This window comes from Cydia pomonella, chromosome 25 (genome assembly GCF_033807575.1).
Source record: "Cydia pomonella isolate Wapato2018A chromosome 25, ilCydPomo1, whole genome shotgun sequence".
Lineage (NCBI taxonomy): Eukaryota > Metazoa > Arthropoda > Insecta > Lepidoptera > Tortricidae > Cydia > Cydia pomonella.
In genome coordinates, this window is record NC_084727.1 from 2,492,844 (window position 1) to 2,752,454 (window position 259,611).

The following is a 259,611-nucleotide window of genomic DNA, read 5'->3' on the forward strand; positions in this document are numbered from 1 at the left end:
GACGATCGATGTTAGAAATGATATTGATATATCACAGTTTTCAATTGTTTGCTTAAATAAAATGTAATGCCCGTGTTACAACAACGCAATATGCAACATTTAGTTACTTTTTATAAAAATAAAAATAGTAAAAAAAAACAAAAAAAAAATATTTTTTTTTTAAATTAACTATGCTATTTAGTTTCCATTCATGGCCACGAACCACGAAGCGTACACAACACGCCGGGCCACCATACAAACCGTTTTCAGCTAAAACGTGTGACTCAGCTTATGGGTCTCGGGGCCTGGCGCGAACGTCAAAGAAATTGCCGCTTATGAATCCGGTCCGTTGGACAATATTATGCAACATTTTTACTAACCAACTGTTTACTGTTCATATTAAAATATATATATATTTACTAATTTGTTGATATTTGTAAGAAACTAAGAATGAACATTTTAAAGCCTGATCACAAAAATCACAAAATACGAAATCACTGAAGAGCACAGAGAGGAGCATAAAGTCGCCAACGAATAAATCGTGACTAAATATAATTTCCCATGTTACTCTAAAATACATCCTAATAGAGGGGATGGGGTGAATCATTTCTTGAGTTTATGTCAAAAATACCACGTTAAAGATAATACCGCCGCTAAATCCGCCGCCGCCCAGGTGCATCCATTGTTTATTGTCCGTGTCTCCGATAATCTTACATGTGGCCGGTCATGAACTTTGTTTTGGTAAACGTCATTATAATATAAACAATAGAGCACTTAAAATGTATTATAGTACTTATTACCACGAAAATGTTTAGAAAAATCTTTTCTTTTAAATATTTCTCACACACTATTGCGGTAATACAATATACCATTTAGTTGGTGACTGTTTAAGCCGCCCTGTTTTTATAATGAAACAAAAAAATATTGTAATGGTAATAAGTTTGGTCCTTAGAAATGTTGCTTGCTACCATCCAAACAGTAATCCATTGTAAAAAGGTACAATTTGCAACGAGTTTCGTCATGAAATAAGCTTTAAAACCAAGTTATAAAGTTTATTTTTGCGTGCTATGAAGATATGTGTAGTTTTTACAATTAGCGCCAGGCCACGGTGACCCATACCTTGAGTCATGTCAATAACTTCAGGCATAAATATATTTTTGATATTTTTGAAATGTAGATTTATCCATTTGCTTGGGACACGTATGTATCTCGCATTTCAGAATATTTACTATATTACACTTCCAGTAAACCAAACTTGAATATTCTAGACCCTGTTTCACTAAAAAAAAACATGTTTACAATTATGTTTTTCAACATGCCTTATAAAGATGGTTGTTAGCTCAAATTATACTTATATTATTTCGACATATTACGTTTTGTTTATGTTTAAATCAGAATTTATTCACGACTCACATGTGAGTCACGGGCCCTGCGCGACTGTTTGAACATGACCCATACGCTGAGTCACGGGCCCTGAATGGGTTAAACGTACTTACCGAAACCCCGGAGTTAACGCAATTCAATAAAAACACGGTGTATAAAATGCTCCGTCACTGGATAAATGTTATTTTCCCATATTATTTTGATTTTGTATAGCGGGATTATACATATGCAAAAAGAGCTTTGTGCACAAGAATTTTTCATGCATTAAGTGATTTGTCACTTCAGCCAATCGCTAACAGTCTATTAATTGCCGCCATTGTGCCAATGGAGAAAACTCTATTTGTTTGGTTTGATGTACTTTTTCAAAGTACCCTTACGTCAAAACCGAAAAACAGATTTGGTGTTGCGAACAAAATATGATTTCTCATTATAACGTTCATGCATAAAATGATTTGTCCAAAATGTTGAAGCAAAAAACGATTTGTCAATTTTTAAATCGCAAAAATTTCAGTTAATTTGCGCCTAATTTTAAAATGCTATGAGTCTGCAATATTATTTTTAATTAACAACGCAAATTTTCAATTGTATCATTGTAATACGAAATAATAGTTTTTTTTTTCATTTATCTCAGTTTGACATCACGGTGACAAATCAGGTTTTGAATATTAGCGCCTCAATTATCATTATCTACTAGGTGTAACAAAATTAGTGGAAAATTGGGAATCCGTGTAAGGGCATATTATTCGGTAACGTGTTCTACATAGTTGGTTACTATATTTTGTTACTGCAATAATCTTTATCTACATAAAATATACGAACGAAAGTTGAATAAACTATATATTAAAATGAAGTACTCAAAATCAGGAATTACATATGTCACAAAATGGCCTCCTCTGGCCTTGACACAGGCCCTCAAACGACGAGGCCAGTCATCAATTAGCGGCACGTACGATTGTCATGTCTAATTCCGCCACTGTCTTAACTATGGCCCGCTTGAGGGAGTCAAGATTTGTGTGGGGTTTACCACAGGCTTTCTCCTCAACCTGCCACATGGCATAATCCAGGGGGTTAAGGTCCGGGCTGGAGGACGGCCAGTCTTCGCGGGCAATAAAGTCAATTTTGTTCCTTCGAAACCAGGCTTGAGTTGTTTTTGCCTTATGTGCAGGAGCTGAGTCCTGTTGAAAGACCCATGACTGGTTTTGAAATAGGGTGTGGCTTAAGGGCTTTACTATTGGTTCGAGAACGGTTTCCTAGTAAACTTTGGCCCCAGTTTTCACACCTTTTTCACAGAAATGAACCTGTGTTAGCCCTGAGTATGACACACCCAGCCAAATCATCACATAAGAGGGATGATGGCCTCGTTGCACTCTCGGAACAGCCGCAATCGCCTATTGACTGTTTTTTGCATACACTCTGTCATTCTGGCAGTTACAAAATTCTTCAATGGTAAAAAAAATTTCATCTGTAAATAGTATTTTTCGGTGGCCATTTTGTGCGTACACCGCCTCAATAGCACGCGACTTCTCTCTAGCCTCATAGTCTTTAATCGTCCATTAAGCAAATGTCTGCGGTAAGCGTGTAGTCCAAGGTCTTCATTGATAACTTATTTTAGGGAGCTTCTCTTCACAGACATCTGTATTGCCAACAACTTTTGCATCCGGACGGGGTTTCTTGCAATTCTCGCCTTTACTGCCTTTATTAGAGCTGGGGTCCGAACGGAGCGTGGTCTTCCAGACCTCTTGCGGTCATCGAAGGTCTGAGTACTATTGTATCTATTAATTGTGCGATAAACAAATTGTTTGTTGATTTTTAGGTCATCAAGCAACTTCAAAATCATGTTTGGCGGGTGCCCACATTTGTGCAACGCAATTACTGCGATACGATTCTCTTTTAGGCCCCAATTCATTATAGATACAACGAGGCATATAATTATAGCTCACAAATCCACCACATTGTCATTTTTTATTTTTTCGGTAGCATTTTTTTTAGCGGAAATAAAGAGTAACAGAACTCAGTAACTAACTAGGTTATAAGGAAAAAGTAGAATAAAATCAATACCCGTAAATATTACTATGGGGCATATTGCCGAAGTCAGCCAAAGCCCCATACAAAAACCAACAATTTTTCATCTAAAAAAAATCTACTTTTCCCTAATAAGACGGGAACACTATTTTCGTTACACTTTGTATGATTAAAATTACTTTTAAACTACTTCAGAAGGATGGAGTCTATTTTAATAAGGATAGTAAATTAATATTTACACTAGGTTTTCAGTAGATAAAATGTAATATATTAATAAAAAAATATATTTTAACGAACTATACACGCACGATATAGGTAATCCGTTTCAATAGTTTTATTTCTTGAGTAACTATCACGATTAAACTGTTGAAGGATGTCGGTGCCGTATATTCTAATTTTATTGTCTCCGATACCCAAAGGTTGTCTGGAAGAGATCGCTCTTAAACGATAAGACCGCCTGTTGTTACCTCTATCAAATTGTCTTTGTTTGTTTCTGTACATTTATTGTCAACTATGTGAGGTGTTCAATAAAGAGTATTGTATTGTATTTTATTGTGTTATATTTGAAAGGTTATATATTTAATTTAGTTTTATTCTTTATTTACAATAACAATATATATAATGGATGTATACAGAGGATTAATATAACGAGCTTATAAAAAAAAATGATTTTATTTCAGACAAGCACCCATATAAAATAAAGTGATATACAGGGTGATTCATGAGACGTGAGCGGGACCAAGCCTACACAATCAGTAAATGTTAATGAATCGTTCACCGTCATATTTAAGTAAAACAATTACGCTTATTTCTGTTATCTAACTTTTTTAAAGGACAAATTTGATTATCTGCAATCATGGAAATCATACAACACTTAATTAACAAAGATAAAACCTCTTTAACCGTTATAACAGCAGTTTGATTATGAAGAAAATAAAATACACTTGAGTGAGATACGATTTTTCAAAAGTAACCTGATTCCGATGACATTCAATTTGTCATTTGTTATGGATGAAACAAAGAGGGTGGCCATAAATGTCGTATTTAAAATAATAAAAATTTTTTGAACAGTAAAAATTAAATTAACGTTAATCTCACAAATACTGGTACGAAACAGTTGCTTATAACTAACTGAATACGCAGGCTTGACCCTGTTCACGTCTACTGAATCAGCCTGTATAGAGAATTTATCATGTAAAATGACACAAAAGTGTAAAAAGTAAAATAACTTATAGGGAATATGACATTTAATTATTATTATTAGCTTCTTATCATATTGCAAAGGTGTTAAATTAGATATGCATTAATTTATAACTGTGGCCCTAGTGAAAAAGGTTACAAGTCTCTGGCAGCGCAGGTGTAAAGGGGTGTAAGTTCCACGTAACACTTATGCCCTTATACACCTAAACTGCCAGAGACTTGTACCCTTTTTCACTAGGGCCACAGTAATAGTAGTAGTAATTATTAAGTACTATAGTTATACACCGTATTTTTATTGAATTCCGTTAACTTCGGGGTATCGGTAAGTACGTTTAAGGAAACTAAATGGCATAGTTAATTTAAAAAAAAACTTATTTATTTTTTTCATTATTCTTATTTTTGTAAAAAGTAATTAAATGTTGCATATAGCGTTGTTGTAACACGGGCATTACGCTGAACTTAACCAAACAATTGAAAACTGTGACATATCAATGTCATTTCGAACATCAATTGTCCGAGATAGTATTTACGTTTTGTTTATTTTTATAACAATAACTTAAAAATAATAATAAAAACTATAAATAAACTTAAAATAAAGGTCCTATAAATAAAACACGTCCTCCAAGTCACTGCGGATGGGCAGTGTGCCCAGAAGGCTGGCCGCATTACCAAGTTGAATGGCAATGCTAATGCTTTGAGCAAAATACTGGCCAGCCTTCTAGTCACCTGTGGCGTCTATAAGGCGCGCGGCTAAGTCCCTGTACAGCCGGCGCGCGCTTGGCCCCCACGGCCCCAGCGTTTCGACACCAAACGCCTCAAAAATATAACTACTGCCGAGGGTGGCATATTTGCGGCGTTTGAGGTCTTCTGCCATGGACGCGGTATGACCAGCATCATTTTTGGTGCCTGGAAGGTGAGACGGCGCGAGGGTGTCAACGCATGTGGCATCCCAGACTAGCGGCCGTCCCATCCTCCAAGGCACCAACGTCATACCGTCGGGCCTCTTGCCATCGTCCCTAGCCAGACCGACGGGCTCAAGTATAGCCGGAACTTTGACGCTGACAAAGGTCCTTCGGATGACGTCAGAGGTGACTACAGCTGAGAACATTGGTAAATTTGGGTACGAAAAGGCAGTGCCGAAAGATGGAAAAGGCGGTATGCATGTTAATAAGGTTGTTTCCAATTTTTTGAAACGCTTCTAATACGTTCTCTATTAACCAAACGTTGCCCTAAAATTTAACTTTTTTATTTAATTATTTTGACCCATGCTTAAGCGCCCAAAACGCTCTTTGAAAATTGTATGACGTCACAGTTTACGGTTTGACACAACTATGTACATAGTTACATACCAAAGAGTAAAGTAAGTATATAGGTACATACACGCGTAACACCAAGGCCCCCCGTTGTCTATTCTCAGTGAAAAATTTGATACTCAAGCCGTAGCCATTTAGGTAGTGGGCAAGCTGTTTATCCGTGCGTGTGGGTTTTTAACCAACTAATAAAATATGTTTTTTGTAATAATTGAGATATTATATATCATGAAGTATTCATTATCCATTAGCATTTCTATGATGTTAATTTTTAGTGCAGATATCGAAGCTTCAATTAATTGCCCACCACCAAAATGGCTACGACTTGAGTATTAAATTTTGTACTGAGAGCAGACAACGGGGGGCCTACCGCAAAAACCGAAAATCGCATATTGTGGGGATCTTTCTCTTTTACTCTTACTAAGACGTAATTAGAATAACAGAGAAAAATGCCCGCCATGACGAACTTCGATTTTCGTGATATTTTTTTATTATTTATTTTTATTACATGAAATAAACTTATAATCTAATACAGTTTCCTGCAAAACTGTTTGCACAGTTTGACTGCAGGCGCGAGTCTCTGTTATAAGTACTTACATACATAATCAACGTAACATATTATTAATTAAAACTAACACCATAAATATAACTCACCGTTAGGCCCCCAGTCCCGATGTCGGGCCTGATAATCGTTTTCCGTTTCACGGAATATCAGCACATCGTTAACAATATCTGAAATGTAAAAAATGACTCATATGCAATAATATCAAACACTGAACATTTCTGGAAATTAGAAACAAAGTATTTCTACATTTAAAATATTGTTAACGATGTGCTGATTGATATTCCGTGAAACGGAAAACGACTCGTGCTCAAACCTACGTCGGGCCCAACCCCAACAACGACATCAACAAATAATAATAATTCATGATATTCTTTGTTCATGATTAACGCCGACCGTCGATTTCACTGATTATTAGGTCGCGCATTATTTGTTTGTACATTAAGGTTCTTATTTGTTTATGGTTTTAGTGTCAGACTTTACTTGTATCCAGTCCAAGCCAAAGTAAAAAAAAAAACATATCTTGTTTATTACGTCAAACGTATATTTTGCAATTGCGTCGGTCATATTTTCGTCCGTAAATCCAATAAATCTATATCAATAAACAAGCAAAACAGCGTTCGTCACGCTTATTTCGGCATTACTTACAAATGGCACCGATCTTGAATCGAAGGTACTAACATAACCTCAAAATTGGTATCGTCTTGAGTTCGGTGTATTGGTGATTTTGTGTTGTCAGAGATGGCGACGCAGCTGTCCCGGCGCGAGGTGGAGGAGCTTCGGTCGTCGCTCGACCGCGCGATTTACAGGACCATCGGGAAGTCGGATAGTTCGCTTCTTTCCACCGTGTCCTACTGTCTCACCAGCGGGTGAGTAGCATTTTCCCATTAATGCTTTTAAATATTAAAACTGTATCATCTTCAAAGTCAGCGGCATAACTGTGGGGTAGAAAAGGAGGCAAAATGCCCCAGCTCCCTGGCATGGAAGGGACTCAAATTTGACCAAGAGGCTAAATTTGAGCAAAGGCCTCCCAATGCACTCATTATCTGTGCGTGCGAATATCATAGCTTGGAGGTTTGCGGGGTGCTCCACGGGAATGATTGCAGAGGCGCGCGTTGATTGTTTTCAGACGACCTTGCGCAGGCGCGCCGCATCCCTGGTGCGCCGGGTGCGGGACAGTCCCAACATCATCTTAAGAAGGATAGGGGATAAGCCTGATTGTCCGCTAATGCTACACTGTGCGGGACTACATTCCCCTATGGGTTCCATACAGTGGTAGCTGGTAGGTTAAGTGTATAGGTTTAGGTATAATTTTTAGGCTTAGGTACTAACCCTTTTGAAAATGTTTTTTACTAACAAAATATATATATCACAGTTACATGAAGTAAATGTTTTCAAAAGTCCTATTCAATGAATTTGCCACAAGCTTCAGTTAGTATGATTGAGCCAGTGTTCAGATCAGTAATCTTGCAAACATTATTATAACTTAATCTTTCTATTTAGTCCATGGTTGATTGGTGGAGAATGCCTGTTAGTATTCAGAGGGCCCTCTGAATACAAAAATGTAATATTAATGTGGTTTGTATTGAATATTTACATATTTTAATCAAAGGCAGATGTCATCAAAACATTCATATGGAAACCAGACTATCTTTGAAATCAGAAAATCAGAAATTATCACATTTATTCCTGATAAACTATATCATACAAAAGTATAGCATAACAAAGGAAGGAAACAAACAAACAAACAAATTAACCAATAAGAAAATTTTAAACATAGAATAAATAAATAGTTTACCACGAAATGGCCCAAAAGTCAGCATTGATCTTCCGGCTAGACCATTTGTGGGTCACGAATGCAGCTGTACGACACGCATAAAACTGGACGCGACATTGCAGTGATGAAAGGGGAAACTATAATCAAAACCTTAAAGGGTGTAAGTTGGTTTAATAGAAATAAAATCACCAAAACATTATTATCCTTCATTATTCTCCTTGGGTTTCAGGGCCTATAAATCCCGGTCTTTTTGTTTGGCTTGCGTGGGGCTATAGATCCAACATGTAGACGCCCCTTGGAAAGCTTTAATGTCATGTAGAACACATGCTGAAACCCGTTCACAGGTGCAACAATAGACACCCATGAACCATTGGGACTAATGTACGGTCCATGGATTGAAGTTTGGGTGGACATTTAGACTGGATTATTGCAAAGACGCGGCATGTGCCATAACAATGTTAACAAATGTTAACATTATTATTTGTAAAGCAAGCAGGCAGTGGAAATAACTAATAATGCCTGTATCCAGAGTCATCAGTAAAGTTTTCAGTGCTAAGTAGAATTTGCATTGTGCTTATCTAATTTATTCTTAAACTTCACGGGTCCACACACTTCGGGGGACATCGTAACGAGCGAGCATACGAGTGAGGCAATTTCCTCACGCACAAACCGGCCTCACGCACAGATGTGCCTCGGCCGAGGATAAATTGCCTCGCGCGCAAGCTCGCTAGGCAATTTCCTCACGCACAAACCGGCCTCACGCACAGATGTGCCTCGGCCGAGGATAAATTGCCTCGCGCGCAAGCTCGCTCTGTGTGGACCCGGCTATTGACACTTTGGGCTGATACTATATCCTCTGGGAGTCTGTTCCAAGCTTTGACCACTCTGTTGCTAAAGAAGTGTCTATGAGTATTATTGTAGGACCTGTGAGACACCTTATACTGATGACCCCTCAGACGGTTGTTATTGCATTCTAGCATCTTATGATAATCTTTGAGGCCATGTGTTGGCTCAGTATTTTGTATGTCTCAATCAAGTCTCCACGTTCTCTGCACTTTCAAGGTTGTGAGGAAGTGGAGTCTTTCTTCATAGGACATGTTTTTGAGTTTCTGTATCTTGGTGAAACTACATTGAAACATGTCTTATTTTCATTTATTTACAGTTGTATATTACTCCATATACCAATAGCAGTATAATTCTAGTTTAAAATAATTGATATTAACTAGGGTCATCACAAATAAAATTGTTATCAGATGAATATTCAGAGTAATTGAGATAAATGGGATCCCACCATATATTCCATTGAAAGTTTTGATGCTCCTTATTTCCTTATTTCGTCCCGTCTAATTTCCTGGCTTCACACCCCCTCTTAAGTACGCCATTTGTACTTTTATATATACTTCGTGCAATCTTTAAATGTACATTGTGCAACGAGGGGGGGTAATTGAAATTTTGTAATACTCGAGTTTGCAATATTCTGACCACCAGACTCTGGTGACCAGAGTTACACACAATGTTTTTCATCACACTTGTAAAGAAAAAACTAAATTATAAGCGAAATAATTCTTGAATATGGTGATACATCAAACATCCATCCGCCATATTGCCAATATTTTAAATGGCTATTAAATTAATAAAATTAAATATTTTTTGACATAAACAATAAAAAATAATTATAAATGTCAGTATTTTAAAAGTAAAACTCATTTATACATTATAACTACTGGGTCGTATGAATTAGTGACACAATTAAAAAATACCAGCCCAGTGCGAGTTCGTATTACTCGCGCACCGAGGGTTCCATACAAACTTTGAATTATCTGGTGTATCTTTAAAGGCGAAAGAGTTAAGATCACATATACTAACCATAATTGTGTACAGCGCCATCTATCGGCAAATTGTTAACTAATTTGTTAACTAATTTGCGCGATGTAATGCACGTATGTTGGTTTTTCGAGGATAATTCTCTATCATGTGAACCGATTTCAAAAGTTGATCATTTGTTTGAAAAAATATGTATTTAATATAATCTTATAGTAATTTCAGGTGTAATAAACACACGTAAAGTTGGTTAAATTGGAAACTGAATTAGGAAAGTTATTTTGTTACTTAAAAAAAGTTACGAAGATAGAGGCCTGATTATATATTGCCTATAAAATTAATAGTAATCTAATATTATGTAAAAATTTCATAATTTTTCGCCGGTTAATTGCCGCTCTGCCGAGGGTAACACGCGCGTTGCCTCTGCCGAGGCATGTCTACATGAGCCGTTTGCCGCACGAGAGAATTTCCTCGCGACGCTGCTCGCTCTGTGTGGACCCGCATATTCCCACGAATAGTGTCTAATTCTTGTTTCCTTTATGGCCTGGATTCCCTTTAAGACAAATCTCATACTGGTTTTCAACTGATTAAAAAATAAATAATGTTTTAATTTGGTAATATTTGCTAAAACTAGAAAGCAAAGGATTTTTTTAGAATAACATTTGCAAATAAAGAAATAAAACTATATATAAAACCATACTAATCATATCCAACTTTAGACCATGACCAACGAAAAATCTTAAGCCAAATTGTATAGTCTATAAAGCCCCTTAATAATAAATTTTCATAAAATTCCAGATATGAACGTCGAAAAATCATAGACAAAATCTCATCTCATATCGACTCAAAAAAAGCAAGTAAACTCGCTGACAAAATTATAGCATTGGCATCCGAACTAGTTTCCTCTTCAAAATCCTCCAAACGCAAGCACGAAGAGCGAGATGACAGAAAAGAAAAGGACAGCAAGCGGTCTCGTCATGAGGATAAGAAGGAGAGAGAGGATGATAGAGAGAGAGAGAAGGATAAAAATGGGAATGGTGTGGAGGTTATGCCGTTACCGGTGCAGGGTTCGGAGACTATTGGCTCGAAGATTACTGGGCTGAGCGCTGATCGGATTAAGGTAAGAATAAATTTTAGTTCTTTTTATATAGGCTGTTTTGTCAATGTTTTAGCAATATGCTTTTAAAAGTGAATATTTAACCGTTCTTGACGTTTTTAGGGTTCCGTACCCAAAGGGTCAAACGGGAGCCTATTACTGAGACTTCGCTGTCCGTCCGTCCATTCGTCTGTCACCAGGCTGTATCTCATGAACCGTGATAGCTGGACAGTTGAAATTTTCACAGATGATGTATTTCTGTTGCCGCTATAACAACAAATACTAAAAACGGAATTAAATAAATATTTACGGGGGGCTCCCATACAACAAACATTTTTTTTTGCCGTTTTTATAAATAATGGTACTGAACCCTTCGTCCGACTCGCACTTGTCCGGTTTTTAAAGAGAAACTACATCAATGACGACCGGTCTGGCCTAGTGGGTAGTGACCCTGCCTATGAAGCCGATGGTCCCGGGTTCGAATCCCGGTAAGGCCATTTATTTGTGTGATAAACATAGAAATTTATTCCTGAGTCTTGGGTGTTTTCTATGTATATAAGTATGTATTTATCTATATACGTATGTACATCGTCGCCTAGTACCCATAGAACAAGCTTTGCTTAGTTTGGGGCTAAGTCGATCTGTGTAAGATTGTCCCCAAGTATTTATTTATTTATTTATGAGTTAACAATATAATTTCCTCCAGTCAAAATGAATTATTTGACATACATTATGGTAGGGGAGCCCAAAAGGGGATTTTTGCAGTTACTCGATCGTGTCAGATTAAAATAGAAGTGATACCTTGCTTCCCGTGGAGTCTATCTTTTAATCACTTAACCGTCTTGCTGTCTGTTGGTCCGTTGGATGGTGAAGGGTTAAATCGTTAAATAGATTGTGGAATTGCTAATTTTGGTCCAAGTTAACGCTATAATTGTGCTATTACTTAATCTGACCATTATTTGTACGCATTTTCTGAATCTGACGTCTGAATCTACAGTGTAAAAATCGTGTTTCCAAATTGTTACCGTCAAATTAAGGAAATGCGTACATATAATTGTCAGCACAATTATAACATAAACTTTTACCAAAATGACCAAATTCACAATCTGCTTCACGATTTTTTTTATCCGCCCACAAATCGTCCTCAATTTTTCAAAATCTGTAAACGCCACTAGAAGCTTGAATTTTCCGTAACCAAGCAGGCATTGTATAAACACTTCAAATTTCATTCTATTTGAATCAGTACTTTAAGAATTATAACTAGTCAATGTTTCTTAATTTTGTCACTCACTGACTGATTGACCGATCATCAAAAGTCTAAGGCACTTCTAGCAGACATAGAAGCTTTAAATTTAGAATACAATTAGTGTTTTATGTATAAATCAAGGAACAACTCAAATATTTTGCAATTGTTTTTAGATACACTAACTGCATAAATAACTTTGTAATTCCATATAAATGTATAGGATTACACAGTCACATTTGCAGTGAATGAATCAGTGCCCCTGTATATGTATAATATAATGGAAATCAAGAAGTAGAAGGGACTGGTAAGGAAAAAAGTGGGTATATCTACAAAAAGAAATGAGATGCCATCAAAAACATAACTTGTAAAAAAAAACAAGTCTCGCAACTCAGTTCTACCGTAAAAAGTTGTGACATCCATGTAATACCTATAGCTAACCTAAAAACATTTTATAGTGACCATATCGATAATAAAAATCTTTTATGTTTTAAAATATTATGTTTGTGTGATGAGCACAGATATTTGTTCCTGAGTCATGGATGTTTTTGTTTATTATAAATATTCCATAACATGTTGTATGTTCCTATAATATATATATATTATCTTTAGTCAAATTTAATCAATTTTTCGAAATCATCGCCCAAATAGGACGCAAAAATGGATATATGTTCCCAAAGACAGAGAACACTGATCATCACTGGATCTTCACGTTCACAGGGATCTTGCGGAATAGTTATTGAGAAAAAAAATATAATTAAATAAATAAATATTATAGGACATTATTACACAAATTTTATTTTTATTTATTTTATTTTTTTATTTATTTCAAATAACAAATTGCGCCTTACAGCTAATGCCAAAGCGGCACAAATTGGAACACATTAACAACATAAAGCATTAACATTATAAAGCAATAACAATAACACATGAACATGAAATTGACTAAGCCCCACAGTAAGCTCAACAAGGCTTGTGTTGTGGGTACTTAAACAACGATATATATATAATATAAAAATACTTAAATACATAGAAAACACCCAAAACTCAGGAACAAATGTCCGTGCTCATCACACAAATAAATGCCCTTACCAGGATTTGAACCCCGGACCATCGGCTTCATAGGAGGGTCATTACCCACTAGGACAGAACAGTCATCAAAATAATTACATATATTTATGACTGATAATGATATATATGAATATATGAAATAATAATATCGTGATACTAAACCTAAAGTAAATTTAATTTTATTGTTATTTTAATGGATTGTGTTAGTTAAGTACCTGTGAGTTTTTTTTATTTATTATTTATTAAACAATTTTTAGCTGTCAATTATTAAAATACAATTTATTTTAGGTGATGATGGCGAACGCCCAGAAAGAGATAGAGGAACGGAAAAGAGCTCTCGTAGCCATGAAAGGGGAAAAGGCGCCTGTTACCACCGCAGCTGCTACAGCGCAGCAAATAAAGGCGAGTTTACCCTCCAAGACCATGCCGCCGCCGGCCGTCATCAAGCCGGTCCTGTACTCTAAGCCAGGTGAGCGTTCATTGGCTACGTAATCCTAAGAACATCCTTCCACCCCAGAGGGTAAACTAGGCCTTGTTGAGATTAATCCGGTTTCCTCACGATGTTTTCCTTCACCGACAGGCGACTGGTAAATATCAAATGATATTTCGTACATAAGTTCCGAAAAACTCATTGGTACGAGCGGGGGTTTGAATCCGCGACCTCCGGATTGCAAGTCGCACGCTCATACCGCTGGGCCACCAGCGCTTAATGCATGGAGTTTAGTGTCCGATCGAAACATGTTTTTTTGCCGAAACCGAAACCGAAGGGTCGGGTTTGGCTCTAGCTTCGGTCGAAACCGAAACTTTTGTAGACATGTTAAAATCGTTGAATAAATGTCATGAAACCGCTTTTATACACATATTAATATTGCGTCGACCGTCCAGTGGCGCCGCCATTAGGGGAAAATACTCCAATAAACCAATTAATTTCTGTATAAATTAATCAGTATATTAATAATGATCCCCAACTTTTGGTCTTTGTCACATAGTTCAGTTTCACAGTAAGAAGTACCATTTCGTAAGTTTCGGCCCGGCCATTTTTTGGCCGAAACCATACCTACGGCGACATGAGTTTTGGCCGAAACTGGCCAAAACCGAGACCGAAACTTCGGTCGGATGCTAATTGAGTCCTTTTAAGCTAACTTTCGACCTATTTCAATAGAACAAAGTGAATATCATTGTAAACGTCATAATTTCATAGAAATGACGTTGCCACATTTTGTAATTGCAAATGCCAAGGACTACTGAATCTGCTTGGGTGTCTAATCCCAATAGCGTAGGCAATAGTTTTTGTAGTTAGGCAGTCAGAGAGTTTCATAGTGATGAAAGGGGAGAAGGCTCCTGTAACCGCCGCGGCTGCTACAGCGCAGCAGATAAAGGCAAAGAGAATTTTAAATATGTATTGTCATTGAAAACTTTATAGCCACAGTAAATTTACTGCCATCTTTCGACACATGATTAAAACTTTAAACGCCATTTGACTTTGATACTTATTCTTTCACTGATAAACCATTCATTCAAAATTCAATTTCATTTCATTTTAAATTTGCGGCCGTGTGTCTATAGATACCGAGCTGCTACGCAAGGCATTTTCTTCGCGAGGCTCTGGATCCTAGTGATACAATGTTAATGTATTCTGTTGCAGACGCCTCGGCCGTCCAGAGCGCCGAGGAACTGGAAAAGCAGAGGAAGATAGCGGAGCTGCAGGCGCGCATACAGAGAAAACTGGCTGGTAAATTTATTTATTGAAAAAAAGACTGACAATGTCTCGAGATGGACCGATATGGAGTTTGCCGAATACAAATATTCGGGTCATATCTTAACGAACCGAATATTTGGCCGAATTATTCGGGTCATTTCTATCATTGTAATAAATAATTTAGAAACGCTTCAATAGTCAAAGTCAAAATATTCTTTATTCAAACAGGCCTAGCAACAAGCACTTTTAAATCGTCAAATTTTACAAATATCATCTAAATATCAGAGCAATTTATTGATGCAGTTATTATTGTTCTAAAAAAAAACATTGAACTATTATAGATATGGTAAACTTAATAATAAGAATTTCACAAAAGGATCGTCAAACATCAAAATTGTATAAAAATACTAGTCTAGAACCTTTCTAGAATAAAATCTAAATGTCAAACATATACATTGAATTATCAATTTCATCATTAATAACATAACAATAAATAATTCATATAGCTGGGTCCACACAGCGAGCATACGCGAGGCAATTTCCTCACGCACAATACGGCCAGTTTAGACGTGCCTCGGCCGAACCGGCGCGCGCGTTTTCCTCGGCCGAGACGGCGCGCTCGGCCGACTATATCTACTTGGCCTGCAACCCTTCGTTTCCCGTCCTTTATAATAATGTACTATTGTATTGTAGTACGGGTGATTTTCCGCAACTCGACGACTGGCGCCTATTTTGCGTGACAAGGGGGGGTGGAGGGTTGGCTACTCTTGCCAGCCCAGCTCCTCGAGGAATCCTATCAAACCTTTGATGTTGAGTAGGACCTCAGGGAGGTCTCTCATGTTGAGTAGGACCTCAGGGAGGTCTCTCGGGGATCCGAGATGTTTTGCCCTGTATGGGGCCACTCCGCTGCATTCCAGCACCACGTGAGAGGCTGTTTCTTCTGTCTCCATGCATCCTCGGCATAGGGGACTGTCTGTGACACCTGTTATGAAAAGATGTTTGTTAAATAGTCCAAGACCTGTTATGACACTGGCTACCATACTCAGTCGGACCTTCCCTAGTTGAAGGAGCGCCTTTGTGAGCTTTCCGTTGTTTTTTTTTTTTTTTTAAACGATAGACAAGCGTTTGATTTGCAGCATTGAGCGTACCTTGCTAAACGGTATCGGAAGAATCGGTTCCGGACCAATCGCTCCTGCACCCGATCCTTGCCTGGCAAGCTCGTCCGCAGCATCGTTACCCCGGGATCCACTGTTAATAATGTAGTATTAAATGTTGTTGTGTTGAAGGTGGAGCCCTGGCGGGCGCGGGCGGCGCGGGCCCGGCGCCGCTCATCCTGGACCGCGAGGGCCGCACCGTGGACACCACGGGCCGGCGCGTGCAGCTCACGCACGTGGCGCCCACGCTCAAGGTACCAACCAGTACACATTACAATACTACATTGTGCAACGGGGGGTTAGTGAAAATTTGGATACGAGGGTGGTAATTTCCGACAGACGCAGGCTGGAGGGAATTAAAGACCCGAGTTTACAATATTCTTACCCCCGGAGTTACACATAATGTTTTTCATCACACTTGCGGAGAGAAAACTAAATTCTAAGCGAAATAATTCTCAAATACAAACATCAATAAATTTTTCGTGTTATGGCTCCATCAAGGTGTATATCAAACATTCATCCGCCATATTGTCATTAGTTGACAAGTTAGGCATCGAAGGCACAGGCCTATTCGGCATTCAGCCACGATTGAAAATTATGTAAAAATATTTTAAACGGCTTTTGAATTAATCAAATTATATAATTTTAAACTTCAACGAAATATTAAATTATAAATGTCAGTATTTTAAAAATAAAACTCATTTATGCTACTTGGTTTGTATGTTTAAGTGACATAATTTTAAAGAAAAGCTAGTTATAGCTTTTTTTTCAGAATCCATTACTCCCGAGGGAACAAAATAGCCCTTTGTCCTTCAGTACACCTGCATGAAATAAGATAATTTTCGAGCAAGTGTGATGAAATAGTATTTTTTAATACAGTTACTCAAAAAGTGATACTTTACGTAGCTGTTTCGCGTGCGGAAAGTTGGATTTCGTGAACTAGTGCTTTTTACTTTTCCACTTGTTCCAACTCATGACTACTTATCACTTTAAAGGTCGTAATCAACATAGAAACCTACTGTTAATGTAAAAATAATAAATATAAGCATAATTCATATTTTATTACTTACCTCTTCATCATTATAACAAGTTTATTTTTTAATATTGAATATTGAAAAACCGTTCTTAATAAGTTGTCTGAATGGAACGGAATAGCTGCCGAAACGCCTGTCAAAGCAGATGCGTTTGTTCTTACTGCAAGAATGTTTTAGGAAGGCAACATTCTATATTGTTTTCATACAATTTAAATATACGACACACAAATAATCGTAAATAACGATACTTAGGTAATAATAGCATAATCTTTTATATTTAAAGAAAGAAAGAAGAAAGAAATGACATTTATTCCATAAAGCACACATACACAGGACAAGAAGATTAAAGAAATAAGATAGAAAGATAATGATAAGAACAACAAAACAAAAACAAAAAAACAACAGATATAAATTATGTACACATTAAAATCCGAAAATTACACACTTGGGTCCAGCAATGTGTGCAGTAGGGAAAAGACCCTGTCTCAGCATATTGTTGCTATTCGCAAACGAGGCAAATTGCAACGCTGTTATTCTGCCAAGGCCTTGGGGAGTGACATATAAATATTAATAAATAGGTTTATATAGTAATATAAATGGGTATTACAAAAAAAACTAATAATCTAGTAAATTAATAGTTACTGAAATTTAATTAAAATATTAAATATTTACAATTGTTTGTCTTGTCTTATATAACATGTATAAAAAAGTACTTGTTGTTTTTCTTATTTTTTCGCAACTGTATTAAAAAAAACGTTCGATACACGTGCGGAAATGTCATTCCGCAGTAGCATCGAAATGTACTATTATATCATCGTGATATAATAGAGAGCTTTTCAGTCGAGTGCCGTGTTTTGGCAACGAGCTTGTTGAGTTGCCTAAGTAAGGTACGAGATTGAAAAGCCTGATTATATCACTATTGTACACAATATTTGTTCTACGAGTCATCTATGGAAGCGCGGCAGCAAGTGATTGATTTTTAGGGATACGAACCCAACGGGTCAAACGGGACCCTATTACTGAGACTTCACTGTCCGTCCGTCCGTTTGTCACCAGGCTGTATCTCATGAACCGTGATAGCTAGACAGTTGAAATATTTCTGTTGCCGCTATAACAACAAATATTAAAAACAGAATAAAATAAATATTTCTTTCCAAGCTCGAGGTTCTCATCCAATCACCGAAGTTAAGCAACGTCGGGCGGGGTCAGTACTTGGATGGGTGACCGTTTTTATAGATAATGGTACGGAACCCTTCCTGTGCGAGGCCGACTCGCACTTGGTCGATTTTTTTATGATTTGATTGGCATTTTTATCCTAGTATCTACAAGAGACATAGACATATAATTTTTTTATTTAACACCACATTGAAAAATGTTTACAGGCAATGCTACAAAACATTACAAGCCTTAAAATGAAATTTAATTAGGCACAAATTTATGTTTACATGTAGATATAAAAAACTTTTAAAATTATGATCCTAAAAAGGAGCGAGCCTCAGCATGTGCTGCAGCAGGCTTACCTACTACAACGCTGTTTTTCAGGCCGACCTTTCGAAGAGCAGATTCCTTATTAAAGAAATCCTTAGAATAGGGTTGTTTCCAATTTTTCGAAACGCTTGTATTACGTTCTATATTAACTAAAAGTTGCCCTAAAATTCAACTTTTATACGAAAAACTGCTTTAAATATGTTAAATTAACAAAATATATTTTGACAGATGCTTTCGCGCCCAAAACGCTCTTTGAAAATTGTGTGACGTCACCGTTTACGGTTTGACACATAACTACATACACACGTAGAAGATACGAACTGTCAACAGACATTTGTCATTTGTTGTTTCTCGCCTAACTGTCAACAGTGTCAATCCGAGAGTTTTGACGTCATCAGAATCTTCAATGACGTTTCCAGTTCGGTCACGTGACGTGTGCCAAAAGATATTTTAAATTCAATATTTACAAAAATATGGTCATTACAGGTCCCCTAAAAGTAGTTTAACATGTTCTTATAATCCAAAAGAATTTATTGGGATACAATTCTGCCCTAAGATTTGTAGATGGAAACAACCCTATTTCAATAGTACATTACGATACAAGTGCGAAAAATAGGAAATTCGAAACGAGTGGCGATAAATTAAAACACGACCGAAGGGAGTGTTTTAAATTGACACGAGTTGCGAATTACTTATTCGCACATGTATCGTACGACGTTTTACAGTACATATGGCCCTTTAAATGTTCGACACAGTAGCGTAATATGCAAATTTTCGCACTAGTGCTATAAAGTAGCACCATATGTACTGTAAACGTTATTTTTTATATCAGGCCAACATTAGAGCGAAGCGTCGCGAGGAGTTCAAAGCGCAGCTGTCCGGGGCGGCCACGGCGGAGCCGGCGGGCGACGCGGCCTGGATGGACCCGCGCGTGGCCGCCAAGCCCGCCGCCCGCGCCAGGCGCGCGCTCCGCTTCCACGAGCCGGGGAAGTTCAGGCAGCAAGCCGAGAGGCTTAGGATGAAGGTACAGTTCATTTTATTGACACAGTTTGTAGCCGGCTAACTGAAGCGGTAATAACTAAATGAAAACGGGTTCTTATAGTAAAAATAATAAATAATAAACCTAGGGGTTGTTAGAATTGCCTCGATCACTATTAGTTGCCTGCGGAAAGCAAAGTACAGTCAGCGAAGAAAGCTTGTACCAAAAATGTTTTTTTTTTTGTTGCAAATAACTTATTTCTTCTAACAAATTATTTAACCTTTTGAATGCCTCGCCTATCGTCGTCATCGTCTCGATACCCAGCTGTAGCCGCGCGTGTCAGTTGACGTCTGTGAAGGTCAAAAAGTTAATATATTTCCTTACGTTTCAGGCCCAACTAGAGAAGCTTCAGAACGAGATATCCCAAATCGCGCGCAAGACGGGCATCTCATCGGCCACCAAACTAGCGCTCCTCGCGTCCGATAAGACGGACAGCGACTCCGTGCCGGACATAGAATGGTAACGTACTAGGGTAGATATACACATTTCTCTATAGTATGGTTTGCAAACCATACTATAGAGAAATATGTAGGCTTCGAGTACTCATTCCATATACAGGGTGATTCCTGGGTCGTGATCCAGAACCACTTTTTCTGAATCTATAAATGATTTATATTATCATACGGTAGTATTTGGTTGAAAGATAATTAGTTTAATTTTTATTATTTTTCAAGTAAAATTAATCTTATATGAAGTAATCATGGTCACCCTATGACTTTTGACATACGCTGTATGGAAAGCGACAAGACGTCACATTGAGTAGGGTGACCAAACTGTACGCAAACATGTTTTTTTCTACTTGTCATCTGAAAAATAATCATAATTATTCTCTTGCTCCACGACCCCGAAATCACCCTGTATAGATACAAAGACAGAATGATTCCGTTCCCAACGTATAATGGTAAACGCACTATAATTTGTTTTTTAGCATTAGAAAACGGCTAAATTTTTTTTGACTATTGAATAAACTTAATCAATAAGTCACAACAAATATGTAACAATTATAAAACATATGATCATTTAATTTACATTCATTTTGTTTCATAAGTAACACTTACTATTTTTTTTAGCGATTTCATTAAAATTACATCGATTTTTCTAATGCTAAAAAAAAACTAAGCATTATCATAGATAAAGCTATACCATAGAGGAATAAGTAGTCTTCGAGTGCTCACTCCATAGATACAGATTAGTAGGCAAATCTGGCAATCGTTTGGTAATAGTAGTTTATGGACTGCTACATAATGAAAGGCATTAAAACACAAGTGTGGGCTTAAGAAACGAACGAAGTGAGTGCCTAGTTATGTAGAGTTACATACCTACACTATTTTATCTACACACATATTATAAACTTTCTACTATATATTCATTAACCCAAATTACAGCCAACGTTGGGGCATCGTTGCTCTTTCGGCGGAACTCGCGGATATGTGGCGGCGTCTCCGAAATAATTTTATCGCTTATTTTGCACGAAACTATTCATATAGTTGCTTTAAAAACAACAAAATAAATTCATTGTATACTTAAAACTAATTAAAAGATAAACTGTACGTCAAATGGCGGTAAATGAAAACTTTTTTCACGCATATCACTTATATCATTTGTAGTTTTTTTTTATTCAGAGACAAACTAGAGTCGGGGGCCTATTTCCGTATCATTCGATACAAACTCACATGCGAAATTTATCAAAATCGTATGCAATTGATATTTCATGTCGAACAAAAAGGCAACTCGACTGATATTATACTCTGTATCTTTAGGTATTTAAATAAAAGTAAACAAACAGTTGGTACATTTTCGGGTAGTTATAACATTTATTGGCTAACAAACCAAATACAAAACCGCCTGGATCTGTCACTGAACGACCTGACTTTAACCTACATTATATGATCATGTGATGTTCTCATCTACCCTCAACTGGCTTAAGGAGCCATTTGAGGGTAGATTTTGTTTACTTTTATTTAAATACCTAAAGATACAGAGTATAGAATAGAGGTCCAATCGAATTCGTTTTTTTCAGAGATTTTCGAAATTTGAATGTCATGACCAAATCCATTTTTATGTAGTAAACAAGCAAAAAAACCGGACAAGTGCGAGTCGGACTCGCCCACCGAGGGTTCCGTACTTTTTAGTATTTGTTGTTATAGCGGCAACAAAAATACATCATCTGTGAAAATTTCAACTGTCTAGCTATCACGGTTCATAAGATACAGCCTGGTGACAGATGGATGGACGGACGGTCAGCGGAGTCTTAGTAATAGGGTTCGTTTTACCCTTTGGGTACGGAACCCTAATTACATCATTTTCACAGATAAGAAATTTGCTGTAACAAAACAGTTTATCGTAATGTTGGCTATTATTTACGAATTTTGAAGGCATCATAAAGAGTTGTTTATCCTGATATGTGTGTAGATAATAGTACAATTACGATACAAGTGCGAAAAGTAGAAAATTCGAAACGAGTGGCGATAAATTAAAACGACCGAAGGGAGTGTTTTAAATCGACACGAGTTGCGAATTACCTATTCGCACATGTATCGTACAACGTTTTACAGTACATATGGCCCTTTAAATGTTCGACACAGCAACGTAATATGCTAATTTTCGCACTAGTGCGGTAAAGTAGCACCATATGTACTGTAAAGTTAATTATAGTCTTTTTTTGACAGGTGGGACAGCGTGATCCTCATGACGCCGGAAGAAAGAGAGGCGCAATGTGCGACGAGTGCAGAACAGAGCCAGCACAGGGTGACGGAGTGCAATACTGGGGAAGACGACATCGTGAGGAACCTGAACGTGCAGGCTGTCACTAATCTTGTGGAGCACCCGCAGAGGCTTCGGCCGCCAAGTAAGTGTTATTTACACTCCCGGCGAAAAGTATACAAACAAGCTTATGTTTTATTAGAAAAGTGTGATTTATTAAGCATTAGAAACAAAATGGTAGATATAATAATAATAATTCAGCCTATATACGACGTCCCACTGCTGGGCACAGGCCTCCTCTCATGCGCGAGAGGGCTCGGGCTATAGTCCCCACGCTAGCCCAATTGCGCAATGGGGACTTCACATACACCTTTGAATTTCTTCGCAGATGTATGCAGGTTTCCTCACGATGTTTTCCTTCACCGAAAAGCTAGTGGTGAATATCAAATGATATTTCGTACATAACTTCCGAAAAACTCATTGGTACGAGCCAGGATTTGAACCCGCGACCTCCGGATTGAAAGTCGGACGTCATATCCACTCGGTCACCACCGCTTTTTATAATAGTAGAACATTTTAAAAGTAAATGACTCAAGTTGTGGCTATGATATCTGCCAGTTCAACATTTTTCAAAGCAATTATAAGGGTATAATTATGTTACTTTTTCCTAATTTATGTTTTTATTTTTTTGGTCAATTTTTAAGGATGTTTTGATATTTAGTATTTTTAACCTTTCGTGGTTGCTTAATGTAAATTTTAGGTTACAATTATAAAACAAAGACAGAAACATGAGATATTAAAGAAAAAAACCTTGTTTCCATATTTTTCGCCTTGGGTGTAAGTTCCATTAGAAGTATTAGAACAAATTAAATTATTTTCAGAAAATATTTTGATTTGTTTTTATTTCAAATAGAAATACTACTATATAAATTATAAACTAAAATAAATGTCATATACGAAGAAAAAGTGACCAAGGCCTCCAGTGCCCCAGGCTGGAATCGAACCAGCGTCCTCTGCTATCGCGGCAGGTGCCTGAGCCACTCGGCCACCGGGGTCACAGCAGCACTCAGCAACCTTCGTTGCCTAAACACGAAACTCGACTAAAAGCTCTCTATTATATCACGATTGTATAATAGTACATTACGATACAAGTGCGAAAAATAGGAAATTCGAAACGAGTGGCGATAAATTAAAACACGACCGAAGGGAGTGTTTTAAATCGACACTAGTTGCGAATTACCTATTTGCACATGTATCGTCAACGTTTTACAGTACATATGGTGCTACTTTACCGCACTAGTGCGCAAATTAGCATATTACGTTACTGTGTCAAACATTTAAAGGGCCATATGTACTGTAAAACGTTGTACGATACATGTGCGAATAGGTAATTCGCAACTCGTGTCGATTTCAAACACTCCCTTCGGTCGTGTTTTAATTTATCGCCACTCGTTTCGAATTTCCTATTTTTCGCACTTGTATCGTAATGTACTATTACAGTACATATGGCCCTTTAAATGTTCGACACAGTAACGTAATATGATAATTTTCGCACTAGTGCGGTAAAGTAGCACCATATGTACTGTAAAATACTATTATCTACTCCAGTACTCTTGTGAGAATTAGAATTAGAAATGTTTATTTGCCAGAATACGTTACAATTAGGTCTTAATCATAGACAGCGCACTTCACTCCGTCAATAACGCCTAGGTTCTTAGCTACTCTAGCGCTGCTCTGGAGAGATTTGGAACTATTATTTATAGCTGACAGCTGGACACTTTTGCAACAATTCTGCCTAAGGAGTTTCTGTTCCTTGCCTCTACCTTCCATACACTTGGATCTTATATTAGTCTGATTTTAGAAATTCATATGGCATCTAGTTTAATACGCGTTTTATTGGCCCAAGCGTTAGCAAAGGCCGCCGTTTCAGCTTAGCCAAAAAATATTTCGTATGTACGGATGTTCATGTTGTTTCGTATGCTCATCTGCAGGTCACAATTTCCAAGCAATCCTCGTGAAATTTTGTGAGCAGGTTCGATAATTATATATATATATAAATATATTTTTGTCTATTTAGTTTCAAGAATTTTTTCTAAGTTACTCGCGAGGTCTACGGCTCACAGAACCACTAGTTTTATTCAGTAGGCTTAGCACAGGAGTGCCGGGACGGTGTCTCGCCCTTGTGAGAGACTTCCCTTTTTTTTACCTTTCGAACGCCAAGAACACCTAAATCCTATATCATAATTCCGTAATTCGTATAGGAGGTGTAAATTTAAAAAATATTTTTAAAAGGATTCTTGGTAAGGATTGTAAGAAAAATATAGGTATGGCGGTTTATACACCGTGTTTTTATCGAATTTCGTTAACTTCGGGGTATCGGTAAGTACGTTTAAGGAAACTAAATGGCATAGTTAATTTTCAAAAAAAAAATTTTTTTTTTGTTTTTTTTTACTATTTTTATTTTTATAAAAAGTAACTAAATGTTGCATATAGCGTTGTTGTAACACGGGCATTACATTTAACTCAACCAAACAATTGAAAACTGTGACATATCAATGTCATTTCGAACGTCGATCGTCCGAGATAGCACTTACGTTTAGTAGCAAATGTATGAACTCGCACTAAACACTAATCAATAAGTAAACAGGCCCTAAGGCAAGTGTACACGCTCGTAAGGGCCTTATAAGATAAAAATTAATGATTGATTATCTCCGAAATGGAGTTAATTAGAATATCGGTGTCTTTGAGAAAGTTACTTAATTTAAGCTCAGGAATGCACCCTCGAAATTAACGCAAATCAAAAAAAATACGGCGTATAATGCTAAAAGTCACAGACGATGTTTGAAATGAGACGGGCCTAGGCTAAACAATATTCACAAGTTATTAAAAAAGTGCAGCTTGAAAATACACATTCATTTAAAATATGAACCATATGTATGACCAGATTGTATCGTGTATAGTCTACTAAAAATTCATTAGTTGCACAAAATTTGTAAATTATAATTATACGTGTATCTGGAGCATTGCTTTATATGCGTGTGTGACGTGGACACTGACACAACAGGACCGAGGGCAATTGGAGGCCTTGGAAATGTGGTGTTGGCGGAGGATGCTAAGGAAAGCTAAAGTAAAATGTATTTTTTTAATTATTATTATTTTTATCTGCGTTTACAATAGCTCAAAATTTTGTATATGGAATGTTTTTTTTTTTTTTAATGTTTTATTTACTATTATTATTATTATTCGATTTTTATATACACGAGACATATTATGATGAAATGTTTTAATAGGTATTAGATATTTAGTTAAATTTAATATTGTGTGCCCTAACAGGATGTCATGGATTGACTAAATTAATTGTAACACCTTATTATGTAACTATGTTCATGACTGCAATAAATAAATGAAATGAAATGAAAAGGATTAGCTGGACAGGAAGGAAGACGAACGAAGAGGTCCTGAGCATGGCAGGAGTGGAGAGATGCCTGTTAGACCCAGTAGCTAACAGAAGGGGCAAGATGGATGGCCACCTGATACGGCACGACAGATTCTTTCTAAACATCCTGGAGGGCAAGATTGAGGGGAAAAGACGCAGAGGAAGGCCCAGGCTCACATATCTCAGCCAAATAAAAGATAAAGTTTCTGTCGTGTCGTACGAGGAAGGTAAAAAGCTCGCCCAGCAAAGAAAAGCGTGGCGATTACTCCACCGACAAGAGCATAGCTCTCAAATATTGATAATAATTATACTAACTCCTGCAGTCATAGAATTATAAAAAATAGCCACAACCTATAGTCTGTATCTTTAGGTATTTAAAAAAAAGGTAAACAAAATCTACCCTCAAATGGCTCCTTAAGGCAGTTGAGGGTAGATGAGAACATTACATGATCAAATAATGTAGGTTTAAAGTCAGGTCGTTCGGTGACAGATCCAGGCGGTTTTGTATTTGGTTGGTTAACCAATAAATATTAAAACTACCCGAAAATGTACAAATTGTTTGTTTACTTTTTTTTTTAATAACTAAAGATACAGACTATAATACAGAACTATGAAATTGAAGTCGGTTAATAAATACACATTTCTGATCATCATTTATTGTATCGTTTAGTTCAATTAGGTATTTGTTAAAAAGATTTGAAGACGGCGCCTTTTTTCCAAGCTGTCAAAACATATTCTGAAGTGGGATATCCCTGGAGCAAGCGTCCATAGGCTATGTTATTCTCTTACTATCACTCAGGTATAAAATTTTATTTTTCTTTTCATAGCATCTTGGCAATACTTTGGCAAATCCTGATTCCTAAGAACCCGTTTCATCTGTCATACGATTTTCGCGTAAAACATTGATCTATGCATTGTTTTCTTACATTTTTCACCCGGTTATTATGTATTCCCGCTTAAGATGCCTTTTTGGCCTGGGTCCTTCAGAATCTATGCTGGTTTTTCTGTGTCAAGGACAGCTTGACTATTATTAAAAAACGCCAAAGTCAACTTTCATTGGGTATACTCTTTCCTATTCTATTTTCTTAACACATTGAGTACCGGGAACCCGCTCGGCGGGTTTTCTGTTCGTAGTCGCTTTCCTCTACAAAGCGGGAAAACGCTGGGATCGGCTACGAGCGTAGCGCTACGAAAACGTTGGTAGCGAATGTGTCAATATGTTATTGTATATATATTTTTTCTTTATTTTGCACCACCCGTTAACTTCGCTTCGTTCGCCATCTATTTGAAGGTTGTCTGGAAAAGATCGCTGTTTAGCGATAAGTCCGCCTGTTGTTACCTACCAATGTGTATATTTTCTCAATTCCTGTATCTGTTTTTTTATGTAATGTACAATAAATGTTATTATTATTATTATAATATTCCAAGATGTAATCCAAACACAAACACGTCTCCTGTGAATGCAGATTTTCGTATTTTTCAGTATTACTGTGTGAATTTTTGTTTTGTAAAATTTGTACGTTTTAGTAAATTCGTCGTTTTTGTCTGTCACGTTCAATCGCGTGGTGTTAAAAAGAGACACGTGTTAACGTGGATAAAACCATCCATAATACGCTTGTAGGTCGCAATAGAAATCCAAGAGCGTTCATGTTTCTTAATTTATCTCTTTCACTCATAGAATGTATAAAAATATTCGATCTCTGAATCTTGGTGTCTCATTATTTTATATTATGTCTTATTTATCTTTAATATAGGTATTCTTGCGTATAGTTAATTTTTAATATATTTTATACTAATTTTATTCTGGAACCTCACTTTCCTTATAACACTTTAACCCCACTCTTACTCTTCCCTTAGGACATTGAGATAAACCAAATACGACAGCAGCTTCTGTGCCAGTTGTAACATCAGTATTCCTATAACTTCTTATTATTGGCTTCATAATTTTATTATAATCATGGATATTATTGCGTGCATAATTTTGATTATTAATATCATAATCCTTTGCATAACTGTCTAGATTCAAAGGTGGCTTCAGAATATCAGTTATTGTTATTTCATTTCTATTATTTTGCTTATAATTTTTGATTGTATCTGTTTCTCCCGTACCTCGTTCTCCTAAGACACACGCACCACAAATTACTATTATTATTATACGAAACATTTCACTTTGTTAATTCTTCACGTATTCTTGGTATAATGTTTGTTAATAAGTGTGTACTTGTAGAAGAATGGCTTGATAATAACTGCTATTTTCATGCTTATGATTTCATCTGTTGACCCACGCTCACCCTGCTTATCTGCATATTAAAATATATAAAAGATAAAAATGTGGCTCGTTCAGGAGGGTCGGAAGGTCTGATGTGCCTATAGTGGCTACGTGCGAAGTGCATGGTGGGGGTAAATAATGCGATCGCAGCGCAGGCGGGGGTAAAAATAGGCACTAACAAAGGTAAACGTCTTTAACGTTTCGTACAAGTAATATAGCTCGAAATGAAACTTTAATTTCCGGTAACTCCTGAGATATCATTTAAATTATATAGTGTAATAAGTAAAGTATTTAATTTGATAATTTTTAACGTTTTTGAATGATTCACGGTTGGTAAAAACAATATAAAAGATAATCACGGTTTATATCCCGGTCGATTTAAGTGTTGCTAATTTTTAAAACTATCCGTTGCTTACGTTGTGTCCTTTCCACCATACATTGTGTCGTTATTTATATCTCAAAAGGATTGGGCTGCATTTTTGATTATAGACCTTAGCCAGCGTGATGTTTTCCGACTTCATTAACACACATCGTCATATTTCAAACAATTTGCACAAAACCTAAACCTTCCTCAAGAATCACTCTATTGATAGGTGAAACCGTATGAAAATCCGTCAAGTAGTTTTTGAGTTTGATAGTTGTTTTATAATATAAGATGTAGCGATTTGGCGTTTTCCACTAGATTTGCGGATACTGGATGGCGTGATAGTCGTGTACGTAGCTAAGTAATACAATCAATGTGAGCCAAGTGCCACTATAAATGCCATATTGACATTTATAATTACACTTCTACTCTTTACCACAGGCGCCACAGCAGTCTGTAAAGTGTTATGATGGTCCGACTCTAGTCAATACAGACTATTAGCTGAGAGCGGCGAAACTACTATAGTTAGTTTGCTATACTGTTCTTATAGTATATTACCAGGCGTCTGGCACTGTTAATCGGTGGAGGTCAGAGTGACAGGCCAGTAAAATTTTCAGTTGGATTAATTTAATGCCATTTACTTCAAAAATATCTATTGAAAGGAAGTTATTTTGAAGCGAGTTTCAGTTCTATCCATTTAATTCAACGCTTAGTCCTCTGGTCGAATTAACTCAACTTCCGTTCAATAGATGGCGCTAAACATTGTAGGAACGTGTCTCCTTCTCGTTTATTCGTCCAACGTATCAACGTTGGTTTTCATGATTTATTCGTTCATCAGGTGTACACTGAATAAATACTAACATGCCAATAAGTATTACATGTATTTTATTAAAAGAATTATAATAATTCACAAATCAATTCTAAATTTATTAAAAACTAATGCCTTGCCGCCACCTTCCTATCAAGTATGACAATACATTCTTAGGGCTTCTTTCTATATATAATATTGCCTGCCCTCATGGCAAATCATCGTCCACACAGTTAAATGACAATGCGTAAGCCACCTATGATGAGTTAAAAGCGATGCTGTTAGTACTCCTGTATATAACAATCATCAGGATATCCACACGTCTTCCAATTGATCCTTACTTTGCCTTTAGGACATTTTGACAACACGCCTCCCAATATTGTGCTTATATCAACTTTTGTTGAAGTCTCAGTTTCGGCGTTTCTATAATGTCTTGTTCTTGCCTTTATATTTTCATGATTATTGCGTGTATAATTTTCATTATTAGCTTCAGAATTTGAATCATAAATGTTATATCTGGTATTATTATTTAAATATTTAGGTTTATCGTTACTAGAATCAGATCTGTGGTCATCTATTTCGTAAATACTAACGTCTCTTCTTTTACGATCCAAGTATTTCCTTAGAATTTGTATTATTGACATCGTTATTATTATTTGGCTGATATTTGTCAATTACGTCAAGTTTTCATAACTATGCTCTCCTGGCACACATGTAACACAAAATAGCACTGCTACTAATAACTTCATCTTTTATTTTGAATTTTCAGTCTTCTTTAAACTTTCCGTTTATTTTTCAAAAAGCGTCTCAGTACTCTCCTTTATTTATCAATATCACTACATATTTCACTTCTTCAAATCAAAACTTTATATTTTTCTTTGTCTACAGAGTGTCAATCACTTTAAGTATTTACCTATATCTGTTATGTATAGAACATTAATTTTATTCCACGGGTATAACTCACACTTTAAAACTGTAGCTTAAACTTTTACTACAGCATTTGTTTAAACTTATCGGATGATGTCTGAACTATTTAATACAGAATCTCTCGAAACATAAGTCACTTTAGCGGCTGTCATACTCTTTCATGTCTTTTTCATCAACTCCTTTATGTATTTTAATGCCCAAAACGAGTATAAATGGGTAGATAATATAGTAATAACAAGTGTACATTTGCTAACGATTGCATCGAGATTGTTTTATCGACTTAAGAAAACAAAATATTTCCTATATTTCTTACCAAACATCTGCCAGCTAACCAGTGAAGTTATATGACCTCCACGTTTTTTATAATAACATCACATCACAACATATCAGAGATCAAAATGACTGGTTCACTCTTGGAAGATTTAACAACTGGAGTGGCCTTTAAGAGCTTACCCCTCTGTCGAAAACCTCGGCCAATGGTCATATGTATTGTATGGACCGACGTTTATCTGACATGGCTATTTGTGCGTTACGTACAAATACTCAACATTTGACGTGCCCCTCCCCCGCAAAAATCGGCAGACAAGGCGTCTCCTGTTGTTATATCATAATCATCTTTATTTATAAAACCAATTTATACGTCAGATATACATTTTACATATAGGTACATTATTCAACATTTATATTATTTTAATTAAGTAGGTATACTATGTATTTCTACGTTATTTGTGAGCACAGAACTCTTGGTAGGTGTAGAAGGCGCTCGACAAGCCAGTTTTTTAATCTACGCTTAAAGCTAATTAAATTGGGAGCTTCGGTTATGTTTCTAGGCAGTTTATTGTAAATTGTGGGTCCCATTACATGGGTAAGCTTATTTGATTTTATAAGTTTATCCTCCAAGGGTCCGCTTGAGATCAATTAGCCATTACAATAGCAGGGGAGTGAGGAGAGTTTAGTCTATTTCGCTCTCTATAGCTCCAATATGCACGAATGACAGACAGACTCCTTCGTAACTGACATCAGACACATTCGTACCAAGCCATTAGACGGACCGATTTAAAGTGATTTCTGATTGTTAATACTTGTCCCATACGGCGAGGTTAAGTACACTATACTATACACTATATTAATTTAAAAAACACATTATTATGTACTTACATAACATTAAATGATTGTATGTAATAAGTTCCTAACAACTACCTAACATATTTAATAGCGTTAATAATTATTTACAACATAATATTGTACAGAAACAGTAGATTAAAATAAAATGAATACAAAAATAAAAAGGTTAAGTTATATTAGAAACAAGCTCGTACGAGATAAAGTGCTTTGTGAATTCATTAACTGGTTCTGGTTCTGGCCAGTGTAAAGATAATATAATTACGCAGATGATTTGTGCAGAAAACCGGCTGAGTGGGATTCGAACTCAAAATAGATTATGTACTTTTTATGTATAAAAAATGTTTAAAACGATTGGTTCTTATATAAGGGCACCTTGAATTCATTATTTTATTTTTATTATATGTGGCTATAGTAGCAGTGGAAATATAGATGTGAGCTACCTAGTTACGGTTCATGAGGCTCAGCCCGCTGACAGACAGACAAACAGCGGAGGCGGCGTGGGTACCTGGGCCCCTAAGGATCGTTCGTGTACAGTTACAGTTTATTGTATAAAAATGTTTAATGTTATGTTATTGTAACCTATATACATATACGCATGTCAGATGCTCTTAAACTTGGTAACATATTACTCAGGTGCCTCTTCTGGCCAATAACACCTCAAACCCACCCTTACTTTGCCTTTGGGGCATTTCTTTATTCCGCCCAATATAAAACTTTCAATTGTAGTACTTTCAGGTTCAGCTTTCCTATAATTTCTTATTTTCGGCCTCATTCTAGAGTAACGATTATTGCGTGAATAATTTTCATTATTAACATCAGAATTCGAGTCGTAGGTGTTGTATCCAGCGTTATTATTTACATAATTCAGATTATTTTTACTAGAATCCAATCTTTGATCGTCTATTGCGTAGATAATAGTGTCTCGTTCTTGACGATGTATGAATTTTCCTTGTATGTTTCTCGTAGACTTTTCATTATTAAGTTTCTCTTTATTGTTTGGCTCTCCTAGCGCATTTATTATACACATTAGTAACACCGCGACGAATAACATTTTCTTTTACTTCGCTTTCTTCGTGTCTTCTTTAAACTTAATTAAAAATTCCGTATCTTTTCAATTCTTCGATTTTCGCTTTTACTATGTTTTGATCTTAACTTTTATTAAGTAATTTAATCTCTAACATTTGTCTTTTTTCACTGGTTATAGGTATTTTTAACTCAAGTCAAAGTTAAAAATAGTTCTTGCGTTACTTCAATAAAAGTCCATGTTTATTTTATTAAAATCTTCACTGATAATGCAACAATTTAAATATACTTTCTTGTAAGATAATTGTCAATCACTTTTAGTCTTTTTATATATAGTTATAGCACTTATTTTAGTCTATACGTACACTTCAGTTGTAACAAAAGTTATGTCCGTATTTGAAGCACTTTTGTTTTCACAATTTTTAATAACTTATGCCACTATGTATATATATAATAAACACACATTAATTATTAAATTATTATCAATACTACGATATAAATATAAATAGTATCACAACCACAAGTGTGCTTGCTAACGAATATACTATAAATGGCACATAAATAGATAAGCCGGTTGTAATATATTCAGAATCTTAAAATATGTTATCGATCGCATATTGATCTTATTTCGCTCGCACTTACATGCTGAGAGAGGGACGGTAAACTTAATATCTAGTCAATATCATATTTTTTAAATCTGAACTCATTCGAAGTATTCTCAAGGGTAGATGAGCCGTTTCAGAGCATATTTACTAACCAATATTAATTGATCTCATGATCCATAACAAATGTACAGTAAAAATATGTAATATCGACCCGGAAAAAGTGCCAAAAATATGTACACACTGCCATAATGTATTTTGACACCGGTCTGGCCTAGTGGGTAGTGACCCTGTCTGTAAAGCCAAAGGGTATCAGGATTTGAACCCGGGACCATCAGCTTCGTAGGCAGGGTCACTACCCACTAGGCCAAACCGGTCGTCAAATATCCTATAGTTATTTATTTATTATAATGCATCGGAAATAAAGTCGTGTATACATATTTATGACACTTTGTCCGTGTCGATATTTAATACCTGTACTTTACAATTGTACATATCACGCATAAAATGGATCTCTGGTTTATAATTAAGTATATGAACACTGTTAGTCTAAGAAGTATGTAACTAAATAAGAGCTATGATTTTATGTATTTGCTATGAATACTGAGTCTAAGTAACAATAGACTTTACATCATTGAGGCAAAATGATTAGCGATTTAAAGAACGGGTTCTGATCCATCATTGACCATATTTCAACCTTATTTCAAAGATATAAGGTTCAAAATTAGTGCTGTTAGTATTAGTAAATGCCTAGTAACGTATGAAACTGGTTATCGTCCCGGCCGATACGTCGTAAATAATTCAGTTTTATGTTATTTTAGTCTGGTTCTGGTTAGTCTGGTGGGTTCGAATTCCGATAAGGGCATGTATTTATTAAACTTTATTGGACAATAAAAATATGTACAAATGGCGGACTTAATGCCTTAAGGCATTCTCTATAGTTTCTATTTTTCTCCGTGAGCTTCTACGGATTATCGTCTTATCTATTGTTTAAAAACCGCAAAGGCGCGTGCCACTATGAAATAAAACCGGCCAAGAGCATGTCGGGCCATGCTCAGAGTAGGGTTCCGTAGTTAGTCTTCCGTCACAATAAGCTAAACTGGAGCTTAAAGTATGGTAGATTGTTAACCAAGGTATGAACTGTGAGTGTACGTCTTTTTACTATGAAGGGGAAACTCGAAAACAGCTAAACTGATCATATCCGCTATAGTTTTCATTTAATGTCTTTCCTAAGCTCTACTTCTAAGATTTTTTTCATATTTTTTGGACCTATGGTTCAAAAGTTAGAGGGGGGGGGACACCATTTTTTTTTTCTTTTGGGACAATTACTCCGAATATATTCACTTTATCAAGAAATGTTTGTTGAAGACCCCTATTAGTTTTGAAAGACCTTTCCAACGATATCCCACACTGTAAGGTTGAAGCAACAAAAAAAATGTTCACCCCCACTTTACGTGTAGGGGAGGTACCCTAAAAAAATTAAATTTTTAAATTTTATTGTACGACTTTGTCGGCTTTATTGATTTATATATCCATGCCAAATTTCAGCTTTCTAACACTAACGACCACGGAGCAAAGCCTCGGACAGACAGACAGACAGACAGACAGACAGACAGACAGACGGACATGGCGAAACTAGTAAGGGTTCCTAGTTGACTACGGAACCCTAAAAATGGTCAGGCCGCATAGGTAGCGTTTATTGAATGAGTAGTAATTGAGCACGGAATAAGATTCATTATGAACTAATACAGAATTCTAACAGAATAGCTGTCTGATCTCTATTGGTGCGTCTAAGGTAGGCGACTAAACGCTCTCAAACCAGCTTAACTTGTGACACTGTGATCCGAAACAAAGATACGTATTCGAAGACCTCGCTTGCACTGGTAATGCGAGCGCACGGCTAGCTAGCGCCAAGGAAGCAATGTTATGTTTCTCGAAGAGCAGGTAAAAAACAGGGCCGGATTTTCACACAAATATATTTGGGTGGTTTTTCGTTCTTTAATTTAAAGAGATAAAACATAACACTATTTAAATAGTAGGTACACATCTAACAGAATGGGTTTGTGTAATTACAATAATAACGAGATATACTCATTTTTATAATCAACTGTTTAAACAGTTGTTTGCTAATTTTAAACTTTAAACAGGCTAATTTTAAATAAACAATAAAACAATGGTAAAATAGTAGGAGAAGTACCACGAAATGGCCTCATCTCAGCATGTTGCTGGCGACTTCCAGCGCTGATCTTCCGATGAGACCATCCGGTGAAACGATCACGATAGGTAACTAAAATAATCAACAAAATTAATATAAAAAATATAAAAGACAAAGATAGTAAGTAAAATTATACTTGTGGCAGGAGATCCCGCTCTTCCTACAATGGTTACATACATAGTAACCGAAAACCTAACTAACTAAACTAAATTTAAGCTAAGATGTGTGCGTGTGTGTATGTGTGTGAGAGTTTCTGTGTGTGTGTGTGTGTGTGTGTGTGTGTGTGTTTATATCTGTATGGGTATGAATTCATATATGTATATTTATTTACTTGATCATGAATATGAATATATGTTTATTGTTTTTGTAAAAGTGCTTCTGTTTCCTCAAAGTCTAATTGTTTTATCCATTCAACTATGGCTTTCTTACAATTATATAATTGCAAAGAAGAGAAGAGACATTTATCTGAAACGTGTTTGACCCTCATTCAGTTTACATTGACTTGTGTGTTTTTTTCACTCTAAATCCTCTTCCTTCATACACCTCCTGCCTATTTTCACCATTCCAACGGGACACTTATTACCAAACCCAAATATGTAACTTTCTAAAATTGTAATAGTTGATGTTTCGGTTGGTACTTCGGTCATATTAATTATGTTACCATTATTACGATTTTTGGGAGGAATTTTCTGGATATTTGATACAATATTTTGATTATTATTGTTATTGTAATAATTATTGCTATTATTTTTTGCGTTATTAGCAGTATTAGTGTTTCTATTTGGATAAGATAGCTGGATATTATTGTTATAATGCTCGTTTCTATTTGGAATATTATAAAAGCCATTGTTTTGATTATAATTATTATAATTGCCGGTATTTGGATTATTGTTATAGTAGCCATTATTATTTGGATAATTATTGGTATTATAGCCATTACTTGGATTATAATTATTAATGCCAGAATTTAAATTATTGTTGTTATAATAACCGTTATTAGTATTAGAATTGAAATTGCTATTCTTTACATTGTAAAACGGGTCAAAATTTGTAGTCTGTTTATTATAAGAATAATGATCGCTCCTTTTAACTATTGGGCTGGCAGTTTTATCATAAATATAATTAGTTGCATACGGATTCAAAAAAATTCTATCATGAGTATAATTTGCTACAATTTGTGGATTTCCATTAGTATATGGCATATTTAATTGATCAAAATTATATTTAGCTGATTCCCTTTTCATTCTTTCGATTCGATGATTTTTCAACATGTTTATAATATGTTCCCTATCATGTGTATCGCCGATAGCAGTTCCCACGTCTCGTTTAACTCTTATTTGGAAATCTGGATCATCGTCTATCTTTATGTTATAATTATTCTTTTTGGCAAATAAATTTATTATTCCTACAAGCAAATACACTGGTATTGTGTACATTTTGAATATATATTATGTCTTTTGAAAGTAGTGTTATTCTTTTTTCGTTGTTGGGCCTTCTTTGTTAGATCTTCCACTTCTACGCCTAATAATCTACTAAGTAGATGGCTTTCCAGTGACACGATTTTTCTGTTGTTAATATTGCATATAACTTCTGTTAAAGTAATTTCTTCGTTACTAATTGCAGGTTGACTGTTCAGATAACTATGCTGTTGTTTCCTCAGTATCAGAAATGTTTATAGTTACTTTCCTTTTTTCTTAGTCAACACCTGAGCAATTTTAAGCCATTCCCTATTTTCTGGTACTTTTGATTTTTCGCCTCTTTTCTTTCTCGTTAATCTTTTGTTGTCTTTTTCTAGTTGTTATCGTCGTTCTATCAACTATTCGACTCGTAGTTTGCTTTATCTTAGCTTACTGTATATATTTAATTCGATCTCCTGTCAATTTATCGTTTTGGTTTAGCTACGGCTAGCTTTGTTGCACCGTAGCTTTTATCAATGAGGAAATTTGCCTTATTTTCAAATATACGTACTTTATGTTTTTCAATGTCTTTAAATTTATCTTCAAATTTGAAACGGTTCATATAATTCAAGTTCGTTTTAACAGCACTTATCTCATCAATGCTGCTTCTTGACTTTTAACCTTTGATAACACAGCTCCGAATTATGAAGATCATACGCTTAATTTACACTTTTAACATATTTTCTCTGTTTGGACCAATATTATTGTTATTATCATTAGAATTCACTTCCACATCTTCACTACATACTCTTTTTCATAATCGTCTTAATTCGCAGTTCTGTTTACAATTTCACTTTTTATTTCTTATAGTTCAGTTTATTTGTTTCTTACGCCGTTTTAATATAACACTTAGTATACTGAAATAACTTTAGTTTTAAATATGTATAGTTTTTGCACTTATATTTTTATTTTTCCACCAGTTAACAATAACATCTTAGTTATCGATTTAAATGTATTTTTCGCACTTTTCTTGTATGTGATGCAGGTGCGAACTATTTCGCGTGTTATACGTAAATGACTTGTTTGGACTTCAGTTATCAATGATTCATTGTGAGGCTGGGACACAATATAATTACTGTCAGTACTTTGACATGTATAAAGATCATTCTGGAAGTTATCAGAAAAACTAGTATATTGTACGTTTTCTTGCCTTTTATTAAGAGTATTTTGCATTGTATCTACTTAGAACCATCAGTTTTGATTACAAACAACGTGCCCTGACTTTTTCATGAAAAAATCCCCACTGAGCCAGAGCTGCACCCTTTATGCAAGATTCATGTAAAAAAAAAATACTGAGAAAAGAACACACCTTTTTCTTTAAAAACTCAAACTTTGCTGGTTTGCGAGAAACAAGTATATGGTACAACATTTTGCTGGAAGTATCATTTTTATTACAAGCTTTTATTTAACTTGCAATGTACAGTCAAGTGTAAAAATATGGGTGTACACATCTTACTCAAAAATATGTCCCATAGCATCTTATTCCAGTGTAATAAGAGCGTAGTACCATATTTATGAGACGATTCTCTCGATACATATTTTTGCAACTAACTGTACCTATGAATACGTACGTATGTGTGTGTACGGGTCAAATATTGCAAGTTAAATTTGGTTTCCGATGAAGCTGAAAATTTGCATACATATGTAAGTCGGCTGACAATGCAATATTATCATTAAGTACCATCGAGCTGATTTGATGATGGAGACAGAAGGTGGCCATAGGAACTCTGTGATAAAACCACGCAACCTAATTGTGTTTGGGGTTTTTAGAATTGTCTCGATGAGTATTAGTTGTCCGTGGAAAGGAGAGTACAGTCAACGATAAAAGCTTTTTATGGACGTATAGGTATCGGAAAATGTCCTTATTTTTATGGTAACAAAGGTGTGTTATATTTGGCCTCTTTTCCGTCACTGTCTATTTGTAGCTGCCTATACATTCGAGTTCACAAACATCTATACAAACCAACGTTCCAAAAATATATTTACACGGCCTTATTGTCAGTGTCTTAGAGTAGTGTACATATATTTTTGGAATGTTGGCTTGTAAGTAGTTTATGTGACTACTACATAATGAAAGGCATTAAAATACAAGTGTGGGTTTATGAAACGAATGAAATGAGTTTCATAAAAGGATCACACGAGTATTTAATGCCTAATTATGTACAGTTACATACACTGCTTTATCTACATCAATATCATAAGCTTCAATATAACAAAGTATTTAGTCCTTCGCATGGGGATGCTGCCTGCGTGATGGGCACCTTGCCAAGAGGCCAGGGTTTTTTGTAGAATTTTTTATTTTTTCTAGCTAGGTTTAGTTTTAGTAGTTTTATTTTAGTAGTCACTACATAGTATATTTATCGCCTTGCCAGCAAGTATTTTTATACGTACAAGCTAATTAAACGTCAAATGGCGGTAAAACAAACTCTTAGGCGCATGTCACGCATCCGTTGTTTTTTTTAAACTAGAGTCGGGGACCGACTGTCATATCGTTCGATATCCAGAAACGTGCGGAATTAAAAAAAAACTGTTCGCAACTGACATTTCATTTCGAATTAAACGTCATCTCGTCATTGATATTAGAATAGAGGCCAAATCAAATTTATTTGTTTCTCAGAGATGTTATTAATTAAGGTATCAGTTATCGATAACGTAAAGTGGAAATTACGAGGCACTTACAGATACAGATTTGTTAATATATACCGTTCGCTTGTCGTTCCTGAACATATTATAGGGAGGTTATGATATGTATGTAAATGAATATATGTTTCTTGACTGTTCTCGACACTTTATTATACATAAATATACAAATGCAAACTTCCCTATTCGCTATGTGCACGACTGTCACGCAACCTAGCGTCCGCAAGTCTAGGGGAAAATGTCAATGCACTACATCTTATAAAACTACTCCAAAACTAAAAACTACTGAACAGATTTTCATACGACTTTCATCTATCAATAGAGTGATTCTTGAGGAAGTTTTAGGTATATAACTTGTTAAGGTTTTGTGTAAATTGTTTGAAATATAACGATGTTGTCGGAAAAAATCACGCTAGCTAGGAGCTTTAATCGAAAACGCTGCCTAATCCGTTTGAGCCTTAACAACAAGGGCGGATCCACCGTTGTGGGCACGATGGGCATGCCCACAACCCTAATAGGGTGCCCTAATGATTCTTCGAGTAAAATTATGCCGATTTTTGTTTCCCAGATGCTATGGCAGAGGAATCTTTGTAAAAATTTCATTACACAGAGTAGTTAGTTGGTTGGCATAACATTGATACGCGGATTTACTTTTCGTAAATTGATAGTTTGATAAATGTCACGCTTACCCAAGTCGAACAACAGATCATCGGTTAGAAATTCTCGCCACCACGAGTCCTAATTATTTATAAAAAATAAAGAAAGATTATTTTTACTAACAAGGGCAATTACTTTTAGCTTATGTAGTCTTAGAAATCTTCAACATTCACAAATATTAGTACAATATTTAAAAATATTACCAGCTTTTAATTTACAGCTGTAGGAGTTTTTTAGCGTAGTTAGCGTAGCGTATGTATAAAAAGTGCTCCATAGACTGCAATAAATCGTTTTCGATATATTGCCGACCCGAATGTTGTAAGTACCTACCGCAATTGCTAAATTACTAATTTAACTGTCAGTTAAAGTTTAATTAAATTGTCACTTTATTCGAAAATAACTTTAGTCTAGTCAGCAAGTTGAAAAATTTAGATACTTCTCCTAAAAATACATGTGGTACCTCATTAGATTCGTAATAAGTAATGTCTAGAAAAATGTATTCGAAGCGTATATTTAGCATTAGCACATAAACAATTGCAAAAGTTAAAAATAAATATTCATGAAAAAATATGGTATTAAGTTTTTAGCCGAATTTCATAAACTATCATACATTTAAGAAATGAAAATAAAATATTCCTAAAGAAGTGGAAATTTCCAATAAAAAAATCCCAAGTACTATAACTCTATTCATTGTGGTTTTCATTTACCGCTGAAAATAGCCCTGAGTTAGGGAATAATTAATTTAAAAAAAATCTCGTTTTTACGTCATTATAGTAAATGTAAACAAAAAAATGTTCAAATAATAGGCGTAAAAATATTTCGGTTATCGGTGCTCTTCTTATGTATATACTAAGCAATATCACGCTATAAAAAAAAACAATACTTTGGTTATAATATTGTTTTATATTTAACAATTTTACCCTGTTTTTTTTTGTCATTTTTCACTACTATTCTGAAATTTTACACAAAATATTAATTTTATTAAATTTTTTGTGACGCGATCTTGGTGTATAAATAAGATGGGCTCCACGAAGCGAAATATTTTTACGCCAATTATTATAACATTTTTTTAAATTTACAATGAAGACGAAAGTTCGAAAAAAAGTCTTAATTAATAATTGCCTATCTTGCTGAAAAATCTACCTTTAAAATAATATTTAATGTTACGCACTTACTCGCTTTTTCACGCCGCGCGCGCATCCCAAAAATGAGGCGCGAAGGGCTATTTTAACGTTAAATTAAAACTATAACGAATAGAGTTTAGAGTACGTAGAGTTGGATTTTTTATTGGAAAATTTTCTCTTCTTTATAGTATTTTTCAAACGGGAAGGGTACGCTGATAGATATCATCTCCATACAATGTATATCCTAAAAGCTCCACATCTCGCAAAATTGTATTGAGATGACATTTTGCGAAATTGAGAATACCCTCCCTGTTTGAAAAATACTATGGGAATCTTTTGTTTGCATTTGTTAAATGTTAATAGTTTAGGAGATATTGACAAAAAACAAAATACCATATTTTTTATAACTTTTGCAATTTTTTGTGCTAATAAACGATTCGAATTCGAATACCTTTTTTCTAGACATTGTTTCAATTCCAATGAGGTATTTTTCAAGTATTTTTATTCCTATTTTTGACCATTTTGAACTTGTCGACTAGACTACTCAAATAAATATTTAAAAAATGTATAAAATATTTAAAAAAAAGTTACTCTACTAATAGTTCCTTAAACGAAAAGATTACTCCGCCAAACGAAATTCATACAATAATTGTTCTGCCAGTCAGTGTTCTGCTAATTAACACAAAAGCGAATTGAACGGTATGTGAACCAAGACTAGCACATGTCGACTAAAAGTTAGATCTACCAATAAATCCCTCTATGAAACGTTGACCTGCGAAACGTTGTCTGAGAATCGGGTATCTGCGAAAAATTGATAAGATAGCCCCCTAATAGCCTTGTGACGTCACACTTTCAGTCTATTGAAATCGGTAGAGAGTCATGATTGTTCATGAACGAGTTCGGACTCTGACTCGCACTTGGCCGATTTTCGGGTGGCTGTGCTGTGACCACAACCTTTTTTGAGGGCTGGATCCGCGCCTGCTTAACAACACAATGTATGGTGGGGTTGTCTCTCTTTCATGGGTCTACAAAAAAGTCCGTGATGTTGAATGTCTATCTTTTAAGGATAACATACTATACCAATTCTTAGCTACTAGAAATAGATCACATAGTATGTGGCATTTGCAAAGCCACTTACACGGATGCAGTATTAATCATGAAATTAAATACGTTAGTTATATTAAGCATTTCATACAGATTACAATGGTCACTTACACCATACAATTTATATGACTATTTCAGGAGTAATCATAGAATTAAAGTTTCATTTCGAGCCATATAACTTGTACGAAATGTTAACACGCTATCCGCAGTTAGTTCTAATTTTTACCACATGCGCTGGGATCGCTTTACTTACCCCCACCATGCACTTCGCACGGTCCGAATAAGGTCAAGTTTCAGTCAAGTTATTATACTGAATGTAATGTGTGTATTGCATTGGAGTTAGGTTTTTATTGGTCATGATTGTAATTCAATACCAGGAATATACTTGTTTACGTGTGTTTCCTAGCTCAACGATGTTGTCATGTGGAAAGCAAATACGTGATTTTTTTAAACGATTTATTTAATACATATAAATGTCATTTTGACACTTTGAGAGACTACACCTCTAAATCTTAGTATTAGTACTCTAATAACGGGGACCTTTTACATCTCCAGATTTAATATATTATTAAGTATAGAGACTATACATCTCTGTTATACTGTAGTAATTATTTATTTTTAAGATTATTACACTAATGTTGTTATGTATTTTTATGGCACTTTATGATGTTACTATAAATGTATTGACTTGTAAAAGAGCCCTTGAGGCCTACTTGCAGAATACACTTTTGAATTATGAATTTCGTACAGGTTTTGATTAATAAAATATAAATACTTAAAAATATATTTGTGTAAATATGGTATCATAGTAGTCTCGACTTGTGTCTATTTCTGTATCAACTCCTTACAATTCTGCACCAAACTAACTGTTTCTGTTTAGCCCAATGGTTGACTGGTAGAGAATGCCTCAATGCGTTAAGTCCGCCATTTGTACCTTTTTTTGTAAATTTGTGCAATAGAGTAAAAAAAAGTATTAATAAAAACTATAATTACTAATTAATATAAATGAACATAAAAGACTAATTATATCTAAAACTATAATAGAACTAAATAAGGCCCCTGCGGCATAGTACTGAAAACGCTAGCAGCATTTCCTCGATGGATTATTAAACTTATACGCTGAGCAAGGAAGCTGGCAGCTCTTCGGTCTCCTGTGGCGTCTCTGAGTCTCTTTGACAGGTCTTTGAAGTGACTGGGAGCGCCAGGGGCCAGGGCCACACGAACCAGGTGTCTCGAAGCCGAATGGAATAAAATACTCGGCGCCGAGACTCCTGTATTTCCCTGGCCCTGGTGGTTCTAATCCCGGTAAGGGCATTTATTTATATGATGAGCACAGATATTTGTTCCCGAGTCATGGATGTTTTCTATGTATTTAAGTATTAGTATATTATATGGATCGTCTGAGTACTGTAAAAGAGATACGGTCTCGCTGAGGTGGGGAATGTACACGCTCCAGGTAGATATCTGATAATATTTCTATTTTTTTCTTCATAAACGAAATACAGTAATATCGACTCTTGCAGATCTTTATTCTTTCAGCAGGGCGATAGTTCTGAATTTAAATAACCGTTGCCAGTTATCTACCACGAGACTGTGAAGGTTTCCAACCTTCAAAGTACCCACAACACAAGCCTTCTTGGCTTACCGTGGGACTTAGTCAATTTGTGTAAAAAATCCCTATAATATTTATTGATTTATTATTCCCTACCTTGGTGTTCTCTGCCGCCGTTTCCGCTACCGCTGCCGCTACCGCTGCTCTCATGGAGTTTCGGTGGAGATGTGACGGGGCCAGTGTGTCTACACACTTTGCGTCCCAAACCAGCACCCGTCCCTCTTATTTATTACATACAGGTGTTATATATCATGTGTAATATCTACTAGGTGAAATGTATATCTAGATTATACCCACTGATCAAGTTTCTATGAAATTAAATTGTATATTCTCTACTTGTTTCTATTGCTTTATAAGAAACTGATGGGTAATACTATTATTTTCTAAGTAAATTCATATGTTATTTAATTAAATTGCGTCCTCCAGTTATCAAATACCTCATTAAGAATTAATTGAAATCTCCAGGAAAATTAAGTGTTATATTATAACCACTAGCGGTATAGTTCGAGTCATCCACGATGACGCGCGTATTTGTCAAATCTAAGCTTTAATAAGATGACGTGTCAAGGTACGCGTCTTCGTGAATGGCACGATCTATTCAGCGCTTAAGATTTCTAATGAATTGAATTTTACGTTTGTACCACACTAATACATGTTCATTTATATTTGACCTGTCTGACCTGGTGGGTAGTGACCCTGCCTATGAAGCCGATGGTCCCGGGTTTGAATCCCGGTAAGGGTATTTATTTGTGTGATCAAAGAGAATTAAGAAGACCAAGAGTGCTCACTCTATACAACGGTTTTGTTACCAAAAGTACTATTATTTTCATAGTCTACATCTAGCGTCAAGTAGCGGAACTCTCAGTACTGCTATTTGACAATAGATGTCGCGGCCAGAGGCGTAGCGAGGGGGGGGCTAGGGGGGCCATGGCCCCGGGCGGCACATACGAGGGGGCGGCAAAAACGGTATTTAAAAAAATATAAAATTAAGATATGAATATTTTCAAATCAAGCCACGAAATGAACTAACGCACCGCGAGAGCGAACGGCTTGGGGCGGGTATGCGGGGGCGGTCAATCGCTACCGGAGTGCGGCGTTCCAAACCACCGACGAGTTTACTCGCTTGTCCGCTGGTTATAGGTATAACCTATAACACGCCTATAACCCTATATGACGTCACATCAAATTTAACACGGCGCCTTCTGCGCGCGATCTACAGCCGGGTGCCCTCGGCGCCATCATTCGTTCAAAAATAGTTGGGCGCAGCCCAATAAACGTGGCGCGATACGCGCGATTCAATGCCGGGCGCCTTCGGTGCCCTCATATTGAAAGAGTCGGGCGTAGCTCGACGTAAGTGTCGCGCTGCGGGTGATCGAATAACGGGCGCTTTCGGCGCCCTAATGCAAAAGCATCGGGCGTAACCTAATGCATTGGGCGCTTTGCTGCTGTACAGAAGGCGCCCAGACACAAAAATAATGTAAAATTACTTAAATAGTTATTTTCTGCCCTCCGGGCGGAAAGCGTCAAATTTGCTCCCGCTGCGCTGAACGAAGTTGCCGCTTTCCGCCTCCGCCGAGAAGTTCGTTTAGCGCAGCGAGAGAAAAGTTGACGCTTTCCGCCCCGAGGGCAGAAAATAATTAAATACGAAATTATAACCCCATAATTAATAATTCAATGTAAGGCAGACGACTACTGAAAATCGCGCTCTAAAAAGTATGAAATAAGAAAACATTCTCACCTGAAATAATCATTTACTTTTACATGAAGAGGGAAGAATAGCTTTGCGATCCTAGCGAAATAACGGTATTTTTTTCTATGAAATTACATTTCGGGAGAAAACGTTTTCCACTAACTAAATCTTAACAAATCACTTTGATTTTGATGTCCATCGCTTCAGCATAGTTAATAAACTAGAATAATAAACTAGAATAGGTTTATAGGTTTTGCTTTTTTTAAGAATTATTTAGGTGTTTATTGTTTTCAAATTTTGAAAAAAAGGAAAACCTATAAACTTAGTTTTTTATTGTGTCAATAACATACTAAAAAATTATGGAGAATGGAAAATATTTAGAAGTGGAAAAACGTTTTCTCTTTTTGTATGGACGATCCCGTGCTATATACTTCCCTCTTAAAGCTTATGACCGTAGCACACAACCACGGCTATCCTTTGAATATTTTTGTGAATATTGAATATACACAATGGGAATCCGACAGATGTTAAAAGTGTATTCTTGATCACATGTTTAGAAACTAAAATATCATACAAAGTTTTCTAAAATCGGTCTTGTTATAAAGATAATGACAATTCTTGTGAAAATTCGTTTTTGAAATAACTCAGTGAAAAACGCCTTTATGGCTGCGACGACGCAAACACTATGTGGCCTTACTAAGAGGCATTAAAGTTTTAAAGGATACTCGCAAAATTTATCTGCAACTAAAAAAAAAACTATTTATTCTTTGTAAAGTTTTTTTTGCCAACATATAAAAATAAATAACGTGTCGTGTGCAGAAAACACATACACTCACGTTTTTTTGCTGAATTTGATCAAAATACAAAGAATTTTTTTGCTCCTTAAAACTGGAATACGTGGTTAAAATCTGACGGGTTTCTCATTCATACAGTGTACACTGTATGAACGTAATTAAGTAAATTATGTTACATTGTATTTCTTTAGGTATTTAAAAGAAGTAAATATACAATATTTCTGTGTGATTATTTCAGATGTTTTTTTTTTTCTTTTTTCATAAGTTGTAGTTTCGTAAGTATGAGCCAAATTTTCAGTAGTCGAGTTTTTGAAGATATTCTTTGTATTTTACCTTTTCCAACTAACTTTGTCTTGTACTTAGTCAGGTCACAAGTTTTACAAATAAAATGTTATACAAAGCTTTTAATAAACAAAGTTTGCGATGATTTGATTTGAAAGCTTGTTTTATACTGAAAAAATGTAATTTAATTATTTTAAAATGTAAAGCTCGTTTTTATTAATTTACTACTTGTTTACTTTGGGATTGTCGTTAGACGCGAAAACACGCGAAATAAAAAATAAAATAAAATATAACTTTTTTTTCGAATATTACATATGTTTGAACCCGGATCCGTCTTTGAAAGTCATCTCGCTCTGTGTGGTAGGGCACAGCACAGCGGATATCATTCCAGATCTAGAGCAGGGCCCAACTGGGGAAGTACCTCCACCTTATAGAAAACCGCAACCAAATAACACTAGACCATACTCATAGTGTTGCCAGTGAGTAAGGTTGGCAGAGCTAAATGAGGGTGCGGAGTGTCAGGGTCGGCAACGCGCATATAACTCCTCTAGAGTTGCAGACGTACATAGGCTACGGAGACTGCTTACCATCAGGCGGGCCGTATGATTGTTTGCCACCGACGTAGTATAAAAAAATGTTGAACACTTAATGCAAAACTGTATCTATAACTTTTTTATCAGTAAAAATCTTTGTGACAGAACTTATGACCTGACTAAGTGATGTTGATCATAAATTAGGGCGGCAAATCTGATCGGCCCCGGGCGGCAAACACATACGCTACGCCGCTGGTCGCGGCAAACAAAAAGTCTAATGCTCAATGATTTTCAGCTAATATTATAACCAGAGTAAGCGTAGGGGTTCAAAATAGAGCTCCGGTTTATTTGTGTTAAAAAAACAACGGGTTGCACTCCGGGAGTGCCGGCAGAAGTAAAAACTTGAATATTAACGTTATGCATTTTTTTATATTTTGGAATGGTTAAGGAATAATTTTGCACGAATTGCTTTAATTATCAGTATAAAAGTACAATCGTTTATGTGGTAAAATACAATATTCATTTATTGCGCTATCGTACACAAACATGACTATTTATATTACATTAAAAATTTAACTAAAGTTCAGTTCAGTTCAAATACACTTTATTCATGTAGTATTATTACATATAATTATATCTTAAGCTAATTATCAGAGCAATTTATTGATGTAAATATTATTCCTTATATAATACTAATGAATATAATTCATAGATCAAATTTAATACTAAGAATTTCACAAAATATCGTCATACAGAAAAAAACAATTGTATAAAAAATACTAGTCTAGAATGTTTCTAGAATAAATTCTAAATGTCAAACAAATAAAATATAAAATAAAAACAACAAAGGAAGTACATGCATTGGAATATCCATTTCACCATCATTATTCAAATATAATAAATAATTAATAATTTCGAATCACAATTAATCCCACGTTGTTTTATTATTCATGTAGTCTTGTGTGGTATAATAAGCTTTAGAAATAAGTTTACGCTTTACATGATTTTTAAATTTATTAATTAATAATTCAGCAATATGGTTTGGAAGTTTATTATAAAATCTTACACAGTTACCCATGAATGATTTTTTAATTTTATGGAGCCGAGTGAAGGGCACTGCTTATGAATGTCACAATTTTTCTTAAAATTGGCAATATTTTTATGTACATACAGAATATTCTCATAAATGTATTGACAGTGCACTGTCATTATGTCAATTTCCTTAAATTTATCTCTAAGTGAGTCTCTATGGTTCATTTTATATATTGCTCGAATAGCCCTCTTCTGCAGAACAAACTGGCTACTGGCTTCAGTGACATTGTAACAGTTTTTCGATCAGGTCACGTGTCCGTTTTACGAATTTTCAATCTGACGAATCTGTCGCTCACGTGACCTGTTGCGAGTTTAACATTTTTTCCCCATCACAAACAGTGCACAGCGCCGTTGAAAAAATTATAGATAATGTTCACATTGGCACATAGCTAAATTGCGTACGGACAGATTTCTTTTTTTTTTTTATTTTTTTTTTATGTCGTATATCATATTAAATGAATGCTTTTTTAATATATATAACCTAACTGTAATAGGTTGCCTTATTAAAAAGTTGGTCCAGTCCAGTGGTGGGCAAACTTTCTTCATAGGGGGCCAGAAAATTAAAAAAATCTGTCGAGGGTCACAACTGCAGAATAAATCCATTTTGTTTTGAAACCGTTATGTCGCTAGCCATATACTCGTACTAATTATATCGAAGGACCGGCGACGGGACGGATGAAACCCTTACGCGGGCCGTAGTTTGCCCACCACTGGTCCAGTCCATTGGTTGTAGAAAAATCTTATTTATATATTTTTCCTTGTCCACAGCGGAGCCCCTCAAGCCCACATATATGCCCGTGTTCCTCACCAAGAAGGAACGGAAGAAGTTACGCCGGCAAAGCCGTAGGGAAGCCTGGAAGGAGGAGCAGGAACGTGTCAGGCTCGGCCTCGAGGCCCCGCCCGAGCCCAAGCTCAGGTAACGTACTTATTGTCTTTAGTTTATAAACTGAAATCATCTGGAAAATTTATTCAGTATTGTTTTTAAATAAAACTAGGTCCATGGGGTCCCAGCGCGCGCAAGTTTTTTGCAGAAATTGCGAAACGTCTGGTTAACGTAACTGGTGACAGAAGAGCTGGTGGCTTCCTGGTACAACGTATCAGTATTGCGATACAACGAGGAAATGCCGCCGGCATCATTGGTACAATGCCTCAAGGGCCTATTTTAGATTTAAGCTAATTATAGTAATCATCTGTATATATATGCCTGTTGTCTGCCTCTAAATTTAATCAATGGTTTATTTTTCTTGTATATTTTTACTGAGGTGTACCAATAAAGAGTATTCTATCTATCTATCTATCTACCTACGCTACAAGGATGTCTTAAAACGCCACCTTTCGGCCACCGGCATATCATGCGAGTCGTGGGAGGAGCTTGCATCTCGGAGATCGGACTGGCGAACTGCTGTCAACACAGGTCTTAGTAACTTCGAGCACACCCGACTTGAAGATCTTGACGCCAAACGCCAGCTCCGAAAAACTCAGCCCAAGCCCTCCTACCATTACACATACAACGCATCTGGGCAGCTCTACTGTGATTCGTGTTGCCGGACTTTTAAAACAAAATTTGGATTCGCAAGCCACGTCCGTGCCCATGCACGTAATAGTTAAGACCCTTTTATTTGTCAGGATGTCGCCGTCGACGGATACGTCTGGGAGGACATCATCATCATATATAAAGAATAAGGATCCAAGTCAAATGCCTTTCTAAAAGGTTTAATTATGTGTCGAAAGATGGCAGCAAATTTACTGTCGCTACAAAGTTTTATTTGACAATCCACCTCTATTTCAAATTCTCTTTGCTATTAGAGCTGTCCAGGTTAAAACGATGACAAAAAAATGGAGTTTTATTTTATTTTATATTCATTTTTATATTTTATTTTAGCTGCGGAGATAGTTGACCCTCCTATACAAAAGATTTAAAAAAAACTTATTTGCAGGATATCTAACCTAATGCGAGCTCTGGGCACCGAGGCGGTGCAAGACCCCACGGCGATAGAGGCGAAAGTCCGCGAGCAAATCGCCAAGCGGCAGAAAACCCATCTCGACACGAACAAGGCGCGCGCGCTTACTAAGGACCAGAAGAGAGAAAAGGTAACTAAATGTTCTTTTACATATCTCTTTCTCGCTCTAACGGATAGCTGCGTCCGTATCATGACTCCTGGACCAGCGAGATGGCCATGCGATGGTTATGACTCCTCTACACAATAGTCCAGCGCTCGACCAGCAAGATGGTCATGAGATGGTTGAGAGCACGCATCAGATGTTGGTTGTGCGGACGAAAAACCGACACCCTGGCCATCCCACCGCGCCATAAGCCATCCGAAACCAGTACCCTCTACACACTGGCCCGTCTTAGTGGTCCAGTATGACGGCCCATCTTAGTGGGCCAGAATGATGGCCCATCGTGTAAAGGAGCCATCAGATGTCCGGCTAACCATCTATCATAAGATCGTGAAATTCCGGGAAACGACAGCGGCATCTATCGGTGAGTGGCGTAACTCACTTAGGCTGTAACGCAGGACAGTACTACTAGCGCCCTCTATTGGCGGGTATTATGGAGGGATGGGGAACCTAAGGCGACATGGGCGAATGTCCGCGCGGCAGAAAAACGCGCGCGCTTACTTAGATAAACAATCTTGACGTATGTTTAAAAAAAAAGATTGAAAAACTCTTTAAAATAAATGGTTTATATTACTTACGAAAGCAAACGAATGTAAATAATCTTATATTATTTATAATTGTTATACATTTGCTGTGACTTATTTTTCAAAAGTGTTTCTTAATAAAGAATCAAGATCGTTTACCTTACGAACTATAAGGCCCAAAAGAGAGAAAAGTTGATATGAAAATAGTCACAAACGATGGAAATTTCGCCTTCTTGAAATTGAAGTTTTAACGTTTTGAACACCAGACGGCGAAGGAACATGCCCTGCCCCGGACGCCAGGTGATCGCGAGTGTTTAAGCGAACATGAACTTTACGGAGACCCGCGTGAGTCGCTATTGCATTGGCGAAGCTGTCGGCTGTGGCCGTCGCTGGCGTCCTTGTTAAAACTACATGACGTTAATAAATAAAGTTAGGTCTAAAGGTTAATAAATAAATAAATATTATAGGACATTCTTAGCTCAGATTGACTAAGCCCCACAGTAAGCTCATGAAGGCTTGTGTTGTGGGTACTCAGACAACGACATATATAATATATAAATACAAAGAATGACTCAGAAACAAATATTTGTGCTCATCTCGCAAATAAATGCCCTTACCGGGATTCGATCCCAGGACCATCGGCTTCATAGGCAGGGTCACTACCCACTAGGCCAGACCGGTCGTCCAATTAAATAAAAACAAACAAAAATAAATAAAAATGTTTATTTACAATTACAGATCGATCGGAAAATAAGAGAGGACACAAGTATGGGCGTGAACGTTGCTGTGTACAGGTGAGATACACGGAACATTAAAAACCTCAATAATCAAAGCTCGCCTTTGGAATAGTCTCCCTGTCAAAATGAGACAGTGTCCGAACAGGTTTGCTTTTAAAAAATCCTTAAGTGAGCACTTTGCTGGCAGTACTGGAAAATCTTAATGTTTCTGCTTTGTAAGTTCATCTGATTTCATATATATATATATATATATATATATATATGTTTATGTATGTGTATTTCTTATGAATGTATTGTGTTCGTACATGTATCAATTGTATCACCTATACCTATGTTTTTGCACCGCCTACAACTTATCTGCTTTGCCTAAAGGTTGACTGGTAGAGAATGCCTTACGGCATTAAGTTCGCCTATTGTACAGTGTGTTTTCTTATGTGCAATAAAGATTAAATAAAATAAAATAAATAGTTTTCGTCAAAGCTGAGAAAAACTGCTAGTGAATATGGAGTTGTTATTTATTTTAAATAACAACTCCATATTCACTAGCAGTTTAAGGGGGCAAAGTTGTTGTTTAATCGCTCGTGCTAGTCATAGAGGAACAATTTGGCAGAGGCCGCGCCAATGTATACCTAGGAGGATTGAGTACATTTTCTCTAGTTTGGTACGATCACCTTTCTATCTCGGTGATAAGGCTCAATTTAGTATGGCAAAAAAAGTGAGGGCACCCTCCACTTTAGGTACAACTTCATGAATTAATATTGTATTTTACGAAAGTTAACGTGATAATTGATTAACTTATGTTTGAAAATGTATCCTGTCTCTTTTTTATTTCGATCGGTATAATTTTTGCAACGTTCGACCACGCATATATATTTTTTCTTCGAACAATTAATGCACTGATGGCAGATTGGTGGATGAGGCCATAGAGATAACTCTCAATGTGTGTGTGTCACGCGTAAATACTAGGAAATTGGAGGATGATGGAATCCTAGTTGTGTTTTGGCGAAACGTTACGTACTTAGTATTCTAAATAATATTGATATCCGAGGAAGCGAATGATTCCGAAATTCAAGAAGTGAAATCTTGAGCGTTGCGAGGGTTTCAAGGCACGAGGGTTAAACCAACTTTGCCTCCGAGTGTAACACAAAAATGTTCACCACACCAACGCGAAGAAAATACTAACTATGAAATACCAACAAAATCAAACCAAATCAAATTCAATCATTTGAATCACCGCTTGATACGTACGACGTTGTTGACGTTCATACGTATAAAAAAATCACTTTATCATTTAAAAGTCAATTCTACTAGCTAACATAACAACTCAAAATTTGCATCTGATTACTTTGCCCCACATGTGGATAAAATGCAACTTTCTCATTCGTTTTTGAACAATCAAGAGGGCCTTTACCAGTTGGTGTGGTGAAAATATATTTACAGTACATATGGTGCTACTTTATAGCACTAGTGCGAAAACGAGCATATTACGTTACTGTGTCGTACATTTAAAGGGCCATATGTACTGTAAAACGTTGTACGATACATGTGCGAATAGGTAATTCGCAACTCGTGTCGATTTAAAACACTCCCTTCGGTCGTGTTTTAATTTATCGCCACTCGTTTCGAATTTCCTATTTTTCGCACTTGTATCGTAATGTACTATTGCGGTATTTTAAAGCGAGTAGAAATTGAAAAATTATGTTGTACGACAAATTAAAAGTACGTACAAAGGTCCGACCACACCGCTGCTTAAACGTGAAATGTAACGATTTTTTCATCACACTTGCTCGAAAATGATCTTATTTCATGCAAGCTTTTAGGTTACATTTAATAACATTACAACATATAGACTTTTGTATAGAAACGAGGATGTATTGTGGTATATTTTTCCACGTTCATACTGCTGACTAAATATATATATATATTATAAGTTTGTTAGTTATATTGTTGTTTAATTCCAGAGTACGAGACCTCTTCGAATGTGCTTCAGCCAAGTTCAAAGTGGAAGTGAACGCTCAACAACTACACATGACTGGCTGTGTGGTGCTGCACAGGGGCTGCTGTGTAGTAGTTGTGGAAGGGGGCCCTAAACAACACGCCAAGTACAAGCGGTGAGTGTTAAGTGAAGTTTAAAGTGCAAGTGAACAACAGCTATACATGACCGGTTGTGTGGTGCTGCACAGGGGCTGCTGTGTAATAGTTGTGGAAGGGGGCCCTAAACAACACGCCAAGTACAAGCGGTGAGTGTTAAGTGAAGTTTAAAGTGCAAGTGAACAATAACTACACATGACTGGCTGTGTGGTGCTGCACAGGGGCTGTTGTGTAGTAGTTGTGGAAGGGGGCCCTAAACAACACGCCAAGTACAAGCGGTGAGTGTGAAGTGAAGTTTAAAGTGCAAGTGAACAACAGCTATACATGACCGGTTGTGTGGTGCTGCACAGGGGCTGCTGTGTAATAGTTGTGGAAGGGGGCCCTAAACAACACGCCAAGTACAAGCGGTGAGTGTTAAGTGAAGTTTAAAGTGCAAGTGAACAATAACTACACATGACTGGCTGTGTGGTGCTGCACAGGGGCTGTTGTGTAGTAGTTGTGGAAGGGGGCCCTAAACAACACGCCAAGTACAAGCGGTGAGTGTGAAGTGAAGTTTAAAGTGCAAGTGAACAACAGCTATACATGACCGGTTGTGTGGTGCTGCACAGGGGCTGCTGTGTAGTAGTTGTGGAAGGGGGCCCTAAACAACACGCCAAGTACAAGCGGTGAGTGTGAAGTGAAGTTTAAAGTGCAAGTGAACAACAGCTACACTACACATGACTGGTCGTGAGGTGCTGCACATAGGGTGTTGTGTAGTAGTTGTTGAAGGGGGCCCTAAACAACACGCCAAGTACAAGCGGTGAGTGTAAAGTGAAGTTTAAAGTGCAAGTGAACAACAGCTACACTACACATGACTGGCCGTGAGGTGCTGCACATAGGGTGTTGTGTAGTAGTTGTTGAAGGGGGGCCTAAACAACACGCCAAGTAAAAGCGATGAGTGTGAAGTGAAGTTTAAAGTGCAAGTGAACAACAGCTACACTACACATGACTGGTCGTGAGGTGCTGCACATAGGGTGTTGTGTAGTAGTTGTTGAAGGGGGGCCTAAACAACATGCCAAGTACAACTACAAGCGGCCTGCACAAGAAGAACATTAAAGATTTTAACTTCTATTGAAACTTTCAAGTCTGCGAACGATGCTATTAAGCTTAGAATAAATTTAAAAATTACTGCCTTGGGTGAAACTTGAATTCACGGCGTCTGGATCCATACTCCAGCGCTCTGCCAACTTAGCAACCAAGATCTCATCCATAGCCAGCAAATCTTTTCACCGTATGAGTATTATGGGTATAGGGACCCTAGCGACATCTACCGTTCTTACGGTATGGCGTTACACTTCTTGAACGGCTACCGAAATTCCAAGTCTATTGGAAATTCACCAATTGGTAGAGCGCTGGAGTATCGATCCAGAGGCCGTGAGTTCAAGACTCAAACAAGGCAGTAATTTTTTCACTTTAAAAAAAAATTGATAGATTATTTGACGAAGTTGAAAAACATTTTCATTTATTTCGTGAATAAATCTAATATTGTCATATTTTACATTATGTATCCATAGAAATCTGGTAAAAAATGACTAAAAATATGATTGAAAAGTTGATATTTAGAGGATTGGAGGAGGATTTAGAGGTTGATATTTGGACGCATGTAACTCCTCTGGAGTTGCAGGCGTACATAGGCTACGGAGGCTGCTTACCATCAGGCGGGCCGTATGCTTGTTTGCCACCGACGTAGTATAAAAAAAAAATGAGAGGATACCGCGGTAATTTTATGAAATACATGGCTGCAACTGTCATTTAACATTTTTCTAATTCTGAATACGAGTGTATTTAGTTTATTTATCTATTTCCAGACTAATGCTGAACCGTATAAAGTGGGAAGACGACCTGGTGAAGGACGCGGAGGGCGCCGCGGTGCCGAACTCGTGCGCGCTGGTGTGGGAGGGCGGCTCGCCGCGCCGCGCCTTCGGGGACATCAAGTTCAAGGTGAGCCGCCCGCCCTGACTGTGCCGCCCTATCATTTTTAGGGTTCCGTAGCCAAATGGCATAAAACGGAACCCTTATAGTTTCGCCATGTCCGTCTGTTTGTCTGTCTGTCTGTCCGAGGCTTTGCTCCGTGGTCGTTAGTGCTAGAAAGCTGAAATTTGGCATGGATATATAAATCAATAAAGCCGACAAAGTCGTACAATAAAATCTAAAAATTTAATTTTTTTAGGGTACCTCCCCTAGACGTAAAGTGGGGGTGAATTTTTTTTTTCGCTTCAACCCTAGAGTGTGGGGTATCGTTGGAAAGGTCTTTCAAAACTAATAGGGGTTTTCAAGAAACATTTTTTGATAAAGTAAATATATTCGGAGATAATCGCTCCGAAAGAAAAAACAAATGTGTCCCCCCCCCTCTAACTTTTGAACCATAGGTCCAAAAAATATGAAATAAAATCGTGGAAGTCGAGTTTAAGAAAGACATTAAATTAAAACTATAGCAGACATGATCAGTTAAGCTGTTTTTGAGTTATCGCAAAAAGTGTTTGTAGATGTTTATTTCACCTATACAAATTATATTTACTTTTTTATTAATAATCTAATGTAAAATATCATATTTTGTGTACGCCACTATATTATATTTCAATAAATTAAATAATATTTTGGTCCCTTACACGATATCTGTTTCTATAGAAATAGCAAGCTTCGTAAATGCCCAGTGAGACTTGGTAGGCATTTCAATCGCTTATAAAGTAACCATTTAACTGTCCAGTCTAATTGGTTCAGATTAAACATGACCAGCAATATGAGTCTTGAGGTCAGGTTATACTGGTTTACGCGTTAGTACAATAATAGCTAACAAATATGGAGGCCTACCACGAACCACGAAGTTTTGCTTCGCTGTCGCACTTACGTATGAATTTACCGCGGGCCTACCGCGAAAATCGAAGTTCGTCAATTGCGGGCATTTTTCTTTGTCACTCTATCTTAGAGAGAGTAAAAGAGAAAAATCCCCGCAATTGGCGAATTTCGGTTTTCGCGGTAGGCCTCCTGATGACTTAGATTTTTCGCGTCATTTTGACAAGTAACTTAGCAATGCTAGGATCAAAATGGCGTAATATGTATGAAAGCTTGCAGACGCTTACGCTTGTTTCCTTTCGTGTTTCATTAGGGTTCCGTAGTCAACTAGGAACCCTTATAGTTTCGCCATGTCCTTCTGTCTGTCTGCCTGTCTGTCCGAGGCTTCGCTCCGTGGTCGTTAGTGCTAGAAAGCTGAAATTTGGCATGGTTATATAAATCAATAAAGCCGACAAAGTCGTACAATAAAATCTAAAAATTTTATCTTTTTTAGGGTACCTCCCCTACTCGTAAATTGGGGGTGATTTTTTTTAGCTTCAACCCTACAGTGTGGGGTATCGTTGGAAAGATCTTTCAAAACTAATAGGGGTATTCAACAAACATTTTTTAATAAAGTGAATATATTCGGAGATAATCGCTCCGAAAGAAAAAAAAACATGTGTCCCCCCCCTCTAACTTTTGAACCATAGGTCCAAAAAATATGAAAAAAATCGTGGAAGTAGAGCTTAAGAAACACATTAAATGAAAACTATAGTGGACATGATCAGTTTAGCTGTTTTTGAGTTATCACAAAAAGTTTCCCCTTCATAGTAAAAAGACTTACTTTAATTAGGTACTGATTATGCAAATTTGCCTATTTGTTTAACTCGGGTGAAAGGTACCGTTTCGTCCCTTGGTTAACAATTTACTATACTTTAAGCTCCAGTTTAGCTTATTGTGACGGAAGAGTAACTACGGAACCCTACACTGAGCGTGGCCCGACATGCTCTTGGCCGGTTTTTTACTATCTTATTGATTCAAAGAAAAACAAGGTTTATAGGTTTCCTTCTTTTCAAAATTAGCAATATAATTTTTTTTTTTCAAGCGAAACTTATAAACCTAGTTTTTCCTTGTGTTAATAACATTCTAAAATTCTTGGAAAGTATTTAGAAGTGGAAAAGTATTTTTTACCACACCAACTGATAAAGGCCCTCTTGATTGTTCAGAAACTAATGAGAAAGTTGCATTTTATCCACATGTGGGACAAAGTAATCAGATGCAAATTTTAAGTCGTTTCCTTATGCTAGCTGGTAGAAATGAGTTTTAAATGATGATTTTGGATGATAAAATTTTATTTAAGTTAATTTGGATTTGATTTTTTTTGGTATTTCATAGTTAGTATTTTCCTCGAGTTGGTGTGGTGAAAAATGTTGTGTTTCACTCGGAGGCAAAGTTTGTTTAACCGCTCTTGCTAATATTAATACCCGAGCGAGCGAAAGATTCCAAAATTGAACCACGAGCGTAGCGAGTGGTTCGAGAAGTGGAATCTTGAGCGTTGCGAGGGTTTCAAGGCACTTTCAACTTTGCCCCCTCGTAAAACAAATAACTATTCTCTTTTTTTATGGCCGAATAAGTGGTGTTATTCCCTTTTAATAAAATTATTATTGTTACTTGCAGGTGTTGCCAACCGAGAAGCAAGCTCGGGAGCTGTTTCAAAAACACGGCGTCGAGCACTACTGGGACCTCGCCTACAGCGGCGCCCTGCTCGCCGCGCCGGAGCCCTAGCCGCGCTCCACGTGTACCCCCTTACTCATAAACGTGTACTCAAGTTACGATGCCACTGATCATCGTTTGTCCCTTTCCATCATACCAATACGTCGGAAAGGGACAAACGATGATCAGCGGCATCGTAACATGAATACACGTTTATGAATAAGGGGGTTAGTATGTAGGGTACCTCACACTGGCGTCTTCCGAGCGTCCGCGTCTAGTCAAAGAGAATTAAGACCAAGAGTGCTCACTCCATACAACGGTTTTGTTACCAAAAATACTATTATTTTCGTAGTCTACATCTAGCGTCGAGTGGCGAAACTCTCAGTACTGCTACTCGATAATAGATGTCGCGGCAAACAAAAAGTCTAATGCTCAACGATTTTCAGCTAATATTATAACTAGAATGAATAACCGGAATTCTATTTTCAACTCCTACGCTTACTCTGGTTATAATATTAGCTGAAAATTAGTACTGAGAGTTCCGCTACTCGATGCTAGATGTCGACTACGAAAATAATAAGCGTTTTGGTACCAAAACTAATGTATGGAGTGAGCATTCTATGTACTTCTTATTTCTCTATGGTCTACTCAACTCTATGGCTGCTGCTCGACGCAACGTCGGCGCACCTGCGCAGCGACGCCAGTCCCCATAGCGCTGACTGTACGCCGACCCTCAAAACGCTAGTGTGTGGTTGGCCTTAGGACTAACCTACCATTAAAAGACCATTTGTTCCAATATTCCTAAAGATGGAGTCTAAACCAGCTGTCACCGTAGCCTAACACACAGCAACATTTCTATACGATTAACAATGAGTTACGTTGCGGCCATGTCGATAAGTGATATCGATAAACTCTCGGCATTTTTTTAAATTTTAATTTTACTTGAAAGAATTTAATCTACCTAAAATGAAATGATAACTATTATCAGACAACTTTATATATTCTTATCAACCAGTTACGATTTTGCGAGTTCGATATTACAGTAAACAACGGCGGAAATTCATGGTACGCTGGCTCAAACCAACTAAAATATGTTTTCCGCAATAATTGAGTTATTTTATTATATCATAAAGTATTCATTATCCATTAGCATTTCTATGATGTTAATTTTTAGTGAACATATTGAATCTTCAATTAATCGCTATTCCGTTCCGCTGTGCAGAGATTATCGATATATAACATGATTAAAATCGAGAATTCACATCCCTAAACACATAATAAAAACCCACACATACACATTTTATGCACACATACACAGCTTGCCCACCACCTAAATGGCTACGGCTTGAGTATCCAATTTTGTGCTGAGAACAGACAACGGGGGGCCTCAGTTGCGAGCATTATGGAGGCAAGGAAGGCTCCCCTGTCTACTTTTGGATCCCTAACGACGTACGCAAGAAGCGTCCATCCCTTTATTGGAAATATTGGGCCCAGAAAGAGCCCTAGGGGCTCCTCTAGCTGCCCCTGAAGCCTTAACGACTCGACACTACAGTACCATCCGACATAAAAGGGTCACCATTTATTAAAAATTAAAAAACGATATTTCCAATAAACCAATTTTTCTTTTACGGAGGGCCGCTAGAGGATTTTCTGAGTAGGATGACTTCTGGTTATTTCACGTTTGAAGAGAATTTGAAATAGAGGTGGATTGTCAAAGAAAACTTTGTAGCCACAGTAAATTTACTGCCATCATCCAACACATGATTAAAACTTTTAGAACATCATTTGACTCTGATCCTTATTATTTCACTAATATGTGTTAAATTTGTTAAATACCAAAAAGTGACGCCATCTTACCGGGCTTCGGCTAAAGTTTGTGGCGAAACGATATCTCTGGCCTTTGATCTATTAGATGGCGCCATTTTCAATTATTTAACAAATTTAACACATACCAGTGAAAGAATAAGGATCAAAGTCAAATGGCGTTCTGAAAGTTTTAATCATGTATCGAAAGATTGCAGTAATTTTACTGTGGCTTGAATTTTTTTTTTTTTTGACAATCTACCTCTATTTCAAATTCTCTCTGATAATAGATTCACCTAATTCGTAAAATGTACGTCTAAACTGCTATATATGGTGTATAAAATAGCTGCAGTAAGCATACAAAATATATATTATTTTATGAAGTATAATTTAGATAGTAAAGTTGATAACTTTGTTTTAGTAGTTATGTCACCCATTGCAACTGTGTTGGTGAAATAAATTTTCAAAAGTAACATTCAGTGGTTTTATTCAATTATATTATATAACTATATATAGGCAAATAGAATTTGAAATATATGTTTATTGTTTAGGGCGCCATCTTACCGGGCATTACCTAAAGGTTGTGGCGCAATCGCTCGAAACTATGCCGCCATACCTTTGGCCTTTGATCGAATAGATGGCGCCACTTTTTGATATTTAACAAATTTAACTCTTATCAGTTAACGCATTCACTGCCAGGGGGCGTGGCCTAGAAACAAACTTGTATGACGGTGAACGCATATATGCGTGGGTGGCAGTGAATGCGTTAAAGGATAAGGATCAAAGTCAAATGGCTTTCTAAAAGTTTTAATCATGTCGAAAGTTGGCAGTAAATTTACTGTGGCTACAAAGTTTTCTTTGACAATACACCTCTATGTCAAATTCTCTTTGACATAGGTTATACTCATACATAAGGAGCACAAAAAATACTGCCATATTTATTTCTATACCTACGAAGAAATCTGCTATTTTTGATTCTGTCTCGTTGTTAAACATAGCTTGTCTCTTTCGGTGAGCGGGGGCTCGTGAGCGCGTGCATATTTCTCGCTTGCCCCGGCGCGACTAAAGGCAACTTGTACAATTTGTCACAAGGCAAGCGCTTCAATTTTGGAATGCCTATAACGTATCCCGAGTTATAATATCATTGGTTTTATTTGTTGTTATGATCGCACTTTAGAGGATTGTAGAGGGCTTCTACTTACAAACTAGTCCCCATTTTCCTCTCTGAATATTGAAATTATGGAGTGTGGAATTAAGAGGAGTGGCATCTGTTATGGTAGAACTGTTGCAAAAGTGTCCAGCTGTCAGCTATAATTAATAGTTCCAAATCTCTCCAGAGTAGCGCTAGAGTAGCTAAGTACCTAGGCGCTAGTGACGGAGTTAATTGCGCTGTCTATGATTTGATTTTTTTGTTCAAGTACTCTAGGTATTGTAGCGCCACCTATTTAAAGTTTTTTGATGACACTTTTTGGTACATGGAGATTTCGTTCCTTATCTCCACCTTCCGTAATTGAAATCATGGAAAATATTTCACAATGTGATGTATATTAAACATATCTATGCCCCTTGGTTTATCTGTTTTCGATTATTTGACTATCTAAGATTAAGGAGTGTATAACAATTCCATAAGAAATTTAAACCTAATTCCTATAATGATTAACGAATCAAAAAAGTCAAACGAAAACGATCACGGAGCAAAACCGCGGGCGGACAGGACATGGCGATACTATTAGGGTTCCTACCCACTGAGCATGAAACTCACAATAACTTTCAGTAAATTTTTATAGCTCACATTTGCAAGTTTAGAATGTAAAGTCGCAAAAAATCACAATAACTTTGATCTTATTGGTAGTTTAAATTTTTCTGCAAGTCAAGTAGTTTTTGTGCAATATAATACTTCAGTCAGGTCATAAGTTCTGTCACAAAGGTTTGGACTGATAAAAAAGATATTAGTACAGATACCGTATTATTCATATATATTGGTTGAAAGCTTATTTAATGCTGAATTACTTACAATATAAGTTAAAGTAATTTGATATCTCAGTTTTGCATAATTCTATGTATTATTCGGAATAATGTTATAATAATGCAAAAAATACGCGAACTGTTGAATCTAACACATAAAACAAAAGCTAATGAATCTTTTATCTATCTTAAAACATATTAGTCATGTGTATTGGTATTGCCAAAATTGCAACTGTACGTGTTTTACCAAATCTACTCGTTGGATGGCAGTCAAAAATTAATGGCGTCACTGAAAAGTACCTTAAGTTTGAAGGGAATTAGCTGCAGTACAGACTTTTCGGAGAACTAAATGTTAGTGACAAAATAACGTTCTAATAAAGTTCATATAAATAACCAATTGTATCCATTTTATTAATTAAACACTGATTTTTACTCCCTTTTTAACCGACTTCAATGTCATAGAAGGAGAAGGTTCTGTATTCGGTTGTGGCTATTTTTTTTTTTGTAAAGTATAATTGTTCAGAATCCAGCCGCGTATTCGCGTCTAACGACAATCTCAAAGTAAACAAGTAGTAAATAAAGACGTGCTCTAAATTTTAAACTAATTATCTTACGTTTTGATCAGTATGAACCAAGCTTTCACATCATGGCAAACTTTTTTATTAAAAGCTTTGTATTATTTATCAATAGAAATAAGAAATACGACTTATTACAGACAATCATCGAGGGAAAGTATGAGGGAAAAAGAGGGAGAGGTAGACCTAGAAATAAATGGATAAATAACATTAAAGACTGGACGCATACAAAAGACGCAGCCACCCTCAAGAGATTGGCAAAGACCAGAGAGCTGAATGCCATGCTGACCGCCGACGCCCATTAGACTGGGCATGGCACCAGAAGAAGAAGATTATTTATCAGTCAAAACCTTTGTGACAGAACTTATGACCTAAGTAAGTAGATACAGAGTGATTCAAAAATAAGAAACGAAGTGAAATAAAACCATTTATAATTTTCAATATTTACTCGTTCGTACGCACTCATTCACAATGATATTTACATCGCAATCAAAAACATTAACCTAAAAACACTTAAGAGATGGAATCTATGAAACTATGCTTAGGTTTCGTCACCATCTGAGCAGCTTTAACCAATAACATCTATATTAAGCTGCAGAGATAACCGACCCCCTGCGTATAAACTTGTTTGCAGAGGGGGAGGGGGGGAGTTATATCTGCAGCTTACTGTACATTCTGTGATCTACATATTATTCTGATGACAAGACTTTTTCATCTCTAAATATATACCTAGAAGTTCCATATTCAATAAGTAAGAAAATAATTGTGTTAAATTAATATATAAACCAATCGATATAATAAAGAGCTTGGATTTAATCAAAACAATGAAATTATCTTTACATAAATCTGAATAACCCATTTGCGTAATGAATGAAATTTTTCTTACAAAATAGTACGGTAATGTCTGAAAATATCGAGACGGACAAAGTGTCAAAAATATGTATACACTACCCTAATATATGGGCCATAAAGTCGTGTATACATATTATTGACACTTCGATCGTGTCGATGTTTTCAGATGTTACTGTACATACATTAAGATTAATTATTGTGTAGAAATCCAAAAATTAATCATAGTATTGAAGCTGTTCAAATGGGGACACATTTTTAGTGCATTACTTGCCTGAAGGCGAGAACCATTTAGTATTTATCTATGTGCTTTTCCATGCTTAGTTTTTGAAAGTTTCCTCAAATATCTGATATTCATACAAATAGACGACATCGCGTATGCATGTAAGGAATATGATTGAATCAGACCAAGTTGGCAGCGATTGACAGACCAGAGAGTGCAAGTGTTATTTTAAACGTCAAACTTCTATGAAAGGCGTTTACTTAACACTTGCACAGGCTGGGCTATCAAAATCGCTGCCAACTTAGCTTGGTCTGTGTCTAACGATTTTATTATCTATTAGGATCATAAGAATACTAGTAGAAATAACATAAAATTGTCACATATAAATATAAAAGTGAGTTTTTTTTTTTCAAAAGGACCCAGGCATGGAAAATCCCTTTGAAATATCAGTGGTTCTGTCACAGACAAGTCATAGCTAAAAATGTGACAAATAAACATTACCATACAATGATTTATTTCACGAATATTTCAGTTTTATAAAAATTATAATCAGTCATAAATCAAAAAATTAAATTAATTGTTGAATCAAAAACGAATACGAAAAAAATAAATTATAGTCATATAAATTATGAATACATGTTCTTCATACAGTCACGGACTTTAATGGTTGAGCCATTTAAGGTTTACTTTACTTTATATTGGACATTTCATGCCGTTAGTATTGACAAAGAGAATTTGAAATAGAGGTGGATTGTCATAGAAAACTTTGTAGCCACAGTAAATTTACTGGCATCTTTCGACGCATGATTAAAACTTTTAGAACGCCATTTGACTTTGATTCTTTCACTGATATGTGTTCAATCTGTTAAATATCAAAAAGTGGCGCCATCTTACCGGGCATCGGCTAAATGTTGTGGCTCCATCGCTCGAAACGATTCCGCCATACCTTTGGCCTTTGATCTATTAGATGGCGCCACTTTTTGATATTAACAAATTTAACACATATCAGTGGAAGAATAAGGATGAAAGTCAAATGACATTCTAAGAGTTTTAATCATGTGTCGAAAGATGGCAGTAAATTTACTGTGGCTACAAAGTTTTCTTAGACAATCCACCTCTATTTCAAATTGTCTTTGGTATTGACCAAATTAGCTTGAACCTCAGGTGGATCAACTACTAAAGTCCGCGACCGTACCTACGTTTTATTCTGATACACAAATCAAAATATATTTAAAAAAACCGCAAATGTTCGTGAAGTGCAAACATTGGTAAATTTTATTCATCACATTGTAATTTTAAATTAAAAACAATTATTCACTATTTATTATATACAAAACGCCCGAAACGAAAAGAAATCTAAATTGTTCCCACATTTTTCGTTACATTTTCGCGACAGGAAGGACTTGGATTTTATTTTATACAAGTACATATTTCAACAATAAAAGGCAAAATTTTATTAGACTCACAAGAACATAGCCGCCGACTTTCACATACTATCTCTACTGTCTTTAGCAACCAAAACGAAATGGCTTAATTTCATTGGTCGATAGGGCCCGTTGGTGATGCGGGGTGCGGGAGATTTCCAAAACGCATGTCATTATGAGTTTCACTAGCCGTTACACCACCTTACCGCCTGCAGGCAGTCACCCGCATGCTGTATATCGACCGAACTATCGACTTATGAGTTTCACTAGTCATTACACCGCCTGCGGGGAGTCCCCGCCCGCTCGACCGAGTTATCGACCAATGAAACTGAGAAATAATGCCAGACATAGATATTTTACTTGAATTTTCTTACCAAGTTTCATGTAATGAGGGCTAACGCGTTTAATTTCGCCGCTAGGGGCGCTAGTGTATTCAGAAGTCTTTCAAAATGTCAAGTACATAGTGTTTTGGGTGTTCCTTTTTTATCACGAATTTTCACTCCTTACGGTAAATCTTTTTTATATTTTTCATTATTCACGGTAAACATTAGATATAGTTCAATAAATGTTAGTGATTTAAAAAAGTGCTAAACAAAAAGTATGCAAATTAAACATGATTCAAAAACGGCAAATATAGACGATAAAATACTTTTGTGTATATTAGAATGTATTTTTTTTTATATGGACAGTAGAATTTTGAGAGCTGTTTTTCTGGACCGAGTTCTACAGTGGCGCCAACTGGTGAGCACAAAAACGGTAGCCCTCATTCCAGCAGGTCGTTTTAAAATGAGGCGTAACTTAAGATTATCTGGCGGCGGCGTTCTAGTGACTCTTAAAGTCGAGATGTTGGACGTGACTTTATAATGTCAGACTTTGAACACTAACGACGTTTGAATCATCTTAACGAGTAAACTTTCGAATTATGATTCTAAGGCATTTGGAAATCGATAAAAACACTCTACTTAACTTTAAATAATTTGTTAAATATCAAAATGTGGTGCCATCTAATAGATCAAAGGCCAAAGGCATCCTTTAGGTGGTGCCCGGTAAGATAGGGCCACTTTTTGATATTTAAGAAATTTAACACATCAGTGAAAAGATAAGGACCAAAGTCAAATGGCGATCTAAAAGTTTTAATCATGTGTCATAAGATTGCAGTAAATTTACTGTGGCTACAAAGTTTTCTATGACAATCCACCTCCATTTCAAATTCTCTTTCATATGGTAAATAAAATTACTACAATCCATGTAACTTGGAAATATCACATCACGTCATTTTTTTCATAGAAATTTGACGATTGTCTACAAAATAAATAGACCCGTTGAAATGATTCAAATGTCACTATGAAGTATGAGATGTCCAACCATGAAACCATGGATATTACATTAAGTCTGGTCTCTTCCTGTCGCTACCGAGAGATCAGCTGGTGGTATAGTTGTGTCGTTCTCGAGAACGTTCTCCGTTTACTATGGAGAATGTTCTCGCGCGAGAACATTCCCAATACAAAACGGAGAACATTCTCGAGAACGGCACAAGTATAGTGGTGGCCAGCGTGCCCCGAGGCCCCGAGGCGGCGCGTGACGCAAGCCGCACACACGATGTGGCATTGCCGCAGTCGCATGTGGCATTCAAAAACTGTTGGTGTCTGCGCCATTTTTTAGTTAACTTACACTTTTTTATGGTATTTTTTCTGCTCAGAATCGCGAGCTCTTTCGAGCCAAATAAGGGAAATATTTCCCAAAATTCCCATACACGGACCTTCCATTTTGTTACCGTAATACGAAGTGTATGAACAATGACAACGGAATGGCGTTATAAATCTTGGGACACTTTCTCCTATCAGAATCGAACGAGCTCTTGTTCTGAGCAGATCATGTGAATCTAAATAAGCGAGGGTAGTTTTCGGCAACCAAACTATACAAGAATTTTGCGTGACGCACGATGCCGCCTCGATTAAGCCAAAGGTGACCGCGACAGTCAGTAAAAATGACAGTTTTTTCTTAAATATTCCTTAAAACCTGTTTTTGCTCCTCATTCCAACTCCCATTTATCTACCTTAATCCTATATAATATACAATTTGTTTTGGCCATCAACGTTCATACATATAGTAATTTAGAACAAAAACAGGTTTCAAGTATAAAACAAAACTTAATCTTCATTTTTCTTACATAATTCCCTAAAAATACTGTCATTTTTACCAACGCACGATATAATTTATCACACTAGAGACTAGATTAATTCTTCGTTGTCGGCGTAACCCCTAACAGCCCGGAATACCCCCTGAACTGGTTCGCCATGAAGTCCCTGTACATAGCCAGCTGCCTCTGGTCCATGGAGCCGGCGAGGCTGCTATACAGAGCGCTCATGTACATGGGGTCTACGTATGGCATGCTAGGAACGTTCTTCTGCATATCCATCATCTGCTGCAAACTATTCTGGCCTTTAAAAACGTTCTGCAGCAAGTTGTTTTGGAGTAAATTCGCTTGGGAGTTCCCCGAGCCGGTGGACGACGTCGGGGAAACGTCGTCTCTTTGATTGACTTGGTAATTCGGGACTATTATAGGAGGTTTCTTAACGCCGGACTGCGAAGGGCTGGTATAAGATTTTGGGAACTCTTTAGGGGGTGTTGGAGTTTTTGCAGTAACGAATTTTCCGTTTGAAGATCTTTTTTGCTGTCTAGATTTAGTGGGCGTTTGGGACTTGGGGTTTACGAGCGTTATTTCTAAATTGGAGCCTACGACGGCTTTCCCGTCTATTAAAGTGTAGTTTTTCGTTAGATTTTGCGCTGTGCTGGATACTTTAGAGGGTGACGGGACGCTCGGGATTCTAACAATTTCTACAGCTGGTTTTTGACCCGGGGGTAGCGTTTTGCAGGTCAAATCTAATATATCTTGCGGAGGAGTGGAGGGTACTGCGACTGTGCTGTTTCTCTGCGGTTTTAGAGGAGTTCCGAGTAACACATGCGGGGGCGGCATGAAAGGGTCTTTAGGGTTTCCGTAGACGGTTTTCTCAGGGCCCGAGGAGCCGAACGCGCTGGTGGCTTGGATGACTTTGGGGGGTACGCCGTTGGGGTAGTTGGGAGGGATGATGTTGTACATCTGGAAGATCTGGGCCTGCGTCATTATTTGGTGCTGGACGGCTGGAGACAGAACGAGGGGGGCGAGCGGCGCGAGGGGAGCCACGGGGCCGAGGGGCGCGGCGGGCCAGGGGGCGGGGCCGGGGGCGGGGCCGGGGGCGGGGGCGGGGCCGGGGGCGCTGGGGATGGCGGTGACCTCGAGCCCTCGCTCTTTGAGGATGTCTAGCTTTTTCTTCTTGACGGCTTGAGGGCTTTCGGGGTATTCGTCCAAGTCTATGATCTCTGGCGTTTTAGGTTTGTAAGGGACCTGGAAAACAAAATGCATTTTTTTTTAATTTGATACAATATACAAATTCATTTGCTTGGGTTTATTGAGTGGAGGGGAATTTGTTATGTGATGAACAAACTGCGTTGTGGGCTGATATCTATACCAAAATCTATTCTTCACCGAGACTAACTATCTTCATAGAGTGAGGCCACACTGGTGCATTGCGTCGCGTTGTTTCGTCGCAAGCGTCGACGCAGCGTTTTACATATATTTATTATGACATACCACATTAATGCGTTGCGACGCCGCGACGCAAACGCAACGCTCCAGTGTGGCCTCTCACTCATACCAAATTTGAACGAAACGCTGTCTCACTGTCGCACTAATATGGAAGATTGATAGAAGATATTACAATTTCATTTGCATTTCATCAGAACGTCCACTTTGAAATTTCTACTCTATCAAATCGTCCTCTTCACCATTTCAGCCACTCAAACAAAATGTTCACTCTTCCAAATGGCCGACTGTATAAACTGATAAACGGACAAACGAACAAAAGGTTCCGTTTTTGCATTTGCTAGAACCCTAAAAATGAAATTAAGGGATTTGCCACACTGGATGCGGTCTGCGGTCAGGTCATTACATCATTCCGGCATTATCTAACCTGACCGCAGACCGCATCAAGTGAGGAAAATCCTTTCTATATTTTTTAGGAAGTTGCTACTTAATCAGGACGACGCATATCGCAGCCTAGTAGCGAACCTTCATCGCGTTTTTTTTTCGGAAACATCCTTTTATCTTTTAAATACAGGGAATATTTTGATTAAGTGGGCGTTTTGATACAGTGGACTTTTAGAAACAGTGGACCTCTCGACACAGCGGACGTTTTGACACAGTGGACGTTCTGAGACAGTGGACACTGTGGACCCAAAGGCAAGATCCTCAGGAATGGTCGCAGTGAGCGAACTCCTATACTCTGTACCATTAGGTACTTAAATAATAGTAAACAAACAACTCGCTTCGCTTTTCGGTGAAGGAAAACATCGTGAGGAAACCGGACTAATCCCAACAAGGCCTAGTTTACCCTCTGGGTTGGAAGGTCAGATGGCAGTCGCTTTCGTAAAAACTAGTGCCTACGCCAAATCTTGCGATTAGTTGTCAAGCGGACCCCAGAAGAAACAATTTGTACATTTTCGGGTAGTTAACCAACCAAATACAAAACCGCCTGGATCTGTCACTGAACGACCTGACTTTAACCTAAATCATTTGATCACGTAATGTTTTCATCTACCCTCAACTGGCTTAAGGAGCCATTTGAGGGTAGATTTTGTTTACTTTTAAATAGAAGTAAATACCTAAAGATAAAGAGTATAATAAAGAAGCAGAAAGTATAGTAGTTACCTCCACAATCTCATCGTCACTATGCGTGGGCGGAGGCGGTGGGTGGTGGATGCCGAAGTTGGTGACGGGGCCGGGGCCGGGGGCCGACGAGGCCGGCGGGGAGGACGAGGCCGAGTCTGGCCTCAGGGACCCGGGCGCTGCAACAATTACGCGAAGCGCTTACAAAAAAGTGCAATTGGGAGAATCAACTTTTTAGCGTCACTCGTTGCCATGGTTACGATTAGTTGTCCAGGGGACAAAAGTTAATTGAAATACTGATTTTATGGTACTTAAATGTATTAAACTTGCGTTTTTGTGGTCGTTATAACCAATGTCCATAATGGGCCCCCTACTAAGCATGTTAATAGAATGGCATACAACGTCTTTTCAAACAAACTGTGCCACTGTTGTCCCTTGGACAACGGGACAGGATAACAAAACAAAAAAAGTTGATTCACCCAATTATACTTGTAAATTGCTACAATTTGGGCAGCAAAACATAGTTATATTCTACAGTGGTACAAAAAAAATATAAGGAAAGGCATTTTTTGTTGTAAATAACACCTTTAGTTTAGAGTTTATTATTTCTGGTTTTTAAAGTAAATATAAAAATATATTCACTATGTAGCAGGGATGTTGCGAATATTCGCATCTGTATCCGCAACCGCGTAACTTCCGCATTATTTTCAAAATCCGCATCCGCATAGAATCGATGTGCTTAATGCGGATGCGAATGTGGAACAGGTCAGTACAGGCACGTGTTAGTGTCGGTAAGTGCTATGTGAGTTCGTCACTAGCCAATAGTAATCACGATACGTTTTTGTGATTCGTCGATCGAGCACTTATTAGTTAGCCTATGACGGACAGCGGCAAGAAGTGACGAGTTTGTTTTATTTGGACTTCAGTATGGTAATGCGATTGTGGGGCGAAGGATGTTAATATAACTCTTTTTAGGGCATTTTGTCAGTCTTTTTATACATGCAGCCTGTGGGTCAAGTGTACGCAGAAATCTCTCAATGCCTTACGCATCCAGTATAATAACGGTTTCAGGGTGTTCTTGGGGTTGCCTCGTTTTTGCAGTGCGTCGGGGATGTTTGCGGAAGCTCACGTAGATAGCTTTCAAGCCATAATGCGCAAGAGAGTGGCCTCCCTGATGCGCCGTGTTAGAGTCAGCCCCAACAGCCTTCTGAACACTGTTATTGACAGTTTAGATTGTCCAATAGTTGCAAAGTGGAACGCCATGCACATGAACAAATTGAACAGTAGAGGTCTTGTTGGGCTATTTTAGTTATAAAACTTAGATTTAGGTTAATTTAATTTATTGTATTATATGGATAAATTAAATTAAATTAAATTATTGCATTTTAAATCACGACATTATTATCATCACGTTGTAATATTAAATTTATATTTTTAACTTAATTATTATTTTAAAATCTGACATTTTAAAATTATTTCATTTTTAATTTATTCTTATTATTGATGTTATGATTTGACAATGCTTTAAATTAATTACTTAATGACTTTTTTTAATGAAATGAAATATAAGTATTGTTGTTAAATTATAAATAGAATGTTATGAGTGTTTCGTTTCGATTGAATAAAACCAATAGCGAACATGATCGTGAAAAGGCTCAATGCATTATCATATTATAGGAAGGAACTTACGACCACTTCCTCAAATAAAACACCCAGATCGAGACATCTCGGGTATTTTTTTATTTTATTTTGATATATATTTTTTTTCCTACTCCTCTACTGTTATCTGTCATTTATGCATTCATTAACACGAATATAAGAACATACATAAAAGGTTTCAAGAAAAGTCTATATTGTCTATTCCTCATAACCAACAAAACCAAACATCTTCTTGCGCATCGTCTTGTGCTTTTAATCGCTATAACGTTACTGCGATTAATGGCTACCAACCTAACAAAACCAAAACGAATACAGTTTTAAACTAAGTGCATTGCTGCCAACTTACAAAATATTCATTTGGTTGCATAGTAAAAACAATCACTCCATAAGTCAGAAACACGCATGTGACACCCGTAATATAGCGACACCCATAGACTACGAAGACCGCTTAGCGTTGCTTGTTAGTCTCCGTAGGCTACGGTGGCCAAAATCGAGAAAAAACTGTCCAAAAATTTAATTTAGCAAGTAGCAAGTACCAGTGCCTCATGAGTTACGAGAAGGTGTCGCTGATCGGCCGGCCGCGGCCCGGGGCGGGCCGGGCGCGTAACAAGGTATGCTCGCGCGTCTTGGCTATATACTTTTGCTTTGTTTGCCTAAATTAAGATTTATTTTTGTTGACTCGTAGGAAAAGTATTGTATGCAACGTTGTATAAGTAGGTCAAAAAATGCTCGTGGCGTATTCCTTTACAATGTTCGCCTCCGCCTTCGGCTCCGGCTCACATTGTAACTCACGCCACTCGCCTTTTTTGACCCTTCTTATACAACTATTGCATAAAATACTATAATTGGATAGTGTAGAATTAGAATAGCTCATTTAATGGTTATTTTGCCTATAACGAAATCAACTAGACCCAGAAAAGTCGGCCAAGTTTCTGTTTATTAAATCTAACGCACCTATATTCTTGTTCAAATACTGAAAGTTTCATTTGTTTTTAAATAAAAATTACTAAAATGTAATATTTGACGTTTTTTACGTACCAAATCTTGAGCGTGAGCCTTTAAATATCCGCATTCGCATCCGCGGACGTCAAAAAAAGGCATCTGTCTTATGTAGTTTGAATAATACTACGTATTCTATTCTACTCTAGAAACCTACCTACTAATTTGTATTGAGTATAGATATACTTATAATGATAATGATTTATTATTACGATGTTTTTACTATGTATTTCTTGTCTTTTTGAAAGTAGTGACGAAATTATTCTATGATGGTGGTGGACGCTGAAACAAATGTTGACATTTAAGTGGGCGGTGGCCACAAAAAATTTGAGAACCTATGATTTATATTGTTATAAATTAACTAAATGAAATCTAATAAAAAAAAACTGCGTGGAGTCCCTCCGCGCGGAAGAAGTGAAACTTCGTAATGTGGAGATGATAATAATGCTCTAAAATAAATACATGTTTATAATAAGAGGTAAGTGATACGAAGTTCACCGGGTCATCTAGTAATGAATATTATAAATTAAAAAACGGAGGGACTCCTCGCACATTTTTTTATAAATTAAGATTTATAAAATAGATTTAATAATACATATATTGAAATATATATATATATATATATATATATATATATATATATTAAAAAAATCCTAAATAATAGAAAATATAAAAAGAAAAAACCGGTCAAGTGCGAGTCGGACTCGCCCACCGAGGGTTCCGTACTTTTTAGTATTTGTTGTTATAGCGGCAACAGAAATACATCATCTGTGAAAATGTCAACTGTCTAGCTATCACGTTTCATGAAATACAGCCTGGTGACAGACGGACGGACGGACGGACAGCGGAGTCTTAGTAATAGGGTCCCGTTTTACCCTTTGGGTACGGAACCCTAAAAATACAAAAAGTCAGGTTACACAGAGCTTTGAACTCGGATCGCTGGATTCAGAGTCCAGAGTGCTAACCATTACACCATAGAACCGGCTGAGCTACTCGACGAATTTACTCATCACAAACTCTTACTACTTTATGTTACCGATTATAGCGTTAAACGTTTAACGCAACCTTGTTGGAAGTCGCAAGAAGTTAGTAATAAACATAAATAAGAATATTAAAAAATCCCCTCCTATGAACAGTCCCCCAGATCTGTCCCCTGCGGAAGGGTGCCCATAAGGCTGGCTACGTTCCCTCGTTGAATGGCTATCTTGTTATTGTGTCAAACAGAAAATAATAAAAATGACTGATCATAAGAATTAATCAAAAATATACAGAATAAAACAAACATGAATGCAGAGAACGCTGGGTCGATACCAGCTCCCGGGCCTCCAGGCTTTGGTAACTTCTTCATTCTGATATAAAAGACATCTCCTTCAATTTAAATAATAGAAAGAATAGTGTTTCAAATTTCAAATAAAATATGTTAACCTTTTAAACGCCACGCCTATCGTACGCGGCGCGTAATCGTGAACGCATGAAGGTTGATATTGGGCTGTAGCCGCGCGCGTCATATGACGTCTTTGGCGGTCAAAAGGTTAATAACAAACTTGCCCTTATATTTGCGGTTAACAACTTTAAATATGATAAATTACACGGAAGCAGTTTGATTACGAAAACAATATGAACTTATGATCCACATATGTTCGGCTTTCGTATGTCTGACTGTTCCTTCTACAAGTCGCTGTTATCTGCCGATTCCTAGTGAAATTTTATGATTAGGTTGGGTAATTATTATTTTTATACTACGTCGGTGCCAAACAAGCATACGGCCTGACTGATGGTAAGCAGTGTCTGTAGCCTTAAATTTAAGAAATGTCGGAACTAAAAAGGACTACAGCTTGCATGATCACTAGTTTATTTATATTAGGATATAACAATATTGTTCGAAATTGAGGGGGGATTCAAATCTTCTCGGGTCAGAGGTCAGAGGTGTAGGGTTAGAGCCGGCGTAGCTTTATTTGACGTTCATAAGCGCATTGTAATATGCCTACTTGAATAATAAACTATCTTTATTTCCGCCGTCATTTAGAAAACATTTTATCACATGTATTGACAAAAAAACAATGATCGAACCTGCTCACAAAATCACCGTTAATCTATTGAGACATACAACCTGTGATCCATCACCCGAACATATAAAAGCATTTTGATCAAGCCGTATTCGAGACCTTCGCTTCGTTGGGGCAGTGATTAATTAACCAAATAAATTAGGTACGTAACCAAGTCTTTAAAGATCTACTTTACAAAGTCTTAAACATAAATTCAATCTATTGTCTAATTACACACTTTTTTGTTCTACCGTTTATAATTCATTGCCGTTTATAGAACACACCAGTATTTATTTAATTTTAGTATATTGAAAACTTACAATAGTATTACAGAGCCAATTACAGGTTCTCACTTATAGAAATATAATAAATATTAAAAAGCTTTTGCCCAACTCAATTTACACATCCAAGTTTACAAAAATAAATCAAAAAAGAAAAAAGTAGTTGAATCCTGTAAGTATTTGGGACAACATTGATATAAATAAGTACGGCGTGTCAAGGTTGCAAGAAAGACTGATTGGAGTCAGATACGAGTACCTAGGTCCTTTGTAAATAATTTGTTCGTTTTATTGACCTTGAATACGGAACACAGCTACATAAATGTAACCCGCCATCTACCTTACCAGCTTTGTCACCAAATTTTGTTTTTCACGTTCATTCATTACTACCAGTAACACAAACCTTATTGAGCTTGCTATGCAATTCATTCAATCACAATCAATGTCAATTTTCTAATATGTATAAGTATATATCTCCTCACCGATTTCGATGACGGCGACCCTAAATAAACATTATGGACGTTGTCTAAAATGGGCCCTAATTTGGCTGGCCGGAACTTGCTCTTAAATGCTCTATTGCACGCGTGACAATAAAGTTGGTCGGCTGAGTTTAACTCGTACAAATACAAATACTTTATTAATAACGCCAAGTTACATGTCAGGTACATTCTATATCAAATTTAAAATTAATTGAAATATTATTTCATTTTAATATACACATTGAAATATTCCAGTAAAACTTTCAAATACTGACTAGAGAGATTATATCATAGGGAGTTCGTAGAACTCGTTTACGGAATAAAATAAATGATTAAGAAGCCACTTGCGTAATCTAGCTTTGAAGACCACCGCAGAAGTTGCATCTTTTTTTATTGTGTCAGGTAGTCTATTATACACAGCCGGCCCGAGATGTATACCGACTTTTCTGATCTGCGTAGTTTGTGGGGGGAGTGACGAGGAGATGGGCAAGCTTGTTGCTACGCATCGCGCGGGATTCGTTCACACCTCGTTGTCTAAACGCATCGTAATTTTTATATGTAAAGAGAGCAACTTGGAAGATGTGCTCACAGGGAAGGGGCAAAATATCCAATTCCTTAAACAACTCTCTGCACGACACGTCATCGGGCACGCCCGCAATAGCGCGTATCGCCCGCTGTTGCATCCTGAAGACTCGATCGGCATCGGCAGCCCGCGCCCACAGCTCCACGCCATAGGTGAGGAGGTACACGTAGGAGGGCTTAGGTTTCGCTTTACAACTTTTATAAGTATTAGGCTCGGATAGACCTTTAGGCGCAATACAGTTTAATATCTTTAATATTCGAGTTCCAACAAAACTTACCTTAACTTTGTTGGGTTTAGACACAACACATTATTATTAATCTTTATTTTTCGCTTTCCTATAGGGCATCTAGTTGGCGACAATTTGAAATACGGCGGAGTCTGTGGATAACTCCTATTTATATACCACTCAAACACAACTGATATTAAAACAACAATTTGGAAAAATTTCATTGTAACTGACAAGTTCAAAATAGTAAAATTAAATAAAAATAATGTTCTATAATGTTAAAATGTTTGTGTCGTACGATCGCTCAAATATGAATGAAACCCGGTAGCAAGCACGAATGTATCGCGCTATGAGTCACACACACACACACACACCACCGCACAACCACACAACTGAGCGACTCGACGTGCACTAAGCAATACAATTTGACTGTAAATGTAAAATGGAGCGCTCCCCGGAAGACTGGCAGGACTGAGAACTGACGCTGACGTAATAAAAAGGCACCCTGCGTGCGCCAATGTTCACATAAAATTGCGACTCGATTATTGGGAGTCCAAAAATGTTTCTTATACAATTTAACATCATAATTATCATCTGTCATTCATGTTTATAATGGCAATCATCATAAATATATCTTATACCTTTAAACGAACAATTCTTTTATATAAATATATTCTTGTATATAAATATATATATATATATATTTCTGTGATCTCGGAAACGGCTCTAACGATTTCGCTGAAATTTGGTATATGGGGGTTTTTGGGGGTACACAATCGATCTAGATTAGTCTTATGTTTGGGAAAACGCGTGTTTTCGAGTTTTCATGCGTTTTTCTTTCGACGCAGAATATGGTCGCTAATTTCGTATTGCCGGCCACTGTCCGACTGGTCCAGCGGGTTAAGACGCGGACTGCTAAACGAGTGTTACGGGTTCGAATCTCGCCCGGTGACTAGCTTTTGTTTTTTTTTTTTTTATATGTTCAAGTTTATATGTAATTTTTTAATTTTTATTGTATTAGACAAGTTTAATTTAGTAAAAAATGTAGTTACGATTATCACCTATACACCACCATATTACAATAAATAGTTATAACAAAGCAAAGCAAATAGAGCAAAGCTCGGTCGCCCAGGTACTCTAATACTAATATTAATACTTTCTTAACATGACGATTTCAAGTACATAATATTGTTTAATATTATATTTATTTTTTACTTTACCTAAACTGTTTAAGGTTATGTCAGAATTAGAACTGCGGCCTTCACAGAATCGAACTGTTTCTATAAAAATTAGTTAAGCTAGGTTAGGCTATAACTACCCTCGTAGAACCCCCCTTTATCAGGGCCCCTACTCCATTTCAAAACATTGCCAGGTTGCCTGGGCCCCTAGGCCCGGGTCCGGGCCTTGTGTTGTGGCCGTTGTGGGCCTAGGCGGAAATCTGGCCCTGCTCGTAGAACAGAACGGTTATTAAAATAAATAAGAGTACAAATAAGTTTTATTTTGGACAGGAACCAAAACTTATATCAGCGTTCTAGGGCAGGAGGGACCCTATATATCTTCAAATGAAGTGACATATAACATCGATCGAACTTCAATTCAAGAAGTTCGTTTGACCATCAACTATATTTCGTCACTTCATCTCTCAGATATAAATTTATAGTACCTGGGCGACCGAGCTTTGCTCAGTTATAACTATTTATTGTAATATGGTGGTGTATAAGTGATAATCTTAAATTAATTTTTTTACTAAATTAAACTTGTCTAAAACAATAAAAATTAAAATATATATATATAAACTTGAACATATAAAAAAAAAACAAAAGTTAGTCACCGGGCGAGATTCGAATCCGTAACACTCGTTTAGCAGTCCGCGTCTTAACCCGCTGGACCAGACGGACGAAATTAGCGACCATATTCTGCGTCGAAAGAAAAACGCATGAAAACTCGAAAACACGCGTTTTCCCAAACATAAGACTAATCTAGATAGATTGTATACCCCCAAAAACCCCCATATACCAAATTTCAGCGAAATCGTTAGAGCCGTTTCCGAGATCACAGAAATATATATATACAAGAATTGCTCGTTTAAAGGTATAAGATAGACCATGTAGATGTTTAGAGATACATTGAGTTGTTTGGTGGGCTCCGGCATTTTATTTTCAAAGAGAAATACTATGGGTAACACCCTAAGTTTTGGTTGAAAAGCCATGTGGAGTTAGAAGAGTCCTGATTTAACTGTAAGGATGTTTCCTATATTTAAAACAAATTATTTCACACCATGTATGAAATAAAGCACCAGAACATCATTCATAGAGAAACAGCAGTTATTTTTAGACTATATTTCTATTTTGAAAATCGTATAGAACTACAAAGAGTAGGTAATTTGACCGTGACGTCATTTGCTAGTAATTCATATGAATTCCATAGTGATTAGTAATTGTTCGAAGAAAAAAATTAAATATGCGTGCTCAAATGTTGCAACAATTATACCGAGAGACAGGATAAATTTTCATAGACAAGTTAATCAATTATCACGTTATCTTTCGTAAAATACTATATTAATCCGTGAAGCAAGGCTCGGAACCGGTTTTTTTCTTCATACAAAAAGTACCGGTATTATTACGTTCTTTTTCGTTCTTTGGTTTATTATTTCTTTTTAATGGGACTATCTAATAATGCTAAGTTGTTACCTAAATATATGATCCAGTCCTACGTAAAGAGTACAAAATAATTAAAAATATATTGCTATTTCGGGATTTAAAAATAAACCGGTTCCGAGCCCTGTCGTGAAGTTGTATCTAAATTGGGGGGTGCTCTCACTTTTTTTTGCCATATTAAATAGAACCTTATCACCGAGTCTGTATCTTTAGGTATTTAAAAGGATGTAAACAACCAACGATTAGGTATTTTATTGTGCAAGAAAATTCTTCAATGCAAATAAATTTAACTCGATGTGCCAAAACTTGCAGAAGTTTTACTACGACATATTACTTACTCAACGTAATAACGAAGCTGCTCTAATCGTGCTATTTTCTTAATAGGCATATATTGGGATGATTTGATTAATCAATAGTGCCGGCCGCCTATCACGCCACGCCTGCCTCAATGACATCCTCCGTCGTGCCTTTGTCAGTGACGATGGTAAGAGGCCCGACGGAATGACTCTTGTGCCCTTATTTGGGACGCAACGTGTGTGGACTCCCTGGCACCGTCTCACCTCGGCTCAACATCATTGAGAGCGGGCGGGGCGGCCGTAGCTGCAGGGTGTAGTATAGTGGACGGCTGTACTCACGCGTGCTGGCGGGCGCGCCGTGCTGGGCCCGCGCCGGCTTGACGCGCACGGCGGGGGGCGCCGCGCCGGGTGTAGTATAGTGGACGGCTGTACTCACGCGTGCTGGCGGGCGCGCCGTGCTGGGCCCGCGCCGGCTTGACGCGCACGGCGGGGGGCGCCGCGCCGGGTGTAGTATAGTGGACGGCTGTACTCACGCGTGCTGGCGGGCGCGCCGTGCTGGGCCCGCGCCGGCTTGACGCGCACGGCGGGGGGCGCCGCGCCGGGTGTAGTATAGTGGACGGCTGTACTCACGCGTGCTGGCGGGCGCGCCGTGCTGGGCCCGCGCCGGCTTGACGCGCACGGCGGGGGGCGCCGCGCCGGGTGTAGTATAGTGGACGGCTGTACTCACGCGTGCTGGCGGGCGCGCCGTGCTGGGCCCGCGCCGGCTTGACGCGCACGGCGGGGGGCGCCGCGCCGGGTGTAGTATAGTGGACGGCTGTACTCACGCGTGCTGGCGGGCGCGCCGTGCTGGGCCCGCGCCGGCTTGACGCGCACGGCGGGGGGCGCCGCGCCGGGTGTAGTATAGTGGACGGCTGTACTCACGCGTGCTGGCGGGCGCGCCGTGCTGGGCCCGCGCCGGCTTGACGCGCACGGCGGGGGGCGCCGCGCCGGGTGTAGTATAGTGGACGGCTGTACTCACGCGTGCTGGCGGGCGCGCCGTGCTGGGCCCGCGCCGGCTTGACGCGCACGGCGGGGGGCGCCGCGCCGGGTGTAGTATAGTGGACGGCTGTACTCACGCGTGCTGGCGGGCGCGCCGTGCTGGGCCCGCGCCGGCTTGACGCGCACGGCGGGGGGCGCCGCGCCGGGTGTAGTATAGTGGACGGCTGTACTCACGCGTGCTGGCGGGCGCGCCGTGCTGGGCCCGCGCCGGCTTGACGCGCACGGCGGGGGGCGCCGCGCCGGGTGTAGTATAGTGGACGGCTGTACTCACGCGTGCTGGCGGGCGCGCCGTGCTGGGCCCGCGCCGGCTTGACGCGCACGGCGGGGGGCGCCGCGCCGGGTGTAGTATAGTGGACGGCTGTACTCACGCGTGCTGGCGGGCGCGCCGTGCTGGGCCCGCGCCGGCTTGACGCGCACGGCGGGGGGCGCCGCGCCGGGTGTAGTATAGTGGACGGCTGTACTCACGCGTGCTGGCGGGCGCGCCGTGCTGGGCCCGCGCCGGCTTGACGCGCACGGCGGGGGGCGCCGCGCCGGGTGTAGTATAGTGGACGGCTGTACTCACGCGTGCTGGCGGGCGCGCCGTGCTGGGCCCGCGCCGGCTTGACGCGCACGGCGCGGAGGGAGCTGCGCGCGGGCGCGGCTCCGGCCGGCGGCGTCGCGCCCGGCGGCCGGCTCTGCAATACAACATGCTACTTAGCCCACGATATCTATAATAGTACAAGAGTTGTATGAAAATTTGTAGATGACTACGTACAGGCATCTCTCGCTCTATCGCTCTCTTACACTCAGTCATCAGTCGTCCGGTTGCACTCACAAACAAGTCATACTCCGGGTGTGCCTCGAGCACGGAGTTGAGCAGAGTGCGCCCGCCGCGTTCCGCTAACAGCGGGTGCCGCCGCGCGCGAGTGACGCAGTTAGGCCCAAATAATCGCATGAAGGCCTCGACAAGGGCTACGCTATCAATTGTGTTTCTAATAACACCGATTGTGAATTTTGCTTAAGAGAGCCACCTACGTAGCCGGAGCGAGTCGTACCCTAGATGTCCCTGCTGAAATAGAGTAGGGTAAATGTACGGATAATAGGTGTGTATCTTTTTTTATAACGCCCTGGGATACGACTTTTGAACTTGCTCCAACATAAGGATATATTTACTTTCATGCAAACAAAAACAAAGTGCCTTAATGCGGAAAGGCGCCTGGCAAAGATGGTGTTCCTGCTGAAATGCTGAGGAAATATGTAATGAGGTGTGGAGAATGGGTAAATGACCGACGTGATGAATTAGTGTTCGTCCCCTTACACAAAAAAAAGATATACCAAGACATGCGGCAATTATAGAACCATCGCGCTGATCTCCCACGCAAGTAAAATCCTCTTACAAATAAATAACCAGCGGCTCAACTGAGTGGCCTAAGTAAGGTACGAGATTGAAAAGCTTGATTATATAACTACGCGTGCGCTAAAATGTTTGTGCCGTACACGCACACGTCATGCAAGCGGTGTGCCGTCCCTTATAAGAATCTGTATAATACAAAGCGCATGTGCACGTCTACGCCCCAAGGCTCGGAAACCGATTATAATTCCAAACCGTTATCATGTACTTGGCGCAAAACGTTTTAATTTTGGTTTCGTTGGTAAAACCGTTATTTTAAAACCGGTTTCTAGAACATTACTATAAAGTTCTTGTCATATTAACCGGTTTACAACAATAAAAACCGGTTTATTCCTGTCGGTGTCTTTGTCTACGCAGGACAGCACCAGGCCGGCCGGCCATCTCGTCGCTCCTCGAATAAACCGGTTTATTTAGGTTACGATAATATGTAGTACATTGTGCAACGAGGGCGGTAAGTGACATTTTGGAAGCGTGGGTGGAATCAAATAGCCGAGTTTGCAATATACTTACCCCGCGGAGTTACAAACAATGTTTTTCATCACATTTGCGAAGAAAAAACTAAATTTTAAGCGGAATTATTCTTAAATACGGTGAGGTATCAAACATTCGTCCGCCATATTGCATTTGTTGACCGGTTAGGCATCGAAGGCACAGACCTATTCGGCATTCAGCCACGATTGAAAATTATGTAAAAATATTTTAAACGGCAATTAAATTAATCGAATTAAATATTTTTAAGCATAAACAACCATATTAAATTATTAACGGCAGAATTTTAAAGTAAAATTTATTTACGCTACTTTGTTTTGTATGAATTAGTGATGTAATTTAAAAACAAGTATACTTTTTTTTTCACAATCTATAACTCTCACGGGAACAATATAGGCCTTTGTCCTTCAGGACATCTGAATGAAATTAAATCGTTTTCGAGCAAGTGTGATGAAAAATTCTTGAAACGTTCGCGCGCGAGAGTACGGTGTAAAACCAAAATAAACGGTTCCGACCCTTGCAACGTTCACAACGGGACACAAAATGTACAAAATAATATCTTATCTTATCTTATCTTATCTTCTAATTTCCGGGGGCCCTTGCGGATACACTTCGACCCATAGGGATCTTTTGTGTAGTTGCCCCCTAAGGAAAGACCCATTAGCTACTCAAGAGCCTTTTTAACCATTTCCATGTGTCGGATGATGGAGCTTATGGGTAGCCTTTTGAATTCCTTTGGTTCCAGATAGCCTGCTCCAAAGTTCTTCATTCTTTGTCTGGCGAGGGCGTGACATTCATACATTAGGTGTGTTACTGTCTCTTCCTCTTCACCACACATTCGACAATCGGTGTTGTCAGAGTGTCCCATCCTGGCCAAAACCCCTTAAACAAAATAATATAATTTGAAGAGAATTCTCACCTGATCCTTGGGCAATGTGTGGCCGTTCACGAGACTTGAGAGGGAACTGAGGGCGCTGCTGGAAACCAACTCTTGTTGCGCCGTCGCGATTTCGGTCAGGAACTTTGTATCCGCGTTGCCTGTGACAAAATCAAAATATAAAAATACTGTTAATAGTACGTTACTGCAGAGGCCGTGAAGTAAGGGATTGCAGGACGAGATTGCGGTAGGACCGGATAAAGCGAGTCCTGCAATCCCTGTTTCGGCCAAGAATTGTATAGTGCTTTACTCAAACAATTTAATAAAATAATGATCTAAATTGTCACCTTTTTTTTTTTAAACTTGACATTTAAATAAGGTATTCGAGCACCATGTTTACGATACAAGTGCGAAAAATAGAGAGTGGCGATAACTAACACGACCGAAGGGAGTGTTTTAAATCGGCACGAGTTGCGAATTACCTATTCGCACATGTACTCGTGTTGTACGTTTTACAGTACATATGGCCCTTTAAATGTTCGACATAGTTACGTAATGTGCTAATTATCGCACTAGTGCGGTAAAGTAGCGTCATACCTACTGTAAATAACTATAAGGAATTAATTCATTCATTCATATAGATCGTGTCATCCATGAAGACGCGGGCGTTGACTGATATTGTCATGTTATTAAAGGTTATATTTGACAAATCTACGCGTCATTGTGGATATTATAAACGCTGAAATAACTGTCTGTATCTGTTGTCTGTTATTATATCTTCACGCATAATCCGGTTTAGATAACATCTTGTATGGAGATAGTTTTGAAGCCAGATTTTTTTCATCGATCATCATCAGACAAACTCGCGTGTAGAAGCTAGTTCGAAATACGAGACAGGAAACGAAACAGCCTGCCGAGTGCAAGTTAAAGAGCGAAACGAGGACCTACAATAAACACGAGGCTGGCATACCTGAAAAATTCTAATCCTTTATCAAACAAAGTCCCCCGCCGCGTCTGTTTGTACGTTCGCGATAAACTCAGAAACTACTGAACGGATTTTCATGCTGTTTTCACCTATAAATAGAGTGATTCTTGAGGAAGGTTTAAAGGAAGGGTTGCTAGTGGTAAAATAAACCAACCTAGATTTAGTTTAGCCTTGAGTTCGGAGTAGAACGAGTCTTGTGGTTCCTGTTTTTCCTTCTTGGGCTCTTCTAGAAGCTTCTCCACCGGTTTCACGCTTATCTTCATCTGCAACACAAATAAATATTTAGGAATAATCTTACACAGATCGACCTGCCCCAACAAACTAAGCAAAGCTTGTACAGTCAGCATCAAATAATTCGTAGCAGTCAAAGTCGCCAAATAGTTCGGTACACCATACTAAATATAGAGTGTACCGAACTATTTGGCTACTTTGGTTGCTACAAAGTATTTGACGCTGACTGTACTATGGGTACTAGGCGACGATATACATACGTATATAGATAAATACATACTTATATACATAGAAAACACCCAAGACTCAGGACCACAAATAAATGGCCTTAGACGTCATAATTTCATAGAAGTTTGACCTTTAAAATAACACTTTTACAGTCTGTGCTATCAAAATCGCTGCCAACTTAGCTTGGTCTAACTCTACCGGGATTCGAACCCAGGACCATCTGCTTCATAGGCCATTACTATACTCTGTGTCGTTAGGTATTTAAATAAAATGGCTCCTTAAACCAGTTGAGGTTCCATGTAGCATCTAGCTATTGTGACGCTTACTGTCTTATATACTCCTGGTACTTCAAAACTCACCTTTTTGATGTATTCCCATTTGTACCCGCCGGAAACAGATGGGAATAGGCGCATTGATATGAATCATCCCCGTCTGTCCCCGCCTGATGTACGGCGGTCACGTATAGCGGGGACAAATGGGAACAAACCACTTGCTCTCCTTCTATGAGACTGTACTTGAGAGATGTTAAAAAGCTTACTTTATTTTCCTCCTTCGGCGGTAAGGAGTCCAAGAATTTTCTGTTGAGCTCCTCAGCCGGTTTGGACGTGATGCTGAAGTCCTTGGCCACTTCTTTGGGTACAGGGTTAGATTCCCTGCTGTCGGCCAGCTCTATGGTGACGGTGGGTCTAAGGTTCCATGTAGCATCTAGCTATTGTGACGCTTACTGTCTTATATACTCCTGGTACTTCAAAACTCACCTTATTGATGTATTCCCATTTGTACCCGCCGGGCACAGATGGGAATAGGCGCATTGATATGAATCATCCCCATCTGTCCCCGCCTGATGTACGGCGGTCACGTATAGCGGGGACAAATGGGAACAAATCACCTGCTCTAGTACAGACTTAAGATGTCAAAAAACTTACTTTATTTTCCTCCTTCGGCGGTAGGGAGTCCAAGAATTCTCTGTTGAGCTCCTCAGCGGGTTTGGACGTGACGCTGAAGTCCTTGGGCTCGGCGGGCGCGGGGCTGTCGGGCAGCTCGATGGTGACGGTGGGCGGCTCCACGGCGCCGTTCAGTCTGGGTAGCGTTCGGACTCCGCTGGAGACTTCGTGCTTTTCTAGGGGTAGCAGGAACCTGGAAGGAAGTCGGAATATCAAACCACGACGATGACTGGCCGGAGAACCTTAAGCAGAAAAGTCTTCGTCGTGCTCTACCACCTCCTGCCGATTCACGTTTTGTGTGCTTTATAGCTACCAACGGCGATGCCCAGCCCCATAAACCCACAAGCGCCGCAACAAGCATCTACAACAGTTCAGATGATGTGTGCAATGATGAGTATCTTTAGGTATTTTAATAAAAGTAAACAAACAATTTGTACATTTTCGGGTAGTTATAACATCTATTGGTACAACCGCCTGGATCTGTCACTGAACGATCTGACTTTAACCTACATTATTTGATCGTGCAATGTTCTCATCCCCTCAACTGGCTTAAGGAGTCATTTGAGGGTAGATTTTGTTTACGTTTAATTAAATACCTAAAAGTACAGACTATAGGATAAGATGACTTTTAAAGCTTTCTGTGCTTTGGTTTTAAAGATAAGATAAAGATAGTTTATTATTCAAGTAGGCATATTACAACGCGCTTATGAACATCAAATTAAGCTACACCGGCTCTAACCCTACACCTCTGACCCGGGAAGATTTAAATCTCCCCTCAATTGGAGGAGGGTATCCCAATATGGACCAACTCGGCGGGACATATCTTTTCAAAACATTACATCTTATAATTAACATGCATGAAATAAGAAAAAATACAATTTAGATTACTATAGAAACCATGCAATTACTTTTCTTTATAGAAATTTGATTAAAAATATATATATGTACATCAAATCATACAAAATACGTTACTCTTTCAGAAAACATATCGAATTCTTACAAAAAGAAAAGAAAATAAAATCAATAAAGAAATGAGAATATACATTATATAAATCTGACTGATTGCTATACATACATAAAATATTTGATTTGATTACCTGAGCTGTGTCACCTATAACTCTACACATAATACAATGATTGTAATTGCTACTTGTTTTTCAGTTTCTGGTTTGGACCATGCATGTTTGTCTGTCAAGTAGTCCTCGACTCTGTAATAAAAGATGATGTGAAAAGATGTGTCCCGCCGAGTGTCTTGCCGGTCCATATTGGGATACCCTCCTCTAATTGAGGGGGGATTTAAATCTTCTCGGGTCAGAGGTGTATGGTTAGAGCCGGTGTAGCTTTATTTGACGTTCATAAGCGCATTGTAATATGCCTACTTGAATAATAAACTATCTCTATCTCGCTCTCTTTAATAAGCAATACGAGATTTGAGAATGAATGAGTGTTGTAAACAAGTGTACCTCTCGTAATGCCGCCGCGCCGTGTTGGGCTGCGGCGGGTGTATCTGTCGCCACAGCTTGTGCCTGCAGGCAGATTCGTAGCCCCCCGCGTTCGTCACAGAGGTGTACAGCGCCCTTAGCGACACTGAAACACAATAGTAGATTGTAAAGACGAAAATGGAGGACCGGCGCGAAATCACCTTTTCATTCAAAACGTAGACCTCATTTTCCTCTCTCGATATTAACATTATTGAAAATATTTTGACACAATTTGTTGTATATCAACCACAGCTACGTTTAATTTTAATCGAATTTTTAATTATTATAAGTGTTAGGAGCATTTAAAATTGTATGTAATCTGTTTTTCGCTCCAAATATATACAATAATCTAAAAAATTCAACGTGTCATACGTTTCTTTAAGCGAGTGTGCAGGCTTGAAGGCCTCCCCCCTCTGCTTATAGAAGTGCTTGAGCTGGTTGATGAAGATTCAGGCCTCGGCGCTGGCCTCCTTGTCCTCCTATTCACTATACTTACACACGGTCGCAACTCAATCGGTACAGTAAGTAAGTAATTTAAAACGGCGGCCACTTTTAATTGTCAATACTGAATACTTACTGTCTTTAAGCGAGTGTGCAGGCTTGAAGGCCTCCCCCCTCTGCTTATAGAAGTGCTTGAGCTGGTTGATGAAGGTTCTGTCCTCCGCGCTGGTCTCCTTGTCATCGTCGTCGCTGTATTTCGGCGCGCCGTTGCGGAGCGACAGGCGGCGAGGGAGCTGAAACATACATTGGTTTTATCACTTGGTGTTAGAGCAGGGTTTCGCAAATGAGCCCACGAATTTTAAATGATTTTACAGACGACAGCGAATCTCTGTCCTTTTTTTAATGCAACAATCAATTTCAATGCAAAAATGAGCCAGTCAGCCGGTTCCTGTCATATTCATGTCTCGACACGAACCCTTTACAATCACTGAGGAACTTCTGGTTCGCGAATCCGCTTGACAAAGCCTGTGTTTGAGGGTTACGACGATAGCCTTTAATTATACAAGTTATATATTAATAAAATTAAACGCATACGAATGTATTGTATCTATTGGAATTGCTATGGAACGTGTCTTGTGGTGCTATAGAATACAAAATGTTCAGTAACGTAAAAGTTCCAAGTACATAGCAATCGTTGCAATGTCATTTTCTCTAGTAGATGACTCACCACAGTACGTTGCTTAACCCTTGAATTTCGGCAGAAGCTAGATACAGACTAATCACTCTCCCTCAACGCCTCATAATAAGGTATCACTGACTCACCGTCACTGTCGGAGAGGAACGACGGGTGGCTGTAGACCCCTCACTCTTCGTAAACGCCTCATGAGGTGTATGTGTGAACTCACCTCAACACGTTGCTCGACGCGTTTCTGCGAGTCGCTGTCGCTGGATCTGTCGGAGAGAGACGGCGAGTGGTTGGAGGCTCGTTTCCGACGCCGGCCCCGCGGCCGCCCCTTCAGCTTCGGCGCGAGCTGGTTGCAGACGAACTCGTGACCCTCCAGCTCCGGGTACTCGAATGTATCCTGGAAAGAAGTTGATATATTAGATAAAAGATATTGATATGTTAGATCAGGGGACGGTAAACAGCGGCTCGCTCTCTTCAAGCGACCAAAAATCACAGAGTTAACTGAAAACTATAACGATAACTTCTTATAACTGGTGATTTCTACTACCCTTGGTTCTTCTTCTCAAAAGTCTTCCGGCCCATGTGTCAGATCATAGGAATCTGCATCTAATAAAGGAAAGGAACTAGAGTATGACCAAGCTAACTCCGCAGAAGGTTGCGCGATGGCGTGTGGTCCACCATTTTTCATTTCACACTTAGACGCAGACGGACTCTATCATTCAAAACTTGTTCTTCTTATGGTGCCGTCTCCTGCCGGAGGTTGGCTATCATTAGGGCTATTTTTATGTTTAATGCTGCAGCTCGAAAAAGTGATCTGGTGTTCATACTGAACCAGCACCTGAGGTTTTTGAGCCGCAAGGTACGTCTTCTTTCAGGAAGGACCAAAATCCATACTTCAACAGTATTTTTTGGTACCTGCATGATTAAGATAAGGTAATTTTTGTGCAGGTGGACTTGTAAATAAATGAGGTGCAGGTCCCAGAGTTAATGGAACACTCCAATAATTTCGATAAGTAAGGGATCTCATTAAGCCTTTAGTCGCACATCCTAAGATAAAAGTCGTTATAGATTTTAACAGCCAATAAGTTTGGCATTAGTTGGGATACGCTTTTCACTAATGAGTGAAAGGCCTGTGAGTCCTCTCCTATGGGGCCTCTCTGCTAAAGCTGCCTCCCTGAACCCACGTTTCAGTACAGTATCCTGGTGTTCTTATTAGGAGCCGCGTAGCCGCCTAGCGCGCACACCAGACTGTCCCTCACCCAGTTGCCCTGGATCCCTTCGACCCGGGACAGGAGTGCGCTAGACCTGGACCTCACTAACTGACCTTGCAGTATAGTATCCTGGTGTTCTTGGTAGGAGCTGCATAGCCGCCTAGCGCGCAGACCAGACTGTCCCGCAGCCAGTCCCCTTGGATGCCTTCCAGCCGGGACAGGAGCGCTCGGTAGCGGCAGTAGCGAGGGTAAGAGAATACCACCACGCCGGGGCTGTCGGCGTCGTCGTCTGGAAAAAAATTGGGCGTTAGAGCTAAATTTAATCAGACAAGCTGCAAGAAATAGATGTACAAAAAATTGATCCGATTGCCGCAAGTAGCCAGTACTTTCAAGGCTTAAGGCAAGCGGCAGCTCTATGGTCGAGGTTACAGACATATTCAACAAGATTCAAGGAAACAGCGGCAACCGAATCTACTAACGCATGGCGCATTATTTAGACCAAATAGTATTCTTGTAAATTGATACTGTCCTCAATACTTTCTTCATACAGGCAATTTTCTGAACTTATTCTGTTCAGATTATCTTTTTTTTTATGGAGGATAGGCAGGCGTTTGACCACGATCACGCCTGATGGTATCTAGAGTAGATTTCCTGTATTTTTCTAAGTTACATTTGTGCTTACTTATGGCGTTTTTCTCCTTCTCGACATCGCTAAAGTCTTGCCGGGTGTGTCCACGCGCCACACGGCGCGCAGCCCCCAGCGCCAGTCATCGTCACGCACCCAGGACAGTAGGTCATCGCAGGTGATATATACTTACTTATGGCGTTTTTCTCCTTCTCGACATCGCTAAAGTCCAGCCGGGTGTGGTGGAGGGGCTGCGAGCGGCGCGGGTGCGCCGGCGGCGCGCAGTCCCCGCGCCACACCGCGCGCAGCCCCCAGCGCCAGTCGTCGCCGCTGCACACCCAGGATAGCAGGTCCTCGGCCTTCAGGACCACCTTGTCGTTTATGGCTAGCACCTCGTCCTGGAAGGAAGAAATGGATTGATAAGTTCTTCTGAGATGTTTAGGGTTTTGAAAGAAATGTGATCAAAATCTATGATTGGTTACATTTGACAGGCGTTTATAAATACCGCTATAGGACTTGCGTTTTGTAAGGTTTACCGGTGTAAGTTAAATACTATAATTCACTACAGCCCCCGTAAAGTAAAATTAAGCATGTTTTTCTTCTAAGTCGCATTATTAAGAGGAAAGGGGAAGCCCGTTTCTCCATACAAACGTAGTCCCCATTTTCCTCTCTGGACATTGACATGATGGAAAATATTTGTATATAATTTGATGTATATTAATTATAGCATACGTAGAGGACGTTTGACTTTTTTCGATTGTTTGATTATTGTTAAAATTTCGATGCGAAAAACAGCTCTCATACAAGGGAGCCTGGACAAAAAACATCATTAAATAGGTACTAGGTAGATAATAGGTAATAGGTAGATAGAGGGGGGAGGCCTTTGCCCAGCAGTGGGACACAATGGGCTCGTTATAATAAATAGGTACTTATATGTACTTCATTTCGTTCTGTGGGCACCATTGCAGAACTGAGATATTTGTAATTTAGTCACAATGTCATCACCCTTATTACCTAGGCAATAAAGTCCAAATAAGTAAATTAATTACTGCAGAGTAGAGTTCGCGCATCTCTGCGAGCGCGGCAAACCATTCGCAGATCTTACCCAGCGGTGGACTGTATTGCCTAGGTAATAAGGGTGAAGACATTTTATTAATTTAAGGTTTTGTCCCTTTTTATATTTCTAGTTTTTTTCTGCTATAAGTCCGTTTGCCCTTTGAAAAGGGGGTAATTTTGAAAATGGCAAACATAGTCTATCAAACAACGTTGTCAGTAGAAAAAGGTGCGAAATTCAAATTATGGGACGGTAACCCATCGCGGGCTCATTTTTTAAATTTGCCGCTTTTTCTACTGACAGAAATTGCTTGACAGACTATATCTATAAAGCCAGGAGCACTATAGCAAGAATTACCAGCATCTTGTTACTATAACAGTTTTGAATGATTCACGGTTAGTTTCACTAGACTTAAATCGACCGGGATATGGGCCTTTTATATTGTTTTTGAGTTCCCGATATTTCGACGCAGTTACATGCATCTTGTTCACGGGTAACTGGAGATAGCGGGTGGGTGTCAAAGTTGTGTAGACCGCGCTCGGTCTACCCTCATTCGAGAAATATAAAAGGTAATCACGGTTCATATAACGGTCGATTTAAGGGGCTCCCCGCGGTTTTCATCGATTTTTGACAAGTTTTGAGTCCCCTACCCTATAAACAAATTAAACACCTATAAACTAAAATTATAAGACAAACGGCTATCGGTTCTTCAATCGTTTATCTCCATTCTGGTCTGCCGGATTTTGAGAGAAATGAACACCTTTTTTTTTTATATTGTCTATTAACACACTTTTTTGTTACTCGATAGCTGTGAAGGATTTTACAAGTATGAAATCTTCACATTTGGGTTCGTCTTTGACGTCTCTAAAAACTGGTCAGAGATTTTAATTTCAAAATAATTAACACAAAAATTATGGCCAGAAAACCAGTTTTTTGACCTAAAATTGTTCAACTTTGATGCGAAATATCCCGAAGACAATGAAATTTGAAGTGAACTAAAGAGACTATATTTCTTAACGCCATTGATTGCTGTTAATATGATAAGCTGCAAAAAACATTAGAAAACTAAGGGATTCAGATCAAAAGTCATTGGCGCTATTGTCCCTTAAGTCATCTTATTACTATTACTAAAGTTGAAAATGTTTCTAGTGTAGTAGATATATTTGCTGTTTTCAAAATTGACCCGCTGTCGAAATCACCCCAATCCACCTTAACTGCATTTTTGACAAAATGATGTCACACAAAAGTCCGAATATGACTTTCGCCGCACTAAATTGTTTCTGCATCGTATACGTACGTACAGACTAATTCGAGATTTGTGCCAGTACGGGCAGATTAGAGTTGTGTGTGTGTGTGTGCCGATCGAGCACACAGACGTACACACACCATGTGCAATACAGCAGGCGAGGGCGAAATGAGAACAAAGAAGTTTTAGGGTAATAATATTATCGATCTTCCGGTCTGGGACTCGAAAGGTGAAGAATTGGCGAGAGTATAAAGTGTAAACATTATTTATTTGTATTGAGTACCTGATAACCGGTAACCAAAACAGGCCTTGGAAAAGGTTTTTTTGTAAACCTAATTATCCCATTTTTTTATTATTATGTTATGCTCTCTACGTAGGAATGAATCATGTATAAAAATGACTACTTTTCCATCCACAGGCAACTAATACTCATCGAGACAATTCCAACAACGCCAAGCTCAATTAGGTTGCGTTGTTTTATAACAGATACCTATGGCTACCTTCTGTCTCCATCATCAGATCAGCTCGATGACACCATAACATTGCATTGTCACCCGACTTACATATGCATGCAAATTTTCAGCTTCATAGGAAACCGGGAAATAGGTCAAATTTAGCTGTACATTGGAAGTTAAATTTGTCAGACAGCTGTTATAAATTGAAAAATATGTCATATACAAAAGAACAAGTGACCAAGGCTTCCAGTGCTCAGGGCTGATCGAACTAGCGTCCTCTAGCGGCCAAGGGCGGCAAGTGTCGTAATATGCAATTTCTTAATGGCTCCTCTACATGATGGCCCAGCGTAGGCCAGTCCTAGGGACGCATTTATGCGTTAGAGGGAGCAAGTGATATTGCCATCTCACTTTACCGCATAGCTGCGTCCCTTGGACTGGCCTGGAGGAGCCCTAAAATATGCAGTAAGGGGTACTGCAAGTAATTAAAAATATTTGTTTAAATTTGAACTTTAATAGCTGTCAATAGAGTTGAATATCATATCCGCCATATATAAATATGGTTACGTATGCGGTAGGGTTAAAACCTTGCTCCTTGACGTTGATTTGAATTTGTATTTATTTCCTAGTAATACTATGGCACTATTTTAATTCTGTCAAGGATTTTAAATTAAGTGTAATCTGAAGTATTTTATATAATTATTTGCTTTCTACAGCATCAAACTTCTTTACGTTTGAATAACGAAACCACGAAACCCTAAAATTAGATACGCTACAGACCAGTACCCGTACCATGAGTCACTGACAGTGTCAAAACTGACATATATGCTAACGAGAACGCAATTCACTTTCTATACATCTCGCTCGCACTTATATGCGAGTACGAGCGAGATGCATAAAAAGTAAGTTACGTTCTCGATAGCGTTTTTGTCAGTGTCGAACTGGTGGTAGCCACACTGCTGTGCCTGCTGTGCTTAGCCATGCGAAATCTAATCAAATATATTTTGTTAGATTTTTTTTTATTTAACCATCCTTCGTATAAGAAAACTAAACCACGGAACCCTATAAATAAAATACAGTATACCGGGCCTGCTGTGCCTGGTCCCATAGCGCAGCCCTGCGAAATTGCCGGCGGGCGGGGAGGCGCCAGGGCCGGACTCCGATCGATACGTGGCATCCGGATTTGCCTATAACTGCCATTAATTAGGTAATCACGTCGATTAATAGTTACGTCATATGTTGGTAATATAAAAGTAAACTCGTTTTATAGTTCTTATTTATGAGATTTAGAAATCATATAAATGTAATGATAATAATTTATGAGTTAGGTCTCAGGCATAAAATAAACATTTATACTACTTGAAGGTGGGTTCATTAATACGGGAAAATAAACAAACAATAACATTTACTAACTACAAAAACAGAAGGGGAAAAAATGGCCCAGGTAGAGCCGAGAAGGCTGGCCGTATACCTCGCTGAATGGTGAACTTATTAAATAATGAAATTAAATTATTTCAACAGAAACTTATTTATTTATCAAGAATTAAATGCACGACGTGATAAGAGATTTTAAACAAACCAGCATCTTTAACTTTATAATTAAAAGCAAATCAGACTTCTCTATCGTGTTAAAATATGATAGAGAAGCCATGAAATCACATAAATAAATAAAAATTACGTGGTAATCTCATCTGTACCGTGGCGTGACGTGCGCATTTGCGTGAAGTCTCATTTTGTATGTCATCGATATTTTGTATGTATTTAAGTATTTATATATTAAATTATAGTTATGTTTTCTATTGATTTCCTATTAATAGATAGCAGCGCCACCTATAACTATAAACATAAAAACTCTTTAATAGATTATTTTTGAACCGTGTGGCTGTTTGTATTTCGAATATGCATTGGCTTAATACATTACTTTTGATATCCGTTTACATGGTGGTTTCATTATAGGTACCCAAAACACAAGCTTTCTTGAGTTTACTTGAGCGTCAATTTGCGTAAGAATGACCAATATTTATTTATTATTTCGTTATTTATATTTATAGGTTACACTTACATAGGAATATTACACCTTTAACAAAATATACCTAAGTACACACATAAATGCAAACAATTTTTTTTTCCACGAAAGTGAATAAAAAGCCCTCGGTCCAAGTCCGCCCCTGCCGGCATTCTAAATGAAGGGGGGCAACTAAAATTGCTTTCAAATAAGTAACCAACCCGCTCTCCTATTCTGGAAAGGAAAGCCATATCGCTGCGATATCGGCAATTTACGAAAACGTGGTTTAAACAATTATCGAATTGACCCCTGGATTCCGATTACATAATTCTTACACTAAATTTTCATGGTAAATAAAAACGAAAAACAGTTATGGTTTCATTCAATGTAACCTTAATATAACTGCAGTCTAAATAACTGTTTCTATACAGGCATATTTTAAGTGAATCGAGCATCATATCGTACAGTAGCCCTAGTGTAACTTTGATCGACATCATAACGTGACGAACGCGTTTGCGTTAAGTCTCATTTTGTATAGAATTTTGAGGTTCCAAAACGTCCCGCTTGGCGCGCTCTTTCGAAATCCAGTACAAAATGAGACTAAACGCAAACGCGTACGTCACGTTTGGAAATCGAATTTATTTACACTAGGGGTACAGGTTTCGAAAGAATACTATAATATAATTATGTCGACTTTAACAATCGGTAATGTTTGAATCTTGTTTTTTCTTAGTGTTAGTTCGTTGGGTAAAATACATATCGCAATCTGTGCGAAAATGTAGTTTAACCTGAAGGCGTATTATGTGTAGCTTTATGCGCCTGATAAAATAAGTGTCATTATTGATTGAAAGTGATATATTACTGTCATAATCACGTGGTCGCGTAGATAAATATGACCATTACGTCCGTTCTCCTGACCGTAATAAGTACCCGGTTGAAAAGTTCATAAAAATTGTTAATTTAACGCAAAAACTTTATTTCCGAATTAGCACTTAGTTTTCTAGTTAAGCTGAAGCATACACAAAAGAAAAAAAAAGAAAAAAGACGTGGTTATCGTAAAAAATCTTCATAGGACATAAGACTTAACAAATAGTTATATGTTTTATAGAGGGGCAAAGTTGTGGTTTCACCACACCAGCGCGAGGAAAATACTTACCATGAAATACAAAAAAAAAATAAACAAAAAAAAACAAATGCACGTAATAATTAATCATTCAAAATCATCATTTAAAAGTCAATTCTACCAGCTAACATAAGGAAACAACTCAAAATTTGCATGTGATTACTTTGCGCCACATGTGGATAAAATGCAACTTTGTCACTAGTTTTTGTATAATCAAGAGGGCCTTTACCAGTTGGTGCGGTGAAAAGCAATATAACGGTCTATTCAATTTGGCAATTAACAAAATTTGTGCTCCGCTCTCATTTCGTTCTAAGGAATACAGCTTTTATTTGTAAATGTAAGTATACATTTTTTAGGGTTCCGTAGCCAAATGGCAAAAAACGGAACCCTTATAGATTCGTCATGTCCGTCTGTCTGTCCGATTCTGTCACAGCCACTTTTTTCCGAAACTATAAAAGCTATACTGTTCAAACTTGGTAAGTAGATGTATTCTATGAACCGCATTATGATGTTTACACAAAAATAGTAAAAAAAAAATTTTGGGGTTTCCCCATACTTAGAACTGAAACTCAAAAAATCTTACCCCCCCCCCCCGTAACTTCTAAACTAACAGAATGAAAAATCAAAAAAAAATATATGATATACATTACCATGCAAACTTCCACCGAAAATTGGTTTGAACGAGATCTAGTAAGTAGTTTTTTTTTAATACGTCATAAAAATTATATAATTTTTTTTTAAAAGGTTTCTAATATCATTTTTTTCTAAACTGAATAGTTTGCGCGATAGACACTTCCAAAGTGAAAAATTGTGTGTCCCCCCCCCCCCCCCTGTAACTTCTAAAATAACAGAATCAAAAATCTAAAAAAAATATATGATATACATTACCATGCAAACTTTCACCGAAAATTGGTTTGAACCAGATCTAGTAAGTAGTTTTTTTTAATACGTCATAAATGGTACGGAACCCTTCATGGGCGAGTCCGACTCGCACTTGGCCGCTTTTTTTTTAACTTATACTTAAATAAATAAAATAAATATTATAGGACATTTTTACTAAGTCCCACAGTAAGCTCAATAAGGCTTGTGTTGAGGGTACTTAGAGAACGATATATATAATATAATATATAAATATTAATAAATACTTAAATACATAGAAAACACCCACGACTCAGGAACAAATATCCATGCTCATCACACGAACAAATGCCCTTACCAGGATTTGAACCCGGGACTATCAGCTTCGTAGGCAGGATAGGGTAGGTAGGTACTTAAAACGATATTGTTTTTAAATACATCACTTCTTTTTTTGCATTAGTAAAAGGCAAACAATCATGATGGGGTTTTTAAAATACACTTACGCATAATAAATCACAGCAAATATGTAACAAATATATAGCATATATGATCAATAGGACTGAATATTTATTTACAATAACAATATACATAATGGATATTAAGGTCCGACCGAGAACGCTTTTTTTGTCTCGGCCGAGACCGAGACCGAGACCGAGATTCAATGGGATTCTCGGCCGAGACCGAGACCGAGACCGAGAATTTATAAAATAGAAAAAAAAATACGAATTTTGCACTAAAAATGTTTTTAAAGTCAAAATTCGACGATTTATCAGAAAAAAGTTATCATAATCAATTCGTAGCGCTATTAAATAGTATTTTAGGGTTCCATAACCATAATGGCAAGAATGGAACCCTTGTAGTTACGTCATGTCCTTATGTCTGTTGGTCTGTGCGTGTGTCACAGCCATTTTACTCAAAAACTATACGGTATATTTTATAACCAAAGTTGGAACGTAGGTGTAGATGTATTATGTAAGTCGCTTGTTAGTTTTGAAAACAAAAATTGTAAAATATATTTTCAAATATACACATTCAGGCCTTGTACATCTTTACAGATGATTTAAGCAACATCTATGATCTAGCGACAGTATATACTCCGTATAAATGTAACAAAAAGTTTTAAAAAAATCATGTGGCTCATCATTAGATAGGTCTTTAAAAATACAAAAAGGTTGCTAAAAACTTTTTTTGATTAAGTAAATACTTTTGACAATAATCGCTTCAAAAAAAAATTGTGTGATCCCCTCTAACATTTGAACCTGGAGAGCAAAACCATTAAAAAAATTCTAAATAATAAAGCTTAATAAGCAAATAATGTTTCAGGAAAATTATTTTGAATATGGTCGGTTAAGCCATTTAAGAGTTATAAAAAAACTGATCTCTTATTAAAACAACGAAAGTGCCACTAACATACGCTCTTTTGCTTGTACGGCTTTTTTGTATTGTATGAAGGTACGGAACCTTCCATTATGCGTGGTCCGACACGCACTTGGTCGGTTTTTTTCAGTACGGATGTGCACAAAAAGAGGTAATATAACAATAATCAAAATAAAGAGTTCTATATTGTAACCCAAAATATCCGCCACACGTGTCGTTTTGTACTTATCTACTGCTTTGCTTTTTTCCATTGACACAAATATATTTAGTATTAAAAATATTCAGTGTCATCTTCCACTCACAACAAGTTAATCTAAGTTACATCCCGATAACAATATACACTCATTTATTCATCAATAAGAACAACCACAAAACGAAAAAAACCAAATGAACAAGTGATTACTTGCAACCGCGCCTATCGATCCCAACACTTAGTATTTGATAAGTAATTGCCTTAAAATGTGGCTACGAAAAACGTCACACCAACCGGGCGATGCAACCAACTAGTGGCTTAGACCCCGGCTCTCGTGCGCTGAAAATTCAAATTTAGCAATGATAACTCATTGCCTATTCTCGGTCTCGGCAAGAATCTCGGCCCATTTTGGCCGAGAGCCGAGACCGAGATCTCGGCTCGATTTTTGGCCGAGAATGCCGAGACCGAGACCGAGACCGAGATCTCGGTCGGACCTTAATGGATATATACAGATGATTACTATAACTAGCTTATATCTAAAATAGGCCCTTGAGGCATTGTACCAAGGATGCTGGCGGCATTTCCTCGTTGTATCGCAATACTGATAATGCGGTCACCAGTTAATGATCAATTGATCATTAACATTTTTAAGTGTCATAATTAATAGTCAAGTACAATTTCTTTAAAGCGTTTTTCTATAAAAACACATTTTTCAAGCAGATTCCTTTAGCCCTATCACGACTGCCAGCAATGTCAACTTACATATTCGCTCGCGATAATATGCGAGTACAAGCGAGATGCATAGAAAGTAAGTTACGCACACGCTAGCGAGTATGTCAGTCAAACTAGTGGTAGCCGTACAGATATAATATAATAAATAAATAAATAAAATAAAAAAGCTTTATTTCATTCCACACACAACAATATACAGGTAGGTAATCGTACAGAGCCCCTAGTGTACATTTATTCGATTTCGAAACGTGACATACGCGTTTGCGTTAAGCCTCATTTAGTATGAGATTTAGACACCGCGCGCCAAGCGGAACGTTTTGGACTCAATACAAAATGAGACTTAACGCAAACGCGTACGTCACGTTTCACTATCGAATAAATTTACACTAGGGGTACAGATATAGATACCGAATAATCAATTTTAAATAGATGCAGGTGCGGTCAGGCGCGAGTCTGTCTATTAATACAAAATCGATCGAAATATTACCTTCGTAATCCATATACATATATGTGCGCGACTGTACCGAGCACTTACGGCCGCTCCGTCATTCCGTTTGTACAGTACATACGCGTACACAAGTACTAAAGTGGGTCGGTACTTACGAATAAAGTTAGGTTAGAAATAAATTTTATCGGCATATAAAATGAGTTGCATAATTTAATTAAATTTAAATTGATAATGCCAGTAAAGATACATCTTTTTAGTTTAAAATTATTAGTTTTAATTTAGTTTTAACATTATTTTATTTGTAAGTCCTTGGTGTTATTCAATGTTAATTTAGTTATTATTTACTTTTTCTTTTGTTATAACGTGTTAAATAAAAGCACTTAAAAGGATTTTAAAAAAAACATTCGCTTGAAAATATTCCCTCCGCTTTTCTTGCCGTATGTACAACATTTAGGTTAAATAAGGGACATTATTAGGGTTCCGTACCTCGAAAGGAAAAACGGAACCCTTATAGGATCACTTTGTTGTCCGTCCGTCCGTCTGTCTGTCTGTGAAGACCCTTTTTCTCAGGAACGCGTGGAGGTATCAAGCTGGAATTTATATCAAATACTCAGGTCTACTGTCTCTTAAAGCTGTGAAAAAATCAAACTTCTAATCCAACGCAATTAAAAGATACAGCCGTTTATGCCGCAAATTTCCACTCGCAAGGGAATCAAAACCTACAGGGTACTTCCCGTGAACTCAGAATCTTGAAATTTGGTACGAAGCAACGTCTTATAACACAGACAAAGGAAAAATTGCGAAAACCGTAAATTTTTAGTTACATCATATAATAATATATACCTACGGAACCCTCGGTGCGCGAGTTTGACTCGCACTTGGCCGGTTTTTTGAATTCACACAATCATTCAATAATCAATTCATTTTCAAATTGACAATACGGAACCACGTAAACAAGAATAAAAGAACCCTAATATGAAAATATCGACTACGGAACCCAATAAGTGAACAAAAGATAAATATCGACGGAACCCTTGCCGGCGCTGACCGCGAGCACCCCCGATTTCTGTTTACAATTAAACTTAACATATAAACACTGCGTCTGTGTGGGTGCGGCCAGGGGTGCCACACGCAAGGATATTTTTATTATATGTTATTAATTATTATTAAGAAATTATTATTACATGTAATTCATAGTTAAGTATTGAATAATTTACTTGTGTGTAAAAAAATGTGTATGTGATATGTTTTTAATTGTGTAATAAATTTAATAGTCCTATAATAAAACACCATGATTCAGGAGAAATATTTTGTTTTTTTAGTATGTTTCCGAAAATATTATTGATAACAATTTACGAACAAAAAAGGTAAATAATGGAATTAGCTAGTGAAATTTCGTTATGTCCTGTTTTTACTTCGAAACCAAGAAATGTCTATTACGCACAATTATATTTTAAAAATCTAATCGAAAGCATATTTAATTTATAATATAAAATCTATTGTGAAAATGTACCTACGTATTATCATTTTCATCAAAATATACATAATTGAGGAATAATCAAAGGATAAACAAATTTATTAAACTTCTTTGAAACAACGGTTCATGTGATGGTAAGCGATAACCATAGCCTATGAACGCTTGTTGTCGTCAAGTGTTTTGTTAACTCATCATGCGCTTGCCCTTTACACATTCACTTAAAGATATACAATTGTGTGTGTTTGTGTAAACAATAGTCTTACACGTGTTTGATTCGACCTTTGTAGTACACTAAAAAAAACCTTCAAAACCTATGTAAAAAAGTCAAAATAAGAAACGTTTATGCCTTTTAAATATGCAAACGAGCTTTACAAATATCTTTAGAAACAATACGCATAATTCGAACGGAATAAATGATGCAAAACAGTTTTTTTTCTAAGGTTTTGGCAGCCCTAGCGAGAGCGTCGATGTGTGCGTGCACCGAACAAGGTGAACATACAGCATGTTGTTTTTTCGGGAGATTAAAATTGGCTCGGATTGCCGTGTAATATAATAGCGTTATTATGTTACGTTTATATAATATACAGTTATATTTTGTACATATAAATTACATATTACATAAAGATCGGTAGTTGGTTTTTTTTTCAACACTACGTAGTTGGCAAACAACAGTGATACAGATACAGCGATACAACCATGCAGTATACTGACAGTGAGCGGCTAAAAAAAAGTTTATTTTGGACCATTATAAATCCATAGCGATTTAAGCAAAAAATCTTAATAGCTATCTTATTATCTATGTTAATCAATTACAAACTAATCCATGCCTAACCACCTCACCAAGAGGCTTTGCCCTACTTATCCCTCCCAATCACCACACCGACCCAGTATTATAGTAAAGACTCCGAAACTGACTTGTGAACTTTTAGTTTAAATTAATTTAAAGACAAAGAAATGGTGATCAAAATAAGGTTCTCCCAGCGATTGATAATAAACTGTTTTTTCATTCGCTGGGTTCTCCCGGTTTCAAAGTTCCAAGTTAACCCCTACCGCCTACGCCTAGTGAATCCCTTGGGCCTGAAAAGAATATTGAAATATTGATATTACTTTACAGGGTTTTACTTTAAAACGATCTCAAGGCTATTTGATAGAAATTTAGAATCTGAATCTTAATATGGCCTCGGTGACTTGAGGATACAATTATATATTTGTCATATATATTTGAGTGCACAAACATTCTATTATTAGACAAACTCTAAAACACCTTTTTACTGTTTATATAATAAGTAATATAATTGTTGACAAAGAGACAATTCACATTCCTTAAACGAGAAAAATCATTTCGGAATTAAAAATATCAATTGGTATGGTACATTCATACAAAAAACATTAAATTACATAAACAATAATAACATTAAACATATCTAACTATTAATTCTAAAAACCCCAAAGACAATTAGGTCGCGTTGTTTTATCACTGAGTTCCTATGGCCACCTCCTGTCTCCATCATCAGATCAGCTCGATGGTACCATAACAATGCATTGTCACCCGACACAAATAATAAATGAATATGATGGCAGAATCTTACAGAAATCGACCTTGTCCCATAGGCTAGTGTGGTGGGTACTAGACGATGATATAATTATGTATATAATAGATAATATATATATATATATATATATATATATATATATATTATATATCGATATTAATAATAACAATTATAATCAATTTCTTACTACGACGACCTGTCTAGCCTATAGTGGGTAGTGACGCTGCTTATGAAGCCGATGGTCCCGGGTTCAAATCCTGGTAAGGGCATTTATTCGTGTGATGAGCATGGATATTTGTTTCTGAGTCATGGATGTTTTCTATGAATTTAAGTATTTATAAATATTATATATATCGTTGTCTAGTACGCGCAACACAAGCCTTATCGTGCTTACCGTGGGACTTAGTCAATTTGTGTAATAATGTCCTATAATATTTATTATTTTGCGCCGCTTTGCATAAATCATTATTATGTCAAGTCGACGTCAATCGCATCATCCTGTAGCGGCACATGTGACACACTCACACACGCGCCGCACTCACACAGGCGCACGGAATTGATAGCGCGTCGGATCTAGTCGGTGCAACGCCCCTGGGCTTAGGCTGGGGGCACACTGCCCATGTTTAGGGATTTTGTTCATTTCAATATTATAAATATTTGGATGGTGTGGACTGTGGAATAATTTTATTAATTATGAATAGATATAAATATAATAATCATATATAATATTTATATTATTTATTATTCAGTGCGTAAATTCAATACGGGCGAATATTTAAACGGTGGTTAGGATAGGACATAAGAAGTATATTGAGATAAATTTTGCTTAGTAATACAATGAAAATATTAACCATATACACTATAATTCGTTCCGCAATGCAAAGCAACACACGAGTTACGAGCTTTTTAAAGTAACTCTTAATGTTTGCAGTACATCAAATCCGTCTGTCACCGTTAATACGTTCACTTTCATAGTTCACAACTTGATTGACGTTAATCAATCCGTCAATTGTTGTTTTGGCAACAGGCCCTCAATATGGACATCTACACGGCTACCACAAGTTGGCGTTTGACATTTACGTTCGCGAATGCGTGAACTCGATCGCATATTCCCTGTCGCACCAATATATAAGTGCGAGCGAGATGGACTGCGATCGAGTTTACGCAGTTGCTAACGTAAACGTGAAGTGTTCAACTCGTGAAACGGCTACTATTGGTATCGAAATGATTCAAATGACTGAAACGAAAGTGGAACTGTAAAAACAACTCTGAACTGCGTTCTATAAAGTAGTTGCTTTTCCTAAAGTAAACACGGTGCGGAAAATATTACCTGTTGCGTAGAACGTGGGCACCCCGACTCCATCAATACATGGCGTTACGTGTCACGTGCAAGACGACGACCCATAATATATATTTGAGGAATATTTTGCATACGTTCTCAGTTTTCGTATGGAACCGTGAATGCCTAAATGGATTCGATTATTTATTTTCCAAGGCGAAATTGATAATTTAATAGATATAATTTATAAATTGTATGGAAATCGCCTTTCTGACAGTCAAATGTTTGTATTATTTTAGCGCTCATATAATAATGTTAAGTTAGAGGCAACCGAACACGAGGCGCGTATTATATTCACTGTGGTTTTGGCGCATCTTCTACCTGTGGCCTTGTGCTAACCTGTACAGTCAACACAATAATAAATAGGTATATTTTTATGTAAATCCCGGCGAATATCTTTGGTTAAAGCGAATAGGTTAGGTATTACAATTTGAATACAAACCTAGAAGTATGAAGTAAAATTATATATGTATTACAGTAGTAGGTGTACTACAGCTTAACAGTGATCTGTACCCCTGGTGTAAATAAATTTGATTTCGAAACGTGACGTACGCGTTTGCGTTTAGTCTCATTTTGTATGTGATTTAGAAAGAGCGCGCCAAGCGGGACGTTTTGGAAACTCAAAATCCTATACAAAATGAGACTTAACGCAAACGCGTTCGTCACGTTATGATGTCGATTAAATTTACACTAGGGGTACTGAACTTTTTAACAAATAGGTACAAAAAGTAAAAAACTTAAAATAGGCACCTATTCCAAATGTGTATGGTATTGGTACGTTTTTTTTTTTAATCTATTAATTGGTTAGTATCTAGGGTCAAACATTAGCGCACTAAACCCCAGGTATGGTTACAACGTAGAACTATACTATGCCTCATTTGCACATAGTACAGTCAGTATCAAATAGATAGTAAACGGCAAAGTGACTAAATATGGATATGTACACATAATTATTTATATATTAACAAAAATATGTGGCTGACTGTATTCAGCCACGTGTAGAATTTTAGTCTAATTATTTAGTGGACAGCTGCGTCAACATTGTATGGTAAATTTTCTGACTACATTTACTTTAAACATATACTTTTGGAAGAACAAAATGAAAAACATACTGAGCAAACATGGCGCCGTATATCTTCACAAAAGAAGGCATGTGACAAAAGAAAAATAGTGTAACAAATAAGTTTAATTTATTTAACAATTACTAGATTTTTCAATTACGCATATTTTATCATTTTCAGCTATAAACCTCAACTTATAAAGCTAGAAGGAATATTCAAATTCAAAAGGGTTGGTATTTGTTTATTTTTTGAGTTCTGTCTACATTTTAATGAAAATATTGTCATAAGTAAAAATATAATAAGTGCATGGATTCTTAAGTAGGTACATAACATGGGCACATTTGTTAAAAAATATGAAATAGGTTTTCTTAAGTCAAATTAAGAACTCTAAATCAAAATATTACTCAATTTATTCATAATTTGAATTAGATTTAAGTTAATGGTTTAGGTTAAAGTTTAATATATTAAAAAGGTAATTGACATTTAAACTTCACGTTATTATTATCATTTAGTCATTATAAAACCTAAATCGGAAGATACGAAAAGAGATGTATACGAAATATCAATGTTTAAAACATGTTTAATTAAAATTGTGATGGCACAGTGTGCCCCCAGCCTTACCGACATAAATTCTCAATAACACGAAATGGCGGAGCGGGGCGCGGGGGGGCGCGGGGCCGCACTCGGCAATGCGGGTTATTATTATTATTACATTTGCCTAAATTACATTTAATCGAAATTAGTCATCATTTCTAATCGTGATGTGTAATCAAAATTGATAGTTAATCGTCATTTATTTCAGTACTTATATCAGTAAATTATTTTGGATGACATTTTTTATGTACTATTATTCTACTTCTATCTACCTTATTTGGTTAAGTAATAAAATGTATAATTATAAACCTCTAGATGTATTGTTTCTTTTTATTTCGGTATTAATTACATAAAGCCTATTTTATTCTATGTTTACGTCAAGTAAAATGTTTGTTTTCCGTTCTAAATATTAAATGAAAATGAATAAGCGTTAGAAAATACTATCAAAGTTGTCTAGTACAATTACTAATTGATTAGGTACATATCGGGTCTATTGATTGATTAAGTTTCGATTGATATCTGCATGTTAATTGATAATGATAGTAAAGACACTTAGAAAATATACCTTATACATATAGGCAATTGATTTAAGACATCATATAGATATTATGTTTTATTAAGTTCGGTTTTGTAATAAGCATTGATAACGTTTCCAAAAAAAAAAAATGTGAAAAAAATCTATATTTGCACAATAATGTTTCCAAAATAAGCGAAAATAAGTAGTAACTTCCTCTATTTATTAAATAACTTGCATTGTTCTTGAATCTGCCGTGCGTTGTTAATTTTTTGTACACAAACAACTTTCCGTGTTTTTTTGCCATCCAATGCCAAATATAAACTTTTAAAAATTCTAAAACAATATATATATATATATATATATATATATATATATATATATATATATATATATATATATATCATATACAAAACACAGTTATATGTATATGTATATCGATGTCTGAGTACCCACAACACAAGCCTTCTCGAGCTTACCGTGGGACTTAGTCAATGTGTGTAAGAATGTCCCTATAATATTTATGTATTACTTATTTATTTAAAACATAAAAAGAATAAACAAGAAATTGCTTGTTGACATTAAATCGTAAATACCTTATCCTCAATTAAATTAGCGCGCCGAGTTCGGCCCTGCGCCGGTGAAAGATGAGAGCCGGCGCTCGCGCGCACTTGACACTTGAATTACGTAACATTTGTTTATTTGTTCCACTTTGTCCTTTATTTGGGTAATTTTTAACTTTGACTCAACAAAATTATTATTTTAACGTTCGCGAAGGTCTCCATTTTAGCTTGGGCAAAATGCTTCCGTATGTCCGGATTTCCTCTGCAGGTCGCAATTCTCAACCGATTCTCGCGTTTTGTAAGCAGGTTCGATGTTTTTTTTTGTCGATTCAGTTTTTGGCTTGTCGATATGACGGGGCCATACATTTGTTGAATTTAAAGCTATGCTCGCGAGTTCTACAGCCAATAGTTGACGTATTTTTTTAAATAATATGTAACGAAAGGCGTCGGTAAATTATCATATAGACGGGTTGAAGTTATGTATGTTAAGATGTAGAAATGTAACTTTACTACTACTTTCACTTTCAATTTCAATTCTTATATGAGTATAAACCACTAAGCTAACTTAAATGTATATAATCATTTTTTGTTTTGCTTAATGTTAACGAAGGAAATAACGTTTTAATAAAACTCAGTGGATATCATTACAAATCTGAAATTAAATAACTTCTTAAATCGACCTTCAAACTTAAAGAACCAAGTATCAACACTCTTCATTCGCAGTACACAGCCGTCCACGAAGTTTTGAACGCTTAATGAATTCAAAAAGGGTATATGTACCGAACCTACCCGTTTCCTGTCAAGTCAATAACAACCTTAACCTGATAACATAGGGTTGATTTTACTTTGTAGAAACTTGCTTATTAATATATGTAGGTTTATATACAATTTAGAGATTAGAAAACCTTGTTTTTTTTGTCCTGCCTTTTTGCTTATTGTTCAAATATAGTTTTTTGTTAAGTGATAACAGTTTTGGGACCATTTTGGGGTTAAAATGTCCATTTGGTTTAGTAGTTTAGTATTGTACGTATTCTAGGAAATTAAAATGATAAAAAATGACGGATTATACAGTTGTGACTCGCGCTCTGAGAGTGCCGTGCTATTTTTTTCGGTTCTCATTTTAAAACGTCATGTACTAAAATAGCGGGGATCTGTATAAGGGCATATTCGGTCAGTATCGTATTCTTTAAGATATATATCGTGATCACGTGATCGTCCATAAGAAAAGAAAAAAGGTTTCTAAATATTGTCCATTCTCCATGATCTGTTAGTATGTTATTGACACAATGAAAAACTAGGTATATAGGTTTTCCTTTTTTTTTTCAATATTAGAAAAAAAATTTTTTTTTTTTTCATAACAGCGAAACCTATTAACCTAGAATATATTATGCTGAAGCGATCGACATCAAAATCAAAGTGATTGGTTAAGATTTAGTTAGTAGAAGCCGTTTTCTCCAGAAATGGAATTTCATCAAAAAAATACCGTTATTTCGTTAGATTCGAAAAGCTTTTCTTCCCTTTTAAGGGCATATTGTGTTCTTTAAAAGTACTTTATTCACTTAGTTTAGTTTTTATAGGGGTGATTTGGAAAATAATGTACACCCTTATAAATGAATTGCACAAAATGCACCCTTTCCTATGTGTAGTAATTGATTAAAAAAATAGTTTGAATGGAATGAAGGTATGACTTTTAAATTTGAGAATGAAATTCAGAGTTTTTTAAGAAAACCACGTCGTAAACGAAGTCGCGGCGAAAGTTAACGTGCAATAGACATTTTTGATTATCAAGAACCAGAAATAAATAAATAAAATGTTGTTTGTCAAGGTTCGGAAATCGGTTTTTCCAATCATGTACTTGGCGCAAAACTTTTTAATTTCGTGTTCGTTCGTACAACCGTTATTTTTAAACCGGTTATTAGGAGAACATTTTCATGTTTTTTTTAGATTAACCGGTTTAGAACACTAAAAACCGGTTTCTACCTGTCTTCGTTTACGCGGCACACCTACAGACGGCCGGCCGTCTCGTCACTCGTCGAATCAACCGGTTTATTTAGGTTACAATAAAGTTCTTAAAACGTTCGCGTTATGTATGTTATGAAAGTTCGAAGTAAAACCGAAATAAACCGGTATTTACTGCTATTTTTAAAATCGGACCGAATCTTGGTTTGTGTGCGGTATGTGTCCGCTCTCAGTCACGCTCGCTTCTGTAGTTTGAGCCGCACAGATTCTATTATTAGTCATCAATCGATAACGGACATAATACGACTCCATCGCTAGCTTGTGATTTGCCCAGCGGTGGGATGGAGTGGGCTTTTTGGAGACTTTAAGGTCCACTTCAGGGTTGAAAACATCGAGTACCAGAAACCCGCTCGGCGGGTTCTCTGTTCGTAGTCGCTTTCCTCTACAAAACGGGAAAATTTATTTATCCATACAATTGTAACATATTTAAATAATAATAATAAAAATAAAAATAAATGAATAGAAAAGAAATGAATAAAGGAATAAAAATAATAAATAAATATTATAGGACATTATTACACAAATTGACTAAGTCCCACAGTAAGCTCAATAAGGCTTGTGTTGAGGGTACTTAGACAACGATATATATAATATATAAATAATTATAAATACTTAAATACATAGAAAACACCCATGACTCAGGAACAAATATCCATGCTCATCACACGAATAAATAATGTAAATAATGTATTAATAATTTGAATTTTGTGAATTTGTAAGTTCGGATGATGATCGTGATGAATAATTTTATTTTATAATGATTAGCTTAGATTTGTAAGGTATTAGTATTGTATTTTGTATTGTTGTTGTATGTCCTCACAGGGCGTCATGGACTGACTTACTGAATTGTATTGTAACACCTTAATAATGTATGTACATGACTATACAATTAATAAATATTAAATATTATAGGACATTATTACACAAATTGACTAAGTCCCACAGTAAGCTTAATAAGGCTTGTGTTGAGGGTACTTAGACAACGATATATATAATATATAAATATTTATAAATACTTAAATACATAGAAAACACCTATGACTCAGGAACAAATATCCATGCTCATCACACGAATAAATGCCCTTACCAGGATTTGAACCTGGGACCATCAGATACGTAGGCAGGGTCACTACCCACTAGGCCAAACCGGTCGTCAAAATGAAAATGAAACACTGGGATCGGCTACGAAAACGTCAGTAGCGAAGCAAAGGGTAAAACGGGACCCTATTACTCAGCTGTCCTTCCGTCCGTCTGTCATCAGGCTGCATCTCATGAACCGTGATAGTTAGACAGTTGAAATTTTCACAGATGATATACTGCTGTTGCCGCTATAACAATAAATACTACAAAATATAATAAAATAAATATTTATGGGGGCACCCTTACAACAAACGTGTTTTTTTTTGCCGTTTTTTGAATAATGGTACGGAACCCTTCGTGCGCGAGTTTTTTTACAAAATGTATTTAACCAATTCAATGTTACATAAATTAAGGATCAATTACTTTTCTAAGAAATTGTCAGGTAACATTTTAAGTTTTGTACCTCTTCACCCCAGCTGTCCTTATTCACCCCGGTTGATGGTATGTAATTAAATAAAGCTAGTCAAGGTACAGTAGGTACATACAGCCAATTGTTTTTGAAAAATTTTAGGCCTTTTTCAGATCCCCAGAAGCGGACCCCAGGCTCCCATGAGCCGTGGCAAAATGCCAGGACAACCGCGAGGAGAAGGAGAAGTGCTTTTTCAGATCACAATACTGTTTTTTTTTATGGAGGCTAGGCAGGCGTTTGACCACGATCACACCTGATGGTAAGTGATGATGCGGTCTACGGTGGAGCACGCTTACCTATGAGAACTATTTACTCTAGCTAAACATTTAACTTACTATCTTGAGGCCATTCTCTAGTAATTTCATCGATTCGAAACTTGATTTCTTGAATCTTGATCGTTAGAAAAAAATCACGAACATAGATCTTAAATGCAACTCAAAAATTTGTAATATTTTTTGCACAAAAGCTAAAAATATGAATATTGCTTCTAGAAATACGCAATTTTATTTTTGATCAAACGTTATTTCAATTTTTATTTGTTATAACTTACAAAAAATTAAAGTTCATAAACATGATACCCGCGATCCCGGGCACGCTTACTCTCAGTCAGAATGAGAGACGAACCCGAAACTTAGGGGTCCATACAAAAGTTGACAGTCGTTGACAGAGCTCAACGAGGGGGGGGGGCGGGTTTAGGGTCGGCAACTCGCATGTAACTCCTCTGGAGTTGCAGGCGTACATAGGCTACGGAGACTGCTTACCATCAGGCGGGCCGTATGCTTGTTTGCCACCGACGTAGTATAAAAAAAAAAAAACAGAAAACGTTTTTCCACTTCTAAATATTTTCCATTCTCAATGACTTTTTTGTATATTATTGACACAATGAAAAACTAGGTTTATACATTTCCTTTTTTTTTCAAAATTCGCAGTACATTTTTTTTAAGCGAAACCTATAAACCTGGAATATATTATGCTGAAGCGATCGACATCAAAATCAACGTCATTTGTTAAGATTTAGTCAGTGGAAATTTTTTCCCGAAATGGAATTTCATAGAAAAAGTACCGTTATTTCGCTAGGATCGGAAAGCTATAATTCCCTCTTAATACTTCAGTATTTATCAAATTAAAAATTAAAAATTATTTATTTCCATTTTACGCTGCAGCCACAGGATATTCCTTTTACAGTAAAGGTTTAAAATCTTAATGTTAAAGCCTAAGATTAACGATGGTCCCCACACTACGCAAAGCCTGTATCGTGGTTACCGTGGTTACAAACATTTTTTTTTTTTTTTTTTTTTTACATGCATTTGCTTGAGCATAAAGGTGCACAAGTTAATAATTTAATAAAATAATAAATAATTATATTCCCATTTCTGTGTCGAAACAATCAGCGGGCAATGAGATGTCTACACAGGTTCAAAGAATACATAAGTTCAAAGGTCACCGAAGCCAATGCAAAGGTCAACATTGTATACCTCTTATTTATATAAGGGGTTAAATTTACAAGCAAATTGTTTGGAAAAGTTAAACTTTTTGTTACAAAAAGGCTTCCGGAGTCAGTCGATATAGGCTAAGTACGCATTATAGAACTGTGTGGCTACCAGAACCCCTAGTGTAAATTTATTCGATAGCGAAGGTGACGTTAAGTCTCATTTTGTATGGGATTGAGAAACAGCGCGCCAAGCGGGACGTTTTGGAAACTTAAAAACGTCATGTCACGCTATCGAATAAATTTACACTAGGGGTACAGGCGTTACTTTGCGGAAATTGATATTAACTAAAATACAAGATATTCCTTTGCTAATCCGCGAAAAGATAACGTGCTAGTCAATCAGGGCTAACCCGTTATACTTGCGTATTTTTACATGCAATTAATGTTCCCACCCTTGCACCGCAAAAATAAATACGCAAATAAATATAATAATCCACCACCAAAAGTACAAAACTTGTTTCGCCTCTCTACGAGGCATCCTCAGGAGATGTTGACGGTCCGAAGTCCGACGACTGAGTCAGTCGGACTAAGTCGACTGAGTGAGTTCGGGTTGTTATATTTATTTGCGTATTAGCACGTCATCTTTTCGCGGATAAGCAAAGTAATATTTTGTATTTTAATTAAATACCTGCCCTGACATCATCAAATCAAATCATTTATTTGTTAGAATACAGTCAAGTGGATGTTATCAAATACATTTCAAAGAACAGTGTATTCAGCCAGCTAACGGGCATACAAATCTTATATTCATAAACAAAATTAATTTAATGTATACTACATTATACTAAATTTAATAACTATGCGGAATATGGTCAAAATATTCATTTAAAGAGTAAAAAGCATTTTGTACTAAAAAGTCCAATAAATGTTTCCTAAATACAGGCATTTAACAGTTAAACATGAAACAGTTATTATTGTACAGAGGGCTGTACAGGGCTGGTTGTATTGAGCTGGTTGATAAATTCTCACAATGTAAATCAATAATGTCGTTACGGTGGCGCAAGGAATCACAATATGACAGCAATGTCGGCAATGCCCTGGGGCCTGTGTTATAGTTGACAAGCGACAGGTGGCAATTACTGTGTTCATGTATTTGAGTACGTGTTATGTAATTGTTATTATTTTTTTGGTATTAGTATTGTTTCCCTACTCATCATCTTCCTCGCGTTGTCCCGCCATTTTGCCACGGCTCATGGGAGCCTGGTGTCCGCTTGGCAACTATATATAATCGAATGGGCGTAGGCAGATTTACGAAAGCGACTGCCATCTAACCTTCCAGCCCAGAGGGTAAAATAGGCTTTATTTCCTTCACAGAAAAGCGATTGGCAAATATCAAATGAAATTTCGTACCTAAGTTCAGAAAAACTCACAGGTACGAGGCGGGATTTGAAATTTTGAACCCGATACCTCCGGATTGCATGTCGCATTAACGCTAGGGCACCAGCGCTTTTTTATTTCCCGAGTAATATTATAAATTCGAAAGTAACTGTGTCTGTCTGTTACCTCTTCACGCTTAATCCTCTGAACCGATTTAGATGAAATTTGGCATGGAGATAGTTGGAGACCCAATGAATGACATAGGATAGTTTTTATTTGGTATGGAAAGGATAGTTTTCTATCATCAATCATCATCATTCCATGACTGTTGAGCTAGTTGATGAATTCTCACACTGTAAATCAAGGGTCGGAAACCGGTTAAATTTCCAAACCGTTATCATGTACCTAACGCAACACCTTTAAATTTCGGTTTCGCTCTAAAAACCGTTATTTTTAAGCCGGTTTTTATGAGAACAGTTCTTGCCTAATTAACCGGTTAAAAAAAAAAATTTAACCGGTTTCTTCATATTTCGGTGGCTACGTTTACGTGGCACACCACCAGGCCGGCCGGCCGTTTCAGGACTCGTCGAATAAACCGGTTTTTTAGGTTACCATAAAGTTCTTAAAACGTTCACGTTTTTATAAAAGATTGGAGGAAAACCCAAATAAACCGGTATTCTTTAAACCGGTTCTGAGCCTTGCTGTAAATCCACGTGTGATCGCAAGAAATCACAACATGACAGCAATGTCGGCAATGCCCTGGGGCCTGTGTTATAGTTGACCAGTGGCAGGTAGCAACTAGTGTGTTCACGTTCTATAAGTATTTAGGTGTAAGTTGGATATATACAGAGGATTACTATAACTAGCTTAAATCTAAAATAAGCCCTTGAGGCATTATAACAAGGATGAGGGCGGCATTTCCTCGTTGTATCGCATCGCAATGCTAATACGTTGTGCAAAAATAATCAATTAAAAGTTAATTACGTTCCTGGTCATCGACCTTGGAACTGTTCGTAACATTTTCTTTAAAAAGTAACAAAGTAATTCAGGCGAAAGCACGGGAAGAAGCTGGTTTATCGTATATGTAGTAATATGCAGGGTGTTTAATGTGTTTATTTAGTCGCCTGCAATAATTTACGGTGTGAATTAAGGTCATATTGAGCAACTTTTACTATGGGACCAACCCCGTAATCTTAAAAAAAAATTACTCTCCCATAGAAAATGTCAAGGTCAGACGGCTAAAATGTATGAAACGGCTATTTTTTTGCGATTTCAGGGTTGGTCACATAGTGAAAGTTACTCAGTATGACCTATATATTCACCCCGTACATGATTGCAGTGAGGGTAAGATCCATAGGTACATTATAGTATGGTTAACTCGTCGCGTCTTTCCTGTAGACATTGCTCAGGAAATCTAGAGCTATTTTTACGCTACACCCTTACAGGCGGAATTTTTTTTTACAGTACTTGAGACTCAAATAAGGAGTTTTTGCAAAAATTTCATTTTTGATACAATCCTATGGCCACCTGTCTCCATCATCAGACCACATCGATGCCATCATTATATTAGTGGATTGTTATCCGATTTACATATGAATGCAAAATATCAGCTCAATCTGAAATCGGGAAGTGGGTCAAATTTAGCTTCCAACATTTGACCCACATTAAGTAACAGGGCAAGTTAAATAAAAGCTTGTAAAAACAGAGCCCCTAGTGTAAATTTATTCGATAGCGTGACGTGACGTACGCGTTTGCATTAAGACTCATTTGTATGGGATTTAGTAACAGCGCGCCAAGCGGGACGTTTTGGAAACTCAAAATCCCATACAAAATGAGACTTAAGGACGCGAACGCGTACGTCACGTTACGATATCGAATCAATTTACACTAGGGGTACAGGATATTTGTACCTGAGTCGTTAACTTTTACTTTCTTTAAGTGATATTTTTGTAAAATGTGTTAAACCCATATTTTTTAATAAAAAGCTAATTTTAAACATTTAACGGATAAACCGTCAATTGTACTATTTTTGTAGAGACATTAAAGTTAAAAAAAGAATATGTATAGTATGTTTGTCAAGTATCAAGTAGACTAGAGCAGAGTGTAACCCAGAATGTCTCCCATTACCGGTGGTTTCATTCCAATCGATTCCCGAGCACGAGCGAGCTAAGAGGTCTACTAGAATTAACCGCAAAAGGTTATACATATGTAGTATTAAAGGCTAACTGAAAATAATATGAAAATTAGATATGATTTCCCGTTTATTTGGGTCTTTTCTAGCTGCCCTTGCAAATGCGACCGCGGCCGGCAAAACGTCCCACTTTGACGCTAGCCATAAGGACGCGTAGACAGATTATTCGTATAAAGATACAAGCTAATCTAGTCCTTATGACAAGCGACAAAGTGGGACGTTTTTCCGGCCGCGGTCACATATAGTCCAGTTTCCGTGTGAATTTTTAATGGCATTTACCCACGATTGAAATGTGTGTAAAAATATAATAACTACAGTATTTTGTTAATTGACATATATATCTAAGGACGGGCCATACGGGCACTAATAAGATTGGTGCTAGTTCAGTGGTGTCACTCACGAATTCGAGCCAATCGTGCAGTCTAACGGAAGTAGTTACGACCAATTGCGATGTGGCGTTAGACTGCACGATTGGCTCGACTTCGTTTAGTATATAATATGTGATATAGACATTATGGTAAACATTTTTACACAATTTGATGTATATTAACAATATCTATGCGCCTACGTTTAACTTTTTTATATTTTTTAATTATTGTAAAAATTTGGAGCGAAAAACTGCTTTTATACACATTTTTAAATGCTCCTAACTCTTATAATAATTTAAAAAATCGAAAAAAATCAAAGGTAGCGGCATGGCCATGGTCGATATACAACAAATTGTGTCAAAATATTTTCAATAATGTTAATATACAGAGAGGGAAATGAGGACTATGTTTGTATGAAAAGGAGATTTCGCGTGAGTCCTCCATGTTCGTCTTAAAGGTCTCAAGGTCACATTACACTGGTGTCGAGTGCTCGAATAGCTTCTGTACGCGCACCAATAAGAATATACGGCGAGGGAAATTCTATAATAACAAAATCGGTACTTGACGGTCGCAACCTGCGCATACGACGGTATGTGGCTTTCCATCAGAATAGGGTCCTTATGCTTAATGTACAAAGGGAATCCTTTCTCATAGAAAGCTCTGCACATGAAGCGTAAGGACATTAGGAACCCTACTCCGAGGGAAGGCCACATTTACACACAAATATATAAAACTAGTTTTTGTCCGACCAGAATGCTGATTACTACGATGATGTATGTTTCAATTTTTTTTTGTTATGCTATATTTTTGTATGTTATAGACCTTATAGTTTTTGAAGCGCTGGTGGCCTAGCGGAAAGAGCGTGCGACTTGCAATCCGGAGGTCGCGGGTTCAAACTCCGGCTCGTACCAATGAGTTTTTCGGAATTTATGTACCAAATATCATTTGATATTTACCAGTCGCTTTTCGGTGAAGGAAAACATCGTGAGGAAACCGTACTAATCCCAACAAGGCCTAGTTTATCCTCTGGGTTGGAAGGTCAGATGGCAGTCGCTTTCGTAAAAACTAGTGCCTACGCCACATCTTGGGATTAGTTGTCAAGCGGACCCCAGGCTCCCATGAGCCGTGGCAAAATGCCGGGTCAACGCGAGGAAGAAGAAGAAGACCTTATAGTTTATCATGAATAAATGTGATGATTTCTGATTTCTGAAAACTATTCTACAGGGTTTTTTTTAAATATTTAAATTAAGGCATGAGAAGTACTGATTTAAATGTACAAGTGCTTCGTTTACAGTAACGGCCAATTGATTTAAATCCGGTCCTGATACACAAACTACTAAATCATCTGCAAATGTGCTTTACTATAGTAATTAACAAACTTAAAAACTAAATCTAAAAATTTAACAATATTATATACTAGGGTCGACAGGTACCCGGGTAAATGTGCCTAGCACGCTGCTGGCGTTACCTCTTTTTTTAATTACCGGCAATATTTTGCTATGTGAATATATAGTTAGAACATAATTAACAACTTTTACTATGGGACCAACCCCGAAATCACGAAAAAAATGGCTCTCCCATAGAAAGCATATACTTCTGACCAGCCAAAATGTATGGAAACCCGAATTTTATTCGTGTTTCCTTAAACTATCCAAAATACTATTACCAAATTTCATTTAAATCGTTTCATTTCAATCCGTTCTCAACCAAATCGGCGATATCACGACAAAAATTATTCACTAAAAACCCACGTTTAAAGGAAACAAGTCTATTTTAATAAAAGGAAAATGTGTTTATGACATAAACGGATTTTTATAAAACGAATTTAAACTGTTTGGAATGAACTTAAAAATTAATTGACTCGGTATCCATAGAAAATAATAAATCCAATTAATCTTAGAGTAGATTTAGACCTATTTTTATACGATAATCTTTATTATAATATTTATTTTCAGTGTATAATACAAAAAAGTTACACATTACACAAATTGTCTAAGTCTCACGGTAAGCTTAAGAAGGCTTGTGTTGTGTACAAATAAATATACAAATACTTAAATGAGTACATAGAAAACATCCATGAGCAAATGGAACAAATATCAGTGCTCATCACACAAATAAATGCCCTGACCGGGATTCGAACCCAGGACCATCGGTGTCATAGATAAATATTATAGGACATTATTACACAAATTGACTAAGTCCCACGTACCACAGTAAGCTCATGTGTTGAGGGTACTTAGACAACGATATATATAATATATAAATATTTATAAATACTTAAATACATAGAAAACACCCATGACTCTGGAACAAATATCCATGCTCATCACACGAATAAATGCCCTTACCAGGATTTGAACCCGGGACCATCAGCTTCGTAGGCAGGGTCACTGCCCACTAGGCCAGACCAGTCATCTAAATACATCGGTCGTATATTTAATTATTTATATAATGATATAAAATAGGACAAGATTATGGTCTGATTTTTCAAACATCAGGTAAAATTATCTGTCAGTTAAAGAAAACACTCTGTTTTTCTTCTTACTTGTGAAAGAAAGGGAAGAGGGATGTTTGATAAATCAGACCTTAATCAACTTTTTCATCTAGATACATAAAATAAACTCTATGATATGTTCAGAAGATCTACCGCGAACCACGTTCGACGTGTTGCCTCCCTGTTACACTTACATACGAATTCACAAGTGCGACAGAGACGCAACACGTCGAACGTGGTTCGGCGGTAGGCTCACAGGAACCGATCATGGAGGGTCTATTATATGGGTGTAGATAAAGTTATATTAACGTTTGTGAACCACGTTTTCAAAAATAAAGTACAGTTCATACAATAAAACGTACAAAAATTAAATGATTTAATGAAACTCATTATGACAAGTATCAAGAATCATCGGTTCTGTAGAAGTCGTAACGCGCGTAAAGGTTTTACAAGCCGGAAATGTTCCATCCAGTGGTTTATAGTTCATAGTACATTACGATACAAGTGCGAAAAATAGGAAATACGCAACGAGTGGTGATAAATTAAAACACCACAGGGAGTGTTTTAAATCGACACGAGTTGCAAATTCCCTATTCGCACATGTATCATACAACATTTTACAGTACATATGGCCCGACATATGCCCTTTATGGCCCGACATAGTTAAGTAATGTACTAATTATCGCACTAGTGCAGAAAATAGGAAATTCGCAACGAGTGATGATAAATTAAAACACGACCGAAGCGCTGTAAGGGGACAGTACAGCGGTGTCACGCACACGAATGCGAGCCAATCGTGCAGTCTAACGCCACAACGCGATTGGTTGATGAGTTCGCATCACGCGCGCGATTGGTCGCAACTAGTTCCGTTAGACTGCACGATTGGCTCGAATTCGTGAGTGCCACCACTGAACTAGCACCATTCTTAGTGCCCGTAAGGCCCGTCCTTAGGTATGTCAATGGAAGACAAATATTTTTTTTTCCTTTTTTTACATTCATCAAGTGGGTATGCGCTTTTGCAGCTGTGTGACAAATATGGGGATTCATATAATTAAATAAACTGTGTATCCTCTTTTAAATTTAGATGTATATATTTAATTTTATAGCAGGACAAGTAAGAAATAATTGTATTGGATAAACTGGAGCTACTAGTAAAGGTGTTTGAAAGTAAGCTGTGCTGTGTTATACGAGTAAGCTGTAGTAGCAAAGTTTCAGAAAGATAAAGCATAATTACGTAACTTATTAAATAAACTATTATTGATAGTTGTTTATTTACTCCCGTGCAAGTATCAAGCAGTGTGGAGCGCGCAGCGGACGGAATCCGGCGTCGCGCGTCGCTTACGAAATGTTACCGCGCGCCACGACCAGAACCACGCTAATGCAAATTAAACGAGTATGGAATAAAATTAAATTATTTTTTGAAAATATTTTAATTTATGTTATTTCAAGAAGTAACACTATAGGTGTTTAGTAATCTGCAATAATTGATGGGATGAATATATAGGTCATACTTGGCAACTTTCACTATAGGACCAACCCCGATTTCACGAAAAAAAAATGCTTCATACATTTCGGCTGTCCGACGTTGACATTTTCTATGGGAGAGCAAATTTTTCTTTCGAAAAATCCACTGGCATTCTGGCACCACTGCACTGGAGACCTTGGTCACTTTTTTTTCGTATATGACTTTTTTTTAATACTACGTCGGTGGCAAACAAGCATACGGCCCGCCTGATGGTAAGCAGTCTCCGTAGCCTATGTACGCCTGCAACTCCAGAGGAGTCACATGCGCGTTGCCGACCCTAGCATTCCCCCCCTCGTTACATTTATTTCGGTTCGGTTAAGTTCGTTGTAATCTGATGCCAATATATTTTTTTTGTTTGTGATGATTTGTAACGAAAACTAACGGATGTCAGTAAGAATGTTAATTTAATTTAATACTTTGTTATGTCAGTCAATCAATAGATATTTGTAATAAAAAGCCACAATTGGTACTTGCCGTATTTGCTAGTTCATTAACTTTATAGTTGATAATAATGGTTTCTGGGGGCCCTTGCGGATACACTTCGACCCATAGAGACAGATAATAATAGTGATCAATTTAAAATTTAACTATTAAATACTTAATTAATATTATCAATAGTTCTAATACATTTAATATATCTAGGTACATGAGTAAATAATTTCACCAATACTAAGTTTCACCAACAAAACACAAATATGCATTGACAAATAATTCTACTTTCTCCCCAATCTCCCCTGATTGCGCAATTACGCAAAAATATCAAAACAAGCGAGTGACCTTTAAAATTATAAAATAAAGTCGTGGTCGGAAGTGAAAATGGTTCAGTAGCGGCGTTCTGCGGCTGGCGCGCGCTAAGTAAAGCAAGCAAACGAAGCAAACTGGAGGGCACAGGGTTGTCACTGCACTACATTATATTTATTTTTTATTTTTAGCGGTTTTTTTTTAATAGCAGTGGTGGTTGAGTGGAGTGGAAAATGTTGCTACGCCCTAGTAGGGTCCATATTTGTATTGACTACTTAATTATAAGAACATCTTGTAATACCATGGTTGCAACGAATAAATGAAATATGAAATATCTGACTACATTATTGTATACGCTTCAACTGTTGTTCAACTTTCAATCCGGAGGTCGCGGGTTCAAATCCTGGCTCGTACCAATGAGTTATTCGGAACTTATGTACAATACGAAATATCATTTGATATTTACCACTAGTTTTTCATCGAAAACATCGCGAGGAAACCTGTATACATCTGCGAAGAAATTCAAAGGTGTATGTGAAGTCCCCAATCCGCATTGGGCTAGCGTGGGGGCCATAGCCAAAGCCCTCTCGCGCATGAGGACGTATATAGGCTGAATTATTATTAATTTTTATTTTTAGACAATTTCGTTTCTAATAGTAACATTAATGTACTAACAGTGACCTTATGAGTTTAAAATCGTTTATGAATTGTCGAAAAATAGCGATAATTATGAAACGTTTTACGTTTTTAAAACTCTGGTTTTTTTGTACATAGGAACTAGTATTGAATGCTCATTCGTTTCTAGAAAATGTATGGATTAGTCCTTCATAGTTAAACGAATAGACTTTAGTTGTGGTAGAAGTGTTTTACACAGATTATGATACATATGCATACTGTAAATTTTACACGCAAGATTTATATATTAAGACATTATTATTCATTTGGGGAATTGTATTTTATATAATTTTTGATTATGTCAATTCGGTCGATTTCTTCATAAAATCAAATATGTGTTTTTGCAATATGTGAAAATATTTATTGTATTAATTACACAAATATAATTTTTCTAATGAATATAATTTTCGCTACAAAAAGCATCTAATGGTACGTAAAATAATTGGATGTTTTTAATGAATAGTAATAATAATAATAAACACGCGCGGCAGCCCTGGCGCGGCAAGTATGCGCGCAGCCGATATTTTTTCACTGCAGAACAAAACCACAGTGGAGTCGACACGTTTTATCTAATTTTGTTTATATTGACCCTATTTTTGTTATTTTGGTACCTTAAATGAGTTTTAATATACTAATGGAAACTGACATATTAATGGAATATAGAATAAAATATCCATATCCAGTTATTTTATTTAAAATCTTATATTACTAATATTGTATGGGTACAGAGTAAATTTTACTAATGCACAATACGCATTTTTACATTAAAATAGATTCTACGACCAACTCTGGCAATGACCGCACTAGAAAAAAATGGTTTTCATTTTTTTCCTATGTAGGTAATTTTTGACGTCAGTTTTATTACGAGTACTCCCATATATACTGAGCTGAGCTATATAGAAAGAAACAAATCATCCTTAAAACAGCCTTTATTGCTAATTAAAGTATATCACTTGTCTTGATTTAGAATTATTTTTAGGGTACCGTACCCAAAGGGTAAAACGGGACCCTATTACTAAGACTCCGCTGTACGTCCGTCCGTGATAGTAAGACACTTGAAATTTTCACAGATGATGTATTTCTGTTGCCGCTATAACAACAAATATATAATGGTACGGAACCCTTCGTGCTTGAGTCGGACTCGCACTTGGTCTGTTTTTTACTTATTTATTTGTGATACCACTTCAGAAAACATGTAATTACCGACGAATATGATTACAAGACTTGACAATGGAAAACGGCCCTGTGAGTTTGCGACTTGACAACAAAGAGTGTGCGATAAGCTCATGCAGTCAACTGCATTTTTTATTATTGTAAATTTAAACGCTTATTCATAAACGTGTACTAAATTTACGATGCCGCTAATAATCGTTTGTCCCTTTCCGACGTATTGGTATGATGGAAAGGGACAAACGATTATTAGCGGCATCGTAACTTTAGTACACGTTTATGAATAAGGGGGTAAGTTTATAAGGTTGAAATTAAACCACCATTTGCGCCATATTGTAAATTTAAAACCTTAATTTATAAGATTGAAATTAACACACCATAGCATTTGCGCCAAAGTGGTTAGCAACAGTGGTCATCTAAGTATCTTAAGATAACTTTTGCGATTTGCAAAATACCAACTTAAACTTGTGTTGCATATACATGTACCTATAATGATTGCCTTAGTTAATAATTATATATATTTAATATTCGTTTTTTTAGAGATAAATCTAAATTGAAGCTCTTGTAATTCAAGATAAATATACTTGTATTTTCTGTAATTTTTCTCATTAAGCGAAATGTATATTTCTTTGAGAAAAGTTTTTTAAACCTAAAAAAGAGCTTGAGTCCAGAAAATTGGTAGTCGATGTGAACTATTAGTACTATTACACACAGCACTATTTCTGGACTGATACGTCATTCAAACCTAGCGTAATCCTATCTTAAAGGCCGGTAACGAACTTAGCGTAGCGGATGTCCATGGGTGATGGTAATCGCTTACCGTCAGGCGACTTATCTACTCGTTTTCTTCCTAATTTAAAAAAAAATACTATTTTTGTATATTTATAAGTATTTAAACAAGTCGGCTCAACAGTTTTCTTGTGCTGCTGCTATCTCGCTCGCACTACGAAGGGTTTATTACGGTAAGTAGCCTCCGCTATATCACATTATAACTATTTATTTATCCATACCCATACATTTGTTTATAAACTTATAAAACTATGCTGTAATGGGAGGTATTTTTAACCGACATTAAAAAAGTGTTTTAAGTTGTTACCGTTTTTTTTTGTTTTTTACAAAAAAGTATTCTTGAAGTTTACGAAAATTACTAAATACCTTAAGTTTCATTGGGTTTTAGGCATGAATCAAGTATTAAGTACGGATTGGGCATGAGTGCTGGGGGAACTGACAGAACGGGATAGTCTTATGCATCTTTCACTAGGAGTAGTAGAGAAAGCGTATTTTTTTTTACAAAAAAAGTATTCTTGAAGTTTGCGAATATTACTAAGTACTTTAATTTTTATTGGGTTTTAGGCATGGATCAAGTATTAAGTACGGATTGGGCATGAGTGCTGGGGGAACTGACAGAACGGGATAGTCTTATGTATCTTTCAGTAGGAGTAGTAGAGAAAGCGTTATTGTTTGTCTCGCATTTTTTTGAAATGAGGGAGCACTCTATGCTCTTACCGATCTCACTGTACAAGATAGACGTAATTAAGAATTATGCTAATGACTGTACCTAATGGGACAGATAATGGGCTAATTAGGGCTGGGTGGCAAACAAGCGAACGGCCCAACTGGTCAGCGGTTAACATAGCCCATAGACGTCTGCGTGCCCGGGATAGCGGATATCATGTGTTAGATTTTTTTTTTGTATAGTTTTAACAAAAAAACAAGTACTTGATGAGTCCGATCAAACATAAAATTGAGCATTTTACATATTTTTAGCTTCTGTGCAAGAATTGTTAAAAAAAATTAAGGTGCGTTGTAGACTTATTTTCTTAATTATTTTCTATCGAGAGAAAGTCAAGAAATCAGGTTTACTAGAGAATACTAATTAAATTACTACTTGGATTTTTGGCAACTGTATGGTGAACTAAAAAACCGGCCAAGTGCGAGTCAAACTCGCGCACGAAGGGTACCATTATCTATAAAAACGGCAAAAAAAATGTTGTATGGGAGCACCCTTACATACCTTTTTTATTTTTTTTTATTTGTTGTTATAGCGGCAACAGAAATACATCATCTGTGAAAATATCAACTGGCTATCACGGTGCATGAGCCGGCGGTGACAGAAGGACAGCGGAGTCTTAGTAATAGGGTCCCGTTTTACCCTTTGGGTACGGAACCCTAAAAAGTGCTAAGAAATTGGTCCATCCGTTGGAGAGCTACAATGCCACAAACAGACATTGACATAAAACATATTACACCCCTCTTTATGTGTCGTGTTCTTCTTTTTTTTTATACTACGTCGGTGGCAAACAAGCATACGGCCCGCCTGATGGTAAGCAGTCTCCGTAGCCTATGTACACCTGCAACTCCAGAGGAGTTACATGCGCGTTGCCAACCCAAACCCCCCCCCCCCCCCTCCCCCTCGTTGAGCTCTGGCAACCTTACTCACCGACAGGAACACAACACTATGAGTAGGGTCTAGTGTAGTGTAGTGTTCTTCTTCCTCGTGTCCCGGCATTTTGCCACGGCTCATGGGAGCCTGGGGTCCCCTTGACAACTAATCCCAAGATTTGGCGTAGGCAACACCCAACCAACGCAACCCAACACCCGTGTAGTATTGTCGGGGGTTTATGAAAAACAAAATCTTATAACTATACCTTTAAACGAGCAATTCTTGTATAATTTCGCGGATCTCGGTAACGGCTCTAACGATTTCGATGAAATTTGCTATATTAGGTTTTTCGGGGGCGAAAAATCGATCTAGTTCTTATCTCTGGGAAAACGCGCATTTTTGAGTTTTCATATGTTTTCCTAGCAAAGCTCGGTCTCCCAGATATTACATATTAAAATGTGTTCAACCCTGAAATGAATTAAAACCATACAATACGTCAGATTGAACAAGTGTACGTTACCACCACATACCAAAGTGCCGTAAGTACGTTTTGCAGAATACTGCGGCACGCCGTTTTCATTATTTGCGAGTTATGATGAGATCAGCGGTCGGTTCAAGGTGTTATCATACAGAATGTAACCGTTACTGCCTAAATTGACAAATAATACGGTATTTTACATTACATTGTATGTGTATTTTGAGAAATAGTACATTACTGCAGACGCCGGGAAAGAAGTGCTGGCCGGATGAGTAGGTATAGACGGCCGACCGCAAGGAGGCCGGTAGTGATACGAAGCCGGCAAGCCGTTTTCATGGCCTTGCATGTATAGTCCTTATCTCAAACTTGCAATGAAATAATAATAAAATATGATAGGCGCTGGTGGCCTAGCGGTAAGAGCGTGCTACTTTCAATCCGGAGGTCGCGGGTTCAAACCCGGCTCGTACCAATGAGTTTTTCGGAACTTACGTACGAAATATCATTTGATATTTACCAGTCGCTTTTCGGTGAAGGAAAACATCGTGAGGAAACCGGACTAATCTCAACCAGGCCTAGTTTACCCTCTGGGTTGGAAGGTCAGATGGCAGTAGCTTTCGTAAAAAAAAAACTAGTGCCTACGCCAAATCTTGGGATTAGTTGTCAAGCGGACCCAGGCTCCTATGAGCCGTGGCAAAATGCCGGGACAACGCGAGGAAGAAAGAAAAAAAAAAAGATGATTATGATTGTTTCATGTCCTAATGTGATAGGTTTTTGGGCTGTATCTCCTAAACCGTGCGTCGTAGCTCAAAAATAATTAAATTTTCGTTCCCCTTTTAAGAATCCCCAAATATAGTAAAAAAAAAGAAAATAAAAAAAAATATTCATCTGTCAAGCCTTTTCATGAAGACGCCATGTTTACATTAAAATAAAATAAAAATACTTCCCGGCCTACAAAAATCTAAAAAAGTCAAACGTAGGAGTATAGCCATGGTAAATATACATCAAATGATGTAAAAATATTTTCCAAAATGTCAATATCCAGAGAGGAAAATGGGGACTACGTTTGTATGGAGAATCGGCCGTCCTCTTTCCTCTTAAGATTAAGAGTCGATTTCTTCAAAAGTAGGTCTAAGGATATAATTCCCATTCGCGTTAGTGTGCTGAACGTAAATTTCAATTGATAGCCTTATCAGAGCTATAAGCTGTTATCAGTACAATATGCTGGGCAAAGAAACTACACACGGCGACCAGTAGATAATAATGACAGCATATTTGTTGATTTTTAATAAATAAATAAAATATAATGTATATTCTCATTTCTTTATTAATTATATTTTCTTTTCCTTTTGTAAGAATTCGATATGTTTTTTGAAAGAGCTATGTATTTGTATGATTTGAAGTAAATATATATTTTTAATCAAATTTCTACAAAGAAATGCATGATTTCTATAGTAGGTAATCTAAATTGTATTTTTTCTTTTTAATGCATGTTAATTATAAGATGTAATATTTTGAAAAGATGTGTCCCGCCGAGTTTCTTGCCGGTCCATATTGGGATACCCTCCTCCAATTTAGGGGGGATTTAAATCTTCTCGGGTCAGAGGTGTAGGGTTAGAGCCGGTGTAGCTTTATTTGATGTTCATAAGCGCATTGTAATATGCCTACTTGAATAATAAACTATCTTTATCTTTAATAAATATTATAGGGAAATTGGTGCGCCAAGAACTTCAAGAAGGGTTGTGTTGTGGGTACTCAGACAAAGATACACATAATGTACAAATACGAAAACATCCATGACTTAGAAACAAATATCTGTGGTCATCCCGCAAATAAATGCCCTTACCGGGATTCGAACCAAGGACAATCGGCTTCACAGACAGGGCCACTACCCACTAGTCCAGACCGGTCGTCAAATTTTACAGTTAGTAGTTTCCTCGCGTTGGTTCTAAAATAAATTCTTAACCACCAGAGCATAGTTAATTATTTAAAAAAATCTACCGGCAATGTTTTTCGTACATCACGGTCACTTGTGACAGTTGTGACGTCGCTTCAATTAGTGCGACGTTTTGAATTAAAAAAAAGTAGTGACACATTGCTCGCTGAAGAATTGTATAACGAAAAATAAAAGTGGTACATATATTTATAAAACTAGGGTCCCAGCCCAGCGCGCACAAGTTTTTTGGAGAAATCGCGAAACGTCTGGTTGACGTAATTGGTGAGTGGTGACCTAAGAGCTGGCGGCTTCCTCGCATAGTACGGTCGCCAAGCCGCTCCGAGGCCAGATTTAATTGACTCAGCTCGGCCTTACCCACAACCGATATCAATGTGTTCGGACAGTTCTCCTGATCACCGTACATGCGGTAGTAAAGCGGAAAAATGGTGGAGGGGATAGTAATGACGTCACAAAGATGGCGGCCGGACCTATTCTTTTTGGCGGTGTATCTCGAAAACCACTTAACCGATTTTAATCATCGAGGTGTCAAATAATAGCTTATATTATGGAGATTATTTCCTTTTCTACAAACATTTACGTGAAACCTATAGGAAAAAAAATAATCACAAAAAACAGTTTTTTTTTAAATTATTATTTTTTATTTTGTAAAAATCTCCGTAAATATTAGCATTTCGCAAATTTTGTTTAATATAAAACATATTGCTTCATTATCAAGGAATATAATGAGCCTTAAAACATACAGATCGAGTAATAAACAATGAAGCTACACTCATTTATTTGCGCATGGGTAACGATAACTGGCTTTTACCGGTCGAAACTGTGGTGACTGTTACGATACGTATTGAATGGAATTTATAGAGTATCGGTTTTAATTACTGAAATTATAATTAAAATTATAAAAACCAGACACAATAATGTTACCTTACTTCGACGTTTAGTCTCTTTTTTCGTCTTAATCATAGGTAGGTACATATTTCTTTTTACTTAAAAATTTTATACAGGGTGAACTTTTAACCACCAGTCATACTCTGCGCAGCGACTTTATAGGTCATACTTAACAACTTTTACTATGGGACCAATTCCAAAATCGCGAAAAAAAATTTGACTGTCCCATATAAAGGTGCGACCAACTTTACCAGACCAACACTTTTCCAAACTGAGCTACAGCTGTCCGATGAAGTTAAGTACTTAGGACTAACTCTCGACAATAAACTCAATTGGAACAACCACATCAACAAACGGATAGACAAGGCGGGAGTTGTCTTCTGGCAGTGCAGAAGGATGATTGGTAAGAGGTGGGGACTCAACCCGAAAAGTACCCTCTGGCTCTATAAGACGATAATCCGCCCCTTACTCTGTTACGGTGCTCTGGTTTGGTGGCCAAGAACAAACCTAGGCAACGTACGAGACAAACTACAAAGACTTCAAAGGCTCGCATGCGCGGCCACCACTGGCTGCACGAGGTACCCCGACTGCAGCCATTGAGGTCATGCTAAACCTTCCACCGCTGCACCTACACATACAGCAAGAGGCCAGTCTCTCAGCGGTAAGGTTGCGAACCCTCAAGATATGGTCTAACATCACAGGAGCTCTTCACACAAAATGCCTGGAAAAGGTGTATGACGAATTTACAGTGCTTAGGTCAGGCACGGACCGGATTCACAAACAAGCTATCTTCGATAAAAGGTACAAAATACAGTTATATGAGGACGACAATCATGAAGGACTCAATCCCCGGGAGCTGAGAATCTTCACTGATGGGTCCAAAACAGACAGCGGATCGGGCTCTGGAACCTTCTCAGAAGACCTGAACATGTCGATCACCACTCCGCTAGGAGCCCATAACTCGGTATTCCAAGCTGAGTGCATGGGCATCATAAACGCGGCGGCTGCCATCACTGCAAGGAAGGTAGTAGGATCCTCCATCCGCATACTCTCCGACAGTAGAGCAGTCTTAATGGCTCTAAATAGCCATATAGTTACATCCAAACTGATACACGAATGCCACGAACGACTAATGGAGGTATGTCATAATAACAAGATCACCCTACAATGGATCAAGGGACACAGTGGATCCCGAGGTAACGATGCTGCGGACGAGCTTGCCAGGCAAGGATCGAATGCGGGGGCGATTGGTCCGGAACCGATTCTTCCGATACCATTTAGCAAGGTACGCTCAATGCCGCTGGCACGTACAGGGAAACTACACACAGAACACTGGCTGAACCAGACTGGATGCAGACAGGCAAAAGAAGCCATGCCTGGCATCAACGGAAAACTCACAAGGGCGCTCCTGCAACTAGGGAAGGTCCGACTGAGTATGGTTTCCAGTGTCATAACAGGTCATGGACTATTTAACAAACATCTTTTCACAACTGGTGTCACAGACAGTCCCCTGTGCCGAGGTTGCATGGAGACAGAAGAAACAGCCTCTCACGTGGTGCTGGAATGCAGCGGAGTGACTCCATACAGGTGTCCTGTCGTTTGGCCAAAAGATGTTTAGCAAATTGACACTTGGCAACCAACTACTGGCAAAATTATATTTTAGCAAATCATTTTTTTACAACAATATTTTTGACAAATTATTCTTATTACCAAATAATTAACTAATAAAATTTCATTTCATAACAGATCTTTTTGACAAATGATTATTTAAGAACAAAGTTAACAAATAAATCTATCATTGGTCAAAAAATGTTTGCTATAATGTATTATTTGACATGTGTTCCTGTACTAATAAACTGTAAGCGAGCCAGACCTGTCGGGGCAATCCGACTCGGATAGGTTAGGTTAGAAGCCTAAGGCGGGAGCTTTGCTCCCGCCTTAGGCTTCGAGGTTATTTTTTTTTAACAACGCGAAAAATGTAAGCAACCATTGCTTGCTTGTCTTGCAACTAAGTAACTTACCTCAAAATAATCTGGCCCAAATGAAAATTGCAACCATGCAGAATTATTCCCTCAAAGTTTGGTGAATGTATAAATTTGCTAAACATATTACTAGGTGACATGAAAAATATAAAATTGATACTTTGTATTTTGATATATTGTAATAATGTATTATTTACTAAATGATTATTTGTCAAGTGACTTTTTGTAAAATGATACATTTGCGGAATAACATATTTGCCAAATAATACTTTGGTGAAACGTTTTTTGTAAAATGAAAATTTGCCAACATTGTTTTGGTTAAACATTAGTGAACCCTCCATACAGGGCTAAACATCTCGGATCTCCGAGAGACCTCCCCGAGGTCCTACTCAACATCAAAGGTTTGATAGGATTCCTCGAGGAGCTGGGCTGGCAGGACTAGCCCACCCCCAACATATCACGCAAAATAGGCGCAAGTCGTCGAGTTGCGGAAAAATCGCCCGAATACAATACAATACAATACAAGGTGCGACCAGACCGCAGCTTAAAAAACGGTCACGATACGGAATCGCAGTGACGCGTCGTATGCGTACCGTTTTTGACGCATGCTCCCCACACCGCTGTTTAAAAAACGGTGACGGTACGGAATCGCAGTAACGTGCTTCACGCGAATCTTTTTTGTTCGCAAAACAGTTGCGTCTTTTACGTCACCGGTACGGTGTCTGCCATAAGATCTCCGTGTAATATTTTTTGCGATTTTTACGCAGTTCAATTTACGGTGCGTCAGCTTATTTTAAGCAGCGGTGTGGCGAGCATGCGTCATGGACCCGGGTACGTCCTTAAACTACGTCCAAAAGAGAGGTATGGGCATTGTGAATGTCATCTCGCTTTGTGTGGTAGGGCACAGCCAGTGGGTGTCATTCCAGATCCAAATTTTCTTGCGTGATTCGGCATTGGTTCCATAATAAAAGTTGTTCAGTATGACCTGTAAAGTCACTGCGCAGAGTATGGCTGGTGGTTAAAATTTCATCTTATACCTATATTTGACACAAGTAGTAAGTACTTACAGACCAACTATGATACACATTTTGCCTGTATAGTGATACATAGTGAATAAATTAATACCTGATTTAAAAAATAAAACAAAAATAACAAATAGCATGTTATTTAATTCAGTAATCACTAATCAGTCTTAAACAATGAACATCATACTTTTAGATTAGACAACAAAATGTATATTTATACTGTGTTTCGACTTGAAAGATTTTACTGCTTTAAAACATAAGACAAACCTACCAACCAAATGTATAAAAAAAAATGTTTTTTGTGATTATTATTTTCCTATAGGTTTCACGTAAATGTTTGTAAAAAGGAAATAATCTCCATAATATAAGCTATTAGTTGACACCTCGATGAATACAATCGGTTAAGTGGTTTTCGAGATACACCGCCAAAAAGAATAGGTCCGGACGCCATCTTTGTGACGTCATTACTATCCCCTCCCACCATTTTTCCGCTTTACTACCGCATGTACGGTGATCAGGAGAAACGCCCGAACACATTGATACCGGTTGTGGGTAAGGCCGAGCTGAGTCAATTAAATCTGGCCTCGGAGCGGCTTGGTTAAAAGTTCACCCTGTATACAATTTTTAAGTAAAAAGAAATATGTACCTACCTATGATTAAGACGAAAAAAGAGACTAAACGTCGAAGTAAGGTAACATTATTGTGTCTGGTTTTTATAATTTTAATTATAATTTCAGTAATTAAAACCGATACTCTATAAATTCCATTCAATACGTATCGTAACAGTCACCACAGTTTCGACCGGTAAAAGCCAGTTATCGTTACCCATGCGCAAATAAATGAGTGTAGCTTCATTGTTTATTACTCGATCTGTATGTTTTAAGGCTCATTATATTCCTTGATAATGAAGCAATATGTTTTATATTAAACAAATTTGCGAAATGCTAATATTTACGGAGATTTTTACAAAATAAAAAATAATAATTTTATAAAAAAACTGTTTTTTGTGATTATTTTTTTTCCTATAGGTTTCACGTAAATGTTTGTAGAAAAGGAAATAATCTCCATAATATAAGCTATTATTTGACACCTCGATGATTAAAATCGGTTAAGTGGTTTTCGAGATACACCGCCAAAAAGAATAGGTCCGGCCGCCATCTTTGTGACGTCATTACTATCCCCTCCACCATTTTTCCGCTTTACTACCGCATGTACGGTGATCAGGAGAACTGTCCGAACACATTGATACCGGTTGTGGGTAAGGCCGAGCCGAGTCAATTAAATCGTGTTTCTAGAGGGCTTTTGAGATTTGGCGACCGTACTAGCACAACGTATCAGCATTGCAAACGAGGAAATGCCGCCAGCATCCTTGGTACAATGCCTCAAGGGCCTATTTTAGATATAAGCTAGTCCTCTGTATATATCTATTATGTATATAATTATTGTAAATAAACTGATTTTTACAAAACCTATAAAATTGTGTTCTAAAGATATAGGTATAGGTATGAGCTGAATCATCGGTAAATGGCGCGTGGTGGCGCCCTCTACTGTAATGATTACCCTAACTACCCTAAGATTATGTGGTTGTATCAAAAATACACGCTGGTATAGGTGTGAGCTGAATCCTCGGTAAATGGCGCGTGATGGCGCCCTCTACTGTAATGATTACCCTAACTACCCTAAGATTATGTGGTTGTATCAAAAATACACATTTGTATAGGTGTGAACTCAATCCTCGGTAAGTGGCGCGTGGCACCCTCCACTGTAATGATTAATTATTTTACACAGCGATTGGCAGTCCTTATAAACGAACTGTCTTTGTCAGACGCGATAAGACAAAACCAATCATGTAGCCCTTTTATTTTCATTTTTTGTAAGCAAATGTACTACTTATAATTGCACCTGGTTTCGTTAAAACAGCTAGAAAATAAAGGAATTTCATTTTTGGTACAAGGTTATCGCTGTACTTTTCTACAGGCAACTAATACTCATCGAGATATTTCTAAAAACCCTAAACAGAATTAGGTTGCGTTGTTTCATCGCAGAATTCCTATAGCTACCTCCTGTATCCACAGGAGGGAGTTAAATTTGACCCACTTCCCGGTTTCCGATTGAGCTGAAAATTTGCATACATATGCAAGTCGGGTGACAATGCAATATTATGGTACCATCGAGCTGATCTGATAATGGAGACAAGAGGTGGACATAGGAACTCTGTGATAAAACAACGTAACCTAATTGTGTTTGGGGTTTTTAGAATAGTCTCGATGAGTATTAGTTGCCTGTGGAAAGAAAAGTACAGTCAGAGATAAAAGCAGGGATCGGAAACCGGTATTTTTTGTATGGGAACGATAACGGTATTTTTTCGTTCTTTGTTAATTATTTCATTTCTAATTGAGCAATCTAATAATACGAAGTCGTTGTCTAAAAACACACCCGAGTCCTATATTTGGAGTATAAAATAAACCGAAATATATGTTTACTTCAAAGTTTTTCCAAAAAACCGGTTCCGATCCCTGGATAAAAGCTTGTACCTAAAATGAAATTTTTGACAAAAACTTTTTTTATGATTAGGTTTATTGTGTTAATTTTATTTTATTTGTAGTTTTAGCTTATTTAAGTTAGTTTTTAATTAGTTTTATGTTTAGATATATTTTAGTATGTATAAGCTTCAAATGTGTGTTTCTTTAAGGTCGTGCCTGCATCTGTCGTTGACCTGCCCAGCAGTGGCGGCGCGTCACTAATATTCGTAGGGAACCCGGAGCGAACATTGCTTTCCTTTGCTCCATGAGCCGATCGTGAAAGTACTGAACGGGCTGAAATTAGACAAGCCGGTGGGAATCGAGTTCTTTGAACGATCCGCCACTGCTGCCCAGTGTAAATTCACCAAATGGAAATTAACATGTATAATAATTAAACAAGACTATCCTTTTTGGTACAAGTTCTTATCGCCGTATAAACCTATATTTATTTGGACCGTACTTTAAAATTATTTCATTCGGAAAAGGGCTTTTTCTTCCCTACTTAGAGGGATCAAAGTGGCACTTTTCTGTTCTAATTCACTTTTTTTTTGTATACTATTTATTTATTTTAAATTTTGAAACATAATTCCCTTATAGGTGATTACCTTATATGTCATGTGGTAGCAAAATTATTTCCACCCTGGTCGTTAACACTTGAATCCCTCACTACGCTCAGGATTATATTATAGAATCCTTCGCTTCGTTCCGGTTTCAATGTACGATTGTACGCCCTCGCCGTAAATATGTAATTTTGCTCACTTGTGACACAATCTGCTATTCAGTTTCCATTTTGGTTTCTTGCACCTCCTAGATAGTTAAATTAATATTATAATTTCTCCACTACTTGAAGTGTGTCTGGAAGCGATCGGTCTTCAGCAACAAGGCCGCCTATTGTTTACATGTCTTTATGCATTGTACATTTCATTTTCAGATTGTGCAATAAAGATTTGTATTTTGTACGAGTATTAAAAATATTAAAATCTAAGTACTTGGTACTTATCAAGACGATTCTAACGAGACCGAAACTAACATTTCATTATAACTGAATTTACGAATGGATATAGCATTAAGTCCGCCATTTGTACCTTCATGTATTGTGCAATAAAGATTAAATAAATAAATATATATTCTATGCATTAATATTTTACGTTTTTTTATTACGTACCACATTACAATCTATAAATTATATAATAACTCTGACCAATGTGGGACTCGAACCTACATCTTTGGATTGCCGATCCAACGCGTTACCAATGGCGCCAAGCTGACCATCCATCTGTCATTCACCGCTGTGAATATTAATATAATATTTTTTGTATAATAAATATAATAATTGTTAACCCGTTGGGCCGGCAATCCAAAGATGTGGGTTCGAGTCCCACGTAGGCCAGAGATGATCATCGTTGTTTTCATTGTGATTTTCATCCGTAAGTATACATATATGTACAATTTTAATATTCTGAGCTTGTAAGATTTGACCTAAAAAAGTTAAAATTAAAACTTATAGAAAAAGTTATTTCAGGAAGTATACTAGTACGTACATTCTAGAAACTCTGTACGAAGATATTGTGTTGCGACTCCTGGCGTTGCAACTCGCTTAATATTTAATTCGTTCTCGCGCGACTACATAATATTTATATTCCAATGTGGATGCAAAGCAGAGTAAGTTATATCAAACTTAAATACATTTTATAGATACTACTATAGTATTCTTCAAACACGTTGGGAACGCTGGCACAGCTGTTATTTCCATATAAGTTATAACCTAAAAACGCCAAATCTCGCAACATTGTATTGTAACGACACCTATTGTACCCATCCAGTTTGAAAAATACTATAAAATCCCTTTATTTACCCCTTACAATACATTCAGACTCTATAATATATATATTCTAACATGGCTGCAAAGCACAGGGTAAAGAAGTTAGTATTATGCAAGTTAAAAATATGTAAGCACTTTCGTAGTGAAATTTAAAAGTTATTTTATTTGTAATACAAGTCAAAGAGAAACTTTATATTTAAAAGAATAGAAATTCAAAAATTATAATACATATGTATTTATAGAATAGTCTTACCTACACATAATTATACTCGTAATAATTAATGAAGCACACTATACTTATAAATAAATATTACTTAACTACGTCATCGTATATTTTAATTTAATAAATGTTATCTATTTTCCACCGCTATATCTATACTTGAAATAAAAAACACATCTTACGAGTTACACCAATATCCCACTCAACCCACAACCTTTTAATATACGCACACATACACTTCTTATTTTATGGTCACACTTCATAGATCTTCCCTCTCAACTGAACACCAACCTTACGCTTTTTAAAAAAGGTTGAAAATCAAATAACAGAAATGGCGGTTAAGCTGTTTTAAATTGGGAAACAAAACGATATTTATACAGAGGGGCTACTGCGAACACCGAAGTTCACAAAACGCGAGCATCTTTCTCTTTTACTCCAACTAAGGCGTAATTAGAGTAACAGAGATAGATGCCCGCATTTTGCGAACTTCTGTATTCGCGGTAGGCCCTCAGAACTCAGAACCGTGGAACGAATTCGTTAAATTATATTGCTTTCAATATGAGCCTTATTACATTAATATTAACGTCGAAATTGGTAAAGTTCGTACTTGATATTGGTGTACGAGTTTGAGATTTATTTCAAAGAACATTAGGTTGAAAATCGAACGGGTTTCGTTAAAGTATGATATACTGTCGTGTCGCTAAGGTGACGTGTACAGTGAATAAAGATTATTTTTTTATTTAAAATGTCTCTTTAAACACAATATTCTGGGAAATTAAAAAAAGTGACATTTATAATATTTATATTTAAACTGTACGAAGTGAAAATAGGTTATTCTTATTTTTCATGTAAAACAGTGTTGTGAGAGGACGAAACACATTAAGAGGGGGGTAATCCCAGGAAATTAGAAAGAAACAAAAGTGAAACTTGCGACGGAAGAACTGGCCATCGCGCGGGTTTTGCCATATATCTCGATTACTCGAGTTAGTATGTATGGGACAAATCTTGCAAGTTAAATTTGACCCACTTCCCGGTTTCCGATGAAGCTGAAAATTTGCATACATATGTAAGTCGGGTGACAATGTAATATTATGGTACCATCGAGCTGATCTGATGATGGAGACAGGAGGTAGCCATAGGAACTCTGTGATAAAACAACGCAACCTAATCGTTTTTAGGGTTTTTAGAATTGCCTCGATGACTATTAGTTGCCTGTGGAAGGAAAAGTACAGTCAGCGATAAAAGCTTGTACCAAAAATGAAATTTTTGCCAAAAACATACTTATTCAGTATGAAAATTTGGCAAAATTAAGCAAACCGGTAGCAATAGTTACCGTGAGAACACTTCTACGTCCAGTTTAGGTCGATTAAGTTATTTTATTACGAGCGTCAACGCAGATCGAGATAACGAAGTGAAACCCGTCACGGGTCGACGGGTACTTTCTCGGGCGGTGACAACGCGCGGGTGACAACCACGGGCGAGAAATGTTTGGAAATAATTTCACCCTAATTATAAGATAGAGACGAATAAGAGGCGAATTAAGAGGAAAGGAACGAAGTCACGTACACCTCTTCTCAATACTCTATCCATACTAATGTTGTACCCATTTTGAGGGCTTTCGTCACGGAGAGGTTTGGCTGCCAGTACCTGAATCACTGCTTTCATTTATGATTTAATTTATTTAACTATAATATAAAAATTTAGTGTTATATACTAATGTAATGTGATATGATCCTAAATTGGTCGAAATAAATGAATTTATTTATTATTATCCCCTTTATTTATTTCTCATCTTAGGCTAGGTTATTTAAATAAATAAATATTATAGGACATTATTACACAAATTGCCTAAGTCCCACAGTAAGCTCAATAAGGCTTGTGTCGAGGGTACTTAGACAACGATATATATAATATATAACTATTAATAAATACTTAAATACATAGAAAACACCCATGACTCAGGAACAAATATCCATGCTCATCACACGAATAAATGCCCTTACCAGGATTTGAACCCGGGACCATCAGCTTCGTAGGCAGGGTCACTACCCACTACGCCAAACCGGTCGTAAAATATGAATATAAAAGTAAAATATAAAAACACTTAGAAAACAATACAAAAGACATAATAAAAAACCTAACCTACGGTGCCGCCAGCAGCGGGGCAGGGCCCAAGCTGCCGGTGGTCAGGGACTCAGGGCTGCAGAGAGAGGAACCGCTGTTCTATACGCGCCGTGTCCAAAAATTACTGCCTTCTTCATCTGACCCTTGATCCAGCCACCTAGCGAGAGTCTCTCAAGGTGTTGGTCGAGACTCTTCGCTATGAGGCCGTATCGGGACAATGATCATTGAGTCAACATCCCACATGGCGGTTATCTCGTTATTATTTCCTTTATTTATCTTTCTTCTTATGATAGGCTTTTTACAACATGAATATAAAAGTAAAATATAAAAACAATATAAAAGCATATAAACATATTATAAAAAACCTAACCTAGGGTGCCGCCAGCAGCGGGGCAGGGCCCAAGCTGCCGGTGATCAGGGCCGCAGAGAGGAACCGCCGGACTACTATACATACATACATACATACATACATACATAGGAGCTTGCTGGAAGGAGGTCTTCTTGGCGTTCTACCATCCATAACGGTGTCAAAACATTCGAAGATAACCGCCTCACTAGCCTAGACATAAAACGCCAGTTACGGAAAGAGAGACCTAAGCCCTCCTACGTGTACACGTTCAACGCAGCTGGCCAACTTTATTGTCACGCGTGCAATAGAGTATTTAAGAGCAAGATCGGCCTGGCCAGCCACATTAGGGCTCATGCTAGACAACGTCCATAATGTGTTTACCAGGGGTCGCCGTCATCGAAAACGATGAGGAGGACTATATATATATATATATATTATTATTATTTATTTTTCTCTCTGGATACCAACACCATAGAAAATATTTTACGCAATTTTATGTGTATGAAATTCAAACGACACCTGCCCCTGCCCTTCATTTGATTTTGTTCGATTATTTGATTATTATACGACTCGTAAGACTGTTATGAGCTTTTAAAACGGAATTTGTTTTTCGCTCTTAACTCTTTATAATAATAAAAACAAACGAAAAAGTGAAACGCAGGGGCATAGCTGTGTTCAAAATACAATAAATTGTGTAAACAATATTTTCTATAGTGTTTCCAGAGAGGAAAATGGGGACTACTTTTGTATGGAAAAGCGGTCGTCTACTATCCTCTTGATAGTCAAAAACGCTTAGAAACATAAATTAAATATAAATTCTATTCCAGTTGATTACAACTTGCGAGCGAAGCAAGGAATCCTTCGGCCGCCATTTTGAATTGCCACGGACAGCAAAAAAGGGTATTTAATTTATATATAATAAATATACAGGATGTAACAAAAGTGGGGACCCGTTTAGGCATGTTCGGCATCGTGTTATTATTAGGAAAAAGTAGAAAAAAAAATGTGGTGAAAACTTTTACGCCTTTGTATGAAGGGTGACTTAGAGACGACCTGACCCATAATTTTTTTTTAAGTGTCAAAAATGCCCTAATGCCCTCAGCACACGGCGCGTAAGCGTAAGAGACGCGTAAGCGTATCGTAATACGCGCGTAGAAAGAGAGCACTACGAGCACGTACAAGTTCAAACAAGTCCGCACACGAGACGTCGTCGTAGCGTAGCGTATGTGATTGCTGTCGTCATTACGACAGGCGTAGCGTAATACACGCGTAAAAAACAAAATTTCTGACATAATCAAACAATAAAAAATCTTCATTTGACGCCCGCGACTCCATGATTTGACCTAATTAGATTTCACTTATTTAAAACGCTTACGCGACGACTACACAACGCTTTGTGCCCAGAACTTTACGCGTCTCGTACTCCTAACGTTATGAAGATACGCTTACGCTTATGCGACGCTTACGTTTACGCGACGCTTGCGCTTATGCGACGCTTGCGCTTATGCGACGCTTACGTTTACGCGACGCTTGCGCTTATGCGACGCTTACGTTTACGCGACGCTTACGCTTATGCGACGCTTACGTTTACGCGACGCTTGCGCTTATGCGACGCTTGCGCTTATGCGACGCTTACGTTTACGCGACGCTTGCGCTTATGCGACGCTTACGTTTACGCGACGCTTGCGCTTATGCGACGCTTGCGCTTATGCGACGCTTACGTTTACGCGACGCTTGCGCTTATGCGACGCTTACGTTTACGCGACGCTTGCGCTTATGCGACGCTTGCGCTTATGCGACGCTTACGTTTACGCGACGCTTGCGCTTATGCGACGCTTGCGCTTATGCGACGCTTACGCTTACGCGCCGTTTGTTGAGGGCCTAAAACGGATCCCCGCTATTTCTGTTACATCTTGTTTAGGTATTATTGTCATCCTATACGTTTAGGATTATGTCGATCTGTGTAAAACTGCCCTATAATATATAATTATTTATTAAAACAAGTATAAGTATTCTAAATTCCAGTTGATTTACAACTTGTTGTAAGCAAAGCAAGAAATCCTTCAACGCGTGGCGTCCTTTGGCCGCCATTTTGAATACTCACGGACAGCAAAAAAGGCTTCAATTAACTAATAAATATGACTCACAAATTATTGATTTATTTTCTTTTAACTTTATTGCACAAAAGAAAAACTTAATGTTCAAAAGGCAAACTTAATGCCACGAGGCATTCTCTACCAGTCAACCTTAGGGCAAAGCAGAAAAGATTGTAGGCAGTGCATTTAAAACTAAAAGAAATTGTTATTGAAATAATTAGAGTCCTAATACACATAAATTAGCGTGTCAAGGTTGACGACAAGGTCTCGGAGTGGTGTGACCTTTCTGCTGGTGTCCCCCAAGGAGGGATACTCTCTCCTCTCCTTTTCTCGATCTTCATTAATGGCATTACTGAGTCCTTAAATTGTAACTTCCACCTTTACGCGGATGATTTACAGATTTACGCAGCGGCTAGCATTGATGATTTTTCATCTTTAGTTGATAGAATAAATGGCGACCTTGAGTCAATTCGTTGCTGGGCGAATAAGTTTGGTTTGAAAGTTAATACAAAAAAATCGCAGGCAATTGTCATTGGTGGTCCTTATTTTGTGTCCAAATTGTCAGAGATGGTGGTACCCAAAGTGCGTTTTGATGGAACAATTATCCCTTTTTCTTCTACAGTTAAGAACTTGGGTATCATCATTGATCAAACCTTGTCCTGGTCAGCTCATGTTTCTGACATTAGCAATAAACTTTTTGCGTCTCTCCACTCACTAAGGCGTCTTCAGAATTTCCTTCCTCTTCAAACCAAAATAACTCTCGCATGTTCACTTTTACTCCCGTTGTTAGATTACGCTGATACTGCTTTCTTGGACCTTAGTGAGGAGTTACTGGACAAACTCGAGCGATTGCAAAATATTTGTATTCGATACATTTTCGGTCTACGTAAGTTTGATCATGTATCCCAGTTTCGATCTCAGCTTGGCTGGCTTCCGATTCGTCGTCGACGAGATGTGCATGTCCTATCATTGCTTTTCAATGTTCTATTTAATCCTGCTTCGCCACCTTACCTTTCCGAAAGGTTTAGTTATTTAGCTGCTGGTAGTGGTCATCGCCTTCGATCAAGCACCAATCTTTTACTCACGATTCCTTCCAATACGACGCGCACATACAAGAAATCCTTTACTGTCCATGCCGTCAAGTTATGGAACGAGATTCCGGTGTCCGTGAGGCAATCCCAATCTGTAGCATCACTCAAGGAGAAGCTTAAAAAATTGTGGCTTTCCGATACTTTGGTTACGACTTCCTAGTTCTTTGGAGTACTTCTACTTTTTTAATTTCCTTTACTTTTCTGGTTCGAATTCATATTTATTTATATTATATATTGAATATTTATTTATTTTTATTTATATATATATGTATGCATTATTTTATGGTTATTTTTCTATCTATGTATATTTGTATCAATGTGTATTCAAAACGTGCATTTCATTAATTTCAGTGATTGTACACTTTTGTTTGTGTTTGTCATTCATTCACCGTTACTTCTGTTTTACTCATTTCCTCAAAGGTTAACTGGAAGAGATCCCATACAGGGATAAGTTCGCCTTTGTTGTATTTAATTTACTCTGTAACTGTGTTTTTCGTGTTTTTATTTCTATGTACAATAAAGTATATACATACATACATACAAATTAGTTATAAACTACTTAAATAAATAAAGATACATACATAAATTACATAAATAAATAAATATATGTAAATATTTCAATTCACAATAATCAGATTGTCTCGTACATTAAGTAGCCCTTTATTACTATACGAGCTACGTAAGTATAATTTTAGGACAAAATTAAAAACAAAAAGACATTTTTAGAATTTGTATTTTATAATAACGAGAAATATAATCAGTACATAGGTACATTAGGTACGTAATAATATTGCAAATTGATTGCTATTATATTTATTTATGGATCGTAGTGTATGTAGTTTATATTATTTATGTACGTGTATTTTTATAATCTAGTTGTTTATTTGATTTTTTTTTCTCTGCTTGCATCACCTACCAGTGGCGGATCGTTCAAAGAACTCGATTCCCACCGGCTTGTCTAATTTCAGCCCGTTGAGTACTGTCACAATCTGTTCATGGAGAAAAGGAAAGCAAAATTAGCTCCGGGTTCCCTACGAATATTTGTGACGCGCCGCCACTGTCACCTACTAACATTACTTGTTTTTTTTCCTTGTCTCCACTACCCAAATATTGCCTGGAAGATAGCCCTTCAGTGATAAGACCGCCTATTATGTACCATAGTTTAAGTTATATGCATAATATGTATGTATTGTTTCAATTGTTATTGGTGAGCAATAAAGAATATTTATATTGTATTGTATTGTAATATAACTCACTACAGAATTTATTAAATCATAGAATCTGATAAAGCGTATAATTTAAAATAGTAATAACAAGTCGAGCAACTTTCATGTTTCAGCAATTTCACACAATAAACACAAGACAAGACAGACAAGACACAAGACTTTATTTTAAAATCTCAATAAAGATATAAGAGACAAAGGCAATTAAATATGTACCGAGTAAAAAAACGCATCAGTTAACTTAAACTTTTTTCTTTAATATTTTTATTTATTTTAACATAATTATGGGTGTAGGTAGATATTCGAGAAATTTCGAATATTGAAAATTGTCACGTAATTCCGAAAATTTACTCTAATTTGATAATAGTATGGATGATTTTGGGAATTATCTAACATTATAAAGTATTAGCCGAATACACCTTCCTCTATCAAAGAGAATTGAGTATATACGCGTAAAGTCAAAGTAAATTTTGTAGTCATCTTTTACTGCCATCTTTCGACACAGGACTACAACTTAGAATGACATATGGCTATTTGACTCATATTCTTTCACTGATATGTGTTAAATTAAATACCAAACGGTGTCGCCATCTACTCGATTATGACCTAAGGTATATCGCCATCTATTCGAGCATATTTTTTTCTTGATTTTTCGAGGCACCATTTATTCTTAGACTTTATATTTATCTTATACGGAATTTATATCTTTGCTTATATTTATTAATAAGTAAATTATACAACTAAATACATAGCTCGAAATATATTAAATTCGTTAACCTCAATTACCGTCTGTTTTGCAGACGGTACATAACAATCGATCGCAAGAAGTTACATCCGTTGTTTTTCTTAGGCGCCGCGCACAATGGACACGGCGAGTTATGCTAGTGTGTATGTGCCTTTATTATACTCATGTTATACATGGTATAATGAGTGAGTTATAAGTAAAAAAAAAATAGCATTAGTTTTTAACTTAACCAATCACATTTTAAAAAAAGGTCACTTCTGTGGAAAATATAAAAGTTAACGACTCTGGTACACATAAATCCCGTTTTGCTTATTTAAGTCTCAAGTACTGAAAAAATATATTCCGCCTGTAAAGGGTGTAGCGTAAAAATTTGCTTTAGATTCCCTTAACTTTGCTATGTCTACAGGAAAGACGCGAACGAGTTAACCATACTATAAAATATGTATGACCGTACAATACAATACAATACAAATCCTCTTTATTGCACAACCTCTGAAAATAATGTACATGGAAACACATAAAAAACCGTACCTTTGTTTTATATGGCAAATACAATGATAATTATGTATTTAAGTCGTTTTAGTATAAAATTGGTAGAAAAGAAGGATATTTGGTAATATATTGTCCAATCCGGTAAGTAATACTTAAATATTAAAAAAAACTTTGTATGTTAATGTCAATGTATTTCAAGTGTTTCTAAAAAAAAAAAAAACAAAAAAAATGTAAGTACATAATTATATTACCTTAGAGAAATAAGTAAGTATAGAGTGCTCACTCCATACATCAGTTTTCTTACCAAAACGCTTATTATTTTCTTAGTCGACATCTATCGTCAAGTAGCGGGTTTATCAGTACTGCTACTAGACAATAGATGTCGCGACGAACGAATATTTTCAGCTAATATCATAACTTACATATTCAACTCCTTCTGCTTAAAATATTAGTTGTAAATTGTTGAGCAATACACTTTTCGTCAGTCGCGACATCTAGTGTCAAGTAGCGGTACTGATAACTCCGCTACTTGACGCTAGATGTCGACTACGAAAACAATAAGCGATTTGGTAGGAAAACTGATGTATGGAGTGAGCACTGTATGCTTAGTTTTTTCTCTATGGTATTAGATTTATTATTACCTAGTGACGTTCAAATTTGGAATATTTCTGAAAAGCGAAGGAATTTAATTTGACATAATTTCTGATAAATATGACGAGATGATGTTTTCAGTATGTGTACAGCGGTGGCAGCATGGTTCCATTTTTACAAGTTTTTATTTAACTTGCCCTGTTAGTATGCATGGGACAAATCTTGCAAGTTAAATTTGACCCACTTCCCGGTTTCCATTGAAACTGAAAATTAGCATACATATGTAAGTCGGGTGGCAATGCAATATTATACCATACCATACCATCGAGCTGATCTGATGATGGAGACAGGAGGTAGCCATAGGAACTCTGTGATAAAACAACGCAACCTAATTGTGTTTGGGGTTTTTAGAATTTTCTCGATGAGTATTAGTTGTCTGTGGGAAATAAAGTACAGTCAGCGATAAAAGCTTGTACCAAAAATGAATTTGCCAAAAACTTATTATCACCTGTCACTATACCCGTCACTTTCGCCCTTACTTGTTAGAACGTGACAGACATGGTGACATGATAATGATTTTTTCCACTTTTTAATTTATTCTAAGCTTTAATAGCATCGATCGCAGACGTTTCTGCTTGTTAAATATTAATTTAGTATGGTCATAGAGAAATAAGAAGTAATAGAGTGCTCACTCTATACATCAGTTTTGGTACCAAAATGATTATTATACGAGTATACGCAGTCGACATCTAGCATCGAGTAGCGGATCTCTCAGTACTGATACTCGACAATAGATATCGCGACAAACAAAAAGTGTAATGCTCAACGATTTTCCGCTAATATTATAACTAGAGTAACCGGAACTCTATTTTCAACTCCTACGCTTACTCTAATAATTCATTATTATATTAAAAAAAAAATTCAGGGGTATATGCAAAAATACTTTCCATAATATCAATATCCAGAGGAAAATGGGGACCGCGTTTGTATGGAAAACGACCGTCATCTTTCCTCTTAAGAGGCTGTCAATACCTAAAGCGCGCACACTGTCTATTTGTATCGGAGTAAATGAGATAGCACTGTCGCATGTTACTGGGCCTGGGCAAGGGAATAATAAGAAAAATATTTAAATAAAAAAAGTGGATTATTAGTGTAACATTTAACTCGACCAAGGTTTAGATATAAATGTTTTGAAATTGTGATTTTAATTGCAGACCCATAAGTCAAAACAATAAAGACATAAAACCGTTTAATTGTGATTTTAAGACCAATCTTTGCAATTATTTTCTATCGAGCCGATTTCGTTCAATCGTGTTCCGAGTACGACCACGGTCTTTGAAATATAATTAATATGAACATATATTTTTCTTACTTGACTAAAACAAATAGTCTTTCTTAAAAAGCTGTTTAAGTAACATCAATTTCAAGGACATTGGGTGTTCACAGCCTCTTAAAGGTTAGATTTGACAAATGTGCGCGTCATCATGTATGACACGAACTATACTACTATTGGCAACCATACAATAACTCTATTTACATTTTCTTTCAACTTGTCAATCTTTTTATCCAAAATATATAGTAACTTTACATTAATATTTCTAATTTGAAAATTAATATTTGTCTCAAACATGTTTCCGTGGAAATCGTTAAAACAATAACCTACAATAAAATGTATAGTACATTATACATTCTGTTGTACATTGACGTCATTGTATGCTACAAGACACATTACATATAAACACTTAACACATATGTGACAATATTTATTTATTTATTTCGTTTATTGCAGAACCATGGTTACATTAAGGACATTAAGGTGTTAACATGTATTGAGTGCATGCATGGTTACCCTGTCAGGGCATAGCAACATTATTGATATTCTAAAAACTATTTAATTACTAAAAATAAATACATATTCAAACACAAAATAGCATTTACGTAATACTAGGAAATTCTTACAATTAAAATAAAGCAACAATACTATAATTATTAAACATGTCATAAACATTAGTTCTAGTCACAAATTCAAGTAATAATGAGAAATAACCATAATACATACATTAAATTTCGTAAATTCGTAAAAGTTCGTAAATAATTAAATTCATAAAACATAGACATCATTCATAGAAGGTTCATGAGTACTAGCTAAGTTATTCATATTTTATTATAGTTTATTTACAAGTAGGTATATAAGTTACACATTTATTAATAAACATACAGGCGTAATTTCCAGGTCAAATCATAAATTCGTGTCTGTCATAAACTCTTCGACTGAGAAGTAGGCTTTAGAGGTTAAGAAGCTCTTTTTGTTGTATATGTTTTGTATTGGCTAAAAGCGTTGGTGGCGTAGCGGTAAAAGCGTGCGACTTTCAATCCGGAGGTCGTAGGTTCAAACCCCGGCTCGTACCAATATGTTTTTCGGAACTTAGATGCGAAATATTATTTGATATTTACCAGTCGCTTTTCGGTGAAAGATAACATCGTGAGGAAACCGGACTAATCCCAATAAGGCCTAGTTTACCCTCTGGGTTGGAAGGTTAGATGGTAGTCGCGTTCGTAAAAGATCTACGCCAATTCTAGAGATTAGTTGCCAAGCGGATCCCAGACTGAGCCACTGTTCGAGTTGAGCCACTGTTTCGGCCTTGACCCTACTGTTTGCTACAAAATTATTTTCATACAAAAACAAACCCCATACCACGATTTTGACACTGACGTATTCGCTAACGTCTGCGTAACTTACTTTCCGTACATCTCGCTCGCACTAATATGCCAGTACGAGCGAGATGCATGGAAAGTAAGTTGCGCACACGCTAGCGAATATGTGAGTGTAACGTCAGTGGGTCTAAATTCTTTCCAGTGCCTTGTTTTGGACCACTCTGTCACGCTTTTATTTCTGTATTTTATCAAATTAATCAAAAACCGGACAAGTGAGACTCGGACTCGCCCACCGAGGGTTCCGTACTTTTTAGTATTTGTTGTTATAGCGGCAACAGAAATACATCATCTGTGAAAATTTCAACTGTCTAACTATCACGGTTCATGAGATACAGCCTGCCGTACATGATTGGCGCGACAGTATCTCGCGAAAAATTTTGACCCAAGTGTCAAGCTCGTGGTAAGGCTACTCAGGTAAGGGCTCCTCTTCACTAATATAGCCCAGCGTAGCCCAGTCTAAGGGACGCATCTAAGCGATGAAATGAGATAGCAATATCACTAGCTCCCTCTAACGCATAGGACTGGCCTACGCTGGGCCATCGTGTAGAGGAGCCATAACATTCATTAAAAAAAGTCAAATTGATATTATAGATAACCTCCGTTCTTTGCAGTCGGATTATCCGTAGACTACGATGTCCGCTTAGAGGCTATTAGTTAACCATAAAAAGTGAAACGTAGAAATCTCTAGATGTCGATATTCAGCCGCCATTAAAATATAAGCGCTGGCAACCCTGCGCGGGTAAATAATTGCTAAAACGGAAAGCTGTGGAGACTGTAGGGTTAACAAGATTTGTGTCAAAAAAATATTTACAAAACATATGGTTCTACTTTATCGCACTAGTGCGAAAATTAGTATATTACGTTACTGTGTCGAACATTTAAAGGGCCATATGTACTGTAAAACGTTGTACGATACATGTGCGAATAGGTAATTCGCCACTCGTTTCGAATTTCCTATTTTTCGCACTTGTATCGTAATGTACTATTACAGTACATATGGTGCTACTTTCCCGCACGCGTGTGGAATGATCATATTTTTTGTATGAGGGTTGAAATTTTCCATTTATAAAATGAATGTATCCTTTGTATATGATGTGAATAATATGACTGAATATACTTTAATGCAATGTGAATTTGACTTCGTACTTAATTTATATATAGATTTTTTTGGTTATTATTTATTATTTGAATATATTTCTAGCATGTGCTTGCAATACTAACAATTTTATGGACCCAGAGTCTGAAATAAATACATTTGATTGAATTGAATTTATTTTATGCGAAATTACCGTGTAATTTCTGTTTTTATTGCATATTTTTCGAAACTTTCCGCGACTTTTACATCTTTAGTCCCCATTTTCCTTTCTGGTAATTGGATTTTTACATAGTTTGAAGTAAGTATATCAATTACAGTTATGCCCTTCGTTTAATTTTTTTAGTAATTATTACAATAAAAAGCGAAAACATAGATAATTAAATTGTGAAAGCTCATAACTCTCTTTAGTCCACTTTAAGTGAAAACTTTAAATTGCATGCTTTGGCTGTAAAACAATTCATTAAAATAGTAAGTTATGTAAGTTTGACAAACACGTTTACTTATCCAAAGTTTGAGCGACACAGCCCGGCTTATCGATAGGACATTAAAAACGTACAGCGAGCGACATACGAAATAGCGTTATTATTACTTCTTCGTACACTTACGACGAAAAGTGGTAACTTCACCTTTTTTTCTAATATTTATATTTAACGGATTTTTTTGCTTTTTTAATGTCACTTGAAATATCACGGTTTTAGTGCAAATTTATGTATATATTATTTAGATTTATTTTTTAATTTTTTGCGGTATCTACATGCGAAGACATGCATACATTATGTAAAAAAATTGTTTTAATGTCATGTTTGTACTAACCCTAGATTTAAGTATTTATAGTATGTTACTAACACATTAAGTATGTACTTTTGTTCGAAATAAATTATTTTCATTTTACATATATTTAATGCATCTTATACATTAAATTGCATCAATAAATTTATCTGATAGTAAGATTAGACTAAGACAGCATTTCCCAAACTATGGGTCGCAAATCTCTATTGTTTCCCATAAAGTTTCAAGAGGGTATCGTGCGCACAGTGGCGCCACTTTGGGGGATTGTACTTTCTAATAAGCCAATTTATTTCTGCAAAATTTAGCACGGGTAAGTTGTAGTCCTATAAATTCCCCCACTTTTAGTCTTTGTTATATATTTTAGTTTTTGTAATGAATGCAGTATTATTCAGTTTTGAAAATAAAATAAAGTCTCCTTTCAGCAAAATATCCTGTCTTATATTTAAGGTGCTTTCCCTTGATGTCCCATAGTCTTGGGACGCCCTGTATATGGGACTGTCACCGTATTTAAGTATCGCGTCCCTTTTTTTCCGTCCCGTTTTTGTTCCGTATATCAATACCGTTGAAGCGCCGATGGCCTAGCGGTAAGAGCGTGCTACTTTCAATCCAAAGGTCGCGGGTTCAAACCCCGGTTCGTTACCAAACCAATGAGTTTTTAGGAACTAATGTACGAAATACCACCGGACCGGACCAGACAGACCGGACCGGACCGGACCGGTACAGACTGGACGTTCGTTTCGTCCGTGCAATTTTATTTAGTGTTAAGTATGTTCGTCATGTTTATTTTATGTTTCTTTCCTTTTTTCTGTTACCTTCCGTGACTATTTCGCACTCGATGGTCTCATCGGAAGATCAGCGCTGGAAGTCGCCAGCAACATGCTGAGATGAGGCCATTTCGTGACACTTTACTCTCACTATGTTCTCTTTTATGTCTGTCTATTACTGTTTGTGTGTTTATGAATAAAACAAATTCTATTTCTATTTCTATTTAAATATCATTTGATATTTACCAGTCGCTTTTCGGCGAAGGAAAACATCGTGAGGAAACCGGACTAATCCCAATGAGGTCTAGTTTACCCTCTGGGTTGGAAGGTCAGATGGCAGTCGCTTTCGTGAAAACTAGTACCTAACTACCTACGCCAAGTCAAGCGGACCCCAGGCTCCCATGAGCCGTGACAAAAATGCCGCGACAACGCGAGGAAGAGATATCAATACCGTTGCAGAATACCTATATAAATGGTCACAATCATCTCTTAACTTAACCACCTTGTTTCCTCACCTATCCCCGTAACGTAACGACATTACTATTACTAACCCATGTCCCGCAGGCCTACTGAAACAAACATAGTACAGAAAATGGTGAAATGAAATAGTGTTGTTGTGCACTTGCGCGCGCGACTGTCAGCGATAGCCGCTTATCGGCTATTTACACAGAATGAGCGCGGATAAGATACCGGACGAATAACTCCGCCGGTATTATTATTACTAATACATTCCGCGTTTATACTTATAACTTACAATAAGCTTCACCATTAAAAAAAAAAACAAAAAAAAAAAGACAAAAACTACACTTTTTTAACAAATCAAGTTACTTTTATCAAGTGATTTAATTAGATGTGCCAAAACTTGTTCTTAGAGTGATACTCGCAAAATTATAACTTTATCTACACATTTTAGAAAATTTCCCAGGTTTCAGTTACTATTTTTCTTTTCTTATTCTCTTTTTCTTTGTATCTTAATGATCTACAATTTAGTTTATATTTACAATTCTTGTACAGCACATGTCACAAGTCTACTCACAGATGATACTTTATTTTGTGTAAATTCCAGAGAGTTCTGTTATTAGCTATGCTTATAAGTACTCATGTTTGCATATTATTTATTGTAAACGCTGTAGAACTACTCAATAATTAAATAAAAAAAAATTAATCAACAAATGCTCAAAAAACGGGTATTCGTGTTTAACAACTTTCCAATAATATTAAATATAGAGGTTTGCGGTTATATTTTTGTGTATTTTTTTTTTTCATTTTAGGTAATCGCCCAAATCGAAAAAATGGCCGAATACCGAATCGTTGCCGAATATTCATGGCATCTCTAGATTTAAATTGAATTTTAGATGGCATATGGTGGCGAAAAAATAAGACACATAAAATACTACTCTAAGGGCTTTCACAATGTCCAAGTAAAGTACTGAATAAGCTATTTGCCACTTATCTGACGAATAAAGTCATCGTTGGCGTTTCACAATCTTCAAATAAGTTTAACTGGTAGATAAAGTGCTAAGTTTTGCAGGAAGTTTTATCTGGCAGTTAATTTATATTTATAATTATCCCATACTTTACTTGGACATTGTGAAACAGGTCCTTACATTTATTACATAACCTACTCTGATTTTTATTTATTTAATAGGCAGCAAACGAGCAGACGAGCCGCCCATGGACATAAGCAACATCGGAGGAGCCATGCGTTGCCAACCTTTGAAATCCCTATACCTGCTTCTTGAAGAACCCCATGTCATAGCGCATTAGCATGTGTATTTATATATTAACGAGCATTTATATTCCAAAATTAAAAAATCACGTCAAATTTCGTTACCGAAAAACAAAAGAACAAAGAAATCCAAAAGATAATATTTTGACGACTCCACAGAGCTCGATGTGCTCAAGTCGTCACATGGCACGTCGCAGCGAATGTATTGTGTATAGCGTCCACACTGCTTGATACTTGCGTTATTATTATTATTACTATCATTTATTCGTTTCAAATCTTAGGTTAGATTATTTATAATATGAATATAAAAGTAAAATATAAAAACACTTACAAAACAATACAAAAGATATAAACACATTATAAAAAAACCTAACCTAGGGTGCTGCCAGCAGCGGGGCAGGGTCCAAGCTGCCCGTAGTCAGGGCTGCAGACAGGAACCGCCGGACTATCCGCGCCGTGTCCAAGATCACCGCCTTTTGCATCTGATCTGACCCTTGATCCAACCACCTAGCGAGAGTCTTTCAAGGTGTTGTATTATTATTACTTATTATTTTTGGATATTTCATGTTGAGAGTCAGACCAAGCTAGTTGGCAGCTATTTTGATAACCAAGGCAGCAGTAAGGATTATTGAGAGTTGATGGAAACTAAAATGGACTGGAGTCAGACCAAGAAGTCGACAGCGATTTTATTAGTCCAGCCTGTGCAAGTTTTAAGTAAACGTCATAATCCCATAGAAGTCTGACGTTTAAAATAACTCTTTCACTGCGTGTGCTACCAAAATCGTTGCAGAATTGTCTTGGTCCGACTCTATCATAGGTTTTAAATAACGTTAATAATTCAAAAATATATGTTCGTACATGGGACTTAAGAATCCCGTTACATCTATTTTAAAGCTAGAAGCTAGAGTCAGACCAAGTTAAGTTGGCAGCGATTTTGATAGCCTAGACGGTGCAAGTGTTAAGTAAACGTCATAATTTCATAGAAGTTTAACGTTTAAAATAACACTTGCACCGTCTGGGCTATCAAGATCGCTGCCAACTTGGCTTGGTCTGACTCTAACATAATGTATAAAATGAAAAAAAAAACAAAAACATATCGCATCATTAAAATAACAAAAACAGATTTTAAAATTAAAAAACAAACGCAACTATCAAATGCTCTCGGTCAGCGTAAAGAGCCATAAAGTACTACAAAGATACATTTACCGCTGTGCCGTTGGAAATTCACGGTTATTCCCTTGCAATAAGGATTACCCTAGCGGTACGGACAACTTTGCGCGCCTAGGTATTGGAGTGTGGTACAAGTGATTAGGGAAATTATGTGCATTTTAAATTCGGTTTTAAATTTTGTTGCAATGAATTTATGTGATGTGAATTATGGTTAAATTTATGAATTGGAATAACTTATTAGATTAGATTTTGCAAATCAAATTGAATACTTGTGCTGTCATTGTTCAACTATTATATTTAGATTGACAACAAAGGACTTTTTCATGTTTTCTTATTTAATTTATTATACCTTCGTTTTATCGTGGAACCACAAAATACAAAATTATTTATTTGTCCAACATAGGTGTACATAGGACGTTACAGTCAGTTTCACTATGTGGCGCCTTACGGCATACACATTTTGAGAGCATGTTTACAAGTCATTATCTTCTAAAAAATATTTTATAGAGTAGTAACTCTTTTGAACCAACAATGGTTCTAAGGCATTTTTAAACTTGTTAAGCTGTAATAATTGAATGTTTTATGGTGTTTTATTATATATTCTTGGGGCTGTTCCGACCACATTTTCCCCTTATTCATAAAACTTTACTAGCCTCAATTAGTTAATTTACGTTAAATCCTTTTCTTATAAATACACAAGTCAAAATGAAAGATTAAGACAAGCCATTAAAAGCTAATATTGCGGGTTATAGCGCTTTTATGAATAACGCCATTAGTAACTACGACCGCAGGGTTGGCCGTTCAAAGTATTTCACTGATGGATTCATTTCAGTATTTATTTCATGGATTTTACCTGTCAATCAATCCTACGAATAGTGTACAATTTAGGTTTTAATTTTATAATAGAACAAAACTAGTGACATGTAAAACCTTTGCTGACGCCTTCTATAAAAACCTTTGACAGCTGCCAATCACATTGGTTATCTGTAAATAATATAATTTAGTTAAAAACTCATTTGCTATTCAAAACCGCTCCCGCTACCGCTCGCACTCGCGCCGCACCCCTACCGTAATTTCATCCATGAAATAGTTGGCGTTACCAAATAGGGATTAGAGCGAGACGGGGCATCCTCCGCACGCGAGCGAGCGAGACAGACTGCGCCACTCGATTTTTGAGGTTTCCGTGCATTGAGTGTTTTTTTTTTTAATTTGACGTTTTGTTAGATAGCGTTTTGGTTTTAAATAGCGTTTGGTTTAAATGCGAAACATGGAATTATGCGTTTTTAAACTAATTTTTAGTCTTATTTATAGAATGATGGTTCTTCATCGCATTGTTTGTTTAGGTGGGAGAAGTTCGGCCATTTTGTACACTGATTCTCAAAATGCTTTAATGTTCTCTGGGAAATGCATAGTTTTGACACTTTTGACATTAATTGTCAAAATATGAAATGTAGATTATTAAAGTTTGTTTAGTGAATGAAATAAAAATGTCAATGAACGAAATATAATGTGGTTTTTTAACAGCATTTTCGGTACACAAAGAGATGTCGATATATCCGGTGAGTAAGGTTGCCAGAGCTCAACGAGGGTGCAGAGTGTTAGGGTCGGCAACGCGCATGTAACCTCTGGAGTTGCAGGCTTACACAGGCTACGGAGACTGCTTACCATCAGGCGGGCCGTATGCTAGTTTGCCACCGATGTATTATAAAAAAGATTCTCCACAATAATAAAGATTTTTCGTGGTATTTTAAATTTTTCAGCTTATTAAGTTCAGTTTCATAGAAAATAGGGAAATTTACATTTCCAATGACTTATGTAAGTATTATGCATGTGTATGTACATGTACGCCACACCCAAATTTCCGCGATATCTAGTTAGTATGGGGCATTGGGGTAATTTCGTATCTTCTTCCTTGCCACTTCCCACTATTTGGGGGCTCTCCTCGTTCTAACGCAGCGGCTTACGTGAGCGAATAACTCGCAAACGCGAAGCGGGGCGGCGCGGCGCGGGTGAATCAATCCTTTGATACCTATGGATACCTACGTGGACGATCTCGTTGCGAACGCCGTGAGCCGCCGCGCCACTTCGCGTTCGCCAGTTATTCGCTCACGTAAGCCGCTGCGTAAGGCGCCAGGACGGTCTGTCTTGGGTTGTCGCATGTGTAAGTTGAGCCACTTGGTTCTGGATCTTCCACTGCCTTTTCTGGTGCATGGTATTGTCAGCGCCTTCCTGACCAAGTGATCTTCGGAACGTCTCATTATGTGGCATTACCATCTAAGTCTGCTTTCGGCGATCTTATCTGTGATGGGCGCAACTTTGTAACTCCCCCTGATATAATTCCGAATGCAGGGTAATTTGGAAATCATTAATATCTTCTAAACCAAGCACTTCATACTTTAGCAACACTAGCGAGTGTAGTTGTACTGCAGCGCTTATCATGGCATCTTTGATTGAAGAATATGTTTTTACTGTATTTTCATAACTTAAAAGGTTACATGTCTTAATAAATTAATGTTCTAAACTTCCAAAAAATATCTATAAACATTTTACGTGGCAGCTACCACCATATAAAAATAACCTGTCATAGTCATAGAGACCACTTGACGCGAGAGGAATAGCAATAAAAAAAGTAGTTTACATTTTTATGCATGTAGTGTAAAGAGTCTATTACCTTATACTAAAATGGTTAAAATAAGAATTATATTTATTTATTTACATAATTCAAGTAAACTAAATAACTATCGTTCTGATGATTAATTTAGATGAGGTGGCCAGTAATTGGAGAGTGGCCAGTAATAGACGGTTTACCCTATCATTGCTAAAATAAACATTTTTTTCCCTGCCTTCGAAATTACCCCAACGCACCCAACTAGAGTAGAATATCGTCACCCTAGTTCACAATCATTCCAATTACGCGGAAAATTTGGTCGTAATATACACCTTTTGTTTGCGCACTATGGTATTAATTGCAACAACATTTTTAGTACAATTGTGAACTAGGGTGACGATATATTCAGTATGAATGTTAAAACACCTTATATCCGAAGTCGGTAAAACGATTCGTGTGTTAGATAACCATTAACTACTTATACAAGGTCAAGGACGGTAATGATTGGTTTGTTGTGATGACGATATGTGATATAATATATAATATGTGATACTTGAACCAGTTGCCATGTCATTATTTAGGTTCCTGAGGTATTGTTACATATTTTAAGTTCCATTGTATGATTTTCGTAAGTTTGTACACACTTTACTTATATCTGAAATGGGCAAAACCTGTGATTCGTGTATATTTTTTAATATAGTGACAAAAATTGAGAAAGGTATGATGAAATGGTTTGGACACGTCGAAAGAGGGCAAACAAAGAGAGCGTATAAGGGAGAAGTAGAAGACGGAGCTGGAAGAACTCGACGGACTTTCTCTGATCAAATCAAGGAAATCCTGAGGAAAGGCCAGGTCAAGAGCACCCTAAACCGGCGAGCGTGTATGAGGAATGTTATGAAAGTGAAGGAAGCACAAGATGTATGTTAGATTCGTAGCAAATGGACATCCGTGGTCTCTGCCTACCCCTTCGGGGAATAGGCGTGATTATATGTATTTTTTTTAAGTTGATTCGTTGTGATAGAACCACTTTTGGAGCAGTTTCACATATTTCAGGTACCTTCACCATTTGTTAGAGCTACTCTCCGGCCACGAATTACACCTCTGTTCGTAATTCCCAATACCAGCACAATGACATTAGTCAGTAGTCCTCTATATGTTGCACTCAACTATATTAATAATATTGTTTTCCATAATCCCACTCTTGATATATTCTCACAGACAGAACCGAGATTCCTAGCCACAGCAGCCCGCCTAGGAGTCAATATCTTACACCCACAACTATTAATATTAATTAAATCTAGTGATAAGCTTAGTCTAATTAGTTTTAAGTATGTATGTAACCCATAACTTGCATGTCTGGTTTAACTGTAAATGTAAGTTGGTGAATAAATAAAATAAAATTAATAAATAAATAAATATTTCATCTCATTTAGCATTCCCTGAAATTATCTACCATTGGCCCGTGCAAACGCGAATTTTCTGAAGATTTGCAGGTACAAGAGTTTCCTTTTCTGTGACTAATGGTCAACAGTATGTACAGCAAAATAATCACCTGCTTTAAACGCCGCAGTACAAAAAAAGTCGCAATACAGGAAATGAAATACGTCCACGGACAGCACGTGAAATGCTCATTTTTCCTTGCATATTAGTGTGAGCGAGATGTATAGAAAGTAAGTTACACAGACAGACACACACAGCGAATATGTCAGTGTCAGGTTAGGGTCAAGCTCGTGGTAGCCAAGTTCGTGCCAAGTTTAATGTAATTTAAGCATGACGTTTTATAACTACATTACATTACTACATTACCATAAGAACGTAACTTCGATTGGGAACAGCTTTATGGCGGCGAGTTCATGTGACATATATGATGGAATAGTGACTGACCTGTCCATGCTGATGGCGCCCGTCAGGAGTGTTCTCCGGGAGGAAGTACAGCCTCAGGCTGACCAGGGTCTGGTCGGAGACGCGGTCCGTCCAGAGCAGCTGCAGCTCGCCTGCGGACGAAACACACTCTAACGCTGCTGGAATAGGTGCGGTGGGGTAAGGTGAGTTGCGATGACAGATCTTTAAGGCTACGAGTATCACCAGTTTTACACTGACATATCGCTAACGTCTGCGAAACTTAATTTCTATACATCTCGCTCGCACTAATATGCCAGTACAGATGCATAGAAAGTAAGTTACGCACACGCTAGCGAATATGTCAGTTTCAGATCAGTGTTAAGCTCGTGGTAAGAGAGCTATAGAATTGGCCCTTGTACAGTCGCCATCAGATATATCGGAGGGGCCACGGTGCTCACAAATATCTGAACACGCCTCTATTGTCAAGGCCGTTTTTGTTTAAATTTTGTTATTTCTACTTAGAATCAGGCGCATTGACTGCCGGCATCATGGGACAGCAATGTAACACGCCAGCTAAGCGACCGGTCGCCTTCACCGCGGCCCCAAAACCTGGCCCAGCTCAAACCAGGCTAGGGGTGTCGTGGGGTTGGGTAGCGATCGGTAGCGAAGAGCTGGCCAACACCAGCAGCACACATCGTCCACAACAAGACGAGGATCGACCTCCCCGCATCGGTGGGGAGCGACCTGCCACAGCCGCCACAGCCGAAAGCGGCCTCTCATACCTCCCTTCCAGGGAGGCATCAAATGTAGGGCTTGCAATATCCGCCGTTTTTTCAGATCCGGATATATCGGATATTAAAATTTTACTTTATGCGAAAATTTTATTTTAGCTTTATGGCACCTGGGTAATGAAAATCCCTAACCTAACCTTTTGTAGCAGACACGCGTCATTGATATCATATGGTCATGAAAATTGAGGTGGGAGTCAAGGACCACGTCTAGTGCGACACGCCTTATGTAATTTCATCAAACCGGTATATAAAAGTCATATTGACCGAAGAGCTGGCGGCTTCCTCGCACAACGTATCAGTATTGCGATACAACGAGGAAATGCCGCCAGCATCCTTGGTACAATGCCTCAAGGGCCTCTTTTAGATATAAGCTAGTTATAGTATTCATCTGTATATATCCATTATGTATATTGTTATTGTCAATAAATAGATTTATTATTATTAAAGTCATATATGCTTGACAAATTTGTCGTTTAAGAAGTAAATGTAACTTTTACTCCATTTACTTATGATTTTGTGAGTATATCTTACTTTTTTATATAAAAATAGTCCCTTATTCAGCAAATCCTTTTAGAACGTAACCGTGTTTTATACGGATCAGTAATATCCGAAATATCCGGAATCTAAGAGTTGTTGGATCCGGATCTTATATTTGACGGATATCCGGATATTTCGGATATCCGGATCTCAAACCCTAATTACATGACATCCATCCACAGCAATGTAAATTACGCGGGCTCAGTGCCGGATTAAGACATTTTGGTGCCCTAAGCATTTCTAGACCATGGTGCCCCCTCATCAAGATTACATTGAATTTTATTGGTAAATTGAGTGACGTTTATTGCCGCATTACTGCTGAGAATAGAATTTTCAATGCGTTACATCATTTTATCACGGAAATTGACAGTATTGCAGCAGTATTGTTCCAAGAGTGGGTAAGGTCAAGTGTAAGCAAATTCGAAGACCGTGTTTTGCATAAGTCCGGAGGCCAAGCCAACCATTGTCCAAGTGTAAGCGAAGACGTAAGACATAGGCCGTTCTCCGCAGGGTTTTGCAACCTCTAGAGCTTTCTTGCGAAGCTCATTCATGTGAGGGCAAAGGCCGAGCTTCAGTAGAGGCTTAGCCATTGGCCATTGGTTCTTGTCAGAACCAGTACCAATGGCAACAAATGTCTTAAATAGCAAATTATTGTTTACGAAAACGGGACTTAATAGGGTACGGTTAAAAAATAACCTCTGACCAGACGTTTCAAGGACAGCGTTGTCCCCATGGTCTCGGAGAAGACTGTGTAAAGTCGACATCATTATTTTGACGTTGGAGGTAATTTTAGAACTTAATCAAACGCAATTAAGTCCCGTTTTTTTAAATAATAATGTGTCACAATTAGGCCAATACAATTAGATTTTATCGACTTAAAAATACGTGTAATCCAAGTTTGCTCCATTCCAGGAGGTATGCATAAATGTTTCCTTATTTTTAATTTTTTTTGTACCTAAATCGAAAACGGTACGGCCGACGGAAAATCTGTTCTAATTACGAGTATTATTAAAATTGATATCTGAGGATCCGAAATGTAATTTAACTATGTTCTTGCAATAAAATATATTGATTGATTGATTTAAGGTAAGTACCTTCGTAGTAAATTGTAAAAAAAGGTCGACATTTTTTATTTTTTATAAAATCATGTTAATGATCCGAAAACGCTTTCTTAACAGTGTCTGATCCACCAAGTGCTATTGTAATTGATAGTGGGTTCCTTCTACATCGAGTGGTTTGGCAATCCAAAGGAAAAAATTATCTCCTAAGGATCCCAAAATGTTTGCACACCTCCTGGGATAGAGCAAACTCGGATTACACGCATTTAGGATCAAATAAATGTATTAAAACAATTTCCAGCTTGCTGGGAATTAATTCCTCAAAACGCTATTTTAGGATCTAATTAAATTGGCCATTTAGGCCATCAGTGTTTTTAAAGGCAACTTCTAAGGCTGAATGCGCGGAGCGTTCGATCGGCGCTTACGGATGAGGCCAAAGGTCGAGCTGGAAGAAAACAAGGCTTGAATTTGACCAATGGCGAGGTATGAATAGCTGGACGTCCAGAGCAGGGATCGGAACCGGTTTTTTGCAAAAACATCGAAATAACCATATATTTCGGTTTATTTTATACTCTAAATGTAGGACTCAGTTGTGTTTTCAGATAACGACTTCGTATTATTAGATTGCCTAATTAGAAATGAAGTAATTAACAAAGAACGAAAAAATACCGTTTTCGTTCCCATACAAAAAATACCGGTTTCCGATCCCTGGTCCGGAGCCTCCGATCGCGGCGCGTTATCGTATAATAGGTACAACCAATGGCGAAGTGTGAGCAAGGCAGCTCAGCTGCGAAAGAGGACAGCATGGATTTGGATCCGTGGCCAAGCAAAAGTGAGGCAGTTGGCATAAAGTAGAAGGCCTGGCGTCGCATAAGACCTAACGCCGAACTGCAAAGGAGTGGCTTGAAATCGAACCTATGTAATCCTACTGCTCGGCCTTTGGCTTAACTCGAAAGCGCAACTTGATAAGATGCTTTTGTTTTTCGGCCTTCGCAGGGCCCTTTATTACACTTTGACAATTAGGTCGCAGGATCGCGGCTCTGCAGCACTCGGCCTGGCCGATACATCTGGTGTGTAAGAGAGCAAAATACGCTACAAAATCGTCTCTACGTCGAGAAAATCGGGTGGCCACAAGCCCGACGGTAAAATTTTTTGGCCATGAACTTTGATGGCCTCCGCGTAAGGTTGGAGATGTGCTTACGTGTTCTCACTGTCTTACGACCCTTCGTTATTAGATGGGTACTTGCAAACGTATAAAAAAGTTTCGTGTACATAAGTACTACACTACGACTGCGATGCTGATGCAGCCTGCGCGTTTTTTTTTTCCTACGATTTTGGTGCCCCCCTAGACGTGGTGCCCTAAGCAAGTGCTTATTTTGCTTAATGGTTAATCCGGCACTGCGCGGGCTCGATAGAGATACAAGCAGGCGGGTCAATGTCCGAAATTGTTTATGCTTAGCGTCGTTACTTAAAATAATTAAATATGATATTAAAGTCGAAACGTCTGTCATCGCAATCCACGCATAAATAGTTTCCACACAAAACGCATGAGATTTTTGGTCTAAAGAAATTTGTAGCTTTCCATCACAGAAGGGTGCTTTAAATGCAATAAGAACCTTTTTATCTGAAATTTCAACTGAAATTCTGATAGAATGGTCCTTATTGCACATGAAGCATAAGGACCCTTCTCTGTGGAAAGCCACATTTAGCCGATTATTGTGAAACTTTAACTACATGCACATTTGTATAGCTTTTAACAATAATTACTATTCTACCAGGCAGACTAATAGATGTCGCTTCGATTCGTATTTAAACTAGGTTATTTTCTTGAATGGTACAACCATTCACATGACATGACATATATCTAAGGACGGGCCTTACGGGCACTAAGAATGGTGCTAGTTCAGTGGTGTCACTCACGAATTCGTGCCAATCGTGCAGTCTAACGGAACTAGTTGCGACCAATCGCGCACGTGATGCGAACTCATCAACCAATCGCGTTGTGGCGTTAGACTGCACGATTGGCTCGACTTCGTGTGCGTGACTCCACTGTACTGGCCCCATTCTTATTGCCCGTAAGCGTCTTTAGATATATTTCAATGGGTACAACTTTTAAATTTTAGATAACAGTTAAAAAAAAATTCTTAAACAATTTTAAATACTTTTTTAACTTGCAGCCTAACCACGAGCCTGTCAGCGAATATGTCAGTGTCAGGTCAGTGACAAGCTCGTGGTAGCCGTGCTGGAGTCTACTGCAATACAACGAGATATAATATTAACCTGAAATACTATAGAGTAAAAAAATAAATACATCCGTATAATACAAAACGACAGCGACATCTATCGGCGATTCTAACGCAATCTATTTCCGCATGCCGAAAAAGCTCACAAAATACGATATTAGTATATCAGATGCAATAAATGTCCGATAGGTCTTGGTATTTCAAGATTTCTTACCCGTAGAAATTAAAACCAGATAAATAAAAATATGATTTTGTAAAAAAGATAAATAATCTTTATTAAATATGGACTGGTTCAAGGCCTGTGCACACCGGCTGCGTGTGCGTAGGCGTGCACTTGCGCGTTGTAATACACAGATTCTTATTAGAGACGGCACACCGCTTGCATGACGTGTGCGTGCACGGCTCAAATTTAGCGCACGCACACGTGCACACACACACATGCAGCCAGAGTACTCTGGCCTTTAGTGAGTGTTAAAAGTTATGAGTTGGAGCCATGTTAAGGTTTATACAGTCAGCAAAACTATTAGCTTAGCAGCTCTACGCAACAGCTTATGTTTGCAGGAGTGCTAAGCTAATAGTTTTGCTGACTGTACAGACAGCCAAGGTCTTAAATATTACGTACAAATCACCAAACATATAAACACGACCTTATTCCCTTCATATTAAAGCTGTATACACATATTTTTGGCGCTTCCCCATATTTCAGACCTTGATATCAAAATATTTGTGTGAAATTATTCAGTATTGGTAACCCATTTTTGTTTCCCCTAAGTGTAGACACAAGCGAAACCTAATAATATGGCAGCCACTATGAAATGAGTTAATTTCTACGGGTTTAAATGTGGCTTTCCATCACAGAATGCATCAAGGGCAATAAGGTCCTTTCATTCGGAAATTCCAACAGAAACTCTAATAAAAAGGTCCTTATTGCACATGAAACATAACCAAATGGAGAGTCAGTGGTGTGTATTATAAACGGAATAATATTCAAAGACTAATACTAAATTATTAATAATTATTATATTGACAATGATCTCCTTACACCGAAAAGTAGTGTCCGACCGAAACATGTTTTTGTGCCGAAACCAGTTTCGGCCGAAGCCGAAACTTTAGTAGACTTTAGAATCGTTGAAAAAAATTCATAAAACCGCTTTTATACACATGTTAAGACTGCTGCGGCCGTCCAGTGGCGCCCTCATTAGGGGAATTATGTATTCCATTCCAATAAACCATTTAATTTCTGTATACATCAATTAGTACGAGTATATTAATATTGTTGTCCTACTTTTTGCCCAACTATTGGTCTTTGTAACCTGGTTTAGTTTCATAGTACGAAGTACCATTTTGTGAGGTTCGGCCGTTTTTGGCCGAAACTACGGCCGAAACTGGCCGACACAGAATCTTCGGTAGGACACTACCGAAAAGTTATTTCAAGTGACTGTTTTACATAAACTAAAGAAATGACTCTTTGCACGAAGATTTCCATATATTGACCCGCCTGATGCTATCTTTATCGCACGCGCGTATTGCTGTCCCGCCGATATGGTCAACGACACTGTGCGAGCGGGATAACAATATAACTATGCGCGTGATAGACATAGCAACAGACGAGTCATTATACGAAATTCCTTCTGCTAAACGTCCTCTCTTTATATTAAATTACAGTTATTGTGACAAGATTAATTATAATATTACTTTTTATGTCGAGTTTTATACAAAGTGCATGCACATATTTTTTTTATAAAACACACCAGTAATAATCAAAGTATGAGCGCCCAATGAAAAAGTAAACCTTTCGAGCGCCATGCGAAAACACACAGCCATATAGATCGTGTCATTCACGACTCGTGCCTTATCTAGTATAGGGTATTTGACTACTAGTCAAATCAGTTTCTTTTTTCAAACTGTCAAAACGATTTTGCTACCATGGAATTTATATGGAACACTGGCATGTGACGTCATAATCAAATCAGTTACTCTTATTAGTTTAATACGGGTTTTAAAATATAGATTATGTCAAAAAATAACTGCTGTCTACGTTTCTCTATTAATCTGCTGGTGCTTTATTTCATGCATGATTTAAAAGAATTCATTTTAAATACAGTCAAATACCCTATTGTCATGTAATTAAAGGTTATATTTGACAAATCTGCACGTCATTGTGGATGACACGAATTATACCTATTTAAAATAAAATTAAAGTATGATGAATAGGAACAAGCGGGTCAATGTACTAAATTATTCGTGCTTAGCGTCCATACTTTATTACAGATACATATACTTTTTCACTGTGTCTCAATATATGACAATCGGATATTTATGGTCTGGAGATGCAGTACCTATGATTAGTTGGTCATGTAGTGGAGGCAGCCATTCGGGGTATTTTTTATCTGTTGGACATTTCATGAGTTTAGTAGCAGTTGGACTTATGAACTTACAACTAACGGGCAAGACACAGAGATTCCAAAGTGTGTAAATTCTAGAATGTTTCCAAAAAATACTTAGGATCGCTAACACAAAAGTGGTGACTTAATGGCAAGCCAATTTCGAAAACCCACACTCGCGTTTAAGCCATTCACAGCTCGCCCATGTATTGTGAATGTGTGCGTGTCGCGCGTAAACATCAGAGGGCCTACCGCGCGAACCATGTTCGACGTATTGCCTCCCTGTCACACTTACATATGAATGTTCAAGTGCGACTGAGAGGCAACACGTGGTTCGCGATAGCCAAGATAACAATGTTTCGCGCCGCAGCGAACGAAACGCCTCTCTCTTTCTATCGCACTAATAGTGATAGAGATACATTAGCGTTTCGTTCGCTACGGCGCTAACGATTCTCTTTACTAGGCCCCCAGGAAAGGAATCGGCGTTGTACGAAATCAGAATTACAGTTTTGTCGTAACGACACTAACCCATATATGTATATGTATGTGCAAATTTCAGAAAAATTCTAGCTGGAAAAATTTCTTTAATAATTCTGGTAAATTTCGCAATAATGAAAAAGTTATTCTCCAAAGTTACCGACAGAAAACTTTATTTCTCACTGTGTGACTTGCCCGGTAAACAGCAATATAGGTTATTTTTGCAAACCAAAAGGGACCTTACATCAGTTGGTAACCCCTAACCACCACAAATCAAAACCAAGTAACATGACTAATACAGTTTTATTCCATTTGGTACCATTCATTTATTACGTAAGACGTTTTAGAGGGACGACGTGTTAGACGAAAATTTTAAATTTCTATGAAATTATGACGTTTAAAATAATACTTCCACACTCCATGCTATCAAACACGTGCAGAGTTAGCTTAGACGGGCTCCAGTACCTTTGTAAGTACAAATAAACGTTCCAAAAATGATTCAATTGAAAAAAAAAACACTAAAACAAACCAAACGTACACATTTTTCCTTTAGGTTCTTGAATTCTTACGTAATATAGGGGCGAGGGGGGGGGGCCTATTATTTTTGATTACATAGCGGTGGGACGGTTCAGAAACTGGCAAAAATCGTCTTATATAATAAATAAATGGCGCCTCTGTAAAAAAGATTCAAAATACAATGCCTTTTAACAGGCCTCTGGGTGGCTAGAGGGAAACTTGTTGTAAGGTCCCTTTAAAAATTAATCACATTTCTCTGACCAGTGAAAATGAGACATCTTGTCTAACCTTTTGTCTGTGTATGATAAGAATTCTGACCGAATTTTTAGTAGTGTCCGACCGAAACATGATTTTTTGGCCGAAACTGGCCGAAACCGAATCTTCGGTCGGACACAAATTTTTTGTGTTCTATACAGCACGATCCAGGTTTAATCCACAAAGGTTAAAACAACAGGAAATCTGATTTCAGAGGCACATTGTATCTTGGCACAGTGACAAAAGAAAGCCGCTATGTATCTCATTATTGTCACTGCGACAAGCGAAGGGGTACGGAAATCCAATTACATGACCGTGCTACTTTCTAGATAATCTCAAGGATATTCGGGGTAAATAACCCTGCATTTAAAACATAAATATTCACTTTATTAATTTAAGGTCTTGGATTATTATTATGTTATGTATAATTTATTGGGAATGGCCAGAGAAATGAGTATGATACAGTGAAAAACATTAATATTGACATGAGAGACAAAATGGAATATGCGACAAGGATTAGGTTAGTATTTGATGCACCGGTGATATGAATTACACAGTTAAATTGAAAGTTATGACACAAGTTCAAAACTAATACAAAGAGTTAGACCAAGCTAAGTTGGCAGCGATTTAGATAGCACAGACAGTGCAAGTGTTATTTTAAACATCTAACTTCATTATTATGATGTATAGTTAAATATTTCACCATCACATGAATTTACAGGAAAAAGTGTTAAATGTAATTTTTCAATGACAAGAATTAAAATTTGAAATTGATGTCGATTACCCCATTTTGACATGCAAACATTGTTGAAAAAAAAAAAACATGAGAAGGTATGTTAAGGTTTATTTTATAATTTATTAATAAGTATATCGGTTAATGAATTCAACCTTAAAAAACCTTTCCAATTAACATTTAACATTTATCTGTCAGTAAGATTTTAGTTTCAGCAAAGTAATTAAAAACAACCGCACAAAACATACAGTTTGGTAAGACTTAGTGACCTATTTTTAGGATACATGGTAACCATTTATCAGAATAAACTATACCCATCCCTCTTTTTCGGGTTATAATACTAGCATAAGGTTGCCTTTTCCCTGAGGCTAAAATAAGCGGAGAAGATGACACATCTCTTGCTGATGCTATTGATTATTGGTTGATTCTCGCAAGTGTTCTCTCATCTCCGCCTCGGTGGAAATTCTGCCTTAAAAAAAGACAGCAATAATCTTTCTGTCTATGCTCCACTGACAAGCGCTCTTGCCAAACTCGATGTCCTTTTTTAAGGCACTTTTCCTAATAATAGAGTAAGCCTCATCCTATGTATGTGTGAACTTAATAGGCTTTTTGCCAAATGTTATTCACACCAGTGTTAATTTACTTTAAATATTTACCATTATCCCAGTATTATTTCGTTTTCGTTTTAAATTTAGTGACATTTTCTTAATAATATTTAATCTTATTTTTATAGCTGATTTTTATCGGTTCTAACTTCCAATAGTAATTGTAAATTCCCGCGATTAAGAATAAATAATACTGAAATGGTACCGTGTTTCTGGATTTCAGCAAAGCCTGAACCAAACCATGTGGTGTATACTCATTTATCCTTGCCCCACGTGCCCGACGGGGACAAATGGGAATACACCAACCACATGCGTAATGCACTGCTCCGGCACAACAGTAGGGTAGGTCCAGTATTGTTAAACCCTGACAAATCCTGATTATTATACATTACGTCCTGCGTTGTCTTGGATTATTGGCTTATAGAAGGTGTCCTGCCAGATCCTGCAGAAGTCCCCTATGGCGAAGATGCGCTCCTCCTGTCCCGTGATGGAGCCCTGACCAGCTGTTGGCTTATAGAAGGTTACCTATGGACACCGGCTCGGAATCCTGCCAGATCCTGACGAAGAAGTCTCCTATAGCGAGGATGCGCTCCTTCTGTCCCATGATGGAGCCTCAGCTGTTGGCTTATAGAAGATTACCTATAGAGACCAGCTCGGAGTCCTGCCAGATCCGGACGAAGAAAAAGTCCCCTATGGCGATGATGCGTTCCTTCTGACCCGTGATGCGGAGCGCCTTGTAGAACGTGTACTGTCCGTGCTGGCCACATGGAGCCCCGACCAGCTGTTGACAAAAAAATAAGCTGGTTTGATTTATAGTTATACTCTGGCATACCCATTTCGTCAGTAGACAAAAGGCGCGTAATTCAAATTTTCGATGGCAGGACAACCATGCGCTCCTATTTTTTTTTAAATTTGCCTCCTTTTTTCTAATGACGGTAATGGCTTGTTTAACTATATTCAGTGTTGGTGATGGTAGTTACTATTACTGTTCCTAACTTTTGGTATCTATTTCAAACGGCCTTTGAGAAAAACGCATTTAACCGATTTGCATGGCCGAAGTTATCCCATAAGTGCTCCGTGAACAAAGTTTTGTACGGCGCAATAATATTAGATTATTTCATTTTGTGTTTTTATATCACACATTAGGCAGCCATTAAGAGGGGGTATAAAGCCATAAAATATGAAGGAAGCAAAAGATATGGTGCGCCGCGCGAATCTTGCGACGGGATCACGAAAGGTATGGCCGTCGCGCAGGTATTTACCTTTTATTCAGATAAATCTCAGAAAATAAACTTTGTAATCAAATTACTATTCCTCGGAAGAATAATACTGCTATTTGTATGGAGGCTAACCGAAAAGAAATGAAATATAACTGTTTTTTGTCATCTATCAAGCATAGTCATTTGCTCCAGGATTTATTTCTATGATATTAAATATCCGTTAAGATATATTTGGCCACTTTGCTCGTCACTATATATTAGCGTCCGACCGAAGATTCGGCTTCGGTTTCGGCCACAGTTTGGAACTACGATTTTAACATGTCTACAAAAGTTTCGGTTTCGGCCGAAACTAGAGCCAAAGCAAATCGGTTTTGGTTTCGGCAAAAAAAAAAACGTTTCGGACACCACTATACATCTGACTGTACCAATCAGCTGTTTGGGACATTTGTTTCGACATAACGGTGTTAATAAGTCCGTCCTGGCAATCGAGAGGGTTAACAGTGCCGCATATATCCAGTTATTACTTAGATTGGTCGGGAAATGCGAGCGGAAGGCAAACTCTGATAGTAGCGTCGGCAAAACAACATTACGAATCCGAGTTTTCGCAATCCCAGGAGATGTGTATACATTTTGGGATCCCTGAGATATAGATTTCTCCTTGAATTGCCAAACCACTCGACGTAGAAGGAATCCACCATCAATTATCAAGCTATTTTGGATTTTAACATGATCGTACGGTCGTCATCAGATATATCTGAGCGGCCGAGGCGCTCACAAATATCTGAACGCGTCTCTATTGTCAAGGCGTTAGCAAGCCAAAAATAAAGAAATTCAAAATGGCGGCCATTTTTTGCAACTGACTACGAATTCATATTAAGGTATCCTTTCGGATCCTTAGATATAAATTTTCATAATGATTAGAGGAAATTTTCCGTCAGACGTATCGTTTCCGAGCTGCAAGCAAAAAACTAAAAACAGCAAAAGTGTATGGACATCTCCTGGGATTGAGGAAACTCGGATTACACGCATTTAGGTCAAAATAAAGTTATTAAAACGATTTCCTGTTTGCTAGAAATTAATTCTTTGAAAAAATCTAATTTGATCAGCCTAGTACGTTAAGTAAGTAATTCAAATGAACCAAAGACTTACAAATAGTCCCTGAATAAATTATTTAACCCCGAAGCGATGTAGAGTCAGCAAATTTGAATGGTAGATAAAAAAAATACCTACTCGTGAACTTCATGGGATCAGTAATTTTGAAAAATTTCAAATACTTTAATGGACAAAAAAATTGAATTATCAAACCATTCACGAAATTTCATGAGACGAGAAATGCGACCTGTATCCGTACCATGAGTCACTGAGTGTCAAAACTGACATAAACGCTATCGAGAACGTAATTTATATCTATACATCTCGCTCGCACTTATATGCGAGTACGAGCGAGATACATAGAAAGTAAGTTCGGTTTTCAACAGCGTTTATGTCGGTGCCGAACTGGTGGTAACACTAGAGGAACACAGCCGGACAAACATACTAAGACATTTTTGCCCAAGGTGAAACGAAGACTCTCGATTTGTTTGGTCAGTAAATATGATAGAACAATCGAAATCGAACTAGTCCCAAAGTAAAGCGCGTACATACTAGAACTAGACAATGAAGGGTGATAACGAATTAGTTTATTTATTTATTAATTTAAAGAAAAACTTAATGTACAAAAGGCGAACTTAATGCCACGAGGCATTCTCTACCAGTCAACCTTAGGGCAAAGCAGAAAAGATTGTAGGCGGTGCATTTAAAACTAAAAGAAATTGGTATTGAAAGAATTAATAGAGTCCAAATACACATAAATTAATTATAACTTCTTAAATACATAAAGACACATACATACATTACATAAATAAATTAGTTACCGATATTTTAAGACATGGTACTTTACATTAAAACAATTATCTTTCAATAGAAATTAAGAAAATCGAAATTTTTTTTACAAGCTTTTATTAACTTGCCCTGTTAGTATGTATGGGACAAATCTTGCAAGTTAAATTTGACCTACTTCCCGGTTTCCGATGAAGATGAAAATTTGCATACATATGTAAGTCGGGTGAACAATGCAATATTATGGTACCATCAAGCTGATCTGATGATGGTGACAGGAGGTAGCCATAACTTTGTGATAAAACAACGCAACCTAATTGTGTTTGTGGTTTTTACAATTGTCTCGATGAGTATTAGTTGACTGTGGTAAAAAAGTACAGTCAGCGATAAAAACTTGTACCAAAAATGAAAATTTTGCCAAAAACTTATTTCATTTAATGTTTAACACTTGATTTTACAACGTGAAGTGATCAGCTAAGAGTTAATTAAAAGAGATTCTAGAATCTGTTGAATGAGATTAATCACCTCATTAACAAGGTGTTTTTACGTAACAAATGTGTTTTTTCCAATTTTCTCCAAAAAAACATCATAAAACCTATTCATACGTAGTAAATACAATCCAGACGCCGGGTGTTATCAGCTGTAAAAATATTGGTAACTAATTTGTTAGCATCTTATATATTATGTATAAATATGTGTGACACATATATATGTGTATGTAATAGTATGTACATATAACTTAATAATAATTTACTCATAAACTAAATTAAAGACAATTCGAGCAGACAATCAGTTGTGCTGCCGACAGTACCGCGACCTTTGAATCAATAAGTATAAAATTGAAACAGCCCCCGGCGAGAGCGGGACAGCGCTACATACTCCAGTCAATAGGGAGGTGGCTTTGATCTTCTTAATTTACATCGATTGAACAACTTAAACAATAATTAAATTATTTTTAAGACACAATTTATTTTATTTTATTCTCACGAAAATATCATAACATGAACTTTATATATATACATATTATCTATGCTATCCATATAAATCTTATAAAACAAAGTCCCCCGCCGCGTCTGTATGTTCGCGATAAACTCAAAAACAACTAAACGGATTTTCATACAGTTTACACCTATCAATACAGCAATTCTCATGGAAGGTTTAGGTGTATAATTTGTTAAGGATAACCCGTGCAAAGCCGGGTCGGGTCGCTAGTAATCTTATAAAATTAAAACTAAAGTTAGAACTAGATATTAATTAACTAAAGTTAAACTAAATGTAAATCTATAAATTAAACAGTCGTCGGCCTATTCTTATCGTGTTCTTACATAAGGGTGGAAGGGGGTCAACGTAATACATGAATGGCGCCAATAATGAAATTAAATTTCATTTAAATGTGATTATAAATTCGATAATTTCTGAAGATAGTTTTACAATACATAAACACTAAACTTTCGCGTTTTATACACATATTAGTGATTTAAACGGGTCTAACACGAGCTCCAATCCCATGTCCAACATGGATCCAGCCCAACTGAAGGCGGTGATCTTGGACACGGCGCGGACAGTCCGGCGGTTCCTCTCTCTGCGGCCCTGACCACCGGCGGCTTGGACCCTGCCCCGCTGCTGGCGACACCCTAGGTTAGGTTTTTTATATCTTATACCTTTAAACGAGCAATTCTTGTATATATATATATATATATATATATATATATATTTCCGGGATCTCGGAAACGGCTCTAACGATTTTGCTGAAATCTTGGGGAAATTGCTTTGGGGGTAAACAATCGATCTAGATTAGTCTTATGTTTGGGAAAACGCGTGATTTTGAGTTTTCATGCGTTCTTCTTTCGACGCAGAATATGGTCGCTAATTTCGTGTTGCCGGCCACTGTCCGTCTGGTCCAGCGGGTTAAGACGCGGACTGCTAAACGAGTGTTACGGGTTCAAATCTCGCCCGGTGAATAACTTTTGTTTTTTTTTATATGTTCAAGTTTATATATAATTTTTTAATTTTTATTGTTTTAGACATGTTTAATTTAGTAAAAAAATGTTGTTAAGATTATCACCTATACACCACCATATTACAATAAATAGTTATAACCGAGCAAAGCTCGGTCGCCCAGGTACTTTTATTTTTATATTCATGATGTAAAAAAACTAACCCGGAGAATAAAAATGAATAAAGAATGAAATAATATCGCATTAGACAGATACGGAGTAACCAACGGACTGGAGGCATGCAACCTATATCTTTAAATAAGTATATTCCCCGTTGATCAGAGTACGGGGGAAAGAGACGGAGCTATGTTGATAATCAGCAGATTTTACCGTGTGAACGGGTAGATAATGGCTTAGGGGCAGCGCACACTGACGGAAACACCACGGAATTCCTTCCTGTACGGCTACCAAGAGTTTGACACTGACATATTCGCTAGCGCGTGCGTAACTTACTTTCTATGCATCTCGCTCGTACTCGCATAATAGTGCGAGCGAGACGTATAGAAAGTAAGCTACGTAGATGTTAGCGAATATGTCAGTTGGACTCTGTTAAGGCAGTCGTGGTAAGGCTACTAGAGCCCGATTTCGGCGGGCAAAAGGGCGCAATTTGCGGAGATCTTTCTCTTTTACTCTCACTAAGACGTTATTAGAGTGACAGAGACAAAAGCCCGCAATTGACGAACTTCGATTTTCGCGGTTATAGCTCCGATGAGTCCCCAGCAAGCCCCATACAAACGTAGTTACGCTCACATTTTAATACGACTAGCTAGATTGCTATGAAACTTTGTACTTACAATAGGATAAGGTATATCAATGCCTGTAATTAGTTTATGTAGCTTCAGATACCATAGTTACAAAAATACAGCGAATTTAAGTTTTTCTAACAAACCTTTTTTTGGTCTATTTCGTTTGTTTTATAAGCTGGAGCTATATAAACTAATTACAGGCATAGATATATCTCATGTCATTGTATGTGCAAAGTTTCATTACAATACAACACGTAGTTTTAAAATGAGAACGAAACTCCGTTTGTATGGGAAGGTGTTGTGTTCCTGCCGGTGAGTAAGGTTGCCAGAGCTCAACGAGGAGCGGGAGGGAGTTAGGGTCGGCAACGCGCATGTAACTCCTCTGAAGTTGCAGGCGTACATAGGCTACGGATACTGCTTACCATCTGGCGGGCCATGCTTGTTTGCCACCGACGTAGTATTTAAATAAAAAAAAAATATAATAAAAAAAAATATAAAAAAAAGGCTACGGATACTGCTTACCATCAGGCGGGCCGTATGCTTGTTTGCCACCGACGTAGTATAAAAAAAAAGGTGAAATTTGGCCGAGCTTGCCGGGGACTCTTCACGTGCATTACGACGGACCGGTCTGGCCTCGTGGGTAGTGACCCTGCCTATGAAGCCGATGGTCCCGGGTTCGAATATCGGTAAGGGCATTTATTTGTGTGTTGAACACAGATATTTGTTCCTGAGTCGTGGGTGTTTTCTATGTATGTAAGTATGTATTTATCTATATACGTATGTATATCGTCGCCTAGTACCCATAGTACAAGCTTGGCTTTGGGACTAGGTCGATCTGTGTAAGATTCTCCCCAATTTTTTTTTAATCATTCGCGACTTTTACTTTAATTGCAATTTTTGCATGCATATATCAAAATAAGATAAAAACGTAAAAAGTTTACTTAATTTTTATTTTTACAATCTGAATCCGTTAATTTGTCTCTACATTTTATTCCCCCAAAGTTTAAACAAGTAGCCTTTAATTTCATAATTAAAAAATAACAATACTCGTAAAAGTATCAAAAGTGACAACCCTAGCGTGAAACCCTATTCTCGTAATGTAACTACGTAGGCGGGGGCCGCGCGGCAGCGACAAAAACTCTACTGCAGGGGTTATTTAGTGGGTTCTGTACACTTTTTTTTATATTACGTCGGTGGCAAACCAGCATACGTCCCGCAATCATGCTTACCATCAGGTAAGCAGTCTCCGTAGCATATGGATGCATGTAACTCCAGAGGATGTCAGTACTTGGATGGGTGACCGTTTTTATAGATAATGGTAACAAACCCTTCCTGTGCGAGTCCGAGTCGCACTTGGCCAGTTTTTTTTAGGGTTCCGTACCCAAAAGGTAACATTGAACATTTAAAAAAAAAACGAAACGTTAGAAAAATTATATGCCACTACTGAACCTGCTCACAAAAGTTCACGAGAATCGGTTGAGAATTGAGATGCTGCGGTGGCAGCATGGTTCCATTTTTATCACTTGTCACTATGCCCGTCACTGTCGCGCTTACATACTTGTTATAACGTCACAGGCATGGTGACAAATGATAAAGAGCCGACCGTCTTAGCTCTACTGTAGAGGATAACATCCGGACATACGAAAACAGTTTGCCCGAGTCAAAACGGACACCTTCGCTTACGCTTCGGTCAACATGCATATATTCATTCATTCATTCATTTACATTTTACATGAACAACCCTTTTTATTACACATCAGTTTTCCTCTTCAAGATACATAATGTATAATTAAGTTACAAGATTATTCCATTTATTTAATATTACTTTAATTATCAACGCAAATGAAGTCGGTACATTATATACCGTTTTGTTTACATTATAATAAATGACGTTAACATACCTACCATCTTTCACATGACATTGTATTTTTTATCAATAACTATCGAAAATTCGTGAACAATGATATTTCCCGTTTAAATTGTCCGTGAATGACGTTAATCTTTAGTAAAAAAAAGTATAGTTGAATAAGAAATACATTAAATACATTTAAACGAGCAATTCTTGTACATATAAATACTATGTGTTTCAACACGTATAGTGGAGCGGTTAACCACGTATAGTAGGATGAATTTTATCAACAAATCACCCCCCATACCTTTTTTTTTTATACTACGACGGTGGCAAACAAGCATAGGGCTCGCCTGATGGTAAGCAATCTCCGTAGCCTATGTACGCCTGCAACCTGCCAGGGGAGTTACATGCGCGTTGCCGACCTTAAACCCCTCCCCCACCCCTCATTGAGCTCTGGCAACCTTACTTACCGGCAGGAACACAACACTAAGATTAGACCTACAACCTATGTATTGTTTACCATTTTAAAAATGCACCCACTTCAAAATTTTATGCTGCCAAACACGACTCCACTTGGTTAATGTACCATTATCTGTCCATTTGCCTATCGCACATAAAAAAAAAAAATTCGATAGCTTGTGATTTAAGGCATAAATTTGAAGAGTAAATGTCACAGAGAATTTTCCGCTCGAGAATTAATCACAAAAGTAAAAAGCGGCCATGAAGGGTTCCGGCCATTTATGACGTATTAAAAAAAACCACTTACTAGATCTCATTCAAACCAATTTTCGGTGGAAGTTTGCATGGTAATGTACATCATATATTTTTTTTAGTTTTATCATTGTTTTATTTTAGAAGTTACAGTGGGGGGGGGGCATATTTCACCACTTTGGAAGTGTCTCTCGCGCAAACTATTAAGTTTAGAAAAAAATGATATTAGAAACAATAATATTTTTGAATTATAAAAATATCATTTTTGAAGACCTGTCCATCGATACCCCACACGTATGGGTTTGATGAAAAAAAAAATTGAGTTTCAGTTCTAAGTATGGGGAACCCCCAAAGTTTATTGTTTTTTTTTTCTATTTTTGTGTGAGAATCTTAATGCGGTTCACAGAATACATCTACTTACCAAGTTTCAAAAGTATAGTTCTTATAGTTTCGTAAAAAAATGGCTGTGACATAGACGGACATGACGAATCCATAAGGGTTCCGTTTTTTGCCATTTAGCTACGGAACCCTACAATTTCTCTTCAAAAATTTACTTTTTTTTACATTTCACCTTTTTTTTCAAAACTACTTTTTTATTGTTAAATGATAATACAGGATATCAGCTAAAAGTTGACATCAAAATGATATCCCTAGTTAAAATATTCCACAAGTTACACGAGTCCAAAAGACCTCCTGTAATGGCTCGTATGTACATTTCGACTTAGATACGAGCGAAAACCGCGTACGGTTTATCTGACGCCATTGTCGCTAGTTTACATTCCGGTTTCGTAGCTATTATATATATTTCGGCGATCTCGGAGACGGCTCTAACGATTTCGATGAAATTAGCTATATGGGGGTTTTCGGGGGTGAAAAATCGATCTAGCTAGATCTTATCTCTGGGAAAATCTGAAGCTACATAAACTAATTACAGGACTAGATATACCTTATCCTATTGTAAATACAAAGTTTCAGAGCAAATCTAGCTAGTCGTATTAAAATGTGAGCGTAACTACGTTTGTATGGAGCTTGCTGGGGACTCATCAGAGCTATAACCGCGAAAATCGAAGTTCGTCAGTTTCGGGCATCTTTCTCTGTCACTCTAATTACGCCTTAATGGGAGTATAAGAGAAAGATGACCGCAATTTACGAATTTCGGTGTTCGCGGTAGGCCCCATGTTGCTTACCGTTCCTGAGGGCCCACCGCGAACCGCGTTCGACGTGTGGCCTCTCTGTCGCACTTGTAAATTTGTACGTAGAATGTTCCATCGCAGCCATCTTGAAATCTTACTTAGCAATACTTAAACCCCGATTTGATCAATTTTATATATTCATATTTATTTAAAATTCAATTTGAACGGAATAAATACTATTTTTGTTGTAAGAAATAATTTGTTAAAGTAATATTTTTAATTTTCTTAGATTAGAATTAGTTTTTTTAGATTAGAATGTTTATAACCTCAAAAGTATATGATTTGGGCTATAAACGCAAAAATCGAAGTTCGTCAATTGCGGGCATTTTTCTCTGTCACTCTAATTACGTCTTAATGAGAGTAAAAGAGAAAGATCCCCGCAATTTGCTTTTTCCCTCCAAAAGTAAGTCTGGTTAACTAGACACTGAATTATAGTGTCGTGTACATATTATTGTACCGCAATATTAGATATCATAGGAACCCTAGCATTTCGGAAGAAAAAGTTAATTACTACTACTTTTGAGGTTAGAAAAATTCTAATCTTTAAAAAAACGGAGTATAAAAAAATGTCGTAAAGTTTTTTGTCTATGATATGACTCATTACTTGAGTCTAGCTAGGCGCGTTTTTCGTAAGTTAACTCGCTGGCCAGTGACGTTTTAAAAGAAAAAAATGGAATAAAACGGCCATAATGCCAACGAGTTACGTTATGAGCAGTGATGGGACAAAGTCGGCATGGTTTATCGATTTTTGTCGATTGAAAAATTACCTTTTTTTTTTAGAAAACTAATGTTTTTTTAATTAATATTATGTAAAAATAATATAAATATAAATGACTGAAAGATTAAATTGGATAAACAGAAAGATCGAGTTAAAATTTAATGGTTAAGTAAATTTTATCATTTTAAAGTTTAGATTATAAATTAAGGTTTTATTAAGGACAATTAATTATAATTACAGGTATGCTTATAATAGGTTTTTATATTACACTCTTTGATATTCTTGACAAGTCAAGTTAATTACATAATTCGAATTCCTACGAATACTCGAAAAAGCAATCAATTTGATTAAAATGTAGATAACGTATGATATAATTTCAAAAGCTATACAGATATTAATTATACATATATCGACGTCCTACATGTAGGTAATGAATTATTATTGATTGTTGTAGAGCAGCGCAGTAGTAAAAGCTACTGAGAAACATAAATCTATTCGAGGTAAACTTATATGACCTATTATAGTTCCTAATAATAAAACATAAATATGAAAATGGGCAAACACAGATACAAGAAAGTAATACTTAACTGTATAAGAAACGCCAAAAACTTTTTCCTATATCAAAACACAAGTCTTTAACCAATTCCTGTATATTACAGTGGGCACCAAAGTGTATCTCGTGGTATACAATAAATATTAGAAATCAAGGTAGGAAAAACCTAAATGATATAAACTATTTATAATTACTCATTTAGAGGCGTACAAAGTGCGTGGAACGGATTTGCTTTTATTAATGATAGCAGAGAAACGATTTTTTAGGGTTCCGTAGCCAAATGGCAAAAAACGGAACCCTTATAGATTCGTCATGTCCGTCTGTCTGTCCGATTATTTAATGTCAAATCTGTGGCAAACAAATGACCCACCTAACGGTAAGCCAACGCCTTAGCTTGTAGACGCTTGTCAATTTAGTAGTGACATTAATCATTGTGTTAATAAAAAAAACGTAAATAAAGAAAATAAACGGACACCAACTAAAGGACCTCGAAAACCGCAGACTGAAAAGTTACAATACCCAGTACCCCTAGTGTAAATAAATTCGATTTCCAAACGTGACGTACGCGTTTGCGTTTAGTCTCATTTTGTATTGGATTTAGAAAGAGCGCGCCAAGCGGGACGTTTTGGAAACTCAAAATCCTATACAAAATGAGACTTAACGCAAACGCGTTCGTCACGTTATGATGTCGATCAAATTTACACTAGGGGTACGGATGTCACTTACGTGTTGTGTCTCTTACTACTATACGCATTTCTTGAAATTTACTTCATGAGACACCAAATTTTTTAAATTTCAAAATATGCTTTACTGATCCGTCTCGGCTTCGCCGGATAATAAGCGCGGGATTCTTCTGACGTCATTAGCATTAGCAAATATCGTCATATTTCGACAAATTATACAACTAAACCTTCCTCAAGAATCACTTTATTGATAAGTTAGAACCGTATGATAATACGTTCAGTCGTTTTTTTAGTTTATCGCGAACATACAGACATACAGTACATAATTTTAATTTTATAAGGTGTATTGATTCAATCAGGTTCAAGTAGGTCTAGCTCTTTCAAATAGAGTTGGACTAAAATAACTATGCAACGATTTTGATAGCACAGACGGTGCAAGTGTTATAATACGTCATAATTTCATAGAACTTTGACGTTTAAAATAACACTTGCACAGTTTGGGCTATCAGAATCACTGCAGACTTGGTTTAACTCCAGTCGCTTACATATATATTATCATCAGCTAATTATCAGAGCAATATATTGATGTTATTATTATGGAATAAGATAGTCAATCATTAAATAAAAAAAATTATTAAAAAAACTTGTTTAGTGTTACTAGAATAACATAAATGTAAAAAGAAAACTTTCCAAATGGGTTTATTGGTAGGAATATTTGTCAAGTAGCGAAACAAGGATACACCAATCGTGTTATGACCTGACCGTTATGATGCGGGCGTGCGAGAGAGATAGCAGTGTTTTCACTGCCCCATTCTTTCTTAGGGTGGAATGTTCATTGTTCGTTAATTCAACTCCGATTCTATTTCGATGCACTCTTGACGTTTATTGACCGAGCGTTAGTGAAGGTGTCCGTTCCAGCTTGGGCAAAAATAGTCGCAATTCTTGTTTGTGAGCAGGTTCGATGATAAAATATGTTTTTGGATTGTTTTCAAAATGGCGGAGCTATAAATTTATTCATTTTTAAATTTTTCTCGCGAGGTCTAGAGGTTACAGAGCCACTATACTGTGTATCTTTAGGTATTTAAATAAAAGTAAACAAACACACTGTCCATTTTCGGGTAGTTATATGATTTATAGGTTAACCAACCAAATACAAAACCGCCTGGATCTGTAACCTACATTATTTAATCATGAAATTTTTTCATCTACCGTCAACTGGCTTAAGGACTCATTTGAGGGTAGATTTCGTTTACTTTTATTTAACTACCTAAAGATACAGAGTTTAGTAAATGTAATGAATTAACTAATAAAGTGTATTTACCATTAACTCTTTTATCACGGAAAAAAACATTATTTTGATTTATTATATGGGTAATTTAGTTATTATAATAAGGATTTTAATGCCAATGATTCCAAATTATATAATTCTAAAACGGTAAAAATGATTATTAAACTTAACTAAACCTTGAGGAAGGAAAACAGCGATTTAAATTAATTTCTCATCGGTTTTAGGCATTTATTGTTATCAATTTGAATAACAAAACCAATCCAATAGTCACTTATACATATGTATGTAGTATGTTATGACTAATAGGTAATAACCTTTTATAATTAAATGAAAATGACTACAAATATGAGTAATAAGTACAATCTTACACAACTGACTCTTCTTTGTATGCTGTAGTAGCCATTTTGTACTAAAATACCAAGTTGTATAAACAACATTCCTTCAAAAGCAAGTTCGTGTTGAATGAAATAAATAAATTATTATACATAATATGTACAAGCGTAAGAATGATTTTAAATAATATTTTTACCATAATCTGTTTACAAGTCAAAGTTGATTTGGTTCATATTATGACTGAAATGAATACACACCATAAACAAACTAAGCTTTGTATTTATTCATATATAAGGTACAAAAACAATAAATAAGAAAAACTTAAAATTACAATTTATCTAAATACTGACTAAACAAAAATAAATATACCTATCTCAGATATTGAAATAACATTTCGCTTGGATAATTTACTACTCGTAATTATGCGCTAAAATATCAGTTTAGACAAATTAGGTCAATAAAACTGTCATTTAATAATAACAAGGTGTAAGGTGCAACAAACTTCATCAACTGTGAAGTGTCAAGTGAAATCATTGATGACGTCACATAACCAGTTACATTCTAATTCTACAAACAGAGGTGACGTCACTCGCTCACAGATACGGCTTTGCCTTTGATAATATTGTTGTCAAGGGTGTCATTAGCATATACTATTTAAAACAACTGAAAAAGTTAAAATCGTTCGAATTTTAAATTTTAAAATGTCGTGAGTCATACTAATTTAAACGTTAAACTAATTCAACTCACGTATTTCTTGTCACTCGTGCGACATGTTTCGGAGAGCGCAGCGGTGGCAGCATGGTTGCATTTATCACCTGTCACTTTCGCACTTACATACTTGTTAGAACGTGACAGACATGGTGACAGGCGATAAAATGCGACCGTGCTACAGCCGCAGGTCTCCATTTTCAAGCACTAACGGTGCGGAGAAGCGTTCACTATAAAGCAGAGACGCTTTCCATATAGATTTTCGTACATTGACCCGCTTGTTGCCATCTCTATTGCACGCGCATAATTATATTGCTGTCCGACCCATGAAACCGGTTTTCAATGTCACTGTGCGAGCTTCACAGCAATATAATTATGCAATAGAGATAGCAACAGTCCACACACGAAGCATCGATTTAATATAACTACCATAAAATCCATGACACGAAGCTGTAATATACACGATGCCCGTGAGCATTGCGAGAGATTTGAACAGTATATTCCTGATCATATTTAAAGACTAACATGTCCTATAAACTCTTTTGGTATTCCCCTCATTTCAGAATTAAAGCCACTTACAAAAAAAGTGCAAAACGCCTTTTTGATGACGACGTTGCCACTATGGGACCTAGTCCAAATATCGATGCAAAAAATAGTTTAAATTCTTTTTGAGTTACAGTTTTACAAATAGCGTTTACATTTTATGTCCAAATACATACAATAAAACGAAATAGTTATTTACGATACAAGTGCAGAAAATAGGAAATTCGCAACGAGTGGTGATACATACATTAAAACACGACCGATGGGAGTGTTTTAAATCGACACGAGTTGCGAATTACCTATTCGCACGTGTATCGTACATACAACGTTTTACAGTACATATGGTTCTTTAAAGTTTCGACATTTGCACGGAAAGTGCTCGTTCCCGCGCGCGTGTTAGAAAGTAGCGCATATGTATTGTAAAAAAAATTGTGAAATGACCTAAACTTGTACGAGTATAACATTTTTTCTTTCTTTTGGCTTTTCTGAGGAAATGCGTGGTTAAAATTTATCGGGTTCCTCGTAGGCACCTTGTATATTTTGGCATGTTACGATATCTTATCGCAAGGCTTGAAGATCGCTCATGCTGATTGATGCATGTGAGATGAAAACCGTGCCAAGACGATCGTCAAGATTGTATCAAAACCGAAACAAGTTCTTAAGTTTTTCTCCATTTTCTTCAGTTGTTTGGTCTTTCACCATAAAGTTGCGACCAGACCGCAGCTTAAAAAACGGTCACGATACGGAATCACGGTACGCATACGACGCGTCAGTGCGATTCCGTATCGTGACCGTTTTTTAAGCTGCGGTCTGGTCGCACCTTTAAGAGGGAAGTAGACCACGTGATCATCCATACAAAAAGAGAAAACGGTTTTCCACTTCCAAATATTTTCCATGCTCCATTATTTTTTAGTACCTATGTTATTGACACAATGAATAACTAGGTTCATTAGTTTTCCTTTTTTGAAAATTTGCAAAACAAAAACACTGTTAAGATTTAGTTAGTGGAAACCGTTTTCTCCGAAACGGAATTTCATAGAAAAGTTACCGTTATTTCGTTAGATTCGAAATGATATTCTTCCCATTTAACACTTCACATTTCACTTCACACTTTAACATTTCTAGTAGTAACATTATGCTATATCAGTACCCCTAGTGTAAATAAATTCAATTTTGAAACGTGACGTACGCGTTTGCGTTTAGTCTCATTTTGTATTGGATTTAGAAAGAGCGCGCCAAGCGGGACGTTTTGGAAACTCAAAATCCTATACAAAATGAGACTTAACGCAAACGCGTTCGTCACGTTATGGTGTCGATCAAATTTACACTAGGGGTACAGATCACTACAAAAAAATTACAAGTAAATGTTATTATGAGTGAGCATTTATAAATTTTAATGCAAAGAAATAAGATTCATATCCACACACGAGTAGGTCAGTTAATTTATTAGTGTATCTACGTATCAAATTTAACATAGTGACTAATACCTTTGTATTTAACTTTAAACGCTACGTCGCCACAATACAGATGTCATATAGTAATGCGTCAATCTATATTCAATCTTATGTCAATAAGCGAAGGTTGATTTTAAATTAAACTTGACTTTTCAGAGTTACATTAAACTGTAGGGCTAAGATGGTCGGCTCTTTATCATTTGTCACCATGCCTGTCACGTTCTAACAAGTATGAAAGTGCGAAAGTGACGGATATAGTGACAGGCGATAAAAATGGAACGCTGCCATCGCTGGACATTAATTATTAATTAACAGGCCAATTCGAGAGTTATTCGATCTGTTTCCGATATGATAATGATCAGTCAGTGTCAAAAATGACGTTTTTGATTGGAGAACTCACTATTGACACTGACACATCAGTATCATATCGGAAACAGATCGAATAACTAAAACTCGAAACAGATAATAAGAGATCCTAATTAGTGGTGAAAAAAGTAGTTTTACCAGTACTTGTCGTTTATGTAATTATAATTAAGAATTGTACCACAAATAGGTATTTAGCTAATTATACTCTGCAAATTTACCCTAGTCGCTAGTGAACCTGCATACGAAGCAGGAAGTCCCGGGTTCAAACCCTGATAAGGATATTTGTGTGTTTATCTCATTTCATTATTCTTTTTTGTATTGTGCAATAACGGTAAAAGAAAAATATATTTAATATTATTTAATAATATTTATAACTATCCGGAAACACACCTTGAAGCTCTGACGAATGTCAATTTGGAAATAAAACAATTAATTTAAAAAAGATAAAAGCTTCCTACAAGCTATACACGCCACGCCCACTCCATTCTTACACAGATTTATGTAAATCGTATAAAAAGACATTACGACGTTTGGCACTTAAGTCGTTTTGCTTCACATTTGTATTGAAGCATGACGAATAATGGCGTAAGTGACAATCGCCCTAAAGTCCCTTTTATGCGGAATAACAAATATTTTTATGAATGTGAATACCTTAGTATTTGAAAGATTTCACCTGTGCCCTTTGAACTGACCTCAAACAGCTGTTTAGTATACATACGATGTATTGACTAAACAATAAAAAGATGGAAATGGCCATTTACCTTATTTAAATACCTATTAATAAAAAAACTTGCTTCTTATTAAGAATAGGTATGGAAAAACGTTAATACATGTATATAATATGCAAAGTAGGTATTGCATGTTAGCATTTCGTAATTTATAGGTAGTTCGTCATTAATTTTAACTCACTTCTCTACCTGAATATAATTTTCATGTTTAATATATGTAACGTTAGGATATTCTCATGTATTGGTACGTCCCTCTCGCACTCGCACTGCACGAAAGAGATGGATTCCATGCTAGCCCTACAGACATTTTCGCAAACTAAGGAACGGTGACGTCACAGCCACACGCGCGTAGAGCGGCTGCGTTTTTATAAATAGCGCTCTATTTTTGGCCTTTATGGGTTAATGATTACATACATATTTAGCCACCGCGTTGGTATGGATAAACAGACGGACAATGCATTTATTCATACACACGGACTAATGTCTAAGGACGTCAATTTCAAAGGTGCCTATTAAATATTTACATGAATAGACATGTCAGATGATGTTTTGTATTATTTTACGTAGAACAAAAGACAATCAATTTTAATACAAGTCGTGTATGTTACATAAATAAAAAAATAAACAAATTAGGGGACATCTTACACAAAACATTTATTCAGTCAAAATATGAAACATTCATAATAATAAATAGCCAATACCTATTTAAATAGTAGTTTATGAAGGACGTTTAAAAAGCCGCGCGTTTTAACTGCCGCTTTTTCTTAGCCGTCATGAGCCTTTTTTCAATACGATTAATTATAAGTTGATTATTATTTTAAAATATAATTCAAGCTTAAACGTACAAAACCTGGAAAAGATCAAAAGCCTCAAAAAAGCCTGGAAAGGATCAAGGTTGTCTGGAAGAGATCGCTTTTTAGCGATAAGACCGCCTGTTGTCTGCCTCTAAATTTAATCAATGGTTTATTTTCTTGTATATTTTTACTGAGGTGTGCCAATAAAGAGTATTCTATCTATCTATCTACCTGTTATTACAATATATGATATGAATCCTTTACCTAAGACACGACGCTTTGTTACAACGGATTATTTTATTATCTTATGAACAACAGTCTGCGGATAGATTACATTTTTATTAACTGATGCGTGAACAATCAATCCGCCACGATTCACGAAGGACACGGGTATTGGAAAAGTAAAACCATTACTAATGAGAAATCATCAATTATTACTTTAATATTGACAACTCCCATGATATCTCATTTCACTTTTACATTTTCGTAATTTTTAATGTCGAGTCTACATACCTATATGTATATGCTAATTCGCTGGTAAATAACAAGCTAAGCAACAATTACAGTTTACAACTTTACACAACAAAACATCGATATCGATAATCGCCCGGCGTGGTCACAACACTAGCGGTGATACGAAGAACAACGGCAGGGTTCGAGTCGACAATAATTACTCTTTAATGCCGACCCTATTCCACATTAGGGTTTAAAAACAATCAAATACAGTCGAATACACAATAAAATCAATCGATGTTTTTTTTTTGCTACTATATGACGTAAGCAAGGTCAATAATGGAACGCTGCCATATTTTTTTTCATTCATAGACAAAATTATGAATGTTAGTGTTAAAAACGGACAGATAAATACTATAAAAGCTTTCATTTAATGAAGATTACAAATCAAATTATAATTAAATCAATCAATAATTGTATTAGCAACCGGACATTAGCGATTCCAGTTTAGAAAGAGTAGGTAAAAAACGGTTTTATTCACTCACCTTAAACGAGGGTTTATCCATATTTGCAAATCCAGACAAAGAACACGTAAGCACTAACACATCACAAATCGGAGAAAGTATACGTTAATTAGCCACAACACAATAAGTAGCTTTAAATTCCCACATGAGCTTATATACATATATTATATATGCACTAATTTTAAACACAGTTCACGGTTTTTAACACCTTATTTTTAGCACATCACAACACGAAACCTGTTCACTACACGCTAGATCGATTTCAGATAATTTCAAATAACAAATAACAATACTGAAATTCGTGGCAGTGTCACAATCACAAGTCTTTAAAAAAAAAACTACGCCATGACTACGTAATCGGTGCACGTACTTTTAATTGTTATATCGTGTTTATATAACAAATGGTTGTTTGTAAATTCTAATTATGATTATTGGAGACAATAAAAACAATATGGCGATGGTTTGACAAAAATATCCGAAACACGCGCGCTTCGCTTCCGCTGCGGCGGGGACGCGTCCATCTTTGAGCGGGCTAGGGCCGTATCTGTTCGAAATGCTCCGTATTTTCTTGCCCGCTCGCACCATCCTAGGGCTACCACTGGCGTTTTTGGAAACAAAGACGTTTAATTTTTTAAATAATATAACCCTTTTCTGTTTGGATGGTTGTGATTCGTTTAATTTCATGTAGAAAAGTATGCATAAGTTATTAATAATCTGTATTTAAAATTAAAATGCATTTTTTAAAGTGAGTTTTTCTTAAGGATTGAAAATAATTTATAATTATATTCCTATTTTCTAACTTTAACTAAATATGTAAGTAACTAACTACCTATATCAAATTAATCTTTATAAATTTAACAAACACATTACCTAAATGGGGTAAGAAACTTAGCAATTATATTTCACATTTTCCCTTAAATATGTTACACAAAAAACGGTTGGTGGTTTCTAATAGTAAGCAATAGGGTGATAAAACGTATATGAAGGATATTTTGTACACTTACTTATATTGCAGTATTAGATTTTCCTTTGTTCTACTAATTCATACTGTAGAAATAAGTTGGTTATATTTTCTGTTACATTACTTTTGATTAATACCATCAAATATTTATTAATACGTAAAAATATACTCGCATATTAAAATTACATAATACACAATCCATGCTACCAGAAATTCCAAACACAAACAATAGTTCGATATTATTTGCAAAAATGAAGCCGAATTGAACGTCATTCAATAATTATAATTTTAACCCGTCGGAAGATGGCGGCCCTGCGCCGACACACACAGCTACACGTACATGTATACATTTTTTACGTAAATATAAATGATTGGCACAGTAAACGGATGGACGTGAGATTCTTTTAAAACTGTCCAAATTACACAGTTTACGAATGCTAACAATGCAATTTACGTTTTGTGCTTTGTTTCGTAATTATATCGTTTTTAGTTTATTGTTTAATTGTAGATTAACTCGTATTAATTTTAAATACATTACTCTAGTCTCCTCATTTGTTTATTGCATTACTACAGTATGGTGTTTTTTGAGAAAAAAGTTTAACAAACTATAATGAACTCACAATAAAGGGTCAACCATTAATTACATCACACGACTCGGGGGAGGGAGGGGGTCAAGAAAACGTTACATGTTGTGACAAGGGGGAGGGGGGAGTCACAAACTTTGTGACGTCACTGAGGTAAACGATTTTTATATTTATTTTTTATTCATTGTAAAGTTAAATAACAAGTTTTTGGAATGATCCGAATGATAATCATTTATATTAGTTTAATTTTCTTTACTAATCGGTTTGGAGTTTTAAAATTACTAATATTTCTTTTATCAAAACTATTTTGATAAAATATTAATAACACGTAATTAGAAAAATGTTACGTCACACCAGAGGGGACGGGTTTGCCAAATGTGACCAAGTGTGATACAAAGGGGGGGAGGGTTAAAATAACATAGAATTTGGTGTGACGTAATTAATGGATGACATCTAACAAGTGAATGATAACTCTGGAAGTCTGGATATGAAAGCATCCATCAACTATGTTGACCGCCTACTGTCAGCAGAACAATACGCTTATTAACTACCTATATAACAGTTTGGTATACAGCTCAACAAGTTAACAACAAACAACTACTTATCAATTTTCTTGATTTTTTTCAAAAATATTTTGACCCGCATTATTGCTAGAGGTTAGAGGTATGAGGGGGCCAAAGACACATTTTAAATTTTCATAATTAACTTACTAAATGCTTTTTTTGGATTTAATATTGCACGGAACCTTAAATACGAGTACATGCCTCATATGAAGTATATGAACAACAGTTTCCTATCGATTATCTCGCTGACATATCGCTTAGATAAGCAATGAGAGATATTTCATACAACTTATTAAATGGATACGAGTTTGTAAATCGTATCGCCTTAGGCTGTGCTAATGTGCTTATCTATACAATTTTATGACTAACACTTGAATAAATTTAATTAACCTACTAATAGGCCGCTCATATTACCGATGTAATATAATATTTAAGTTTCATTTTTTTTTTGGTATTTACACACGGTGTCATTTTAAACTCCGTCAACTTCGGTATACGGTTAATTACATTTAAGGAGACTGAATGGCATAGTAATTTTTTTTTCGTAAAATGTAATTTATAGCCTTTTTATAACACGGACAATACGGACATAATATGGGAATCCACCAAACAATTAAAAAAGAATGACATATCACATATCAATGACATTTCGAATATCGATCGTCCGAGATAGTACTTGCGTTTAGTAGCAAATATATAAATTCATACTTACTAAGCACTAGCAATATGTAAACACCCTAAGGCAAGTGTACACGCTTAGGGGCCTTATCAGATAAAAATAATCATTGATTATCTCGAAAATGGACTTAATTAGAATAACGGTTTCTTTGAGATAGTTATTAATTTATGCTCAGGAATGCACCTTTGAAAAAATCGGACTTAAAATAAACACGTGAATCATCTGCGTGGGATGATGCTGATGATTGATAAAATCTATCCTATATCCTTCCTCGGGCCTCAATCTCCATACCAAGTTTCATTTAAATCAGTTCAGCAGTGTAAGCGTGAAGAGAAATAGTCAATTTCGCATTTATAATATTTTATTAGTGATAATTATATATATGTACATATTTATCGTGTTCTTGATGCTGAATAAGATTGGCAAGGTTTACAAATATGCAGTGCCGGATTAACCATTAAGCAAAATAAGCACTTGCTTAGGGCACCAGGTGTAGGGGGGCACCAAAATCGTAGGAAAAAAAAACGCGCAGGCTGCATCAGCATCGCAGTCGTAGTGTAGTACTTATGTACACGAAACTTTTTGATACGTGTGAAAGTACCCATCTAATAACGAAGGGTCGTAAGAGAGTGAGGACACGTAAGTACATCTCCAACCTTACGCAGAGGCCATCAAAGCTCATGGCCAAAAAATTTTGCCATAGGGCTTGTGGCTAACCGATTTTCGCGACGTAGAATACCGATTTTGTAGCGTATTTTGCTCTCTTGTACACCAGATGTGTCGGCCAGGCCGAGTTGCTGCAGAGCCGCGATCCTGCGACCTAATTGTCAAAGTGTAATAAAGGGCCCTGCGAAGGCCGAAAAACAAAAGCATCTTATCAAGTTGCGCTTTCGAGTTAAGCCAAAGGCCGAGCAGTAGGAGGACCGTGATTACATAGGTTCGATTTCAAGCCACTCTTTTGCAGTTCGGCGTTAGGTCTTATGCGACGCCAGGCCTTCTACTTTATGCAAACTGCCTCACTTTCGCTTGGCCATGGATCCAAATCTATGCTGTCCTCTTTCGCAGCTGGGCTGCCTTGCTCACACCTCGCCATTGGTTGTAATATGATAACGCGCCGCGATCAGATGCTCCGGACGTCCAGCTATTCATACCTCGCCATTGGTCAAATTCAAGCCTTGTTTTCTTCCAGCTCGACCTTTGGCCCCATCTGTAAGCGCCGATTGAACTCTCCGCGCATTCAGCCTTAGACTTTGCCTTTAAAAACACTGATTAAAACCTTCACGATTTAGGCCAATCAAATTAGATCCAAAAATAGCGTTTTGAGGAATTAATTCCCAGCAAGCTGGAAATTGTTTTAATACATTTATTTGGTCCTAAATGCGTGTAATACGAGTTTGCTCTATCCCAGGAGGTGTGCATACATTTTGGGATCCTTAGGAGATATTTTTTTCCTTTGGATTGCCAAACCACTCGATTTAGAAGGAACCCACTATCAATTACAATAGGATTTGGTGGATCAGACACTGGTAGCTAAGAATGCGTTTTAGGATTATTAACATAATTTTACCAAAAATAAAAAATTACTACTTTTTTTTACAATTTACTACGAATACATATTAAGGTACCTTAAATCAATCAATATATTTTATTGCAAGAACATAGTTAAATTACATTTCGGATCCTCAGATATCAATTTTAATAATACTCGTAATTAGAGCAAATTTTCCGTCGGCCGTACCGTTTTCGATTTACAAGCAAAAAAAAACTGAAAAAGAGGAAACATTTATGCACACCTCCTGGAATGGAGTAAACTCGGATTACACATATTTTTAGGTCAAAAAAATCTAATTGTTTTGGCCTAATTGTGACACATTATTATTTAAGAAAACGAGACTTAATCCCGTTTGATTAAGTTCTAAAATTACGACCAACGTCAAAATAATGATGTCGACTTTACACAGTTTTCTCCAGACCATGGGGACAACGCCGTCCTTGAAACGTCTTCTGGTCAGACGTCATTTTGAAACTTACCCTATTAAGTCCCGTATTCATAAACAATAATTTGCTATTTAAGATATTTTTGGCCATTGGTACTGGTTCTGACAAGAACCAATGGCCAATGGCTAAGCCCCTACTGAAGCTCGGCCTTTGCCCTCACATGAATGAGCTTCGCAGGAAAGCTCTAGAGGTTGCAAAACTCTGTGCGGAGTACGGCCTATGTCTTACGTCTTCGCTTACACTTAGACAATGGTTGGCTTGGCCTCCGGACTTATGCGAAGCACGGTCTTCGAATTTGCTTACACTTGACCTTACCTACTCTTGGAACATTACTGCTGCAGTACTGTCAATTTCCGTGACAAAATGATGTGACGGATTGAAAATTGTATTCTCAGCAGTAAGGCGGCAATCAACGTCACTCAATTTACCAATAAAATTCAATGTAATCTTGATGAGGGGGCACCATGGTCTAGAAATGCTTAGGGCACCAAAATGTCTTAATCCGGCACTGCAAATATGCACTGTTTTAATGTCAGGGAGGGAGTTGCATTTGTGATTTAAGCACTCGAAACAGTAAGTCTTAAAATGTCAGTAACACGAATGGACTTATGTGACACCCAGGGCTCGAAAACCGGTTAAATTTCCAGACCGTTATCATGTACTTGGCGTAAAATCATTTAATTTCGGTTTCGCTCGAAAAACCGTTATATTTAAACGGGTTTTATGGGAACAATTCTTGGCAAATTAACCGGTTTAGAGCAACAAAAACCGGTTTCTTCCTATGTCGGTGTCTATGTTTACGTGGCACACCACCAGGCTGACCGACCGTTGCGTCGCTTGTCGAATAAACGGTTTTTTAGGTTAAAATAAAGTTCTTATTACGTTCGCGTTCTTATAAAAGTTCGGAGGAAAACCTAAATAAACCGGTATTTACCGGTATTTAAAAAAACCGGTTCCGAGCTTTGGTGACACCTCTGCTGGATTTGGAATTTTGGACACGTCCCTCTCTACGTCGTTACGTCGTCGTACGTTCGCTTATTATCGTGCGGTGTATGATGTGGATCCACTTTATTGCCACCATATCCTTTTATATTTAAAATAAACTAAGTTTTTTATACCACGCTTGTGACAAACAAGTATACGGCCCGCCAGCTGGTAAGCGGTCTTCGTAGCCTATGTACACCAGGGATGTTACATAAGCGTCACCGACCCTTTAAAAACTTATACAGTCCTTTTTTGAAAAGTCCATACGGTAGCCCCTCGAAAAAACCTCTGGGCTGCGGTTTAGCTGGAAGGAATCCCTTAAAGTGATGAGTGCACCTTTGTTGTATTCTTTCTTTGTTATGTATGTTGCGAATGCAACTTATTAGTGTATAAAATCAATGCAGTAGCTAAACGCAGCCGTCGGGCTCGGCTAGTATTCGGAGGCTTTTCAAAAGCACCAATAGGAGCGCTCCACATATTATCTAACGCGGCCAATTAGAAGCATCTAAATTTAAACCACTTTTTTGTACTGATCATATATTGCAAATCACTCTTTCATCATCCTCCACACTATCAACACCCACTTTTCTACATTGAATCGTTTTGGCAAGAACCCTTCTAAACCAGTACCTTTTGGAAGATTATACTTCACTTTATTATCAATCGAAGTTTTATTTGAGTCGTCGAGAACCTGACTTGCACGGCGGCTACAATGTATTTGTTTTGTTTGAGCAATAAAGTGTTTTACTAATACTAGTACTAATAAATATGTACTTTATTTTCCATATTATTTTAAATAGAACAATTTATAGGGCACGGCTTCATGTCGGCGCTCCACATATACTGCACCACTGTTTCGGTATTTTAGTTAATTTATTTTTAGCTTACTCGGTTTGAGTTTCCGCAAAAAGCAACCGAAATGACTGCTAACGATTTCTAATGTTTCATTTAAGTGCCACCCCTAACTGTCAAGTTAGCTTTGTGAATTTGGCAGCAGTGACTGACTAAAATTTAAAAAGCTTATTCTGGCCAGTTACGCGCATTGTTCGATATTCAAAAATGTTTTCTAATTTTGTACTCTTATTGAGTAAATTAGAGTTGTTCTTCTCATTTCATTTTATTAAATAAAATAAAGATACATAAACATAACATAACTTAATTAATACTATTTTAAATATAATATTTTTATTAATAAGTGTCGCACGATGACGCAATAGGTAATTTTGCTAAATCATAAAGTCCGTCTTAGCCTTAGTCTAAGAACGTCATAATTATATAGACATTTTACATTAAAGACGGCATTGCCACATTTTGTTAATGCAAATGTTTAATACAAAACAAGTAAACGAGCATTTATCACGATAAAATACTTATTTATCAATGCAAGCAATAGTAAAAGTAAAGCGTGGTAAAGTAAGAGATCATTATGTTTACCGGTTTCAACAGAAGGCCTAACGCATCGAAATTTCGTTTTATTTTCCTCTCTATCACTCTTGCGTATTCGCAGGATAGAGAGCCAGATAACGACATTCGATTGACTTCGCGGTAGGCCCAAGGGTTCCGTGAACATTGCTTACCGAACTCCAGTGCAACGGAACAACACTGATTCGAAATTTGAATTGACTTGATTTTGTGACGTCACCAATCGATTATTGTGCATTAACCTATAGTCGCGAGTGCGGGCGAAGGATTACAATCCAATTTATCGTAAGCTCTAGACGTGTAGTTAGTATGCGTAATTTGAAAACGCGCTTATACTGGTATTATAACCTTGAATCGCTCAAGTTATGTAAGCGTTTGGAGTATAACCTAGCGATTACAGTGCAGTGGGCCTACCGTTAACACCGAAGTTCGCAAATCGCGGGCATCTATCTCTTTTATTCCTCATAAGGCGTAATTAGAGTGATAGAGAAAGATGCCCTCAATTTGTGAACTTCGTTGTTCGCGGTAGGCCCCAATACCTACGTCCAATGTAGTGTATAAGTGACATTTTATAAACCTTAAGTACATACAAATAAGGTCCACTAAAGATCAGGTATTTCTAGTACGATAAATTCTTCCCCTTGTAATAAATTTCCGTTACCGATATGTACTTTAAAGCAAGAGAATATAGTTCATTATTGTGTTTCGTGTGTAGATGTATGTATGTAGAATTGTAGATACATAATTTGTTTCGGTAACGCTGGGAATTCTGATTTCGTTTCCGATTTATACCTATTTATTTTACATATGGTTGCTATCGTCATAATATACTTTCATAATGTCATATGTAATTAGATTTTCGTGTTGTGTTGTGTATCGAAATGTACCTATTTAAAAGATAAACAGATATAGACTACTAAGTGATAAAACTGCTTATCTTTTATCTTCATACATAACGATAACGTGATATAGAAAATGCTGAGTTAGCATTTAAGGTGCCTGTTTAGGCTATTTATTTCTCCAAAACACAGTCATTAGTGAATTACCTACTGTTGTAAGCTTGTATGAGAGAATAAACGGTATTGAAATCAACACATTACAATAGGTATTATTTAAATATATATAGTTGTAGGTATTCATAATTTTTAATTTTATAAATACATACTTCGGTACGACAAACGAGCGATAATAATATATTATATATTTTTAGTTAATTGTAATACTTAGTAATAAATTACAAATTAGGTAGTTGCCTCATATTCGAAATAAAGATTTTATTTTATTATTTCTTATTAGTTAGAGTCGGACCTGCATGTGACACCTATGCTGTTGTAGTCGACCATAGGCTACGGTGTCCGCTTCTCATCGGATAGTATAATTTTTATAAAAGAGTGAAAAATACCAGAAAATTATTCCAAAATAAATCATGTACCCAGGTATATGAAACCTAATATCCAGTACAAATATACAAAATTAAAAACATATAGATATTTAATACCTTAAACCCTAATTAAAAACGAAATATGTAGGTACATAACAATACCCTATTTAATAAAACTAAAACCGCCTAATGTGTACCGGTCCTACGCACACATTGAAGACGTGTTCGTTTTTCAAATAATCCGAAGTTAGCACTCGTTCCAAATTATACCTTATCAGGTCAGGTTAAGGTTGATATTGCATTGGTTTCTATTTTTATTATTAGGTGTGTGTACAATACGTGTACCTATCGGGATTACGGTATGGTAAATATTATTATTACTACTTTTTGCAGGTTTTAACACTTTTAACTAGTAGGTTTAATAGTAAAAATTATATAGATCGTGTCATACACGACGACGCGAACGACGAAAGCTGGTAGAGTTAGACCAAGATAACTTTGCAACGATTTTCAACCAACCAACCATATATAGATACAATATGGTATACACGTATAGGTAATTTTAGGAAAGTACATTTTTTCACATAGCTTGGATACGGTGACAGCTGTCGTGTCCATAAAATGTTTATTAACCTTAAAAACGCATACCTAAATGTATTGAGAGAACAGCTATTACCGTACCGTAATAAATTAAGCCGTTTTTGCGGATATTTGAAGTGCACTAGCGCCTAAAGAAACATAAATATCAAAAAAAGCAAAACAGTCCGACACAGATATCAATAATATAATAATCTTTGTTGAAAAAATCATTCCTTTAGTTTCAAAAACCGCGGAGGAAACAGTCGAGTACGTTTGTATGGAGAAATGACCACTCCTGTTGCCTCTTAAGTATAATAGAATTAAATCATTTGAACGGAATGGAATAGTTGGTTATGATTCCAGTAACAAACAGCCCCGTATCCTAAACAACCACACTTTAAAGGTAAGTAATTAAAAAGATGTAATTTAAAGGATTACGGCAGTAAATATAAATAGAAGTGTCTTGGTGTGTACGCGGCCTAAACAGCAATTTCAGCCAAATGGATACGGCGCGGGACGCGACACACGGGGCGGGTTTGTGTTCCGCAAGCATTATATTACTTTTTATACCAAATTTTAAAAGTAATAAAAAAATATTAACTTTAATAAAAAAACGGCCGGTCCCGTATTTTAACATCGTATCCCGTATTTTTCAATGCCCGTAGAACCGGAAATTGGAGCTGGTCACCATAATTGAAACCAAATACGGTTGCTTGCAGGCCTAAGATCTTCAACTTGTATCAAAATGAGCTACTTCGAATTTGAAGCCTATATATAAGCATAAGGAACATAACGATTATATTTTTCTTCTTCTTTTACTCCAATGAAGGCGTAATTAGAGTGACAGAGAAAGTTGCCCGCAATTTGCGAACGATTTTCGCGGTAAATACCCCAGAGGACCTACCGCGAAGCATGTTCGTCGTGTTGCCTCACTGTCGCACTTATAAATTTTTAGGTAAGTGTGACGGGGCGGCAACACGTCGAACGTGGTTCGCAGGAGGCCCTCTGGTGTCATAACTATTCGGGCTTGCTACTTGCTACCTTTACTTCTCGGCCTCTGTTTCGCAGTTTAGCAGTACTATTTTCATGTAACACCTATATACCGTGTCTTATGAGATGATGATGAAAAGAAAAGAGTAAATTCCAGATCTAGAGCAGAGCCCAACTGGGGAAGTACCTCCACCTTACAGAAAACAGCAGCCAAATAACACTAGACCCTATTCATAGTGTTGGGTTCCTGCCGGTGAGTAAGGTTGCCAGAGAGCTCAACTAGGGGCGGGTTTAGGGTCGGCAACGCGCATGTAACTCCTCTGGAGTTGCAGGCGTACATAGACTACGGAGACTGCTTACCATCAGGCGGGCCGTATGCTTGTTTACCACCGACGTAGTATAAAAAAAAATATATAAAATTTATTTTACTTTATTTCATAACTCTATCAAACAAAAATGCAGTATCGAACAAAGACGTGAAACCGCCCCGTGTGGCCGCCGTGACCCGCTCGCTCCAAATGAATGTGCGCGGCCCGCGCCACACGAGCCGGTTTTACCTAATTGTGTTATTGCTTTTTAATTCTTTGTTATTGTACGAAATATTACCTGTACCCCTAGTGTAAATTTATTCGATGGCGTGACGTGACGCGTTTGCGTTAAGTCTCATTTTGTATGGGATTTAGAAATACAGAAATAGCGCGCGGGACGTTTTGGAAACTCAAAATCCCATACAAAATGAGACTTAACGCATAAATTTACACTAGGGGCTCTGTTTAGATTTACGATTAAAAAGAAACATCACTAGCATTAAGTGTTTTAAAAACTTATAAGTCTGAATATTGCTGAGTCCGACTGGAAAAGTGAAGTCATTTTTTAATAGAAATTTGTCATTTATGATGACATTACCACATTTTGTCATTGCCATGCAGAATTAGCTTGGTCGAACTCAGCTAAATATGTATATGTATGTGCGAGACTGAGCTAAGACACATAAAGTCAGACCATGCTAAGTTGGCAGCGATTTGATAGCCAAGCCTTTTTTTTTTAAGTTTGACGTTTAAAATAACACTTGCACTCTTAGTGCAAAAAAAAACTATAAGTAATATTAAAAATATTATTCTGTCCATTCTTCCATTCTGAGCAGCCAAAAATAAAAAAAAATGGACCTATATGCATTTGTTTTGTAATAAAATATGTAATAGTAAGTTAACTAAGTATCTATTCGTAAATTACATAATATCACACTTGAAATAGGATACTTTAGAACAATTCAGGTCAATTACTAGCCTACCCTAAGGTTGTCTGGAAGAGATCGCTTACAGCAATAAAACCGCCTGTTGCTACCTTTACATTTAATTCCTGTTGTGCAATAAAGAATATTTACTTACCTACTTTATAAAACGTCTTACCTAACAATTTGTTACTATGTACGGTCAACCAATTTGATTCCTAGGCCAGTATGAACCTTGTCGCTTTAACTACTAACCCTATATGACATGCATCACTCAATAAGCACTGTCGTAGAAGTTATTATGACCAGTACCCCTAGTGTAAATTTGATCGACATCATAACGTGACTGACGAACGCGTTTGCGTTAAGTCTCATTTTATTTAGGATTTTGAGTTTCCAAAACGTCCCGCTTGGCGCGCTCTTTCTAAATCCAATACAAAATGAGACTAAACGCAAACGCGTACGTCACGTTTCGAAATCGAATTTATTTACACTAGGGGTAATGGTTCTATAGTGGCCTACGATTCAAATTGGTTGACGTACATTAGTAAGACATGACGTCACTAAATACTGTGTGAATACACTTTTTTATGTTTTTGCTGATTTTTAATAATGGAAAGATGTTTGACCTTGTTTTTTTTTTCGTGTAATTTTTTTTTAGGTTTGCCAATACAATAAATATTATAAATAATAAGTTATAAAATGATAATGCTTGAGTATTCACAAAGCGCTGGTGGCCTAGCGGTAAGAGCGTGCGACTTGCAATCCGGAGGTCGCGGGTTCAAACCCCGGCTCGTACCAATGAGTTTTTCGGAACTTATGTACGAAATGTTATTAGATATTTACCAGTCGCTTTTCGGTGAAGGAAAACATCGTGAGGAAACCGGACTAATCCCAACAAGGCCTAGTTTTACCCTCTGGGTTGGAAGGTCAGATGGCAGTCGCTTTCGTAAAAACTAGTGCCTACGCCAAATCTTGGGATTAGTTGTCAAAGCGGACCCCAGGCTCCCTTGAGCCGTGGCAATATGCCGGGACAACGCTAGGAAGAAATATTGCTTGAGTATTCACCCAATTACATGCAAACACGGCACACATGGAACAGATGTTGCTTACGTATGTTTTTTTTAAATCCTAAGTACTAAATTAGTAGAATACAGAAAATAAGCTAAATAACTAGTGAGATAGATACTATCAGAAGATCAGAACCCCTAGTGTAAATTTATTCGATAGCGTGACGTGACGTACGCGTTTGCGTTAAGTCTCATTTTTTATGGAATTTAGAAACAGCGCGCCAAGCGGAACATTTTGGAAACTCAATATTCCAGTGTCCCAAACAAAATGAGACTTCACGCGTACGTCACGTCACGATATCGAATAATTTTACACTAGGGGTGGGGCACAGTAGTCTAAGTTAGTATAAGTTAAGATTTCATAAATGGTGGTCAACAATTTAATTTATACAGCAATAGTAACTTACAATAATCGTCATAGCCTATTAATACGAGTTTTTTAGAAACAACTCCGCGCAGTCGGTTAGCGGAGGGCATAAACGGAATTCATTGAAATATATTCCAGTAAAAACTGGACAGGGGAAACTGTGGAGTCGACTTGAAGCGTGAACATTTTGTTTAGTCGTACACAGGGCTCGGAACCGGCTTATTTTTAAATCCCGAAATAGCCCAATATTTTTAATTATTTTTTACTCTTTACGTAGGACTGGATCATGTATTTAGGTTACAACTTCGCATTATTAGACAGTGCCATTAAACATGAAATAATAAAGCAAAGAACGAAAAAGAACGTAATAATATCGGTATTAGGGTTCCGTAGCCAAATGGCAAAAAACGGAACCCTTATAGATTCGTCATGTCCGTCTGTCTGTCCGATTCTGTCACAGCCACTTTTTTCCGAAACTATAAAAGCTATACTCTTCAAACTTGGTAAGTAGATGTATTCTATGAACCGCATTATGATGTTTACACAAAAATAGAAAAAAAACAATAAATTTTGGGGGTTCCCCATACTTAGAACTGAAACTCAAAAAATCTTTTTTCATCAAACCCATACGTGTGGGGTATCTAAGGATAGGTCTTCAAAAATGATATTTAGGTTTCTAATATAATTTTTTTCTAAACTGAGTAGTTTGCGCGAGAGACACTTCAAAAGTGAAAAAAAGTGTGTCCCCCCCTGTAACTTCTAAAATAACGGAATGAAAAATCTAAAAAAAATATATGATATACATTACCATGCAAACTTCCAACGAAAATTGGTTTGAACCAGATCTAGTAAGTAGTTTTTTTAATACGTCATAAATGGTACGGAACCCTTCATGGGCGAGTCCGACTCGCACTTGGCCGCTTTTTTATATGAAAAATAACCGGTTCCGAGCCTTGGTCGTACAGGATGTTTATTTAGTCACCTGCAATAATTTACGGGGTGAATATATAGGTCATACTGAGCAACTTTTACTAAGAGACCAACCCCGAAATCGCGAAAAAAAAATTACTATCTCATAGAAAATGTCAAGGTCAGACAACCAGAATGTATGAAACAGCCTTTTTTTCGCGATGTCGAGGATATTTAACCATAAATGTGACATTATCTATCATCAGTGGCGGCGCGTCACAAATATTCGTAGGGAACCCGGAGCTAATTTTGGTTTCCTTTTCTCCATAAACCTATCGTGAAAGTACTCAACGGGCTGAAATTAGACAAGCCGGTGGGAATCGAGTTCTTTGAACGATCCGCCACTGTTATCTATGAAAAGGGACCTTATTGTCGGTGGCGCTTACGCCATTGTCAACGATGCTCCCATATTATAAACAACGCCGCGCTACGCAGTGCGGTTTAAGCGCCATCGACAATAAGGTCCCTTTTCATAGATAATGTCACAAATTATTGCAGCTGACTAAATAAACAGCCTGTATTAAGTAACTAAATATTCTTTATTGCACCACAAAAAAAAAAAAACAAATTTAAAAACAGATTTACAATGTAAAGAAACGTAGCAAGTTAGCAACAGGCGGTCTTACCTGATCACTCACTGTAAGCGATCTCTTCCAGACAACCTCCTGTATATAGGGTAACAGCACCAGTGGCCAGCCAGGGACCAGTAGTCAGCCTTTTACGTCGTTTATTGGTCATAAATATCTGGTATATTCGATTAAACAAATCGCGAGTAGTCAAATAGGAGCTCTGATTACCTATTCGTTAATACGTAACGGGGCAGGTGCGGTGAGGTATCGGGGAGAAGAAATATACTCGTTTATAAAGGTGATGTTTGTTGACGAGAGCTTGAATGTCATGTCCGCCATATTTTTTACTGCACGTGGTGTTCTTTTAACGCGTGAGAAAAAATATGTTTTAATATAAAAAGTTACTGTTTTTTGTTAATGATGGGTTTATTGGTTAGTTTATCTATTAAATTGCGTTATATTTAAATAGAAATATCAATATTTAACTTATAAATTGAGGAGGTTGACCACTGGATACCACTTTTTTTACAAAAAATCCAGTGCCCAGCCTCCCGCGGCTGACCTTTGGGTTATTAGTTATTTCTTTTATTTTCGATCCAATACGACCGTTAGGACCGTTACATTTACATTTTCAAATTTAGTTAGGCATGTCTCAGTCAATTTAGAGTAAAACCCAGTAGTCAGCCGCATTTGAAATAACGTTTTAATGCGGCTGACCACTGGGTTTCACGGATCCAGTACTCAGCCATTATCTTCCTTGGTACGTCGCTGCCAAATATTATGAACTTTAACTCATTTAAATAAGGTTCAAAAGTGTATACATACTTTTGTTGAGAAATATTCCAATATCTAACGGGCCCCTGCACGGGTTTCACCAGCATTTAAACCGATTTTAAAAATAATGAATTCTATTAAATAAACAGATTCATTAATAAAAAATAAGAAGATAAATACAGTGTTTATTCGTTTGCAAGAATAATTTTAAGCACCTATGGCCTACAAATTTCGTAGCATGAGAATTGTACTTATAAGAGTATATGTACCTACCTATACTCTAGCTTCCTACCTAGGAATGATAAATATTATAATATCGTTAACTTTAATACAAATAATAGTGTTTTTTATTTCATTGTTATTAATAGTTTATAAAGGCTGAGTACTGGGTACACAAAGGCTGCTTACTGGATTTTAGAGGCTGACTACTGGAGAAAAGTGCCATTTTTTGTTTAATCTTAATTATAGATATTATAAAGAGGATTGTTATTTTTTGACATACTTTGTTTTAAAACTATAATAAACAATTAATCTAACCATGTTATGAGTTTATTTATCCGACTAATCCTGTAGAAACGTCGAGAGTACAAACTTTAAAAATGCGTTATAAGGCTGACTACTGGTGCCTTTACCCTATTGTGAGATGGATGATGACTAGGCCAGACCGGTCGTCATAAATAAAGTGAAGTTTTACTAATAATTTATCATTATATTTAGTAATAAAAGTTTACATATACAGTCACGTCTGAAAATATCGATACGAAAAAATTACAAAAATATGTATACACGAATTTATTGCCCATATATTAAGGTAGTGTATACATATTTTTGGCACAGACGTGACCGTACATGTTAAAAATTAAAACTTTAATTGCGTATCTACTTCTTTCTCTGTTCCACCCATCCTTTCCCTCGAAAAGCCTCGGCGACAAAAGTTTTAATTATATCTCTAGCTCCCTCCCTCACCCCACTGTATTGTATAGAGCCGTCCCGCTCGCACACCAGACCGCTCTCCTAGGTTTTGTATTCGGACTTTTTATAAGATTGTGTTATTGGGGATAGATGATTTTAACCGACTACGGGGTGTTTAGGAGGGTAATGCTTTTAAAACAAATAATAATATAAATAAGTAAATATTGGAAAGTAGTTCGTTATATTATAAGGTATTTAAACAACCTTTTGTTTTGCACCAAATTTTGTTTTTAAAGAGAGATTGACATAGTAACACTTTTTACTTCTAATTTAGAATAAAACTTTTTACTTCTAACTTAGAAGTAAAAAGTTTGTATCATAAGTGTTAGCTCTTCTAAGTCCTATTTTATTGTTAAAACATTATTTATTAATTTTAAATTATTGTTTTAGGAATACATTTGAAAAATTATCCTTTATTTCTCGTACCTATTACGCAAAAAACTAGGACAATATATCATTTAATTATTTTAATATCCCTGTAACAATCCTGATCGGGGCCAGCCGTATCCGGTCGGATTGGGGCCAAAATACGGCTGGATCCGGCCGGATTAGGGCCAAAATACGGCTGGATCCGGCCGGATTAGGGCCAAAATACGGCTGGATCCGGCCGGTTAAGACCAAAATACGGATTGAAAATCAGTCCGGTTTGTAATCCCTACGAGTATGACAAAGATGAAATTGAATGGAATGCGAAAATTATTCAAAAATAATAGATTTCTTCGTAGGTATACAAATAAATATGGAAGTATTTATTTGTGTCCTTATGTATGAGTATAACCTATCTTATATATTTAAGTGAGCAATTCTTGTACATATATATAAACATATATATTAATATATTTCATGATTTCAGTGATCTCGGAAACGGCTCAATGATATTTGCTAGGTATATGGGGGTTTTCGGACTTTTCGGGGACGAAAAATCGATCTTTAATAACATTGTGTCTGAATATATAATGTAAATATGTACCTACTTTTTACCTACGTTGTACAGTCAAGGTATTGAATATTGGAGAAAGTGCCAAAAATATGTACACACTACTTTACATGGGCAAATAAGTTCCTGCTTACATATTTTTGGCACTTTGTCCGTGTCGATATTTAATACCTTGAAGTGTACAGTCGCGATCAGACACCGGAGCGGCCAAGGTGCTCACAAATATCTGAACATGCCTCTATTGTCAAAGCGTTAGAGTGCGTGTTCAGATATTTGTGAGCACCCGGCCGCTCCGATATATCTGATGGCGCCTGTACATGCAATTCGACATTTGGTTTTCCTCGCTTAATTCCAGTGTGTTTTATGTATCCGTGTGGATTGAGTAGATTTTATTGGATCTATTTTTATGGGACATAAACCTGGCAATCCGGACAAATATGCGATAAAAAAGTGCGAGGCGGACTCGCGCGGTGAGGGTTCCGTGTCTAATTAAAGCCGGATTTAGGACAGACTAATTTAATGTGACGTCACATTACATTATCATTTTGTTAGAGGCGTTTCAATCGTCGAGTGCGAGCGTCAGACTTTAACTCTCATTTCTGATCTTTGTGTTGCTTAAATGGTTAAATGCCATAAGTCCCATATAGACATTTGATCCTCAGGAAAATCAAGATCGATTCGACCGACCGATGATCGACATTACTTACAAAAAAACCGAACAAGTGCGAGTCGGACTCGCCCACCGAGGGTTCCGTACTTTTTAGTATTTGTTGTTATAGCGGCAACAGAAATACATCATCTGTGAAAATTTCAACTGTCTAGCAATCACGGTTCATGTGAGATACAGCCTGGTGACAGACAGACAGTGGAGTATTAGTAATATTTATTTATTTATTAAGGTTTGCCAACAGGTGTATTACAAATACAATTGGGTTTAAATAATAATCACAAAAATCATACCGGAGTATTCACCCAATTATAGGCAATCCATCTACAAATCTTAGGGCAGAATTGTATCCCAATAAATTCTTTTGGATTATAAGAACATGTTAAACTACTTTTAGGGGACCTGTAATGACCATATTTTTGTAAATAGTGAATTTAAAATATCTTTTGGCACACGTCACGTGACCAAACTCGAAACGTCATTGAAGATTCTGATGACGTCACAACTCTCGGATTGACACTGTTGACAGGTAGGCGATAAACAACAAATGACAAATGTCAGTTGACAGTTCGTATCTTCTACATGTGTATGTAGTTATGTGTCAAACCGTAAACTGTGACGTCACACAATTTTCAAAGAGCGTTTTGGGCGCGAAATCATCTGTCTAAATATATTTTCTTAATTTAACATATTTGTTAAGTATTGGAACGGGGAGCACAGACAGATAACAATATTTAAAGCCGTTTTTAGTATAAAAGTTGAATTAACTTTAGGGCAACTAATAAGGGCTTTATTAATTTTAGGGCAACTTTTAGTTAATATGGAACGTAATACAAGCGTTTCAAAAAATTGGAAACAACCCTATTCTTAACCTTAGCCAAAACAAAACAAAAAAAAGCTACAAGCATTTAGATACAAGAAAGCAAAAAGAAAAGTAAAACAGATGTAACTATTCTAGAACTAACCTCTATGATATGAGAAACTACAAAGACTCCAAAAATACTACAATTTCATGTATAGTTGGTCAAGCAAATCTTGTCAGTAGAAAAACGCGGCAAATTTGAAAAATCGCGGGCTAGCAACACTGTGTTCGAATAATTCCAAAATCGCGTGTAATCTGTGTTTTATCTGTAGAATGTGGATCGTCCATCTTGTTTGTTTACATTCCGAATCGGTGCTAATTCAAGAGAAATTTCTGCTCCCAGCATTAAAATAAATATCAATATATTAAATAATATTGTGCATGACCATAAGCAAAGTCAAGATGCCTACAATGTAAGTAAAATCATGCTCGTTGATCTTAACCATTAGAAAATTTTGAGGTTATGATAATTACTGCAAGATCCCGGAGAATTTATAAGATAATGTGCAGTTTTTTCTGTTTCAGGGTTAAAAGGCTTAAATAAAGATAAAACGTATGCCTAAATATATCCAATAAGACCACGAATCGTGCCCTCGAAACCGCAACTGATTCGATTGTTCCCAATATCAACAGACGAAGTCCTCAAATATTTTCAAAGGTAACTTTTTTAAACAATCTTAAGACGTTTAAGAACCTTGATTATACCTACTTTCTTTCGCAACATCTACCTGATCCTTACATGTGTTTGTTGCAGGATTAAAACTCGCCCAATATAAGGTGTTCGTAAAAGTTTCTCTTCATACAAAACTTACCTACGGCGGTTTACGTTACGTACATACGTGTACAACGCAAACAAGACGAAAAATAAACTTGTTAATTAAAAAAACTAAAAAAATTGGGACAATAGTTTAGATTATTATTGTAAAAGTTGTCCGTTTGTTAATCATCACGAAAATATATTATTTAGGCTGATTTGTTTCATGCACTCAGCTATTGCACATGTATACCTATGGAAAATCCTAGTTTATACTTTCTGAAGTCGGTATGTACCTATTTAAGAGAAGTTTTAAGTCGCTTTACCTGTTTGTTCAATAAATTAAAATAATTTATTCAGTGTGCATAATTTTAGAAAAATATTTTAACATTTAAATCATACCTTCTTTTATCCAGAAACAATATAACTCCATATTACTCACATGAGTGCAAGTTGTTAAGTTTCCATTGTCAAGGTATCTTTTATTAATATTTTGAGTACCTGAAATTGTGTCAGTTCCTGACAAGTCTTGAATAGACTAATGTGAAAGTTAATAAAATTTCTTAACATCATTCTCCTGATATCTAAATGACTTTTTTAAATATCTACATATAAAATATGATCTAGCCGATACATGTAAATATCTAACATTTTTAGCATGTATAAAAACAGTAGTGTGAGCAAAACCTTACCAAGCTAGCATGTAAGAGTGGTCTCAGAGATATTGGAATATCTCTGTACTATAAATTAGGCAAATTGCTTTAGACTAAGTTTTATGTGTAACTACTACTATAAGAATAAATTTTGAAACTTGGAATGGAAACTTTAAACTTGAAATTACAAATTTTCAAACAGATCTGTTTTATGCTTAAGATGCAATAAGTGACTAGGTCCAAAGTATTCTGATGCTTGGTTGGAGTGGACCAGTAACATTGGTAACTTAATGATATTTTTTCAATGAATGGCCTGAATTAAGTGTAAGGAAGCTAAAGTGACCCGTATCTTAATTGCCTTGAAATTAAATGAACACCAAAATATCTGCAGTTGTGTTTTATTTATTTTTAATCTGTATATTTATATAAGTATATTGTAAAACCATTTCAAAATTACACTGGTATGTGAATGTGACATTGTTCAAGAGAAATACACTAATTTACAATTAACAAGTGGCATAATTATTTTCTTTGGGCTTCTTCAGTTTCTGAACTGATGTTAAAAACAGCTTTCTACCGTGGTGCTCATGTTCTCTTTGCTCCCTATTTGTCTTCTAAGTTTGCTAAAACAGAATAAAACCATATCAAAATGATGTAAATAGTCCAGATATTTGATATTTAATAAGCCCTGCAATTGTGACAAGAATATTTACAGTGATACCCTACCAGGGCTACCGCTGCCAGTGATGGCTCAGGGGTTACTTACCTAGGTTTTAATATTTACCTAAATAAAACAATGGATTGTTTTATTCTAGTTAAATTCAGTAGTATAGGTACCTACTAACAGCTCGTTTGGTAAAAAGTACTCAAGTGCAAATGCCTTAACCTTTACATTTATTTAGCTATGACATCTTCATGTTTAAGTTGGAAAATATATGTAGCAGATCTGCTCCTAAGCATACCAAAGGTTAAGAATGCGAGCGCTCGCCTTTTGTGTCCACCTTTTACTAAGCATACAAACCTTTATTTTAATTCAAACTATTGATATATTTTTCGATTGTACCTACCTAAATATGTCTAATTAGCTTTTGAAGGTTGCATAAAGGAGCATTTGTATTGCATTTTATCGTGATATATCTTTAATATCGAATTCCAACCGAGAAATCTGATAATATATTAAAATCCAGCTACCTGCGGAAGCAATGATTTGATTCAAACATTATTTTCTCCAGCATAGTCCGTTTGCAAATAGGTATTTTTTGATCTCGTTTTTCATATTGATTGACATCGTTTTTACTCCAGTTTAAATTGTCCCTCTCATAATAATAACAATTTCCAAATGCTTCAATAAACCGCGAGCGGCAATTTTAGTTGACGTACGAAGAGCGCGCTCAGCGGAAAAAAATTTGTTTCGGTTCGATGTACATTGCTGCTTTTCTTAGCGCAATACTGCTCTGTGAGTGTTGCCATACTTCAGTTTGCTTTACATTGCTACTGACAGACTTTGCTTGACAGACTATACCAACCTATACTAGAGACACAGAGGTATGTGCATACAATTGCAGGAATTAGAATAGGGTACCATTTTTAGGGTTCCGTAGCCAAATGGCAAAAAACGGAACCCTTATAGATTCGTCATGTCCGTCTGTCTGTCCGTTTATTACCCTTTGGGTACGGAATACTAAAAAGTACAGGTTGACTGCAGACATGACAAATACGAACGTTTGCGAGAAAATATGATGGCAAAGGATTATGCACTACATCTGTACAATGGCCAACTTCAATCAATATAATATAATATAATAAATAAGTAGAGTAAAATGCGATTGCTATAAAGAATTAATAATTTCACCCGCTACCTACTTTTGGTGCTAAATCGGATAAAGCTTTGCTCCGCACTTCGTATTGAACCGTTTTGATACTTTTATTATTTTTAAACGAATTTCATTGCGTATATAGGATGTGCGAATTTAGTCGCCTGCAATGATTTACGGGGTGAATATATAGGTCATATTGAGCAACTTTTACCGTGGGACTAATATTAAAATCGCAAAAAAAAAAATTCTCTCCAATAGAAAATGTCAAGGTCAGACAGCCAAAATGTATGAAACAGACACAGATTTCGGGGTTGGTCCCATAGTAAAAGTTGCTCAGTATGACCTATACAGAGTGATTCATGAGACGTGAGCAGGACCAAGCCGACACAACAGTGAAATTGTGAAATTTTCGAATTTTCAAAGTCGTTGCGCGGGTAGACACAAAAGACTTACAAAACTTTTTTTCCCCGAATTTGGTACCTTTCAGTGTAGGTCAACTTTTTATCACTATTAGAAAATAAAATTACAAAAAAAAATTGGCCCATTCAAAAACGACCCACCAAATTTAGCATGCTTCAAAAAATAATTCAAATTGAATCTAGAATACTATAGGTATTAGCTGATTAGCTCGTGATGTCGCTGTAATACTAAGAGGGAAGTACAGATTCAATTCAATGTTTTAAAATAAATATTAATTACTAGTGACTCTGTGAGCTGTGGACCTCGCGTGAAGCTTAAAAAATTTAAAAGTTAAAAATATGTACTTCGTTCGTTGAGTCGTTATCACAGAGAACTCACAATGGTCTTAAGCGCCATAGATTGCTATTGGCGCTTAAGTAAGCCCTTATGCCAATTTCAGCATTTTGAATAAAAAACAAAAACTGGATACTCAAAAAAACTATTTAATCATAGAATATGGTCACAAAATATGTGTCCTGATTTAACTTTTTTTTATGCCGCCATAGTATTAGATTGGTACTTAAAGGTAAATAATTTACGATTCAAAATAACTTACTATTTCTATAAAAGATCATAATATAAATTCTTATAGATATGAAACATATATTTAAAATATAGTAATATAATTTATAACGTAATAGGTTATTGTGAAGTAAACGAATCTGAATTTGATTTTTTAAGGTTCCGTACCAAAACGGGATCCTATTAGTAAGTCTCCGCTGTCCGTCCGTCCGTCCGTCCGTCCGTCTGTCACCAGTCTGTATCTCATAAACCGTGATAGCTAGACAGTTGAAATTTTCACAAATGATGTATTTCTGTTGCCGCTACAACAACAAATACTAAAAAGTACGGAACCCTCGGTGTGCGAGTCCGACTCGCACTTGTCCGTTTTTTAAATCCAATAAATATTCGCATGATATTTTTTACATCCTTACCAGCTGCAATTGCAAGCTACAAGTATCAATAATAGTTCGTCGTCGTACACAGCAGGTCAATATTGTGTCTATGCCAACGCTGCACGTCCCTAAATACAACACACGTGCTGCTTTCCAACAAGCAACACGGTGTATACTGTGCCGTTCGTACTAGAACACATTGTACTTTAAAATGGAGATATACTACTTTAAAAATTGTTTAATCCTCTAAATATAGAAGAAACATTGTTAGTTATAAATAAAGTTTATTAAAATTAGAAGAAAATTTATAAAAAACAAAATACAAAAACACAGTGTCAAAAATTGTTGCGTTTTGAATAACGCGTAAGCCAAATGCTAAGATACGTTTGTCGTCAGTTTTATTAGCTTTATCCTTTATTGTTCTATGAATAGGGTTGAGATTTGTATGTTATTGAGTTGATGGGTGGTATGTGTATAATGGCAAGATGGTACACATTCAAATTTTTTATGTGTGCGTGCCGTGTATAAGCAGGAATGTCTTCCATTTTGTTTGTTGGTTTAGTGTGGATACGGTTTCAATGACATGTACTTTATTGACAATAATCAGTGTGTTTACGTTTTTAACAAGTTTTAATTTGTTTATTTACTGAAATTCGTATTATTTTCTTAGAAACATTATTGCATGTAACAAATTAATAAACTTACAGGTTATACATAAATAATATGTTAATTATATAAGTAGGTATATCGGTACCGAGCGATGTTAACTTATAGGGACCGTGCGCGTTGGAGGGTCTGCCATCTTGTGGCCTGAATCGGAACCATAAACATGCACATGTACAAGTCACGTGTTTTCTTGTGCATAGTAGGTTCCGCCATCTTGTGGGCTAAATCGGTACAAAAAACATCACATTTACGCCTCGCGCCAAAAATCTGACGGATCCTGTGCTGCCTCCTACAGTTCATGCACGCTCCCTATAGTTCGTGTCATCCACGAGGACGCGCATATTTCTCAAATCTAACGTTTAATAACATGACAATAGGAGTCAAGGCTCGCGTTGAAATTTTATCGTAATTTATGATTCAGAATTTAATAGTTTACTTATTAGTAAATTTTAAAACTAAAAATCCAAAATTTAAAAACACTTAATAATAATAATAACGCCGTATCCATATGAACCAGCGTTCGGCGCACGCACACAGACACATGTTGTGCATGTGTGCGCATAAATGATGGTTGGACGACGCCGGGTTAGGAAGTGACAGATATGTCCGATTATTAATTGCTGTAGAGTTTAGCGATTATGTGATTTTTTGTCGACTATTAAAAAAAATTAAAAACCTAGCCATAAACTAAGCCAAGCTTGTACTATGGGCCCTTAGCGACGATATACATACGTATATATGTACATAGAAAACACCCGTGACTCAGGAAATAATATCTGTGTCCATCACATATTCATATAGTATGTATGTAAGTATATATTACCGTCTTTATATGTGTATGTTTATAACTATGTTATATTAGTTACGTAAGTAACTGAATTTGTGATTTTTTTCATCTCGATATTTACAACTTACTACAAGTTTCTGTTTGACCCAATGGTTGACTGGTAGAGAATGCTTTAAGGCATTAAGTCCGCCATTTGTACAATTTTATATTATCGTGCAATAAAGCTTAAATAAATAAATCACACATATAAATGCCCTTACTGGGATTCGAACCCGGGATCATCGGCTTCATAGGCAGGCTCATTAGTGTCATGGTCTAGGCCAGACCTGTAGAGGAGAACATCCGGACATGCCAATGCATTTTTGCCCAAGCTGAAACGGATACCTTCGCTAACGCTCGGTTAATTAATAGAACTTAAAGGTTTTTTTTAACTGTAATCGTGGAACGAGGGAACAAAATATATTTTCAGCTGCGGTTTTTATAAAATTAATACTAAAGTAAAACCTAGAAATATATGCTGTCTCTTACTCTCACTCACATAAATCAGTCTAAAACTGTTTTAAATATGTGTTAAGGTTATGCGACTTTCCTGTAGACATTAAAAAATAAACGGGCTTAATTTTCGTACTTTATTCTTATCGGCATGCTAAAACCATCTACTTGTTTAAATTAGTATGATGAAAGGCTTACAAAAACGTATATAAATCGGCAACTTTTGTAATGTCTACAGAAAAGATGCGTTGGCGGAATTGCTAAGTCCATTTTAAAATATTTCGTGCATTTTATAGACATACTTACAGAGTTTGTGACACTATGGTGTGGTGTTAGCTGTAAGTTGTATTTATTTATTTATTTAAATAAAATGCAATAAAAGTAAAAAAATAAACAAATGTCAAAAAAGGCTTTATCAGGTTTATACTGTTAGCCAACGCGCCTGCTTCCCCAAACCTTTTTTTTTTCAGAAAAAAAATAAACTTTTTGCCTGAATTTTCCATACAAAATGTATTGTTAGTTTTGTAACAGTCCATACAACATGTATGGCGACAGTTAAAAGTGGGACGATGTTTTTATTGCTTAAGAGGAAAAAGGACGATCGATTCTCCATACAGACGTAGTCCTCATTTTCCTCCCTGGATATTGATATTATGGATTTTTTTTATAGAATTTCATGTATTATAGTCATAGCTATGCCCGACCGTTTGATTTTTTTAGTTTTTTAATTATTATAAAATGTAGGAACGGAAATAGTTTAATACTTACAAATTATAAAAAGCTCCTAACTCATATAATATAAAATAAATCGAAAAAAAATCTAACGGTCGGTCATAGCTATAATTAAAACACATAAAATTATATAAAAAAAAATCCAAATAGGAAAATGGGGACTACGTTTGTATGGAAAGTAGGTTTCGCCGCGGTCATCACCTTACGTCTAACTCGATAGTGCTCGTGATTCTAAGTAGAAATAACCTAAAATTTGTTAGGTTTTAAAAAAAGTACAGGGCACACTATTTTCTGTTTACGTTCGTGTCTGTGCGTTCGTGCGTCTGTTGAAGCGAACCGAATGTTAAAAACATGATAATTCACGGCGCAAACACTAAAATGTCGATGTTACTGCGTACTCTTAAACGAACATATGAACTTACAGTGGGAAATGGATTTAGACAGATTTGTATTATTATTTATTATAGCGGTGGTGGCCGAGTGGATAGGATATGACGTCCGACTTTCAATCCGGAGGTCGCGGGTTCAAATCCTGGCTCGTACCAATGAGTTTTTCGGAACTTATGTACGAAATATCATTTGATATTTACCACTAGCTTTTCGGTGAAGGAAAACATCGTGAGGAAACCTGCATACATCTGCGAAGAAATTCAAATGTGTATGTGAAGTCCCCAATCCGCATTGGGCTAGCGTGGGGACTATAGCCCGAGCCCTCTCGCGCATGAGAGGAGGCCTGTGCCCAGCAGTGGGACGTATATAGGCTGAATTATATAATTATTATATTTATTATAGTACAAAAATACATACATACATATAATCACGCCTATTTCCCGGACGGGTAGGCAGAGACCACGGATTTCCACTTGCTACGATCCTGACATACCTCTTTCGCTTCCTTCACTTTCATGACATTCCTCATACACGCTCGTCGGTTTAGGGTGCTCTTGACCTGGCCTTTCTTCAGGATTTCCCCGATTTGATCAGAGAAAGTCCGCCGAGGTCTACCCCTTCCAGCTCCCTCTTCTACTTCTCCCTTATACACTGTCTTTGTTAACCTTCTTTCACTCATTCTTTCCACGTGTCCAAACCATCTCAACATACCTTTCTCAATTTTTGTCACTACATCTTCGTTCAATCCACACTTTTCCCTTATAACACATAGGTAATTAAATTAGTACAAAAATTTCCCTTATAACACATAATTAAATTAGTGCAAAATAAAACATAATTTTTGAAACTGATAAATAATTACAATAACAATATATGTAATGGATATATACAGAGGATTAATATAACTAGCTTAAATCTAAAATATGCCCTGAGGCATTGTACCAAGGATGCTGATGACGGCAAGAGGTTGTACATTAATGAAGTCATACTTTTTTGGCTAGTTTTTTTTTTACTTTTAATCTTGGCCCAATTTAAAAAAGAAAATACACATGATATCTCCTTAGATCCCGCCTCCCCCCTTGGTGATTTTTTGCAGACCCCCTCCCCCCCTTACTTAGTATGACAATTATGACGTGATTAATGAACAAACCCTAATTAAGTCAACCTTAATGCCGTAAATGGGTTGGTTGGTTAAGTTATGGGCAAACTAACTTTAACTTATTGATTTTTTAAAGATAAGTTGAATGAATAACCTCTTTTGTTCGAAAGTCGGTAAATAATGTAACAACGATGCACCTTGGCCACACTCCAATAAGTATCTCTGATAATATGCCAAGTTTAGAAAACATATAGTAATGTTCCTGGGAAATTAAAGATTTTCATTATTAACTAGAGTCGGACCAAACTTACTCTGCAGTCTCTGCACGCCATTCGCAATGACAAGGTTTTTTTTTATACTACGTCGGCGGCAAACAAGCATACGGTCCGCCTGATGGTAAGCAGTCTCCGTAGCCTATGTACGCCTGCAACTCCAGAGGAGTTACATGCGCGTTGCCGACCTAAACCCCCCTAGTTGAGCTCTGGCAACCTTACTCACCGGCAACACAACACTATGAGTAGGGTCTAGTGTTATTTGGCTGCTGTTTTCTGTAAGGTGGAGGTACTTCCCCAGTTGGGCTCTGCTCTAGATCTGGAATGACATCCACTGGCTGTGCCCTACCACACATAGCGAGATGATATTTACAATGCCCATGCCTCTCTTTTGGACGTAGTTTAAGGACGTACCCGGTTCCGAGGTGTGTCAGTGTCATCATTAATGAAAATGTGACATTTATAATGATATTTCCTCACTTTGCTCTGTTCAAGTGATATAGCCTAGGAATTAGACTAGCAAAATTTTAATCAGAAATATAAGTACTCGGAGTTACTGAGGTAAAACGTTAAAAGCCACGCAATCGCTAAATCTTCCTTCATACGTTTCACGCCGCGGCGTGCCATATCTTTTGTTTCTTTCTAATTTTCTGGCTTTACGCCCTCCCTTCACATTAGTTTTTACGCACTTGCAACATATTTATTCTTATTTTTTTTTCACGTTGAAACCAACTGCAGTACTTATCTTTTATTAAAGAGGTTTTCAATTAATCACTTCATACGTTTTTGGATAGATTTTTGAAATTTCCTTAGAACCATGGTGATAATTGGTGATTTTTTACAGATCCCTCATACTAAGTAAGGGGGGGGGGGGGGGTACTTAGTATGACGTGGTTAATGGACAGCCCCAAACTTAAAAACACGTCGAAAACATAAAAGACGAATGGACATTCAACTCTCAACGCGCAAACTGGTAGAAATTTTACAGGTTTCGGTGAAATATTAAAAATATTCCAAATTTTCTCTTAAATGTCTCATGATTGGTGCCGATACTATGTACATATTTTTGGGGCCGTTATGTAAACACGTAAAAAGATCTTTAAAAACGACACATAAATATATTAAATAAACATAGCTATTTATTACAAATAAATAAACATAGCTACTTATTTATTACAAATAAATAAACATATTCCCACATATCTGTATCGATGTACTGTTGTGTGGTAAAGATGAAACGAACGGAAACCTTGGAGACGGCCTCCTACGTTTTTTTACTCATTAGTATTACTAATTAGTATACACGTTTTTATACAATACCATGGATTAGCTTGTAAGTTCAACTTTAATTTAGTCTCTAACCTCTTGGGCGCCATTCATTAATTACGTAAGACGATTTTTGCCAGTTTTTGACCCCCTCCTACCTCTATGTAAGAAAAAATAAGAATAGGCTGATCCCCTCCCCCCTGCATTTTACGTAAGAATCTAAAGGCAAAAATTAATACACTTTCGGTTTGTTTTAGCTTACATTAAAAAAAAAAAAATTTATTTATCGTTTATTTGTACTTACAAAGTAATGGATTCCGTTGAAGCTAACTCTGCACCGTGTTGGATAGAAATTTAAACTATATAAAATAGATTTAAACGTCATAATTTCATAGAAATTTGAAAATTTTCGCATCTTTGTGATCTTACCTAAGAACTAATAAGACCCTCAACCCCTTGTAAGAAAAAATAAGACATGTTCGACACCCCTCCCCTCCCTAAATCTTACGTAATAAATGAATGGCGCCTTGTCTGTGTAACAAAAATCCTGACCGATTTTTTTGTATTTTTTCGAGATCCATTTTTTCTGCTCTATATAGTACAACCGAGGTTAGAATTGAACCCACAATTTTTAGGTAAAAATTATTTTCGTTGCCTGTTTTTTATCTCCAAAAAATGAGACAGAGTGGAGGTTTTTGTCTGAGATGAAGTTTTGTTTCTAATTTTTCGCATGTAAAATATAATCTACAGGTAGGAAGACATATACAATAGCACTTGACTTATTTATGTATTTATTTGATATAAGACATAGATACAAACGTGACAGAGTGTTCAGAAACATGACAACGAAAAGAAAGTCGGCCCTTTTTTTGACAGGTTAATAAAAGTAGTGTAGGTAGTATTTCATAAACATTTTCGAAATATAGTTCATTACACACGACACGATATTATACAAGTAAATGTAAGTACAATTAATAACATAACTTAAACTGACTAAATTATAATAAAATAAATCTAAAAATGACCCAAGATGGCTGACTTTTGGGTGTACGATTAATTTTATTTGTGTTGTCGGAAAATACTTAAATACTAAGTAGTCTCGTGAATTAGGGCCGATCTCACAACAAAGTTAGTAGGTAATAAACATTATAAATATGAGGAAAAATTATTATTAGGAAAAACTAGATATGTATCCTAATTGTTCCTTTTCCTATGTCCTTGATTTTTTATTCATTCCAAAATATGAATAAACAGTTTATTTATTCAAAAATATGAATAATAAGTTAATAACTAAAACTAGAAACTAAACTGGAACTAGTAACATAAAGAATTATGTAAACCAAACATTTATTTCATTAAAAACAAACTATAGGCATAACTTAACATACTATCATATAATATTATCGCACCCACTTCAACAAGACTTAACTCCAAAATTCTCCATTAAACAATCAATCTTAAACAAACGATTATAAGGTTGAAAGTTAAATGTAGTTATCTAGTATTTTGCCATCGTAAGGTAAATGTACGTTGTGCCGTTACCTCAACTCGCCCTTGACTTATGATACGAAAAACTGGTCCAAAAAAACACGTTCAAAAACCAGAAATTTGAGAATCCAGAGCGATGATTACTTCTGTCATTTAATTGGATTGTCATAATTTAAGGTTAATTTTTATTTCGATGACATACTTTTTTAATAGGATTGAAAGTGTTGACACATTGATTTCGCGCTTTATTACAAGCTTTTATTACAAGCTTTTATTTAACTTGCATCATATGTATGTACGGGTCAAATCTTGCAAGTTAAATTTGACCCACTTCCCGGTTTCCGATGAAGCTGAAAATTGGCATACATATGTAAGTCGGGTGACAATGCAATATTATGGTACCATCGAGCTGATCTGATGATGGAGACAGGAGGTGGCCATAGGAACTCTGTGGTAAAACAACGCAACCTCATTGTGTTTGGGGTTCTTAGAATTAGTTGTCTGTGAAAAGAAAAGTACAGCCAGCGATAAAAGCTGGTAATCAAAAATGAAATTTTTGCCAAAAACTTATTTTAAATGTGGTGGCAACGACATATACAAAACGTCGAGGTATATAGAAATACTACTATGTTTATGGGATTCGTTAAGCCCAGTTTTATTAATAACAATCTAATATGTATATTCAAATTTAGGTTTATTTACTTAAATGAATAAATAATTAATAAATATTATTTGAAAGATACGGAATTACGAAAAACCGGTCAATTGCGAGTCGAACTCGCGCACGAAGGGTTCCGTACCATTATTTATAAAAACGGCAAAAAAATTAAGTTTGTTGTATGGGAGCCCCCCATTTTTTTTTTCTGTTTTTAGTATTTGTTGTTATAGCGGCAACAGAAATACATCATCTGTGAAAATTTCAACTGTCTAACTATCACGGTTCATGAGATACAGTCTGGTGACAGACGGACGGACGGACAGTGAAGTCTCAGTAATAGGGACCCTTTGGGTACGGAACCCTAAAAACGACATAATTAAACAAACAAAGAATTATGAACATATATGATATGCATTTCACATTGTTATTCTTCTTCGACATTGATATTATTTATCTCTAATAGTAAACCGAGTCATTTCTAGAGGTCAGTAAGATTATATTATAGTTCAATTAATGGTTTTTCATTTAATTTAAGATAATACCTATATAATGTAAAATTATAATTAATCACCACTATAACACGAAACTGTCTTCAAGTATTTCTCTTCAATAATGCTAGAGCGATAGAGATGCAGTTGCAGATAGACAAGCAGAATGTCACAGGCATAAATCGAAATTTAAAAATTAAATTCAGGCTCGTTTCTATTTATGACATTTACTTTGTTCAAAATGCTATTTTAATTAGTAATTAAGTACACTACAAAACAAGTTTTAAAAATTAGTACACATATTATAAAATAATTATTTGTGAAATATTGAGCGAGCGCAGTGTGCGCCGAGCCTTATACTGCTAATAATAATACGAGGTACATACCTTGTGCGCGACTCTGCTCCGGCTAGGGATTGAGCTCTGTCGATAAACTTATCGATAATATGTTTTAGGTGTTTTTCAAGAGAGACATGATTTTAAATATTATTTAAAGCCTGACCAGTAATATGTGATCACGTGACATATTGCGGAATTTCATTAAAACTAAATTTTTCATATTAAGCTGAACTGTCACCCTATACATGAGAATAACAGCGCCCTCTTGACAATAATCATATATTTCTGTCGGGCTTTATTCATGTAGGCTTAGCAACAAGCGCTTTTGAATATTCTTACAAGTATATCATCTTAAGCTAATTATCAGAGTAATTTATTAATGTAATTATTATCATTCTATAACATATTGTGCTTTCGTTCTGGTGTATATATATATATATATATATATATATATATATAGAATTAAAAAGAGTGAACTGCATGAGCCGGCGTGTATTTCAGGAAACTACCGTCTTATCGTATACATTTTAAATTAGCTTGTTTGTTTTTAAATATATTATTTATAGGTAAATGAATAATAAGTATTTTATAATAAATAAATAAATATTAGGGCACAATCTTACCAAACTAAACAAACCTTGTACTAGGGGTACTAGGCATTTAAAATATTCAACAGGATTTATATAATTATTAAGTATCAATCTATCGAATATTCTCACAGAATCTTAAATGTATTATGTTGACGATCGGCCTAGCCTAGTGGGTAGTAACCCTGCCTAGATATGAAACCGATGGTCTCGGGTTCGAATCCCGGTAAGTGCATTTAGGTATTTGTGTGATGAAAACAGATATTTGTTCCTGAGTCATGGGTGTTTTCTATGCATATAAGTTTGTATTTATCTATATCCGTATGTATATCCTCGCCTACTACCCATAGTACAAGCTTTGCTTAGTTTGGGACTAGGTCAATTTGTGTATGATTGTCCCCAAATATTTATTTATTTATGTATACTAAGTAACATAAAGTTCTATATTATTGACCGTCTATTCACATAATCAGTGTGATACGTACTATAGAACCGAGATATTTGTAAACACTTATTAGTTGTTTAATTATAAGCGAAAATAACACGATTTATCGATATTTATTTATTATCCATTGAAATAAATTGTACCTCATTATATTTAAGTGTCCTCGTTGAAATGTTTAAAACAATAAATAAAATTAAATAAACACGCTAATCTTTATTAAATCTAAGTAAAATAGATTAATATAATAATGAAAAACAAAATAAATAAGAACAAAGGAATGATCTATCGATAAGTTTATTATCCCTGTCTCCGCCCTAGCTACCGTATCCATTTAGTTTGACAAGCATTCGGTTTCATATATCCGTCACGGCGCTGTGTGCTGTGTGTACACGGTGTGAGACTGTGAGTGTGCGTGTCAGGGCTGTGGATATATGCTATTTCTAGTAGGGGTAAATGTTGTTTTAGTGATTTTTATATATTTGATACTGATCGTTACTTTTATTGGATTACATTCGTGTATATTTTTACTTTAATGTACATTGTAATAAATAAAGAATTTGTATTCGTGTCTATTGATATTCATAATTAATTGAAGTGTGACGTTTTAAGACGGAAATGGGAAGATTTGAAATTATTCATAACAATTACGTTTTGCATTTTTTATTGTATTAATAAATATTGATACTTTAATATCTCAATAGAACCGATATTGACATATTCTTAAAAAAAGTGCTAACAATATTGTAAGAATGTTAATATTTTCAACCAAAAAAATGTATATGACGGCATAAGGTCGGCAACGCGCATGTGACACCTCTGGAATTGCAGGCGTTCATAGGCTACGGTGACTGCTTACCAACAGGCGGGCCGTATGCTTGTTTGCCGCCGTCGTGGTAAAAAAAAAAATAGCAACTAAATCAGTGTAAACCAATGTAAGCAATTTTAAATGATAGGGAAGATGGAATAAATCACTGCTTCAGATACAACACGAACTAGCAAACTTTTGTAACACTGGTTCAATTTTTCGTTCTATTTAAATAAATATACTTAGTCTCGCTTGCACACGTACATATTTTCGTAATAAAAAATTCATTAATAAAAAAAATTTCTTCCTCTTTAAAAATCATTACCTATTTTTCTTCAATCGGTTATACATTACATACTCGTATACACGTGTCTCGATCCTTCTTACCAATATTTCGTAAGTGCCAGCCCTGAGTGGTTTCAGATCAACTGTGTGTGTGTGTGTGTGCAGACCGCAACGCACACATACCTAGCCGTAATACGATAATTTTTATGAGTAGACAAACTAGCCCTGCCGCGCGGGTTTGCTCGCTATATCCTTTAAAACGAAAGGGGAACCGCCCCGAAACCGCCTTTCCATACAAACATTCCCATTTTCCTCCCTGGATATTAACATTATTCAAAATATTTTTACACAATTTGTTGTGTTTAAATCGTAGCCATTGATTTTTTTCGATTTCTTCAATATTATAAGAGTTTAAAACATTTAAAACTTTGTATGAAACTTGTTTTATGCCCCTAACTTTTATAATGATTTAAAAAAACCGGGCAAGTGCGAGTCGGACTCGCGCACGAAGGGTTCCGTACCATTATTTATAAAAACGGCATAAAAATTATGTTTGTTGTATGGGAGCACCCCTTAAATATTTATTTTATTCTGTTTTTAGTATTTGTTGTTATAGCGGCAACAGAAATAAGTCATCTGTGAAAATTTCAACTATGTAGCTATCACGGTTCATGAGATACAGCCTGGTGACAGACGGACGGACGGACGGACGGACAGCGAAGTCTCAGTAATAGGGTCCCGTTTGACCCTTTGGGTGCGGAACCCTAAAAACGAAATCCAAACGGTCGACGGTCGGGCTTCGCTATGACTAAAATACATAAAATTCTGTAAAAATATGTACCATAATGTACCTAAATATCCAGGGAGGAAAATGAGGACTACGTTTGTTTGGAGAATCGATCGTCCTCTTTCCTCTTACAGAGGCAGTAATGAGCTGAAGAGGTGATATATATTAAATAAAAACCATAAATAGTTATACACGGTGCCCGTGAGCATTGCGAGAGATTTTAACAGTATATTCCTGTACCCGTAGTGTAAATTCATTCGACATCGAACGTGACGTACGCGCTTGGGATTGGATTTTGAGTTTCCAAAACGTCCCGCTTGGCGCGCTCTTTCTAAATCCAATACAAAATGAGACTAAACGCAAACGCGTACGTCACGTCTCGCTATCGAATAAATTTACACTAGGGGTACAAAAACAAGCCAACGAAAAGAATGTTGACCCAGGTACAGTTTACAGGTAGGTACTAGGTTAGGTTAGGTACTAAGTAGATGAATTATAATATGCTAAACAACATATTATCGTGTTAGTGCTAAACTTTTGTAACACAGGTTGCACTACGTGTTCTAATATCTTCTAGCATAGTCGGCAGTGACTCTGCTTAAATGTCACATGATACATAATAGGCAGTCTTCTTCCTCGCGTTGTCCCGGCATTTTGCCACGGCTCATGGGAGCCTGGGGTCCGCTTGACAACTAATCCCAAGATTTGGCGTAGACACTAGTTTTTACGAAAGCGACTGCCATCTGACCTTCCAACCCAGAGGGTAAACTAGGCCTTGTTAGGAATAGTCCGGTTTCCTCACGATGTTTTCCTTCACCGAAAAGCGACTGGTAAATATCAAATGATATTTCGTACATAAGTTCCGAAAAACCCATTGGTACGAGCCGGGGTTTGAACCCGCGACCTCCGGATTGCAAGTCGCACGCTCTTACCGCTAGGCTACCAGCGCTTATATACATAATAGGCAGTATACACAAAAACTAATAATTTTAATAAATTACTTCTTAATTTTGATTGTATATAATCTCCTTGTATGGACGGTACACGAAGGCGAATGAACGTATCCATCAAATCATTACCCTCGTCTGTACGTGTCGGTTAAGAATGCCCCGGGTACTAGACATAATAATAATAATAAAATAATTTATTGTGCACTACAAAGAAAAATACATGTTACAAACAAAAAAAAGGACATAAGTGAGTAGGCAACAACAGGCGGACTTATTGCTAAAAAGCGATCTCTTCCAGACAACATTCAGATAGCGATTCAGTGGCTAGAAATAAAGTTATTGGGCAGTGCAAAGCCACATAAGTGTAAAGTTTATAAAATAAGTAAATAGAAACTATGTACAAACAATGAGAGATAAACTACATATATTATGTATTACGTAACTCAACACATTGACATATCATATCATATCGTATCATCTCATTTATTCCATTGAAATCATGTTCATATATCTAAGGACGGGCCTTACGGGCAATAAGAATGGGGCCAGAGCCCCTAGTGTAAATTTATTCGATTTCATAACATGACGTACGCGTTTGCGTTTAGTCTCATTTTATATGGGATTTAGAAACAGCGCGCCTAGCGGGACGTTTTGAAAACTCAAAATCCCATACAAAATGACACTTAACGCAAACGCGTACGTCACGTTTCGCTATCGAATAAATTTACCCTAGGGGTTCTGGTTTGATTTATTATCCGTATTGGATTTACACAAATACTCACTGTATATAGATAAATTAAATACTTGTCTGTCTGTAGTTGGCATAACGCGGCCAATAAGCGCTCTAAACGATGCCATACCTTTGGCCTTTGATCTATTAGATGGCGCCACTTTTTGATATTTAACAAATTTAACTCGTATCGGTGAAAGAATAAGGATCAAAGTCAAATGGCGTTCTAAAAGTTTTAATCATGTGTCGAAAGATGGCAGTAAATTTACTGTGGGACTGTGGCTACTAAGTTTCATTTTTTCTTGCTATTACTAAGACTCCACTCTCCGTCTGTCACCAGGTTGTATCTTATGAACCGTGATAGCTAGACAGTTGAAATTTTCACAGATGTATTTCTGTTGCTGCTATAGGGAGCGTGCATGAACTGTAGGAGGCAGCACAGGAGCCGTCAGATTTTTGGCGCGAGGCGTAAATGTGATGTTTATTGTTCCGATGTAGCGCACAAGATGGCAGAACCTACTATGCACAAGCAAACACGTGACGTAAATGTACATGTTTATGGTTCCGATTCAGGCCACAAGATGGCAGACCCTCCAACGCGCACGGTCCCTATAACAACAAATACTAAAAACAGAATAAAATAAATATCTAAGTGGGGCTCCCATACAACAAACGTGATTTTTTTTTGCTGTTTTTTGCTTAATGGTACGGAACTAGTCGTGCGCGAGTCCGACTCGCACTTGGCCGGTTTTTTTATTTTTTTTTAGCACGACGGCAGCGCAAGTAGCATAATGTGGCCGTCGGGTGGATGAAGTTTTTTTTTAATTATTTATTTTTCAACATGTGGGAATCTTGAGAGGGCTCCAGTTTAAACATAACATGGCGGTGACAACATGCGCGTTGCTGTAAGCTATGTGTTGTGGTGACCGTGGTGACCGGAACATGAACAATGGGCGAGGAAGCGGCGAGTAAAAATATACGGGACGGAGAAAAGGGGGTAAGGGGGTAAGTGTGAAATTAACATTTTTCGGTATTGACATAATAAATAAACAGTAGGCCAGTTATATTGTTAGTTTACTTCTATTTGCAATTATTTGTTATATATCTAGAGTTAATTCTGTATAAATGGGTGGATCAACTTTTTTTTATGTTGTTATTCTGTCCGAGAAAAGCGCTGTTTTGTGTCGGAGGCCAGTAATAAGTCTCATTTTGTGTCGCTGAGCCAAAGGCTTTGGCTACAAATTTTACATACAATGCCCCTCTGCGGCGTCTGCACCCCTAGTTCACTGGCTACGCCCTTGGAGCCAACGGAGTAAGTAAGTAAGTATTCTGTGGGGGTCAGCTAGACGACAATACTAGTACAGTTTGCTAGAAGAAATGTTATACATACTACGTTCTATCTACTAATATGCTGGGCCCATTATGGAAAGGACTTATAACTATCGGAAAAATGTTGGTATGTTTACTTATTTTCAATATCATACCAGGATTTTCAAAGTGACCCAGGCGACGGTTACCATGGTAACGAGTGACAAGAAAAAGTTGATTCACCCGGATTCTACATATGTTCTGGTAATATATTTCTCATGGCTTGTAAGTGATACGTTTCGGCCCCAGAGCTTTTCCTTAAATACTTTCCCCATAAGTACTTTTTTCATTTTTAACAATAAGTAAGTAATGTATTTTTTGTTCTGAATGGATTTGTTGTATAATTTATATTCCGATATTTAACTCGCGATTCTTTTACCTAAATTATTAATTGAAAGTACTCTCAAGAAATACTTTAAAAATGTATAATTTAAAACTTCGCAAATATTGAATAATAAAGTAAAAGTAGAGGTATTTTAATTTTATAAATGAGCCTTTTATATTTTATAAATTTATTTACAGTAGATATATTTTATTATACTCAACGAAATATCATAATAAAGCAAAAGCACTTGTTATTTTCAATAAAAAACAAGCCATAATAAAACCAAAATATTTTTAAAAACATGACTTACCATACTTTACCATATCGCCGCTAGAGACGACCCTAATTCGTTATTTGTGCATGTGTGCGTAACTGCTCGTGTATGAGTGATGATAAGCGCTAGGGCTGTCTCCATCATTAAACATCGAATGTCAAGGTTGTGTTTTCATTTGTTAATTGTTTATTGATTTATTATCTTTTATTTGTTTATAATTTAATTGGAATTGAAGGTGATGGTGCAAAAAGTGTGAATTAAAGCCATGAGTGTTTATTTTTAAATAAATTGGTAATTTTAATCATATCGTAATTGTCGTGGTATGCCAACTTTGAGTTTGAATACTTTAAATCGTGTCAAATATCTTAGTAGTAAATAGTGTTATAAGTTGGATCGCTATGTGTGTGTGAGCGTTTCTTTTTTTGCCATTTTTTTTTTTACCTTTTTTGCCACTTTTGTGATAATTCTAGTCAGGATTGCGAGCCCTTTTCATCCTTATAGGAGAAAAAAAGTGTCCCAAAATTTTCATAAATTTTTGAAACTTACCTTTTCATTACCGCCCTACTAAATATATGGGGAAATGGTAACACAATAGGAAAAAAACTCTGGTTCATTTTCTTTATTCCATTAGGATCGAAAAAGCTCGTGATTCTGAGTAGAAAAAACACTCAAATTATAGAAAAATATAAAATTAATGAAAATAGCATTTTTTAAAGAAACATTCGTGTACCTAGTCTGTGGCACCGTAGCTCTTAAACGGGTAAAACAATTTGGATGTCTTTGTTTTTATCGGTCTTATACGTATTTTATCGGTTTAGTTGCGTTGGATTTTTTTTTTTTCATTTTATGAAGTATTCTTAGGATTGGATCTATAAAATAGGATAAACAATAAGTCAGTTACAGATTACAATAACCCATTGGATGATATTTCATATAATGTTCACGATTTTACAACGAAACAAATGAAATGAAATGTTCCGAGCCGATCCTTTAATTAACACCAACGTCCAGTATAACAATTTATTTATTCCTTTTCGTGGTGGGTGGTTCATTTAAAATCATATTTAATACATTAGACTTAAATCGACCGGGATATAAGCCGTGATTACCTTTTATATTGTTGTTGTTTTTGTGTTGTTGTTGTTGGTGTTTGTTTTATGTTGTTGTAATCACGGTTTATATCCTGTTCGATTTAAATCTAGTGAAACTATCCGTGATCATTCAAAACTGTCATATTTAATACATACCATAAAACCATGCCGTAAATATTAACCTCCTAATGAGTTGCTCCCTGGACCAGCCTCTAATTGCACCTCTTATTCTTAACCCCACTTTTAAAGTATGTACTGAATGCTCATTGAGCCCTCACCCAAATGTTTAATAAATAATTAGTTCACAATTCACATAATAATAATTGTTAATAAACGCGCGTAACCCACCAAAAACAGTGACAATAGCCATTTCGGCGATCTTACGCGGTACCTCTCATTGTATAAAAGTTAAAGTGTTTTATTGGATTTTTTATTATTTTACTAGTACTGATAAAATTGCCTATAGACTATAATAATAATAATAATGTCGCTACTCCCCGACAGCTCGCCACAGGCTGCCCTGCGTTGACTGATTGCACTGGTAAAACCAGCGGGCGATGGGGTCGTCACATCCCTACGCCTATACATACAAATAAAATGCTTTATTGCACACTATAAAAAATACAAAGTATGAAAAGGTATATATATATATATATATATATATATATATATATATATATATATATATATATATATATATATATGTAGATAACAAGTAACAACAGGCGAACTTATCGCTAAACAGCACTTACCGTAGGACTTGGTCAATTTGTGTAATGTCCTATAAATTTATTTTAATTTTTTATTTTATTTAATTTATATATAGGTATATATATGTATATCATCATCAGGCCTTGTAGATCTTTACAGTTGATTTAAGCAGCATCTATGATCTAGCGACAGTATATACATATACATATTAATTATCTTACTAAACCAGTACATTTTTATACTCTATTAATTTTTAACAAAAAATAACTAATAATAATAATAAATATTTTTGTACGGTGGAAAAAACCAAAAAATAATTGTTATTACCGGGTGGTGACAGCCCTGGCCATTTAGTTTGCATTCCGCTCGTCGGCGCGCCACAACCGAGTGCTACGGTGGAAACAACAGGACATGACCTTATATTAATTATAAAATATTATTTTTTTATTATACTTAACTTATTCGTACTTTATTTCTGTTTATAAATATTTTATCTAAGCTCAATTACATCTCCTCGTTCTTCCTCGTTCTTACAAGCCTCTTAATTAATTTTCATAATTGCTAATATAGCAAATTTATTTTACTTTGCTCACATTAATCATTGCAGTTTTAATATATTTATGATAAACATTTAATTATTTTTAACTACTATGAGAAACCCAGAACGGTATCATCACAATGAAACCTTTTGATAAGTTTTTTTTTTATAATTGAAACCTGCTAAGGTTCACAGTCCTATACTTCGTGTTTTAGCATTAGAAAGAACTTCGCAGAACCGGGCACTTTTTGTGCAAATTTTGAAGTAAATTGTGAGTATTGACCTTGCTATATTAGATAATTCTATTATTGACAATTAAAGAGCCTAAGAAAAATTATACGCTTAATACTTCTGTGGAGTTCTTTCTAATGCTAAAAAAAACGAAGTATATTTATAGTACTCATTCAATTGGAACACCGTCGTATTTGTTTGATTCGTTCAATTTTCAAACAAAAAAAATACCCTATTCCATTACACTATAGATTTAAATTTCACTAGCAAATTTTGGCTTTTTCATTCGCTTTGCTGGTCCTTAGGATGATATAACTGCTTGATCGTATTTTTAATTTTTCCGGAAATTTTTCATGACGTCTGAAGCAATAAAATTTATTTATTTTAAACAAAACAACCATATTGAGTCAATATCAACATAATCAATATTATTTACTTAAATACAACCATATCCATACAATTCTCTCGTTCACCCACACACCTACACTGTTTATTCATTACGTAAGCACGCACACAGCCACACACACACAGAGGCAAGTTTTTAATTTTAAAATCGTACCTACATTAAGTAGCGAGTGATTAGAGTTGGCTTTACCGACTTCGGATAAATGGTTATGGGTTTAGGGTTGCCTATTATAATTAGGAGTAAAATTTACTACTTTAGATTAGTTTATTCTAGCTTTTATTTAGATAAACAAGCAGACGAATCATAGACAACCGCAACACCAGAGGGGGTTGTAAGTGCGTTGCCGGCCTTTAAGATGGGAGTACGCTCTTTCCTTGAAGTTGTAGGTCTTATCGGTCCGAAAATACCGCAGGCGGATTCTCTAGTTTAGCTGTGCGCGGCAGAAAGTTTCTATCCAGACTTTGCGTGAGATGATGATGATTGATAATAACTATCCCTGAGCCATAGATAAATAAGTAAGCATAGAGTGCTCACTCCACATGCCATACTAATAACTCCGCTACTAGACGCTAGATGTCGACTACGAAAATAACCCGCGTTTTGGTAAGATAAATATAAAGATAGTTTATTATTCAAGTAGGCATATTACAATGCTACAAATAAAGCTAATAAATAAAGCTACATCGGCTCTAACCCTACACCTCTGACCCGAGAAGATTTAAATCCCCCCTCAATTGGAGGAGGGTATCCCAATATGGACCGGCAAGAAACTCGGCGGGACACATCTTTTCAAAACATTATATCTTATAATTAACATGCATTAAATAAGAAAAATAAAATACAATTTAGATTACTATAGAAATCATGCAATTACATACAGTAGCTACTATTCTTTATAGAAAATAAGAAAACTGATGTATGGAGTTCGTTTTGTGATTAACTCGGTAAGCAAAGTTTGTTTAACCCTCGTGCTTTGAAATCCTCACCACGCAAGAATTCAATTTTTGAACCACTCGCTACTCTCGTGGTTTAATTATGGCTTCTTTCGCTTGCTCGGCAATCAATAGTACGAGGGGTTAAACAACAAAAGTATCCATTATATTTTTCAAATAAACTTCACTATAAGACATTTGGAAATTTAACCCCTACTTTACGATTCCCACCGACCGGCTTGCCACAAAAGTAAATGACCAGTCAGGTCATAATGCCATCTCTGTCACTCTTGGCTGGTCTTAACAATGGTAAAGGAGATAGCAATATGATCTCAGTCGCCAGTTGGTATTACGGCAAGTATAGAGTCGGGCCGCTGCCTAATATTCATAGGGTTGCTATACGTCCCGTATATACGGGACTTTCACCGTATTTTAGTATTGCGTCCTGTATTTTTGCCTTTCCCGCTTTTGTCCCGTGTATCAATAGAATCAGACCAAGATGGATGTAAGCGGTTTTGACAGCCCAGACAGTCTTCTTCTTCATTTCATTTCATTTCATTTATTTATTGCAGTCATGAACATAGTTACATAATAAGGTGTTACAATTAATTTAGTCAATTCATAACACCCTGTCAGGGCACACAATATTAAATTTAACTAAATATCTAATACCTATTAAAACATTTCATCATAATATGTCTTGTGTATATAAAAATCTAATACTAATAACATTATAAAAGTAAAAATAAATAAATAATTAAATAACATTCCATATATAAATTTTGATCAATTGTAAACGTACATAATAATAATAATAATTGCCACGCTCTATTGGGATCCTGGCGTTGTCCCGGCATTTTGCCACGGCTCATGGGAGCCTGGGGTCCGCTTGACAACTAATCCCAAGATTTGGCGTAGGCACTAGTTTTTACGAAAGCGACAGCCCAGACAGTGCGTGTTATTTTGAACGTCAAACTTCTATTTATTTATTTCAAATAACAAATTGCACCTTACAGCTAATGCCAAAGCGGCACAAATTGGAATACATTAACAACATAAAGCATTAACATTATAAAGCAATAACACATGAGCAGCTAAGACACAGGAATTCATAACGGTATAGTACTCTCAGGCATCTCTCTTTCTAATATCCTCTTGCATTCCATTATCACTCGCCCCATCGCACTCACAAAAAAAAAGCGGCCAAGTGCGAGTCGGACTCACCCATGAAGGGTTCCGTACCATTTATGACGTATTAAAAAAAACTACTTACTAGATCTCGTTCAAACCAATTTTCGGTGGAAGTTTGCATGGTAATGTATATCATATTTTTTTTTTTATTTTTCATTCTGTTATTTTAGAAGTTACAGGGGGGGCGGATACACACATTTTACCACTTTGGAAGTGTCTCTCGCGCAAACTATTCAGTTTAGAAAAAAATGATATTAGAAACCTCAATATGATTTTTGAAGACCTATCTTAGATAGGGACACGTATGGGTTTGATGAAAAAAGATTTTTTGAGTTTCAGTTCTAAGTATGGGGAACCCCCAAAATTTATTGTTTTTTTTTTCTATTTTTGTGGGAAAATCTTAATGCGGTCCATAGAATACATCTACTTACCAAGTTTGAACAGTATAGCTCTTATAGTTTCGGAAAAAAGTGGCTGTGACATAATCGGACAGACAGACGGACATGACAAATCTATAAGGGTTCCGTGTTTTGCCATTTGGCTACGGAACCCTAAAAATCGCACTGTGCACTGTTCTATGAAATTATTGACCTTTACTTGACACTTACACAGGCTGGGTTATCAAAATCGTTGCCAACTTAGCTTGGTCTACTCTACTCTAGAATAACTACATAAATGGCCACAATCATCTCCAACACCATTACTACCCCATTGTCCCGTATCAGTACCGAAAAATTATGGCAACCCCATCTATACATTAATTTGCTACATTATCGCATCGGGTTCAGCCTGTTATGATAATAGGGTTGTTTCCAATTTTTTGAAACGCTTGTATTACGTTCTATATTAACTAAAAGTTGTCCTAAAATTCGACTAATATACTAAAAACGGCTTTAAATATGTTAAATTAACAAAATATATTTTGACAGATGCTTTCGCGCCCAAAACGCTCTTTGAAAATTGTGTGACGTCACAGTTTACGGTTTGACACATAACTACATACACACGTAGAAGATACGAACTGTCAACTGACATTTGTCATTTGTTGTTTATCGCCTAACTGACAGTGTCAATCTGAGAGTTGTGACGTCATCAGAATCTTCAATGACGTTTCGAGTTTGGTCACGTGACGTGTGCCAAAAGATATTTTAAATTCAATATTTACAAAAATATGGTCATTACAGGTCCCCTAAAAGTAGTTTAACTTATTGTTCTTATAATCCAAAAGAATATATTGGCATACAATTCTGCCCTAAGATTTGTAGATGGAAACAACCCTATTGTATGAGTGGAAATAAAATAAATAAATTAAGTGTGGCAGATGCGATGGAGTCCGGCCGGAGCCGTCCGCGTCCGCGAGGATAGAAGAGTTAATCCGCTTCGACTCCGCCCGTTCGGAGTGAAAATGGGATTAAAAATATTTTTAACGTTTTCTCCGCTGATATATCGATATATATGACAAGATAATTAATTTTAATCAGGACAGACACGCGATCTGCATTGTACATATATATGTATTATATGTATATGTATGCCGCATATATGTACATTATGTACACAAGTAAAGTAGTTCCACGGTTTGTATGTAATGTCTTTGTAGTAGTTAGTTCGGAAAATAAGGCGATTTGAGAAATGACTAAACTTTCCTAGTCATTTCCGTCACCTTCCGTCTCCATCATCAGATCAGCTCGATGGTACCATAATATTGCATTGTCATTGTCACCCTTACATAACTATGCAAATTTTCAGCTCAATCGGAAATCGGGTAAAATTTAGCTCCAACAATTGACCCACAGTAACATACATACATACTAACAGTAACGTTGTCTGGTAGAGATCGCTCTTTAGCGATAAGACCTCCTGTTGTTACCTCTGTCTTCATGTATTATGTATGTCTCTATTGTCTCTCTGTAGATGTTATTTTGAGGTTGTGCAATAAAGAGGATTTGTATTGTATTGTATTATATTGTATTGTAACAGGGCAAGTTAAATAAAAGCTTGTAGAAAACCGCAGCCAAATAAAAATAGCACTAGACCAACTCATAGTGTTGTGTTCCTGCCGGTAAGGCTGCCAAAGCTCAACGGGGGTGCGGAGTGATAGGGTCTGCAACGCGCATGTAACTCCTCTGAAGTTGCAGGCGTACATAGGCTACGGAGACTGCTTACCATCAGGCGGGCTTGCCACCGACGTAGGATAAAAAAAATTCAAAATATAGACAAAGAACTTTAGTCATTTCCTAAAGAGTCGTGTTTGCGCTAAGTGCCTGCGGCGGTACGTAATACCCAACAATGACTACGTAGCTATGTGTAGCTGCCTAGCTATACGGCTAGCTACGGAACGAGCTTGACGTTGGCTTACATGGGTACTTTCTATTATTATTATTTTGATGAATTATTTTTAATTGATTTCTAGAGAAAACTTAAGTGGTATACATATTTTTTCGCCAAACTGAGAACAGTTTGTTGGCGAATAGTGCGCTCTAAAATAAAACTAACAATGTTGTGTCTATTTTGTCAATATTGTGTGTTGTGTGTTCTTTGCATACCAGTAATATATATTTACTTAATAAGAAATGAGCGGCTTTGGCATATTCATAGTGTTAGTTGTGGTATTTGTTATAGCCGTTCAAAGTTTTAGGTATCTACGACAAACGGTCTCTGAGAAAAACCCATTTAATCGATTTGCAAGACCGGCGTTATTCCCAGGGATCGGAACCGGTTTTTTGCAAAAACATCGATATGACCATATATTTCGGTTTATTTTATACTCTAAATGTAGAACTCAGTTGTGTTTTCAGATAACGACTTCGTATTATTAGATTGACTAATTAGAAATGAAGTAAGTAATTAACAAAGAACGAAAAAATACCGTTTTCGTTCCCATACAAAAAATACCGGTTTCCGATCCCTGGTTATTCCATAACACATGTCAGAAATTTTAAACGATTCTCAGGAATGCGGCCGAAATACTGAAATGTCAGGAATTTTAATAAATAAATAGTTTTTTTTTATAAGTACCTTTTTATTAACTTACATTATTACATACAACAAGCGCACAGGCCCCTATGCGTGATGTGGGACGGAGAGGTGATTGAACATTGCCCCTACCCACGATACCTAGGAATCACGCTAGACAGGGCACTGACTTTTAAGACCCATTGCGCCAACACCCGTATGAAAGTCAGCGCGCGTAATAACCTGCTGCGGAGACTTACATCGACCAGTTGGGGAGCGACAGCACATACTATGCGTACTACTGGACTGGCACTATGTTTTTCAGTAGGTGAGTTTGCCTGTCCAGTCTGGCATCGATCTGCACACGCGGGCCTTGTAACAGCCGCACTCAACGATACCTGTCGTACTATAACTGGATGCCTTAAGCCGACCCCGCTTAACAGGTTATACCCGCTTGCGGGTGTGGCCCCTCCAGACATCCGCAGAGAGGAGCCTTGTGCTAGCGAAATGCGAAAACAACAGACTGACCCACGCCACCCGCTGCACGGCCATAACCTGCCACCCGTCCGCCTTAAAAACCGCAAAAGTTTTACCAGGTGTACCAACCCTCTGGTGGGCGAACATTCCGATGCTCGCTGCTCACTTTGGCGGAGGCGGTGCCCACCACCAGACATATATGTGCCAGTGTCGGAGCATTTACCACCCGGCCACAAAGAACCATGGCCCATCTGGAAGGTGATGAACAGGCTCAGGTCTCAGGTTGGCCGTTGTAAACAGAGCATGGTCGAATGAGGACTGCTTCGTGGCCACTCTATCCAATGTGCTTGCGACACTGCACCACAAACCATGGCGCACCTGCTGGATTGCCCCGCGTGCCCGCACTCGTGCTCTGAATCTGACCTGAGAGATGCCACGGTCCGGGCTGTCAGTACCGCTGCTTTCTGGGCATCCACTGTTTAGGGGAACCTCGACACGAGAGAAGAAGAGAACTTACATTAATTAATCCAGAACAAATTTAAACAATCTAAAAAAATTACAATTGATATCAACTGAACTTAATCAATAACTTGATTAATATTAATTAACATATCTAAACGTAAGCAAACATAGATTTTGTTTTATTGAAATCATGAGCCTTAGGAAATATCACGTGATAATATGAGCGTCAGAAAAAAGATTAGCAAATCAGGAATTTGGTCAGTTCATTCAAAATTTGTCTGGTAACCCTACCCATAAGTGCTCCGTGAACTAAGTTTTGTGCGGAGCTCTATAAATATTATTTTTGAATAGCTAAGCAGAGCTAAGTAACAATAGATTTAATTTGTTAAAATAAGAATCTGCTTTTTGCACCAGAAAAAGCTTAAAAGTTACGTAATGTCTATGCCAAGTTTGCCAAAATGAGAGCGTAACTACGATTGTATGAGACCGACTTTTTGGCGGCGGGTTCGTCAGACAACTGGCCGGAAGAAACACTGTCGGAAGTCGTGGAGATCAAGGCCAGAGGCATTTGCACTGCATTGAAAATGACACCTATTGTATTGTTGCTTGGCTGCCCCTGGCTGCCACAGCACCATGTGAGCCCCCGCGGAACGAGCCAATACACAGTTTGTCAAACATTTGAAACGATCTGCTTCCTCGAATTTGGATCAAATCAATAAACATCACGCTATGCCGCGCGGCGTTGCTTGCTTTTTACAACTTTCAGGGAATATGCTTAAGAATAAAGGAAAAGTGGAATAAATCAGTCTCATTGTGGTATCGTATTATGAATAATATACACTTACCATTAATCGGCGAATTAACTTGAAAATGAAAATAAAGATTAATAAACTATATTTTATCATAACTATAAAGTAGTGTAGCCTAACGTAGTCCTTACATGTGTCAAAAAGTCAATAATTTATTGTTTTTCTATGAGTCAACACTCTCTTCTTGCTGCCTTTAGTTACAACCTTATATAATATTATTTATTTTATTTTATTAATATTTATTTTTACATTGAATATTTTTCAAACATATCATAATATCATCACATACTATCGCCCTCTATCGGCATAGTTGGAAAACTCCATTTAGAGAATACAAAATATTTTGAATAGCGAAACATAAATAAACGTATAAAGGCGTCATCTATAGGATTTTATCCAAACTACTAGCACAAACAACAACAGAGTCACTAAGCTAGATGAGGGACCTAATAGATTTATATTTCTTTAGTAGATGTCGCTGCAAATCGTACATATATTATACGATTAAATAGAAAGGGTGTCAAATATATACAAACGAGTTTTTGATGTCTAGTTTTAAATTTGGGCGGGTAATACTGCATAACAATGTTGCCAGAAATGATATAATCGGCTTATCACACCGGATGTTCCTGTTCCTGAACGCATCCAGCAGTTTTCGTGTTCACCGGCCTGACGTTTTAGGCCAAAAAATTGACAATATTGCGAATTTCCACATAAGAATCATTGTTTACATAATAATTATAGTGTTTTATGATAAATACGGATAGTTTTGTAGTTTTTCAACAGTGTTTCAAGTTATTTGTTCACCGTGGATCCCGAAGCGAGCGGTTAGTATTTGTTTATTTCGCCTTCCCAACGGTACGCAGAATCGGTACAGGTCCAAATTTAGTGTCCTATATTTATTTTCGTGCCGAAAAATCAATAGGGATCGCGTCATTTATTTTTAAACAGCATTTAGACAAGTTATTTTATCATGCGGTGTTTAATTTTTTGTAAAAACATGCTAGTTATAAATGAAAATATATATTTATTAATGTACATATTTTTATTTTGTTTGTTTATTTTTAAGTCTTAATTTGCACTTGCCTTTGAAATATTTTTGTTGTTCCCAAGTATAGTGAAGTCTAAATGAACATAACATGTCCAGGTAATTCCTATACTTTTGCAAAACCTCAGTGAGACTCAAACATATAAAAATATTTAAAAAAAAAATCGTTACTCGTTAAATTTTAATTTACTATTATTATTTGTGATCTTATTGAAATAAGTTAATTGCCATACTATGCTAACTTTACACAAACTTGATTGTAAGAATGCATACATAACTTTATATAGTTTGTGCCATCCATGATGACGTGCAGATTTGTCAAATCTAACCTTTAATTACATGACATTACCACTCAAGGCATGCGTCATCATGAATGACTCAATCTATATACTTTATACTTGACATAGCACTTGGCATGACCCTATGAGCACTTACAAGTTTAGGTTCATCAGATTCACAATGTTGGCCCTTTAGAAAACTGTACCTGTTTGAAGACACCTTTTACTTTTTTTTGTACCTTTTTTAAAATCCGGGGCAGAGAGGCAGGAGGTTGAGTCCCTGTTCTCATCCATCCATACATGGTCCAGCAAATATTGCAGGCAGTGCAGTGTGGTGATGCACCCAGTATATTTGGAACTTTTGCACTCGTCTCGGATTTACATGAAGATGGAGTGATAGGGTTTTGGATAAAGCTTGCTGCGAATTTTATCTTGTAAATTCTTGACGAAGGCTGCAGTAGATTATCACTGATGTAGATAATGTAGATCAGACAAAAATTGTTGCGGTTGCACTTTAGCATTTGACGAAGCCTTCGCTGTGGTTTTAGGTTTTTATCAAGTACCTTGACAAATAATAATCGCTTATTATCGAATAATAACAATCGGCAGTAATCGCTTACCAGCAGGTGATCTGTCTGCTTGTTTGTCTCCTGTGTCATAATAAAAACTCGTTTTGAAGATTCCCTTAAATCTTTCATAGAAAATAATCCAACTTCATTAAAATAAATTGATTCATTGAACATTCATTGATCATTAAAATAAAATTATATATATTTTTTTAAAATATGATTAGGAGGCAAACAGGCAGACGAATCGACGATGGTAAGCGATAACCGTCGCTCAAAGAGAGTTGCCCGTAGCAACTCCAAAGGGGTTGTAAGATTGGACATTGGACATAAGTGGACAAATTGTCTTAAAGGAACTCTGTGCTGTTGGCTTCAGCCTCACACATGCCACCCAAAGGTCCAGGACCCCACGGACCCGAGATATAGAAAGACATACAAATAATAATAATAAAACCTTTATTCTCACAAAATATTACATTAATTTATCATTGCTTATATTTTATATTATGCATTACTTCCCACTTGTGATTTTTCAAAAATTTTACAAAAATAATTCCTTTAGAGAGCTGAAAAAAAAAGTAATCTTTGGTATCCTGGAAACGGTTCTACAACAATTAAGTATGTCTTCTGAAAAGTGTAGCCAGTACAGTCTACGTCAAAGATATGTTTACATATTTTGTTCGAGTACCGAGTCTTCATACGCCTTACTTCTGGAGAAAATAAAAAAGGCCTTTTTGAGATTTACTAATAACCATTTGAGATTTACGAGTATTAACCAGAGTAACCAGAACTCTATTTTCAACTTCTACCCTTACTCTTGTCTGGTTATATTATTAGCTGAAAATCGTTGAGCATTAGACATTTTGTTTGCTGCGACATCTATTGTCGAGTACCAGTACTAAGAGTTCCGCTACTTGACGCTAGATGTAGACTACGATAATAATAGTATTTTTGGCAACAAAACCGTCGTATGGAGTGAACACTCTTGATCTTCTTAATTCTCTTTGGTACTACCCATTTTAGTACCCAACAAAATTCTTACTAAGCTGCCTTGGATATAATTCTCTAGAGGTAAGGCGTCTTGCTGACTACAGCTTGTTGCATATTGCGCGGTGACTCGGACTGCCCGGAACTGATAGCTCGAGTCTTGAGGTTGTACGTCCCGGATATTCCTCGAGTCTTTTTGAGGCCGCGAACGCGTCCACTGTTGGCCGAGCCGGCGGCGCGCACAGTATCGCGCAGAAACTCGCCACTCCTCCGCGCGTAATCGCTACTCAATGCACTCCTGATTTCCAGCTATCTTCACAATAAAGCTTGAAGAAATGAATAGGTATACTTATGGGCCCAAGCGGAATTTCATTGCAGAACTGAAATAGGTATTTATTTTTTAGTCAAAATGACATCACCCTTATTACCTAGGCATATCGGCATACACACACACACACACACACACCTATCGTGTCCAGATTAGGAGAAAAAGAGAATAGAAGAAAAAAAAATTGACGAGAAAAAATATTTTGAGGCAGGTTGTCCAAGTCGTTAGGGTCCGCAACGCGCATGTAACACCTCTGGAGTTGCAGGCGTCCATAGGCTACGGTGACTGCTTACCATCAGGCGGGCCGTATGCTTGTTTGCCACCGACGTGGTATAAAAAAAAGTCGGCCAACGGCCAAGCCTCTATATTCTACCTATGCAAAGGCCAAAAAAGTTTCTCGTAAAAAAAATTTACTTCATCTTTTTCCTAATCAGTCCCAAATATCTTAAACAGATCCACACCATCTTTATTACACCCTGTATACACCGTGGGCTGATAAAACCCGACAGATTTTAAAGGTGTATTCTTGACCGCATTTAGAAACTAAAATGTGATACAAAGTTTCCTGAAATCGGTCTTGTTTTAGAGATAATGACAATTTTTGTAAAAAATTGTTTCTGTAATAACTTAGTGAAAAACTCCTTTTTGGCTGCGACGCTGCCACTATGTGACTTGGTTTAGATATACCTGTTGGCAGACATAAAAGTTTTATAAGAAACTCGCAATTTTTAGTGTAAATAAAAAAAACTGTAGTTTTAGTTATTCGTTGTAACTAATTAGTTTTTTTTTCGCCAAGATGTAAGAAAAAATAACGTGTCGTATGAAGAAAAAGCATAAAAAAAAATTTTTTGTCTGATAATTTTTTTTGCCGAATTTTCCCAAAACTTATATAAATTTTTTTGCTCCTCATGACCTTAGGAATGAGTGGTTAAAATCTGTTGGGTTTTACCAGCCCACGGTGTATAAGGGGTAAGAAAATAATGTGGCTGCAACTGCAACCAATACACACAATAGCGTGCAGATAGCCTATTTCTAGTTATTTTTAAACAAAGCCCGTATTTGGCACACTGCAGTGCTGACCTCCATTCCTATTGTGAATAAAGTAGGGAACCGGGGTACTTGAACGATCTTTATTTAACACATTCACTGCCGGGAACCCACCTGGTGGGCGCTCGTGAACTTTGTTCAGATGCCGGACAACCTGGGCGGGTTGTTTTGTACGTAGATATAGACCACCGGTTTCTGGGGTAGTGCGCCGTTTTTTGTCTGGCAGTGAATGTGTTAAACCTCGTAAAATCATGCATTCTATAATTATATTTTTAGGGTTCCGTAGCCAAATGGCAAAAAACGGAACCCTTATAGATTCGTCATGTCCGTCTGTCTGTCCGTTAATGTCACAGCCACTTTTTTTTCTATAATTGTGTATATACAGATGTCAATCACAATGAAAAAATCAACGATTATCAAACTCTGGCCGACGTGGGACTCGAACCCACAATTTTAGATTGCCCTCACAATGTACACTCTCCCCGTTCCAATTTTATTAGAACAATTCATTAACCCCCCCACCCCCCCCCCCCCCCCCCACCCCCATTCCGCATTTGGGCTAGCGTGGGGACTATAGCCCGAGCCCTCTCGCACATGAGAGGAGGCCTGTGCCCAGCAGTGGGACGTATATAGGCTGAATGATTATATTTTATTATTTTATTTTAACCAAATAAGTTAGCATTTCTTTTGTTTAGTTACTATCTCAGACAAACGAAATAATTGAGCTACGGAAAGATTCGCGAGGTTCTGGTAGGCTTACGTAGCTCAATTGGTTAAGAGCAAACGCACGGATTGCGGAGGTTGCGGGTTCAAGTCCTGCCGGAAGCGTAACTTTTTCCATTTTTAGGGTTCCGTAGCCAAACGGCAAAAAACGGAACCCTTATAGATTCGTTCTGTCCGTCTGTCTGTCCGTTTATGTCACAGCCACTTTTTTCCGAAACTATAAGAACTATACTGTTCAAACTTGGTAAGCAGATGTTCTATGAACCGCATTAAGAGTTTCACTCAAAAATAGAAAAAAAACAATAAATTTTGGGAGTTCCCCATACTTAGATTTTTTTTTATCAAATCCATACGTGTGGGGTACCCATGGATAGGTCTTCAAAAATGATATTGAGGTTTCTAATATCTTTTTTTTCTAAACTGAATAGTTTGCGCGAGAGACAGTTCCAAAGTGGTAAAATGTGTCCCCCCCCCTGTAAGTTCTAAAATAACAGGATGATAAAACTAAAAAATATATATGATATACATACATTACCATGCAAACTTCCATCGAAAATTGGTTTGAACGAGATCTAGTAAGTAGTTTTTTTTAATACGTCATAAATGGTACGGAACCCTTCATGGGCGGGTCCGACTCGCACTTGGCCGCTTTTGGAGTACCGCTCGCAGACGTATCTGCTTGTTAAAAAAAATCATATATTTATTTGTATATATATATATATATATATTTTTACTCTAGTGGTTGGTCTGTTGTCTGTAGTGAGTTTATGAAGTTCTGTGAGGCGATGGATAAATGTTATGTATTAGATTTGCAGCAAACAGATCCCTACCAGAGTGTGTAGCATTCAAAACGTAACATCAGCTATGTATTTACCTATGAAAGCAATAAACATATTGATTACCGTGAAGACCGAAGTTCGCAAATTACGGCATCTCTCTCTGTCACTCTAACTACGCCGTAATTGGGTTAATTGACACAAGATTGCCAGTCCCTTGAGATTTCAATTGTACAGGTTTCACTTAACTAACTGTAACACAGTTTACTGTGTGTGTTGTGTGCACAGTGCACACTGTGTACTATTGAAATTGAATTGAATTTAAAATATTTATTTCAGAGTTATATAGATCCATATTTGTTAATATAAATTAGGAACTAATGTTAATTTAGTGCATAATATAATATTACAACTATATACCCAACCTATTTTTTAAATTTCAGAAATCCTATAACTTGTTGGTACTGCCCCTAAGCCTGCCCATCATCGAGACGATTTTCTTCCGCATAACCGTGTGAAAGTCGTCTGTATGGGTTTCGGTGAACATGCGCGATGCACTACACCATGTGGGCAGCCCCAACAACATTCTGAGTGCATAATTATATTTCACGCGCAGGGCATTTAAGACTTTTTTCGTATACTTCACCCACGGGCTGCTCGAGTTAAATGTATTTTTCTGTGCTTTCAAAAGCACAATTTTTACCTCTCTACCTAATGTGTAACTGTGTTTTCTGACCGATACGACCTTCAAACCTAGAAAAGAACGTGCTCCCATCTTAAAGGCCGGGAACGCAGTTGCGGTCCATGGGCGACGGTAATTGGTTACCATCAGGCAACTCGTCTACTCGACACCTACAGGTGTCGTCATAATAAAAAAAACTTATGAATTTTGCAGAAGTGGTGGGCGGCGAAAGCTGGCGCGGTGTCGCCCGCTCGCCGTCCCGGGAGTCTGTCACCACGGACCTGTCGCTCTTCAGCGTCTCCAGCGCGGCCAGCGACGCGAGGGCTCTAAGACTACTCGCCTGCAAGGTAACTCGCCTGCAAGGGTCAGTAACTCGCACGCAAGATGGCGCGGCGTCGCCCGCTCACCGTCCCGGGAGTCTGTCACCACGGACCTGTCGCTCTTCAGCGTCTCCAGCGCGGCTAGCAACGCGAGGGCTCTAAGACTACTCGCCTGCAAGGGTCAGTAACTCGCATGCAAGCTGGCGAAGTGTCGCCCACTCGCCGTCCCGGGAGTCTGTCACCACGGCCCTGTCGCTCTTCAGCGTCTCCAGCGCGGCCAGCGACGAGAGGGCTCTAAGACTACTCGCCTGCAAGGGTCAGTAACTCGCATGCAAGCTGGCGAAGTGTCGCCCACTCGCCGTCCCGGGAGTCTGTCACCACGGACCTGTCGCTCTTCAGCGTCTCCAGCGCGGCCAGCGACGAGAGGGCTCTAAGACTACTCGCCTGCAAGGGTCAGTAACTCGCATGCAAGCTGGAGCAGTGTCGCCCACTCGCCATCCCGGGAGTCTGTCATCACGGACCTGTCGCTCTTCAGCGTCTCCAGCGCGGCCAGCGACGAGAGGGCTCTAAGACTACTCGCCTGCAAGGGTCAGTAACTCGCATGCAAGCTGGAGCAGTGTCGCCCACTCGCCATCCCGGGAGTCTGTCATCACGGACCTGTCGCTCTTCAGCGTCTCCAGCGCGGCCAGCGACGAGAGGGCTCTAAGACTACTCGCCTGCAAGGGTCAGTAACTCGCATGCAAGCTGGCGCAGTGTCGCCCACTCGCCGTCCCGGGAGTCTGTCACCACGGACCTGTCGCTCTTCAGCGTCTCCAGCGCGGCCAGCGACGAGAGGGCTCTAAGACTATTCGCCTGCAAGGGTCAGTAACTCGCATGCAAGCTGGAGCAGTGTCGCCCACTCGCCATCCCGGGAGTCTGTCATCACGGACCTGTCGCTCTTCAGCGTCTCCAGCGCGGCCAGCGACGAGAGGGCTCTAAGACTACTCGCCTGCAAGGGTCAGTAACTCGCATGCAAGCTGGCGCAGTGTCGCTCACTCGCCGTCCCGGGAGTCTGTCACCACGGACCTGTCGCTCTTCAGCGTCTCCAGCGCGGCCAGCGACGCGAGGGCTCTAAAACTACTCGCCTGCAAGGGTCAGTAAGTCGCATGCAAGCTGGCGCAGTGTCGCCCACTCGCCGTCCCGGGAGTCTGTCACCTTGGACCAGTCGTTCTTCAGCGATTCCAGCGCGGCCAGCGACGCGAGGGCTCAGTAGCTCGCCCATAAGTCTCATATAGACATAGACATAGAATTTTTTTATTCAACATCACATGAAATGGCAGAGTTAACAGACAGTGACATTTAATACAAATAAGCCTTAAATTTAGACTTAAAAACTAAGAAATTGAGTTGTATATATAAGGGAGAAATATTCATGAGTGTTAAAAAGAAGCTTGCCTCAGCATAGTGTTGCAGTGTATTTACTACAACGCTGGCATATAAGTAGAAGCCACCCAGAAGTGGCGGACGGTGAAAGCAGGCGCGGTGTCGCTCGCTCGGTCCCGCGAGTCTAATGTTATTTGATAGATTCAGCCCATAGTGGGACGGACAGAAAAGGCCTAATAATTGGGTTCCGTTTCACCCTTCGGCTACGAAACCACAAAGTGTCATATATTTAAGCGAGCGTTGTTGTGCAAGATGTTACACTCTCGACCATGCTAACTTTGGCAGTAGGAATGCACACATCTTTATAAGCTCCATGACTTGGCATGTATTGTATACATAGCATGGTCCGTGTCTATTGCATATTTTAATATATATCTGGGTTTTTCACAGGCTGGACAGGGTCCCGACCCGAACCTGCGAGTGGCCAGCCCACATCCCGAGAGCAAGTTACAAAAGTAAGTCATTTTCTTATTCATTAAATATTCTCTTAGATTTTTTTACGACAAGGTGATTTAGAAAAATGTGCGTGACACTGTTTTTTAGGGTTCTGTTCTGTTGTCTACCCGTCCGTCCGTCTGTCTGTCAAGACCCTTTATCTCGGGAACGAGAAGAAGTATCGAGTTGAAATTAAAACCGTATACTCAGGTCTACAGGCCCTTGAAGTTGTGAACAAAACAAACTTCTAAGTTAACGTAAAAAAAGATACGGCCGTTTATGGCGCATAAAACGTATATTTCGACACTCAATCAACATATATAGGATACTTCCCGTTGACCTAGAACCTTGAAACTTGAAATAGAGTCAAACCAAGATAAGTTGGCAGCGATTTTGACAGCTCAGACGGTGCACGGGTTTTTTCCAACGTCAAACCTCTATGAAAACAAATTATGACCTTAACTTGACAAATAATTCGGATAAATAAATAATATAGCATTTTGTAACTGCTGACAATAGTTAACCTGTCATGTATGGAAACAGTCCCAAAAATGGGACCATTCGTTCACACTTTCAGTGTGTTTTAAAGTTCTATACCAAAAATGTCAAAATGGAACTCTTGTGGCTCAACTCTGTATGTATTTTTTAATGTTATTTGATTTGGTTATGTTTTTTTTCCAGACGGCCATCGTCAGGCCTCCCGCTGCAGACGGCGGACGCCTGTAAGTCGCTGCTGGCGGGCTGCGCGGCGCTGTGCGCCGCCCTGGGGCTCCGGCGCTCGCTCAGCGCCGACGACGTCACCGCCGACAAGCCGCGCCCGCCGCGCAGGTACCGTACCTACACGAACATGTCCGTACAGACGGCCGGCAGGCTCCCGCTGCAGACGGCGGAAGCCTGCAAGTCGCTGCTGGCGGGCTGCGCGGCGCTGTGCGCCGCCCTGGGGCTCCGGCGCTCGCTCAGCGCCGACGACGTCACCGCCGACAAGCCGCGCCCGCCGCGCAGGTACCGTACCTACACGAACATGTCCGTACAGACGGCCGGCAGGCTCCCGCTGCAGACGGCGGACGCCTGCAAGTCGCTGCAGCCGACCAATTAGTTACTCTATGGTTTACAATATGTGCTAATGCTGCTCTCTGGCGGCAGAACATTGCAGTAATACCCCTTATAGACAAGCATTTTTTTTTCAGCGCCACGTCAGAAGTGGGGCTGTGCGCGGCGCTAGAAGCCCTCACGCTGAGCTCTGCTTCCCGGTCGTGCAGCACGTGGGTCGCAGGTTCGAGTCCCATTTCACTTTAGCTATGCCTGTGCTGCCCTCTACAGGGGCATTCCGCAAAAAGTCTACTTTGTCATAGACGGCTCCTTCCCTTGACGTGCGCGTAACCAAAATGCTGCTTATTTTTTATTTACTGTTATTAGTATGGAAGGTGGAGGTAAGGAATACAATCTCCATATGCAAAACTGTTTCGAAAGTGTCCAGCTGTCAGCTATAAATAATAGTTCCAAATCTCTCCAGAGCAGCGCTAGAGTAGCTAAGAACCTAGGCGTTATTGACGGAGTGAAGTGCGCTGTCTATGATTTGAATTTTTATTCAAATAAGGTTTTTTGACGGACACTTTTTGGTACATGGAGATTGTATTCCTTACCTCCACCTTCCATAGTCATAAGGTACATATAGAAAATTGTCCACTCGAAATCATACGTCAAAATAGAAAAATGACAATTTGAAATACATCAACTAGGAAAATTGACCGTCCAAAATAATGTTGAAAAAGAATTATGTCCCATAGTAAAAATGTCAAATATGATATGATGGGGGGGGAGAAACTGCAGCATTCGGGCGTTCTCGGGTCCGTTCGGCTCAGCATTGCTCCGAGCAATTATAAGGGTTGGCACAACTTGACGTCCCTTTGCGTGCACAACCACAGATAAGATAATGACTTGAATTAGTTAAAATGTGACAACCCTGAATAACCGAAAGGGATGGTACCATACGTTAGAAAGGGACAACATGATTCGTCCTTGAATCGCTGTCAAATTTCGATTTTCTATGAAGTTTTCTTTCTGTACGATAGTAGGTACTATTACCAAAGAGAATTTGAAGTAGAGGTGGATTACCAAAGCACATTTTCTAGCCGTAGTAAATTTGCTGCCATCTTTCGACACATGATTAAAACTTTTAGAAGGCAATTTTGACTTTGATCATTATTCTTTCATTGATATGTGTTAAGTTTGTTAAGTATCAAAAAAATGGCGCCATCTACTAGAGATGCTCGATAGCATCGCTCAAAAAGATGCCGCCATACCTTTGGCCTATGCTCTAGTAGATGGCGCCACTTTTTGATATTTAACAAATTCAACATACATCAGTGAAAGAATAAGGATAAAAGTCAAATGGCGTTCTAAAAGTTTTAACCATGTGTCGAAAGATGGCAGTAAATTTACTGTGGCTACAAAATTTACTTAGATAATTCACGTCTATTTCTAATTTTCTTTGCTATTACTTATTCTGATTTAAACTTTAACGATTTTTACACATTATTAACTCACAAAAACGGGACTTAATCTCGTATTAAGTTTTAAATTTACCTCCGACGTTTCGAGGACGGCGTTCAAGTCAATAAACAAGATCAAGTGCGTGTAGTTCGAAAAACTCGCGCAAGATGTTGATGTCAACTTTAGCCAGTCTTCTCCGAGACCACGGGGACAAGGCCGTCCTCGAAACGTCGGAGGTAAATTTAAAACTTAATACGCAATTAAGTCCCGTTTCTACGAGTTATTCTGTGGTTTTAGTGGGCGGGTCGCAGCTGCCGTCGCCGCAGCGCGCAAGTGTCCAACCCGCACAGAGACTACTCTCCGACAACAAAAAGGTACCCTAAAACCATCTCCACCTTACAGAAAACCGCAACCAAATAACACTAAACCCTACTCATAGTGTTGTGTTCCTGCCGGTGAGTAAGGTTGCCAGAGCTCAACGAGGGGAGGGGGTTAGGGTCGGCAACGCGCATGTAACTCATCTGGAGTTGCAGGCGTACATAGGCTACGGAGACTGCTTACCATCAGGCGGGCCGTATGCTTGTTTGCCACCGAACGTAGTATAAAAAAAATATGTATATGTATTTTTACAAGCTTTTATTTAGTGTTAGTTTCGAAAGCGCTTATTAGTTACGTTTCATAGGTTTTAGAGTTCCGTACTAAAACGGTATTAGACGTGTGCGCCGATTGAAAAATGATCGGCGGCGGCGTTTGCCAAAAAATCGACGGCGGCGGCGTGTTTTCGGCGTGAAATCGGCGTGACCTTGACTTTCAGGTTTCTTAAGAAAAATCATTAATTTGTTGTTTTTGTTGAAAATTTGGTCAATCCAGATTGCTGGTCAGTTAATTAGGTATAGTTCTGAATAGACTGTGAGTGAAATAGGCTTTGTAAATGAATATAGGATAAGTATAATAACATGATTCCCCTAGTTGCATTCCGGCTTGCATTTTTTCATTTTTAAATTTATAGTCCTCGACATTTAAAGTAGAAATAAAAATGTGATAACAAAATAACGAAATGAATTTTATCTTAAAATTTTAAAATAAAATAATTATTAATAATTTCTGAATTATGTTTCTCACTGGACCTACATTCGAGAATTACTGTTTTGTCCTATGGTTGACTGGTAGAGAATGCCTTAAGACATTAAGTCCGCCATTTGTACTTATTTTTATCGTGAAGTAAAGTTTAAATAAATCAATAATAAATTAAAAAGTGATTTATAAATGGTGCGACTTTGTCTGTTTTTTTTTCATAATTACTTCTAATGAATATTTTCCTCATATTGCATATTTATCGTTTCTAATAAGAATATTTCTGTACTTGATCTTGATTGTTTTCATTAATATGAATTGTTAAATATATTTGTTTGTCAGATTCGTCAGAACTACATAAAGCGGCGGCTGCTGACCACCTACAAGGCTCTGGAGAGGATGTCACAGTCGGAGTTCAATTTGGATAAACTCGAGGTATTTCACATTACTTTTATTTTTGTTTCTAGGAAATATGTTTGAGTTTCTTATATTATTCGAACAGATCAAGCCGGAGCCGCTACCTGCAGCTGTCGAATACCTTGTGAATTGAATACTTACCATTGTGCGATATGATCAACACGTTGAACGGGCTTCTGAGTAACGAAGAAGATATATTTACTGATCCCTGGTCTAAACTAGCGTCCAGGTCCTCGCTTACTGTGAGACTATGAATGAGTGAAGAGTTGAAGATTTCTACACTGTTAATCATATGTAAGGGCTTGTGCACAAATCACGCGAGGTTTTTTCGGCTACTTTTTGACACCCCCCCCCCCCCCCCCCCCCCCCCCCCCCCTTGGTGATATTTGGTGAGGTTTTTGGTAACCCCCCCCCCCCTCCCCCACATAACCTCACGTGTATTTTTTTCATTCGACCTAATTTTAAGATAAATAGTATTGTATAGAGTAAATCTTGTTTAGAATCGCAATTTTGAAGTACCAAGTGAATATTTATGTTTAAGAGTCCTTATTCCTACAGACGAGCGTATTTTGTAAAATGCTTCCTTTTTCATTCAAGATTACGACGTAACTATTAGTATTTATTCAAAAACTGGTAACGTACTTAAATAATCGTTTCCTAAACTAGCGGCTCCAACAGTTCAAATTTTCATTTTCTCTTTTAAACCTCTTTTTTAATGAGTTTTTTTGGGAGTCTTTTCCAAATTTTGCAGTGAGATGTGGCGTTTCGGTTCTCAATTTTGCTGTAAACAAGAATCATTTGGTACATGAATGACTACAATTTGATTCAACATATCTCGTACGAGGGGCTGGAATGATTAACAATCGAAGATTCATTTGAAAAAACTGATAAAATACCTTCCGAGTTTTCTTCATTTTTTTGGCGAAAACAGGGTTTTATTATATTTTATTTCCGCAAATTGTACGCATATTTTGCTTTAAAAATAATATTATAGCAAACTGTAACTTTATGTTAACCTATAAAAAAAAAATCATAACTATGGGACCTACATTGCCGTAAATTTATATTTTTTTAAAACACGTATAAATCACGCAGCAGCGACGCCCCGCTCTCAGTCCGCGCGGAGCGCGCTTAGAGGACGGACCTGTGCTCGATTGTCAGGCATTCGTTGCGATCGTAATCAGCTACGGAGTTCCGAGAAGTGCTATATACTGCGATTAGAAAATCTTAATAAAAGTTCATTTTTTACACTATGCTTAACAGACTCTCGCTTATTGATGGATTTTCAGTGGTCCTTTTTTTTATACTACGTCGGTGGCAAACAAGCTTACGGCCCCGCCTGATGGTAAGCAGTATCCGTAGCCTATGTACGCCTGCAACTCCAGAGGAGTTACATGCGCGTTGCCGACTCTAACCCCCTCCCGCCCCTCGTTGAGCTCTGGCAACCTTACTCACTGGCAGGAACACAACACTATGAGTAGGGTCTAGTGTTATTTGGCTGCGATTTTCTGAAAAACGCATTTTTACTTGAAATTACGTTAGGGTTTGCATTTGCATTATTATTTTTGACCCGGATGAAGTCCAAGTTCTCATGATGGAGTCAGGAGTTGGTCACCAGAACTCCTAATCTACTCATTATAATCCCATCGTGTTTGGGCTCAAAAGATTTGCCCTGACGAACACCATCGATCTAGATGAGGTCCAGGGTCTCATGATGGAGTCAGGAGTTGGTCACCAGGACTCTTAATCTACTTATCATAACGCCATCGTGTTTGGGCTCAATAGATTTGCCCTGACGAGCACCATCAATCTAGATAAAGTCCAGGGTCTCATGATGGAGTCAGGAGTTGGTCACTAGAACTCCTAATCTACTCATTATAATTCCATCGTGTTTTGGCTCAAAAGATTTGCCCTGACGAGCACCATAGATCTAGATGAGGCCCAGGGTCTCATGATGGAGTCAGGAGTTGGTCACCAGAACTCCTAATCTACTCATCATAACTCCATCGTGTTTGGGCTCAATAGATTTGCCCTGACGAACACCATCGACCTAGATGAGGTCCAGGGTCTCATGATGGAGTCAGGAGTTGGTCACCAGAACTCCTAATCTACTGATCATAACTCCATCGTGTTTGGGCTCAATAGATTTGCCCTGATGAACACCATCGATTTAGATGAGGTCCAGGGTCTCATGATGAAGTCAGGAGTTGGTCACCAGAACTCCTAAACTACTCATCATAACCTCATCGTGTTTGGGCTCAATAGATTTGCCCTGATGAGCATCATCAATCTAGATAAAGTCCAGGGTCTCATGATGGAGTCAGGAGTTGGTCACTAGAACTCCTAATCTACTCATTATAATTCCAACGTGTTTGGGCTCATGAGATTTGCCATGACGAGCACCATCGACCTAGATGAGGTCCATGGTCTCATGATGGAGTCAGGAGTTGGTCACCAGAACTCCTAATCTACTCATCATAACTCCATCGTGTTTGGGCTCAATAGAGTTGCCCTGACGAGCACCATCAATCTAGATCAGGTCCAGGGTCTCATGTTGGACTCAGGAGTTGGTCACCAGAACTCCTAGTCTATTCATCATAACTCCATCGTGTTTGGGCTCAAAAGATTTGCCCTGACGAGTACCATCGATCTAGATTAAGTCGAGGGTCTCATGATGGACTCAGGAGTTGGTCACCAGAACTCCTAATCTATTCATCATAATGGTAATTTGATGGTGCTTGTCGGGGTAAATCTATTGAGCCCAAACACGATGGAGTTATGATAAATAGATTACGAGTTCCGGTGACCAACTCCTGACTCCATCATGAGACCCTGGACTTCATCTAGATCGATGGTACTCGTCAGGGCAAATCTTTTGAGCCCAAACACGATGGAATTATAATGAGTAGATTAGGAGTTCTAGTGACCAACTCCTGACTCCATCATGAGACCCTGAACATCATCTAGATTGATGGTGCTCGTGAGGGCAAATCTATTGAGCCCAAACACGATGGAGTTATGATGAGTAGATTAGGAATTATGGTGACCAACTCCTGACTCCATCATGAGACCCTGGACTTCATCTAGATCGATGGTACTCGTCAGGGCAAATCTTTTGAGCCCAAACACGATGGAATTATAATGAGTAGATTAGGAGTTCTAGTGACCTACTCCTGACTCCATCATGAGACCCTGGACTTCATCTAGATTGATGGTGCTCATCAGGGTAAATCTATTGAGCCCAAACTCGATGGAGTTATGATGAGTAGATTAGGAGTTCTGGTGACCAACTCCTGACTCCGTCATGAGACCCTGGACCTCATCTAGATCGATGGTGTTCGTCAGGGCAAATCTTTTGAGCCCAAGCACGATGGAATTATAATGAGTAGATTAGGTGTTCTGGTGACCAACTCCTGACTCCATCATAAGAACCTGGATGGACTTCATTCGGGTCATAAATAATAATACAAACCCTAACGTGATTTCAAATAACACTGAAACTCTATAGCACTAATGTGCGCAAACGATTGGCATCTTGACTAGGCAGCATGGGTGCGTAGCCACCATGCCAATCGATATGACAACGAAACACTATCTGTCTCTCTCTCGTACTAATATGCACAAACGATTGGCATCTTGGCTGGGCAGCATGGGTGCGTAGCCAACATGCCAAACGTTTACGATACGACAAGGAAACACTATCTGTCTCTCTATCGCACTAATATGCGCAATCGATTGGCTTCTTGGCTAGGTATCATGGGTGCGTAGCCAACATGCCAATCGTTTACGATACGACAACGAAACACTACTGTCTCTCTATCGCACTAATACATATACGCAAACGATTGGTATTTTGGCTAGGCACCAAGCAAGTGTGTGGCCAACATGCCAATCGTTTACGATACGACAACGAAACACTATCTGTCTCTCTATCGCACTAATATACTTTATTTATACCTGCAGTCATTTACTAACTTCTTTATTTTCCATTGGTGTGAAAGAGACAGAATAAAGAGCAAGGGTTATAGTACACTCTGTAGTCTGTACACTTAGTAGTAGTGTACATAAAAAAAACTACTGTGCATATAAAATAAAATAAAGAGTGCCCATATGATATCATATAACACTAAAATTAATGTTGCTTGAAATTATATTGAAAACTATCAAGATTATTCTAGTCTGCATTGAAACGCGCGTCGCGTTGCCGGCGCTCGCGTACCGAGCGCCAACGCCATCTATCGAGCGTTATTTCGTGAAATCGGAGAACGCTCCAAGGATTAAGGGCTCTTAACGGAACCGAGAAAAAGCATGTGGTACATATTTTTTCTTAGTTTCGTTCACTATAAAAAAAATACACGTGAGTTCTCCTTATACCCCCCTCCCCCAACGTGATCTGTCGCGATTTTTTCGTGACCCCCCCCTCTCCCCCCCATCGAACCTCGCGTGATTTGTGCACAAGCCCTAAGTGTGTTAATTAATATTCATAAATTGCAAGTGTAATTGGTGTAAACCGTTCTTGTAAAATATAATAAATAAATTATTTTATATTTGATATACTAGCAGCTCTTGGAGCGTATACCTACCTATATTTTTTATTTTTAAAATTCAGGAGAGGTATGGGCGTTGTGAATGTCATCTCGCTTTGTGTGATAGGGCATAGCGATTTCTGAAACATTTCACATATTTCCTAAACGGTGACATATTTCAAGTGTTGAAAATTACATATTTGACAGGAAATGTTTCTGATAGAAATGTTACCGAATAAATTTCACTTAAATTTCATGTAACCTATCCACTACTTCTGACGTCAGTAGGACGGATTGTCATCGAAAAATTCGAGAATATGTGACAGTAGCCGCGTGGCTAAGGGGTAATCGTACCCGGTTATTATACGATGGATGGAAGTTCAAGAACACGTTACGCTGCGCCCTTCTTCTTCTTTGTCAGGGGCTATGTAAGGCTCTACAGCCTAAATATCACTGCGACCATTCCTGATCTATTGTGATCGCTACCTACTACAACTCTCGAAGCAAACCTGCAACTTCAAACAGCTGCAGGATCCTCTTGATCTCGAGAGACCTTAACTCCTCCGGGCGTAATGTGTGTCTGACCTGGGGGCCTACCGCGAAAACCGGAATTCGCCAATTGCGGGGATCTTTCTCTTTTACTCTCACTAAGATGTAATTAGAGTGACAGAGAAAAATTCCCGCAATTGACGAACTTCGATTTTCGCGTTAGGCCCCCAGGATTTGAGATTTATTAGTGATCTCATGTGTAATATAAGAATTGCTTCATGACTTTCTTAAATAAGTTGATAATTTTGCTAATAATATGATAATATGTTATGAGTTATGAATAAGATATTATATGCTGTGCCCTTGCAGGATCCATGTGAGACATTGTATATCATATTGTATAACATCTATACTGTACCATGGTTGCAATAAAGAATGATGATGATGATGATGATGATGATTGAGTCACGAGTGCGCATTTACGCTGCGCCCTACTTCCTTTCTTTTTTTTAAAACATATTTGCAATTTATTTTGCTTCGTATGTATATATCAAACATATTATTTACCTACATGATATTATCTCTCATACGTGAAATTTCATTTTACTCTCTGCTCTTATATTCGTTACCCTAATAAACCATAATATTCATAATGTTTTTATTGAGCGTTATAAACTCCGCTTGGAGATGTAACATTTTTGTGAACAGTTTTGGGACAAGAAAGCAGGCAGAGCTTCAATTGTATATCTAAACATAATATAATATCAAATACGCAGCTTTGTCTGTTCGCTAAAAACTCGTTTTAAGAAAAATTTAAAGAAATATAAGCGACTTTTCCCATTTGAAACTTACTTGAAATTTAAGTGTAAGTTTCACTTTGGTAAGTTACAAGCAGCCCATCACTAGTAGGGCACAGCACTACGGATGTCATTTCAGATCTAGAGCAGAGCCCAACTGGGGAAGTACCTCCACCTTACCAAAAAGAATTAAGAAGACCAAGAGTGCTCACTCCATACAATGGTTTAGTTACCAAAAATACTATTATTTTCATAGTCTACATCTAGCGTCAAGTAGCGGAACTCTCAGTACTGCTACTCGACAATAGATGTCGCGGCAAAAAAAGGTCTAATGCTCAACGATTTTCCGCTAATATTATAACTAGAGTAACCGGAACTCAACTTTTAACTCCTACGCTTACTCTGGTTATAATATTAGCCGAGAATCTTTGAGCCTTTTTGACGCTAGATGTAGACTACGAAAATAATAGTATTTTTGGTAACAAAACTGTTCTAAGGAGTGAGCACTCTTGGTTTTCTTAATTCTATTTGCCCTTAAAGAAAACCGCAGCCAAATAACACTAGACCGTACTCATAGTGTTGTGTTCCTGCCGGTGAGTAAGGTTGCCAGAGCTCAACGAGGGTGCAGTGTTAGGGTCGGTAACGCGTATGTAACCCTCCGGAGTTGTAGGTGTCCATAGGCACTGGAGATTATGCCGGGCCATATGCTCGTTTGCCACAGATGTAGTATAAAAAAAAGCGGCCAAGTGCGAGTCGGAATCGCCCATGAAGGGTTCCGTACCATTTATGACGTATTAAAAAACTACTTACTAGATCTGGTTCAAACCAATTTTCGGTGGAAGTTTGCATGGTAATATGTATCATATATTTTTTTTAGATTTTTCATTCTGTTAATTGAGAAGTTACAGGGGGGGGGGGCACATTTTTTCACTTTGGAAGTGTCTCTCGCGCAAACTATTCAGTTTAGAAATAAATGATATTAGAAACCTAAATATCATTTTTGAAGACCTATCCCATAGACCTATCCCCACACATATGGGTTTGAAGAAAAAAGATTTTTTGAGTTTCAGTTCTAAGTATGGGGAACCCCCAAAATTTATTGTTTTTTTTTTCTATTTTTGTGTAAACATCATAATGCGGTTCATAGAATACATCTACTTACCAAGTTTGAACAGCATAGCTTTTATAGTTTCGGAAAAAAGTGGCTGTGACAGAATCGGACAGACAGACGGACATGACGAATCTATAAGGGTTCCGTTTTTTGCCATTTGGCTACGGAACCCTAAAAATGTGTATCTAGTCTATTTTTGAAAGAGATCACCGACGGTGCACTAACAACAGTTTCTGGTAGAGAGTTCCACACATTTACCACACGATTCGGCAAGAAGTGTATCCTGTGGTTGCACACGGAGGTTTGATAAGTTTTGAGCGTCTTCTCAACCTTACATTCTTTTGTTTTGAAATCGAACCAAAAAACTAATGCAGACATAGTCATCATCTAAATAAAAATTGGTTAAACTACATCGAAGAGGGCCTTTTAAGGTGAAGCGGTTTAGCCAAAAGGAAAATAGTATTTTATGCATCAGTTGTATAAGAAGGGTCAAAAAAGGCGTATGGCGTGAGTTACAATGTGAGCCGGAGCCGAAGGCGTAGGCGAACATTGTAAAGGAATACGCCACGAGAATTTTTTGACCTACTTATACAACGTTGCATACAATATTTTTCCTACGAGTCAACAAAAATAAATCTTAATTTAGGTAAACAAATTACAGCAAAAGTATATAGCCAAGACGCGCGAGCATACCTTGTCACGCGCCCGGCCCGCCCCGGGCCGCGGCCGGCCGGTCGGCGACACCTCCTCGTAACTCATGAGGCCCTGGTACTTGCTACTTGCTAAATTAATTTTTTGGACAGTTTTTTCTCAATTTTGGCCACCGTAGCCTACGGAGCGACGCTAAGCGGTCTTCGTAGTCTATGGGTGTTGCTATATTACGGGTGTCACATGCGTGTTTCTGACTTATTTAGTAATTATTTTTACTATGCAACCAAATGAATATTTTGTAAGTTGGCATCAATGGACTTAGTTTAAAACCGTATTCGTTTTGGTTTTGTTAGGTTGGGAGCCATTAATCGCAGTAACGTTATAGCGTATAAAAGCACAAGAGCTTTTATGAGGAATAGACAATATAGACTTTTCTTGAAATCTTTTATGTATGTTCTTATATTCGTGTTAATGAATGCATAAATGACAGATAATAGTAGAGGAGTAGGAAAAGAAGTATTATAACTTCGATCATTGGAAGTTTAGCCGGCATGTTATTGCACAGGCGGCGGCGGTGGCGTCGGCGCTAGCGTCTGGCGGCGGCGCGGGGCCCACCGTGCTGGCCGTGCCCGCCGCGCCCACCGTGCCCACCGTGCCCAACGTGCCCAACGTGCCCACCGTGCACACGCGCTTCGTGCATCCCGGTAACGTTCCCGATATATACATCTTTTCGAATAGGAGCACCGCATTGTCGTGTTTCATTTTCCAGGCTAGTAGAGTATGAAGTCTCATCTTAATATGTGTAGCTTGGTGAAACGATTCATCAGTAAAAAAGCACGAAATTCAAAAATAGTATGGATTGTCAACCTTTCACCACCTTTTCTACTGACAAAACTGGTTTACCGGCCTATATCAACATTTTTATGTTACTAATATTACAGAAGCATGCGCCCTCGCGCTGACGGCGGCGGACCTGGAGCGCGAGCGCGGCCGCCCGCTCAGCAAGTACGAGAGGAACATGATGATCTTCAACTGGCTTCACACCCTGGACGACCAGGCACCTTTCTAGGCTTCCCAGTAACTCAAACCTATATTGATCAACTAAGCGCAACAAAAATAAGGAGTTTCGCTATAAAATGACCCGTTTTCATTGTAAAATGCGTTAAAGTAAAAAAAAGTAGGAAAAGGGCCAAAATCCCCTCCCTCAAGAAGTATGAAAGAAATATCATGATATTCAATTGGCTTCACACCCTGCACGACAAGGCACATTTCTAGGCTTCTTAGTACCTGAAGCCAATTTTGGTCAAATTAGAGAAGAAATTTCGCTACAAAATGACCCGTTTTCATTGCAAAGTTCGTTACAGTAAAAATTAGTAGGAAAAGGGGCTAAGCCCCCTAACCTCCTACAGGAAGTACGAGAGGAATATAATGATATTCAACTGGCTTCACACCCTGGACGACCAGGCACCTTTCTAGGCTTCCTAGTAACTAAACCATATATTGGTCAAGTAAGAGAAATAAAAATAAGGAATTTCGCTACAAAATTACCCGTTTCCATTGTAAAATGTGTTAGAGTAAAAATAAGTAGGATAAGGGGCAAAGCCCCCTAAACTCCTTCAGGAAGTACGAGAGGAATATAATGATCACCAACTGACTGCATACCCTGGTCGACCAGGCAGTCTAGGCATCTTTTTAGGTCTCCTAGAAACGTTCTAGGCAACTCAGAAAAAAATACGAGTTGCTTTGTTGAAATGTCCCTAAAAATAACCCCTTTTGCGTCGCGAATTGCGTTTGAGTGTCACCAACCTGCCACGTCCCATAATCGGCACGACGTAAATGCAGTAAATAGAAGTTTCCTGCTATTATTACCATCTATTACATAAGCATGTTGTAGTAATAAATAAGTAGGGATAGGGGCAAAGCCCCTAGTTTCCTGTCCTTAATAAAAACGAACGAAATATGTGACATTATACAACACCTACATAATACTTAACACAAAAAGGGGCGACGCCCCTTAGCGTCCTTGAGCAAGACAAACACAATATGATGAATTGATTATATTTTTCTGCGAGAAAATGTAATAATAGTACATTACGATTTATAGGCCCGTGAAATCTAAGGAGGTACATTACGATACAAGTGCGAAAAATAGGAAATTCAAAGCGAGTGGCGATAAATTAAAACACGACCGAAATTAAAACAGGGAGTGTTTTAAATCGACACGAGTTGCGAATTACCTATTCGCACAAGTATCGTACGTTTTACAGTACATATGGCCCTTTAAATGTTCGACACAGTAACGTAATATGCTAATTTACGCACTAGTGCGAAAAAATAGCACCATATGTACTGTAAAATAACTAACATAATACGTTATAAACATATTTAGAGAAAGGGAGCGATGCCCCACAGCCTCCTTGAGTGAATACAAAACTTAATTGGAATATTATCTTATTAATATTATCAATATGTGAAAGTGTTGTGTGATTGTTAAACGATAATTTGTGTCCCTGAATACATCCATTGAGGATGTGCAACGCGGGTTGCAATGTAGTACGAGGAAAACGAGTACTTAGTGGAAGGAGGTTGCTACAAATATAAATGGTACCGAAAAGGAAGTCTTCACATGGAATAAATAAATTTTCCATTTAGGAAATGGAAACTTCTGTTCCCCATATAAATTTATGAAAATGTTCTGAAATTATACTATGTATTTAAAAAATATCGAATTGTTTCAAGGATTTGTGACAGGACATCATCAGTAGTTGCTAGCAGAGGCTAGTTTCAAAGAAATTAACACGCTCACTGCGGGAGTGGGTCCAAAGACCTCGTGCAAGGTATTTAATTACGAGGTATTTTACAGATGGCGCCAGCATGGCTTTCCTGACGATCCCTAGAATTGTCAAATTCTTTTTTTTTTTAAGTTCCTTATCAGACAGCTGGCGGTTGGGGGCTAGGCGAAAAAAGTGTAAGATTTTTCCGTCACAGCACTCATTGTTTAAATTATTTCTCGAGAATAAGTAGTCTAATTTCACCGACTTACAGATTTGTTTAAGTATTTGTTTATTTATTTAATCAGTTTACAATTGTACCTTAACAGCTAAAGCCACAGCGGCACACATTGGGAGACAGTAATATTTATACATTGAGTACAAAAGTATCTACATAACCACATTATATAATACTACTTACAGGCATCTCTCGCTCTATCACTCTCTTACACTCAGTCATCAGTCGTTCGGTTGCACTCACAAACAAGTCACACTCTGGGTGGGCCTCGAGCACGGAGTTGAGGCGCAGATGTCCTATTGAGGCGCAGTTGGCAAACAGCCACTTAGATACAGGTGGCAACAGCGACGATCCAGGTTCGATCCCCGGAAGTGTATGCAGATATTACTTTTTAATTTTTTTTTTGCACTTGAATTTCATATTTTTGATTGAATAAGCGAGTGTGGAGCTCGAGCTAATCGTATCAGTTTCAGCTTGAACAAATGTTTTCTTATGTTTAGTTCTCCCCGCTTGTAAGTCGCATTTCCGAACTGATTTGTGAAATTTTGTGAGCAGTTTCGATAATTATTGTTTTTTTTTTTTGTATTTGTTAATAATATAATACGTTTATCAATAATAATATACTTCGTCCCAACGGTGTGTTCCACGACACGCGCTCACATTTTTTTAAATTTTATGGCCTGGATGCTTAAGCCAAATCTTATAGAACAAAACAGACAGGAAAAAAAACCTACACTAACGCCACCTATGCAAACTTTTGACAGTTGTCAACCCCATTGCCGCAGCGAAGGTGTTAACCCACTGTGGTCCACCGGTCACTCCAATAGCATTTATCTGGATTGAAATATCCAATTGATCTCATGGATGTAAGATTATATAATTATGTTGACATTGATATACTATGTGAGTTGTGAAAGAGTGTTTAAAGTCTATGAGGTGTTAAAAACTATGTGATTCAGAAGAATTCTTTGTACAGGACATTTTCTACTTTAACCAAAGAGTCATTAACTGTAGAAGACATGTAAAGACTAAGGAAAATTCGTGCCCCACATATGGCGCTGATATTATGGAGTGTAGAAATGACAGCCCCATAGTTGGCCACCGGGCTAAGTCGCATGCTTCACTAGTAACTTATAATAAATTACATTTAATGAGACCTGTTTTATTTTTTAATGTCTATTTTAATTGTCTCATAATTTTATAATTCTTTTTAATTTAATTCTATTAATAATTTTAAATCATTATGTCCAATTATATAGTGTAATTATTTAAGTGGATATGAACGAAAGCTTGAAATAAATGATTCTTTTTTTTTTGTTGCCCCTCCCCCATTTCATCTCTCTATTATTATACCTCTATAGTTCATGTAATATCCATGAGCGCCACCGGAGAGATTAGGAACTATTATTTAAAGCTGAAAGCTGGTCACTTGCAACAGTTCTGCCATAACACATCGTCGTCCTTTCTCTACCGTCCATAGCTGTTATATTATGCCGTAATTATTTGTCAAAAGTTGACGTTTGAAAGTTAGCGAATAATACGGCACCGGACATACAACGCCATCTTGTTTAGTTGTCATACTCGAAGACATAATTTTTTCTTGAAGTTTACATACATCTCTTCTACAATCAATAACCCTGGTTAACCATTTTAACGCCATGCCTATCGTGTGCGACCTTTCGCGCAATTTTGTCCACAGTTCACACGATTGTCAACCGTGCTACAGATAAAAAAAGAGCCATTTTACTTTTTGAACGCCAAGAACAAAGGCGTCGTTACTAGTCGTGCCGACAGCGCCAAGGACATCTATAGGTGTCATGGCGGACGCTGTCAAAGTTACCTTTACACTTTCGAGTAAGGTTTACATTAGCTCGCTTGCGCCAGGGACCTTGGCGCGTTAGTGACGTTTTTGTTTATCGTAAAGCGTTGCTCTAAAGCCCAAAGTTTTTTAACATTTCATAGACTAAATTGTTGTTTGGTAAGTTTTATAATAATAATAATAAATATTTTTCAATGTATGTATATGTCATATCAATATTAGGGTATACTCCTACAGAAATATAAGGAAAGAAAGAGCGGTGACTCCATAAATCAGTTTTCTTACCAAAACGCGAGTTATTTTGTAGTCGACATCTAACGTCAAGTGGCGGATTTATCAGTACCGCTACTTGACACCAGATGTCACAAGTGTCGCGACTGACGAAAAATGTAGTGCCAATTACAACTAATATTACAAGCAGGATTAGAAAATAGAATTCCGGTTAATCCGAGTAGAATATTAGCTGGAAATTGTTGAGCATTAGAGTTTTCGTTCGTCGCGACATCTATTGTCAACTAGCAGTACTGATAAATTCCGCTGCTTGATGGTAGATGTTGACTACGAAATAACTCGCGTTTTGGCAAAGAGAGTTTGGAATAGAGGTGTTCTGTCAAAGCAGAATTTGGAGCCACGTAAATTTACTGCCATCTTTCGACACATGATTAAAACTTCTAGAACGCCATTTGACTTTGATCCTTATTCTTTCACTGAAATATGTTAAATTTGTTAAATATCAAAAAGTGGCCCATCTTACCGGGCAAAACTTAAAGTTTATGGCGCCATCGCTCGAAACGATGTCGCCATACCTTTGGACTTTGATCTATTAGATGGCGCCACTTTTTGATATTTAACACATATCAATGAAAGAATAAGAATCAAAGTCAAATGGCGTTCTAAAAGTTTTAATAATGTGTCGAAAGATGGCATTAACTTTGCTTTGCAATAAGTTTTCATTGACAATCCTCCTCTATTTCAAATTCTCTTTGGTTTTGGTAAGAAAACTGATGTATGTAGTTATAACTCTATACTTATATTTCTCTATGGGTATACTACACCAGCCGGCAACGAATTGTCTGCTGAGCGAAGTGTAACATACACAAATGAGACAATCCTTGATCTCGTGCAGTGTTCTACTGCAATATAATGCAAAAATTTTAAGATGAATTATAAATGAATTATTAATATAATATATACCTACGACAAAATTCACCTACACCTATTGAGTTCTAACTTAAGATATATCACGTGTGTAAGCCGCAGCTAATGTTGAATCCACCTTTTTTAAAGTTGGTTTAAATAAATAAAGCTTGCGTGTTACGGCATCAATGTAATATTTAGATAGACATGGAATAACGTGCATGTTTATATAATAAATCTCTAACTTAAAGCAAAAAGCTGTTTTATTTACTTCTTTTATTTCAATTTCCTTTCTACCGTAGAGAAATATAAATAAAAAGACTGGTAAGTCCAAACAGTTTTCTGACCAAAACTCGAGTTATTTCGTAGTTGACATCTAGCCTTAGCGGAATATAGTACTGCTAGTTGACAATA

General features: G+C 37.2%; 4 protein-coding genes and 2 long non-coding RNA genes across 8 annotated transcripts; 4 read left to right on the forward strand and 2 right to left on the reverse strand.

Annotated features, from left to right (window-relative positions):
- The first annotated feature begins 6,107 nt into the window (after nucleotides 1-6,107).
- LOC133531464 (U4/U6 small nuclear ribonucleoprotein Prp3) lies at nucleotides 6,108-58,426 on the forward strand. 2 transcript variants are annotated; one of them, XM_061869704.1, is made up of 15 exons: nucleotides 6,108-7,129; nucleotides 7,196-7,325; nucleotides 10,853-11,174; nucleotides 13,753-13,933; nucleotides 15,110-15,196; nucleotides 16,450-16,571; nucleotides 19,672-19,863; nucleotides 20,210-20,337; nucleotides 22,548-22,726; nucleotides 49,104-49,251; nucleotides 50,273-50,426; nucleotides 51,719-51,774; nucleotides 53,679-53,828; nucleotides 55,656-55,788; nucleotides 58,297-58,426. In XM_061869704.1, exons 2-15 carry the CDS (start codon nucleotides 7,198-7,200, stop codon nucleotides 58,402-58,404), a joined length of 2,088 nt encoding a protein of 695 aa, XP_061725688.1. In that variant the 5' UTR covers nucleotides 6,108-7,129; nucleotides 7,196-7,197; the 3' UTR covers nucleotides 58,405-58,426. The 2 variants fall into 2 exon arrangements, with proteins under 2 accessions (XP_061725688.1, XP_061725687.1); XM_061869703.1 differs by having other exon boundaries at nucleotides 6,108-7,325.
- A 6,748-nt stretch (nucleotides 58,427-65,174) lies between these two features.
- On the reverse strand, nucleotides 65,175-185,542 carry LOC133531461 (AT-rich interactive domain-containing protein 5B-like). Of its 2 annotated transcripts, XM_061869692.1 has the most exons (15): nucleotides 184,911-185,542; nucleotides 166,787-166,928; nucleotides 163,517-163,567; nucleotides 156,591-156,700; nucleotides 89,917-90,121; nucleotides 89,212-89,387; nucleotides 88,108-88,284; nucleotides 87,339-87,495; nucleotides 86,744-86,867; nucleotides 85,263-85,473; nucleotides 84,032-84,140; nucleotides 82,935-83,053; nucleotides 80,699-80,810; nucleotides 69,919-70,055; nucleotides 65,175-68,556 (listed from the first exon to the last, which is right to left on the reverse strand). In XM_061869692.1, exons 1-15 carry the CDS (start codon nucleotides 184,929-184,931, stop codon nucleotides 67,408-67,410), a joined length of 3,000 nt encoding a protein of 999 aa, XP_061725676.1. In that variant the 5' UTR covers nucleotides 184,932-185,542; the 3' UTR covers nucleotides 65,175-67,407. The 2 variants fall into 2 exon arrangements, with proteins under 2 accessions (XP_061725676.1, XP_061725677.1); XM_061869693.1 differs by lacking the exon at nucleotides 163,517-163,567 and having other exon boundaries at nucleotides 184,911-185,540.
- LOC133531581 (uncharacterized) lies at nucleotides 127,284-130,431 on the forward strand. The gene is made up of 2 exons (XM_061869885.1): nucleotides 127,284-129,140; nucleotides 129,881-130,431. The coding sequence occupies exons 1-2, from the start codon at nucleotides 128,158-128,160 to the stop codon at nucleotides 129,975-129,977; spliced, it is 1,080 nt and encodes a 359-aa protein (XP_061725869.1). The 5' UTR covers nucleotides 127,284-128,157; the 3' UTR covers nucleotides 129,978-130,431.
- An 18,057-nt stretch (nucleotides 185,543-203,599) lies between the features above and the next one.
- LOC133531801 (uncharacterized) lies at nucleotides 203,600-205,243 on the forward strand. The gene is made up of 3 exons (XR_009801599.1): nucleotides 203,600-203,861; nucleotides 203,974-204,106; nucleotides 204,203-205,243. It is a non-coding gene; the product is annotated as an uncharacterized LOC133531801 (long non-coding RNA).
- LOC133531800 (uncharacterized) lies at nucleotides 205,238-206,255 on the reverse strand. The gene is made up of 2 exons (XR_009801598.1): nucleotides 206,047-206,255; nucleotides 205,238-205,478 (listed from the first exon to the last, which is right to left on the reverse strand). It is a non-coding gene; the product is annotated as an uncharacterized LOC133531800 (long non-coding RNA).
- Nucleotides 206,256-234,127: 27,872 nt separating this feature from the next.
- Nucleotides 234,128-255,945, forward strand: LOC133531474 (uncharacterized). Its single transcript, XM_061869719.1, has 9 exons — nucleotides 234,128-234,209; nucleotides 239,711-239,844; nucleotides 241,630-241,694; nucleotides 242,356-242,676; nucleotides 242,862-242,947; nucleotides 244,465-244,541; nucleotides 245,584-245,676; nucleotides 253,798-253,936; nucleotides 254,174-255,945. Exons 1-9 carry the CDS (start codon nucleotides 234,191-234,193, stop codon nucleotides 254,299-254,301), a joined length of 1,062 nt encoding a protein of 353 aa, XP_061725703.1. The 5' UTR covers nucleotides 234,128-234,190; the 3' UTR covers nucleotides 254,302-255,945.
- The last annotated feature ends 3,666 nt before the right edge of the window (nucleotides 255,946-259,611 follow it).

Bases quoted from the DNA above. Each gene is read 5' to 3' on its own strand.
- LOC133531464 (XM_061869703.1), top strand. From the start codon at position 7,198: ATGGCGACGCAGCTGTCCCGGCGCGAGGTGGAGGAGCTTCGGTCGTCG. The intron at 15,197-16,449 runs GTAAATTTATTT...GTTGTGTTGAAG, and splicing joins CATACAGAGAAAACTGGCTG to GTGGAGCCCTGGCGGGCGCG. The intron at 16,572-19,671 runs GTACCAACCAGT...TTTTTATATCAG, and splicing joins ACGTGGCGCCCACGCTCAAG to GCCAACATTAGAGCGAAGCG.
- LOC133531581 (XM_061869885.1), top strand. From the start codon at position 128,158: ATGCTAAACCTTCCACCGCTGCACCTACACATACAGCAAGAGGCCAGT. The intron at 129,141-129,880 runs GTGTCCTGTCGT...CCCTCCATACAG, and splicing joins AGCGGAGTGACTCCATACAG to GGCTAAACATCTCGGATCTC.
- LOC133531461 (XM_061869692.1), bottom strand. From the start codon at position 184,931: ATGGATAAACCCTCGTTTAAG. The intron at 163,568-166,786 runs GTAATCTTCTAT...AATGTCCAACAG, and splicing joins CTCCGAGCTGGTCTCTATAG to ATAAAAAATACCCCGAATGG. The intron at 156,701-163,516 runs GTACTGCATCTC...TTTCGTCCGCAG, and splicing joins ACATGACCAACTAATCATAG to GCGAGCTGCAGCTGCTCTGG.
- LOC133531474 (XM_061869719.1), top strand. The intron at 241,695-242,355 runs GTAAGTCATTTT...TTTTTTTTCCAG, and splicing joins CCCGAGAGCAAGTTACAAAA to ACGGCCATCGTCAGGCCTCC. The intron at 242,677-242,861 runs GTACCGTACCTA...TTTTTTTTTCAG, and splicing joins AAGCCGCGCCCGCCGCGCAG to CGCCACGTCAGAAGTGGGGC.